The sequence below is a fragment of the Lynx canadensis genome, chromosome B3, assembly GCF_007474595.2.
Source record: "Lynx canadensis isolate LIC74 chromosome B3, mLynCan4.pri.v2, whole genome shotgun sequence".
NCBI classification, from domain to species: domain Eukaryota; kingdom Metazoa; phylum Chordata; class Mammalia; order Carnivora; family Felidae; genus Lynx; species Lynx canadensis.
In genome coordinates, this window is record NC_044308.2 from 98,024,304 (window position 1) to 98,292,269 (window position 267,966).

General features: G+C 36.8%; 4 protein-coding genes and 2 pseudogenes across 5 annotated transcripts; 3 read left to right on the top strand and 3 right to left on the bottom strand.

The window, feature by feature from the left end:
* The first annotated feature begins 5,982 nt into the window (after nt 1-5,982).
* On the top strand, nt 5,983-6,473 carry LOC115516434 (annotated as a pseudogene).
* Nucleotides 6,474-14,044: 7,571 nt separating this feature from the next.
* MAP4K5 (mitogen-activated protein kinase kinase kinase kinase 5) lies at nt 14,045-126,302 on the bottom strand. Its single transcript, XM_030319073.1, is given in 33 exon segments — nt 14,045-15,353; nt 16,929-16,984; nt 19,235-19,305; nt 22,086-22,178; nt 24,095-24,163; nt 27,340-27,517; nt 27,905-28,008; nt 30,207-30,265; nt 30,632-30,746; nt 30,831-30,833; nt 34,009-34,069; nt 34,372-34,451; nt 37,236-37,320; nt 38,190-38,231; nt 38,424-38,521; nt 39,442-39,595; nt 40,219-40,261; nt 41,598-41,665; nt 42,683-42,741; nt 48,040-48,118; nt 52,956-53,038; nt 53,041-53,071; nt 54,123-54,206; nt 56,243-56,309; nt 58,703-58,837; nt 65,003-65,075; nt 65,854-65,896; nt 65,980-66,027; nt 71,222-71,277; nt 74,901-74,965; nt 75,457-75,547; nt 102,655-102,712; nt 126,128-126,302. Coding segments are annotated over 33 exon segments (2,547 nt in total). The 5' UTR covers nt 126,236-126,302; the 3' UTR covers nt 14,045-15,265.
* Nucleotides 126,303-126,323: 21 nt separating this feature from the next.
* On the top strand, nt 126,324-139,220 carry LOC115517071 (basic proline-rich protein-like). The gene is made up of 3 exons (XM_030320222.1): nt 126,324-126,416; nt 126,461-127,004; nt 139,138-139,220. Exons 1-3 carry the CDS (start codon nt 126,324-126,326, stop codon nt 139,176-139,178), a joined length of 678 nt encoding a protein of 225 aa, XP_030176082.1. The 3' UTR covers nt 139,179-139,220.
* Nucleotides 139,179-210,962, top strand: ATL1 (atlastin GTPase 1). 2 transcript variants are annotated; one of them, XM_030319053.1, is made up of 14 exons: nt 139,180-139,322; nt 173,526-173,773; nt 176,034-176,168; nt 176,609-176,713; nt 178,703-178,753; nt 181,119-181,175; nt 196,599-196,691; nt 197,709-197,847; nt 202,610-202,737; nt 204,044-204,100; nt 205,169-205,240; nt 206,552-206,983; nt 208,190-208,204; nt 210,510-210,962. In XM_030319053.1, the coding sequence occupies exons 1-14, from the start codon at nt 139,289-139,291 to the stop codon at nt 210,618-210,620; spliced, it is 1,677 nt and encodes a 558-aa protein (XP_030174913.1). In that variant the 5' UTR covers nt 139,180-139,288; the 3' UTR covers nt 210,621-210,962. The 2 variants fall into 2 exon arrangements, with proteins under 2 accessions (XP_030174914.1, XP_030174913.1); XM_030319054.1 differs by lacking the exon at nt 208,190-208,204 and having other exon boundaries at nt 139,179-139,322.
* Nucleotides 156,897-157,037, bottom strand: LOC115517388 (annotated as a pseudogene).
* A 1,320-nt stretch (nt 210,963-212,282) lies between the features above and the next one.
* SAV1 (salvador family WW domain containing protein 1) lies at nt 212,283-237,404 on the bottom strand. Its single transcript, XM_030319058.1, is given in 6 exon segments — nt 212,283-213,269; nt 219,147-219,290; nt 223,315-223,462; nt 223,465-223,584; nt 233,461-233,904; nt 236,973-237,404. Coding segments are annotated over 6 exon segments (1,152 nt in total). The 5' UTR covers nt 237,067-237,404; the 3' UTR covers nt 212,283-213,067.
* Nucleotides 237,405-267,966: the final 30,562 nt, after the last annotated feature.

The following is a 267,966-nucleotide window of genomic DNA, read 5'->3' on the forward strand; positions in this document are numbered from 1 at the left end:
TTTGGACAATGGATTGCTAACCATACTTATCTTAAATAAGGCAATCTATGTACGTTTCTGTTTTATGATTTTGAATCGTATGTTCTAGGGGAAAAAGGTACATTCCCAAAGGTAAATTTATGAGACTGAAGAAATAGGAAAGAACATTAGTGACTTTCTGAACTTCAGCTTAAAGCTGTTACACACAAACAGCTGTTTGGAAAGCAGGCTTTCCCTGAGTGCTGGCATGTGCCCGCCACCACGCTGGGCACCAGAGGCTCAGAAAGGGGGTGAGACTTGCTCAAAGATGACCAGAGACTCAAGGTGCCAGCTGAAACCAGCACCCGGCTCTGCTCACTCTCAGGTTCAGCTTCTCCTGTTTCCTTCCCTGCTGTTGATGCACCGTGTCAGCGTGTGTAGCCAGCGCTCCTGTCTCTCCACCCTCAGCTTCTCCTTTTATAAAATGGGGCCATTAATTCCAACTAGTTAATATGTCCAACACGTAGGATTATTATAAAGATTGGAGATCATGTGGTTACTGAGCCTGAAACATAAGTGTCCCTAAGTGGTGGTTATGAACTATTTTCTGTACGTGCCCATGAAACGATTTCCTTTCCAAGTCCACTTACAGCAAGAAGGAAACTAGAGAGGAGAACATGGAGGGCTTTTCAGTAGAACCTTGGTTTGTGAGCATAATTCATTCCAGAAACATGCTTGTGATCCAAAGCACATGTATATCAAAGGGAATTTCAAGAACCATTGGCTCAGTTGTGATCATGTGATGTTTGGCGTCAGGTACTACTCGTATTGCAAAACATCGCCATTTTTATCAAGTTAAAATTTATTAGAAATGTTTGTTCGTCTTGCGAAACACTCACAGAACAAGTTACTCACAATCGAAGGTGTTACTACTTCCCAAGGGTATTTGAAGAAATTTGAAGACACAGAGAAAAGGTAAAGGACTCATTCAGAGTAAAAAACAAAACAAAACAAAACAAAACAAAACAAAAAAAACAATTGTTTTAGGCAGCAAACAGGCCAAAATTCTGGTTTGTATTCTGATTTGTATTCTTTCCACCTGCCATGCCACAACGCTGCTTCAAATTAGGTAACTCTATTATCTAAAAAAATATTTTTTAATGTTTATTTATTTTTGAGAGAAAGAGAGAGAGAGTGAGAGATGGAGCATGAGTAGGGGAGGGGCAGAGAGAGGGAGACACAGAATCTGAAGCAGGCTCTAGACTCTGAGCTGTCAGCACAGAGCCCGACGCGGGGCTCGAACTCACGAACTGCGAGATCATGACCTAAGCCTAAGTCAAACGCTTAACCGACTGAGCCACCCAGGCTCCCCTAGGTGACTCTAATTATGTGGCTAAAGAAATAGAAATCTGCTTTGAAAAAACCCAGTATCGAAATAGAAATATTCATGTGTGTGATAAGGTGGGGGAGGAGGAAAGAGAGGACAGGGAGTGTGAATTATTTGCACTTTAAAAATACTTTTTCCTTATCGTGAGATTTCTTTTCATATAGATTGTTATAAAAATGCACCCCTTTCTCGAATGGAGTTAATAGTTTAAGTCCTCTCAACTTTCCCTCCTTACAGAGACTCTGTGATGCTTATTCACTGGTTTCTAAATAACTTTTTGTACAAACAAACAGAAACTACTGGCACCCTAGATACATTTCCCATGTCAACCATTGAATTCTCAGGCGTCTGTTGATCCAAAAGATCTAAACAGTTTCATAAGATCCTCTTGAAGCTGCATACATGCCAAGGATTGAGTGAAGATCATAGTTACGACCACAGGAGGAAATCCTATCATTGTGAGCAGCTTTCACAGGAACGGCTCATCAAGTATTAGCAGTAAGGTCCTGGAGGCATCGAAAACAAATCCATATGCAGGTCCTTATAAAAAATACACATTTAAATACTTCCCCCTGCATAATAGAAATCCTGCATCTCACACAGCAACATCTTTATTTTCCTACAGTATCATCTGACCTGATTTTCCTACAAAGAGAGTGAACTCTGGAGCCAGACAGGCTGGGATCCATTCTAGTTCTGCTGTGAGCCGTCTGTCAGGAGTCAGGCAAGTTCCTTGACCTTACTATGCTTCATATGTGTCATCTGCAACACAGGAATTAGCTACCTTCCAAGTTGTTATGGGGATTACAGGCATGCTATATCCATATTAGCTTTTACTGTTATTATCGCCATGCTAATAATAATCTACACACTATTTTCTGTTCAGGTGGGAATTTCAATTACTACTAAAATGTATTCCAGGAGCACCTGGGTGGCTCAGTCGGTTAAGCGTCCAACTTTGGCTCAGGTCATGATCTCACAGTTCGTGAGTTGCAGCCCCGCATCAGGCACTGCTGTCAGCCCAGAGACCGTTTGGGATCCTCTGTCCCTTTCTCTCTCTGCCCCTACCCCACTTGTGCTCTCTCTCTCTCTCTCAAAAATAAACATTAAAAAAAACCCACAGGGGCGCCTGGGTGGCTCAGTCGGTTGAGCGGCCGACTTCGGCTCAGGTCATGATCTCATGGTCCATGAGTTCAAGCCCCGCATCGCGCTCTGTGCTGACAGCTCGGAGCCTGGAGCCTGTCTCAGACTCTGTGTCTCCCTCTCTCTGACCCTCCCCCGTTCATGCTCTGTCTCTCTCTGTCTCAAAAATAAATACACATTTAAAAAAATAAATAAATAAAAATAAAAATAAAAAAACCCCACAAAGAGTAAATCTTAAATAAAACGTATTCCATACCTCACTGAGAGCACATGTAAATTTATAGATTCATTCAACACCTACCAGTCAAGGAAGAATATCCTTTTAGTCACTCAGAGGCCTAAGCAACACTTGCAGGGTTCTTCTCGGGAAGCCAGTGCTTCTCACTGGGAGAGCAGCCCTGTTTCCACCACAAGGCGCTGCCGCTGGATGGAAGGTCTCCAAGGAAGGAGGCAGGGTATGATGGAGGGCCAATCAGACCCGGGTTCAAACCTGGGTTCTACCCTTTTTTTTTTTTTTGCTGTGTGAAACCAGGAAAATTACTTCTTGTATTAGTCTGGGACTTTTTTTCTTCTTTCAGTTTCTTTTTTTTAATTAAATTTTTTGAGGTAATTGCTGATTCCCATGCAGCTGTAGAGATTCTGTAAACTGTCTCCCCAGTTTCCCCCAGTGGTAACATCTTGCCAAATTATGGTTCAGCATCACAGCGGGATATGCACGTTGATGAAGTCAACCTACAGAACAGTTCTTTTTTTTTTTTTTATTTTTTTTTTAATGTTTTACTTTATTTTTGAGACAGAGAGAGAGACAGAGTATGAACAGGGGAGGGGCAGAGAGAGGGAGACACAGAATCTGAAATGGGCTCCAGGCTCTGAGCTGTCAGCACAGAGCCCGATGCGGGGCTTGAACTCACGGACCGTGAGATCATGACCTGAGCCGAAGTCGGACGCTTAACCGACCGAGCCACCCAGGTGCCCCGACCTACAGAACAGTTCTATCACCACAGCATCCCTCATATTGCCCTTCATCCCCCTCTCTGACCCCTGCTTGGGAATAAGTTCTGTGGGCATAGGTGGGTAAATAAATACCCAGAGACGACATGGTTGGACTGCACAGCAAATGTCTGTTTAACCTCCTAAGGCACTGCCATATGGCTTTTCAAAATGGCTGTGCCATTCTGCACGCTCTCCAGCAAAATGCGAGAGTCCCAGGTGCTCTACGTCTCTGCAAGTGTTTGGCGCCATCAGTCTTTTCTTTGTTTTTAAATTGTGCTGAGAGGCACATAACATAAAATTTACTGTCTTTATCATGTTCAGTGGACAGTTGAGTGGAACTGAGTGCTTTCCTGTTGTTCTGCCATCATTACCACCAGCTTAGAGCTCTTTTCATCTTGTAAAATGGAAACTGTACCCAGTGTACAATAACTTCCCCTTCCCCCCACCCCAGCCCCTGGCGATTGTCATTCTACTTCCTGTCTCTATGGTTTTCACTACTCTAGGTACCTTTCATATTTTAGCAATTGTGAGCAATGCTGCTATTGATACAGATGCACAGATATCTCTTCGAGACCCTGACTTCAATCTTGTGGGTATACCCAGAAGTGGGATTGCTGGATCATAGGGTAGTTCTATTTTTAATTTTTTGAGGAACTACCATACCGTTTGCCACAGCAGCTGCCCCATTTTACATTCTCACCAACAGTACACAAGGGTTCCAGTTTCTCCACATCCTCACTAACATTCGTTACTTTCTTTTTTTTTTTTATTTTCTTGATGGTAGTCATTCTAGTGGGTGTGGGGTGGCATCTCACTGTGGTTTTGATTTGTGGACTGGGATCTTAGTTGCCAACCATAGAAGCCGCTTCAGCTAGTTTAAGCAGAAAGGGGTTGATTAAGAGATATTAAATAGTTTGTAGCATCTCCAGGAAAGTCAGATAGTTAGGGCTCGGGGCTGCATAGCTAGACCCCGGGGCTGCTGCTGGCGGTGCTACAGGTGGCGGGACACTACACGCAAGACTCTCCATCATTCAGGCTACTGAAGACCAGACTCCTCTCTTCCATCCAAGCCAGAAGAGGGGATTCGGGACAGCACCGCTGCTTCATGCTGCTCTCTTTCCGACTGAGACTTGTGTGAGTCTGGCTGGGAGCATCTGTACCCCGGCTGCTAAGACGCTGGGAAAGGGAGTCTGAGTTTCTGCCTCCGAGAGTCCAGATTCCTAGTGAAGGAAATTATTCCAGCATAGGAAAAGTTTTCACAGACAGCCACAAGGCATAAGAAATATATACTCTACTCCCCCACCCTGTTTATAAATAGGGATAGTCATAGCTACCTAACAGACTTGTTTTAAAGATGAACTGAGGTCCCCGAGGTAAAATGTGTAACACCATGTCTGGCACATGGCAGGTGCCAATCATGTTATCCTTCTCCTTTGTCTCAATAAAATGCAAGCTGTGAGTTACTTCCTGGGTGACATTAGGGTGTTATGTAGGCAGCTATAGGATATACTTTTAGGAACCTCAAAAGAGCTCTATGACTCCCTTAATGTCCTAGCTAATATAAAGCTCCATGTTACTATTTTCCTTAAGTTGTGATTCTTGAGAAAATGCAAATATCTGAAAAAGGAGGGCCATTAGGCTATAAATGACGTGTTAATACAAGACCACCTCATATGTTGGAAAGAATGCTCACCTGGGCATCAAGAGGTCTGAGCTCAAATCCCATCTCCTTGTAAATAACTGTGTGATCCTGAGCAACTGGTTACCCTTTCTCGGCTTTTCTCCTCTACGAGAAGGAGGGTGAGGTACCGAATCACCATCTAGCTCTTTGGAGCTATAAATGGAGGCTTTGGAGAGCAGGTTCTGATGTGGAGCAGAAAGGACAAAGCAGATGGGATGCCTGGGTGGCTTAGTCGGTTAAGCGTCCGACTTCGGCTCAGATCATGACTTTGTGGTTTGTGAGTTTGAGCCCCACGTCAGGCTCTGTGCTGACAGCTCAGAGCCTGCTTCGGATTCTGTGTCTCCCTCTCTCTCTGCCCCTCCCCTGCTCATGCTCTGTCTCTCAAAAATAAATAAACATTAAAAAAAATTTAAGGGGCACCTGGGTGGCTCAGTCGGTTGAGCGACCGACTTCGGCTCAGGCCATGAATGGTTTGTGAGTTTGAGCCCCGCGTCGGGCTCTGTGCTGACAGCTTACTCAGAGCCTGGAGGCTGCTTCTGATTCTCTGTCTCCCTGTCTCTCTATGCCCCTCCCCCACTCATGCTCTGTCTCTGTCTCAGAAATAAATAAACATAAAAAACAAATTAAAAAGAGAAAGCAGAAATATCTGTGCCCTTGAAAGATTCGAACTCCTGGGGGAAAAAAAGGACACCAAAGGACCTCAGAATGATGAGGGAGGGTGTGCTCTTTCCAGTGCCTCTGCGGCCGCTAGCAGGACTCAGTAAAAACATTAGCACAACAAGTGGCAGAAAAGTCAAGATTTTGTAGATTACCTTTTCTTCAGGCGGCCGAGGAGATGGTGGTCATTCAGACTGAGCCTGCCTACCGAAAGTCACCAACCGTCTTTCAAAATAAGAAAAGGGTCCTGCTTGGAGGACCTGGCAAGGAGAATCTCCCATGATACTACAGAAACTGGTCTGGGCTTCAAGATACCCAAGGAGGCCATCGAGGGCACCTATATTGACAAAAAATGCCCCTTTCCTGGTAATGTCTCCATCTGAGGGTGGATTCTGTCTGGTGTGGTGACCAGGATGAAGATGCATAGGACCACTGTCACCCCCCTGAAACTGTCTCCACTACATCAGAAAGTACAATCACTTTGAGAAACACCACAAGAACATGTCCATGCACCTGTCCCCCTGCTTCAGGGATGTCCAGATCAGCGACATCGTCACAGTGGGCGAGTGCCCACCCCTGAGCACGACTGTGCGCTTCAACGTGCTCAAAGTCACGAAGGCCACTGGCACCAAGAAGAAGTTCCAGAAGTTTTGAAACTTGACATCTGCCCCACACCCCTAAAGAAATAAAGTTATTTTCTCAGTCAAAAAAAGAAGAAGAAGAAGAAGAAGAAGAAGAAGAAGAAGAAGAAAAAGAAAGAAAGAAAGAAAGAAAGAGAGAGAGAGAGAGAGAGAGAGAAAGAAAGAAAGAAAGAAAGAAAGAAAGAAAGAAAGAAAGAAAGAAAGAAAGAAAAAACATTTTGTGGATTACTTAATTATCTTGAAATTCTGTCCTTATGGGCAGGGCAGACGTGGAGCCACCCTGCTAACTGGACTGTTCTATATTCCATTCCTTTGTTTTATAATCTACGTCACTCTTATCTTTGGTCTACCATGAGTGCCACAGGTTCATTTTGCCTAACTGTGACAGAAATAGTCTAAAAATATGCTTTCTGGTACATAGCAGGTACCTAACTAAAATTTGTTGAATAAAAATGCCATTTCTGGCACTTAGAAATGGGATTTAGTGCATTGGTCAGTCACTGCTATTCCATGTCCCTAACTTAGTCTGAAGAAGGATGTTCAGAAATTATAAAAATAGGTACATCATGTGAATCTAATTGGGAACACTGGTCTTTCAAACAAAAATCCCACAAGTCAGGTATAAATGGATGGGAAAAAGATTCTTTGTCGCTGTTTGTACTCAATGATAATGATGGAATGACAGTAATGGAGATTAATTGATTACTTATCGAGTAACTGTTTCCTATAACATACTGTAGATGCAAAGTTGAATTAATGTACAGTCCTTGTTCTCAGGTGTTAATTCTAGAGGTGAAGATAGAAATATCAATAATTGGAATATAGTATGGTAAGTAAGCCTTAATGAAAGCAAGTGTGAAGTGTGATATTATTTTAAAGAACCGTAAAACCTTGGTTTGCAAGCATAATTCGTTCTGGAAACATGCTTGTAATCCAAAGCATATCAAAGTGAGTTTCCCCAAAAGAAATAATGGAAGCCCAGATGATTTGTTCCACAATCCAAAGATATTCATATAAAAACGATACAGTACTGTAATACAATACAAAATAATAAAGAAAATACAAAATATAAAGAAAAACAAATTAACCCGCACTTACTTTTGAAAACCTTCATGGCTGGTGTGGGGGAGACAAGAGAGAGGAGGGTTATTGTGTAGGGTGCCTTTCACTATAACTAATGGAATCACTGCTATCTATTGGCTCAATGGAATCTTTTTCTGCATGGGGGCCATTGTATACACTTGCACGGATGTTGACTACAGTAAATTATTAATAAACTCTGTCATATTCTGTACTTAATGTAACTGGCAATAAGGCAGCAGAGGAAAGGACCTATATCTGCAGGCAGGCTGACCTAGAATGAAGCAAAGCATTCCTAAGCTTACTCTTGGATGGAAAAGCAAAGGACTGTCCATAGGTGCTTTGAAGTGACAAAAATACACTAATGGCTGTTGTAGGCACCTTCCAACATTCTGAAAAATCACTGATTTCTACAAACACCATGGCCTGAGACCTAGCATCCCACAATCCCGCAGCAAGTGACACAGAGAGAGACCCATTGGCTCAGTTGTGATCACGTGACATTCGGCGTCCCATATTATTTTGTATGGCAAGACATCACTCGTTTATCAATTTAAAATGTGTTAGAAATGTTTGCCTGTCTTGCAGAACACCTGCAGAACAAGTTACTCACAATCCAAGGTTTTACTGTGTTTGCATTTTGGAGAATTATATATGGAAAAGTGTAGAAAAGGCAACAATTTTTAAAAAAGTCTTCGTTTTCTGTGTTCTAGTGATTCCTACCATTACTATCAAGTAGATCAATTACTATCAAGATCAAGTAGAGAGTTTGATAAAGGAGAGTGTGTATGTGTAAATCTAACACACATACACACACACACACACAGTTTCAAGTTGGGAAGATAAGATTTAACTTTTAAAATAATGGGAACTACAGTATGCTTGATAAATATGAAGACTAATAAGATGGCATTGGCAAATAATCTTCAGCTTGTCTCAAAAAGAAAATTGGAACCATCTTTAAGACCCAGGTCAAATGCCACATTATACAAAAAGTCTTAAATGCCGATTTATTTTTTGACAAAGAGAGGGAGAAAGAGAGAGAGAGAGAGAGAGAGAGAGAGAGAACACGAGGATCTGAAACAGGCTCTGCGCTGACAGCAGAGAGCCAGATGTGGGGCTCAAACTCACGAACTACGAGATCATGATCTGAGCCAAAGTCAAACACTTAACCAACTGAGCCACCCAGGCGCCCCTACACAAAAACTTTAACAGATCCTCCAGCTGGAACCAATCTCTCTCCACCATGTTGCCAGTCTGCCCGGTGTTAGAGCTCTTTTGCCTATGACCATCTCAAATTAGACTGTGCGCCCACTGAGAGCATGGACTTTGTTTTGTTCATGTTTGTATCCCTCCAAGTACAGTGCGACACCCACAGTAAGTGATTGATAGGCATATGTTGAATTAAATTGAATGTTGGAAGCCTCTCTCAAAGAAGCATATGCTATAATACTGGAAACCAGAATCCACATGCATTTTCAAAGGCTGGGAAGAGTTTAAGCTAACCATGTGAATTTATGGAACCACAATGAAAAAGTAGAATGTTAGTGTCTTTTGGCTAATCGTAATTGATTAGATGACATTTTATTAATTTTAAGATATATGTCAAGAATATTAATTTATTGTTGCTTTACCAGATACTGAAAGTTTCTGTTCTAAGTTGCGCTTGTTAAAATGTAGCCATATAGAAATACTGAGAATTATATGGTAATACAAGGAAAAAGTAATTTGCAGAAGAGAGAATTCACTTAGCATTAGTTGCAGATAACTATCACATGAGTCTTTTTTATTTTTTTTTATTTTTTTTTTTTTTATTTTTTTTTTAAATTTTTTTTTTTCAACGTTTATTTATTTTTGGGACAGAGAGAGACAGAGCATGAACGGGGGAGGGGCAGAGAGAGAGGGAGACACAGAATCGGAAACAGGCTCCAGGCTCCGAGCCATCAGCCCAGAGCCCGACGCGGGGCTCGAACTCACGGACCGCGAGATCGTGACCTGGCTGAAGTCGGACGCTTAACCGACTGCGCCACCCAGGCGCCCCGAGTCTTTTTTATTAAATCTTCCTAAAAGCACTGCCTAAAGGGCCACAGTAGAATGGAGATAAAGCAATTATACCTCCTTTTGGTGCCTCTATAATTCCAACTTTACAGATACTAGAAAATTAGTTAAGGGAAAGTGACACATATAATTTATTAGGTGACACTCTTGGTATTTGCATTGTTTAGATAGCATGTTAGTCCCTCTTTGGGGGATTATATGTGAAGTGTTCCCTCCATAACAGTCTAGGTCAAATATTGCCCCTAGATGTATTATTTGCCTATTTAATGTCTTTTGGTTCCAAAGTAACCCTTCTATATATTCTGTTCTGTTATGCAGGGGCCGCAATTCTGCAAACGATATTTTCAGAATCCATTCCAGTAAGGTTGGACCAACTGGAGACACAAGGAGGAGGATGGAGAGTGGAAAATGAAAAAAAAAAACTTTCTTTCCATTTCTCTGGCTCTTCCTTATCTCCCTAGCTTCAACTTCTTTTGCCCCTTCCAGAACCCGAATTATTCCACACCTTCAGAGGTACCAGCATCAGCCCGGCAGCTCCTCTTCTCGAGGTAGGAGCCCCAACTTCCTGGGACCCTTCCTCTGAGCTCCTGATGAGCCTGTGGCAGCCGGGCAGCAGCCCCTCCACAGAGGTCAGAGCGCCAGTCTTGTGGGTCTTCTCCTCTGAGTCGCCAGGTTCTAGTGATCCCAAACTGGCCCCTTTCGTTCCTCCAGCCCTTATTGGTAGTAATTGCTTCCTGCAGCGGTTGTTCCTGGTTCCCTTCGTGTCCTATTTCTGCTTTGTCAATCCTCAAACAAGTCCACGTATTAATTCTCTAGTAAAATGGTTAGTGTTTTTTTTTTCTATTTTTTAAAAATGTTTATTCATTTTTAAGAGAGACAGAGAAGCAGAGCACAAGCAGGGGAGGGGCAGAGAGAGAGGGAGAGGGAGGAGGGAGAAGTAGACAGAGAGGGAGGGAGAATCTTAAGCAGACTCCATGCCCAGTGCAGAGCCTGACTCCGGGTGGGCGTGGGGCTTGATCTCATGGCTCTGAGACCATGACCTGAGACAAAACCAAGAGTTGGATGCTTAACCAACTGAGCCACCCAGGTGCCCCACATAAGCTATTTCTTGATTTTTTTTTTTTTTAAAAAAATTTTTTTTTTCAACGTTTTTATTTATTTTTGGGACAGAGAGAGACAGAGCATGAACGGGGGAGGGGCAGAGAGAGAGGGAGACACAGAATCGGAAACAGGCTCCAGGCTCTGAGCCATCAGCCCAGAGCCTGACGCGGGGCTCGAACTTGCGGACTGCGAGATCGTGACCTGGCTGAAGTCGGACGCTTAACCGACTGCGCCACCCAGGCGCCCCTTGATTTTTTTTTTAAAGTGTTTATTTATTTTGAGAAGAGAGAGACTTCAAGCAGGGGAGGGGCAGGGAGAGAAAATCCCAAGCAGGCTCTATGCTGTCAGCACAGAGCCTGATGCAGGGCTTGAACTCGAATTGAACTGTGAGATCATGACCTGAGCTGCAAACCAAGAGTCAGACGCTTTACTGACTGAGCCACCCAGGTGACCCATCTATTTCTTAATATTTAATTTTTAGGTATTATCCATTGATTTCCTACTATGGAAGATGAGTATCTAGATATTTTTCTACCTTATATCCATAACACCATGTCCTCTCCCACTACAAGTATGCTGTAATTTTGATTAGATTCATATTTGCTGTTAATGCTATGTCATTCAAACACTGGACATCGTTTATTTTTCTTTTCTATACACCATTTTGCTTTCCTGGAGTTAATTAACTGCCAGGTTTTTTTTTTTGTTTTTTGTTTTTTGGGGGGAGGTCAGATTTCAGTTTTAGATTAAAACAAATTTTTTTAAATGCTTTTATTTTTTTTTTCAACGTTTTTATTTATTTTTGGGACAGAGAGAGACAGAGCAAGAACGGGGGAGGGGCAGAGAGAGAGGGAGACACAGAATCGGAAACAGGCTCCAGGCTCTGAGCCATCAGCCCAGAGCCCGACGCGGGGCTCGAACTCACGGACCGCGAGATCGTGACCTGGCTGAAGTCGGACGCTTAACCGACTGCGCCACCCAGGCGCCCCCAAATGCTTTTATTTTTGAGAGACAGAGAGAGAACGAGCAGGGGAGGGAGACACAGAATCCAAAGCAGGCTCCAGGCTGCAAGCTGTCAGCACAGAGCTCGGTGCAGACTTGAACCCACAAGCTGGGAGATCATGACCTGAGCCAAAGTTGAACACTTAACTGACTGAGCCACACAGGCACTCCAGTCTTTCATAAGTTTTTGCTTAGAAACGATACCATCACTGATTGAAAGACCTTGAGGACCTTGAGAAACATCCCCTCCACCCACCTCTGATTTTAGAGGTGGTGGATAGTTCTAAATAGGCTCAGATTTATTGCCTGCTCTTTCAGCTGTCTGCTTCAGGGCCTTCTCTGACACTTAAGGAGCCTCCCTGGCCAGATGCACACAGTACACTTCAGGGGAGCATGCCCGTAATGCCCCAGCAACAACTCAACCATGAGTGGGAGTCTGTAGATAAATGCCCCAGGCACTTGTCTTTCAGGAGACCATCATGGGAGCTATCGCACAGCTTCTCAAAAGACCTGGTAGAATCAAGCTGCCATTGTCTACACAGCAAGGACTTCAATAATGTACCCTTATGTCAACATTTCCCACCTCTCCATCTCAATATTCTAAGTCCCTCACTCCCATTTTCTGGGGACTCCAAAGAAAATGATCTTACTCTCAGTTTTCTCAGTCTGTTTTAGGAGGAATCTCTTACTCTTTGCTAGGTGTCTAACTCTTAAGATACTGAGATGCATCAAGTATTTTATCAGTTTAATCTTTCTCAGTCTCTCCAGGAGTTTCTAGTATGCTGGTATGCTCTCTACGCCTGGTGTAGTGTCATCCTTGGATACCCCATCACCATCTACCAGGGATTTCCATCTCCCTCCTGTGTGGAAACCCATTTTCTGCATCTAATGTCTTCATTTTGCTTAATTTATGCCCTTATTTTTATGAAGCACATCTTCTAGTATTTCCTGAGAAAGGCTATATGGGAGGTACAGTTTTTGGGAGCTTGTACCACCAAAAATATCTTAATTTTTACCCTTAGGTTTGATTAATAATGTATTTGGATCCAGAAGTTTGGGTTGGAAATTTCTTTCTGAATTTTGAAGGCACTGCTTCTGGTAAAATTTGAAGCTATCCTGATTCTTATTCCTTGATGTATGACTTTCCCCTTTCCTTTGGAAACACAGATCTTCTCTTTGGCTCCCATGTCTCTGAAATTTCACAATGATGTGCTTTGGTACAGATTTTTTAAATCTATTGTGTCTTTTCAATCTGGGATCTGAAGTTCTTCAGTACTGGAAAAACTTCTTGAAATACTCTACTGATTTCTTCTTTGTTGTTTTTTTTTGGATAACGGGCCTCCCCGGCTATTAGTCTTAACTCCCTCCCCTTCCCCCAATGTTTCCATTTCTTTTTATTTTCTGAGAAATTTCTTCAACTTTATATTCTAAAGCTTCTACTGAATTATTCAGCTATGCTATCATATTTTCTAAGAGCTTTTTATTTTCTGAAAGCTCCTTTTTTAGTATTCTACTCTTGACTCATACTTGCAACATCTTTCAGAATATATATTTTTTCTTTTGACATTATCCTGCATAGTCTGTTGCCTCTAAGTGCTTCTTTCCCATAACTGTTTTCTCCCTTTTATGTTACAGGTTTTCCTCAGGTATTTCATATGTCTTGGTTGTTTAAAAATTATTAATATCATAGGACTATAAGGCTAACTGCAAGGTCTGGATGCATGGAGTGGAGGGCATGTTAACTATGATTTTCATGTCAGGATCTATTTAGGTCTTTCCACTTGAACTGGCCAGACTGCATAGAGAAGACTTCCAATACTGTTGGGGTGGGAAGGTCTGGCTGCCAGGATTCAGTGAGAGGAGGGCATTGGTCTCTGTATCCAGTATGTATGTAAATATTTCGTTTTGAGTAGGGTCCCCTGCCATCTATTGTATCCAGTGTCCTTCAGTCCAGGGGCCCCATTTAACATACCCAAAATAAACAGGCACACACTTGCTGAAATCATATCGATGTGCATTTTAAAAGAAAATTTACTTTATATTTTATTTGCATAACATTTTATTGTTTGCGTATTGCATAGTGAAAAGAACAGAGTCACAAGACTCACGGTCTGGCTCAACCACCAACTTGCTGTGTGAATTGGGTAAGTCTCTTAACTTTGCTAAACACTTATTTCCTCATCTGGAAAATGGAGATGATAACACTCCCTATTTTACAGAGCTGGTAAAGACTGAATGAGATCGTTCTACTGTTTTCTTCTCAAGTAACTGCTGAAGTAATCTATAGTTTGCTATTGCTAGCCTCTTGTTCATGATCTCAATGCTAGCTGTTCTCAGTAAATGTGTTAGGACAACAGGTACCAATGTGACACTTCAACTCTGAGTACTAACAATAGCAAAAGAGAAGCAAACTCAAAAATGGCCCTATCCTTTCTTATTTTCAGAATACTGGTTTTTATAATACTTGTTTATACTATCCCATCAGGAATTCAATTTCATTTAAATATTTTTTTTCTTAAACCTACTCAAAATGAATACCTACATATGTGAAAAAACCCAAGATTACACATGTAGCTGCTTTACAGTTTCCCCTGTGGTACAGTATAAGTAAAATACATATCATGGGCAGTTAAATACATCCCCCCTTACATTCGGGATGATAATATATATGAATATTAATTTATTATGCATTATCCCTAATGTAAAAAAAAAATCACAGGTATATTATACTGCTTGTCGAGAATACATACACATGGTAGTCACATCTAGACATACATACCCCTTTAACAATCCTTCAGCCATTATCAGTATCTTCTGTATGACCCCCTGCAGCTATCTATAATTGAAAACACAAAACTCCCTTTTAAGGCGATTCTGGATGATACTGTATTATAAAATACTTGTATTAAGTAAAACTGCATGTATGTACTGAACCCAAACACTCTGCCTTTAACCCCTCAAAGTACTACTCTTGGAAGGTAAACAAAATTTTTATACATTATAAAAAAATTAAGCTGCTCTGAAACCCTCCTCTGCTAAAAGTTACATACATTACACCACTCCAGCAAGAGATTAATAAATAAGGATTAAATATTCTATTTTACAAAAACATACAGAATGGCCAATGTAAAAGTGAAAGGCTTCTTTGATAATTTCTTTATCAAATTATGTTCATTAAGAAGGAATCAAACATGGTATAAAACAAGAAAACTGTCACTAAATTTATCTTTCTGAAGATAATCACGTGAGCTGTTATCTAAAAATATCATGGCACCCTTGTTACAAACATTATTTTTTTTAAAAAGACTGTGTTTCCTGGAACTAGAGGACTATTTGTCTCATAGCTTTTATTAAGCAAACTTGATATAACCACCACACAGTGGCAAGATAGAATCGCTGTTTCCAGCTACAGAAATATTGAATTCCACCTTAAAGTACAGATCACTTGAGATAGAACCCATTAAGAGCTAAAGTAAATCCTAGTGTAGTTTGTACTGAACTTAAGAGAGTTTTGCTTTCAATGGAGTATACTCATTTTCCTGTCACTGGAGATAGTTTTGGTGTTTAGTAACTATTCTCATGTCCAGCCAAGATGTACAGATTGCTGTGTGCAGTAGGATTTTCTGTTGGCCTACTTTCCAAAACGACAACCCTGCAATTAAACCAAAACAAAAGACTTAAGAGTGAAGACAGAGATTGCATGCTTCATTCAAATACTGATATCAAATCGTGAAAGAGTATCACTGTTCAAAAAGATCACAGGTGCACTGTCAAATTCTGCTCTACACATTATAGCTTAAAAACAAAACTAAGGATTGATGAATTTATGAATATGAAATATTGAAAACATTTCAGGATAGTCTCATCTTATTCCAACTAAAATCAAATTTGCTTATTTATATATGCCAATAGAAGGTAAAATAAAGCTTTTAGAATACAGCTGATTCTAGAACAACATGAGGGTTTGGGGCACTGACGCCCTGCACAGTTGAAAATCCATGCATAACTTTTAACTCCCCCCAAACTTAACTATTAATAACCTACTGGCAACTGGAAACCTTACTGATTAAACATAAACAGTTGACTGACACATATTTTGTATGTTATATGCATTATATACTATATTCTTACAATAATGTAAGCTGGAGAAAAAAGTTATTAAGAAAATCATAAGAGAAAATACATTTATAGTACTGAACTCTATTGAAAAAAGTCTGCATACAAGTGGACCCATGCAGTTCCAACCTGTGTTGTTCAAGGGTCAATGATATACACAACGAGAAGGGAATGAATGAGAATAAAACAGGATTCTACGAGATGCTCATCCAAATAGTGATTCTGTGACTAGCCTGAATTTGAAGAGCAGAGGTTCTTAATCCTTGCCTCAGGACTGATGCATATTACAATGGCCAATTTTGTTGCACTAACAACTTTTGGTGGGAAGACAGGAAGGTTAGGGGACTTTATTAGTTGCACAGGTAGACAATATGGACTTTGGAGAACAAAAACTACTAATTTTTTCCTAAGACGGCAGTTTTGGAACTTATCTTTCATTCTGATCGCAGAGACCACATAATTCCTTCTAATTTAGACTGACCAGAAATGGAGCCGAATATTTTCTGACATAAAAGCAAATGTCAGGAGGTGCATATCCCGCTGGGTTTATGCAGTAATAGTTAATGGAAGGTAACAAACCAGGAACAAATGATGAAAACAAAAGGGGTCTGAAATATGTCATGGTACTAGGGACATAAACACACTTTGTCTTGGCTGAATGTAACTATCTCTAGAAACATGATCTTCACATTGACAAAAAGATCGCTTAATCGACTAATTCTTCTCTCTCTCAATAAATGTACAGGGATTTTTTTTTTAATTTTTTTTTTAATGTTTATTTATTTTTGAGAGACAGAGAGAGACAGAGAGTGAGCAGGGGAGGGGCAGAGAGAGAGAGAAAGACACAGAATCTGAAGAGGCTCCAGGCTCTGAGCTGGCAGCACAGAGCCTGACACGGGGCTTGAACTCACAAGCCGTGAGATCATAACCTGAGCTGAAGTCAGATGCTTAACCGACTGAGCCACCCAGGCGCCCCGATACAGGGTTATTTCTCAGAGTTGCTGAGCCTTCTAAGAATTTTGTTTGAAACACAGTTATAGGCTGATAATAGAATTAAGAACACAGCCACTAAATTCCTTTGGTAATGAAATTAAAACAACCAAACTATTACCTGTCTGATCCCAATAAGCGGAAAACTCTTGTTTCGTCTGAAATTTCCTGGGTAACCTATGAAAGAAAATATCAGTAATACCTTTATCCCCATATTATTTAAATCATAATTTAAAAACCACTTAGAACCATTATTAAAGAGATGGATAATTTTTGATAGGCTCAATTCCTCAAGTGAAATAAATTTTCATAAGTTTTTTTGACTGCCTTAATGGTAGAAATAAACCAGTATTTATGGAACATCTGGTATGGGTCAGGTACTTTCCTTAGAATAACTCTTTGTGATATATATTATAATCCCCATATTATTGGGGAAAAAACCACTACGGCTCAGAGAAGTTGAGTAACTTGCTTAAGACCATCTAACTGGCAGACCCAATATTTGAATACAGGTTTGCTGGACTGCAGAGCCCCTACTCTTCCCTTTGTGTCAGTGCAGATGCTCATGGTGGCCCCACAGACCCCTGAGTTCCACAGAGTTGTGGTGGGCACTTCCATGTGCTAGTGTCTTACATCAGTATTACCTATGGTATTCCTTTGCTCTGTTTTCTCCAAAGCTGCAGAAGGTACACTCACACATGCACAGGTACGATTCCCAAATGTGGGGAGTTTATACCCTTGGGAGTAACCCTTACTCAAGAGGGACAGCAGTTGGTGTATAAAGGCACCAGCCTCCCCACCTTCAAATGAGTCTATTTTGAGGTGTGCTCTATACCCTTCCTCAGTGGTCCCTTTGGGATTAAGCCCTGGTTGCCCATAGTGGGAACCAGTTTATTAATGTGCTCTTTAATGGCTTTTCCCCCTCTCCATCTTATACTCTGCACTCCATCACTTGTTTTCTGGGATCTACTACCAATAAACTACCTGCACTTGATTCCTTGTCTTAGGGTCAAGCTTTTGGAGGAATCCAAACTATAAAAGTGTGGATATAAAATAAGTATAAAAATAGTCTGTTATCAATGAGCTTGTAGTCTAGCTGGGAAGACAGAATTAGTAAACTTGAAGTGGGAAATTAATGAGGTGCTATACCACATGGAGCTGATTTTCAGAGAGTAAGTCCAGAAATGTGCCAATCACTGTGGACTAGAATGGTTGAATATTACTTTATAAATATAATAGCTAGGCCCAAATTGAAGGATGAGAACATAAAGAGGTAAGCAAAATGAGTTTAAAAAAAGGAAATACAATTTGTACTTAATATAGTGAACATCAAGTATTTTCTGCAGATTTCCAACCATAGGAGTGGCACACTGAAAAAAGGATCTAGGGACAATTAATTTTATGGCAGTAAGTAGGGCTACAGGTTTCATTAAATGCAGGGGTCTGGTGACATTTAGTGACGTGAGTAAGTAAACTGACATATTCAAAGACAGCTGATTTATGTCATTTTCTCTTGGAAGCATTCTAATCCCATGTTCATGGAAAAGGTACAAATAATCAGTTACATATATACAAGAGCATGGATAAAACTAGAGATAATTCAAGTAGAAGACTTAGCTTTAAAATAAGTCCACACATGTGTGAGACTATAGTGTAAAAGACACGAGTGGGAAATGGTACATGTTAGCTAACTATTAGGATTCATCTTTCAAGGTGAATTCCAAGTCCCATCTCCTGCATGAAATGTAGCCTGATTATCTTAGCTAGAAGTGATTTTTGGAGACCCTTAAAATCCAGACTCTACCATTTAACTAGCGACTTAACTCTGGGCAAGTTACTTAACCAGTTTGTGCCTATAAAAAAGAAAAAAAATGGGAATATGAATAGGACCTAACCCCATTTAATTATTAGCCTTAAATATAAGCTAATATTTGTAAAGTGCCTGAAGCACAGATGTTATAAAGGTTTGATATTATTTATAACACTTCATTATACCTTACAGTGCTATAATAATAGTGTCTTGTACGTAGTTGGTACTCAATAAGTATCTACTAAATGAGTGAATTTTCTTAGATTTTTTTTCTTAGTCCTGTGATCTAATACATATTAATTTAGAATTTTAAGTGTAATATTAAAAATAAGCTACACATTTATAGAGTATGGAAAAGGCTTATTAAATTTAGAGAAGTATAAGCAATCCTGGCAACCACATTTACAAATGACAGATGAGAGGACTGGAAGCGTGCAAACTCATGTTTGACAGTTCCTTGTGGCCACAGAAGAATCATACAATGAGTAAGAAACTGAACATTATCTGAAAGGAAAATACTGGCAATTTTGCTCTACCAGTTCATAGCATTAAAGGCACTAAACATAGTAATGTGGGTCCAGAAAGAAAATTCATCAAATGAATGTAAGAAATCTTACCTCATCTGACTTGAAGCTTTTACCCTGCATTCCATGTTTCCAGAAAGCCAACACACTATCTTGAAGGCATACTAAAAAAGATTAGAGAGAACTGAAACTAAAATAAAGCACAGAGTAATTCATTATACATTTTCTTTAACTGTTTTTAATAAATACTAATGTAAAGCTCTCCCCAAGTGCTTGGTCCAAGATCCCACTGTCTAGACCATCTGTTCCCAACATGTTTGTGGCCAAGCCATGCCTAAGCTCAAATAATTTATTGAGGCAGGGTCATGAAAGCTTTCAAAGACATATGTAACAGGCATTCGTTTAGACACAGGCTAACTTCTGATGAGCTGGATATCAACATATTAATTTCTCTTTCATATGCTATCTTTTGTCTTAGGTGAATAAAATAATAAAACACACATAATTGTTTTTTTGGATCAAAAACATGGTTATTTAAATACTGTTATATATTTAGAATAGCTAAAAGAAAGCATCTTTTTATTTATACTCCCATTCTCCCTATTACAACATTTATTTGAAAAAATAAACCTTACAATCCAAAATGTAACCACACACTGAATATTTATGATCTGTGAGCCAATTCTTACTGGGAGGGTCTACCAGTTAGAGTAGTCACTGCTGTCGCACGGAGCCTCTGTGCCTCTGCCCTGGATTTGTAGGCCCCACTGTCCTTATGACACTTCACAGCCAAGCATGCCCACCTTCCCAGTGGCTTTGGATTCAGGAGTGACCATGACCCCAAAGTATGGCCACATGGCATGCTTCAGCCCCTCCTGCTCCTCACCCATCTCCCATGTTCCCCTGGTGTGGCCTGAAGGTCTCTGGGGGGAAACCTGTTCCTGCTGTGCCTTATCCATCTCTATGTTCTGCAGGGTTTCAAGCACAGGCCTGGGCCCACTGAGGCACCCTTATGGGGTAACTTAGAGGTTCAGAAACAGAGGAGGCAGGCTCCACAATTGTGGGGAAGGGGAGCAGGGCCTCTGGGCCCTTCCTGGAGGAGGCTGCAGTCATGAAAGTACAGTCAGTGAGGGAGAGAGGAAGGAAGGAAGAATGAGGGAGAGAACCCATTTGATTGTTGGAGAGTTAGCCATATGCCCTACACCAGTAAAGGTAATGGGAGAATGTGATTGAAGCATTTTATTTCTTACTAGACCATGGAGTCTGTAAAAAGTTAACGTAAAAATGTTCTGGGTTACGTTAGCTCACTGAAAATAAAAGTATCTTACATAACAAATCACACAAGTTTCACTAACTGTGACAAATAAAAAACCCAGTTACTGGTTTTATTTTTAAAAAGTGATTTAAAGGGACTCTTTTTCTTTACCCAGCAGGATCCTTGTAATTATTTCAAAGTTCACTAGCAAGGAGGGATGATAGCTTAAGAGGACCAAACTTTTGTGTAACAATTAAAATTCCCTAAAAAAATGTGGCATGTATAAAAAAGTTTAGGTAGCAGTATGTTTCAGTTAAAATGAAAAGAAACTAAAGACCTGTATGTCAGAATCCCTGCTGAAAATATTAAATCTTAGAAATTGGTATGCAGTATCCAGCACATAAAGGAGTAAAAGAAGAAACTAGTTCCAACATCCCTTCTGTCCCACCATCTACAGAAAGTTCAGGTTTCCTGCTTCAATAAATTAAAATTTCCAACTGCAAGCAAATTACTTTTATGTAAGATATTTACATAGTGGGATGAACATACTTTGCGACAGGGCAAAATTCCAGTTAAGAAACCATTAAAATACTTAGGATAAAAACTTTCTAAATAATGAGAAACATTTAACATTTAATGAGAAACATGCATTTTTTATGGTCCAAATTGCCAACTTTGTTTTAACTATTTTTGACCTACAGTAGAGTCATATCATAAATTGTTCAAAATATTCCCAGCCATGGTATTTTTTTCCCCTAAGTTCTATCATCCCTGGGGAAAATATTTACTGACAAATAACCAATGAGGATGCAAACAATAATAAAATATAATAATTTTTATCATAAAACCAATGAGTAATTACACAGAGTGAAACACTCATTGAAAAGGAAGCAAATTAAAACGGCATATTAGTTTCCGAGTCCCGTGGGAAACTAGTTATTTATATATAAATAGACCTAAAAGCAATAACCATCAGCACACCCCATCTTACATGGCAAAGAATTACAGCATATCTAACACCATTAATCACATCACACAAATACCTTTATGATTTGGAAAAAACTGGGAGAAGTACTTAATTCACTTCATGCAGCAAAGGGAACAATGAACAGAAATTTAAAAAAATGATTTCAAGTTTTAAATACCCAGGAAATAACAATAAAAGATTATGATCTAGACCTGCACTGTCCAATACAACATAGCGACTAGCTACATGTGGCTATTAACATTAAAAACACATTAAAATTTACAAAATTAAAATGTAGCACTAGCCATGTTTCAAGTACTCAACAGGTACGGTTAATGACTACTATATTTAAGAGCACACAGAACATTTCTCTATCACTGAAACTTCTATGAGACAGTGCTGGTCTAGACAATCGTAAGTAGGGAATGAACAAAAAGTTAAGTATTCTGAACACATTATTAAAAAAGGAGGCTTGGGCAAAATAGTTGTAGGGGAATAAACTTCCAGTTATAAAACAAAGAAGTCACAGGGATGTAATGTACAGTATAAGGAATAGAGTCAACAATGCTGTAATAACTTTGTATGGTGACAGATGGCAACCAGATTTATTGTGGGGATCATTTCATAATATATAAAAATATCAGATGACTATGATGTATACCTCAAACAGGATATTGTATGTCAATTATATTTAAGTTAAAAAAATAATAAGGGAGACTTACCTACAGATTCAATGCGAAAATCAAAACTTAGCTCAGAGGCCAGTTTCTTACTTGATTTTAGTTTTCCTTGTAGATTTACTATTTTTACAAATTCTTAAAAAAAAGAAAAAGCAAGTCAAAACTGGAAATGAAAATCTGCTAAAATAAATGTAACTTGATATGTGGATTCTACATGGATATAGAACAAACAGTCTTAATTAAGTTCAGCTATTTATCATGATTCAAGCATGACCGGTGAAAACTGTCATTATGTTTTATAAGATATAAAAGTACCATTTAGCAAATGGCAATTTCACTGTTATTTTTTTTTTCATTTAGGATATATGGAACACTTACACCCTCAATTTTTAAAAAGCATGATGTTTCAAAGTGTCTACGCGGTGTCCAAGTACTCAGCAATCAGTAGAATTTTTCCCTTACACATTATATAACATATGATATGTAATATTTGCAGTAATTCATAACTTTAGTATGTGAATAGTATTCTACAGAGGCATACAGGGGCAAAAAATAGTACCTTTCAAGGGTCATAATTTCTTATAAGTAAACTCTGGGATGGTGAGTATACACAAATCTATTTTTCATCTATTTGTTTTTTAATTTAACCATCTTTAGCTCTGACTTGGAAGACACCTGTTTTGTGTATTACTTTCTTATCTGTCTACTATGATTTGTGATTATAGGCCTGTCTCCACTGTTGCTTACTGAAACTGACTTATACTGTATAGTTGGCAACTCATTTTAAACGTCTTACTCTACTCCCTTTTAAAAACCTCAAGAAAGTCAACTTTCCATTTACTTTGAATAATTGGGATATGGAGGGCCTAGCTAGTCAAAGCTTTTAAAAACATTTTTGATAAGATATATAAATATAAATATATTTTGATAAAATATATAAAATGCAAAATGAAAACTAAGCACAATTTATTTTCCTTAGATGACTCAGAAGGTTTTTAGGGATTTCAACATTAAAGGATCAATATGATTAAAATTAAATTCTGATTATTTGCTTAATCAGTACTGAACTTCCCACTTGATTAGATAAAAAAGAATTTCTTAAATACACTTTAAGGTAACAGAAGAACACTCCAATCTTACCAGTATTCAAAGAATCAAAAATACTTAAAGAAAGGATGATGGGTGAATGAAACACTTTGGGTTTGTTCACTTGTCTATAATATGAGATGGTCTTTATGATGCCCTAAGGGAAATCCACTACGGAACTCTTTAGAGAACAGAAGTTAGGACAAAAATACAGGCAAATTAAGTAGTAGAGCAATTTTTAAAATTACCCTGAACACCTATGGGCAGGTCCAGTAATTGAAAAAACATTGGGATGGACAAAACATAGCAAAGATTGCCAAGTTTCAAGTATAATTCTAAGTCTTGGTGAATTTCACCTTGCACAATGTACTGCATAAAAATAAGGTGAGTTTTTAAGAACCAGACTGCTTCATTTGAAAACTGAAATAATTTCTGTTGTTGAAGTTTTTTCTGCTTCTCTATTGCTTATAGTACAACACACATCTATCAATAACATCTCTCCCTGCATCAAAAGAATCACAACTAGCAGGTGAGGATGTCAAATCTGTCTGTACATTACACTGTCACTTCTACATGATTCTAAAAGTTCATGCTATATGACAAAGTGATCATACTAGTATAACCTTCTATTTTTTCCAATTATAATGAGGTAGGAAAAAACCCTCAGAATAGTTTTATACAGAATTTACACATAATAGTTTTACACAAAATTTTACTCCGCGGTAATGGCAAACTATCTAGTATGTTTCCAAGTAGCCAAACAAAATAAAGAAAAAGTCACAGAGAGTAGTATTAACAAACCAATTAATTATAATATCTGTAGCCAATGTAGGATTTTCATCAGTAAAACAAAACCTAAGGTGGAAAAGTAAAAATCTTGAATTATAGCTTAATAGAATCAATTCCATGAAAAGATCTGTTATATCAAGCAGTATACTCAGAATAAACTTTAAGATAGTACTTACTATCTAAACACACTAAAACGGTATCTCTCTCCAACTGTGTTACATGAATGGAATCCAGCTGTTGGCTGCCTTAGAAGGGGTAAAAAAAAAAAAAAAAAACAGGGTTACCATTACACAACAGGCTTTAAAAACCAAAGCTTAGAAAAGCAACACAAATTCTTATTTTCTTCTGTGATTTAAAACTAGTCTTTGAGGGGCGCCTGGGTGGCTCAGTTGGTTAAGCGTCCGACTTCGGCTCAGGTCACGATCTCGTGGTCCGCGAGTTCGAGCCCCGCGTCGGGCTCTGGGCTGATGGCTCAGAGTCTGGAGCTTGCTTCCGACTCTGTGTCTCCCTCTCTCTCTATCCCTCCCCCGTTCATGCTGTGTCTCTCTCTGTCTCAAAAATAAATAAACGTTAAAAAAAAAATTTAAAACTAGTCTTTGAAATTTCACACAGAAATTGTATTTTGTAATTATGTTATCTCTAAGAAAACCTTACGTAGGTCAACTTAGAAAAGAACTTAAAATGCTAAGCATGGCTAAATGAGCTGAGAAAAGCTCAAGTTTACATTTAACTAATACCTCAGCTAGTTCTAGAAAGATGTTACAAACATAAATTGAAGCCAACGGTAAATATGGGGAAGAAAGTAAATGCATGCTATACAATGACTAGATTTTGCTGTGTATTTTATAGTAACCAATGGGAGGACGGAAACAAGCTCATCAGTTAGGTGATCACAGCATCTGAGATAAAAATAAGTCAGTAATTCAGAAAAAGCAAAAAAGATTAATGAAACTATGATCAAAGACAAACGTTCCTGGTGTTGGGGTGTGTGCATGTATAAGTAGGACTTCCTTTATTAAGAGGACACAGTAATATAATGAACAATACTGTCAACAACATCTTTGAAGGAAGCAACTTTCAGAACTTTGCTGATATTCACAGGGCCGCTCTGCTAACAGATGTGATGACATTTTTGTAAAACATTTTGGTAAAATCATTCATTTTAGGCACTCAGATTGCTTGAATGGTCTAGCTAAATTGAAGAAAAGATTTTAGATAGTTTAGGGCAGTCATTTTTAATTACATCTCTTTGGGAAGCCCATGGATCCTCTCCCTACAAACTGCACATCTGACACAAACACAAAATTTTATATATTATTTTGGGGTGTTTTGGACCTTCCAAAGTCCTTTCAAAGACAAGAATTTAAACTGAAATTAAAAGAAATTAAAAAATAAACTGTTGGTTCCTCAGGCAACACTCCAAAAAATAGTTTTTCTCAACAAATCTATATACATGCTTTTATTCAGCAAATATTTACTTAGTGCTGATAACAGGCTAAAGACCATCCTTGGAGATAAAGATACTACAATAATAAATCAGACTAAAACTGAAGACAGTCTTAGAACAGGAGTTCATTTTAACTGTTACAACTGTTGCCAATTCAAGGCCTGACCTCAAAAATGAAGACAGACGGGAGGTAGATTAACAATCATTTGCAAAAATGGAGAAGCCTACGTAATATAAGGACAACCATTGCTAGCGGGTGATGTGAATGATTAACCTTAAGCAGAGTCCAAGCTCTCTCTCAGAAAGTAATTTTGGGTATGCCTTAATTTTAGCGTAGACAATGTTAAAAGTGGGTAGAATAGTACCCTCAAGCATTAAAAAACCAAACAGCAACAACAACAAAAACCCTCAACCCCCCCCCACCCACAAATTCAAAAGAGGACTAAATGACTACCCCTGAGCAATGCAACTTAATATATCAAATAGAAGCAAGTGGATGCAAACACATATTAAATAATTGTATGAAATGACTTGCTCTATACTATTATCATATACTAACCAGTAGGAAAAAAAAAAGTTAGGGCTATCTGCCAAAAATGATCTTGGTTTTTAAATAAACTGATCTTTAACCCATCTTTTACAGTAACTACACAATAGAAACATGTTTCTATTTGGGCTGCTTATATTTCAGGATAACAAAACAACGTCATTTGTATCTGTCAGCTGTACAGGAAGGGATGCATCTAACTCAACCAAAAGCATTAAACAATTAAGTTAAAGAAGGGGTGGAGTGTAGGTGGGGTGGGACGGCACAGAATACAATCTTACTTTACTGTAAATTATGACTTGGTCCATAAAGAAAGTGATTATAGTCACGTGCATGCTGGAACTGGCTTGAACTGGGTTGTTAAATTTGCAGGAATTTTGTGAGCCACATGACATAAGGTTGGTAGTTTGAAATATTCCCTTGGTGGGAGTATTTATACCACAGAATTGGCAACCATTACAAGCCAGGCTTCTCTGCACCCCAAGTGCCTGTTGTTAAACATTTATTAGGACACCACTGGTTCATGTTGATTCTTATTCTCAAAGTGACATTAGTGTGGTTCTACAATAACTTCAGTAGCTGGGTTGTATAAAGAATTCTTGCAATTTAGCCTTACAAATGAGCAAAAGCCAAAGATATTTAATAAGAATCATCAAACTTGATACTTGTAACAAACTTCTTCACAAGGTAATAGAGGATATTATGTGGTAAGTAATGAAATAGTTATGACTGAAGCTTGCTTGACTTCACATGTAAAAAAAAGATGATAAATACAGGGTTACGGATGACCAAATAATATATTAGCACAAAAAAAGGTAAAAGATTCCCTTCATTTCACTTACTATGCAGATTTAAAAAATAAATTCTTGGTTGATTTGTTCCAACTTTAAAATTTAAGAATCAGCTTCCCAACCTTTTTAGAGCTTTCACTGAGACATATTTGATAAAATCCTAGGCAAACGAATCATTCTAAGAAAGTCCAAGAGCTATTTCCCTGTATCTTTAAATGGTAAAGCTTGGAGGTCACACCTGAGAAGCTTCTAGTCAAGTCTGAAAAGCACTTGAACATAATGATTCTAGGAAGTGTGTGTGTGGGGAAAGTGATAGGAACCAAGCTAAATCTCTTTGCTTGAGAAGCTGATAACATTTGAAAAATACCATAGAAAACTTATTTATTAAGTTCAAAAATTAAGTGGTAACATTTTAAGGTCTTTATATGTCAGGAATCATTAAACTTTGCCTTGGTAAAATAATTTGTATCAATTGCCTCAGGCAAATAGAGATCATAAACTATTATATACATGTTCCTCTGGGCTTACTTGGGAAACTATGTTGATGCTCTGAACCAGCCCATGCTAATTGAGCTTATTCTGATTCTTTTACATGCAAAAGCATCAGTGTTTTAACATCAGGTTAAAAACACTTACCTGCGCCAATTTCTGTAAACCATGAAGATGCAGAGTTCAAATTGATTGTCTCAAACTGAACGACCTGATTTGACTCGGTGCCCTTGCTAATAGCTACACAGACCATAGGGTATTCCTGTTCTGGTATTACCAGCATTTCAAAAACATTCAAAGGACTTGGCAAAGGAAAATCAAAGTGCTGAGAAAAAACAAACAGAAGCATAACTTAGAAACAATCTCTCCACTCATACCATTGAATAAAGCCAAAAAAAGGCTTTCATTTTCTCCTTGATTGATCTACTTCAAAAAAGGATTACATCTAACATCTTGATAAGGATGAGTTTTTTATAAAATAGTTTTAGAGAATTGGCCATATTCACCTTTATGGTTGCAATGCTTCTATAAGTTTATTGACATAAGTTAAAGAGGAAATCTTAACAAGAATGCAAGAACCCCTAAACCAAGTAAACACCCATAAATAACTATAAATGTGCTGACCCTAGACAGTAGTACTGAGATCTTGTACTTTCAGCTTCAGTTACACACTAGTATTTTCTAAAGAAGAAAACTACAGAGTAATATGTACCTTTATCAACATGAACTTCTGCATAGGCTCATACCACTGGAGTAAAACAATTCCAGACTGTAAAGCTCCACAGAGGTATTTATGTCCTGTGTAAGGGTTTCTGACTGGAAAGAAACAAAGCAGAACAGACATAACCAAAACACTGACTACCCTGATGTGAAAACATAATTAGTTTAGTTAATTAAAAGTAACAACTGAGCTATGCTAATATAAGAGCTAACTCACTTTCTTTATAAAGGTAGGGATGATCTATGGGAAAAACAATGAAATGTGGCCTGCCATCAATATCAAAATATGGATGGAAGAAGAAACTATTTTAAGTCATAATTTAGCTGGTAAAGGAAAATCATTGTTTCTATTCACCAGGGTGGTAAGAGTAAGTAAAGAAAGATGATGTCTTCTCTTCCGGCTTTGTTACTCCTTCCTTTTCACTTTATCTCAATTTTAAATCATACCTATTTACTTCTAAACATCTTCAGTAGGCTAGGTTGTTAAACATAGGAACTCGTATGTTAAACATACGAGGATGATATTTTAAGCACTAAAACACCTAAACTTACTTGCAACCTAAAGAGCTGGGTTTTTTTGTTTTTTGTTTTGTTTGTTTGTTTTTTAAGTAAATTGAGTGAAAGAGAAGGTCTAGGAAGCAACTGAAATCTATGATTTCATTCTTGGTATAGTAGTTTACAGTTGTCTACTTAAGTCAAGATGGAAACTTGTCTTACTAGTTTACTAGTTTCCTAACTTTTACATTTTACTAAAGATGTAACTTTCTTGACTCAAATCTACAAAAACTCATATTGGTCTGTCCTTCTCCCCAATTTGACTCTCATCAACAATTATGTGTACCATTTACAAGAGTAGTTATTTGCAATAAGCTCTACCTTAATGTATTTATGGGTTTATATCTTAGATTATATATAAGCTTTTAGACCTTTCTTGAGTCATAGATCTTGGGAATCTGATAATAGATATGAACCTGATTTTTCCTAGAAAATGCTCATGAAATTTGTTTATAACTAGGAACATATGCTATGCAACTATGCAGCATGAAGACCAATGAATACACTCACTGCTTCAACAAACAGAATTAAACAGGAAGTTATGAGCCCAGGATCTGAAGTCATTAGACCGGGTCTGATCCCAGGTATCTGGGTATCTGATCCCAGGTATCATGGGGTTATCCGAGGGTTAAATGAGATAAGATAATTAAACAGTAAAGAATTGAACCTTGCTCCAAAAGAGGTCTAGCCTGTGTAGCCTGTGCCCACCTCCGCACCCCCCCCCCCCACTTTGGAAGGTAATCTCTAGGCCTCAGGAGAATGTCATGTCTGATAAGAGTGTCTTCATTTGCCTGGGGCCTTGTGTCAATGAATTGCCTCAACAATATGATTTAGATTGGGGGCTTGCAATGCTGGACGTTCTTAGGGTGAAGGACAGTCGTGCCAAAAGATTGACAATGTGATTTAGAGTAGGGGCTTTGGGTCATGCAGTACGAACTGACCTCTAGAGGTACTGGATATTGAGATCAGCCATGTAGACAATCAATCATGCCTGTGTGATGGAGCCCTAATAAAAACTGTTGAGTATTGAGGCTGATGTATGCTCCCTGTGGCAGTACTCCATGTGCACCATCCCACATCACTGCCAGAAAAGTAACACTGCCCATTACTCCATGGGGAGAGGACAACACAAGTTCTATGTTTGGCACTATTCCTGGACTCTGCCCTATGAACATCTTCTCTTGGCTGATCTTAATCTCTATCCCTACCATAACTATGAATGTAACTACTTTCAGTGAGTCCTGAGTCTTTCTACAGAATTTTTTTTAACATGAGGGTGTTTTTGGAAACCCCCCAAACTTGCAACTGGTATCAGGAGTGAGGGTGGTCTTGGGTAGACTGTTCCCTCTAACTTCAGTTAGCTAAACTCCTGTAATAATGTTCGTAAAGCACTACGCAATAACAGTTACGTAAAATGAAAGTGTTAAATAAATGGCAAGTAATAAATGATAAACTAGGACATTAGCAGAGATACAGCCTCAGGGACTATGGTTAAAAACCAGGAACACTGTAGGAACACTATGTTCTGTGAAAGCATTAGGACTATTACCTCTAAACATTTTTATGCCATGTCCTGCCATAGAGTCTTGTGCTCCAATGGTCCCTTAACTACTCTTTAAAAAGAAATATAAAGCCTCCTTTCCTTCCTATTTGATACTATAAGACTCTCCATAGCCTTAAAGAATTAAAAAAATGTTCAAAGTTCTAATTATCCAGTTAGAAAAATAGCATTTACTCACCTATGCAACATTTGTGGCAGCCTTTTGTATCAGGAATCTTTGTTGTTAAAGCAAACTTTCTGAAAACATAGGACAATATAAATGTACTCTACTGCGGTGGTTCCCAAACAATGATCTCTGAATTAGTTGCATCAGTCAAGCAGCTTTAAAAAAAACAGTCTTGGATTCTGACCCCAAACTATCTCATTTTCTAGGACTGAGGCAGGGCCTGGAAATTTGTATTTATAATGCTTCTACAGGTGATTCTCCTGCACGGTCAAGTTAAGGAAACACTCATCTTTTGCATTCTATATGACATGCACTTTGGTGTAAATTACCTTTCAAAATTAAAACAAAGGAAGTTTTTTAGTGGGCAAGGAATACTGGCTGTTTTAAAAATAGACACTAAGGCCCTTCACTCCCAATAGAATTAAAATATTTTGTACCTTGGTAGTATGCGGTCTGGAAACCTATGAGTTTGAATATGGGCAGCTAATCCTGGTTTTTTGGCTTGTTCAAACAAAGCTATAAGATTATGAGAGTAGAGTTGAAAGGTTTTTCCTATAAAAGAGAAACATGTTACTTTTATTAGAATCTTTTACAGCAGAGAAACAAGAATTTTCAAGCAAAAGAAAACATAATTACCTTCTAAAATAAGGAGTCCAGAAATGTTCAAAGAGCCAAGCAAAATAGAAAAACACATACAAAAAAACAAACAAAAAACAAACACAAAAAAACACAACACCCAGTTAATACCATTTTGAAGGATAAGAGAATTTTAAGAAAGCAGATAACTGCATTTTCTAATGCACAAATTGGGTATGTTCTGACCAACAGGTGTTCTGGGCAGAATATATATAAGCCTTAATGAAGCCAGCACAGAAAGAAAAACTGTTAAACACTGTTATACAGAGGACTGAGTTACAATGATGCACAGGTGAATATTTTAGTATAACATGGAGAATTCTGTAAAACTATACACACTATCTTTCTGGGATAGACCTATTTATTAATAATTTTTCAAAACACCTTGGATTAAAATTAATTGTGAATGAAGTCTTATAAATATAACAACAGATTAAAATACTAAGAAAAGTAAAGAAACCAATATTATATGCTATAATACAAGGATAATGGAGCTACAATTTCCATACAATCAAAACCATAGCTGTGTTAAGCAGGGGGAGATAAGGGAAGCATCTTCTGATTCCTCATTATATATGGTATGGTACTACAACAACATAAAACAGTATTTGTCATTTTACTAGCAGAAAACATACACAGCTGACTGTTGAACACAAGTCCAAACTGTGTGGGTCTGCTTGCTTATACATGGACCTTTTAAAATAAATACAGTATGGTACTATAAATGTATTTTCTTTATGATTTTTCTTAACATTTTTTTCTCTAGCTTATTTTAAGAATGTAGTATATAATACATATAACATATAAAATATGTGTTAACCAACTGTTTATGTTATCATAATGCTTCCAGTCAACAGTAGGCTGTTGTAGTTAAGTTCTGGAGAGTCCTAAGTTATGTAGGGATTTTCGAGTGCACCAGGGGTCAGTGACCCTGAACACCCACATTTTTCAAGGGTCAAATGTATATGATATAATCTTATGCTACAGTGTTGAGTCTTATCCTCAACAGAAGTCTTTGTATTTTCTCGGAATGCAAACATTCTGTCTAACACCATACCACACCCTTCTACTCTCCATTGCCCCCTTATATACACAGCTAGCTACCCTAACTAGAACACGCATGTAATATTTATGTGTGCACATCCACACAAACACAGACCCATAGGCAGAATCATGTTTTCTTCTGCTGAGCTCTGCTACTTACCTTCATTAAGTCAACTAGAATATGGAAAGATCTAATTTACAGGCTAATTTTTCCCCATTTTCCTGTAGTTATTTTTTTTTTTATTTATTTTTTATTTTTTACTTTATTTTTTTAAAAAAAAAATTTTTTTTTTCAACGTTTATTTATTTTTCGGACAGAGACAGACAGAGCATGAACGGGGGAGGGGCAGAGAGGGAGACACAGAATCGGAAACAGGCTCCAGGCTCTGAGCCATCAGCCCAGAGCCTGACACGGGGCTTGAACTCCCGGACCGCGAGATCGTGACCTGGCTGAAGTCGGACGCTTAACCGACTGCGCCACCCAGGTGCCCCTGTAGTTATTTTATAAATATGTAAGATGTACTCTGTGTGATTTTTTTTTTAAGTTTATTTATTTATTTATTTTGAGAGAGAGAGTGAGCAGGAGAGGGGCAGAGAGAAAGGGAGAGACAGAATCCCAACATAGAATCTCTGTGCTATCAGCACAGAGCCTGACACAGGGCTTGATCCCATGAACCGTGAAATCATGACCTGAACCAAAATCAAGAGTCAGATGCTTAACCATCTGAGCCACCCAGCTGTCCTGTCTCTGTGTGGCTTGTAAGCTTATATCCAAGGACAGGTAGGAATAGGGATAGAAACAGAGAGTTAGAGGAAAGTGATTTTACATGTATACAATTCAGAGTTGTTAAACAGAATTGGGTTTATTTTCATAATACTAATATATTAATATTTTGGTAATAGAAATAAAAAAAACTGGGGGAAAACATAATTAAAATCAAAGAGATTAAGTACTCTTACAAGGACCCCAGCTTTTTAGAAGTCACTTATGTGCAACCAAATAATATGCTCTTTGTAAACACTGTCATCAGCTCAAATATACAAATTTCTGAAGAATCTCTAATAAGCAATGATTAGTGGAAGAGTTTGAATTATACACACACTTAAGCTATTAAAAAAAATTTTTTTTTAATGTTTATTCATCTTTGAGAGAGACAGAGACAGGATGTGAGTGGGTTAGGGGCAGAGAGAGAGGGAGACACAGAATCCGAAGCAGGCTCCAGGCTCCAAGCTGTCAGCACAGAGCCTGATGCGGGGCTCGAACTCACAAGCTGTTATACAAGCCGAGTTATAATACATACAGAGAACTGAACAAAATTTGAGAAATACTAAAATAATTATTCTAAATAGAGAAAAGGGGCGAATGCTATTTTAATAGCTGATAGCATTAGGATTATTAATTAAGGGACAGAGAGAAATAACTAACTTTCCTGTGCTCTACTATTAGAATGAAAGTGAACAGCAAACCTCTAGTCACTTTAAAATGTAAGGAAATAGGTTTTGGTAGGTAAGAATTGCAAAAGAAGAAAAAAAAAAGGGCCTAAAATACCACCTACCCTACGTGAATTTTGTCAGCACACGTCTGTGCGAGCCTTCACTGTTTACTAATAAACACTCTGGAGATCGTCTCATTTAATCCTCACAGCAACCTCATGGGCTGCTATTGTTACCATTGTCCACATTTCACAATTAAGAAGACTGGGGCCAAGAGAAGGTCACTTGTTCAAGATCACAAAGGGAGCAGCAAGATTCTCTGATTCCTTCCCTTCCACTGGTAATTCTCCATGGAAGGCACACGGTGATAGCGACAGTGAGGGTGGAGGAGTCTGAGTGGAAGGGGATGGCCTCAGGGAACAATCAACGGGATAGTCCTCAGGTGTTTACATCCTGGACAGGTTTGGGAAGTGCTACCTTAACTGAACACAGGGTCCTTTCTCAAAGTTTCTTCCCATTCTGTTTGTAGAAAACATCTGCAAGTTGCAAAGTTACTATACATAGTAAAACAAATAACACTTAAAAAATAACGTCTATTAAAATTATCTTTCTCTTGTGTCAACTATGCTTTAATTAAAAATATTACATTTCTCTGCTTGTCTATGGTTTATTTTTCACATTATTTTCATTATATACATACCTGATAATGACATTAAAGTATTATTGATAACATAGAGCCAAGTACACTTCCGTGGAAATAACTATAAAGAAAAAAAAAGAAGGGAATTAAAATTCTCCAGTTTTCATTCCCTTATGCTTTAACATCCAAATTCTAACAGTCTGAAATAGTATAAAAATAACTATTTTCTACCTTTTAGTAAATTACAGAAACTTTACAAAAAAAATCTTGTAATGTGAACATGTAAAGAATACAATTTCATCTCCTTAAATATTTAAATCATAAACATTACAACTGAAGCCCATAAAAATTGATTTAAAATTACAAGACTTCTTTTACCCAATACACCCACACTAATTTCTTCAGATAAAAGTCCTAAATTACCTGTTCCATCGTTGCCTCATGTAGCTCATTGAGATTCAATGTGTAAATACCATCTTCAGTTCCAAAAATAATGTACTGATCTAAAACAGTTAAGATAAATCACCAGAATTTACTATCATTTTCTGAAATAATTAAATAAAATGGCTCTGTGCTTTAATGGTGTTGAGAGTTAGCTGGCCACCCACCCATCCGAAGAAAAATTATTTTTTAAAGTTCATGCCATCTTCTTTACATTTTTCTCCAATTCTGATCTTATTTTTAAAAGCAGATATATTCTCTGTTACTCATTCACTCTAGCTTTATCTTATATAATCCTTCCTTTCAACATAATTGTCATGTCTTAAGATTTTTCGATGTAACTGTATTTTTGCCAGGTATCTCAAATGCTCTTTGAAGGACACTATAAATTAAATAGAAATTATAAATCATGACACACCAGAAACGATGAGCATACCTAGTGTCCAGATCTTCGTTCCTAAATATATTACTTTGCACTAGAAAGAACCAGGGCTGCTTGGAGAAAAGATGGATTCCAATTCTGGGGCAAGAAAAGTGTAAGATGAGCCTAGAAATCTTCCTGTGCCAGAAAGGTAGGAAGTGATCAAACATTAAACTAAAGAACATAGGAACTCTCCCTGCTCAAAAATTCTGGGACAATTTAAGTGCTAAAATAAATAATAATATTAATAGATCATATCTCCCTGAATAAAATTCATAAGTTCAAACTAATATATGTACATAAATAAATGGAAAAGAAGAGAAATTGTCCATGGATGTCAGTGGATTGTCAACAATCAATAAATGCTAAAACCAGTTGGTTAAAGTCTGATGAACAAGAGGATATTTATATAGTCTCAATGTATTCCATATTACTTATCAAGTAATTACTAATTAATTAAAAAGGGAAAAACAGTCACTTGACAGTGGAGAAAGCTAGTGAACACCACCTTAACCAGATGGTCAACATTAATATCACTAGTGTTTGGACAAGCTGACAGCATGTACCTTCTGATACGATGCACTAAGAAGAGCACAATTCTTTCATATTCCCACCAAAAATGCATTATTTGATCTAAGTATGAGGACTCATCAACAAACCCAAAATAAGGGACATTCTACAAAATAGTTCCAAAAATGTCAAGATCAAGAGACACAAAGAAAGGTTGAAGAACTGTTCCAGACGTGAGGAGACTGAACAGTTGTGGTAGCTAAATAAAACCTGTGATCCTGAATTAGATGTTGTTGGACTGGGGAAAAAAGAAGGGGGAAGACAATAAAGAATATTATTGAGACAATAATTTAAATATGGACTGTGATGTCAACTATACTTCAATCAAAAAATAAATAAATATGGACTATGTATTAAATCAATGATAAATTTCCTGATCTTCACAATTGTACTGTGGGTATGTAAGAGATGATTCTTGTTCCTAGGAAATATAAAATGAAGTACACAGAGCCACTCTCAAGTAATTCAGAAAAAAATGCACATATAGATAAATAATAGAAATAACTGGTGATTCTGAGTATAGAGGAGTTTCTTACACTATTTTTCTAACTTTTCTGTTAGGTCTGAAATTATATCAAAATAAAAAGTTACAAACACACAAAAAAAATTTCTTTACTGATAAAAATACTTTTTTTTGTTATATTTCTAACAGTAGCATTTAAAGCAGATAATTATATGACTTGTCTATATTATTATGTTGAAGTGGAAACAAACATTTCCTGAACACCCTTTTTTGCCTACTCTGTTTGCTAATTGCCAGACACTCAGGTAGGCAGGCTTTTTCCTTCCTTGCAGTGAGGTGAGTAGTAAGAGTATTTATGTTGTAAAATGATCACACTGAGAACAGAGGTGTAAAGTTTCTTTCTCAAGTCATATAGTAATGACAGAGCAGGAATTCAAACCCAGGTCTATTTGAGTCCAAATTTTTACCTCTATGTATTAGGTTTCCTCACTTTAAAAATATACAGTATAAATTTTTAAAAATAAATTTTGTTATATTGCCATAATTTCAGATTTATAGAAAAGTTTTAATAGTACAAAGAATTCCTGAATATCCTTCACACAGATTCCACAAATATTACCATTTACTACTTTTGCTTTATCCTTTTCTCACTCTACACACACACATTTTTTTTTTCTGAGCTGTTTAAGTTACAAACACGATGCCCCTTAATTCCTAAATATTTCAGTGTGCACATCTTAAAAAAAGAAAAACGGAAGTGTTATATAACCACAGACGATGTTCGAAATCAGGAAATTAACACTGACACAATACTATTATCTACTGTAATGACTTCACTGATTGAGATTATTGACTGTCCCAGTATTGTCCTTTTATATGACAGAAAATCCCTAATTATGGTTGCAATCATTTGTGGCATGTCTATTCAGTCTCCTTTAATCAGAACAGTTCCCATATACTCTTAAATTCTAAAGGTTAAACCAAAACTCTTATCTACCAATTTAGGTTGTTGCAGGTATCTACACTATTTAGTCTCTAAAGTAATATTTTTAAATAACTTCAGTTCACTAGCCATAAATATCTTTTTTTCATAATAAATATTTTATTAGAGGTGTATATAATTTTGTTCAGAAATTTCAGGGGCACCTGGGTGGCTCAGTCCATTGAGTGCCCGACTCTTGACTTCAGCTCAGGTCAAGAACATGCAGTTTGTGAGACAGAGCCCCTGTCGGGCTCTACGCTGACAGTGTGGGGAGCCTGCTTGGGATTCTCTCTCTCCCTTTCTCCCTGCCCCTCCCCAGCTCACATGTACATGTACAAGTGTGGGCAAGCGCGCACTCTCTCTCTCTCTCTCTCAAATAAACATTTAAAAAAAAAGTTCAGAAATTTTACCTTTTGTATCAGGATGTATCCAAGATGTTGCACAATTAATTTTCAAAGGGCAGCCATCAAAAACTTTGGAAAAACATGCTCCCATCTTATTTATAAAGAAAGAAATGTTGACTTATTTGATTATGTAATTTTATATATTCTTAGAAATCAGCTAAGATTACAAAATGCTGAATTCACTCTTACTTGCATATGTTTATGGTTTCATTACCAAAATTCCTATTTTGATATCATTTAATGACTTCTAACAATAGAGTCTCCTATTGTTGCCTTGTGTAATCTACTATTTCAGGGCAAAAATAACAAATTTACCAAAACATCTACATATGTCAGTGATCTATTTTAGGAATTTTAAGTCCCCACTTATCTTTAGGACTAACATTTAGTAATGTGAAATAATGGATGATATTACTGAGCAACATCACCGAGATTATAATTGCGTGTAACTCCATAATAGTGAAGCAGACAAAAAGACTAATATTTACATTACATATTAGACTTTTACTGAATAAAAAGGTATAATTTATAAAGCATCCCATTCATATGATTGGCTGAACCACCTCGGAGAGTCAGAGAACAAGCACTAAGATAAGCTTCCCCGTTCACTGTGTATAGTTCAATGTGAAAATGGCTTCAGGGGCAGAAAGGAATTTAACCCATATAATGAAGAGGACACAGTACTACTGATATCATCACATTAAAGTTAAACTGGCCTTTCAAGGCTACTCTGAGAACCCAGCTGCCATATTTACAAAAAGCAAAACTTTCCAAGTTCTAACCAACTCACTCACATTAGGGTACCTGATTTGATTCGTGGTGTATCAAAATGCATTTATGCCTTTGTATTTTATGAATCCTTCCATTCAATAGCTCAAGATACTTGACAGCAAATAAAAAATCTGCTGCTTCTTAAAGAGATGAAAATTGGCAAGTGGTTCACATAAAAATATTCCTTACCAGCACTTTTGGAGTGGGTGGAAGGCCATTGATGGCTGGTTTCTGTGGGAAAAATAATTTTTATTGCTTTAAGATCTCTTAAGCCTTAAAAAAAACACCTATACATTTGGAAATTTAGTCATCTAATTCTTGAATTAAAGAGACTATGCCCCCTGCCCACCAAAACAGACACTGCCTCTCTATGATAAACACGGTAATCGTTACAACTAATCACCAAACGCCTGTTACGCCTACCGGGAAATCTCGCTTGTCCTTTTTCCGTGGTAACTGGGGTGCTTGTGCTGATCCTTCTGTATTTTCACTAATTAGTTTTGAAATACCATCACCATCTCCTAAAAAGAATCATGGTTAAAGCTGAATGAACATACAAATAAGTACCTTCCCTGAAAAATAATTTTCCCTTTCCCCCAATACTTGTTTTCCATTTGGGTGATCCTTTACTGGGAAATATTCTCTACTGGCAGATGAGTTAAAGTATCTTCAGTGACGTTCTCTAGGTTCAATAGAAGTAGCATTGCATCTCTAGCAGTGGTCTTAATCCATGTAAACAACAAATGTCTTTCCATATTGTGAGAAAAATGAAATCTGATATTCAGATATTCAGGCCTGATATATTCAAGGCCTTTCATAACTGAACTCCAGTCTACCTTTTTAGTCCTATCTCCTAGTATACACCTTTCAAAAGCTCACACTTCTCCCATAGTATACTTCCAACACAATCCAGGTTGTCAGTGCATTTGTTCATTCTTTCTTGCTCATCAGGCATGCCTGTCAGCACTGGCTCCCACTAATGAAGGATCCATATACTTCAATGCTCTGCAAGCACCCCGCCCCCCACTCTCTTCCCTATCCTTATCTTCCTGAAAAATTTCTCATCTTATATTACTATAGTTAATTACTGTATGAGACACTTACATAAGCTGTCTTGTCTAATGTTACAGGTACCCATACGGTGTAACTTCTGCTACAGATCCTGAACTTCTGGAGGGCAGGAACATCCATTCATCATTCTAAGACCTATCATATTACTTAAGAAATCAAATCAGGGTTCACTTGGACTGAATCTATTCACAGTCCGCCCACGTGGAATTTTAAAGTAACTTCAGAAAGCTTTAAACAGTTAAAAGAGTGACCAAAGACATTCTTTAAAATATGAAAATGGCTTTCTTTTCAGTTTTCACTTTGATTTATTTACCCAGATCACAGTATCTAGCTGTATGCACTCCAGGACTGCTGACACTGCTAGCCATACCAATAGAGGAAGTCTCAGCTACAGGACCACAACTTGGGCTACTCTGTCTTCTGAGAAACTGGGGAGCTCTGTTCTCTGAATCAGGGCAACGTTTTACAGTTGATGATTTTTCTTCATCTAGGAGGCTGTCTTCAGGGTAGCTGTTTAACCTTGGCTGTGATAATAAGACATAAGAGTACTTTAATAAATTTGGATATGAAACAGTAACACTTCATTATCATTACCCACCTAAGACTTTAGGGGGTGGGGAGGTATGTGATTTTTTTCTTTTTGCTATGTAATTCAACTCACTAAGCTAAGTAAGAAAAATAAACAAGAGTTACTGTCCCAACACAACTAAGAACTTGCCATGTGATTTTTTAATCATCCCTAAGCCAAAACTGATATAATTTTAAACTGATAAAATTATATAAACAATCCACAAAATATTAATAAGCAGAATAAGCAAGGACTTAACGAAGTATGACTCCATTGAAATAGGAAATTGCCATACTAAATGAGGACTGTAAATGATGAACTCTTTCTGTTTCCTCTTCATGTAGTTGAGTATTTTCTCAAATGAGTATGTGATTTTTACCTTTTTCTTATAGCTATTAAAATATTGTATTTCTCAGGAAGTTTTTTAATATATATTTTACATCTTTGTAATCCCCTCTTGAAAAAAACTGTATTTATCTAAAGCATATTTAAGAGAATTTTGAACAAATTCAATGAAATTACTTTTTAATTATTTTATTATTAAAAAAAGGATTTATTCAAAAATTTTAAGTCGCTCACCTTAGGAGGTAGGGGAGGTGGTATTGCACGTTTTGAGGTTGATCTAACACAAGGAGAAAAATGCAATTCAGATGGTAGTAAATGTAACATAGAGACTCTAATAAATGTGCATTAAAATTGTTTACATTCTTTAGATCATGATAAAGAGAATTTTTAAAACCTATAGAAGACCTAAGACCTCATTATGTCAAACTGTATTAGCAGGACTATAAAATAGATTTGTATAAAATGAATACAAAGTCTTTTACTTTATGGTTATGCTCTGCATATTTAGTATGTAATAAAAATTAACTTAGTAAAAAAACAGATTCCAAATTTAGAGTTGGAAGCCACTGTGAATCATAGATTCAAGTGGCCATATCATCAAACCCTTTTTGCTAACCCAAGTGGGGTACATAGATTAACAATATTGGCATCACCTTGAAACTTCCATATGTATCATCTAGACCTATGGAATCAGAACCTTCAGGTGATCTTCCAGGCACATCAAAACTTAAGAATCACTGATCTAGCTCACTGGTTCCATACGCTTATTTATCTAGAGTTATTGTAATCAATTGGGAAGCTTTTAGGATTCTGAGATTCGAGTCCCAAAGACCGTATTCTGTTGCAAGGGTTGGCAAACTTTTTCTGTAAGGGGCCAGACAGTAGTAAATATTATAAACTTTAGTGTATACAGTGGTCACAAGTACTTAACTCTTTCTTATAATGTGAAAGCAGCCATAGGTAATACATAACTAATAAGCATGGCTGTATCCCAACAAACCTTCCTTATGGACACTAAAATGTTTATATAATTTTCACATATAACAAAGTATCACTCTCCTTTGGATTTTCTTTCAATTATTAAAAAATCTAAATACCATTCTAGTTTGTGGACTGTACAAAACATAGGCAGTGGACCAGATGTGACTTATAGGTCATAGTTTGCCAACCCCAGATCTATAAGCTGAATGTGGGGGCCGCAGAGATCTGTACTTCCAAAGACCTCTCTAGGCAATGCACAGGCTTGGAATATCTGGGTCGGCCCTATAACTTACCTGTTGAGGGAAGACAGGTCTAGAATATAAAGTAACTATACTGCAGAATGGATTTGGGGCTTTGTGACTCCTACAGCACTTTTTCCCATGACATTATGTACCTCATCTTTCAGTAAATTAACATTACATACACTAAGCTGAATTTAAAGAAGAAACCTAATTATCACACAATGATGCCTTTTGGCAATTAAAAAGTCAGAAGCTTTACACTGATATGAGGCAGAGCACAATTTTTTTTTAAGAATGAAAATTAAAACTTATTAGAATAAATTGCTCCCACCCAATACTGTTCTATATAAAGTAAAATATAAGTAAAATATTAAGTTAGCAAACAACTACTTGCCAGTATTTGCACCATCAACAAAAGGATTCCATTGTAATACAAAGTTTGGGTCTGATGACACTCCCTGTGAAGGTAAAAATAGTTTAAAATGTTCCCTTATAACAGATATTAATCATTTTATTTGATTCAAGAAAATATTCAGTGTCATGATTGTTAATCATCTTGGCTTTCAATCAATTTTTTAATCTCCAGTTAGATTTTGCTGCCATTTGACATATTTAGGTCAATGACTCATTATCTGTTGACTGAAACTTAAGAAATTCCATAAACATACTGAATATAGTTTCAGTGTGACAAGCCCTCTTACCAATGCTAGTATATTCCAAATAAACAGCAAACATAACTCTGAATTATCTGCATCACTAATCCATTAGTGTGGAAAACGAAACATCATATTATTAAATTATCATTAACTTATTGGTGCTACTATTTTTTCCCCACTGGCATAGAAACTGTGAATTATATATATAGCAATATATACAGTAAGAAGAGTACTACTTCCAAATGTTAAGAATGAAGAGATCCATTAACAGAAGGCAAATTCCTCGAAAAATTATACTTTACCGAAGCTAAAAATAAAGTAAATGTTAAGGTAACATCTAGGCAACTCTGATAATACCTTGCTCTATTTATTACTTTTTTCCTTTTAGATAAGAAAATGTTTAACTAAACAGTAACTTCGAAAGATAAGAGCAATGGTTAAAAAAAAAGCTATATTAACAAATAAATATCAAAAACAGTAAGGTAATGCAAAAATATACTACAAACCCAACACAGTCTGTAAGAAAAAAGATCCTAGAGCTTAAAGCTCAACATCAAATTCCATATATTTAATAACTTCATGTAACTCCTTCAAAAGATTCAGAAAGGTCAATATGAATGGTTAAAATGGTATATTACAAAATGTACTCTAGTTAAAATATGCCTAACTATAAGCTTTTTCAAACTTTAATATGTGAAATACTGTATCAAAATTAATGCTTGAAAGAATATATAACTTTGATCCTTAGTCAAAGTTTACCTGACTATAAGTTTTCTCAAATTTTAATGTGTAAAGTACTTCTGAAGTAATAATTCCTACCATTTCATCCCGTGCTTCTGTTTCTTTTCTCAGAGGAGGTTCGAACTGTAATTTGTCAACTGCAAAATATGTAAACAGATATTCACAAACTCTATCTTAAAGGGTTAATTTCAGAAATGTAGCAAGAAGCATATGTATAGGGGAGAGGGAAGGGGGGAAAGAAGAAGAAGAGAAGACAAAATTTTTTCACTTTTTTACTGCAAGAGTACCTTTCTTTATATCACAAAAGAAGGTAACAATGTGGTAGCTTACTACAAATTACTTAGTAAATTCTTGTGTATGAGATTAAAAAAGTTAATCAAAGTAGGTGACTAAGAAAACTAATGGTGACTAAAGGATTTTCCCTGTCTAGGCTGCACACTCTGTTTCTAAGGCTACAACTTTATGGCAGAATGAACCTCCCCAATACCTATAATTATCTAAAAAGAACAAACATTATTATAAATTAAATGTTATAATGGAATTCAGAAATTTAATATTATATTTGCTCAATGTATATTTTATTTGGCCTACTCTTCTATATGAAATATTCTAAACAGAGAAAAGGATAGCTTATTATCTACTCATAAAGTACACAGAATTTTAAAACTGTAAAATCTAATGACTAAATGATCAAAGAGAAAAAAAAACACACTTGCAGCATAGAGATGCAAGATCCCCAAATACATCTTGGCAAATAAAATACATTAAAAAATAATTTTCAAAAGGATCCAGTTGTCTTTATCCCTAAAACACGATTTGTAAAGTAATACAAAGTACTTATATAATTCATTAAATAAAAGCATTGTCATAAAAATTTCCCAAAAAAGATTGAAGACATTTCATAAAACACAGTATCTACTTTTCAAAATAACCTAAAATCAAAAGCTCTTTATTAGTGATTTATTTCTTAACATAATTAAAAAACATCTTAACTCAAACCACTACTTGAAATCACTACTTCAACTCATTTGAGACAGAGATGAGCTAAAGTTTTTTGTCACAACCAGAAATACTGGCAAGCAGGTCTAGAGATGAATCACAAGTGTGTAAGTATGGTAAAGAAAGAGAAAATATCACTCTTTAATAATAAGAATTATATAACAAGCAAATTTCAATACTTAAAAAGAAATTCCTAGAGAAAATGAGTTTCATAAACATTGAAGATGTTTTAACACATAAGAAAAGTACTCTTCTAAAACTGTAGCCATAAACTATGGCACAGAATGCTATATCATTGTTTTATGTGGTAGATGGGACCTGAAGTTGTTTTGTTTTAGAGAAAATACCAGCAGTACCTTTGGGTGCATCTTTGGCGTATGAAAATACAAAGATGGGGAGGTCTTCTATTATACATACTCATTTATCTCTGTAAGATGATGTAGGCTCTAGCCATAATACGGTAACAGGAATTGTATTTCTCCTTCTGCTTTAAACAACTAAGACATTGGTGTTACATGTATGTGTGCATAAATTATGTGAAGCAATTGTTTTGAGGCAGTGGCTAACAGATACACAGCACTGTCCTTGAGAGAAAGGAAATACATGGTGGCAAGATCCACATTCACTCTGGCTTTCTGCCTGGAGGCACTTTACAAACTAGGACACAAGAAAGTGGAATCCAAAGAGAGAGTACCAGCCTCACTGGGTGTTGGAAACAAAGACTGAAGATTGGAGCTGCTTAGGTAGTTGGAATTTGAAGGGCAGAGTGCCAGAATAACAAAGCTGCATAAAGGAGGGGCCTCCAGAAATATGCCAAGAGATCTCTTTAAGTCTTTGGTTGAATACTAAATTGCCCATAAGCAAACATGAGATTATACAAGTACGTCACAAACAGCTAACAGAGGAGTGCTGAGCTAAATGCAGATTCTGGTGATCGCACAGTACCAGGAAAGATAGTTGAATTTCTAACCAGAGGAAAGAGCCTGCTGAATATTCTGGTAAAACCTGTCACAAGCCTTAAAAGGATCAAGCTGACGTACCACTTAAGAAACTCTTTAAACACCTTTTGGAGGGGCGCCTGGGTGGCGCAGTCGGTTAAGCGTCCGACTTCAGCCAGGTCACGATCTCTCGGTCCGGGAGTTCAAGCCCCGTGTCAGGCTCTGGGCTGATGGCTCAGAGCCTGGAGCCTGTTTCCGATTCTGTGTCTCCCTCTCTCTCTTCCCCTCCCCCGTTCATGCTCTGTCTCTCTCTGTCCCAAAAATAAATAAACGTTCAAAAAAAGAAAATTTAAAAAAATAAATAAATAAACACCTTTGGATAAAGAGGACCAAATCCAGACACTCAGTGTCGCACCACAACGTCCAAGATATAATAAAAAAATGACCAGACAAGAAGCAGGAGAATAGAAACCATAACCAGTTGGAAAACAGATACAATCTTCAAATAAAGGAGTTCCCAATACAACATTCCAAGTTTCCAAAACAGGCCTCTGGGTCAATTTTCATGGTATTAGACCTGATATTCACTCTTTCATACACATCCCTTTTTTGTAGTGTCACATTTCACTTGAACTTTATCCTTTTCAAAACCCTCTAACTCTTCTTGGGGCCACCTGGGTGGCTCAGTTGGTTCAATGTCTGACTCTTGATTTCCGTTCAGGTCATGATCTCACTGTGAGACTGAGCCCCACGTGGGCTTTGCACTGACAGTGTGGGCTTGCAATTCTCTCTCCCTCTCTCTCTGCCCCTCCCCCAGCTCACACTTGCTGCTCTCTATCTCAAAATAAATAAAGCCTAAGAAAAAACCCTGTAACTCTTCTTTTCCTTTGTTTAATGAGATGTTCCATAGTTCCTCTGGTGTATGTTTTCCTTCATTGCAAGAAGTCAAGAAACCTGACTTTGCTGGGCTACACATTTATCTTTGGTTTCAGACTAGGCCAGGCTCATAATAATTACTATGTCCATTAAAAATACACAGGAAGGATGCTTATACTAGTGATAATAGCCCGAAACTGGAAACAAATCAAATGCCCATCAACCAAAGAATGGATAAATTATGATATGATCATACAATGAAATATGATTACTATGAAAACAATGATTGCTATACATGACATGAATTACTCCCACAGACATAATGTTGAGCAAAAGAAACCAAGCAAAAAGGGTTGCATTTTGTATATCCTATTTATCTGAAGACCCAGATCAGCTAAAAACCAATCTATAGTGATAAAGGATCAGAACAGAGATTAGCCTGGGCAATGGAAAGGGCAAGAGGATATGAAGAAAGAAGGACATCGATTGTAATGGAGCATAAGGAAAGGAGCCTTCAGAGATTCTGATAATGTCTATATTTTAATCCCCAGATCAAAAATCAGTTTTATGAGTGTATACATATATAAAAATTCATCATGCAGTACACCTAAGCATTTTACTGTATGTAAGTAACCAGCTCAAATTTTAAACATGAAACAAAAAACTAAGAAACTAACTAGGTGTATATAAAATCTATTAAATAAATAAAAACAAAGCTGTAAAATACTCTTAATGGACACAAAAGAAGACTCAAGAAATTTAAAGATAAATCACCAATAAAATGACCTTCAACTTTACCAAATTTTTTTCTGGTACTTAAAACATAGAGCTACTCCACGAAGACATTAGTACCCTGGTCATTCATGAAAGAACTAAGCCTTGAACTTACTTACCTCTGAAAAAGCCTATTTTAAGTTAAGAAGACAGACTACTTTATAGGTGTCGACTCTCCCAAAGTTAGTACATGACCTTTTATGAGATCTCAGTAAAAACACTAGAATTTTTTTAACTAGATACATGATTCTTAAGTTTATGTGGGGAGAATACAATAGCTAACTATCATAACAAAAGTGGGGGAGGTAGAGTGAGGGGAGTAGGAGGATAATTAGTCTTAACGATTTTAACAGGTATTATAAAGACATAATAATCAAATTATGCTATTCGCGCATGACTAGACATAATAATGCAATAAGAGAATTTCTGGAAAGAATCCAAAAAAATATATGGTCATTTAGTACATCATAAAGGTAGCATGTCAAATCCATTAGTAAAATATTAAGTTTTTAATAATTAGTATTTAGACAAATGGGTAGTCGTAAAAAGAAACTAAATTGTATACAAACTTTATACATCTTACCAAATAAATTAATACTGTATATCAACTATTAAATATTATAACAGTGAAAGTGTAAAAAATACAAGAAAAAAATAATAGAATTCTTTTATAACCTTAAAATCAGGAAGGCCTTGCTAAATATGACACAAAACCCAAAAGTTATAGAAGAAAATATAAATTAGACTATATTAATTGAATATTTATACAACTGCATAAAATAAAGAAGATGGCTTTATAATGGAAGAGCAACTTTGCTACTTTTCTGTATGGTATTTGAAGTCCAGAGAGTTGACTTGGGATTATATAAGAAGATAGCATAAGAAGTATCAGCAATCTGGGATTAACAAAGAGATAAGATCTCCGGTTACTAGTTTAACTAAGAAAAGCCTGATTGAATCAACTGATACAGGAAGGACATTCTAACTCCCCATTGACCTAGATTTCCAAAGCTGTATAAAGCTAGAAATATTTGGTTTAAGAAAACTCAGACTTCAACAAAATGTTCATCTACAATAATTCTAATTAGTCTATACATTTAATAAATTATATTCCTTCATTAGGGTTTATATATCTTATTTTATTGTAAACTTCTTTAAATCTTTTTTGAAACAAGTATACATATAAGTCAATATACCTAAACTTCTTTGCAAATCTGTTCTTCTAAATTAATGTGGCTAAATGACAAATATCATTGATACCAAATATTTGTCAATGACTAATTTACAGAATAACAATCAATTTCCCCCTTTTAAGTAGACATTTTAGAAAGATACACCTCTCCTAGTAACCTAAAAAAACTGAAACCAACCCAAATGTCCAACAATCGGAAACTATTCAACTACAGTGTATTAACTCAATGAAAAAAGGAGGGCCAGACTAGTGTATGGGAAATGCTTCTGTGTTCAGTAAAAAATTATGCATAGCATAAATTCAGCCATGTAAAAACACACATGGAAAAACATGGAGGCAATTAACAAAAATATTACCTGTGGGTTGGTGCTGGGTGATGAGATTATGGGCAATGTTAATTTTCTATTTTTTTCCTCTTACAAATTTTCTAAATGAACATATATTACCCCTATAATTAGTAAGGTAACACCATTTAATTAAAAAATAAGAAAATTCCATTATAAACCAGAGAAACAACCTCTACTTTAAAGGTATTCTGATATGTTAAAGCATGTAGCCTCAGTTAGCCTGAAATTTTATTATTCCAGTAAGACCCACGAGAACACCCAGCTCAACCCTCCGAGACCACCAATTGAAAATGTATACCAAACACATACAATTTATTTCTGAAGCTGTCCGTTCAGCTCTGGCATTCCTGTTTGTAGATCTAATGGTATGACGAATGATTGCATGGGGCTGTGAATATAAGCATAATACACACACTTTAAAAAATTTCAGTGATAAAGTTAAAAGCTCAAACTTTTTAACTAAATGATCATTTACTGACAAACATGACTACCTACTAATAAATTACGGGATAAACATAAACAATACAATGAACACTAACATATTTTAGGTTATTCACTTATTCTATGTTATACCGTATGAAATATTGAAAAGATGCAAAGAAAATCAGAAATCTTATCTCCAAAGAGTTTATAATCTAGAAGTTAAGACACACAAATACTTAATGAGATTAGAAATGGTCAATGCCATCATTAAGATGATTACTATTAATGCCCAGATGAAAAAGAAATGACTTCCACCTGAAGGGGTATAGAAGTTCTTCATGACAGAGCTGTAATCTGCTCTAGGCCTCAAGGACAGTAGGTAATGGATGTGCAGCAGTGTGGGAAGCATTCTAGACAGCAGAGAGAATATGAACAAAGTGATGCAAGAAGAAAAGGAAATGGTAGCATTTAGGGGAATTGGAGTTGGTTATTATTTGTGAAGATTAAGGGATGAGGTGACAAAGCTGGACAGACAGACTGGGGATGAGCCAGATCATGAAAGGCTCTGAATGCAAGGTGAGGACTCTCTATTTTATTTTCTCAGCAAAGAAATTTTTGGAGATTTTACAAAAAGGGTGTCAGAGTTCAGAATAATTGGATAAGTGTGTGAGAAGATATGGAGGGGAGAAACACTGGATGCAGGGAGACTGATTAAGGATACTGCAGTAAATCAAGTGAGAAGCTTGCTACTTTACACCCTTTGGTACAAGCTCCTGATCTCTTCAAACTATGCCTTCAGCTCAACTGCCACCTACCAAATTTCTAATGACTCACTCTCAATCACTGATGATGGACAGGAGCTCATATGTTTTTTCCTCTACTTCAAGACCCATCATCATACCAAGGGACTTCAAAAGCCCATTGTTTGGGACTTAAGTTTTCTGACCTCATCTCTAAAGACACTCTCCCAGATTTCAATGAACTCTTGATTGCTAAGATCACACCATGGACCCTCCCATCAGCTCTGACACTTGAACTCACACTATCTTCCAACTTCTCAGCCTTCTAGCTCACTCTCATTTACTCCCATTACACTGCTTTGTGTTCACAATGGAATCCCAAGTCCATTAACCCCATTAACCTTCTTACTGTCCATCAGCATTTCTCTTATCTTCACTTTTCTTCTTAATCAGTTTGTATCCAGTGGTCCACAATTTCAAGCAATCTCTTGCCAGTATCCTAAATTCCCTTTGCCTCACTGTCCTTCAGTATTCTGGCATGCCAAAATGACACCTTAGATGAATTAAACTAACTACCTTTGTGTTTATATTGGGGATACAAATCACTACTGGAGGAAAGTTACCTAGCAGACCACACAGAAAATTAATCTCATCTGAGGCTTCAACTTTGCCCCAAAACACTTCACTATAATCATTTAACCCAACCATTCTTCTCAATTACTATTTCACACCTTCTCTTCCCACTCTTCAAGCCCACTCATTTTCTGTCAGGACTTTCAAGACATGATCTTGCCATTACTTCACAAGGAAAACCAGAATCATCAAATAGAAGATAATTTTGAACCACAACCTTCAACTATACTCCTCTCTAGTGCAAGATTAAAGCATTTCATTATCTAAAATCAAGCCTCCCATTATAATCTAGATCTCAGGCTCTCCTCCTTTCTCAGAGACTTTGCCTATTTACCTTGTTTCTCTTGAATCTTTCCTCTCCATCTACTGAATCCTTTTCATAAGCATTTAATCCTGTTCAAACTTACTTCCCCCAGATAAACAATAACTAAATAACTAAATAAATCCCCACCAACTCATTTTCCTCCAGCTACTACTGCTCAGCCTACCTCTCCCTTTCACAACTAAATTTCATAAATGTATTGCTATACTTATTTTCCAAACCACTCTAATCTAGCTTCACCTCTATAATTTGAATATTATCCTTTTAAAAAAGTATTCAAGCACCACCACCTAAATCCAAAGCTTTAACTTATCTTCTAGGCAATATTCTTGTTGAAAACTTCCCTCCTTCTTTTAATGGTTTTATCAATCCTTTGCCATTCTTCTTAGCCTACCTGATTCTTAAATTTGGGAGAAATCTAGGATGCTGTCTGAGGCCCTCTCCTGTTTTCTCATTCTACATGCTTCCCTTGAGTGATTTACTCCTTAAGGTATCAACTACTTCTGTACTTAATGACTCCCAAATTTCTATCTATAGTCCAAACTTTTCTCCCCAAGCTACCACCACATATCTAATTTCTAGTGAGGACGTCTCCATTTGGAAGGTCTATTCAACATCAAAATTACTATACATAAAACTTGAATTCATCTTTATTCCAAGTATGATTTTACTCTAGTGTTCCTACCTCAATAAATGGGGCGGCACTTTTAGGATCACCCAGCCGTTCAATAAAATTCTAGGAGTAATCTCTTTTCACCCCCCACACTCATGTCTTCATCCAATCTCCCAACTCTCTCAGAAAATTCTTTTACTGGTCCATTTTTCTCCATCCTTGTTATACTCCTAGTCTAAAACACCACCATCTCTATCCCAGATGACTTCAAAAGCCTCTTAGCAGATTTCAGAAATGGAACCACCATTCTGAGGTCATAGAGATCTTTAAAGATGCACATATAATTACATGTCACTCCTTTACCCTTTAATGGCCTCTACTGCCCTTGATAAAGCCCAAAAATTTTAACATGGTTTGAAATGGCTAGTGTCTAGCTCGTGACTTTATCTTCCACTATCCCCTCCTTGTTTTCTGTTCGACCAGACTATCTTTAGTTCCTCAAGTATACAGTCTTCTCTCTTATCACCAGGCTTTCTAACATGCGATTATGCTCTCTGCTCAAAACAATTCTGCCTGCCCTCTTCCTCTAATTCCAATTTATCCTGCAGATTTCAACTTACAGACCACTTCTGTAGCAAGTCCTTCGCTGTCCCTAAAATATGCCTCCATAGCATACTCTATATCCTGTTTCCATAACAGTTATCACACTTGTGGTATTTCTGAGGTTCCTATGAGACTATAAGTTCTTTCAAGGCAGGGACTGGTCAATCTCATACACCATCGTGTCCCCAACTACCTGGCACAAGGATTTCAAGAACTGAGAAGTACAGTGATACCACATTAAATAGAAATAGAGAACTCAGAAGGTAAAGTGGATCTGGGAAGCCCAGCAAATAATGTGGGGAATAAAAAAAAGAATCTGGTTAGTTATATAACCAGTGAAAGACAAACTGGGGATCAAATAATATCAATTTCATATTGAAGTTACACTAATTTTAATAATTTTATTAAAATCTTATTATTACAAGTCTGCAAATGATAATTTAAATAAAAAAATCTATGAATAGCGAGTTTTATTCAATATTTTCAGTTAAAGTTCATTCAACACTCAACAAAATATTCATTAGATACCTACTACAGGACAAGACTATGCTATACAGAAGGCAAGGATTAGTTTTAAAGATTAGTTTTCAAAGATATTTAGTGACTATTTCTATTAAACACATACACAGAAATGGTAGCATATTAACTAAAACAATAGGCTTTGGAGTTACTGCCTTGGATCCAAATGCTGGTTCTACTACTTACTAGCCATATGATCTTGGGAAAATTACTTCTATTCTTTCTCTGCTATTTCCTCATTATAAAATGTGGATAGTAACAGAATCTGTTGTAAAACTGTTTTGAGTATTAATGAGTTAACATAAAAATTATCTAGCCTAATACTTGGTACACAATGACTCCTCAATGCATTATTAGTAGTTATGACGATACTTATACAGTATAATTCAAAACTTAAGAACATAAAGTAAAACTTTCCTTCAACAAATAAATAACACAAAAAGTATGGTCCTACTGTCTTGCCAGAAGTGAAGGTAGAGATATAACAGGAAATAAAGGCATAAAGAGAAATGAGGACACAATCACAGAAATAAAAAGAAATCCTAAAAGGAGAGGAAGAGACACTGGTGGAAAAAGTTCAGCTGTGCTTTATGCAAGCATATTAGGTACCTGCTAATGGGCAGGAAGTCCCTCATTCATGATTTACAAGTTTTGATGTTACATATAATATATTCAAAAGACTTCAGAATATTTCAGAGAAGGAAAATGTAGGAATAGCTCTACATGTAATAATATATAAGTCCCTGACAAGTATTGGAACGGATTAAAATTTCTATGGGACCTCAACTTTTAAAAAATCTATTTATATTGTTAATTATCTGTAATAGAGAAATTAAAAATGGCCAATTAGATTTCTAGAGAGTCTCTTCAGTGAAAATAATATGTGCATGTGCTTTGGCCAAACTGTTGTTCTCTTGGTCCAAAGCAATGTTCCTAACCTCTTTTAGTTTCCTTAGAAATAGATGTACTTTCTCTTTAGAGAAAGATCAAGCTCTCACTACAGAATTTGGGTTTGGGGAGAGAAGGGGAAAGCACTTCCGGATTTCTGGGAGGGGAAAATGATCTGATTCTAATCTTAGCTACCTCTCAACTTTTGGCAAACCAACTATGAAAAGAAAATGATATAAATGGTTTAATTAGGTTAGTAATCCTAGTTCTTTCCAGAAAAAGTGTCAACCAGTATTTATGTAATACCACAATTTTTTTTAAAGTATTACCTGCTAATTATATGCAGGGTAAGTTTAGTTTACATTGCTAATTAATCTTTGTAGCTAATCTGTTGTAACTAACTTAAAAAAGAGTAAATTAGAAAATAAACATTAAGGCCATATTAAATATTTATTTTCAAATATTAGATTGAAAACCTCTTTACCTCAAAGTCATCATCATCTCCTTCAGTGTAGTGTGCATGGTTGTCTGGATTATTCACTTTGTCCAGCAGTTCAACTGCGAGGGCCTAGACAGACCTGGCTGCCCTACAAATGTATGCTAAGTCAAAACAAAACAAACCAAAACAAACAAACAAAACAAAACAAAACAAAACTTCATGAATATGCTTTTACATCAATGGTTCGTAGAAAATGTTATTTGTACTTTTTCATTCAGTAACTATCAAAAACAAGCATATGGAAGCCTACTAATACAAATAAATTAGAGAACATACTAGTAAAGTATCAGAGAAACCATAATTGTATATTATAAAACTGCAGCACCCTTGTGGAGTAAGTTTATGACATGAATCATTTTTTTTTTTATTTTAAGTAGGTTCCATGCCCAACATAGGGCTTGAACTCATGGCCCTGAGATTAAGAGTCACATCCTCTACTCACTGAGCCAGCCAGGCACCCCAACATGAATAATTTTTCTAAGTTATCTATATTAGGTTGTAAAATTGCAACCTTGGCTATGACAACTGACATTCATTACTCATGTCACTATAGTGATATATATGCAAATGAATATCACATCATAATAAGAAAAAAGCATGTGTATTCCATACATGCATACATTTAATTTAGTAACATTATGTAAATGTAAAAAGACAGTAAATTTTGATATTTAAATAAAGTTTCTAATGTTGTAATCATGAACTTTCTCTAGAAATATTTTACAAATACATATATACACAGAACATTCTATATTACATAAGAAACCAAAAAAGGCAATTAATTATTAGGTGATAGCACATTTTTAAGAGTTTTCTCTAAGGCAGGGGGTTGGCAAACTAAAGCCCACGGGCAAAACCTGGGGCACTGCCTCTTTTTGTGAATAAAGTTTTGAGTATTAAAGCCATGCCCATTCAATCGTACTGTCTTTGGTAGCTTTTGTGCTTCAATGGCAAAACTGAGTAGTTGCTACAGAGACTGTATGGCCCCAAAGCCCAAGACATTTACTACCTGGCTCTTCCCAAAAAGTCTGCAGACCCCTGCAGTAAGAGATCACTAAATTTTTATATTAAAAATCTTAAATACTTTGTTCGAGTGATATGCCTACTTACTGCATTGACTACAGAAATTCCCCTATAATTTCAATGACTTACAGTCAGAAGTCTTTCAGCAGTTGGTCTTTTTTTGGGGTTTTTGGTTAGTGCTATTTTGACAAAATTAATGGAATGTTGATGACCCTTCAAATAAAAAGAGACATGTACAAAAATATTTCACTAATATTAGTTTTTTAATGTTACTAAATAAAACTAACTTATAAGCAGTTAGAAAGTCCGAAACACATGATTTTTCTTAGGCCTCTTAGCTCTATATAAGCCAAAAACAAGACCCACAAAGAAACAGTATACCCCTTGAAAACAGGTGTCAGTTTCATCTATTAAGTAAAATGAAATTAGTTACAAGAAATAGTAACATACCATCTCTAAACATATACACAAAAAACTAGAAATGGGTATAAAGGATTTAAATCTAGTATTGATTCTAGGTGCCACTTAGGAATCAAATGGCTTTTTTCCCACTGCTTAATTTATAAAATATATAAATGTTTTCCTATACAGAAGAATGGCATGAGGTAGGATTGGTAATGTAAAAGATATTTAAATCATTATAAGGTCACTGAATTTCTTTAGGAACAAGGCATCCACACAGCAGCTCTCTGCAGAGAAATCAAATCACTGCATTACATTTGGTGGTTGTGGCTGGAGATAACGTGGAACCAGAGAGTACCTGAGATTGGCAAAAGTACTCCAATGGTAACAGCCTGTGGTCATTCATTCCTGAATGATATTGAGTCATTCCTGCCATAAAGCCCTCCAGTTCCAATTGCTTAGGAACTTAGGGTAACACGAATCAGGAAGAAACTCTTATCACACAAAAGAATACAGCCACAGTAGATATAAACTCCTTTATTTCCAGTGTGATTTTCCTTTCACTCCTGGCATCATCTCCAGAATGTCCTGGCTCCTAAGTAATACTTTGCACAGACAGGTCAATAAAACATAAACAGTAGTTCAGACCTGTTTGGGGGACAGGTCCTCTTAAAATATGAAACAAGATATGGACTGTCTCCCTAGAAGAATATACATACAGAATTGGGGAACCCATGTACCTCCCACACCAAAGATCCATGAAATTCTAGATGAAGATTGGAAACTTTATTTGCCATGGTTTCTTTTATAAATGCATGGGAATCCATTACCAGAAAAATAATTTTCAATTTTTATCATCAATTAAGATATCCTAATGGACTTTAAGAAACAGGCAAACTGCTTTACTTAGAGAAAGAAGAGATTAGGATGAAAATAAATAGTAAATTTTGAATATTAGGTAAGGAAGGTAGAGAAAATCAACAGTGATTAAGTGTCATGGTATCTGGGAAACCTTTCATATCACCTTCCATAAAAGTTAACATATAATTAACAAGTAACAGAATGCAAGGCAAAGATATAATCTCCAAATTTTTTAATATACCCATTTCCAATCCTTTACTCACCATTACCCTCTTACCCAAGCCTCCAAAACACTAAGAAAATGATCAGAGTTTTACCAGAGCAGGAGATTATAAAAATCTTTTGGACTGACATGGGCTTGTTCTTATTCCTTGTACTCTAAGTTCCTAAGCAACTGGAACTGTCAAGAATATAACCTAGATCCTGGCCACAGCTCTGTGAGTAAATTAGATATGTAACTGCAAGTAAACTATTTAAAGGCTCTGGACTTCACAGTTTCATCATTTTTCCAAAACAGAATTTATTGTCAAATTGGCTAACATAGAGTGTGTACAGTGTGCTCTTGGTTTTAGGGGTACATTCCTGCGGTTCATCGCCTTACATACAACACCCAGTGCTCATCCCAACAAGCGCCCCTCCTCAATGCCCATCACCCATTTTCCCCTCTTCTCCACCCCACCTGCCCCCATCAACCCTCAGTTTGTTCTCTGTACTTAAAAAGTCTCTTATGGTTTGCCTCCTTCCCTCTCTGTTTGTAACTATTTTTTTCCCCCTTCCCTTCCCACATGGTCTTCTGTTAAGGTTCTCAAGTTCCACATACAAGTGAAAATGTATGGTATCTGTCTTCTCTGAAATGACTTATTTCACTTAGCATACTACCTTCCAGTTCCATCCACATTGCTGCAATTCAGTTTCATCACTTATAAGAGAACTGAACCTATCTCCTTTCCAATGGCAAAATTCTATAAATCTATATATTCATTAACTTACCATTTTGTTTTGTCCTTTAGTTTTGGAGGCTGAAAATTACTTTTTGACATTAAGAAGAGGGCCCTGGAATAAAAATTTCAGTTTAAAGGGCAATAATGAAATACTTTGATTACCTCATCTAATAATCAGAATGAATATTCTGTAATCCATTTACAAATTATACATACGTAGACACTGATGAACACTGGTATGGAATATGAAAATTAATTTAAGATTTTACTTATTTATTGAGTTTATTGATAATGTAGTTTTATGTATGTACATATGTCTGTATGTTACCTCTACGCCCAACATGGGGCTCAAATTCACAGCCCCGAGATTAAGAGTCTCATGCTCTACAAACTGAGCCAGACAGGAGCCCCTGGACACTAAATTTTTATATTTTAGATAGCCAATAGGTATTTCATTTTCTTTCTTTTTAATTTTTAATTTTTAATTTTTTTTAATATATGAAATTTATTGTCAAATGCTTTCCATACAACACCCAGTGCTCATCCCAAAAGATGCCCTCTTCAATGCCCATCACCTAGATATTTCATTTTCAAACAAGCTCTTATTCATAAGGCAAAGCTACCAAATATTAGAGAAGAATTTTATCACTATACTTTTAACATATATAACTAATATTATATCTTAGATATAAGCATGTATAGTAATTAAATATCATTCTATAACACAGAGATGATATGTTACTCTAACATTAGGTTGTATGCTTAGTGGAAGATTTGCCTCTATAATTGTCTTGGGTATACAAGCAAATTATATCTACTTCCTAGTCTGTTCCCCTCTGTGGACAATAACTTTCCAGATTCTCTCATTATGAATAATACAGAAATCAACCTGCAAGAGGATTTTCTTTCAGTATGAATTCACCTTTGACTCATTTTCTAGGGGACTCTGGGGGTAGAAGGATTAGAAGATTTAAGAAAAGTTCTAAAATGCTCTATTTCAGTTTTTTCCAACAAAACCCTTTATAGGTTTCCAAGCAAACCCGTCTTTTTTAATAATTTTTATTTTTTATGTTTTATTTATTTTTTGAGGGAGAGGACAGAGCACGAGCAGGGGAGGGGCAGAGAGGGAGACACAGAATCTGAAGCAGGCTCCAGACTCCCAAGCTGTCAGCACAGAGCCCGATGTGGGGCTCGAAACTCATAAACTATGAGATTATGACCTGAGACCAAGTTGGACGCTTAATCAAACTGAGCCACCCACGCGCCCCCAAACTCGGTTTTTAAATACCAAAATATTTATCTTTTTTAAAGATGAAATGATTTCATATATAAAGTTTATATTCTTACAACTGTGAGGCATTCTTTTAAATCTGCTCTTTCTTTAGTCTTTATCTAATGCTAACCAATAATTAGGTAATAATAGATTTTTTCACTAATAATCAATTTTCCATGTTGCTTTGGTTTATGCATATGTAACAGCTGCCTTTAACCTGTTGAAAATTTTTGCTTAACAATTCATTAAAAAATTAAGAAAAAAGATTAATTCACCAACTATTGGACATTCAGATTTTTTTCCACTGTTAACCTGGAATGAATAATTCTTAGCTTTTTTTTCCCTTGGGGTTATTTCCTAAGTATAATTTTCTAAGTAGTAGAATCACAGAAAACATTTGTACTGCTCCTACACAAGTAACATCCTAAAGATCTGTACATAATGGCATTCCAACAAAAAGTAGGTATCTTTAACTTTTGTATCTTTAGTACTTGAGAAGTCCAATAGTTTTCCAAGTTTCTTTTGTATTTGGTACTTGCTCATCAACAGTTTATCTTTTGCCTTCAGAGTCTCTAAATAAATTCCTTATGTATATATACATGTATACTAATCCGTTGTCTATCTTGCTAGAAGAATACTTCCTGCACTCTGTTTGATTTTCTTTTCAACTTTATACTGTTTTCAAACTTTATACTTTAAAAGCTTAAATTTTAGCTCAATTCATCTTTTACTTCAAAATATAAAAGCACTTTCAAGGCCATCAAATATTTTTTTGAGAGACAATATACCCTAAAATGTAAATAATAATTATACTAAGCGTAACTACTTCTTAATTATCCCTAGACAAAATAAAAATCAAAAAAAGAATTAGAAAAAAATGTCACCTACATCCTATCATTTGCTCATAATTCCACTTAGAACAGAAAGAAACAATTGATGGAAGAATGTAAAGACTTAAAAAAACTTTACAAATGATAACTGCTATATCTAGTATGATTAAGGGAGATTTGCTTAATGGAACAGCTTTAAATAGTACAGATGATTCACTCCACGTTGTCTTAGGAAACAACACAAGAGAGCAGGTATTGGGTGCAACTGATTACCCCTAAGTCCTTTACAACACCTTACTATTTCAACATACTTGAAAATGAGCTGGAAATACTCAAGTTATCAATATTTAATTCTCCCCAAAGACTTCATTAATAACTGCATAATTGTAATAGTGAGAACACCTCATTGGATGGAGATCAAACATAGGTGGTTGAAGCTCTCCAAGTTCAATTGCTGTTATTCCTACTTGCCCCAGATATCCCAGAGTTGGTTTGTAGCCGCCATTCTTTTCTACTGCTGCAACTTCTGGGGCCATCCTAGAAGGAATCAGTGAATATAACATTTTTATTTTTTTAAAAAGGATACGAAATCTGCTCTTTTTTGTTATATTCACTCAACTTCTAGAGAGAAAGCGGCTGAGAGACATTTACTAGGAAAGACTTAATAAAGACCACATGTATAAAGATATACTCTTTTCAAACTCATCACTTAAAAATCTTCCATCTTCTCTGAAGACTAGTGCTCTGAGGAAAAATTTGGTTGTCTTACTTTAGTTTCTGTTTTGTGCATCTTGTCATATAATATGGGAAAAGAAAGAATACCTAAATCCCCATGAAGGTCAGAAAGGCTCCCAAAGGAGGTGGAGACTTGAGAATGAATCAGCAGGGAGGTAAGGTGAGTGAGGAGCCTCAACATTTTAGTTAGAGGAAACAAGTGCAAATACAGGGAACAGGAAAAGAGCACGGAACATCTGGAAAGGTGAAAGGACAATGCTACTCATGTATGACCTACAGACAGGTATGGAGCCATAAGCTGCTTGTTAGGAGTCTATGATAAGTACAGAAACTGAGAGTATTAACTCTTGTCCAAATACATGATCACTTTTAGTAATTCAGTCTGGGATGAATTTATTTTATAAAAGTTTGAGAGGATTTAAAAAGTATTTGCAAAATTGAACCTCACGACATAGGAGCTAGGAATGAATGCCCTACTGATTATACAATGAAGTTTAGATTTTATTGTGAAAATGCAAGATTTAATTTTGGATATAAACTTGTTCTGAAACTCATGGCAATAGGAAGGACAGTATGAGAGGAGCTAAAACCAAAGTCAGGTGAATGAGTTGGAAGACAATTTCAAAATACAAGGGAAAAATGATAAATGACTTTTCAAGGCAGTGGCAGAGGGGACTGAATGAAAGGGTTGACTGAAGAGACTGATATAAGTATAAAATGCTTGTGGATATTGAAGTAGAGCTATTATCAAATAACTGTGAATATATCTAAGATTAAGGTCAACTTAGTGGCTTAGTTGGAAGTTACCTGTTTGGGATTCAGTGGTTTATAATGATGGCAATTGATGTTATAAAGTGTAGATATTACTAAGGGGAAATATCTTTTTTTAATGTTTACTATTTTAAATTAATTTATATTGATATTAAATATCCACACAGAAGCTGTTTTTATAAGTATTTGGATTACACAAAAGTTATATAACACAATATCACTCAACCTAAAGGTGGTGAAGAACACCAAGTATGTATACTAAAAATGTCTGCTATAAGCAAGTACTAAATACATAAAAATGGATATAGGAGTAAAGAGAAGGAAAATGATCATTACTATGGAACAAAACGACTAAAGGCAAGTCTCAGAGAGGAAGTTGAGCTGGAAACCCAGAGAGAGCATATGCGTTTTATCTCTCTGCCCACTAGAATCAGTTAGGGGTGGACAACTGAAGCACCAAGTTGACCAAGAGTGTTACACTTCCTGGCTCAGTGAAGGCAGAGATGATCAATCAGTCTGCACAGCTGAAGAAAGGCCCGAGCGTGTGACACTTTTAAGAAGGGCAGGACTTGAGGGAGAGTTTAAACATGGCAGAGAAGTAGAGAACAGGGATTTCTTCATCCTCAACACAGCGTCTTAAGGTCAGAACACTTGGAAACACAGGAAATCACATAGCGGGAGTGACAGGAATGATCTCCACAGGTGGAGGGAGACAGTCTGGCAGACAGAGGTGCAAGTATGCGAATTGGGGGCCGATTAAGAGCGTAGGCATGGAGGGGAGAGGAACCACTTCTGTGGAGAGACAAAAGGTGAGAGAAAGGCTGTGGAACACGGTACACCAGAATGGGGTCCTGGGGAGTGGGGTGCAGGCTCCTTTAAGAATCGGTTTTGGGGCGCCTGGGTGGCAGCAGTCGGTACTGTCCGACTTCAGCCAGGTCACGATCTCGTGGTCCGTGAGTTCGAGCCCCGCGTCGGGCTCTGGGCTGATGGCTCAGAGCCTGGAGCATGTTTCCGATTCTGTGTCTCCCCTCTCTCTGCCCCCCCCTCCCCCCCCGTTCATGCTCTGTCTCTCTCTGTCCCAAAAAATAAATAACCGTTGAAAAAAAAAAAAAAAATTAAAAAAAAAAAAAAAAGAGACATCGGTTTTGAATCCCAGCTGACGTGCCTAAGAGGCTGGGAGACTGTGGAGCAGGACAAGTCTATTCCCACACTATTCTGTGAGGGCTGCCTGAACAGAGTAGTTTGAGACACTCAGACAGAGGAGGAAAGATTGGGGTGTCACCACTTTTTTCTCCATCACCCAACATGGTGGGGCTTCAGGAAACAGCATGGCAGCCTCCACTGGAGGTGGGACCAATTACAACAAACCCTGCCACTCCGTGCCTGGCAAATGCTTTTGTACTGGAAGGGGACTGACACTGAGGGAACCAGACCTCCTGACCAGCACTGCCACCAGTCCCAGGCACCAACAGACCTACAGTTTTGTATGTTAGTCTGTTTCTCTCTCTCTCTCTCTTTTTTTTCTTCTCTTTTCTCTTCTTTTTACTCTCTTTTTTTTCCTTTGGAATCAGGCTCATAGTTTCTGATTTGATTTTGGTCAATTCTTTATACATATATATATTTCTCTGTTTTGTTTGTTTAATCAGGCTTTTTTTATTTTTTACTCAATTTTTTTTTAATACCTTTTCTATATCTCCTTCTTTATTTTTCTTTCTCTCTCTCTGGATTAAGCCTTATAGCTTCTTTGATTCTATACTTGGTCTTTTTTTTTTGCTCCTTTCATTTTTTCTCTTGTATGGGATGAGGTTCCCCGCCCTTCCCTTTTTACAGGGTTACTTCAACAAACAAATCAAAGAACACTTGGTGGAAGTTTCAAACAATCCACCCTTATGAGCAAGGAGGAGCTTTGCAGAGGATTGTCCAGTGGGACAGAGCAGCCAAATATGCAGCAACAGAGTGCATACAACACACTACAAAAACACTTTCTAAAGTGCAAGGCCCTGCACAGGTATGATCCCTTTTTAATATAGTAGTACTCGCAGGTGTAGGACACATAACAAGCTATAAAATACTTAAAAGACAGAAAATGAGCCAAAATGACAAAATGGAAGAATTCTTCCTCAAACGAAAATCTAGGAAGAAATGACAGCCAGAGAATTGCTCAAAACAGATATAAACAATATATCTGAACAAGAATTTAGAATAACAGTCATAAGACTAATAGCTGGGCTTGAAAAACGCATAGAAGACAGGAGAGACTCTTGCTATAGAGATCAAAGACCTAAGAAATAGTCATGATGAATTAAGAAACGTTGTCAATGAGATGCAAATAAACTAGATGCAGTGACAGTGAGAACGGAAGAAGCAGAAGAGAGAATAAGTGAAACAGAAGATAAAATATGGGAAATGATGAAGCTGAAAAAGAGGGAAAGGAATTACTAGACCATGAGGGAGAATAGAGAGCTAAGTGATTCAATGAAACAAACTAATATCTATAACAAAGGAGTTCCAGAAGAAGAGAGAGAAAGGGGCAGAAGGTTATTTGAACAAATTATAGCTGAGAACTTCCCTAATCTGGGGAAGGAAACAGGCATCCAAGTCCAGAGGCACATAGAATTCCCGTCAGAGTCACTAAAAACAGGTCAACACCATGGCATATCATAGTGAAACTGGCCAAAATACAAAGATAAGGAGAGAATTCTGAAAGCAGCTAGGGACAAACGGGCCTTCACCTACAAGGGTAGACACATGAGGGTAGTAGCAGACCTGTCCACTGAAACTTGGCAGGCCAGAGGGAGTGCAGGAAATATTCAACGTGCTGAATAGGAAAAATATGCAGCCAAGGATCCTTTATCCAGCAAGGCTGTCATTCACAATAGAAGGGGAGATAAAGGCTTTCCCAAGACAGGGCAGGACTCAAGATAAACAGAGAAAGACGAATATACTAGGGACCTAAATAAAGAGTAACTGATATAGTCAGGGTACAAAAAACATAAATTTTGACTAGAGAAGACTGTTCACAGGGGAGGAAAGTCACAGCAAGAGACTGAGGAAGGAAACAGGCATGTGATAAAAGAAATTCTATAGGTAATCTAACTTAGTCATGTTTTCTTTTAACTTTTATTTAAGTGATATTTATTTTTTTTTTTCTGTTGTTAAAATTGATACGTGTTGACAAAGAGAATTTGGCCTACATGGAAGAATACATGTCAAACATTATCCCACCCAAAGAGAGCCATTGTTTCACATATTTACATCCATAAATTTTATTCACACACATATCTTCTATAACATGGTATTACATTATGCTACTTTTAATCTTACTTGTTTCTTTTTTGAAAGTTTATTTGGTGTGTGTGTGTGTGTGTGTGTGTGAGACAGAGGAGAGAGAGGAGAGAGAGAGAGAGAGAGAGAAAGAAACACACATACAAGCAAGGAAGGGCAGAGAGAGGGGGGAGAGAGAATCCCAAGCAGGCCCTGTGACATGGGGCTAGATCTCGCAAACTGCGAGATCATGACCTGAGCTAAAATCAAGAGTCCTTGATGCCCAGGTGCCTAATCTTGCTTTTTGAATAATAGTATATCATGAACCTATCCATTGCCTATTCATCTTTTACAATAGGATTAAAAAAAATTTTTTTTTGGTTTATTTATTTATTTTGAGAGAGAAAGTGTGTGTGAGGGGTAAGGGCAGAAAGAGAGGGGAGAGAGAATCCCAAGCGGGCTCTGCACGTCAGTGCTGAGCCTGATGCAGGGCTCAAACTCAGGAACCATGAGATCATGACCTGAGCTGAGATCAAGAGTCAGATGCTTAACTGACATCAGCCACCCAGGTGCCCCTACAACAGGAATTTTATATATCAGCAATTTACTCCACTGATTTGCATAAACATACACAATTTCCTTAACTAATTCCTTTTGCATGTGCATGCATACTTTCCCCTCAATCTTTAAAGTATTGTAATAAAGCTCTTCATACAATTTCTATGCCTCTCTGATAAATTACTACAAGCAGAATTAAGACTAAAGAATACAAGCACAGTTAAAGGTTTCTGGGAAAACATTATTGCCAATTATCCTTCAAATTATGCTATCAATTTCTACTTTCACTGTCAAATATTTAGTGATAGTAATAGGTTTACCCATGATTCCAAATATTTTCCAACTTGAAAGAAAATAATGGTGTTACTTATTTAATTTACATTTTTGGTCATTGTTAGGGGAAACAATTTTTCATATTTTATGACATCTTCTATGTATTATTTTAATAACTCTGCTTCTAATGAAATACTTTAAGAACTTATACATTAAAGACATTAAAACCTAGTCTGTCATACATATTTTAGAGGATATTTCCTGACTTGTTACTTGCCTTTCACTTTTGTTCAAGCTGGTAGATACGCACGACATTTTAAATTTTCATGTAGTTAAATCTATCACTTTTACCCTTTAATGTTTTTATGCTTTTGTGCCAAGAAAGGCTTACTTAACTCTTAAAGCTGATAGTTACTGATAGTTCTTTTGGTTTCACTTTTATATTGAACTATTTCCATATACAATTTATTTTGGCATTAGATATGCGGTATGGAGTGACTTTAAATTTCTTTCCAAATAATATATTATTCAAACACTATTTAAAAAAATCCAAGCTTTTTTACAAACTTTAAATGTTATCTTTTATAATTTCACTAAATTATTTTATGTATTAAGGTTTATTACTAGGTTTTTTATTATATTTCAATTATCTGTCTTCATTGATGAAAGCAGCATTTTAGAAAGATCGTTTTGTCAGTACTTGGTAAGATGCGTTAAAAGGAAGGTAGCTGATAGAGACTAATGGTAGGATGCATGAATTTTAAACAACCAGAAATTGAAATCCTATATTAAAACAGAATCAATACCAAAAGGGTAACAAAATGATAAGAGATCATAATAAAAGTCTTTCTTTTGAAAAATCTCATACCTATGAGTCTTCTTAATACAAAATCCCAGAGACAGTAGGAATTATTATTAGCACTTTAACTCAGGGAAAGCTGAACAATAAAAATGAGTATTAAAGTTCCCAATCAGAAGTATGATAGTATCAAGGAGCATGCAAATCTCCAGACTTGTATTATCACTTGTCTTACTAAGTATCAATGCAGATCACTAACTGTGAAGAAATGAAAATGCACAAAATTCAATCATAGTATCTACCAGTAAGGGGTGCCAATGAAAGATTTTCTCTTTGCAATGGTAGCTGTTATTTTTGCAGCCACACCAAAGTCAGCTAGTAGGGAAAAAAAATTGGACAAAATTTTAGTTCTTTCAACAAAGTCACCAACATTTCTAAATTTCACCCTTAGGCACGACATGCCAGGGAAATATATATAAATTGAATCCCGAAATCTCTTCTTGCTTGGTTTATAACATGCTCATTAAAGGAAAATCATTTTTTTTGGCACTTTATTAGAATAAAACATACTTTATAAAGAACATAGTTTAATAAAAAAATTTACTACAAGCATACTGAAGTTTAATTAAGGGAAAAAAGGTAAAAAAAAAAAAAACCACCCATATGGATGCCTTTTATTCTAACACAACTAGGGTAGTATTTTGGTGCCATTAAAAAGCTTTTTCTCTATAATACTTTTTTATTGTTGTTTCACATGGTTATAAAAAACTGATTATACGTATAGTTCATTTTTGTCATTTAAGTAACACCTCAGGATTCTACTCTTATTCTCCTTAACTGTTATTCTGATGACTGAATAATGTTCCATAAGTGGATTTATTACAGTTTTAACAGTTTCTCTATTGCTAGTCCTATGTTTGTAATTCTTTCTATATAAACAGTGTTTAATCAATACTCCTATGAATATAGATTTTTTTTTTTATCTTTAGGATTAAGTTCCTTTAAACAGAAGTGTCAGGAGTAAAATTACTGGATCAAAACTTGAACATTATTGTGGTTCTTGATATGAATATTAAACTTGTATAATGTTAATTCTCATTTAAAATTTTACTAAATTTTTTAGGAAAAATGTGAGAGACTTGAAATAACATACCTAATTTTACATCACCATGATCTGTCAATAAAATATTTGCACCCTAAACAAAAATACAAATACTATTAAATTAGTATCACAAATTCCTTCAAAAATTATCTATTTAAGTATATTAAATGAACTTACTTTGATATCTCTATGCATTTTGCCTTTAGTATGCAAATAGGCAAGACCCTGAAGTTTAAAAAAAAAAAAAGTATGCATTAGCAAAGCTGCAAACTTAATGCCTATATTTTCTATTTAAATTCTCACTGAATAAGAAAAACTAAATGTCTTCTTCAGAGGCGGGGGAAAAATCTAGAAGAGTTTCTTTTTACTAATCAGTTTCTTTTTACTGTATTTTAAGATTTCGAATTCATTTTCTAGTAAAAATCAGAAATATTTTACAACACCACCACCACCACAATCAAGATAAGGAACATATCCATCACTCCAAAGTCCCTCCTACACACAAATACTGCTCTACCTTCTATTACTACAGATTTAAATTTTCCAGACTTTTACATAAACTGACTTTCACAGTATATTCTTTTTTTGTCTGGTCTCTTTCATTCACAATAATTAATTTGAGATTCCTTGTTAATGTGTATATCAATAGTTCATTTTTATTATTTCCATTGTACAGATATACAACAATTTGTTTACACACCCATCTGTTGATAGACATTTGGATGGTTGGGTTGTTTAAAGCATTCGGCTATTATAAATAAAGTTGCTCTTAAGGTTCATATAAAAGTACTAGTATGACTTTTTCCTTCCAGGTACCTAGGAGTGTAATGGCTGAATTGTATGGTGCTAATAAATTTAAACCTTTAGGCAACTGCCAAACTGTTTTCCAAAGCAGCTGTACCATTTTATATTGAAACCAGCAGTATATGAGAGTTCCAGTTAATCCATATTCTCATCAATCTTCTTAAGGTCAGTCTTTAATTTTGGCCATTCTTTGGTGAAGTGTCTGTTCAAATATTTTGTCCATTTGTTTATTAGGCTCTTATTTTTTTTTTATTACTGAATTTTGAGAGTTCTTTATGGACTCTGGATACAAGTTCTTGATCAGATATATACTTTGCAAGTACCTTCTTCTAGTCTGCAGTTTCTCTCTTCATTCTCTTAAGTGTCTCTAGAAAAATGGAAGTTTTTCATCTTGATAAAGTCTAATTTACCAAGTTTTTTCATTCAAACTTTTGTGTTATGTCCAAAAGTGCTTTGCTTAATTCAAGACTGCAAAATTCTCTTCTGTTTCCTTCTAGAAGTTCTAGTTCTAGGGTTTATATTTAGGTCTGTGATTACTTTTGGGTTTTTACATATGATATGAAGTATGACTTAAGGTTCATTTGTTGGCATAGGGATGTCCAATTATTCCAATACTATTTATTGAAAAGTCTGTACTTTTTTCACAGATTTGTCTTTTCGATTTTGTTAAAAATCAGCCATCCATATAGGATTTACTTCTGGTCCTTCTGTTCCATTGAGGTACTTATTTACTCTTATACCTATACCATTATGTTTTGATTCCTATAGTTTCATAAGTCTTTTTTTTAATTTTTAATTTTTATTTTAGGGAGAGAGAACATGAGCAGGGGAGAGGGACAGTAGGAGAAAGAGAGAATCTTAAGCAGGTTCCATGTTCAGTGTGGAGCCCGACACAGGGCTTGATCCCACATCCCTGGGATCATGACCTGAGTGGAAATCAAGAGTCAGATGCTCAACTGACTAAGATAGCCAAGATCCTCAGGACTGCACTGAATCTATGGGTCAACCTGGGGAGAACTGACATCTTAACTACTGTGAGTCTCCACATCCATGATATGTCATAGTTCTCCATTTACTTAGGTCTTAATTTTTCTTAGCAGTTTCAGTTTTTAGTATGCGGGGGTTGTATGTATCTTTTGTCACATACATTCCCTTAAGAATGTCATATTTTTGTTAATGTTAGTATTATTTTTTAAAGTTCTGAATGTAGTCAGTGTATAGAAGTCCAATTGATCTTGTACATGGATCTTGAATCCTGCAAGCTTTCTAGCCTCACTTATTAGTTCTAGAAGCTACTTTGTAGATTCTATTCCATTTTTTACACACATGATTGTGTGGTCTGTGAATAAAGACAGTTTTACTTCTTACTTTCTAATCTGGATGTCTTTTATTTCATTTTTGTCTTACTGCACTAACTGAAACCTCTAATACAATGTTGAAAAGAAGGAGAGCAGGCATCTTTGCACTGTTTGATCTTGGTGGGAAAGCATCTAGTCCTTTACCATTAAGTATGATTTAGTTGTAGGTTTTTCATAGGTGTTCTTTATCAGGTTGAACAAGTTTTCTGTTGAATTTTCTGTTCCTAGTATGCTCAGAATCTTTATCAGGAACAAATGCTGGATTTTGCCAAATGTTTTTTCCGTGTCTATTTAAGATGACCATGTAGTTTTCTCATTCTGTTTGCTACTATGGTTAATTACTTGAAGTGATTTTTGAATGCTAATCATAGTTGCACTTTAGGATAAACCTCACTTGATGATGTGTTATCTTTTAAAATATATTGTTGGATTACCTTTGCTAATCTTTTATTTTCCTTTTAAAGTTCTGCATCTGTGTTTATGAAGGGTATTATTAGTCTGTAGTTTTGTTCTCTTGCAGTATTATCTGGTTTTGGTTTTGGAGCAATGGTGGCCCATAAAATGATTTGGGAGGTATTCTCTACTCTTCAATTTTCTTTTCTTTAAATTTTTTTAACATTTATTCATTTTTGAGAGGCAGAGCACAAGTGGGGGGGGGGCAGAGAGAGAGGGAGACACAGAATCTGAAGCAGGCTCCAGGCTCTGAACTGCCAGCAAAGATACCGACGTGGGGCTTGAACCCACAAACCATGAGATCATGACCTGAGCTGAAGTCGGACACTCAACCAACTGAGCCACCCAGGCACCCTTTACTCTTCAATTTTCTAGAAGAGTTTGTGTAGAATTGGCATTATTTCTTCCTTAAATGTTTGGTAGAATTTATCCATCCACATTATCTGACTTGGAGTTTTCTTTGTGGGAATATATACAGAATTATTCAGTGATTTCTCTCAAGGAAATTGTTCATATTTTCTAAGTTGTAGGCCCTTATTGACAGAAAGCTATTCATAATGTTCTCTGGGAACTGAATATCCTTTTCTTTCAAAATTTATAGATTCTGTTGTAGTTTCTTTATATTCAGTCCTAACACTGGTAACTGTGTTTTCTCTTAGAGGTTTATCAATTTTAGTGATCTTCTCAAAGGGTCAGATTTTGGTTTTATTGATTTTCTCATTTTTCTGCTATTTCATTGATTTCCACTCTGATCTTTATTATTTCCTTCCTCTGCCTACTTTGGATTTAATTTGCTCATTTTTAAAAAATTTCTTAAGATGGAGGCTGAAGATACTGATTTCAGACCTTTTTTTCTTTCTAATAGAGATGTTCAGTGCTATAAACTTCCTTCTAAGTATTGCCTTAGTAACACCCCAAAATTTTGATGTGTTGTTTTCATTTCATTTGGTTCAAAATACTTTTTAGTTTCTCTTCTGATTTCTTTGACTCATGGGTTACTTAACTTAGTTTAGTGCTTTAGTTTCCACATATTTGGAGATATTTCAGAAATATTTCTGTTGACTTTTAATTTAATTGCAGTGTGGTCAGAGAATATACTTTGTATGACTTAAATCCTATACAATATATTGAAACATATTTTATCACCCCAAATATGGTCTATCTTATAAATGCTCTATGCCCACTTGAAAAGCATATGTATCACACTACTGGTCAGACTAAAATGTCAGTTAGGTCAAACTGTTTGGTTGTACTGTTCAAGTCTTCTGCATCCTTACTGATTTTCTGCCTATTTGCTCTTCAAAATTATTGTGAGAGGGGTATAGGTGACTATAACTGTGGATTTGTCTATTTTCCTGGAAGTTCTATCAGTTTTTGCTCATTTATTTTGAAGCTGTGTTATCAGTGGCTTAAACATTTAGGGTTGTTATGCTTTTTATGAAGTGGCCTTAAAGAGGTAATAGTCTTTGCTCTGAAGTCTACTTTGTCTGATATTAATATGGCCACTTCAGCTTTCTTTTCAATAGTATGACGTATGTTTTTCTTTTCTTTTACTTCTGACCTATTTGTGTTTTTATAAAAGCACATTTCTTACAGGCAGCATCTAGTGGGGTTTTACTTTCTTCCATTCTGACAATCTCTGCCCTTTTTATTTTTTTAAAAAACTTTATTTAATAAAAATTTTATATATTAGGGTGTACAACATGATTTGATACACATATACATAGTGAAATGATTATCTGAATCAAGCTAGTTAACATATCATCTCTTCATAGTTACTATGTTTTTTTTTATAACAAGAGCACCTGAAATTTACTCTCTTAACATATTTCCAATATTCAATACAGCATTAACTGTAGTTATCATGCTATACATTAATAATCAGTCAATCTATATGACTGTAATTTTATACTCTGACCAACATCTCCTCATTTCTACCCCCGGGCCCCAAACTCTGGTAACCATCATTCTACTCTCTGCATCTACGAGTTCAACTGTTTTAGATTTTACATATAAGTGACTCATGCAGTATTTTGTCTTTATGTCCCTGGCTTATTTTACTTAGTATAATGTCCTCCAGCTTCAAATATGTTGTCACAAATGACAGGATTTCCTTCCTTTTTATGACTGAATAATATTCCACTATATGTTACTTAAAAAAAGCAATGAACTTCGGAAATTAAAACACAAAGAAAAACAATCTGTCAGTAATTCTCTGCTATGAGTGTCTGATTAGTTTTGTATTTTATGTGAACACAAAAAAGTACATTTCCATGTTATGGGAATACTACAGAAATATACATATATATATTGGACAAATTTACTTTCATATATTTCATATATACATACATATACTGGCAAAATTTACTTTCATGTGTTTCTTATGTTTCATATATTTAACATTCAGATTTGACACGGTATGCTATGCCTTCTAAAGCATGAGGAAAGCAATACTTAGAAATGACTAGTTTTCTCTTAAATCAAGTCAATCTCCCAGTTTCTAAAATACAGAAGAAAAACATATAGAACACCAAATTCATTTCTAAACAAATTACACAATCTAGGAAATGTAGGGATAGAAGCATCAATTAACAATTTGAGTTATAAATTACCAAAATAAAAAATGTAATCACGAATTAATTCCTAATCTAATATGCCTTAAAAGATATGAACAAAATTACTACTTGCTGATCTTCTAAATGAGGAGCCTATTTTCTCTTTTCTTTTCTTTTGGGATTATCATTTTGCAGTTTTCAACTGTGAAACTATAACTGCCTTTCTATCCACATAAGCAAATGTAGTACCTGTAAAGTTTCTCTGCATACATAGGCTATCTGCAATTCTGATAATGGCCCAGTAACTAGGAAAAAAGAGAGACCACATAGTTACACATGTCAATAACACATTACAAACAGTCCATCTTAAAAATGACAAACTATTAGGGCGCCTGGGTGGCTCACTTGGTTCACTGTTCGACTCTTGATTTTCAGCTCATGATCTCAGTGTTTGTAGGATCAAGCCCCATGTTGGGCTCTGTGCTGACAGTGCAGAGCCTGCTTGGGATTCTATCTCCCTTTCTCTCTGTCCTTTCCCCCACTGACACTATCTTTGTCTCCCTCAAAAATAAACAAGTAATCTTTAAAAAAATGACAAAGTATTAACAAAACTTCTATGTATATAATTGGATGGCTTCTCACCATGAACACACATTATTCTTATAATCAGGAAACAAAACAAAAGGAAAGTTGAGAACCTTAAAATGTACTTTAAAAACAGAAGATTTACTCCATAACAACTTTGGTCTGTGAAAATATAAGCATTCATTACTTGCAAAGTGCAGTAGTAGGCACCATAGGACAGTCTATAGAAAACAACAGACATGATCTTAATCCTGAAAATTTTCTCTAAAATAAAACCAAGAAAAGAAATAAACATATGTAATGAATTATTGTTATATAGAGTGGAGAACCATAAGAGACCAATTGTTGAAATATACCAAGAGGAATCATACACATAAAGATCAAGATATTACTTTAGTATAATCCTTTCCTATATTTTTCAAACAGGAAGGCTTGATCCAGTACCTTATCTAAGAATTTAAAAAGCAACCAGGTTACTTCTGACAACCAGGTCTCTATTACAAAATATAAGATCTTTCTGTAAGTACCTAACCAGACACTTCAGAATTATGCCTTCCAATACTATGAGAGAATATCTGAAATCTGGTGTTTGCTGACAGTGAAACCAAATCAGGTACTTACACATAATCGTTCCTCAAGAGAGATATTTTACTGTATTATTTTAATCACTGGCTCTCTACATCTACTCAGGAACATAAAATTTTGATTCCTAGTAACTTGATGGAATAGTAATAAAAGAAGGGAAGGCATCATCTTATTAACAGTTTATTTTAAGTATACATGTTCTTGATTTCTACTGCTATCTAGTATACGATATACAGGGATGGACACTTCTTAGATTCAATTTAACTAAAAAAATATCAGGTTTAGTAATGAAAAGTAGAAATATCAAGAAGTAAGATTAATGTCTTAAATTATTCATTAAGTTTAAAAGGGGAAGTAGTAAAAACAATGGCAGCTATATAGGTTTATTTATCCATATTCTTGAGTTCTTGTTCTGTCAGTGTGAATAAAAATGATAATCATTATATAAAAACTTTTCATATAAATGACAATTCTTCCTAAAAATCACAGGAAAGAATTTTAAATTGAGTGGCACAGAGTTGTTTTCTACCAATAATTCTTTTTTTTTTCATTTATTTATTTTTGAGAGACAGAGGGAGACAGAGCACAGGTGGGGGAGGGGCAGAGAGAGAAGGAGACGCAGAATCTGAAGCAGGCTCTAGGCTCTGAGCTGTCAGCACAGAGCCCGATGCGGGGCTCGAACCCACAAACTGCGAGATCATGACCTGAGCCGAAGTCGGATGCTCAACCGACTGAGCCACCCAGGTGCCCGTACCAATAATTCTTTTAAGTCGACACATGGTAAAATAAGAGAACAATAATTCTAGCATGATATAATACATAGGAAAATGACTAGTGTGTAAAAAAATGGATTTGTTCTTGTTTTAAAAACTCTGTAATATTTTATATAATTGTAGTATGTATGTGGTGCTAAAAATTATTTTAAATAAAAAGTATCCAGACTTTAGACATCAATCACAACTATTTTTTTTGGTCATGGGTTATTTGTTGTGACAGAATTAGGTAATTATTATATTTATTAATTTATAATTAAATAATACATCAGTACATTTTCATTATAATTCAAAATTTTACTTAGGAGTCCCATTTCTCCCCTAGAGGTAATGACTTACCCATTTGGGACACATCTTTTCATTTTGTTGTGCATTAACATTCATATGTAATGTGAATATAAAAAATTATATTTTTAAATGTCTAAGTGTTATCAGTTATGCTATACATATTTTTCATGATCTAGTTTTTCCATTTAAAAAGAGGCCTTGGGGAGATACAGCTAGTGGATATAAACGGAGCTACTTTATCTTTTTAAATGCTTCACAGTATTCCATATTGTAGGTGCAACATAGTTTATTTAACCATTGCTCTACTAATTTTTTAATTATTATTATTATTTTTTATTTAGAAAGCAGGAAGGGGCAGAAGGAGAGGGAGAGAGAGAATCTTAAGCAGGCTCCACACTCAGTACAGAGCCCAGTGCGGGACCCAATCTCGCAACTGTAAGATCATGATCTGAGCCAAAATCAAGGGGTGGACACTCAACCCACTGAGTCACCCCAACTGACTGATATTTTAACAATCTGAGCTCTACAAGCTACAAATTATTTAAATATTATTTACACCTGAAATTATTTAAATTATTTAAATATTATTTACACCTGAAGAGCACTTATTTTTACATCTACTATGGTGGTATTTGTTAACTGGATGACTGAAATTTGATAAGGCTGTCACATAAAGCTTTTAGCATAAAAATGTTTGAAAATATTTCAGATAATTCTTAATAAACTATACAGTACAAAGTTGCCATGGGAGTTTTACTATTCCATATTTAGTTAAATAAAGAAAATAGAAATTGTTTTATAAGGATCTGTGTTTAGTCTCATTAACTAAAACATCAGGAAACTGTCAAAAACAAAACAAATTGGAAGCTAAATTGTAGAGCCAAAACAAAGACTATTTCTAAATGGTTATGGATAATATCTAATTCAACTCAGAAAACTGCCTAAATTAACAGAATGTTCAATAAAATACTTCAAGTTTTTGAAAATATATTTTTTCAATATTTTTAAAAAGTTTATTCCTTTATTATTTCTGAGAGAGAGAGAGAGAGAGAGAGCGCACATGCACAAGTGGGGGAGGGCCACAGAGAGGGAGACACAGAATCCAAAGCAGGCTCCAGGTTCTGAGCTGTCAGCACAGAGCCCTAAGCAGGGCTCAAACTCATGAACCATGAGATCATGACCTGAGCCGAGGTTAGACACTTAACCAGCTAAGCCACCCAGGTGCCCTGAAAATTATACATTTTAATACAAAAATACATCAACAACTAAACCTAGTTGTTTTCTTAGTTAGGTTAAGTGATTTCTAAGATAGATATACAATTTCTTTTATGTGAGAGTTAACCTTTGTAATTCAATTCTTATTTACAAAAATTGAGGCAGTTTCAAATATAGATAAAATACTTCCCTAGACACACATAAGATTTCCTAGAGACTACATCTAAAAAGCAAAATTTGGACTGTATAAGAACTTCTGGATTTCTCAGATCAGGTTTCAGAAAATTTACTAAAAAACCAAAATAAATAAATAAATAAATAAATAAAGTTTAGATTTCTTTTATGCAATACTGCAGGAGCAGAATAGAACAATGTAAAAACGGTATATGTACCCATCAACATCCCTGGTTAACTAGAAATGTAAAACAACAATCATTAAACTCAAAGTTTGTTTTTAAAATGTAAAGTCAAATGAACAGTACCATGGTAAATATCTTGAAGTGATCCGCCACCACAGTATTCCATACAAATCCACAGTTTTTCTCGACTAATAAGAGAAAGAAAATTATATTAGCTAGTAATTCTCAATCACTGAAATACCCTTACAATAAATTATATTAAAAAAAAAAAAAGAAAGAAAGAAATACCCTGAAGGCTTTCACTCTTCAGCACACCAAGGTTCAGAATGGATTACAGGGTGGAACAGGAAACTGCCCTGGCAGTCTCTCTTCCAGATTCAGAAGAGCAGAGTAACTTCAGTTTTGCTCCCATCTTAAATGGTTTAGCATAAGTTTTATGCGATAAAACACTTGTAATCATTCATAATATTTATTGTCAGATAAGGTATAAATGTATAAATGGAGATGTCATTATTAATATAACAGGGGAGACTACAAGAAAACCTGAGAAATTTTAGAACTTCAGACAATATAACTTTAAAATTTTATATGTATAATAGCATTTACATGAAAGGCAGGGAGAGTGGTAGTAAAGAAATACAAAATTCAAGGAGAGCAGATGTTGTTGTTTTTTTTTTACCTGAGATAGCTCCCAAAGTAGGCAACAATGTTGCAATGTTTACATTCTTTAACCATAAATATTTCTTGTTGAATCAAAGAAAAATCATCTCCTGAAATACAAAATGATAAAACTTAGTAACAAAGTTACGTTTTGAGTCATATATGGGAAAAAAGAAAACTTTACAGTAAATGTTAGAGATGAGGAATTAGATACTCAATATAAGGGAATATAAACTGCTACATTCTTTCTAAAAAAGCAGAAGCCTTAAAAATACACAAAATCTTCGAACTCATAATTTCACTTAAAAATTTTTTTTTCTGAAGGAGATGTGCACAGAGATAAATGTTTTCTACAATGTGACTTAATGGAAGAATGAGTAAATAATTTATGGCACAGTTATACATATAATGCAGTTAAAACATGTTTCGATATGAAAATATGTTCATGCTATGTTAAAAAAGAGGTATTTTATATATGTTATATAAATACATATGTATAAAGAAAGAAATATCTTAAAAAACTTACACAATGTTTTATGTCCAGGCGGTAAAATTAAAAGTAATTTTGCTCTGCTTGACTTATCACTTACCATATTTTCTAGTTCATGCCACGAAATGGCAAGATTTCATTCTCTTTTTGTTGTTGTCTTTTGTTTTTAGTGTTTATTTATTTTGAGAGAGAGAAAGAGAGCATGCGAGCAGGGTAGGGTCAGAGAGAGAGAGAGAGAGAGAGAGAGAGAGAGAGAGAGAGAATCCCAAGCAGGTTCTGTGCTGTCAGCACAGAGTCCAACACAGGGCTTGATCCCAAGAACCATGAGATCATGACCTGAGCCAAAATCAAGAGTCGGACACTTAACAACTGAGCCACCCAGGTGCCTAAGATTTCATTCTTTTTGATGGTTAAGTAATATTCCATTGTATATATACCACATTTTCTTTATCCATTCATCAGCTGGGCTCTTTCCATAGTTTGGCTATTGTTGATAATGCTGCTATAAACATTGGGGTGAATGTACCCCTTCGAGCCTGTATTTTTTTTACTTCACTGACATGCAGAATTTAAGAAACAAAATGGGGGGGTTCCTTGTTTAAGAAACAAGATGTACATATGGGGAGTTGAGGGGGAGGGAGAGGAGAGGGGAAACAAACCACAAGAGACTCTTAACAATAGAGAACTGAAGGTTGATGGAGGGAGGTGGGTGGGAGATGGGCTAGATGGGTGATGGGTCTTAAGGAGAGCACTTGTGACGAGCACTGGGTGTTGTATGGAGGTGGTGAATCAGTGAATTCTCCTCCTGAAACCAATACTGCATTGCATGTTAACTAAAATTTAAATTTAAAAAAAAAAAAAAAAAAGTAGGGGCACCTGGGTGGTTCAATTGGTTAAGCGTCTTGACTTCAGTTCAGGTCATGATCTCGCAGTTGGTGAGTTTGAGCCCCACATCGGCTGTCTGCTGTCAGCACAGAGCCCACTTTGGATTCTCTGTCCCCCACTCTCACCCCTCCCCCGCTCACAAGCTCTCTAAAAAATAAACATTAAAAAAAAGTAATTTTGCTTTCTTCTTATTCATATTTGCCAATTTATCACAAACTTGTTTGCCAATTTATCACGTTTATCACAAATTTATCACCAATTTATTCATGTTTGCCAATTTATCACAAACTTGTTTGAGTTATACAGGAAAAGTTAACAAAATGAAATACTTGTTAGGAATGCCTGGGTGGCTCAGTTGGTTAAGCATCTGAGTTTGGCTCAGGTCATGATTTCTCAGTGAGTTCAAGCCCCACATCTGGCTCTGTGCTAAGAGCTCAGGGCCTGGAGCCTGCTTCATATTCTGTCTCCCTCTCTCTCTGCCCCTTCCCGGCTACTGGTCTCTCTCTCTCACTCGCTCTGTCTCTCAAAATAGTAAACATTAAAAAAAATAAATTAAAAAAATGAAATACAGGTTAGATATGGGAATTTCGTAATTATTATGGGAACACCACCTAAAATGGCACTGTCACCATACCATCAAACTTCATTTTGTATAGTAGTCTCTTTTTTTCAAGTTTTTATCTTAATTATAGTTAACATACAGCATTATGTTAGTTTCAGGTATACAACACAGTGATTGAACAATTCTATACACAGGTATACAATATAGTGATTCAACAATTCTATACATTACTCACTGCTCATCATGATAACTGTGCTCTTAATCCCTTTCACCTATGTCACCCACCTCCCCTCTGGTAACCATCAGTTTGTCTCTATAGTTAAGTCTGTTTTTTTTGTTTCTTTGTTCATTTATTTCTTAAATTCCAGATAGGAGTGAAATTATACGGTATTTGTCTTTCTCTGACTTATTTCACTTAGCATTGTACCCTCTAGATCCATCCATGTTGTTGTAAAAGGCAAGATTTCACTCTAAAACAAAAACAAAAACAAAAACAAAACACCCTATTTCATAATCATCTGCCAGTAGAAGGGGCTTAATGGAGATAATCTAAAACAGATGATGATCTGTGTTTCCCATTATCAATTTATGTAGAAGTAGGGAGTAAATCCTGCAAATTACAGTAAAAAGCCTGCTCACCAAGGTGCACAGACTGTCTTTGTCTGCTCCTGGGCACCAGAATATTGTTTCTCCTTGTATCTCACTCCTCTGTGAGGAGTGCCTTTTCCATTACAGCATTAAAACATTCTTTACACATGCTAATCTCCAACAAGCAGGCTAGATTCTAGTTTATCCTTCACTTTATTAGGAAGCTCTGAATTACACATGAAAGAAGAGTAAAGAATCACCTTACTTTGTTAATATATACTACTCTTTGGATTTCAGTCTACTCATTTTTTGTTTTTTGTTTTTTTTTATGTTTATTTTTGAGAGAGAGAGAGAGAGAGAGAGAGAGAGAGAGAGAGAGAGAGAGAATGAGCAGGCTAGGAGCAGAGAGAGAAAGGGAAACACAGAATCTGAAGTAGGCTCCAGGCTCCGAGCTGTCAGCACAGACGCTGATGCAGGGCTTGAACTCACAAACTGAGAGATCATGACCTGAGCCGAAGTTGGACGCTTAACTGAGCCACCCAGGCGCCCCTCAGTCTACTCACTTTTAAATGTGCACAGAAGTCATATGTGAACTGTGCTGAAAATGCTTCAGTTAAGTCTGGAATTTAGAACAGATTTTCTCACAGGAGTAACTTCACAAATGATGCCTAACTTCTTTTTTTTTTTTTTTTATAAAATTTTAAACAGAATATGTTTCACCTCAGTAGCCTAAACATGCTTATGATTTTATTTATTTTATTTTTAAATGTTTTTCTTTCTTTATTATTTTTGAGAGTGCAAATGGGTGCTGGACAGAGAGAGAGAGGGTGACAGAGGATTGAAGCAGGCTCTGTGCTGACAGCAGCGAGCCCGATGTAGGGCTTGAACTCATGAACTGCGAGACCACGACCTGAGCTGAAGTCGGACGCTCAACGGAGCCACCCAGGGGCCTAGGTGCCCCTCTTATGATCATTTTAAACCATATTTGTACCATTTTTCAGAACACACAAAATTGCATATGGGCAATTTCCACTGCCTGTGCCCCTGGAAGGGAGCAGAGCCACAGATAATATAAAGGTTTTTTTTATTTCCAGGGGCGCCTGGGTGGCTCAGTCAGTTGGGTTATATATAGCTCAGGTCATGATCTCGCGGTCTGTGAGTTTGAGCTTCGCATCAGGCTCTGTGCTGACAGCTCAGAGCCTGGAGCCTGCTTCTGATTCTGTGTCTCCCTCTCTCTCTGCCCCTTCCCGGTTTGCTCTCTGTCTTTCCCTCTCTCTCTCAAAAATGATAAACATTAAAAAAAAATTGTGTTTTTCCAGTGAAGTCCTTTTATTTTTTTAATTTTAATTATTTTTAATTTACATCCTAGTTAGCATATAGTACTATAATCAGTGATTCATCCCCTATATATAACACCCGGTATGATGCCTAACTTCTTAATGGTGTCTAAATTCTTAAACTGACTTATAAAAGCCAATAATATGGCTGAACTAATACTAATAATAAACCACTATTTCCTGGGGAAATTTAGGTGAGGTCCACCCCACAACTGTGGTCTCAGCAGAAGCTATGTGAGCTATGTGGGGCCTTGGTGAGGCTAAGCAACAGTTTTTTACAGTTGTAGATGGAAACTAGAGTTCACAAGAATAGGTCATTAATAACTCAGATGTTTGAGGACTGCGGCTTCTTTGATATATTAAGTGAATAAACTCTATTTTTTAATATATTCTTCATATATCTGATTCACCATTGTCTTAAGATTTAATCCAAAGGGGTTAGAATCTTCTTTGAATTGAAACTGTACCATGGAACAGACTTACATAAAGATAATATTTCTGCAGTCTATCTTGAAAGGCAGATAAGCTAAATGTAGTTATTTATTACAGAAGTAGCTATTCTTTGATGGCTTATATCAGCTTCTTCAAAATGATCTAAATTGGGGTTTATTTTATTCTTCTGATTGGGTGATGCCAGACTACTGTTTCCTTTCCTTGAAATATACCATAAAATCCACTGGATTCAGACGCTTCAGGCCTAGAGGTTCCAGCTCTGTTGTTCATGTATAAATGGGTTTTGAGGAGTTTATTTTCTCAAAAAAGAGAAGTTTTATTCTTCATACTTAGGCAATGTGAAGATGAGACTAGCTGAGAAATACAGAGCCCCATGTCTGCAGTTTTGACTAAGTACCTGTTATTTCCTTCTGGAGGTCTTGCTAGCCCCCTGAATTTAATATGTCCCAAGATACCAGTATCTTCTTTTAAAAATCAATTTTCTCTTTGGACTTTCTATTTGTGTTAATGACACTTATTTTCTAAGGGACTAACCTCTGGCAGCCTCTCCATAGCCCTCCTAAGAAAACTGACCTCTATGCATCAAGAACTACAATTTGTGTCATGTGATCTTCTACTTGCTGAAGGCACAGAGGTGGATAACTGACCTAAAAGAAATGAGATGAGCTAATTATATTTGGTCTCTGTAAAATTTGAACCATGGAGACTAAGTCATTGGTAATCAGCAGAATCACATTAAAAGTGGAATATTAGAGTCTATGAATGACGGTGGCTAAGGTTACTAGAGATGTACTGAAAACCTGGCTTATGAGTACATCTTTATATAGGAAGGGAAAGATCCACTAGAGCTTGAATGTGTGCCAAAGCACAGGCAGAGACAGCTGGATCAGATAGCTGATCACCGAGACCAGAAAGTTATAACCTCAGACTCTTTTAAGGGTGGGTGATTATGTCTGGCTGGCTGGCTGTCTTAAGGAACTCAGCCTGATACTCCTAGGAAAAGAGCGGCCCTCTTTAGCCAAAAAAGTGATCCAACGAGAGAAGGCTGGAAGCTGTGTGTCTGGGATGGTTGACACTGGAACGAGTCCTGTTTCTTAGTACTCTTAAGATTGGCCTGAACCCTGGAAGGTAGCTATAAAGAAGAAATGGACAGTGCAGGTATTGGTTATTTCATTCTGGTTCTAGATGGTACTGACACTGGGATTTGCATTTTTAATTTTTTTAAGTGTTGCATTAGGGTTCCCAGTTAGAATGTTCAGTGACCACCAGCGCAGTGATTGCAACCTCTACCAGTGTTGCAAGGCTAATATTCAAAGATAGATTTGGTAATAAGGGCAACAAGCGCTGCAATGTCCTAAAACCCAAGTTTTAAAGAGGGAGAAACTCTACTGATGTCCCTTGTTCCTAAGCCACCTCCTGTCTATCATCATACTACAACCCTAAACTACCATTTTTTTAAAGTTTTGTTTTTAAAGTTTATTTACTTATTCTGAGGGGGGGAGGGGCAGCGAGGGGGTGGTAAGAGAGAATCCCAAGCAGGTTCTACACTGACAGTGCAGAGCCCGACTTGAGGCTCGAACTCACAAACTGCAAGATCATGACCCGAGCCAAAAATCAAGAGTTGAACGCTTAACTGACTGAGCCACCCAGGTACCCCTAAACTACAGTTTTTAAGTGGACTGAGCAGCCCATTCCCCCCAGCAGACTACTGTATAAAAAAAAATGTAGCCTTAACACCTGGGGTCACTTAGGTGGTTGATTTTTGCTTTCAGCTTCTTAGTTTTGAATATAATTAGCCAATGTCAGTGTTTATTCAGCTACCAGCTACTTCTGCTATAATCAGTCCATTAAGATTAGGATCAGGTTGGACTTCTGTTAACACCACACTTAAGGCATTTCTAAAAACATAAGGAAAGAAGAGAAGCCTTGGAAGGCAATACACTAGAACTATATAGGACGCACTGGTTGACATAAAAAGCACAGGCATTCACATTCTGGAAATAAACAGGAGTAAACTGGTTGCACTCTTCGTGTAAGAGTCCTCTGGATTATACCTGGATTCAATATTCTTTTAAGGGTTTCTTGCAACCAAACAGGTCCTAAAAGATAGAACTTGGGAAATGATTAAAAGCCCCCTTTTAATAATGCCCCCTTAAAAAAATAAGAAAGAAGGGAAGGTATTAGGTATTAAAAATCTGGTTGTGACAAAATGAAAGGCAGCAATAAGATTCACTGCATGCTCCCTCAAATAATATGGTAGCAAATCATGGATTTAATACTGAGGTCATCAATTAAACCAGTATCTATAATTACATGAGCAGCTGCTGATCTACAGCAATTTAAAGGGCTTAGAGTTGAGCTATAGCATGGTTCCTTTAGCAACACAGCAATAAAAGGACAATGCTAATTTCTAGAACATCTGGCCCAAGGCACAGAGAGAGAAAAAGCACCATTATGAAATCCTAACAGCCCAAATCAGAAAGTCATCTTTGGAATTGCTGAATCATGACATCATACCCTCAGCTGACTTTGCAACTGCAATAGGTTTAAAACAAGGGGGGGGCGCTGACAAGTGGAATGGGAATATCTGGGAGATCAGATAATTCCCAGGCCCCTGGAAATATATTTACTGTAATGTTCCTCTTTCCAGCAAAAGAAGTACAATCAACTCTGTTAAGGAGTGGACTCCCTATTGAGGTGTGGCCTATGATTAGAATGTCAACACAGCATGAGCTAAAAACTATATAAGTCAGAGCAAGGAAGAGATTAAATTCAGGAATAACTGTTGACTTCTAGGGAATATATTCAAAAGCTAGAGTTTTTTGTTTGGTTGGTTGGTTTTGTTTTTTTCTCCCACACCCACTCACCGCCCACTAACAGTTTGGAAAAGAAGCTATTTCTATTCTTCAGAAGTTACCCTAGAAACTTTAATGTGCATATTTTCCTTGGTAAAGGCTACATATAATTCCTATCTTTACTCCCCCTTTCAAACAATACAATAACATTGGAATGCTTTAACTCTATTACTTCTTCCCAACTCATTCTATTGTTGGCCAGAATATTAGTTCTTTTCTCGCAAAGATCATCTTCATTATCCTTTTGTATATAGGTATGCTTTAGTTTTTTGAGATTTACTCATATTTAATCACTTTCTTTGCTCTTCTTACTTTTTGCATCTCAGACTTACCACCTGGTATCACATTCCTTCTGCTTAATGTTTATCTTTTAGAATTTCCTTTAGTGAGGTTCTATTGGTGACAAACATGGTTAGCTTCTGTATGAAAATGCCTTTATCCTGCCTTCATTATTAAAAGGTATCTTCATTGGATGTACAATTCTAGGTTTATAGTCCTCTTAGTTCTTTGAAGATATCCACTGTCTTCTACCTTCATTGTTTTGGTAAGTCACTGTTAAGTCTTAATAGTCCTTCTTCTATAATGTCTTCTCTAGTTGATTTAAAGATTTTCTGTCTTCAGTATTTTGCAGTTTCACCATGACATATGCAAATGTGCACTTTAAAAAAAATTTTTTTTTCTGGCTGGAATTCTTAAATATTTGGTGTTTCCTGTCAGTTCTGGAAAATTTTTCACAATAAATGCTTCAAACATTCCCTTTGCCCAAATGTATCCCTACTCTGATTAGATCTCAGTTAAATCTTTTCACTCTATCTTCCATGTATTTTACATTTTCTTATTTTTTGTCTGCTTCTCTGTGCTTGCTATATTTTGCACAGTTTCTTCATTGCCTCTTCAGCTATGTCTAACTTGTTACATCTGTTGAATGTTAAATTTGTAATGATTTTTCATTTCTAGAAGATCAATTTGGTTGTTTTAAAAATCTGCTCCTGAACAGGAACCCTCTTGCACTGTTGGTGGGAATGCAAACTGGTGCAGCCACTCTGGAAAACAGTGTGGAGGTTCCTCAAAAAATTAAAAATAGATCTACCCTATGACCCAGCAATAGCACCACTAGGAATTTACCCAAGGGATACAGGAGTGCTGATGCATAGGGGCACTTATACCCCAATGTTTATAGCAGCACTCTCAACAATAGCCAAATTATGGAAAGAGCCTAAATGTCCATCAACTGATGAATGGATAAAGAAATTGTGGTTTATATACACAATGGAATACTACGTAGCAATGAGAATGAAATATGGCCTTTTGTAGCAACGTGGATGGAACTGGAGAGTGTTATGCTAAGTGAAATAACTCATATAGAGAAAGACAGATACCATATGTTTTCACTCTTGAGTGGATCCTGAGAAACTTAACAGAAGACCATGGGGGAGGGGAAGGGAAAGAAAAGTTAGAGAGGGAGGGAGGCAAACTATAAGAAACTCTTAAAAACTGAGAACAAACTGAGGGTTGATGGGGGTGTGGGGGGTGATAAATTAAAATAAAATAAAATAAAATAAAATAAAATAAAATAAAATAAAATAAAATAAAAAAAAATCTGCTCCTTCCAACAGTTTACTTTTTACTCATATTTTCATGACTTTTTAATTTATCTAATCATATCATATATTGAGTATATAATTCCAAAATCTGATGTCTTCATGTTCTGTTGTTGTTTCTGCTGGCTCTTGCTCAAGGTACCTTAATTCCTTGTGTCTTCTGTGATTTTTGACTTTGAACTCTTATTTCTTGGAACTTTATCTATTGGAATTCTTTGAAGCTTGGGTCAAAGTTGAGAAACTATACTTGTTTCTGCTAGGTGGCTGAGTGTGCTACCCTAGGAGACAAACTAAAAAACTAAGGTTTTTAAAGCCACACACAGTGTGACTCCAATTCAAGACAGGCAATATTTTTTTGATAGTCATTGGTTGGGCAATGGGAAAGTTTATTTCTAGTTTACCCATACTAAAAGCCTTTGGGGGTGCTAGGTTTTTGTAGGGTAGTGATTCTTCACCTAGGATGGGTGTTGGACTTTGTCTCCTATCCCTATTGCCCTCTGTGAAGGATGTAAAAGGCAAATCACAATTTTATTTGGTTCAAAAAAGTTTCCTCAAGATTTAAGCCAGCCCCAGTGTCCTCCTGCCTATTTCTCTAGGTTTTTAGAATTTGATTATTCTTTACTTTCTTACAAGACACTCAAGCTCTTTGTATCTGTTTCCTCACCCATAAATGAGGATATAATAAAATCACAGAGGATTATTTTGAGAATTAACTTGATATTTCTAACATACATATTAAGTACCATAGAAGTGTGTTACTATTATTTCTACTGAATTGGTGTATTTTAAAAGATTAGAAAACTTTTAATCTATCCTGTTTTGTGTTTTTTAGCAGTAGTAAGATTAGGTAAGGTACTGGCTATGGAGCAATTAAAAGGTAAAATCTAATTATTTTTTTCTATAGCTTTTAATGTATCAATTCTGAAAATGAGTAAGTAAAGCAATTGTTTTTGCTTTTTTATAAGTAACATGAAAACAAACTCTGGAGGACAGCTAAAATGTACTTTTTATTAGAATTATCAAACCATTATATAAGGACTATGTATTAGACTTACTAGTTTTATCCCATTAAAATTTGAAATTGTATTTTATTTTTTTAATTTTTTTTTAAAGTTTTAAATGTTTATTTTTGAGAGAGGGAGAGAGAGTATGCAAAAGTGGGTGGTGGCGGGGGGGGGGGTGGACAGAGGCTCTGAAGCAGGCTCTGTGCTGATAGCAGTGAGCCCGATGCAGGGCTCAAACTCACAAACTGTGAGATCACGACCTGAGCCGAAGTTGAATGCTTAACTGACCAAGCCACCCAGGCATCCCCCCAAATTGGATGTTTTAAAGTACTATTTTTCCATTCTTAACTAATCATAAAATCACCTAGTAATTATAGATTCCTAGGCTCACTCTCTACTTTGTGAATCAGAATCTTCAGGAGATTCCTAACATCAGGCAAGTTTCAGAAATACTGTTTTAAGTAATGCTGTTTGGATAAGTATTTTCTGAGTTATAAGTACCTGATTTATAAAGTTTGTAAAAACAGCCACTTATATTGACACAACTATTCTACTCCAAGATGATGCATCCTCATTCTTTGTTTTGGAGAAGAGCAAACCTGTCAGACAACTTTAACGTTTGGCTGCTGGTATACATAATTATCTGATTTTTAAATATATATTAATATATTAAATATATTTACATAAACATATACACATAGAAGTATATATAGAATATATATAGAAGTGTATATAGAAATATATACATATATATACTTCTTTTGCACTACTTTTCTTCACTCCTTTGGGTGGTGGGAAGGAAAGAGGGTGATGAACATGCATATATGTAATTTCTGTCTCACCCTCTTCTGACAGTTAATTCCATATCAGGCAATCTTTCTTTCTCACAAATACATCTATTTTCCTTAATCTGCTTACTCATTTCTATCATCTAATTCCTGGTTATTTGCTCCAGGAAAATCTCATTCTCTACTCTCTTTGTTTTGTGCATGGACAAAAATTCTAAACATGCCTAGTAAATTAAAAAAATTTTTTTAATGTTTATTTTTATTTTTGAGAGAGAGAGACAGAGCATGAGCAGGAGAGGGGTAGAGAGAGAGGGAGACAGAGAATCTGAAGCAGGCTCAAGGCTCTGAGCTGTCAGCACAGAGCCTGACGTGGGGCTCGAACTCACATTCCAAGATCATGACCTGAGCCGAAGTTGGACACTCAACTGACTGAGCCATTCAGGTACCCCAAACATGCCTAGTAAATTTAGAAACCACTATTGTAACATCTACTCAAGAAAAGGAAAGTCAAAGTCCTGGACCAACAAATATACAAAGAATGTACCTGCTACTACTAAAGCTTTTGCAAGTACCTAGATATACTCTTCAAAATGTCCTTAAGATTTGATTTTTTAATATCTTGTGGAGGGTTTTTACATCTACGATTATGAGAGACACGGGTCTGTAGTTTTTGTTTATTGTACTGCCTTTGGTTTTGGTAAGAAGGTAATGCTAGCATTATACATAAGGCAGGCATGTAACATTTATTGGGTGATGACCCTGCTAGGCACTAGGAATGTATTAGTAAAAAGCAAACAAAAACAGACAAAACACTTGCTCTCTGGGTGGGTGTCAGAAAGCTAAACAAATAAATACGTGTCAAGTAGTGATAAGTGCTAAGAAGAAAAGTTAACCAAACCTCAGGAACACAGAATGAAGGAGTTAAGTGCATTTTACATAGACTGAATGGTTGGAAAGGCCTTTCTAGTAGGGTGATATTTGAGGAATACAGATGAATATAGTGAGGGAGTAGGTCAAATGGATCCCTGTGAGAATAGTAGGATACAGGATATATATATATATATATATATATATATAGGATATATATATATATATATATATATAGGATATATGCTATCTTATACTATCCTATAATACTATATAATATCCTATATACTCAAATACTATATATACTCTACATCCTCAAATACTATACATACCCTATATAGAATATACATAGTATTGTGATATAGTATAGGATATATATATATATATATATATATATATATATCTCCTGTATATAGGATATCCTATATAGAATATATATATCCTCAAATACTATATATATATATCCTATATGGAATATATATAGTATTGTGATATAGTATAGGATATATGTGTGTGTATACACACACACACACACACATATGGCACATATATACATAGCATATATATATATATATATATGGCATATATATATCCTATACAGAATATATATAGCATTTGAGAATATAGAGTGTGTGTGTGTGTATATATATATATATATAGTATTTGAGTATATAGGATATATATAGTATTTATAGGCTACAATATATACATTTAGTGTGTGTGTATGTATATATCCATATATATATAGGATATATAAGATATATATAGTATTTGAGGATATAGATGAATGTAGTGAAGAAGTAGGTCTAATAGACCCCTATGAGAATAGTATTCTAGACATAAGGAACAGCAAATATACAAGTTTTAAAGCAGGAGTGTGTCTGGCACATTAGAAAACAGAGAGAAGCCCAGTGTTTCTGAAGTGAACCACAACAGTGGTAGAAGATGAGATGAGTGAAGGATTAGAAGGCCAGATCAGGGGCGCCTGGGTGGCGCAGTCGGTTAAGCATCCGACTTCAGCCAGGTCACGATCTCGCGGTCCGTGAGTTCGAGCCCCGCGTCAGGCTCTGGGCTGATGGCTCGGAGCCTGGAGCCTGTTTCCGATTCTGTGTCTCCCTTTCTCTCAGCCCCTCCCCCGTTCATGCTCTGTCTCTCTCTGTCCCAAAAATAAATAAACGTTGAAAAAAAAAATTTAAAAAAAAAAAAAAAAGAAGGCCAGATCAAAAATAGCCTTTTCAGCCATTATCATAAGGACCTTGGATTTTAATCCAAGCAAGATGCAAGCTTCTGAGATTTTTGAGCAATAGAGTATAGTATCTTGGTTTCAGAAGGATTGCTCTGGTTGCTGTGTTGAGAACAGATTCAAGATAGCCTAAGGGGGGTGGGGAGGGAAAAAGTTGGGGGGGGGTGTTGATATCATAAGGCCTAAAGCAGAATGATCATTGAGATAACTCATGCTATAGTTGAAGTGGCTTAGACCAAAGTGGCAGCAAAGAAAGTGATGAGAAAATTAAGTCTGGATATATTCTGAAGGTGGAGTTTTTGAAGGTAGGCATGTTTATTTTTTAAATGTTCCACAGGTGATTTTCATCCACCCTCCTTCCCTTAACAGAACCACTGTTATAATTCCTAGTAAGCTGTCTGAAGTTATGCAGTTATTAAGTGGTGGACAATGTTTAGAACCCTAGCAATCTATCTCCAGAGCCCCAAACCTATTCTGTCTCTTAAACCCCTAAAACTCTGTTCCTTCATGTGACCATGTTTTGGAGAGGGCTATAACCTTGACTAATACCATCAAAATATTCTTTAATGTTACATATTGAACTTTCACTAAGTTTAGCATATTTTAATATTTCCACAAAAAGTGAAACAAGATTTACCAATCGTTATTTCAGCAAATAACAATTGGTTTATGCTTTTCCTATCTTTCGTATTTCCACTAAAAGTACTGTTCATATTTCCTACTTTAATCTTCTATTAATAAATATTCACAGGAAACTATCAGAAACATGTCTAGTTCTATATGGGTATCAATAATGGAAATGACTTTAAAAGTAAATAAAACTTCTCTTTTATTTCATATTATTGTATCACATTAATATTGTTATCTTACAATAGTCTAGTCAATGTGGAAAAATATAAAGAATAAAATAAAATTTACCCATAAATTCACTATCCAGAGACATTCACCATTCACATTTTGATGTCTTCTTCCAGTCCTATAAAATATTTAAGGTTTCTCCCACCATATACACAAATTGGGACTCCTACTCTACAGTTTCACAACCTATTTTGTAAACATTGTGTCACTAAAAATCATTTAAAAGGCATCCAAGTTGGAAAGGAAGAAGTAAAATTATTGGTTTGCACATGATATGATCTTATATGTAGAAACTATAAAGATTCCACAAAAAAACTTTTAGAATAAACAAATTCAGCAAAGCTGTAAGATACAAATTCAACACAAAAAAATCAGTTGTGTTTCTATACATTAATAATGAATAATCAGAAAAGGAAATTAAGAAAACAATTCTATTTACAATAGCATCAAAAAGAATAACATACTTAGGAATGAACATGACCTAGGAGGTAAAGTACACTGAAAACTACAAAACATTGCTGAAAGAAATTAAAGATGACACAAACAGAAAGACAGCCCATGTTCAGGAATAAGATAATTTACTACTGTTAAGATGTCAATAAAATACGCAAAGCAATCTACAGATTCAATGTAATCTGCATCAAAATCCCAGTAGCATTTTCTTGGGAGATACAGGAAAAAATCATCTTAAAATTCATATGGAATCTCAAGGGACCACAAATAATTTTGACAAAGTTGGAAAACTCACACTTCCAGATTCCAAAACACATTACAAAGCCACAGTAATAACAACAGCATGCTACTTTGTGAAGGCAGACATAAAGATCAATGGTAGAGTGGAGAGCCCAAAAATAAACCCACACAATTATGGTCAAATGACCTTTGACAAGGGTGCCAAGACCACTCAAAGAGGAAAAGAGAGTCATTTCAACAAATAGTATTGGGAAAACCGAGTATCTTCATACAAAAGAATGGAGTTTGACCCTCATATATGTACAAAAACCAATTCAAAATGAATTAAAGATCAAAATGTAAGACCCAAAATTATAAAACTCTTAGAGGAAAACTTCCTGACATTGGATTTGGCAAGGCTTTCTTAGCTTTGACACCAAAAGCACAAGCAACCAAGGCAAAAGTAGATGAATGGGACTATGTCAAACTTAAAAATTTTTGTTCATCCATGGACACAATCAACAGAGTGAAAAGACAACCTGTGGAATGGGTGAAAATATTTGTAAACCATTTATCTGGTAAGTGGTTAATATCCAGAATATACGAAAAATTCCTACAACTCAACAACAAAAAATAAATAACCCAATTAAAAAATGGGCAAAAGACTTGAATAGATATTTCCCCAAAGAGGATATATGGTCAACAAGCATATAAAAAGATGCTCAACATCACTAACCATCAGAGAAATGCAAATCAAAACCATGAGATGTCACCTCACATCCATCAGGAAAGCTATTATTAAAAAAAAAACAGAATAACAAGTGTTAGTAGGGACACGGAGAAGGTGAAACCATTCTGTACTATCGGTGGTACTGCATACTGGTACAATCACTACAGAAAACAGTATGGCAGTTCCTCAAAAAATTAAAAATTTACTACCATATCATCTAGTAATCCTACATCTACATATATACCCCCCCAAAAAAAACTGAAAGCAAGTATCAAAGAGATATTTGCATGCCCATGTTCATAGCAGCACGAATCATGATAGCTGAGAGACAGAAGGAACCCAAATGTCCATCAACAGATGGATAAATGGATAAACCAAACATAGCGTATACATACAGCAGAATACTATGCTGCCTTTAAAAAAGGAAGGAAATCCTGTCACATACTGCAACATGGATGAACCTCAAGGATATTATGCCAAGGGAAATAAGCTGCTCACAACAGGACAAACACTGTATGATTTCAATTATAGGAGGTATCTAAAGCAATCAAAATTATCAATAAAGAATGGAGATGGTAGGGGCGCCTGGGTGGCGCAGTCGGTTAAGCGTCCGACTTCAGCCAGGTCACGATCTCGCGGTCCGTGAGTTCGACCCCGCGTCAGGCTCTGGGCTGATGGCTCAGAGCCTGGAGCCTGTTTCCGATTCTCTGTCTCCCTCTCTCTCTGCCCCTCCCCCGTTCATGCTCTGTCTCTCTCTGTCCCCAAAATAAATAAAAATTAACGTTGAAAAAAAAAATTTAAAAAAAAAAAAAAGAATGGAGATGGCGGTCAGCAGGAGCCGGTGGAAGGGGAACAAGGGCATTGTTGTTTAATGGATATGGACTTTCAATCTACAAGATGAAAAAGTTCCAGAGATCTGTTTCACAACAATGTAAATATACTTAACATTACTAAACTATAAGCTTAAAAATGGTTAAGATGGTAAAGCTTAAAACAGGTACTTTTATCATAATAAAAATAATTTAAAATTATGTGAAGATAGCCTAATTTATTTAACCATTTCACTATGGTTGGATATTCAAATATTTAAAAATATTGTTTTCAATTATGTGTTTTAAAAATAAAAATCTGGTAACCTAAAACTTTTGGTATCATTTATAATAAAATTACAATACAAAAAGTAGCTCTCTTAATATTTATAATACTTAGCAATGGAAAAGCTTTTTGCACAGGTAAGTACTAAATATGTTTCTGCATTTATGAAATGAAAACAATATGAAATACAGATACCAAAGGGAAAACTGATTTTACTGTATAGCTAATACATTAATAGTATCACTTCCAGAAAACTGATTAACTCAATGCTAAATATCCTGTCAGATAATATTCCAACACCTTGTTGATTTGTTTTTGTTGGTAATAAGGAGTTTTTTCCACTGAGCAAAATGAACACAGAATGTAAATAACAACAGTCATTTCTAACAAAAAATTTTCTTAGACTCTGAAAACTCATCTAGAGGGAAAATCTCTATAAGTTTTAAATTCACAAATTTGGAATCAGACACTGAAGTTCGTTCACCTTTTAAATTACATAGTAACAAAAAGTATCTTCATTTCAACATCATCTTGTGTTCAAGAAGCAAACTGGGATCTAATTGAAATTGAGTACCCTAGCATTACAAAGTGAATTCTACCTATAAAATGGCAAAAAAATGTCTATTTAGCCTTTATTAGCTTTCTGTATCTATTATTTAAAGCTTCCCTCCCCCCACAAAAAAAACTGGTAGCATTTGGGACCTCAACTTAACTTTTCCACCAATTCAGACTTGAACTTTCCAAAGAGGGAAGACAAGATACTTATTAAGTAATATTAACTTAATATTTAATTTCACAGATAATTTTGAAAAATCAAAATTCTTAGATTTTAAAACAGAAGTTAAATACTAAAAAGCAAAGACATACCACTTAACCAGAATAGCTGACATGTGTCCTATTTGGCCAAAGCTCCTACTTTGGGATTTCTTTCAAGAACATTAACAAGGCAGGGACACCTGGGTGGCTCAGTCAGTTAAGCGTCCTACTTCAGTTCAGGCCATGATCTCGCGGTTCGTGAGTTCGAGCCCCACGTCGGGCTCTGTGCTGACAGCTTGGAGCCGGGAGCCTGCTCTGGCTCTCTGCCCTTCTCCTGCTCATGTTCTGTCTCTCTCTCAAAAATGAATCAACTTAAACAAAATTTAAAAAGAGAACACTGACAAGGCAAACTAAGACGGCTGTTTAAATCTTTATATACTTTTTGATTTTTTAAAAATTTACTTGCTCTGCTTATACTTCCAGGAAACAAGATGAAGTATTATTTAAATCTGAGTAAAATGGTAAACATTTATTCAAAGATAAAGATTCTGGGACGTCTGGGTGGCTCAGTCAGTTAAGAATCTGACTTCAGCTCAGGTCATGATCTCACGGTTCATGGGATGAAGCCCCACAGCGGGCTCTGTGCTGACAGCTCTGTGCTGGAGCCAGCTTTCTTTGGATTCTGTGTCTCCCTCTCTCTCTCTGCCCCTCCCTGCTAGCATTCTCTCTCTCTCTCTCTCAAAACTAAACTTAAAAAAAGGATAAAGATTCCTATTCATTTTGAAAACTGACTAAATTATGAAATACATTTGTCATTTTATTTTAAAATACTAATTGTTTCATGAACATTTCCAATTCAGCATTTTAAAAAACAAGCACATAAACAAACACAATTATTATGCGTTAATCACCTTGGGCAATGATTTTATTACATCCCATCGTTGTAAGCAAGGCTCACGGTTTTGCTTTGTTTTAATTGAAGCGTAACTGACATACAACATTATATTAGTTTTAGATGTACAACATAATGATTTGATATTTGTATATATTGTAAAATGATCACAATAAGTCTAGTTAATGTTTGTCAATAATTACATTTTTTTCTTGTGATGTGAACTTTTAAGATTTACTCTCTTAGCAACTTTCACATACGCAATATAGTATTACTAACTACAGCCACCATGCTGTACCTTACATCTCATGACTTATTTTATAACTGGAATTTTGTACCTTTTGGCTCCCTTTACCAATTTCACCTATCCCCACCCCTACCCCCCCATCTCTGGCAGCCACCAATTTGTTCTCTGTATCTATGAGCTTGGTTTTTGTTTTCATTTAGATTTCACCTGTGAGATCATAAGGCATTTGTCTTTCTCTGACTTATTGAACTTAGCTTAACACCCTCTAGGATGCATCCATGTTGTCTCAAATGGCAAGACTTCATTCTTTTCTCTCTCTCTCTCTCTCTCTCTCTCTCTCTCTCTCTCACACACACACACACACACACACACACACACACACACACACACCTTCTTTACCCATTCATCTATGGATGCATACTTAGGCTATTTCCATATACATCTTGGCTACTGTAAAAACTGCCGTAATGAGCATGGAGGTGCATGTATCTTTTTGAATTAGTGTCTTCATTTTCTTCGGATGAATATCCAGAAGTGGAACTGCTATATCATATGATGGTTTCTATTTTTAACTTTCTGAGGCAACTCCACACTGTTTTCCAGAGTGGCTGTACCAGTTTAATTTCCACCAACAGTGCACAAGGTTCTCTTTTCCCCACATCCTCACCAATACTTCTTATCTTTTTGAGAAGAGTCATTCTAACAGGTGTGAGGTGATATCTCATTGTGATTTCGATTTGCATTTCCCTGATGATTAGTGATGCTGAACCTGTTTTCATGTCTCTGTTGGCCATCTGTATGTATTCTTTGGAAAAATGTCTATTCATAGCCTTTGCCCATTTTTAAATCAGATCATTTGGGATTGTTTTTGCTACTGAGTTGTTCAAGTTTTTTAACAAACTGTAATGTGCCTAACTTTAAAATACTACTATTTAGTTTCACCAGAAATGAGAGGTCATGTGAGAAGAGAATGAGGGGAAGGGAAAGTAGGATTCTGATGACCAGCTTTCCCAGGAATCTTGCTTCTGTTCTGGCTGTCGGCTGCCACTAGCTACAGACTTGTTGAGCAAAACGTGCATCTGTGAAATGAGTTAGTGGGAAGGCTGAAATTCAGACACAGACAGGAAAACATGGTGACATGCATCATCATAATATCTGCCTGCTTTTCTAGGGCAGTCCTTATGTCTGAACAAAGAGATGGAAAATGAAACTAAAACTCAAAATGGTATCATCAGTATTGTTTATTTTCAATACTAATCACTAGTAAGTCCAACTTTATTTGAATGTCACCATTTGTAAGATGGTGCCCATATTTAATAAGTATCTACTATTTAATAATAAATATTAAATATTTAATACATTTCTAATGATACATAGAAATGATTTAATCATTCTTAAAAATAATCATTTGCCTGTGTACACAAGGGGCAACAAAAATATAGAGACATAGGAAGGAATGCTAACATTTTCTTTTTCTACTAATTTTGTGGCTAATTAAAAAAAGTTTTTTTCTGTGCTAATCTATTATTTTTAACTCTAAGTTTCACTTTAGAATTTTTATGAGTATTAGAAAGAGTTACAAAAGCAATCTGTTTCAGTAAAATTTTAAATATAATATTATAAAATTAAATTGTGCCAGGAAAGCCAGTAAATCTGTAATAAAATTCAGAACTCTACTATTAGTATAAACTTCAATAATCTATTTTCACCTGGGGTAAAAAGTATTATTAAGTTTACAGCTGGAATATCATTTACTTAAGAAAAAAAGTCTTGTTTATGTTTTACCAGACAGACGTAAGTTTTTCTAAGTCATACTGGCAAATAATTATCTTTTCATGTCTAAATACAATTCTAAACCAGCTCATCTGTTATATCAATACAAGGAAGCACTTTTGTATTATACTGGCTTTAGTGCAATTTTTTAAAAAGCTGCTCAGTGAAGAATTCATTTCTGAAATACAGCTGTCTCCAGAATTATTTGACGTATCTGAACTGAATGCTGGGAAAATTCATTAGCATACCATCATATTTTTTACCTAATCATTCCCTTAAGTCTGTTCCAAAAATGTGAAAGACATCATCTACTTTGGCTTTACTAAAAATGCTTGAAAAAAAAAAAAAAAGGATATACAAATCTGTGCTCAACATGAAAACATTTTTTAAAAAGAAGCAAAATACAAAAGAAAACAATTCACAAATAAAATATAATGAAACAACCCCCATGAATAAAATCTCAGTCACAGATTAATTCCTAAAATTCTAAAGCACAGATGATGAAAACAAATGAAACTATTTACTAAAATGAAAAGTGCATATTTATAAGAAAAACTTATAGTTGTTATTTACTAAATTTACTAAAATTACTATTAATCATAAATTGATCTCTGAAGATATAATAAATATTAAGTCCTTATTTTCTGAACATCACAGCTTAGTGCTCGCTTCAGCAGCACATATACTAAAACTGAACATCACAGCTTATAGAAGATAAGCAGTATTAGTGCCACAAACAACCAGGCAAGACCTACAGAGGAAAAGTACCAAGATGGCCTTACAGTTTTCCCTAACATACACAGAGAAAATGTCTATAGACTTTTGAGGGTAGAAGAAGAATGTGTGATATAAATAGTTCTGTATCTAGTCAACTGGTCATTTTTTTTTTTTTTTTTTTTTTTACACTGTAAGTCTACACAACAGTTGGTCTCATGGAGAACACTGGAATAGCTTAGACTTTCTTCTTATAGCAAGCTCAAATTGTATCAGACAACTCTGATCAGTCTAGTCAATTGGCCATTCTTATCCAAACGCAGAAGAAAGACATTTATAATATTCATTTCTACAAAAACTATTTACTGAGTGCCTACTATGCACTATATTATACTGTTTCAGATGCTGAAATAAAACAATCAAGAGAAACTACTACATATTTATTTATATTTATTACACAAATATATATATATATATATATATATATATGGAAAGCATCAGGCACTCACATGTCCTATGCGGAGAACTAAAATAACAAGGGCTACCTTTAGATTAGGTAGTCAGAAATGGGTCCCTCTGACGACATGACTTTTAAGATGAGATGTAAATGACCAGAAGCCTTCTCCTCAAAAGATCATGAAACATAGTACTTCAGGTAGGATTTAGTTTAATTTTGGACTGTTTAAATAAAAAGAAAATGGAAGCAGAGTAGAGAAAGGAAAAAGATACATGATGAGCTCAGAGTAGACAAGGCAAATCATGTAGGGTTTTATAAGCAATGTTAAAAATGTGAATATTATTTTAAGTGGATTTGAAAGCTTCAGCGAGGTTTTAAGCAGGAGAGCACTATGATCTGATTTGTGTTTAAAGGATCACTATCACTCCGGTGGCCTTGTGGAAACTAGATGGTGGCAGATGGGAGGTGTGGGAGAGGAAACAGGGAGACCAGGAGGGTAGAGAAGATGATAAAGAGAAGTAGACAGATGTAGGATATGTTTTAGAGGCAGAGTTGAAGAAACCTGCTAACAGACTGAATGGAATACAAATAAAAGAGAGAAATCAAGGACAATGGCTAGATTTTTGGCTTAGCTAACAGCTTATCAAAATGGGGAAGACCGAGGGAAGAGCATATTTGGGTTGAACAATCAATTTGTGAATTCAAATTATACTATCCCTAATACGTAAAGAAAAATGTATATCATGATATGATCCATTCTATTAATATCTGGTACAAAATAAGCCAATAAGAATGGCAACGACATGGCATAAAAAGACCAATAGCGGGTGCTGAATCCACTGAACATACAGCGGGCACCAAATCCACTTAAATATAAAACTAAGTCCAAATAATTGGTATGTTATAATTCTTAAAAGATATGCAGACTAATGCACACTCATGCTCCAGTACAATAAAAAAAAATTCTCAGGCTAAAAACTCTAAATAAATTAACAAATATCTGAAAATTGGGAGATTGAACAGGCAGGAGGATATAAATATGTAAAATTCAACATCTGTAAACCTTGAAGTCAATGACTTTCAGTTCTTAATAAACCAAAAACACACATTTAAGCACGTTATTCAAAGTCTTACAAGCCATCCTCTGTTAAAGAGGGTTTTTTTTTTTTTTAATGTTTGTTTATTTTTGAGAGAGAAAGAGACAGGCAGAGTGCTAGTGGGGGAAGGGTAGAGAAAGAGAGGGAGATACAAAATCCTAAACAGGCTTCAGGCTCTGAGCTGTCAGCACAGAGCTCGAAGGGGGTGGGGCTCGAACTCACGAACCATGAGATCATGCATGACTTGAGCTGAAATCAGATGATTAACTGACTGAACCACCCAGGTGCCCCAGCCATCCTCTGTTAAAACTAGACTTTGTACCTTTCAAATTATCAGCAGTAAAAATAAAAGAGACCTCTAGCCCTAATATTTTTAAAGCTTCAAAAAACATTAAAAAACAAAAACCACATTAGAAGATCAAACATCTCACTCAACAATAATAGTGATAGACTCATCTATTAAAAGGAGAAAAGATTTAGATAATCTAGGGTTTATAAAATAAAACTCAATATAATTAAGAGAAACATCTAAAAACCAATGAAGTTTCAGAAGGGATTAAAGCAAAACGATAGGCCCAAGTATAGTAGCTCTACCCATTTATTATATGCCACACAAATATAAACAAAACAGGAAGCTGGCAAGCTCAACGTTTCAAAGAGCACTAAAAATAACAATTTTATCACAAAAAGTATGAAAAACTGTCTGCCAGAGAAAAAATAAATAAGTCCAGTAAAATCAATGGCTTGCATAAGTATCAACAGTAACTAACTAGAAAGTGTAAGTGGGGGAAAATGTCATTCATAACAGTAAGAAATATCATAAATATGAATTATGTGGCAAGTTATAATACTTTCCTGAAGACCTGAATTTTAAAAATTCTTCCTTTTGTCAAAATGCCAAATTAAATGCTAAATTAATCTCACAAGCATTTTTCTCTTCGATAGAAATGATTTAAGGTCTCCTGAAAAAATATTATGTACACAGAAAGGAAATAACTGAAAAATAAAAGCAATGAAGATTATAAAATGCAGTGAAAAGTAAGAGTCATCAAAAACAGGGTAGTAGTGAACAAGGAATAGGAGGAAAAAAAACAATCACTGGAACAGAAAACAAAACCCATGGTTACTTGGAAATTTAGTTTATGACAATCAAGGCATTTCAAACCTGCAAATAAAGGACAAGAGTCTGTAATAAACAGCTTTGGGAAACTGTCCAGCCACTTGAAAAAGAACAAACCTAGCTAGGGCTCTCCTTCACCCCTTAGAACGAAATTGTTCCTGATGGGGCAAATATATAAACGTTGGAAGAAAAGAAAGGAAAAAACTAGAGGAAATTACAGTTAAGTAGTTTTAGAACTGTCTAGTAGAAAAGGCCTACGGAGGAAGAGGGGAATAGAGAAAGGAGGACTGACAAATTTATCTAGGAGGGAAAAAACCACTTCCACACAGAAAAGGAAGGTATCACAAGAGCAGAGTATGAAAAGAGAAGACAAACTGGAGAAACCCTGAAAAACATATGAAGAGTCACTATTCTCAAAGTGCAAATGGCATTTAAAAATCGATAATAAAAGACAATTTGGTAGAATTCAGTAAAACATAACTATAGGCAAAAAAAATATATGAAAATGATCAAATACTAAAATCACATTATCAAACATTTACTGAACTTCTATATTATTCTTCTTGGGGAAAGAATTTAAACATTAGTCAATCTTACATATGAATGAACTCTGACATAAGGTCAGCAGCTTTTCAAACAAAGGAATGAGAACTTCCTACCTTTCATTAATTTATGGTTCCAACAATTAATCCCTGTGTGTTAAATAACATCATATGATGATATATGTTTCTTTTTTATGGCTTATTGAGAACTCCGTATAGTAGCATTTTAAAAAACACATTCATTAATTCATTATATGAACAATACTCAGAAGTAAGTTGGTTGAGTGTCTGGCTTCAGCTCAGGTCATGATCTCACAGTCCGTGGGTTTAAGCCCTGCTTCAGCCTCCGTGCTGACAACTCAGAGCCTGGAGCCTGCTTCAGATTCTGTGTCTCCCTCTCTCTCTACTCCTCTCCCATTCATGCTGTCTCTCAAAAATAAATAAACATTAAAAAAATTTTAAAAAAAGAAGCTATATTCTCAAGTAAACTGTGCTAAAACAAGCCCTCACTGAGGGCAGAGAAGGAATGAACATCTTTATTTCCTCCAAGAACTCAACTCATTCATTATTTGGACTATCACCGTCCCCTGAACATAACTGGAATATTTATTCAAGTGACTCCTCCAGAAGAGGCAAATACTTGCCTAGTTCTGTTCTATTCTCTTCTATTTGTGTTAGTGACATCACTGGAAATCATTTATTACTTATTAGATAAAACTTAGTAGCAGCACTCTCAAAGAATATCACAACAATTTCTAATACCCAGGGGGAAAAAAGGATACTGTGCCTTATTTGAAAGCTTATTTTCAAAGCATTGCAGCATATGCTACCCTCAGTAATATCTCTCTTATGAATCATACACTTAATGATCAAAATATTGTATTTGAAATGCAGAAACATTTTATATGCTCAAATTAAGAAAATGATGTAATTACAGTCACACAATTATTCTACATGTTTAAGTTTATGAAGCAGCAAATGAACAGATCACCAAATATTCACCTACCCAGTCAAAAATTACTACTCTTCATCCCAAAGACATTTTTTGTAGAATTAGAAAAACCTATCCTAAAATTTATATGAAATCTCAAGGGACCCCAGATAGCCAAAACAATCTTGAAAAAGATCAAAATTGGATGATTCACACTTCCTGATTTCAAAACTTACTACAAAGCTACGGTACTCAAAATACTGTGATACTGGCATAAAGACAGACATATGGACCAACAGAATAGAATAGAGAATCCAGAAGTAAGCCCTTGCATATATGACCAAAGATTTTTTGACCTTCAACCAAAAAGATTTTTTACAAGGTTGCTAAGACCATTCAATGGGGAAAGGGCAATCTTGTCAACAAATGGTGCCGGGAAAATGGATATCCACAAGCAAAAAAACCAAAGCTGAACCCTCACCCAATACCAAATACCAAAATTAACACAAAATGATCAAAGACTTAGTAAGACTTAAAACTATAAAGCTCTTAGGATAAAACATAAAGCAAAGCTTACTCACACTAGATTTGGCAATGATTATTTGGGCATGACCAAAGGCACAGACGACAAAAGAAAAAATAGGCAAACTGGACTTCACAAAAATTTAAAAATTTTATGTACCAAAAGACATGATCAACACAGTGAAAAGGCAACCCACAGAATGGGAGAAAATATTTTCATATCATTTACCTGATATTGGGTTAATATCCAGATTACACAAAGAACTCCAAAAACTCAACAACAAAGGGACAACCCAATTCAAACATGGGCAAGGACTTAAATAGACATTTCTCCAAAAACGATATACAAATAAGCAAATGGAAAGATGCTCAGCATCACCAATCACTACAGAAATGCAAACAAAAGCTACAATGAGGTACCCCCATACCCATTTGGATGACTGCTATAACAAAACAAAACATAAAAATAACAAGTGTTGGTAAGGATGTAGAGAAATTGGAACACTTGAACATTGTTGACAGGAATGCAAAATTGAACAGCCACTGCAGAAAACAACACGGTGGTCCCTCAAAAAATTAAAAATAGAATTACCATATGATCAAGCAATTCCACTTCTGGGTATACACTCAAAAGAAAAAAAGCATGTATGGAAGAAATATTTATATGCTCGTGCTCATATAGGAGCATTACTCACAACAGCTAAAATGTGGAAACAACCCAAGTATCCATCAATAGATGATTGGATAAATAAAATGTGGTATATACATTCAATGGAAATGTTCAGTCCTGAAAAGGAAGGAAATTCAGACATATGTGACAACTGGATTAGTCCTGAGCCTTGACACTACAGTAAGTGAAATAGGCCAGTCACAAACACACCAATACTGTATGATTCCATTTACATGAAGCATTCGGAGTAGGTAAATCACCAAGACATAAAGTAAAATGGTGGTTGCCAGAGGCCAGGAGGAGGAGAGGAATGGGAAGTTATTATATAATGGGTATAAAGTTTAAGTTTTACAAGATGAAAAGAGTCCTGAAGATGGATGGTGGTGATGGTAACACAACATCATGAATGTCATATTTTATAACACTGTACATTTCAGTACACTTAAAAATGGTTTTGATGCTAAATTTTCTGTTATGTGTATTTTACCACAATAAAAAAACTGGAGGGGTGCCTGGGTGGCTCAGCCAGTTAGGCTTCTGACTCTCAGTTTCAGCTGAGATCATGATCTCAGGGTTTCGTGAGTTCAAGCCCCATGTCAGACTGTCACCGCAGAGCTGCTTGGGATTCTCTCTCTCCCTCCCTCTCTGCTCTTATTCTGCTCACGCTGTCTCTGTCTCCCTCAAAATAAATAAATGAACTCAAAAAAAAAACTACTACTTCTCTCATTAGAAACTCTTAGGTTAGCAAAATAACAAAATTATTTCACGTTTTACAAAATTTTGTTTTCAAAGCAAATTACTCAGTCTGTTTTTTTATTTTTAAATTTTTTAAAGTTAATCTCTACACCCAATGTGGGGCTTGAACTGACAACTCCGAGATCAAGGGTCACCTACTCTACCAACTAAGCCAGCCAAGCACCCCTATTCAGTATGTTTTAAAGCAAACAGCCTTCTGATACACAGAAGTGTTGGAAGAAAAAAAAAAAAAAAGAAAGAAAGAAAGAAAAAAGAAAAGCATTAGGCTAACACCAGAATTATTAAACCTAAATCAACCAGCCAAGGTATAGCTGACATATAAAATACCATTATCCTAAATATTGTCAAGTATCTCACCCCATCAATGAATACTTTCTTAATTAAACTCTCATAAGAGCTAAAACTGAAGGTCAAATATTTCACAACCTTAAAAAATTACTTTAACAATGTCAATATGTCTTCCAATTTTTGAATGTACACGTTTCAAATTTTATTTCACAACAAACTTCACATCAAACTCATCTTTAACTAACAACCTCCAATGAGATTTAATGTAACCATATTGGAGATATTCTACTGCGCTGACAACATAAAGATTTCATTCTTGGAAGAAGGGAAATAAGGAAAAAAATATAAAAAATGTTTTTTATATTTGTTTATAAACTACACTAGAAAAGTGTTCAAAAATTGTCTTAAGAGTTTTAATACATACCAGGCTCCAATTTGATAATTTTTACTGCAGCCAACTCTCCTGTATGAATATTTCTAGCCTAAAATGAAAATAAAAATGTTTTTAAGTTTGTTAATTATATAAAAGCATGTGACACTATGTTCACTAATTGCTTAACAACCATGCTTTTAACAGAACTAAAAAACAAAATCTTTATTTCCAATAAAATGAGTATATTCATTTTTGCATCAAAGAAAAAAATAGAAAAGACACACACACACACGCGCGCGCGCGCGCACACACAGTTAGTGACCTTTAGTCCCACCACTCAAAAATGGCTATTGTCTTTTCTCTCTTTTTTTTAAGTTTTATTTATTTATTTTGAGAGAGAAAAAAAGGATGTGCACGCATGAGCTGGGGGAGGGGCAGAGAGAAAGGGAGAGAGACCATCCCAAGTAGGTTCCATGCTGTCAGTGTGGAGTCTGATGTGGAGCAAAGTCACCAACTGAGATCATGACCTGAGCGGAAACCAAGAGTTGGATGCTTAACCAAATGATCCACTCAGGTGCCCCCAAAATGGCTACTGTCTTTTCTTTATACTAGAAATAATATTTTTGTTAATTAAAAAATACTCATTGTTTTTATATATTCTGTAAGTATAATAATAGATCATTATGGGAAAATCTAGAAAAGCAAGTCATCCATATCTTACTACCCGGGAGAAAAAAGTTAACATATAGATAGCGTGCTTCCTTTTTTGCCCCATGTAGATGCATGTGTATGTGCTGTAGAAGATGATGCCATCACAGTTTTCTACAATGTGATTTGTAATGCTGCATAATTTTCTACTGACAGGATAAAGACTGTATTTCACTAATCTCCATCTGAACATGGAGAATTTTAATATTATTCTGTAGCTATAACTAGAGAGATTAATATATCTTAGCTTTGTATCTATCCACAGCCTTATTTCCTTTAGATAAATTGCTAGAAAAGAAACTATTCACTACTTAACAAAATGTCATGCCAGACTTATTATAAGTAGTGCTGCAATGATTAGTGTGCAAATATTTTGGCACATATCAGAATTTATCATTGAGGCAACCTACAAGTGTAATTGTTCGGTCAAAGGTATGCGGATTTTAACTTTATTTACCTTTTTTTTTTTTCAACGTTTTTTATTTATTTTTGGGACAGAGAGAGACAGAGCATGAACGGGGGAGGGGCAGAGAGAGAAGGAGACACAGAATTGGAAACAGGCTCCAGGCTCCGAGCAATCAGCCCAGAGCCTGATGCGGGGCTCGAACTCACGGACCGCGAGATTGTGACCTGGCTGAAGTCGGACGCTTAACCGACTGCGCCACCCAGGCGCCCCAACATTTATTTACTTTTGAGAGAAAGAGAGAGAACGCGAGAGAGCGAAACGGGGAAGGGCAGAGAGAGAGAGACAGAGGGAGACACAGAATCTGAAGCAGGCTCCAGGCTCCATGCTGTCAACACAGAGCCCGATGCAGGGCTCAAACCAACGAACCGTGAGATCATGACCTGAGCCGAAGTCGGACGCTTAACCGACTGAGCCACGCAGGCTTCCCAAAAGGTATGTGGATTTTAAATGAATATATTGCCATATATTGTTTTTATAATATATGAATTTATACTCTCACAAATCTTGGATGTGAAATCTGTATCTGTCAAGTTCTACTGTAGGTACAAATTTGTATTCTGTCTTTAAAATATCTTTCTCCATGCTATACATTAAACGGCCACATAATAATCTATATAATCATTCTCCCTTATTGCTAGACATTAAGAACGCCACACGTAGTCTTTTCATTATTTAAGGTTATTTTTTTCAAATGGATTCTAGGGCTGGAAATTAACTAGGTCTAAGGGTATGAACATAATAAGCATTTAAGGCCAGGGGCTCTGGGGTGGTTCAGTCAGTTGGGCGTCCGACTTTGGCTCAGGTCATGATCTTGTGGTCTGTGGGTTTCAGCCCCGGGTTGGGCTCTATGCTGACAGCTCAGAGCTTGGAGCCTGCTTCGGATTCTGTGTCTCATTCTCTCTCTGCCCCTCCCCCACTTGTGCTCGCTCGCTCTCTCTCTCTCTCTCTCTCAAAAATAAATACATGTTAAAAAAAAAAAAGGCCATTTAAGGCTATCAACACATACTGTCAAAATAGTCCAAAAGCATCGTACCATTATGTTGTCACTGTGAATATGAGTGCTCATTTTCACTACACTCTGTGGTATACCATATGTGGAAATGCACTTTAATAATTTATGACACCTTTCACTTACTATGTTAGATTCATATGTACATTTTCATACTTACCATTAAAAATAAGGAAGGGGCATATCATAAAACAGGAACGTAAAATTATACCAATTTGCTGGATTAAATAAGTCACATTATAAGAGGAAAGAGGAAAAAAGGGAAAGGAAAAGAAGAATGTAGGGAATATAGCCTTCAAAGGAATACTTTTAGATATGACATATAGAAGATGAGAAAAATAATAGAATGGGGGAGAGGGGTACAGAAGGAAAATCACAAACAGAAAGGAAGAAGTAAAAAAGGATTTTCTACAGCAGAAGTCTCAAATATTTTGTGACAAGAAGTTCATATTTTCCTCATCTCTCATGGTAAATAGTGTAAGGAGGGGTTTGGCAAAGAGTGAACAGACATTTTAACTCCCCCCATATAATTTACCTCTCCCCCAAACGCAAACGCATTTGGAGAAATGGGAACAGGTCAGCCAAAAGCTTCATACCGTAACTACCCTCTCCTCTTGCCCTTGAACAAAAGAATTGTCTGTTAGTGTCAGGTCTTGTCCCAGTTCCTAAGATCTTTCAGCATTTCAGTCCTCCCATGGGTTATAGAAAATTATGTGCATATAGATTTAGGCTGTCCACTGCTCAACTTTTAACATGCCAGCAAGATTCCAGTACAGAAAACATGGCCAGAAGTTATAAAATAAGTAGTAATAATTGACCTCTTGGGAATCGTGTTCAGTGGGTTTTAAATGTGTATTAGAAGACAAATTCCATGATAATGATGCATTATATTTGTAATTTGTAATTATACTTTGGAGGAACTCTCATATTCATTAATTAATTCTATTAAAGACACAGCTCAGTAAAGTTGGGGAACTTGCCCAAGGCTATGCCTGCTGGCCAGGGGCAAGAGAAGGAGTTACAACCTAGTAACTATATTGTGATGTCAAGGTTTCACTGCTTCTTTCAATAGATGAGAACTTTTTAAATCCAACAGGTATGAGAGGAAAGTATTAATTTCATAATATTTAATAGACTTCAGGGGTGACTTTTGTTGAAAATAAATGAATCATATTTTACATTAAATTATTTCCTATAATGGTTTCCAATATAAGAGATTGTGAATTCTTACATATCTGAAAGTCTTAAATAATTTGAGACTTGAATTTGATCCAAGGAAAAATATTATTAATTATTTTAAATAATCTGGAAAAAGCCTTCCAAAATGTTTAAAATCCATCTTAGAGGATTGGGAAAAATATCAACTGACAAGACTCAACTAATTCTTCTTGTAAGGCTACTGCATTATAATCTGGCAAACATAACCCACTTTCATCCCTGCATGTTGATACATTTCCTGGTTTTCCCTCTTTCCACATCTAAGTGATAATTTTTTAAATTTCACTGGAATCTTATAGAAAACAGAAAAAATCTATGGACATATAGTGAAAGTCTACACAGTGGAAAGAAAGATTTAAGTATAAGAGACATAGATGGCACAAGAAAGTAACATATATGTACACTCACAAAAAATGATAGTTGAACCATTCAGAGTTCTAAAATTCAAGCAAGGAATGAAATGTTTAACTCATGTGACAGTGATAGATGCTGACATATCTCCAGCAACAAAACATTGTCAGGGTATTCATTACTCCAGTTTTCCAAGCAAAACAGGCATTAGGGCAATGCACTCTGCCAGTCACTAGAAACCAAAAGAAAATATGAGCCCATACTTCACAATTACAGACTCTCAAACGAGTGCCAACAGCATGAAAAGATCTAATATGCTTCTCTGTGAGTGTGAAACAATTAATTCCGATTTTAATCAGATTAACCAGAAGAAGCAAAGGACTTGGTCTCTTACTTAAAAACACTGTCCTCATTCTGGTACATTCTCTTTCCCCTGCCCTTCTCCACATTAGCCTAGTTCATTTAGATTTCTCCTTCATGAAGCAATTTAGGTATCACCTCCTCCAGGAAGTCTTGCCTGATATCCCAAGGCTGGATGAAGTATGCTCTCTTCTTAGCTCTGGGCATGATGCTATAAAGAACTGTGCCATAGGCAGATGCTCTAAAAAGTTGTTGAATGGACAATTAAGACTGTAGGAAGATTATTACTCTCTTTACTTAAAAAATAAGGATAAAATATTAAAATCCTCCACACCTAGACAGTGCTACGAAACTGACAATATACTGCTTTAAATGATCTTTATGTTGATTCATTTTCAATTTTTATTATGATGCATTAAATGAAGTATTTTGGAGAAAAATTTTATTTGTAAAAAAGTACTACAAAGTAATATTTTGTTTTAAAAAAGTGAATTATAAAATGGCAGTCCGTCTCCTCCCCATTTCATCCCCCTGAGGTAACTACTGTTAACAGTTTAGCGTATATCCTTCACGACTTTTAATTAGGTTGATTCTCAAGAACACATATACTGACAGTTTAGTAGTTTCTTACAAAGCTAAACATAGTCTTTCCATATGATCCAGCAATCCCCACTTCTGACATTTACTCAATTAAGTTAAAAACTTAATCCACACAAAAATCTGTACAAGAATGTTTACGGCAGGTTTTATTCATAATTGCCCAAACTGGAAGCAATTTAGATGTCCTTCAACAGATAATAATAAACAAATTATGGTACATTCATACAATGGAATATCATTTAGTGATAAAAAAATGAGCCATCAAGCCATGAAAAGACATGAACCTTAAATGTATACTGCTAAGTGAAAGAAGCCAGTCTAATACCATATGATTCCAACTACATGACATTCTGGAAGAGATAAACTAATAATACAGGGATCAACGTCAAGATAAAACTATAGAGAGAAAAAAGAACAATGGTTTCCAGGGGCTGGAGCAGAGAGTGAGGAACAGGTAAAGTACAGGGAGTTTTTAGGGTGGTGAAACTATTCCATGTGAAACTGTAATGGTAGATACATGTCACTATGTATCTGTCAAAGCCCATAAAACTACAACACAGCAAGTGAATCTTAAGTAAAGTATGGACTATGATAGTAGTATATCAACACCGGTTCAATAATTATAATAAATGCACCACACTGATGTAAGATGCTAATAAAAGGAGAAACTGTGTGGGTACGTGGGTAGCTGGGGGTAGATGAAAGTCTACATACTATCTGTTCAGTTATCTGTAAATCTGAAACTGTACTAAAAATTAAGTCTATTAGTTACTTTTTAAAGAATACATATAAAACTATCTTTTTAAGTATATACTTTCAGACACATTTAGGAGTCAATTTTTATGATTAAAATCAACATAAATATGTTGTTTCAATTTAATAAAACCAAAATAAAGACACAAGGATAAAGGACACCTTGTTTTGTGTTTTTTTGTTTGTTTGTTTTTTAGAGATTCTGAGGCGCTCAGAAATAAACAGCTCCTTGGAAGATATGAACTGCAGAACCAAATAAAATAAAGATGGTATTTTAAAATTCAGCTATACAATGCAGAAGCCAAAATATACGCAGTGACAGAAGTAAAGAGTAAAGAAAAAATATATACTAAAACTCCCACTTATAGGATAAATACTTAAACGCCCGTCTCCACTTTGAAGACATCTGTTCTCTCCAAATGAAGAACTGATGGGCAAATTTTTGTACTCTGTAATTTGTCAGCTGGATTTTTAAAACAGAGAGCAGTACCAGGCTCTTTTATAATAAAAGGCAAAGAGGCTTTCAGGGGAAAAAAAAAAAAAAAAAAGATCTAAACAGAGACTTACAGATTGAATTTACTAAAGAGATCTTTCAGAAGTTTAACTATATAATTTCACACTATAATCCAGAAGAGTCATACATAATACTGGTTTTTGAAATCCAACATTTCCCTCCAACAAGTTAAATGTGATATTCTCAAGTATTTTTGTTTTCAACTTTAATACACAAGAATGTGAAGATCCTGCATTATGTTTCTAAAAGGAAGTAATGGAAGTACCATGGTACCGCTACAAAAAGGACCTAAATATATTTCCGATTCCTGTTTATTTTAGCAGGTTATTGATATTTGCTATGTTCAGTCTTAGAAGTATACTAATCACCCAGAACTCTAATATTACTATAGCTTATCTATTATTTAACTCTTAATTAGGAATTGAAATTACTGGGTGGGAAAAGGTAAACTAATAATAAATGGGATTAATATCATGATAAAATCCATGAAAGAACCCTTCCTGTTAAATTAAGTTTCTATTCTCATTGCCAATGCATTTCCCTTTAACCTCTTAATCAGCATTTCCACGTCAATTTACTACCAGTGAAGTATTTTAATGCAAACTCTCCTGTCTTGGATTTTTTAATTCATAGTAAAAGTTACCCTGAGATTTCCATTTGCACAAAGGGGGGGGGGGGAAGTAAAGATGCTGAACTTCCTAATTCAGCCATTTCTATTTCAACAACACCATGCAGCTGCCAGTTTTATCAGCTATGAACTTCTTCATATGCTGTGAAATTTTTAAGGTGACTAAAAATAAAGGAAAAGTCTTGTGTCTAGACATTTTACCTACAAGTTTTCAAGGAAGAATAGGAAGATATGACTTAATAATGAACATTACACCTCCGTAATCATTAAGTTAGAAGAGAATTTTTTTAAATTAAGTAAAAAAATGAAACATAAGTAATGACAGTCACCATGAACATTCAGCTCTTATATGCAACTTTACTGTTCTTCATATTAGACCCCTCATCCTATCTCCAATTAACTTCCTTCCAGCATATATTTAGGCCACAAAACTTTTCTGTAAGGCCAATTGGGAGCACCAGTTTTAAACATGCTCCCTTCCTCCAAAAATATTCTTTAACAGAACAGAAAATCCAGACATCTCAAAATTTAACAAGCTATCTCTAGTGACCAGTGGTTATTCCTCAGAATCAGGATTAAACATCCTAGATTTAAGAATATGAACTATGGGGAGCCTGGGTGGTTCAGTCGGTTGGGCATCCAACTTCAGCTCAGGTCATGAGCTCATGGCTCATGAATTGGGCTCTGTGCTGACATCTCAGAGCCTGCTTTGGATTCTGTCTCCCTCTCTCTCTCTGCTTCTCCCCTGCTTGTGCTCTCTCTCTCTCTCAAATGGAAATAAATAAACATTAAAAAAAAAGAATATGAACTATGATACAAAAGTAGCAACACAGCATCTATAAGGTTTAAAGAATACATAGTCCTGGTTTATCCACAAAAGAAGTAAACAGTTATGTCATAGTCTATAAAACCTTTATACCTAAATCTTTATGGAACATTGTTTTTGACTGGTTCAATTCATTGAACAAATACTACTGAATACCTACTCTGTGCCAGGTACTGTTGATACTGGAGATTTAGTGAAAGAAAACAGTTCCAGGCACCTGGGTGGCTCAGTGGGTTTAGCATCCAACTCCTCATTTCAGCTCACACCATTGTTCGTGGGATGCAACCCCACATCAGGCTCTGAGCTGACAGCACAGAGCCTGCTTGGGATTCTCTCTCTCTCTCTCTCTCTCTCTCTCTCTCTGTGTGTGTCTCTCTGCCCCACCCCTGCTCGTGCGCATGTGCGTGCACATGTGCATGCGTGTGCATGCTCTCTCTCAAAATAAATGAACATTAAAAAAGAAAAACAAAAACAGTTCCTACCTTCCAAGACTTTTATCAGTTGGAGAGAGATGAAAGTAAAGAGTACCATACAGTGTGAGAAATGCTCTCAAAGGTGATACAAGACAGCACAGGGTGGGTTCTGAGCCCACTCAAAGCTGGCTGGAGAAAGCTTCCAAGAGAAAGTAAGTATAAGCTGAGACCTGGTAAGAAACATTGGGGTTAGGGGGAACACGGTATGATGGTGGTGGTGGTCATAAGTGATTATGGAAGAATTCCAGGCAATGATGTAAAGACAGGAAAAAACATGGGCATCTCAAAGAGTAAAAATATCTTGTGTTAAGGGAACCTAAGAGGGAATGGTAAGACATAAGATTCCTCTGAAGCTTAGGACAGACTGTTTGACTCACTATTCTCTGGTAGCTACCATCTACTACTTTCTTGGTCACCCCTTCCTTGTTCATTTAAGATTTTATAGCCCTGGTTCACAGTCTTCCTCTCTACCCCTTCTCTTGCCTCCAAGAGAAGTCTTAGAGACTTCAACATCAGATTTACTTCCTGACTTTTCATTGACCTCCTATCTGCATCTTGATTTCAAATACTATACATCCTGATGATGACCTATCCTTTCAGCCCACTAGTCCTTCTGTTCTTATCAAAGAATTCTCCTAGGGCTACCAGGCTACCAATTACATCTTAATTCCCCACACTCTCCCTAAACTGTCAGGGTTCCATGGCCTATCATTCCACTGTCAGTCACTCTCTTACAAATATTCTTAATTTCTTTCCCATCTTCCCCTCTGTCACAGTAGCCTGGCAAAATCCAGGCATCAGATTAAACCCAATCATCCACTAATTCCATACTGGTTTTGAATAGCTAAATGTTGTTGGGGGAAAAAAATTTACAAAATCATGTCAGCTGGTCTTGTTTTCAAATCATAACACAGATCTCAAACTACAACTTCTCTAGTAGGTTTGATTTTCCACTCTTCATAAGGACTATTTTACTCCTCTTTCTTCAAACCTTCAAAAACGCCTCAGCCTCTTTATTACTCCCTCTTCTCTTACCTATCCTGAGTGATGATGGAATTTCACCTTTTCTTTATCTAAATTCTCCTATGTAGTCTATGGCTTTAACAACCATCTCTAGGACAAATCTCTCCTTACTCAGCTCCAGACTCCTAAACCCATGGAAATCTGCCAAGCATCTCAACCTTAACATGTCTAACACAGAACACTTGGTTATCCCTGCTCCATAAACCCATTCATCCCTATATCTTCCCAATCTAAATAAAATGAACCGCATCCACTCAGTTCCTTAATCCAAAACCCAAGGTCATTCTTCATTTCTTTCCTTCACATTCTTCACATCTGATATATCAGCAAATCCTGATGGCTTAAAAATATAAATCAAATCCATCCACTTCCTTTTACCTCCTCTGCTATACTCTAGTCCAAGCTTGTCTCCATTAGAAACTGGTAAATTATTTAATGTGAAATGCAAAGAAACAGCAAGCCTAGGATAACCCCTACTTTCTGGAATGTACAACTGAGCAGACAGTGTGCTCCCATTCACTAAAATGACAAACATAGGAAGATGAACACGTCTTATGGGGGGAGACAGGAAGGCAGTGAAGGGGCATAGATGAAGGGCTCCTATTTGAACATATTTAAATTTTAGGTTCCAATGGAAACCTATCAACTAGTGAGAATGTGTAAGCCACTTAATAGATACCTCCTGAAGCACAAGAGCTAACCTGGATTTGAGCCAGATTTGGGCATCATCGACATTACTGAGTCCAAGCAGTTAGATGAGATTACTTAGGAAGAAAATGGAGAATAAGAAAAAAATAAAGTCAAGAATAGAATGCTAAAAAATTACCCACATTAAGGGATAGTGAAAACAGACAAAACTACAACTAAAACCACTCCAGAGATACTATTCTATTAGAAGCTCAGTTTGGAGAAACTCCTGGAAATCATCAATTCAACTTCTCTCTGAAAAACAATTCTACTTAGTCTAAATACAGAAATCATTTGGTCAATGTGATATTCATTTTTAAGATAACTTTAGTTGTATGAAGGCCTTTTTATGATAAGCAAAGTCTACTTTCCTATAGTTTCTCCTCAGTGGTCCCAGTTTTGGTCTGTGAGAGAATACTGATTTAGTATATTTTTCCTGCTGTGACAAATTTCACATATCTAAACTACTAATTTATTCAGTAAATATTGAGTCCCTATGGCAGTCAGGGGCTAGGTTCTAATTGTAACCCTCCTCAGGAAAAAAAATATATACAAAAGCTCCCTTCTAACTACAAACATCCAACCCCTTCAAAATGCAACATACAGATTCATCACCCTTCCCATCATTCCAGATACTATGTACTTTGACTAAGTGCTCAGAGTTTGATATTCAACAAAAATGACAGCAGTTGTAACATTAGATTCATAACATTAAAGAAGATTTTTTTGAATTTCTATAAACTTATGATACTTTTAGAATTTAAAAATAAATGTTGAAAATGTTATATTCAAAATAGAATGCAATACTTTATCCTTTGACAAGAGCAAAGTAAAGTGCTTCATTTTATTTCTATCATAAATCCTTTCAGGAAAAAAGGGAGGTTATAAATACTAGATATATTATACACTATGTAAGTTGTTATATAAATTTCAAGGAAACTGGTTCCAATAAGACTATCAAATTTATGGGAACAAAATATAATAAGGGTAGATCCACTTACTTATAGCCTAAACTACACATGAAAATTTAAAATAAAGATTAGTCATTCATTATTTTAATATTTTTCTCAGTGAGGGGTACCCAGGTGGTTCAGTTGGTTAAGCGTCCAACTTTGGCTCAGGACATGATCTTGAGATTCTTGAGTTCAAGCCCCGTGTCGGGCTCTGTGCTGAGAGCTCAAAGCCTGGAGCCTGCTTCAGATTCTGTGTCTCCCTCTCTGTCTGCTCCTCCCCCACTCGTGCTCTATCTCTCTCTCTCTCAAAAATAAACATTAAGCAATTTTAATTTTTTTTTTCACTGAGCACCTCTCATGCATCAGGTACTTTAGATAGGCAGGTAATATTGCTGGAGCAAGAGCAAAGAATTACAGAGATTTACCTGCCCTGTTTGAGTTTCAATGGGACAGATTTTATTTTATTTTTTTAAATTTTTTTTTCAATGTTTTTATTTATTTTTGGGACAGAGAGAGACAGAGCATGAACGGGGGAGGGGCAGAGAGAGAGGGAGACACAGAATCGGAAACAGGCTCCAGGCTCCGAGCCATCAGCCCAGAGCCTGACGCGGGGCTCGAACTCACGGACCGCGAGATCATGACCTGGCTGAAGTCGGACGCTTAACCGACTGCGCCACCCAGGCGCCCCATCAATGGGACAGATTTTAGATAGCACCTAAAAAGGAACTGACTGCTTCTAAACATAGTATGTCCTTACTGTATAAATAAGTTAAATGACTATTTGTCAAGGATAGGTTATGGGACACAAGCACTGTGGGAGAAGTTTCTGCCAACTCACCAACTCCTTAATTTTTGTGGAGTAAGTATTTCCAAGCTGCCTTCCACACACAGTTATACAGGTCTAGACAGGTGCTCCTGCTGCCATAGAAAGAGACTGTATTGCAGGGTTTCCCTGAAGACATATTACCAGGCAGACAGATTCAGAGCCTGAGGCCTTCCTGTTTAGGTCACTCCAAATCTGGCCACATGACTTAGATCTCAGGACACACTAAAGACTTAGCCTGTCAGGACACTTACTTGTCTGTGAAAACTGTTTTCCTAACCCTTTCTTAGAACAGATTGATTTTATGAAAAGGAGACTTTCATCCAAAAGATTACCTAAATTGAATTAATTATCTGCAAGTCCTAATGGCAAAGAAAAAAAAGGGCTTGTGTCAAGATTACAAGAGGTAGGGAATCACTGTTGGTGGGTGCAATGTTTTTGAGGAATAACTGGTCGAAACTCACTAAAACTTCAAAAAGCTTAGAAAATTTAATTCTAGAAATTTACTTAAAGAAACAACATTCTTTATTTGTGTGTTAAGAATTTGTTCAAGGACACTGATCACAGCACTGCTTGTAATAAAGAAATACTGGAGACAGTCTACTTGTTCAACAATAATGAATTAAAAATTATACAATGATACAAGTAATACATAAATATAAAATGAGATTTACTAATATAAAAAGTTTGTGATATATTATTTTTTAATGTTCATTTATTTTATTTTTTATTTTTTGTAATGTTTATTTATTTTTGAGACAGAGAGAGAGAGAGCATGAGCATGGGAGGGGCAGAGAGAGAGGGAGACACAGAATCTGAAGCAGGCTACAGGCTCTGAGCTGTTAGCATAGAGCCTGATGCGGCACGCGAACTCATGAACCCCGAGATCATGACCTAAGCCGAAGTATGATGATTTACCCACTGAGCCACCCAGGCGCCCCAATGTTTATTTTTGAGAGAGAGCACGTGCATGCAAGGGAGACACAGAGAGAGAAGGAGACAGAGAATCTGTAGCAGAACTCTGCACAGAGCCGATGTGGGACTCAAACTCACAAACTGTGAGTTCATGACCTGAGCCGAAACCAAGAGTCGGACGCTTGACCAACTAAGCCACCCAGGTGCCCCTGTGATATATTATTAAATGAAAAAAACTGAATTATCATACATATATACACACACACACACTATATATATATATAACGTATATCGCATGTGATTCTGTGTTTTTATGTACTATGATTTATGTATATACCGTTAATGTTAGCTTTTAAAAGTCTACAAAAATATCTACAGCAATGTTTATCTTTTGGTAAAGAAGATAGAGGTAATTTTTCATTTCTTCCTATATCATACTTTTCTAAAAATAGGTATGTTGCTTAAAATGTATTTTAAAAATAAAAGGTAGGAAAGAAGGCTATTTCTGCCAAGGCAAGGAAGAGAGAGGCACAATAGGAAGGAAGGCAAATCCTTCCTACCCTTGGATCTATGCTACTGCAGAAATAATAATAGGAAATTATTCCTGGAAAAAAAACTGCTAAGAGACCCAAGCATCTCCATCATCTAATACAATTAGTAGCTGAAAAACTTAAAATGTAAAAGTTGTTAATAATTTACTGAGGGGCACCTGGGTGGCTCAGTTAAGTGGCTGACTCTTGATTTCGGCTCAGGTCATGATCTCACAGTTCAGTTTGTGAGTTTGAGCCCCACATCCGGCTCTGTGCTGACAACGAAGAGCCGACTTGGGATTCTCTCTCTCTCCCTCTCTCTGTCCCTCCCCCGCTTGCACATGTGCATGCATGCACGCACTCTCTCTCTCTCAAATAAAGAAATAAACTTAAATAATTTATTGAAAGTTACATCTGTTAAAATAATTTAAGACACGCTTACATTGGATTCTCCCTGATACTGGTAAGGACTAAAAAAGTGGGGCAGGACAGCACAGGACACCTAAAAAAGGAGGTACGTGTGTGTGAAATAACACACCGATTCACAAGACAACACTAAAAGTCACATCCTTCTCAGGCAGTCCTGTTTACCTTAAATTAGAGGCACACAGAAGTAACTAGCTAATGCTATCTGCCTGAAATAATTAGTGTTTTATTTTAATTTATAATAGCATTATATAATACAGTCTATGGGACTCAGTTAACCTAGATAATAATAACCATGAGTCTAAAGTTCAGACAAAATGAGGGCAAGAAAAGGCACAGTAAGAAGAGTGTCCCAACAACCAAAAAAAGGACAGACTTTCTTTTTAGTTATTTACATTGTAGGGTGGCTGTGAGCCGAGTCATCTTCATAGTAAAGACAAATCAAACCTGGGTTCCGATTTGGAAAATATGACGGTAAGAGTAACGAACGACCAGGAGGGGTAACCAGGAAAAAGTGCCTCTTAAAACTGGTGCCGAGAACTGAAGCTTACACGTACATTCAAATCCATCCAAAAAATCCCTCACCTCTAAGCAGAGGAGTGAGGCCACGAAGTCTCATCTGACCATAATTTGTACAGAGCTTATTATGTGGTAGGCAATGTGTTAAGAGCTGTGTGTGCAGCAATGAATTTAAAGGTACAGTGCCGAGGCAGCTTGGTATAGTAGAAACAACAGAGATTATAGAGTCAGAAGAGCTAGATTCAAATCCTCAGAATGCCGCTTACTAACAGTAAGATATAGGACAAATAGTAAGTTTTTTCTTGGGTAAACTAGAGATGATAACATACCTGTCCCTACTTCATAGGATTATTTTTAAAAACAAATAATATACTGATTATGGGAGAGCTAAACAAACATTAGTCACTCTTAGTCATTTTAATCTGATTTTGTTTTTGTAAAAATGTTGGAAGGTAGGGGCCAGTATGATTCATGGGCCCAAACACCTCCAAGGATAGATCAGGTTATCCGCCTGGCTTCCCAATTCATCTTCTCAAAATCTGAGTGGGAGATGATTACATTTAACAGAAATAGAGATATGTTTGACCTAAATTCATCTTGCCCTTTACAGAGACTTATCTACACTAACTTAAACAGTACTTCACATAACTGGAGAGCACTAGCCTTCTAATAATACTCAAACGTACAAATAGTCCAATACAGCCAAGTGAAAGTGCCTGCTCCAATTTATCTCAACTTGGACTAAGTTCTCAAATTGACAACAAAGCCCTGAAAATACATGTTTTCACTTGTTAATAAGCTTCATGTTTCTCTTCCTGTGTATTTGGTATGAAACCACAATTTAAACCTGAGAAGTGAAACTTTTGTAAATTTTGAAAGCAAAACTAGAAAAGAAATCTAAGTCAATCTGCAGTCTATCCCATTTTATCAACAACACTGGAAATGATGGATAAAGTGAAAATGGTAAACCTATGTAACAAAAATAACAAGAACACTAAAATGTATTATAAGCCTAAGGTGAAGGCTATATCCACAGGTCAATTCTGGAAACAGAATTTATATACCTGCACCAGTGATGGCACTGTTTTATGTCTATCTTCACCAAGATGAAAGTATTTTAAAGACTTCTTTTATAGTTCTCAAAACATTTCTATGAAGACAGAAAAGAGTTTTTAAATAATTTGTCTTCAGCCATGATCCAGAGCATCACATCTACTGTCAGAACCATATTCTTTTTTTTTAGGTAGTCATAAAATAAGCCTACTTCTGCACAGTAAGAAAAACAAATACTAAATACGATTTAACCAGATGATTTATAAAATAGTAAACATCCATAACAGTATACTTCACCTTAATAACACATTTTATTTTCACATAACCTTACAAAATATTTAATTGTTATTGAGCTTGATTTAATTAAAATCACAATGATCTGTACTCTTGCACCAGCCAATAAGATGGTATGATGGCAATGCCATGTCTTAGTTCTAATTCCTGACCCTTAAATTTACAATTTAGCAGTATAGATAGGGTCAGGTGATTCAGTAAGGCAGAAATATTTAAGACTTCCTCTGATTACACAGATATTCACCTGGCTAAGTCCTCGTTTGCTTCAAGTCTTTGCTCAAATCTAACCTTTTCAATGAGGCGGACCCTGAAGATCCTCTTAGAATTCCCCAACCTGACCCCTCCATACCATCCTGGCAATCCTGATCCCCCTTAACCTGCTCATCTTTTCCTTCTTTCCATATCGTTAATCACCTGCTAACATATTACATAATTTTTATCATGTTTATTGTCTCTCTCTCCTACTAGAATCTAAGTTCCATAAGAGCAAGAATCTTGGTCTTCCTCTTCACAGACCCCAAGGCCTCAAAACAGTATCTGGCACATAAGAGGCCCTCACTAAATATTGGTTAAATGTTAAATACACCTTTCCACCCTGTCATCACCCTGCTCCATCCCAGCTCCCCATTGATCAATGTGCCTCAGCCCAACCATACTCATAGGAAAACAAACAGAGCTGGAAATCTATGGAGGCTCTACTTTAGAGCAGAAGAGGGAGAGAAAAAAAGGGGGAGGGTAGAAGAAAGGAAGGGAAGGAGACTTTAAAAGTATTCCCCGTCTATGTCCCTGATAACCCCATCCTAAGTTTTTGCCCTTAATCTTTCTAAATTTTCAATACCTCCCAAATTCTTTGTCTTGATTTTATTCCCTGTGGAATTGTGTCTCAAAATTCAGCAACACTCCTGGTCACTTGGGTGATAAAACAATCCTGAAGAATAATAACTGAAAAGCTATAATCATTCTCAATGGGAGGAAAAAAACAGAAGCAGTGAAGAAACTGCTGGAAGAAGCAGTGGAAGAAGTCTGTCTCATTTCTTTTTCCTTTCACAGCTAAGCTGCTTCAAGGAGGGTTCTACATTCCCTTAACTTCCTTACTTACCATTCATACCTCAAATTTTACTCTTTTTAAAAAATTAGTTTTAATTTTAATTCAAATATAGCCAAGACACAGCATTACATTAGTTTCAGGTGTACAACATAGTGATTCAACAACTCTGTAAGTTATGCTATGCTCACAAATATAGCTATTGTCACCATATAACACTTTACAATACCACTGACCATGTTCTCTATGTTGTACCTTTCATTCCTATGATGTATTCATTCCATAACTGGAAGCCTGTACCTCCCACTTCCCTTTACCCATTTTGCCCATCCCCTTCCCCCACTCCCCCCTCCCCTCTGGCAACTACCAGTTGTTCTCTGTTTTTATGGGTCTGTTTCTGCTTTTTTAATTTGTTTGTTCATTTTTCAGATTCAACATATAAGTGAAATCATATGGTATTTGTCTTTCTCTGTCTGACTTACTTCACTTAGCATAATATCCTCTAAGTACATCCATGTCATCGCAAATGTTAAGATTTCATCCTTTTTATAGCTGAGTAATATTCCACTTATATGCAGGTATGATATATATACATATATATATACATACATGTGTGTGTATATATAGTCTATCACATCATACTTACCAATTTATCTATCGATGGACACTTGGGATACTTCCATATCTTGGCTACTGTAAATAATGCTGCAATAAACACAGGTGTGGATGTATTTTTTTGAATTAGTGTTTTCCTTTTCTTTGCGTAAATACCCAGTAGAGGAATTACTGGGTCATATGGCATTTCTATTTTTAATTTTTTGAGGAATCTCCATACTGTTTTATACAGTGGCTGTATCAATTTACATTCTCACCAACAAGTTCCTTTTTCTCCACATCCTTGCCAACATTTGTTATTTCTGTTCTTTTTTTGATATCAGCCATTCTGACTGGTGTAAGGTGATACCTCACTGTAGTTTTGATTTGCATTTCCCTGATGATTACTGATACTGAATCTTTTGTTCTTAATCAACCCTTTCGACTCCTTACTTACACGACCACTATGTTGCTCACTCCTTCAAAACATACTGAGCACATACTATTTGGGAGGGACTGTGCTAGGCTAGCTGATTCAACAGTAGATGCAAGATCCCTGTTCTCATGCAGTCTGAATAGAGCAGGAGATTGACAGCAACGATGATATGTGATGAATGATGAGTAAGAGAGTAAGAAATCATTCAGCAAATAAACATGACCTTATTTAAGGGACAGAAAAGGCCTCCCTGAAAATGCAGTTTTTAAAAACAAATTTAAAGAGAAGATAGGTGAAAAAGAAGAAGCGGCAAAGTATTCTAAGAAAAGGAAGTACTATCTGCAAAAACCTGAAGGACAGACAGTAGAGTGCATATAAGGAACTGAATGAAATTCAGTATGGTTAAAATGTCAGGATAGGCAAGGTCTTAAACTGTATGATATTCTAAGGCTTTACTCCATAGACAAAGAGAAGGAGGAATGACACAAACTTCAGATTTATATTTTTTGAAGGTCAATATATTTTCCTTATTGCAGTCAGAGCAAAGGGGAACAAGAATAGATGCAGGAGATGACAGAGATCTTGATTTCTATGAAATTCTTGATTTCTTTTTTTTTTTTCTTAATGTTTATTTGTGAGAGAGAGAGGGAGAGAACATGAGCAGGGGAGAGAGGGAGACAGAGGATACAAAGTGGGCTCTGTGCCGAGAGTGGACAGCCTGATGCGGGGCTTGAACTCACCAACTGTGATAATATGACTGAGCTGAGGTTGGACATTTAACTGACTGAGCCACCCAGGCGCCCCAAAACTCTTGATTTCTATGAAAAGTTTCTCTTTTGTTTGTTCTTTGTTTCTTCTCAGACACCTTCAATGTCATTTTCTTCTGCCACCTCTCTTAAGACTACAGCATTTCCTCAACTCTCCTATAAACTCTCTTGGGTGACCTCACCTATACTTCACAGGTACCACCCCATAAAGTGATGATGACTCCCAAACCTGTATCCCCAGTTCATCTCTCAAGTCCAGAGCTGCACTGTGCTACCATCTGTCAGACATATCCACCTATCAATGTCATATGTTGAAAACCACACACAAGATCCAAACCCACAAATTTAGTATTTTCTAATTCTGTTGATGGCAGCAATATAGTCACCCAAATCAGAATTTTAAATGCCACTGATTACTTGTCCTTCCCCCAACTAATCACCAGGTAATTTTGATCATCTTCTAAATATGACTCATCCATCCCTTCCTTTTATCTCCAGTTCCAATGCCTAAATTTAGGCTTATATGAACGCTCATTTGGATAATTCAGTGACTGGTCTTTATACTTCCAGTAACTTTAATCTATCCACTACACTGTGAGAGATTCCCTTCTACAGTGTTTTCTCAATTTATAGGAAGAAGTCCAGATTCTTTGACATAGGTCCATTATCTGGTCCTTTTCTGCCCAAAAATAGCCTGTGTTCTCCATCTATGACATCTCTGCCAGATTTGGTCACTCCAAATCCCTCAAAATTCATCATGGCTTCTCAAGATACCAGGTGTTTGCACACACTATTCCCAGAGCCTGAAATATCTTTCCATCTTGTCCACCTGAAAATCACCCTGCATTCTTTTAAAATCCAGTTAATGTCCTTTCTTCCATTAATCCTCCCTGGTTCACGTCATACTTCTCTCTCCTCTCCTCCGTTCCCCTATCCCCAGTAAAAACAGAGTTGGGTATTTCTTTGACTTCACTTCTACTATTGCACTTACCACATTATAACTGTTTATATGTCTGTTTTCCCAACTAAATTACATGTTCCTTGTTGACAGTGTACTTTCTCTTTCTTGTGTTTGGATCCCCATCCCCTAACATCCAATTGGCATTCAACAAATATTTCCAGAATAAATGAATCTATATACAATGGGATCCTGGAATATGTTTCAAAGTGCCTCATGTCTTTTCAGAATTGTGACTTCTGGCTTAAGGGAGAGAAAAGGAGGGCATATATAAAAGAGGGATTCACCACAGTGGACCCAGTTCACCCAGGACCCAGAAGAACCCATGGAAGTGATAAAACTACATGATAAAGATTTCCACACAAATTATACATTATTCATAATTGCAAAAAAAATTATTTTAATTGAAAACAAAAATGAATCTTAGAAAGATTCACTAAATGGGTGTTTGTTCAACAGAACCTTTAAAAATAGATCCTTCAAAACTGGTATTTTTGGATAATATTTAATTACCAGGGAAAATACTAGCCATCCCAATTCAAGCAGAAAAAAGAGATACATTGCAGTCCTAATTTTATATAAATCATTTTTAGAAACATATTGGTTTAAAAATTATCAGGAAAGGGGTGCCTAGGGGGCTCAGTCAAGCATCTGACTCTTGGTTTCAGCTCAGGTCATGATCTCACTAGAGACTGAGCCCCACATCAGGTTCTGCACTGACAGCACGGAGCCGGCTTGGGATTCTTTCTCTCCCTCTCTCTTTGCCCCTCCCCAGCTCAAGCTCTCTCTCTCAAAATAAATAAATAAACTTAAAAAAACTAAACAAACAAAAACAGGAAAAAAGCAAAAATAAACTATGTTGAATTATTAACAGCATTATCTCTGGGTAATTTTCTATAACTAATGTCATTCAATAATTTATTGAGCATCCATCTGTTATCACACAGTGATGAACAAGAGACATCTATTCCTGCCCTCCTGCAGCTAAACATGTCATACTTGTATAATCAATCAGAAAAAGCAATGCAGGTTAGAAAAATACATGGGCTCTAAATTTATATCCCACAAAAGGTTAAAAAAAAAAAAAAGATTTCTAGACCTTCTCTGGAATGGAGGTTGGGAACAATTTCGATACAGAAATTTCGATAAAGACCACCACAATGGCTTGTACTGTTAACTACGAACTGTATCATGATGCTGTACTCTCTAGATCACTTGACATGTCTAGATCTTCTGTGGACAGAAGATAGTGAACACACTGTATCTCCAGACCTCTTCCTGCTGGCAGATTTAAATATTAACATTAATTACAAATAAAATTTGCCCAACTTAAATTTAATCTTTATCCATCTTCCACCACATTTCCTTTCTCTTTTGTGTTTCTTCCCCCTGCACCATTTCCTGCTCTTGCCCTATTTATCTAAAAGAATACTTATCCTTTCAACCAGGGAATCGCCAGATTGAGCTCTCCCCTACTGGAGATTCTCAGCAAAGACAGGAGCTTCAGAGGAGATCCGTGTTTTCGAAGAACATATATATAATTCACAAAGATTCTCAAAGGTGTAGTCCTTCTAAAGTTCCTGCTTCCTAAGATACCTGCTTTTCCTGGCAAGAACAAAATCCTGCTCCAGATGGTTGCTGGAGCTGTAATATTTATAAAGAAAAGTACAAATGATACCTGACTACAACAGCAACTAATGTACCTTCATTACTCTTCACTGTTATTATTTTACTAACTTATATCACTGACTGAAAATACTTCTAAAACTTTCAAGGATTTTCAGTTCATCAGAAAGAGTGATAAACAGCAAAAGTGCTCTGAGCTCCAAAACTTCAGCACTACATCCCAAATGTTACATGTTTTTGGTAATATTAAGGAGTAAATACAAACTGACAAAATCCTGTAGGATTCAGAGAGCTGAAAAAGGATATGCTATGAAATATTCTTTCAGAAATATTTTTCCTAGAGAACTCAAATAATTGAAATTTGTACTAAAAATACATGGCAGGATATCATAATAGGAATTACAGAGAAACATAGAGTATTAAGTGCTAATTTAATGTTGTGATGTTGAAAGAATATGCCCAGACAACGAGGTGATAGAATTACTGATAGTTATTCATTCATTCATTTATTCATTCATTCAATCTTCAAATTTTTAGAAACACTTACTCTATGCCAGACATAATTCCAGGTGCTGTTAGAAATAGAGCAGTGAATAAAACTCCTGCCCTCACTGAGTACATTAGTGGATTGAAACAGATAATAAACAAGAAAAAAATAAGTAAAAGATGTTACATGATAATTAAGTACAAGAAAAAAAAGTAGGAAGAAAAGATGGAGGGTGTAAAAGCAAGGGAGGAAGGGAGCAAGCTGTGGCTGTCTGAGGAAAACATTCTGAGCAGAGAAAATAGGAAGAACACATAAAGACCCAAAGGTAGGAAGATGCTTATTATGCATGTTTAAGGAACAGCAAACAGGCCAGTGTGGCTAGAACAGAATGAAGAGGGGAAAGAGTAACAGATGAGGGGAGAGAGATAAGCAGGAAGGGCTGGGGATTCCTGGAGGAGCCTTTGAGTAAGGTTTTTGTGGACAGGTAAGATAGCAACAGGTGAAAGCGGGGGAGGGTGTTGGGAGGTGATTCCAGGTAATCAGAACAAAGGGAAACGAAAGACAAGGAACCAGGATTTTGAGCACGTTTAGCAATCAAAGGCTGCCCAAGCATGGATGAGTATAAGTGTGAGGGAGCATGAATGTGGGGAGGGAAGGAGATGGGGTGGGGCGAAAGGGGGTAAAGATGATATATGATAAATATTCAGTCACTGATCCTCTGTTTAGGAGCTATGGAAGAGAGACACAGGGCAGGGAGGCACCAGGCTAAAGGACAAGCATTAGCTTTCCTTTTAATATAACCCTTTGCTTTTCCTGCAAGAATAAAATCCTGCTCCAGACAGTTGCTTTAGTTATTATACTTATAAAGAAAAAAGGTGGGGATCTTGAGATTTTTGTGGAGAAAACACTTTAAATTTTATTGTAGTAGAGAAAAAATATACAAGAACTGGAATTTAGACTATTTCATTAATATGAACTAAATTCAACTGATCTCATACATAGTGAATCATAAAATGAAAATGACTAAAAAGTGGGACTGAGAAAGCAAGAAGGAATTTCAATTTTTCAAGAGCATTCCACAAAATGGCCAACCCATAGCTAAACAATGAAGAGTTAATTACCTCTAATTCTACATAAAGAAGAGGATTCTGTTATAATTACCCATTTTGAATTCAAAGGTATTCACAGAGCAAGAATTGGGACTTTCCTCACAGTTCAATACCCCATGCCTAGAACGGCGCCTAGTACAGAAAATTCAAATGCCCTTTTAATGAATAAAAAGCCTACCCATCACAGTCCATTTCAGTAAAATGACATATACCATTTTGAATTGTTATTAATAGATTCATCATATACCATCATGAATTATTATTATTAATAGAATATTAAACAAAAGCAGAAAAGGAGAAAAAAAAAAGGATGTTTTCTTTCCATTTTACCATCCATGCAAAACAACGACAAACCCCAGAGGAATCTACCAGTAAATCACCCATATGACACAGGCTATTTCAACTATATGCAGAGGTGTTGTCTGGAACAATGGGATAAATATCATGATTAAATCCAATAAACAAAGCTGTTACAAAATCAAAGGAAATTTCCCTCAATATATCCATATGAATTGCATTAACACTCCCTTTTTGGAAGAGAAAACAAAAAGCATATAAGAATGTGAAACGATCTCTTTCCTTTTAATCCTTCAAGAACTCAGTGTATTTACGGAATTCAGCTTGCTTCTCTATGACTTCTCTTTAATCTCAAATTAAGAGTACCTTATCCTCCTGCCTGTTTCAACTAATGCAAAAGAGTACAATTAAAAAGACAACAGCTCTTATCCCCTCTTGGTCGGGGATGTTATAAATCCCTGAGAGAGGAACTACTAAAGTATAAGAATAAACAAACAAACAAAATCAACCAAACACAAATGATGAAACATCTAGCAGAAAAAGCAGAATTCTACATAGGATAATGTTTGCGCACACGTCATTTTGCTCAGCATTAGACTACTTACAGTTAAACCAGACAGACCCCCTTTCACATGACTTTTTAAATCAAGCTCATCCATTTAAAAGTTTTCTTTAAATGCAAATGCCTAATGTCAATATGCTTTCCCATCGACTGTCTTTCAGGAAGCATTTTTCCATGCTAAGACTAGCATCCTCAACTGCAACTCTATATTCGAACTCCCCTCAACAACACAAACGAAAAAAGCTTTTATACTACAAAAAAAAAAAAAAAAAAGGTACGACAGTGGGTTTTGCAAAGGTGTGTGGTTAGTTCTGCATGTTGTGAGCGATCAGAGCAAGCTATGACTAAAAGGCGCTCAGAACTGAGTAAAAAAAGAACCCCGACCCCTTCATCTCCAAGATGCAACAATAAAGGCATCCTCCCTACGTCTCCTACTTCGCTAGAAAGTAGCCCTACTCCCGGGAGCCAGCCGACCGCAGGAAAGGAGCCCGCCGCCGGGCCGGGCCTGCCTCACCTTATAGACGTCTCCGTAGGTGCCGCTGCCGACCCTCTGAACGAGCTCGTAGTCCTGCTGCGGGTTCCGCCTCAGGATGTCCGCGACAGGCCGCAGCGGGGCCTCCATCTTCGCTCAGGGCCCGCGCCCCGCCGGTTCTGCCCGCGGCGCCCGGATCGATTCCCGCTAACGAGAACGAGCGGCGCCGCTTCCCAACATGGAGCCTCTGCCCGCAGCTCCGCCTGCACCAGGGACAAGCAAAGGCTACAACCCCGAGCGGCCCAGCCCCTTCCCTTCCGCCCCGCCGCGGGCCGCGGAGAAGCGGGCCTGGAAGGGTCCGCGGCGTCCCCGCAGTCCCGTTCCGGCCGCGGCCCTTCCCCCTCCCGGCCGCCCGCGAACCGCCGGGGCCTGGGGCTGGCTCGGCACCCGAGGGGGGCGGCCCCGCTCTTTGTTGAGCGCCGACCCGGGACCTACTTCCTCGCCGGCGTCCGCGTCCTGCTTCCCGGCGTCCGCCGGCCGCTCCCGGTCTTGCGCCGCCGCCTCCCGCCGCACCGCACGTCCTCTCGCAGGCGGCGGAGGCGCGTACCGCCGCCGCCGCCGCCGCCGCCGCACCACGTCTCCCACCCGGGGCTGCGTCACCGGGTGAAACGTTCCTGGCCAGCGTGGGTCGGCGCCCAGCGGCCCGCCCGAGCGCTCCGGCCGCGGGACCAGAGTGCCGCCCTGAGGCCTGGTCGGGACACGACACCCTCCGGGCCGGGCCACCGCGCCCCCCAGCCCCCCCACGGCCGGCCGCGTCCTTTCGGGGGCCCAGCCTCTCCTACCCACTCTGAGATTAGGACCCCCCACGCTCACCCCGTGAGCCGACGGGCCTCTGCTAAACCGCCCCCAGATCCGTCAGGTAAACTTGGAGGGTGACGGGTAGAGGGAGAAGGGTGGGCACGAGGGCAACCTTTCCAGCTCAGCACGGGAAAGGTACCGAGGGCACTGGGCCAGAAGTTACCTGGCAGTGGGGCGCCAGGGAAGGAGGTGGGGGAGTGCCGGCTTAACTAAGCCGCGGTACACCCGACTGCACCTTCCTGTTTTGCAAACCATTCCCAGTGGTAGCAGCTTGAGGCTGCACTACACAGCTGCGCAACCTGTCTCCTACTGAGTTTTTCCACATTTCTGAAAGCCTGAATTCCTAGGGAGTCACAGTGGCCTTTATCCCTGTTGGGCACACGCAGTGCCTTGCCGCGGGGATTGCTCCTTACATTGGATGAGGAGTTCTTCAGAAGCTGAAACAAAATCAAGAGACCACGACCTGATTCTGGCTCTACTTCTTCCTCAGTAGGTGATCTGGGACAAGACATCGTAGTTGACAATATCTCAATACAATTATCTGCAGCTTGAAGAGGATAAGGTTTTGCATCTGACAGCCAAGCAAGTGTTTATGAGGCATTTTACGGGATTACAAAGAGGATTTTCAAATATAAGAAGTTGTAAAATACTTCACAGTGCATAGAATATGGAACAGGAGTTCAAGGAAGTAATTTGGCTGGTATTTCACAAGCTATTTTGCAGTTCTAGTTCCAGCGTTGTTTGGAAGGTAGAAATAAAGTTGCCAGGTTTATGTGTACTGGTAAAAATATTCCTAGAATCCAGTAGAGGTTTTGAACAGGAAAGCCAGATGAACACTCAGCCAGTGCATTTAGTAACTGAAAAATCACAAAAGAGCAAGTTACAGATGTTGGCTTGTGGTTTTGAACATCCAATTCAATTCTGTTCTTGGGCAATATACTCCTTGTTGATCGTTGTAATTAGTTGTATAATGTAGAAATTAAATTTACACCTTAACAGGACAAGGAATATATGTATTTTCTTGTGCTCCATGCACAAAGGGCACTTATTTAGGGAGTATAAGTAAGCTCAGACTTACATGCTCTATGGACAAAGCCTATGTGTTTGCTGCATTGAAAAAATTGTTGAAGAACAGTTCCTTCTTTCAAAGCTTCTTGGCACTTGTTTTGGTGGGCACATACTTTTGGCTTCAATGACTCAAAATCTTTTCAAATGTTCTATTGGTATCCTAGTACTTGTTTGCTGTCATGGATTCTTTTTTTTTCCCTTTGACCCTATAAGGGTTGATCCTATCTCTAGTCTGAAATTTATTCTTATTTATACTTGCATTATTCCAGAGAATTTGAGGCAGCATACAGAAAATACGTATTATAACACAAGATAAAAGTAAGTAAAGGAAGAAATAGGTGTGATGTTAAAGAGAGGAAAAATAGGATACCAGAACAATGCAACAAATTGGCCAAAGTAGAGGGTTTTATAGTGTTTTTGAGATCACCACGAAGCAATTGGTCAAGAGAGGCACTTCTTTTTTTTTTTTTTTTTTTTTTAATTTTTTTTTCAACGTTTATTTATTTTTGGGACAGAGAGAGACAGAGCATGAACGGGGGAGGGCCACAGAGAGAGGGAGACACAGAATCGGAAACAGGCTCCAGGCTCCGAGCCATCAGCCCAGAGCCTGACGCGGGGCTCGAACTCACGGACCGCGAGATCGTGACCTGGCTGAAGTCGGACGCTTAACCGACTGCGCCACCCAGGCGCCCCAAGAGAGGCACTTCTTGTGCTGATACTAAGACTTTAGAAAAGTTTACCTCATGGGCATTCATAAAGTGGAAAATTTGAATTCCCAGTTTGAAACAAGGATAAATGTCTGATAATCCTTCAAGCATGTTATTCTTGAAACACAGTGTTTGATATGAATTGGGTAATAAAAAGTTTGAGGTCATAAGCTTCAACAAGACTCTGGAATGCACATGTTTTATGTTTCCAGCAATGGCAGATCCATATGCTTTGACCATCAACCCAGATGTACATAGCATGGAAAAAGTTGAAATTCTACGTGGTGGTTAAAAAATGTGTCTGCTATAATCATTACTTGTACCACAATTGATGCAAAGAGGAAAACATTTGCTTTATTCTAACTCCAAAGGAATCTTAAGGATTTAAAAATAGTGGTTGAGTTCATTTAAACAAGATCAGTGAAATCATAGCTGGTGGGTTAAATATTACATGATTGGTAGAGAAATTCAAATTCAATTTCCATGAAATAAACATGTGGTATGTAAATTTAATCTTACCTCCTAAATAAGCACGTAGTTTTAGTAATAAAAAATAATATAATAATAAAGAATAATAAAAAATTATAGCTAACAGGAATTTCTTACAAGCTACCCAGCTTTATAACAAGGTATGGAATAAGGAAAAATATGGCTTGGTAGGCCCTTCATCCCAGCCTCATTATCATATATTCTTTGTGTCTCCATAATGTCTTAAATGCAAATATCTTCCAGGTTTTATTCTTATCTACATAATAACCTGTGATGGTTTGCTGTCTGCTTTGTAGTGTTTTTCCATTCTGTCAAATTTCTTTAGTAAAATGCTGATTGTAATCTGTGGCTTCTGGTTTCAACTGGACATAAAATTTTTTAACTTCTACATAGGTAAGTTTCCAATTACTATCCAAAACACAAAAGCTAATTAAAGCTCTCAAGTGTGACAACAGATCACAAGGACAGTTTTTGTCTATGGAACATATAGGCTTAACTTATATGATCTCCTGATGAACCTTCCAGCATAAACTAGTTGCAAAATGTAACCCTGTGTGATTGAGCTTATTGCCCCATATGTTTGTTAGATATAAATTAATTAAATTTTGGAAGACATCTGCCACAGTTATGATTTATATTTTCAAATAGTTAAACTATTCTTTTTGTTACTAATTAGGGTCAGTTGTCTATTGAGGCAAAAACCATGTTTTCAAAGCAGAAGAATTCTATCTTGCTCTGGATAGCAGTAGAACATGGATCTCATTCAGAATCAGTATCAGGTCATCATGATGGGAGTTTCAGTAAAGAAGAGTTGGGGGCTCCTGGCTGGCACTGTCAGTGGAGTATGCGACTCTTGATCTTGGGGTTGTAGGTTCAAGTCCCACAATGGGTGTAGAGATTACCTACAATCTTTAAAAATACAAATAAATAAACAAACAAACAAATAGATAAATTTTAAAAATCAAAAAAGAAGAAGGCGGCAATGCACATCTCTTTTTAATACAGCTTGAATTGATCATCCAATATGTTAAAATGATGTTTTTAATTAACCTTGATTCCTAGGGTGGATTTTAGGTTTTTACGAGATTTGGTAGTAAGGTTCCTGTATTCGGGACAGCTTGGTCATTTCTGCAAATTCAATAGCTAAGAAAAAACTATAAGTTATAAATAATCTTGTGTTGTTCGTTATTGATTTCCTCACAAAATAATAAGTGTAATATTCAGAAGGGATGCCTAAAGTTTGCTTGCACCTTATATAATCTAGTGTTCTGAGAACCCCAAATGTATAGAAGAAACCACAGTGCCTGACTGTGGCCTTATCCTACAGCTGTATCACTCTTAAAGGATTCTAATAAGCTCTTTTTTTCTTTGCCCCTTTAAGACAAGGATGATAATGGCATTCCACTGTGGCTAGTCTCGAGGTGTTTCACTATCTCTTATTGGTTCCTTTAATTCCTTTAACCCTGTCCTCATTTTTATAAATAGTCCTTTCATTAGATTCTCTTTCTGTGCTCTTTCTTGCCAGAACCCTGATTGATAGTTACAGGAATTGGAAGTAGCCTCAGGAAAGAAACCCTTGCTTTGTGGGATAGTATTACTCACATATCTGATGATTACCTGTATAAACTTCTTGCCATGAAAAGTGAAACAATGGCATCACAATTGCTGAAATAAACATCAATAGTGGCATGAGATGGAGTGCTGATGGAAGCCGTAGCATTGGAAGACCAGTCTTTAGCACTTAGCTCCTTTGATAGTGATGATTGCTGAAATCATTGTGTCATTTTTTCTGATTGCCTCTGGGAGAATATGTGAGGAAAAAAGACAAATGGCCTGAATTCCAAACTTAAGGCACGAGTAGAAAATCAAAAAGTTTCTTTGACAGCCTTGAAGAAACCTTATTTCTCATGCAGCTGCAGGGAAAACATGGCTGAGAATCCAGCCCACAGCCTAATATAAAGGCTGTAGAGTTGCAATGTTAACTGAATGTGAGACTTAGATCTGTTATGCTAAGAGAAGAGTCCAGGTAGAGAAGTTGTTGGGACCCCACGACATAGAATGGGGGCATTTGGGTAGATATAAATGAGGCTGAGAACTTGAACAAGAGTTAGATTTCAAATAGGTGATGTGCATTAAGGAGTACACTGGTCATGATGAGTACCAGCTGTTGTATGGGAAGTATTGAATCACTGTATTGTACACCTGAAAGTAATATGACACTGTATGTTAACTGGAATTTAAATAAAGCCTTAAAAAAAAAGTTAGATTTCAGCACAGCCCTGGTGGAGAAGGACAAGACCTGTTCTTGGAGGAGAAAACTTGTGCACTGAAGAGTTACAGGATCTTGGCAAATACTTATCTATGTTTCAGGTTGACCTGAGAAGCTGGTGGTCTTTCTAAATGGGTTACTTGAAGCTGGTAATCTATGTGCTGAGATGCCAGAACTTCCAGGGCATACTTTAGAGGAATAAATCTGAAGACTTAGGGAGATGGGAATGTTGGACTTGCCCTATTATGTGCACCCTGCTTAGTAATGCTCTATCTGTACCATCCCTACAAGGACCCATAAAATTTACCTTTATCAAGGCATTGAGTAGAGGGTCACAGCTATCCTTGAAAAATTCTTTGGTGGCTGTCTCAATTGGCTGGAGATGATAATGGAGATGCCACAATGAAATCAGGATCCATGATTTCAGTGGGAATATTGAGATCCTGGTAGAGGCCAGGTGGAAGATTCTTAAATGTTAAAGACTTGTTCAGCACAATTATCATGATAACCCTCAGGAAGAAGTGATAATCAGAGTGTTTGAAAGCAAGGATCTTTGATGGTGGTGTATGATCATCTGTGTTTAGGGATGAATGAAATTAACAGTCTACTTAAGTACTGCTTGCCATATGTAAGCAGAAAAATTCTAGGTCTGATGAGCAGAAACGTAACTCAAGTCACTGGTATGGTGATTCAATACATATCACCCAATTCTTTTTTTTTAAGTTTATTTATTTTGAGAGAGAGAGAGTGCGAGTGGGGGAAGGAAAGAGAGAGGGAAAGAGAGAGAATCCCAAGCAGGCTCCTCACTGTCAGTGTGTAGCCCAACACAGGGCTCCAACTCATGAACCATGAGATCATGACCTGAGCTGAGATCAAGAGTAGGATGCTTAACTGACTGAGCCGCCCAGATACCCCCATATTTTTCAACTGAATCCAGTTCACAAGCCTGGATGGAGTCCCTTTGAGGGGGGAGCCTTGAGGAAGAAGCCTCATAGTTGTATTTCCACATGTGGAATTTTTACTAGAGCAAATCAGTATAGGCTTTGGCACCTAGAATTCAGCTATGGACTTGAAATCTAGAATGTGCTTTTCAATTCCCTTCAAAAGAAATAATCAGAAGCAGTTTGCCTTCATATAGCCGGGATAGCATTGTCATTGTCTTACATCAAGGCTATGTAAACACGTCAGTTGTAATATATCATTCCAGAGGGACCTTTGTTTCCTTGATATCCATTAGAACATCCTGCGAGTCTATTACCTTAATGACATGGTGCAAACCAGATAGATGAACTGGAAGTAGCAACTGCCCTAGATACCTTAAAAAGACCCTTCTATCAGAGGATAAGAAATACATCCAGGTCAGAGACCTGTGCCACAGTGAAATTTCTAACAGTTCAGTGGCATTATTGTGCTCCACCTCAAAAAACAATGCCCAGTCTTAGTTGGCCTGTTTGGATTTTGGAATCACCATACTGCATGTACTGCTCTCTGATCCATTTATCATGTAACCTATATGACTGCCAGTTTTTCATATGACTTGGAAAAACAGAATGCCCCACAGATGGTCCAAGTTGTGGCACAAGCAGCATGGATAAGGTTTGGAATAAGAACATGCTCTCATCTCTTGGCAACTATTCTCCATTTGAAAGGTAACTCTTGGCCTGCTATGAGGCCTTGGCAGAAACTAAACACCTCACTATGGCATACTAAGGGACTGTGTGATGTGAACTGCTCTTTAGGAACTGGGTGTTACCTAATTTACTGAATCATAAATTGAACATGGGCAGCAGAATTCATTGTCAAATGGAAAGGCATATGTACTGGGGTGGCCGGAGCTGGTATAGAAGGCACGAGTAAATTACATGGACAGATTTCCTCTGTACCTGCCCCTACTTCTTTGCCCCCCCCTTTTTTTTTTAACTTTATCTATGGGCTTGTGATCATTTAACAGAGGAAGGAGAAACTTGGGCTTGGTTTATTAATGTTGTGCATTATATCCAACTGGAAGCACATAGCCTCTGAATTATGCCCCTATCTGTAATGGGGTGGTCTTGAAAAATACAGAGGAAGAGAAATTCTCCGTGGGCATAACTTTAAATAGAACATCTGGTTGCCCTCTTTGTTAGGAAGGAGAGCTGGCCTGAGGTATAGATCTGTATTTATGTACAGTGGCTAGTAGGTGGGCCAATAACTTGGAAAGAAGAATATCTGAGATAAGGGAGTCAGTAGGAGAGGTAATACAGATGGATTCTCAAAGTGGGCCCAGAATGTGAAAATATCTGTGAACCACATAACTGCCCACAAGAGGGCATTCATTTCAATAATCAGGTTTACAAGAGATGTGTCCTATGGATGTCAGCCTCTACCTGGTCACCCAGTGGTAGTTCAGTGGTCCTATGTAAAAAAGGAATGACGGCAAATGTGGGTTCAACAACATGGACTTCTACTTGCCAAGGATAATGTACTGGGGTGGCCGGAGGATAATACAGTTACTGCCACTTTGGAGCATTTAACCTGCTTATAACAGAGGCCATTGCAGAGACCCCAGTATGGTAGTATTCCCTAGACCAGTCAACCACCTGGTGGCAGTTTATTATACTAGATCCTTTCCATTATGGAGAGAAGAGGGATTCATCCTCATGGAAATAGTACATATTCCAAATACAGGTTTACCTTCCCTGCCTGGAAAGCTTTTTTACAAGTACCATAATCCAAGGATTTATAGAATGCCTTATTTCATCACCATGTATTACAACATTAAATTTAAGCAAGAAACTCATTTTATTTTGAGGGAAGTATGTCAATGAAGTCATAACCACTGAATTAATTGATCTTACCTTAAACCCATCACTTAGAAGCAGCTAGTTTAAGGGAAGAGAGGAAAGGCCTGCTGAAGGATTGGTTGTGATACTGACTGGGAGATAACCCAGTGAGGATATGGGATAGGACTTAACCTATAGCCAACATATGTTGCCATCTAACCCACGTGCAGAATGTGTGGGTCTAGGAACCAAGGAGTGCAGTGGTGGCTCTTCCTACTACTAACAATTCACTTGAAGAATTTTTGTCTCTACAACTTTGTCTTTAAAACATTGGGCTTGGTGGATCTGAAGGCTCTGGTGCCCAAAGGAGAGATACTGTCCCTAGATAACTTAGTCACAATTTCATTAAAGAGGAAACTGATACTGTCACCTGGCCAATATGAGGTCTTTGGACTACGGAGGCAAAGGTTAGAGAGGGGATCATTGTACTGGTTGGAGTGATTGGTCCTCATTACCAAGGGGAATTGCTTGTTGCTCCACAAAGAGAATAGAAGGACTATGTCTAGGACCCTACGTGTGCACTAAGATACCTCTTGGTATTCACATGTCCAGTATTACTGAACAATGATAAACTGCAACAACCCAGTAAAGATAAGGCCACTAAAGATTTGGCCCCATGGAAATAAGTTTTGGGTCATCCCATCAGAGAAGATACTAGTGGAGGATAAGGGGAAAATGAAAGCTGTCATTATCACCTTGGGACTTGTGCTATCTTCTCTTCTCATTATCAGAACCACAATTTTGTTGACCTTTCCTGTGTTGCTATGTCTGTCAGATGAGACTGAGACCCTCCCTATGCTAGGGGATAAATCTTGATTGGCCTAGCCTCACTTCTGTTACTAAAGGGATGGCTTAGGCTTGACAATTCTAGATAATAACACATAGAAAAAGTCTATGGGAGTGTTTTTAACAAGGTACACAAGGCACAGACATACCTTTTTCTGTTTCTAGACATGGCTACCCACTTCTAATGACTGGAATGGCAGATGCCATTTTGGGACCATGATAGGAGCCCACATTAGAAAATAAGTCCACATATTAAGGATGGTAAAGTGCAACCTTGGTCCTTGTGGTGAAGTCTGCTGGTATTCTCCAGTATCCATTTCCTTCTTTTAAAAATTTTTTTTTTATTTAAGTAATCTCTACATGCAACATGGGGCTTAGACTCATGACCCTGAGAGCAAGAGTCACATGTTCTTCCAACTGAGCCAGCCAGGTGCTCTCCTTTCTTTCATTAGCATTAGATCTCCTAAATTTTAGTTGGATACACATATACATAATGTGTTTGTCAAATAGGTAGGACATGTACTGGTCAATGGTACTTGAGTAGAGGTGATATGTGCCACTTCTGGGTTGTACTCTTAGAATGGATATATGCCCTTCTTTCCTTTATTCTCCTCTATTTGGCTGGAATGAAGATGCAAATGCCCAAGCAACCATCTTGGATTATACCATGGAAGTCCAAGCTTAGGTTTCTTGATATTTCAGAGCCATCATTAATATGAACCCTGGAGGGTTTATGCTAAGATTATATCATGAGAAAGAAATGAATATGTCTTAAGCCACTGTAATTTTCTGCAGCAGCCACATCTATATCCTAACATGTCAATGATAAAGTTGAGCTGCTGAATTAATCCCCACAGAACCAACTTACCTTAAAAAATTATGTGACACTAAATGTCCTTTTGGTTTAAGCTCTTTTCAGTTACAGCCAAAAGCATTCTAACTGATATAAGTATGTTTCCAAGATTGCCAGCTGTAGAGGGAAGGAGTGAGTTGTAGCATCCGCTATTGAGAAACTCCTGATTAAGAGAGCCCTTTTCTTTCTTAAGGAGGTTACATTTTATTTTATTATTTTTTTATTGAAGTATAATTAACACACACTGTTATATTAGTTTCAGGTATACAATGTAATAATTGGACACTTTCATGCATTTCTCAGTGCTCAACAAGATAAGGGTGCCCTTGATCCCCTTTATTTATTTCACTCATCCCCCTCTCACCTCCCATCTGGCAACCACCAGTTGTTCTCTGTATTTGAGTCTGTTTTGTTTTTTTTTTTAATCTTTTTTGTTCATTTGCTTTTTCTTAAATTCCACATCTGAGTGGAGTCATATGGTATTTGTCTTTCTCTGTCTGGCTTATTTCACTTAGCATTATACCCTCTAAGTCCATCCATGTTGTTGCAAATGGCAAGGTTGAGAGAGCCCTTTTCTTATGATTGGGGGAAATGAGCATGGTGAAGGAACACCTAGGAAAAAAATCATTGAGGATATAGGAGGGAGGGAATAGTGTACAGAGTAACATCCCAGAGGGGTCAGGATGAGAAGGGTTCTAGAGTACTAATGTACAAATATCTTTTCTTCCTTTTTTCCAATTTAAAATAAACTTGACCTTGACTTTTTTTTTTTTCAACGTTTATTTATTTTTGGGACAGAGAGAGACAGAGCATGAACGGGGGAGGGGCAGAGAGAGAGGGAGACACAGAATCGGAAACAGGCTCCAGGCTCTGAGCCATCAGCCCAGAGCCCGACGCGGGGCTCGAACTCACGGACCGCATGAACGGGGGAGGGGCAGAGAGAGAGGGAGACACAGAATCGGAAACAGGCTCCAGGCTCTGAGCCATCAGCCCAGAGCCCGACGCGGGGCTCGAACTCACGGACCGCGAGATCGTGACCTGGCTGAAGTCGGACGCTTAACCGACTGCGCCACCCAGGCGCCCCGACCTTGACTTTTTAAAAGCAGCCAAATGATGTGTAATACCATACCATATAATTCACCAATTTAAATTGTATAATTCAGTGATTTTTAGTATATCCACAAAGTTGTACAGAACTGATTTAAAACATTTTAAAATATTTCTAATATAATTTGTCAAATTGGCTTCTATACAACACCCAGTGCTCATCCCAACAAGTGCCCTCCTCCATGCCCATCACCCACTTTCCCCTCTCCACCACCCCCCTTAAACCCTCAGTTTGTTCTCTGTATTTAAGAGTATCTTATGGTTTGCCTCCCTCCCTCTCTGTTTGTAACTTTTTTCCCCTTCCCTCCCACATGGTCTTCTGTTAAGTTTTGCATTTTAAAATATTTTAGTTGCCCCCAAAAGAAATCTTGTACTCAAATGCAGTCACTCTCTGCTTTCTCCTCCTCCTCTTATGTGTATCTTTGTGTGTCTGTGTGACTGTGGACTCTTCTGTACTCTTTTTAATGAGATTTACCTGAAAGTAATTATCAGGCTGGAGTGTGAGCTGAGAATTAAGATATACAAGAAAAGCAGAACACACTTCTTTTTAATCCATGAATTTGGTTTGTAGATACAGGCGTGAGATAATTCCTGTCTTCCTATGTTGTTTCATTAGTGTTTGGGAAATGCAGCTCTATTGAACACAGCCCCTTCATTTATTATTTTTTTAAGTTTGTTTGTTTTGAGGTGGGGGGAGGGCACGAGAGAATCCCAAGCAGTCAGCACAGCCTGAATTGTGGCTCGATCTCACTAACTGTGAGATCATGACTTGAGCCAAAATCAAGAGCTGGATGCTTAATCGACTGAGCCACCCAGATCCCCCTGACGTCCCTTTTAAAACTATAATGTAAACTTGGTTTACAGTGTTCCTAGCTCTGAGGTCACTAGAGCCATTAACCGAAATACAGAATGCATAAGATATGGCAGTGGTGGGTGAGATAATTTGGTTTTTGACATGTTGATTTTGAAGTGTTAGTAGGAAAACAAAATGAAGATGACCTTGGGCAGTTATAAATTTGGTTCTCGTAAGACGATTTTTCTCTCTTTAAGAGAGCATAAAACTAGAAGCACAGATTTGGAAATTATCAGGATGAAGGTCCTGTCTGAAGCCATTGTAGCAAATTACATTGAGTGAACATAGAGTGAAGAGTTGCTTATGGTGAAGAGACCAAAGACGTGGTAATTAAGAGGCTAGCAATAATCTCATAGGCAGAACGCATCTGTAGAGTGTGGGCAACAACCAAATGCAGAAGAAAACTGTAAGGAATGGGTTAATGGTATCTTGAGGGTCAAGTACCATAAAGGACTGCTTCTAGAATACTGAAAGCTGAGTTTGTAGGCAGAGAGGAAGAAATCAGTGTCTTTGCCTTTTGCTTTGTATTCAAAATTGTCTGCAACCTTTGTGGATGCCAAGGCTCACCCAGACTATGTAATACGATTTTACCTAAAATATTTGCCAGTGTAACTCCAGAGGTTTTCTCTGCAAATCTAGTGGGCATTTTTGCCCACTTTTGCCCACTAGACATTGAGTTAGTTACAGATTATGATGAATTTCCAGCTTTCATTTATCTCAATCTTGATCTAAATTTTTCTATCCTAATTTTAAAAGTCAGGCCTGTTCAGTATACAGGTAAAAAAATACATGATATCCTCTTTACCAACATGACCTTGCTTTTAAAATGGGGGAAAAATGGTGCCTGGTAGATAAGTGCAGATTATTTTGACTTCTTTGGCTATATAAATGTTGTCTGCATATTGGTACTAATTTGTAACTGTTATAGGAAACGGGTATTTGAACATCCAGAATAATGCAGTATATTAGTAATTCTGTGACTGGCTAATGCTGTTAAATTCTTTGAGAGTGTGTGTGAGGGGGGTACTGTTTATTTGTGTGTGTGTGTGTGTGTGTGTGTGTGTGTGTGTGTGTTTGTGTGTGTGTTCTCCGTGAAAGATGTTGCAGTACATCGTCTGTCCCTGTCTTCGTGCTCCGGGGGTGGGCTGAGGTAGGGAGGGTGTGACGCTGGTATTTGTGTGAACTCGGGCTTGTGATGCTGAGCTCGGTTCACCCGCTTTCTCCTCCCTTCTCCTCCCAGCTCCTTCCCACCAGCGCCACAGCAACATCCTCAGAGTCTGAGCGAACTGCGCCCAGCGCGGGCACGGAGCCTCCCACCGCCAGCAACCTGCGGCCCGGGAGAAGAGCCAGCACAGTGACAGCGCCTCACCGCCACCAGTCCCCGGACCACCATGGCCAAGAACCGCAGGGACAGGAACAGTTGGGGTGAGTAACATATGGTGACTTCTGCAGCCTGCGCGGGGACTGGCCCTCTGGTTTCTGCTTCTGGGGACGAGAGGGCCAAGGGCTGGGAGACGGGCCACAACCGAGCTGCTCCCTGTAGGGCCGGAGAGACCATGGCCGAGTGGTACCCGTGTAAGCAGAATCGCGCTGTGGGGCGAGGGCTGCAGCTTTCCGCAGGCCGGAGCCCCCTGTCTCTCCCCCACCCCCAGTCCTCCTCCTCGCAGCATTTGGACAGCACCCGCACGTCGCCTCCCTGGGACTCGTCGGTTCCGCTTTAGCGATCCTTTGGCGGAAAGGCGATGAGAGTAGGCAGGAGCTGTTACCCGGCCGAGAGGGGCGAGGGGGTGAGGATCCCTAAGCCCCGGCCCCTTCCTCGGGAGCTTTGAGCCCTTCCGCCTGGCAGGGCGCGGGCTCCCGAGCGGGCGGCATGCTGGAACAATGAGGCAGAGCGCGCCCAGCCCGGCGGGAGCGTTGCAGACCTGAGCAACCCAGAGGAAGGGGCGCCCGCCTGGGAGTCCCCCACCGCTGCAGTACTTGTTTTAATTTGGGGCTCGGAGGGGAATTGGGGAAGAAGGGAAGCAAAGTTGTGGTTTCCAGCCTCTGCTCCACCCCAATCCGGCACCCCATTCAGGCCAGCCCTAAGTGTGGCATTGTTCTTTGATTTTACCTTTTGGAGATATTGGGCTCATGATTCAGCACCAGGCCGAGGGGAGGGGGAAGGAGAGGCTAGGCCCAGTGGGTTCACGCCGCGAGTGGGTGGGCGGCGCTCACGCAGGCGGGGAAGAGAGAACGCAGTGATGCAGGAGAAATCGCGGCCCCGCCCCGCTCTGCTGCTCCAGACTTGGTTCAGGACGGAGAGTGTGGGCAGACTGGGCGTCTTTTTCTGCCCTCGGCTCGGGTTTTCTTCCAGTCACAGTGCTAACCTCACTACCATCTTAGGAACCAAAGCCTTTCAGGGCATTTTGTTTTCTGACCCAGAGCAGATCTCAGGCCACTGTTCCTCGGTGGGTAGAGAAATATTTTGTTCATTAGCTTTGTTATTTGGAAAGTTTACACACATCCTCTAGGAGTTTGGAGCTCCTGGGTCTCTTCTGTGTCTCAGTGAGAACTCTTCTATAACTGTCCATCGGACCAGGAGGTATAAATTTAAATTTTGGGGGGGCTTACTTTTATCAAAAGACCGTATTTCTCCTTGCCTGGTTGTTCACAGGGCCAACTTAACTCCCAGTAGGCAACGTTTGTGGTAGGTGTGGGGAGCTAGGGCAGGGAGGTCTGGCTCTAGTTGTATGAATTTAAGAGAAAGCAGCTGCATTTTCTGAGATTACCAAACCTCAGTAAGTGTGAGTATTGTAATAACACTGTTTTCTTTGCTTCTTAGGAGATTATGAGTAAGCGTTTTCACTGTCCCCCTAACTTTTCCTTGGCCTAGAGTAGGAATTTCTTTTCTTTTTTTCTTTTTTTAAAAGTTTATTTATTTTGAGAGAGAGAAAGAGTGGGGGGGGGGCGGGCAGAGAAAGGGGGAGTGAGAGAGAATCCCAAGCAGGCTCTGAGCTGCCAGTGCAGAGACCCATGTGGGGCTCGAACTCACTGTGGTATTATGACCTGAGCCTAAATCAACAGTGGGTCCCTCGACTGAGCCGCCCAGGCGCCGCTAGACTAGGAATTTCTTGAACACTCATGGTTCAGGTGTGGATGTTCAAGTCAGTTTTGATCTTGATCTCTGTGCATTGTTGACTCAACCATGTTAAGAGACAGGCATGTGAAAATTTATTCTGAGCATTAAAGTTCTTCTTAGTGAAGCTTTGGATCATTATTCTTCAGTATTTTCTCTGGTTTCAGATTTCTTATATGGTAGAGGTTTTTTCCTCTTGGAAATGTGTTTCTCAAATGGGATTTGCATAAAAATCACATTGGGAAATTGTTAGAAATGCATATTTCTACATCTTCTAGCAAGAATTTTTCTCTTTTTTAATTATTTTTTTTATTTTTTTTAAATTTTAAGTCTCGTTAACATATAGTGTTATATTAGTTTCAGGTGTACAATATAATGATTCAACACTTGTATACATCACCCAGTGCTCATTACAACAAGTGCACTCCTTCATCCCCATCACCTGTTTAACCCATGCCCCCCACCCACCTCCCTCTGATAACCATCAGTCTGTTCTCTATAGTTAAGAGTCTGTTTCTTGGTTTGCCTCTCTTTTTTCCCTTTCCTCATTTGTTTTGTTTCTTAAACTCCACATATGAATGAAATCATATGGTATTTGTTTTTCTCTGATTGACTTATTTCTCTTAGCATTATACTATTTCCATCCATGTCATTGCAAATTAGCCAGAGTTTTTCAATCAATAGCTGATGTGAAGTCTAGGAATCTGCCTTTTAATTAGCATTTCAGGTGATTGACAAGCACTGGATAATTTATATTTGATGGGAACATGTCCCAGACGGTTTACCCAGAAGTCATCAAGAGACTCTCAACTCAAGTGATGAATTAGGAAAAGAAATACTAAAGTATTATACTAAAGTGTGGTCACTGGAAATTTTCACAGAAAAGAAATATTGGAATTGTGCAGTCTTGATCCTCTATGGAAATGCTTTAGTACTCAGATTTTTCTTTGCTATGAAGTATATATGACGTGGGGTGCCTGGATGGCTAGTTGGTTAAGCATTAACTCTTGGTTTTGGCTCAGGTCATGATCTCACAGTTTGTGAATTTGAGCTCCACATCCAGCTTCACATTGACAGCATGGAGCCTGCTTGGAGTTCTCTCTTCTCTCTTTCCCCCCCCCCCCCCCCCCCCCCGCCCCCACCAACTTGTGTGCGCATGCTCTCTGTCTCTGTCTCTCTCTTTCAAAATAAATAATAAATAAACTTCAAGAAATAAAGTATGTGTGATGTAAATGACTTAGAAAAATGTAGTAACATGGAGTAAGAAATAGAGGTTTTTTGGCGAAGATGTTAGCCATGTCTGTCCTGATTTCATTTTAGTACCAGCACCTGGTGTAATACCTAACACTGAGTAGGCATTTAAAAATAACATTAATAGCTAATGTCACTGAGCTAATATCATATGAGGTAGGTACTGTAATCCTCATTTTACATATTAAAGGTAAGTGATGAAGCCAGGATTCCAACTCTGGCGGTTTGACTTCAAATTCTTTTTGTCTTCACCAGCATGCTATACTGCCTCTTAGGAGTTGAAAATATCTGCTGCATTGTATAGAACTACAGTGTTTAAGGCACAGTCACCTGCATCATTATTTTTTAAAATTTTAGTTAGCATGCAGTGCAATATTGGTTTCAGGAATAGCATTCAGTGATTCATCACTTAACAGCACCCAGTGCTCATCACAAGTGCCCTCCTTAACGCCCATCACCTGCGTTATTGCGTTTGCTCTTTAGCCTCTGAGTAGACATAATCCCTCTTTTGCAAATAAAAAAACTGAGTCTCAGATAAGTTAAATGACTTGGCAAAAATCATATATTTAGTAAGTTAGAGGAAATTAGAACCTCGGGTTGCCTTCTAATTGATTTTCTATAACATAATGCTGTGGAATGTTTTATAAGATAATGGGGCATGGTGTGAGGGTAGAGAGAAAACAGGCTCAGGTGATAGCTTTTAAAACTCAGCTTTTAAAAACTCAGATGATAGCTTTATTATTTTTCTTAAGACAATGAACTGACCTTATCATCTGGCTAAATATATTTCAGACAAGTTAGAAAGCACTAGGTCAAGGCAAAGGTAGACTCCCCAGAATTGGAAAATATAGTTATTTCCAAGAAAAAGGCAAGAGAGAATTTGCAAAATTTGTACAGGATACCTAAAATTGAGAGAAGTACACTATAGGACCATATCACAGCTAATCTTTTTATCTGAGTGATCAGTGACCTGTTAGGTTCTAATAGGACCATGGAAGTTACAAAGCAAAAAAAGCAGCTCTACTAACCAAGAATTGGGGATGTTATTTGAGGATCATATCCAGAGATACAACTGAGAAGCAGGTCTGTGAGTAGAACTGTGAATCCCAACACCTATACCTAAATCTACACCGAACCAGAAGTTTCAATAAATGTAAGCATTTAAAAGTCCATTTTTCATGGGGCGCCTGGGTGGCGCAGTCGGTTAAGCGTCCGACTTCAGCCAGGTCACGATCTCACGGTCCACGAGTTCGAGCCCCGCGTCGGGCTCTGGGCTGATGGCTCAGAGCCTGGAGCCTGTTTCCGATTCTGTGTCTCCCTCTCTCTCTGCCCCTCCCCCGTTCATGCTCTGTCTCTCTCTGTCCCAAAAATAAATAAACGTTGAAAAAAAAAATTTAAAAAAAAAAAAATTAAAAAAAAAAAATAAAAGTCCATTTTTCAGAGGTAGACATTATTCTCATTTTAATATGTAAGGAATCCGAGACTCAGCATGAGGAATGTGCCAGAGGTCCCATAATTTATAAATTATAGATATAAGGTTTAAGTTCAGGGTTGTTTGCTTCCCCAGTCCACTTGATGAAGGCCAGGAACTAAAATAGTATGCCAAAAAGGTGCCATGTCAAGCCTGTGTAGGCTTAAGCTGGTATAAGAAATCAATGCTGTATAAACTTAATCGCTTTGGACTAGAAAAGAAGGTGAAGAATGTACTAGTGTGGAAAATAAAAGATACAGATGGTTATCAGAGGCAGTAGCTCGGAAAGCAGTCTTTCAATGTTGAGCTTAGAATTTAAGTACTACCAGAAGCAAAACAAAAGTGCGTTCTTTAAAATTTGTTTTTGTTAATTACAGTTGCTTAAAACTTGGGAGTTCACATGGGAATTTGGTTTTTCTACCGTGTAACAGAAACTGTCAGTACACGGATGCTTTAGAAAAATAATATTTGTAGTAAGTATAGGGAACGTCTGTTGAAAAAGCATTAGGTTTCTGTTTTTGTTTTTTGAGGCAAGATTATAAATGATCTTGAGTATAGTTACTTCCTTTTCTTTCTTTTCCAGTTGGTTGTATTCTATTTTTCTTAAAATGAGACTATTTGTGCCTTTTTACTCGCCTCATTCTGTATGTATCTATTCCTTTTGAAACAAAATAAAATTTCTAATGAGTCATACATGTGCTTCCCCTACAGACTCTCCCATCTCATTTTGCTAATTTGCCTTCCTGACATCTTTTCTCAAATACATTTTCCCAAAGATATGTATTTTTTATACTTTGTATCTGCTTACACCTTGTCTTGATGACTCCTGGGTTATATCTTTGCTCTGTTTCAAACTCTGTAGTCTTTACTATCTTTAGAACCAGTGACTAGACTCTAAATGGAACCTGTGCTCATCAGGAAAATGGTCTACTGTGAGAAAATTTTGGTCATAAAAAAAAAGGTGGGGTGTTTTTAAATTTAGAGGCTTTTCCTCTTTTACATAAAATTTTATGAAAAATATCTGTACAAAAGAATATGTAAAACATAGATGTTTTTTATAAACATAAATTTACTAATTTTCTCATAATTTTTTTGTAGTGTAACTTTTTAAAAGTTTATTTATTTTGAGAGAGAGAGAGTACATGTACATGTGCACCTGTGTGGGAATGTGGGGGTGGGGGGAGAGAGAGAAAGAGAGAGAGAGAATCCCAAGCAGGCTCCATGCTATCAGTATGGAGTCCAATGTTGGGCTTGATCTAATGAACTGTGAGATCATGACCAGAGCCGAAACCAAGAGTCGGATGCTTAACTGACTGAGCCATCCACATGCTCCTGTAGTGTAACATTTTAATTCCTTTATCATTTATGTTTTGTGTATAGCATACACTATGGCTTGAATATTGGTATCCCCCCAAAATTCATGTCAAATGTGATAGTACAGGAAGTGGGGGCATTGGAAGATTCTTAGGTCATGAGAGTGAAACGCTCTGAATAAGATGAATGGGATGAACAGCCCTCTCTTTAAAAAAGCCCCACAGGGTTCCCTAGCCCCTCCCGCCGTGCCAGGATTCAATGCGGACTCTTTGACTTGGAAGAAGGTCCTCACCTGACCATGCTGGCACCCTAATCTTGGTCCTCTAGCCTCCGGAACTAAGAACTAAATTTCGTTATCAACTACCCAGTCTGTGGTGTTTTGTTATAGCAGCCTGAACTAAGACATTCTAGAACTATTTTCTTTGTGGTTACTATGAGGATTACATTTAATATCCTAAAGTTACTGTACTCTAATTTGAAATTATATCAGTTAAATTTCAATAACCTATAAAAACTCTGCTCCTTTTTAGCTCTATATGCATCCCTTTTAGTTACTGACATCACACAATTACATCTTTATATATTATGTGTACAAAACATAAACTAATCGTTATTTTTAAAAATGCATTAGTCCCCAAAGAAGACATACAGATGGCCAACAATCACATGGAAAGATGCTCAACATCATTAATCATTAGGAAATGCAAATCAAAACCACAACGAGATGTAACCTTACACTTGTCAGAATGGCTAGAATAAAGAAGACAAGAGATAACAAGTGTTGGCCAAAATGTGCAGGAAAAGGAATCCTCACAGTTGGTGGGAATGTAAAATGGTGCAGCCACTGTAGAATACAGTATGGAGGTTCCTCAAAAAATTAAAAATAGAAACAGAACATGATCCAGTAATTCCACTACTGGGTATTTACCCAAAGAAAATGAAAACTTAATTCAAAATATGCATATTCTGTATGTATATTTCAAACACACACACACACACACACACACACACACAGAAATATTATCCATAAGAAAGATGTGCTCTTGCCATTTGTGACAATATGAGTGGACCTAGAAGGTATAGGGTTGTATAGTGACTGATGGAAGCTACACTTGTGAACACAGCATAATGTATAAACTTGTGGAATCACTGTATTGTACACCTGAAACTATTGTAACATTGTGTATCAACTATGCTTCAATTAAAAAATGTATTAGTGCCTTAAATTATGTAGAAAACAAAATGTGAAATTATAAACAAAAGCCATAATGCTAATTTTTAGGTTAGTAATTGTTTTTTTTTTAATATATTGGTACCTTAGATCATGTAGAAAACAAAGAAACAACATTACAGAATGTTGTTTTAATAATACTAGCTTTTATAATTGCCCAAGTATTTACCTTTACTGAGAATTTTATTTCTTCAGATGGTTTTGAGTTACTGTCCAGTGTGGTTTCATTTCAACCCATGGGAGTCCCTTTCACATTTCTTGCAGGGCAAGTCTGGTGGTAACAAATTTTCTCAGCTTTTGTTTATTTGAGATGTCTTAATTTCTCTCTCACTTTTGAAGGACATTTTTGCCAAACATAGGATTCTTGGTTGACAGATTTTTTATTTTTTTATTTTTTTTTTATTTTTTAAAAAATTTTTTTAACCTTTATTTATTTTTGAGACAGAGGGAGACAGAGCATGAATGGGGGAGGGTCAGAGAGAAGGAGACACAGAATTTCAAACAGGCTCCAGGTTCTGAGCTGTTAGCACAGAGCCCGACGTGGGGCTCAAACTCACGGAGTGCGAGATCACGACCTGAGCCGAAGTCGGACGCTTAACCGACTGAGCCACCCAGGCGCCCCAGTTGACAGATTTTTTAAAAAGCACTTTGAATATATCAGCCCAGTGTATTCTGGCCTCCAAAGTTTCTCATGAGTAATCTGCTGCCAATCTTATTGAGGATTCCTTGTACGTAATATCAGTTCTCTCTCGCTGCTTTCAGAATTCTATCTTTGTCTTTGTCAGCAATTTGGTTATAATATGTCTCAGTGTGGGTCTCCTGCTTGGAGTTAGTTGAGCCTTTAAATGTTTATATTCATGTCCTTTAGCAATTTTGGGAAGTTTAGGGCATTGTTTCTTCAAAAAAGTCTCTGTACCTCTTTCCTCTCCTTTTCGTACTCTTACAATGTGTATGTTGGTCTGCTTGATGGTGTCCTGTGTTTCCCTTAGGCTCTGTTCATTTTTCTTCAATCCTTTTTCCATCTTTTCTGCAACCCTGATAATTTCAATTTCCCTGTCTCCAGCGGCTCATCATTTCCTTTGCGTGCTCAAATATCCCTATGAATTGTTCTTGTGAGTTCTTCAGTTCAGTTATTGTACTTTTCAGCTCTAGAATTTCTTTTTGGCTTCTTTTATGTCTATTTCTTTGTTGATATTTCCATTTCTGTTCAGTGTTTTCTTGACTTTCTGCATTTTCATTTAGTTTTTTTGAGCATCTTTAAGACAGTCATTTTAATAAGATGTTTGTTTAGTAGGTTCACCATCTGGTTTTTCTCTGGGACGGTTTCTATTTACTTTTTTTTTCTTTTGAATGGGTCATATCTTCCTGTTTCTTTGCATGCCTTGTGATTTGTTAAGACTGGACATTTGAATCCAATAATGTGATGAGAAATAAGAAAGTTACTTTCAACTTGGTTAGTTCCCTATCTACTCCCAGAATCCTCCCCTGCCCCACCAGATTGCTGTAGGGGCCTAGTGTGCCTGGGAGCTAAATTGTTGACATTTCTTTTCTCCTATGCATCAGTTTTGCACAACTGGCCTTTTTCTTTCAAAACTGCAGCATTCCCACAGATGTGTGCATGCTAAAAACAAAACAAACAAAAACAAGCACTCCGCCCATCTCCTCAGTACCACCTGGAAAAAACATTTACATTCTTTTCAATAAATAGCAAGCACTATGAAAAAAAAAATAGGAAAGTCAGATTCTCTTCCTTCCCCAGGGTTTCCTGTGTTTGGGATTTGTTTGTTTGTTTTCATCATTATAGGATGAAATATATGTCTTTATGCTGACAATCAGCCTGAGGTATAAAGTTAAGACATTCTCAGGTCTTTTTTGAGCCTCTGCCATTCTGTGGGCATGTGTGGTGAGTTTTTTATTTTCCCTGTATATGCAGTTACCTTTGAATATCCTAATCTTTAATGTCTGACTCCCAAAAGAGGAAAAAGTGAAAACTGAAGAAGGGAAAAAAGGGACTGGCCCTTGGGGCATCTGGGTGGCTCAGTTGGTTGAGCATCTGACTCTTGTTTTGGCTCAGGTCTTGATCTCAGGGTCACTGGATCGAGCCCCATGCCAGGCTCTGCACTAAGCATGGAGCCTGCTTAAGATTCTCTCTCTCTGTCTCTCTCTCTGTCTTTCCTTCTCCCTCTCCCCTGCTCCCCCTTTCCCCCTTCCCACCCCCCCACCTCACCCCCACCCCCGCCAAAAAGGTACTGGCCCATTAAATCTCCTGGAAGTCACTTCACCGAGAAGGAAGTGGCAGTCAGCAATGGGGGAGAATACAACTCTGTGTCTGTACCTTTGTGATAAGAAGCAGCAATCAGCAATTGGAACACAAATCCCCAAATTTTGGAGGACAGGGTCCTTACTGACTACCCTGACTTCTGTAAACTGTGTGTAATGCGCATTAACTGCCTGCCATAGGGCTGAGGGGAGGAGGATCAGTAGCCGCTGCTGAGTTAAGAGTTGAAATTGACTAAAATTAACCACAATCTACCATTCATGCCTCCCCCCAGAAGTTGTAAGCCTTCCAGAGTTCCAATAGTTCTATCAGGTAGATTCTGTCAGTGTAATTGTTGTCATGGTAGGGACACAGATTCCTGGTGCTTCCTACTCTGCAGACTTCCCAACTTCATTTTAAGCTCTAGAACTATTTGGATTTTATTTTTATGGCTAGTATGTAGAAATCTCTTGGACTTTTTTTTCCATATGGACAACCAAGTGTCCCAGACTCATTAGTGAATAATACACTTTTTTCCCATTGATCTCCAAACTGTATTGTCAGATATTACTCCTGAATATGTGTGAGTCTGTTTCTGCACTTTTTTATTGTGCTCCAGTGCTCTTTGTCTATCCTTGTGTCAATAACAGTTTTAATTGCTGTGGTTTCATAGTGTCTTCATATATGGTAGAACAGATTGTCTCATTGTGTTCTTATTTATTGGTGTTTTGAACTATTCTTTATTCTTGGCTTTTGCTTTTGTATAAAATTTTAGAATCAGGTTTTCAAGTTCTTTGGAAAGCCCAGTGGGATTTTTTAAATTAAAATTGTATCCTGTTTGTAGATTAATTTGATAGAATTTTTACTGTACTGAATATTTCTATTCATGTACATAGTATATTCCTTCATTTATTTAGATTTTGTTTGTTTATGTCTTTCAATAGTTTAAAAGCTCTCCTTGAAGGGATGGCTTTTATTTGTTAGATTTATTATTTTCCTTGTATTTTTTAGTTGCTATGATTTTTCCTTGTTATATTTTTTACTAGCTATTAATAAAAATGCAATTGATTTTTACATATTTATCTTATATCTAGCAACCTTGCAAAACTCTCTTATTAATATTTGTGTGTGTGTGTGTGTGTGTGTGTGTGTGTGTGTGTGAGAGAGAGAGAGAGAGAGAGAGACAAAGGGACAGAGAGAAAGAGTGCATGTGTGAGAGTTGGGAAGGGGCAGAGAGAGAAAGAGAGAGAATCCCAAATAGGCTCCATGCCCAGCACAGAGCCCAACATGGGGCTCTATCCTATGACCATGAGATCATGACCTGAGCCCAAATCAAGAGTCAGATGTTTAACCAAAACAGATGTTTAACCTTTTTAAATATGTTGCTAGATTTTCTAATTTTTAAAAAATATTTTCAAGCATGCTTATAATCAATATTCCCTTTTCATACTTACTTTGTCTGAATTTCAATATATCAAGTCTATATTAACTTTATGAAATGAGTGGAAGATGATTCTTTCTTTTTTTTTTTTTTCCTATTCTCTAGAAGAGTTTGTATAAAATTAGATTGATCCAGTTTGGGAAAACTAGTTTATTAAAACTGTTTACTTTATAGTAAGATTTTGAACTATTTTTTTTAAGTTTATTTATTTATTTTTATAGAGAGACAAAGACCACATGAGTGGGGAAGGGACAGAGAGAGGGAGACAGAGAATCCCAAGCAGGCTTCACACTGTACATGCAGAGCCCAACATGGGACTCGAACTCACAAAACCATGAGATCGTGACCTGAGCCGAAACCAAGGGTCAGATGCTTAACTGACTGAACCACCCAGGTGCCCCAAGATTTTGAACTATTGATTTAGCTTCAGTATGGGTTTTGGAACGATTAAAGCTTTTTATTTCTTCTTGATTCAGTTTTAGTAATTTGTATTTTTCTTGGAATCTGTCCATACATCAGCTTAGCATGAGGTTGTTCTTAATTATCTGTTATTTTCTCTGCTTAATGTTGTGTTTTCCTTATTATATCTTTTATTGTTTAACCTCTCCTATTTTCTTTATATTTACTTAATTTCCATGTATCTCTATTATTTTATTTTTTTACTTTCTTTGATTTTATTCTATATTCTCTTTTTAACTTAAAAAGTTGGATACTGAGCTCACTGATTCTCAGCTTGACTTCTTGTATCCTATATATGTTGATATGCAGTAGATTAATTTTCATTTAGTTTCAAGTATTTTAAATGTCTACAATGATTTGTACCATGGTACAAATTTGGTATGGATTTTTAGGGCATCTGGTTGGCTCACTCAGAGCATGCAACTCTTGATCTCAGGATCATGGGTTCAAACCCTATGTTGCGTGTAGAGATTACTTAAAAATAAAATCTTTAAAAAAAAGAAAGAAAGAAAGTATGGATTTTTCTAAATTTTGTTACTTATGTGATACTTAATTTTACTCTAGTTAATATTATATAGCAGTACCACTTTCAGTGGTCATAAAAATGTTCTGTGTCTGTCCTGTCCAATATGTTAGTCACTAGCCATGTATATCTTTTGAAGGGTTGAAGTATGGCTAGTGAGAATGAAGACCAAATATTTACTTTTATTTAATTTTAGTCAATTTAAACAGCCTCATGTGGTTAGTTGCTACAGTATTGAGCTGTTCATGTTTATACTCATGCTGTGAACTTTGTTGAAACTTACTTTGTCGTCCTAGTACATGTTTAATTTTTATAGATTTCCACAAAATCCTGGAAAGCATTTTATGTTTTCTAATTTTTGATGGACTGTGCTTATATATGTTTGCTAGCTCAAGCTTATTTTTTTTTTAAAGAAGAGTGAATGAATGGGTTTATTTTAAAGACAAATAAGTTAATATAAATAAAGTATTTAAAGGTTGCATTTGCTGTCAAATCACTTTAAAAAATTTTTAATTCCAGTAGAGCTAAAATATAGTGTTATATTAGTTTTGGATGTACATTGTAGTGATTCAATAATTCTATATAGTTTAAGCTTATTAAATGTATATTCATGTTTTCAATACTCTGATTTCTGGACTGTTTGATCTATCAGATACTGATATCTGATAGATACTTTAAAAATCTGATAGAAATATTAAAAGATGATAGTGGATTTGTCAATTTCCCCTTGGTCTGTCAAGCTTTTATTGACTTTTGAGCTGTGTTGTTAGGTGCACATGAATATGGACTTCTTACATTTTCCTGATGAGCCTTTTATTCCTATCTAGTGATCCTCTTTATCTTAAGGAATGCTTTTTGCCCCAAAGTCCATTTTGTTTGATATTAATATAGATGCTTCATGTTTCTTTTGCTGATTTAGTTTGTGAGCATACTGAGCAGAATTAGCTGGAGTAGGAGGCTGACTAGATCACACAAAACAAATCATCTTGTCCATCTGATTTTTGAGTACCTACTCTGCAGTGAATGCCGTCTGGTGAGCATTCACATGGAACTGACTATACTTACACTCCATGCCCATTCCAAAGGTCCAGACACATACTTCTTTGAAATACCTGACCATCTGCCCAAAATGTTAGCTACTGTCTGTGAATTAGAACAATGCCATACCTTTGGCCATGTGCTACAAGTCTCATGGGCTCTGTCTGCTCTCATATCTATCCGTTCTACTAGAAGACAGTGTAAGTTTCTTCTTTGCTGTCTCTTCCAGAGGTCATGAGTGCCTTTCATGGGCAAAATCTAAATCAGAAATCTAAGATGCGATTATAAGAACTGTAGTATTTTACTTTCCACACTTATAGTCTCTGCAAATTAAAACGGTGGAGATAGTCCTGAACATGACACAGTTGATATTCATCAGAAAGGGTAACCAAAATTTTCCGAATAGCTGACTCAAAGATGATTAAAGGCCCAGACAATTGCTGAGAAACTAAATACTTCTAAAATTGACTTTTTTCGGGGCGCCTCGGTGGCGCAGTCGGTTAAGCGTCCGACTTCAGCCAGGTCACGATCTCGCGGTCCGTGAGTTCGAGCCCCGCGTCGGGCTCTGGGCTGATGGCTCAGAGCCTGGAGCCTGTTTCCGATTCTGTGTCTCCCTCTCTCTCTGCCCCTCCCCCGTTCATGCTCTGTCTCTCTCTCTGTCCCAAAATAAATAAAAAACGTTGAAAAAAAAATTAAAATTGACTTTTTTCAGTGACTATACATGCAGGTGTATTTGTTTGTTTGCCTTACTGGAAATGATACTTCCCATCTGCTTTTTTTCTTAAAATAGGTGAACATATTTTCTTATGATTAGGTATTTTTCAATCACATGATTTCAGATGGGTCCATATTTTGCATAGCATAGCCATGACATAATTTATTTTCGTTATCCTACAGTTAGGCATTTAGATTGTTTCCAATTTGTCATTCTATAAATAATGCTATAATGAACCTTTATGTAGACAAATACATATGCACAGTCTCGATAATTTCCTTAGGATAAATTCCTGGAAATGGAATTGTTTTATTAAAGGGTATGTACATTTTTTAATGTTTTTGAATGTTTCCAACTCTATGTGTACAGTTGACCCTTGAACAACATGGGTTTTAACTGTGCTAGTAACACTTAGATGCAGAGGTTTTTTTGATAACAGTATATAAATGTATTTTCTCTTCCTTCTGATTTTATTAATTACATCATCTTTTCTCTACCTTTACTGTAATAATACAGTATATAATAGCTATGGGATAGAAAATGTGTGTTAATTGACTTATTATTGGTAAGGCTTCTGGCCAACAGTAGGCTATTAGTAGTTAAATTTTGGGAGAGTCAAAAGTTATATGTGGATTTTTGAGCATGTGGGGGGTTGGCACCCCTAATATTGTTCAAGGGTCAACTGTTTATATTTTTTTAACCATTGCAAGTTATGATAGCCAAAAACTTTATCTCCTTTAATTAGTATTTTATCGGGGCACCTGGGTAGCTCAGTTGGTTAAGCATATGACTCTTGATTTCGGTTCGGGTCATGATTTCATGGTCATGGGATCGAGTCCTACATCAGGCTCCAAGCTGAGGGTTGAACCTGCTTGGGCTTCTCTGTCTCTGCCCCTCCACTGCTCATGCACATGTGCTCTCTTTCTCTCAAAATAAATAAATAAATAAATATTTTTTAAAAATTAGCATTTATTCAGTTACTAGTAAGACTGAACTTTTCCCTCTATGTCTCTTACCCATTAGTATTTCTTCTTAAATGTTTATTCATTTTTGAGAGAGAGAGAGAGAGAGAGAGAGCGAGTGCACGCAGGGGTGGGGAGGGGCAGACACAGAGAGGGACAGAGTATCTGGAGCTGGCTCTGCGCTGACAGCAGAGAACGTGATGCTGGGCTGGAACTCAGACACCGTGAAATTGTGACCTGAGCTGAAGTTGGACACTCAACTGACGCAGCCACCCTGGCACCCCAGTATTTCTTCTTTTTATCTGTTACTTACCTTTCTATTTAAGTCTTCTCACGTGTGTATGAATATATATGACACACACACATACACACAGTGCCTGAATCATGATGGCATTCTTCTTCTAGAGGCATCCATTGAATAGTTTATGGAATGCTTTTGTATTTAAAATAAATAAACAGACTGTTAAGTGATTTACTTATTTCTTCTAAGATTCTGAAGTTGTAGGACCTGCATTATTCCTTGAAATCCTCTTCCTTAAGGGTATTGCTAGCAGAACAGTCTGAGAGTCAGCATGGTAGTGTTCTGAGATCTATGTGTAATCATCTCATTGTAGTTCATATCTCTGCTCTTGCTTAAACATTTTTAAGAGATTCATTTTTGTGAGTTAATGTTTTGTTTTTGTTTCCTTAACCCATTTTGTCCCTTTCTATATGAACTCCCTTTGTTGTGATTTTGGAAATCATTCTGGGTCATTCAGACAAATGTTTTCAGTCATTTTTCAAGTTTATTTGTTCAAAAGAGATTTTACAGTGTAAGAAAATATATTTCCTTTTAATTTCAGTTGCTAAGAAACCGTTTCCTAGGTGCTATGTCTTTTCTCTGTAAAGGCTCCAATGTCCTCATAGTTCATCATCTTGTGGGGTTTAATTTTTGCTGGAAAGATGAAGTATAGATTTTTTTCAAAGTTTACAGTCAAGAAAATTAGAAATACGTACTCCCAGCATCTCCAATATATTAAAATGATTATTTTCCATATTTAAAATTTTTGAAGATTCCCTTTTAGCATATATAAATTTATAGCTGGGTGGCCAGCTTCCAGTGATTTAGAATATCACGTAGAATGGAAAAGTCCCAGAAGTCTTTATTGAACATAAAATCCACTATATAAGAAGATGAAACAGTATATATATTTTTTAGTTTTCCCCTTGTGAGCCATACATTTGTATCATCCATAGTAAAATGTTAATTCTCATCTGGTTTTCTTCTATCCTGTTGTCTGCCTCTTTCCCTTTTAAAAATTTGCATAGTGTTCAGGGAATTGAAACAAATTTAGTTTAGCAAAACATATTTAAGAGGGTAAAAATCTGGTGCTAAAGAAACTTGGCATGCATTCTAAAGGATTTTTAGATTCTTTATAACAAAGATAATCTTGATTGCTTGGTTGAAATGTAGTTACGAACAATGAATCAAGCACATAACATTTATTCTTAATAGTACTGTGCATCTCAATACTTTTTCAGAACTACTTTATATTAATGTAAATAGGTATTGGGTACCTTCTGTGTGAGCTTCCATTTAAAAGGTTTTTTTGTTTTTTTTTTTTTTTTTTTTTTTTTTTTTGTCAAGAAGTACAAACACGAGTAAGACAGTTTCCATTCTCCAGAAATTTTTAGGCTGTGATTTCAATTTTGACCTTTTTAATAGGAACTGAAGTTTTTCTAGTTTAACAGTTTTATTGAGCTATAATTATATACTATACAATTCACTCATTTAAAGTGTACAATTCAGAGGCTTTTAGTTTCTTCAGAGTTGTGCATTCATCACTCAGTTTTAGACCATTTCATTAGCCCCAAAAGAAAACTTGCATCACCTCCTAATCCCCTCCTGCTCTCCAGTCCTAGGCAACCACTCATCTACTTTCTGTCTCTATAAATTTACCTATTCCTGGCATTTTATATAAATGGGATCATACAGTATGTGGCACTTTGTGACCCCTTATTTAACATTGTGTTTTCAAAGTTTATCCATGTTGTAGCATATGTTGGTTCTGCATTTCTTTTTATTGCTGAATAATGTTTCATTGAATGAATATACCATATTTTGTTTATCTGTTTATCAGTTGATAGATATCTGGGTTGTAGCTTATCTAAATACGTATTTTATATGTCAATATTTATTAGCGTAAATATATGTATAGATTGATGGTTATGATAGTTTCAGATAGGAAGCCTTTCTTAACTTTAGATGAGATGCAAACTAATGACTATGTATTTATAAATATTCCACAGATGCATTCTATTTTATTATTCATTCTACTTAATAAAAATTATTTCTGTTTTTAGACGTTTTCTTACCAAAAAGGAATTTTTAATATGGTGTTTTGCCTACATTGGATTTTTTAAAATGTTTCTGTATTTATTTTGAAGAGGGGGAGTGGCAGAGAGAGGGGGAAAGAGAATCCTAAGCAGGCTTCACACTATCAGCATAGAGCTTCACTTCACAAACTGTGAGATCATGATCTGAGCCGAAATCACGAGTCAGTCACTTAACTGACAGAGCCATGCAGGGCGTCCCTGTTTTGCCTACATTATAATGAGACTTCTTCCCATAAACCACTTCATTATTTTATAGTCCTGATTCAGATATTTGTTTTATTTTACAGTATACTTACATCACACTTAATATATAATTTCCCTTTTCTTCATTAAGTCCATATGTAGCTCTTCAAAGGGCTTAAGCATATAAACCAAAAGTTCAGAGTTATCTATCTCATTCACTCCTAGTACACAAAGGTAGAGTAGGAAAGGATAATCATATACAAACATCTACTGAAGTCTTTTTCTCTCATCCCCAGTATTTACTTTGTTGCAGATCCATGCTTATCTCAGTCTGTTGATGTCACCCCTTACCACCTTCCTAGCCTGCTCCATCCATACTGTACTCCTTCTGTTCCTCCAGCATGCCAACACATTCTTCTTACACACTATACACATTGTTTTGTACCTTGAGTTATTTTTCACATTATATACTTGTAACTGTTTCAAATGAGCTCCATTATTCTTTACAACTACCTTAGGTTCACAGGTGGATAAACCATAGTTTATTATTCAGTCTCTTGCTGGTGGGCATTTACATTGCTTCTAGTATTTTGCATGTGTATGAGTATATCTGCAGGATGAATTAATTTATTTTTTTAATTTTACTTATTTACTTATTTTTTGACTTGTAGCAAAAATTACTGTCAAACTCCACTCATTGGGCCAGAGACCCTCGTGGTGTTAGTGATAGACTTGTCCTTCCTATAGCATACTACCTACACTTGTGAGTTCATCAGGATGAATTCTTTTAAATAGTATTGCTTGGTCAAGGAGTATGTTCATTGTATTTTTGATAATTATTTGCCAAATTGTTGTCTAAAGATGTTATATATATTTTAATTCCCACCTGCAATGCATGAGGATACAAATTTACATCCCAACCAATGAAAAGATTTATCATACTTCTGATGTTTGTGAATCAGATATATGTAAAAAGTATTGATCTGTCTTTTAAATAAAATTTTGATTTTAACTTAAAGTAATATTAATCAATTGAAATAAATTAAAATCTAATTTTAATTAAATGAATATGTTTTCATATGTGTGGAACCATTTGATACTGTGGTTTTTCTCAACTTCTTATTTGTATCCTTTGTCCACATCTCTTATTTCACATTTAGGTCTCAGATTTGTTTGGGACTGATTTTTATTCATAGTGAGAACAAGGGGTGAGGGTTCATTTTTTCCTCCATAGGAATATCCACTGACTTAGCATCATTTTTGGAAAAGGTTATCCTTTCTTCACTTATTGCAGTGACACCTTTGTTGCGTCAGATGATAGTATATGTGTGGATTTGTTTCTGAAATCTCTAGTCTTTTCTCTTTGTCTACTTGTCTATCCTTGTGACAGTTGCACTCTGTTTTCACTACTGTAGATTTTAAAAATCTGTTGGTGTCTGTTAGTGTAAATCCCCCAAATTCTTCTTCAAGATTGTGTTTCTTATTTTCCACTCTTTGCCTTTCCATTTGAGCTTGTTAATCCATATAAGAAGGATTTATACGAGAAAGAAACTTGCTAATTTGTAGAAGAAAGATTACTGAGAATTTGTTTGGTATTATAACCAAACTGTAGATCACTGGGGAACATGGACACATTTATAATACAGTCTTTTTAAAAAAAATTTTTTAAATGTTTTTATTTACTTTTGAAGGAGAGAGAGAGACAGAGCTTGAGTGGGGGAGGAGCAGAGAGAGAGAGGGAGACACAATAGGAAGCAGGCTCCAGGCTCTAAGCTGTCAGCACAGAGCCCGATGCGGGGCTCAAACTCACGAACTGTGAGATCATGACCTGAGCCGAAGTCGGATGCTTAACCGACTGAGCCACCCAGGCGCCCCTATAATACAGTCTTCTAATCTGAGGACATGTATATACCTCTTTCAATAATGTTTTCTATTTTTCTGTAGAGGTCTTAAATATCTTCCATTGCAATTCAATGATACATTGGAGCAGCTCATACTAGCTCCTGAGAGCTGATCAGGTGCATATCTTCCCGGTTCCACATTCAGTGAGTCTCACTGGTGGATAGAAATGAGCCATGGTGGTAGTATTTATATCACAGAAACTGGCAAACACTACAAATCAGGATTTTCCCATACCTACCTACTGCTAAGGGATGGTTGTTAAATATTTATCAGCACATCAGTTAGATTTATTACTAGATCTGTCAGGTTTTATACTGGTATATAAATGATATTTTTATTATTATTTTTAAACGATTATTTATTTTAGAGAGAGAGTAAGTGCAAGCCGGGTAGAAGCACAGAGAGAGGTGGACAGAGGATCTGGAGTAGGCTCTGTGCTGAGAGCAGAAAGCCTGATACAGGGCTCGTACTCACAAACCATGAAATCATGACCGCTTAACCAACTGAGCCACCCAGGCGCCCCAATGATATTTTTATTATTAAAAATGAACGTATAGGGGCGCCTGGGTGGCTCAGTCGGTTGGGTGTCCCACTTTGGCTCAGGTCACGTTCTTACAGCTCCTGAGTTCGAGCCTCGCGTCAGGCTCTGTGCTGACAGCTCAGAGCCTGGAGCCTGCTTGGGATTCTGTGTGTGTCTCTCTCTCTACCCCTTCTCCGTTCATGCTCTGTCTCTCTCTGTCTTGAAAATAAATAAAAATTAAAAAAAAAATAAAATGAGGGGCGCCTGGGTGGCGCAGTCGGTTAAGCGTCCGACTTCAGCCAGGTCACGATCTCGCGGTCCGGGAGTTCGAGCCCTGTGTCAGGCTCTGGACTGATGGGTCAGAGCCTGGAGCCTGTTTCCGATTCTGTGTCTCCCTCCTCTCTGCCCCTCCCCCGTTCATGCTCTGTCTCTCTCTGTCCCAAAATAAATAAACATTGAAAAAAAATTAAAAAATAAAATAAAAATAAAATAAAATGAATGTATAATGTACACATGATAAAATTTATGTCCTTATTTTCTGTCCATATATTTTCCTTAGTGAAGCATTGGTTCACGTCTTTTGCCCATTTTTAAATTGGGTTATTTATTTCATTATTATTGAAGAGGATTGATGTTAATTCTTTAAATGTTTGGTAGAAGCCATCTGGTCCCTGGAGTTTTCTGTGATAGAAGTTTTTGATTACTGATTCAATCCCTTTACTTGTTATTGCTCTGTTCAGTTTGTTCCTGTTTCTTCCTGATTCAGTCTTGGTAGGTTGTACATTTTTAGAAATGTATCCCATTTCTTCTAGGTTATGTAATTTGTTGATATAAAATTGTTCATAGTACGGGTGCCTGGGTGGCTCAGTCGGTTGAATGTCCGACTTCGGCCCAGGTCATGATCTCACGATTCGTGGGTTTGAGCCCTGTGTGGGGCTCTGGGCTGACAGCTCAGAGCCTGGAGCCTGCTTCGGATTCTGTGTCTCCCTCTCTCTCTTCCCCTCCCAACTCATGCTCTGTCTCTGCCTCTCAAAAATAAAGAAACGTAATAAAAAAATTTTTTTAAAATAATAAAATTGTTCATAGTAGTCTCTTCTAATTCTGTGTGTTTTTGTAGTGTCAGTTGTAATGTTTCCTCTTAATTTCTAATTTTATTTGAGTCTCTTCTGTTTTTCTTAGTCTAGGTAAAGGTTTGTCCATTTTAACTTTTTAAGAACAGCTCTTAGTTTCATTGGTTTTTCTGTTGGTTTTTTTTTTTTTTGGTCTCTATTTCATTTATTTCTGCTCTGATCTGTAGTATTTCCTTCCTTCTGCTAACTTTGGGCCTAATTTGTTTTTCATTTTCTAGTTCCTTAAGGTGTAAAGTTAGGTTGTTTCTTGAGATCTTTCTGATTTCTTAATATAAGAAACCTTTTATATATATAAACTATAAACTTTCCTCTCAGAACGCTTTTACTGTCTCCCAGAGTATTTGATATGTTCTATTTCCATTTTCATTTTTTTTTTGAGATAATTTTTTATTTCCCTTTTGATTTCTTCTTTGATCCAATATTCTGTTTAGAAGGGTGTTGTTTAGGGGCGCCTGGGTGGCGCAGTCGGTTAAGTGTCCGACTTCAGCCAGGTCACGATCTCACGGTCCGTGAGTTCGAGCCCCGCGTCGGGCTCTGGGCTGATGGCTCAGAGCCTGGAGCCTGTTTCCGATTCTGTGTCTCCCTCTCTCTCCGCCCCTCCCCCGTTCATGCTCTGTCTCTCTCTGTCCCAAAAATAAATAAACGTGGAAAAAAAAAAAATTAAAAAAAAAAAAAAAAAAAAAAAAAGAAGGGTGTTGTTTAGGGTCACCTGGTGGCTCAGTGGGTTAAGCATACAACCCCGGCTCAGGTCATGATTTTGCAGTTCAAGTCCCGCATCGGCTCTCTGCTGTCAGCACAGAGCCCACTTTGGATCCTCTGTCTTTCCCTCTCTCTCTGCCCTCCCCTGCTTGCACTCTGTCTTTCTCAAAATAAATAAATTTCTAAAAAGAAAAGAAGTGTGCTGTTTAGTTTCCACACATTTGTCAATCTTCTCATTTTCCTCTTGTTGATTTCTAGTTTGATACCATTGTCAGAGAAGATAGTTAGCATGATTTCAGTGTTCTTTTTATTTTATTTTTTTTAAGTTTATTTATTTTAAGAGAGGCTGAGAGCATGAGCGGGGGAGGGCAGAAAGAGAGAGAGAGAGAGAGAGAATCTGAAGAAAGCTTTGAGCTGCCAGCTCAGAGCCCAACATGGGGCTCTAACTCACGAAACTGTGAGGTCATTACCTGAACTGACATCAAAAGGCTGATGCTTACCTGGCTGAGCCACCCAGGTACCCCTTGATTTCTGTGTTCTTAAACTGGACAAAATTTATTTTGTAGCCTATCATATGAGCTATCTTGGAGAATGTACCATGTGCATTTGAAAAGAGTGTATATTCTGCTGCTGTTGGAGGAAATGTTCAAGTCCGTTTGTTCTGAAGTATGGTCCATATCAATATCTGCTTATTGATTTCTGTCTGGACAATCTATCCATTGCTGAAGGTGGAATATTGAAGACTCCTGAAATGATCTTATTGTTATCAACTTCTCCTTTAAGATCAGTTACTATTTGCTTAATATATTTTGGTGCTTGGCTGTTGGGAGCATATGTATTTATGCTCTGATGTGCTGACCTGTTTATCATTATTACTGACCTTCTTTGTCTCTTGTTACACTTTTTGACTTGAAGTGCATTTTGTCTGATGTAAGTATGGCTATGCCCACCTTCTTTTGTTTCCATTTTCTTGGAATAGCATCTTCCATTCTTTTGAGCCTAGGTGTGTCTTATAGACAAAAGAGTGTCCTGTAGGCAGCATATAGTTGGGTCCTGGTTTTTTTGTTGTTTTTTTAAATCCATCTAGCTACTCTATGCCTTCTGGTTGTGAGTTTAATTCATTTACATTAGGGTGATTATAGATATGCAAAGATTTACACTGCCATTTTATATTTTGCCTTCTTGTTATTTTTCTCTCCACTGTTTATTTTTCCTTTTGTTTTTGTCCGCCTTTACAAGTTAGTGGTTTTCCATGGTGCTGTACTCAGTCTCCTGTTTTTGTTTTTTTGTTTTTTGTTTTTTATGTTTCATATCACTGCTTTAGGTTTTGCTTTGCGCTTAAGTTTATTTATTTTAACAGAGGCTGAGAGAGCATGAGCAGGCGAGGGCAGAAAGAGAGAGAGAGAGAATCCAAAGAAAGCTTTGAGCTGCCAGCTCAGAGCCCAACATGGGGCTCTAACTCACAAATAAATAAACTCAATTAAGTTTACATAAAACATTTCATAGATTAAAAAGTCTTTGGTCATAGCAATTTATCTTTATTCACCTATAAAAGTACCATCCTTTAACTCTTCCTCTTTTTTATTTTTGATGTCAAAATTTTTCCTTATATGCTATGATTTTATTACCAAGTTGAAACTATAGTTATTTTTAATGCTCTTTTCATTTAACTTTTATACTGTAAGAGTTTAATGTACAATTGTAAAAAAGTTTCCTATTTCTGTTACCTTAATCAGTTTTGTGTACTTTTGTCTTTTTGTTTTAGCTTGAAGAATTCCTTTCAACATTTCTTACAAGGCAGGTCTAGTGGTGGTAGAATGAATTCTTATCTTTTGCTTGTCTAGAAAAAATTTTATTTCTCTTTCATAGCTGAAAGATAATTTTTTCAGATAGAGTCTTCTTGGCTGGCAGTTTTATTTTAAATACGTCATTCCACTCTCTCCTGGCCTATAGAGTTTCTGCTGAGAAATCTGCTGATTGACTGATGGGATTCCTTTGTAAGTTACTGTCTTTCCCTGGATACTTAAAAAAAAATTTTTTTAAGCTTATTCATTTATTTTGAAAGAGAGAGTGCATACATAAGCAAGGAAGGGGCAGAGAGAGTGGGAGAAGGAGAGAATCTCAAGCAAGCCATGCACTGATGGTACAGAGCCCTATGTAGGGCTCAAACTCATGAACTGTGAGATCACGAAGTGAGCCAAAATCAAGAGTTGGATACTCAACTGACTGAGCCACCCAGGTGCCCCTTCCCTGGCTACTTTTAAAATTCTTTATTTTCATTGATTTTTGGTAATCTTAATATGTATCTTAGAGAAGTTCTTTTTGTGTAATAAGTTATTCTGTTGGCTTCATGGATTTGTATATACAGTTCTTTCCCCAAATTTGGAACGTTCTCAGCTATTTTTTTTTAAATAAACTCCGCCCCCTTCTCTCTCTCTTCTCATTCTGATATACCCATTCTTCTTAGGTTGACTTTTCTAATGGGTCTGGTGGTTCTCATAGTATTTTTTCACTTTTAAAAAATCTTAGTTCTCTCTCCTCTTCCATCTGAGTCTTTTTTTTTTTAAGTAAGCCCTACACCCAATATGGGCTTGAACTCACAACCCCAAAATCAAGAGTCTCATGCTTCATCAACTGAGACAGCCAGGCACCCCACCAGAGTCACTTCAAGATTCCTATCTTCTAGCTTACTCATTCTCTCTTCTATCTGATCTCTATTTCCAATGCATTCTAATACATTCTTCATTTCATTTATTGAGTTCTCCAGCTCCAGAATTGCTTTTTTTTTTTTTTTTTTTTTTTTTAAGGATTTCAGTCTCAGGGCACCTGGGTGGCTCAGTTGGTTGAGCATCCGACTTCAGCTCAGGTCATGATCTCACAGTTTGTGAGTTCGAGAACCACATTGAGCTTGCTGCTGTCAGTGTGTCAGCACAGAGCCTGCTTTGGATCCTCTGTCCACACACCCCCTCTACCCCTCCCCTGCTTATACTCTCCCCAAAATAAATAAATAGGTTTTAAAAAGAATTTCAGTCTCTTTGGTAAAGTACTCCTTCTGTTCATTCATTTTATTTTTGATATCATTGTATTGCCTTTCTGAGTTTTCTTGTAGCTCATTGAATTTCTTCATAACAGCAATTTTGAATTCTTTGTCAGATCACAGTATTCCCTTCCATGTCTTTGGATTTGGTTGCTGGAAAATTGTCATTTTCTTTTTATAATGCCATATTAATATGACTTTTTCATGTTGTTTGATGAAAAGTGCCTCTGCTACCACATTCGAAGTTGCAGATACCTTTCTCATTTAGGCAAGGTTTTATTTGCTTTAATTCTAACAGTTCAATAGATTTGGTAATTAGAAGTCTTCCTTTTGTTTTCCAGAAGGTGGTGCTATAGCACATGTTTTTGGTTTCCTTGACAAGAGCTTACAGCTGGTAAAGTTAGGAGCATTTATATATATATATTTATAATGTTTATTTATATATATAAAGCTAGAAGAGGGGGAAAAAGGGTGGGTGGCTTTAGAGGGGGGAAATGTGTACTTAGCACTTGGAATTTGGGGTGTGTCCATAGCTGGAAGCCAGCCTAGTAGGGACTCCTTGAATGGAGGGATTTGGGTCTCAGAGGTCCCTGTGTGGTCCTTTTGTCAGAACCCTGGGGCAGACAGCAGGAGACATTTTTCCTCAGTTCTCTTTGCCTACTTCTTTTTCCTTTCTGTCTCCCCCTTTACTGCATTTTTACCTCAGAGAGAGCAAAGGTCCCTCCAGCTGCAGAATGCAGAACCAGCCTGGCAGACCCCCACTCATTGCCTTTACACTGTACCTCTTTAAAGGCTTATGCTTCCCAGCTAATATACTTGATGCTGGAGGCTCTATAGCCCTAGGTTCCATGGCCTCCTCTCTCTCCCTGCAGCCTCCTCTGTGGTCCAGTCCACCCACTTTTTGGTGCACATATGAATGGATCTCTTGGGTGTTCTAGTATGTTGTGGAGAGGCTCTTTTTTTCTTTCTCTTTTTCTTTCATTCGTTATAGATGTCCAGTTAGTTTTAAATCAAAGAGGTGAGAAACTCATGAGGAAGGACTTATGTCACCATGATGCTGATGTCATTCTCCTCATATTATCTTTTAAATATCTGTAGGATCTGTAGTGATATCTCTTTGTCATATCTGATATTGTTGATATGTGATTTTATCTTTTATTTTCTTTGAATTGTCTTAAATTATTAAATCATTCTGGTTGATCTCTATTTCTGGTTCATTGATTTCCCACATCTTTATTCCTACTTTTTCTTTTCTTTGAATTTAATAAGCAATTCTTTTTCTTACTTAGGATTAATATTAGATTATGCTTCTTCAAGCATATTTTCTATTAAATGCATTTCAAAGTGTAAATTTCCTCTCAGCAAGTTTCTGATATGTTATATTTTAACTATCTTTGTATAATTAAAATACTACACTCCAACTTATTGATTCTAATACTTATATGGAAAGAGTCAAAACACCCCCAACTGTTAATAATTAGAAGATAGGACCAGCTTGCCCTACTATATGTAATGACTTTTCATAAAGCTATTTTGATTAAGATAGTATAATAGCGCTGATGAATAGGTTACATTCATTAGATTAGTTTACAACATTTTCTAATTTCCATTATATTTTCTTTTATCCAGAGGTATTTAGAAATTTACTGCTTAATTTCAATGTATTTAGGAATTTTCTAAATATAGAGTTATTGATTTCTAGTTTAATTTCTTTATTATTAGAGAACATATTTTTTGCAATATTTTAATAATTTGGAATGTGCTAACATCTGATATATGAACCAGTACATGATCTATTTGGTAAATATCCCATATGAACTTTAAAAGAATGCATGGTTTTGCAGTTAGATGTCAAACTGGTCAGGTTGGCTAATGATACTATTTAAATCTTCTACATCTTTACTGACTTTTTCTTTTAAGTTTTAGACAATGGAGAAAAATTCCTAGAAAGATAAAATGGACCAAAATTTTTCTCAAGAAGAAATGTAAACTTTATTAGTATTAATGTAACTATTGCATTATAAGTATAATGAAATTGAGGTAACAGTTAAAAGTCATCTCACAAAAAACAACAGGCCCAGACAGTTTTATAGGCAAGATCTATCAAAATTTTAAAGAACTGTTTGCTCTAATTTTTAAAAATTTTTAAAAATATTTATTTTTGAGAGAGAGAGAAAGAGCGTGAACAGGGGAGGGGCAGAGAAAGAGGAAGACACAGAATCTGAAGCAGGCTCCAGCACTCTGAGCTGTCAGCACAGAGCCTGACATGGGCTTGAACCCACAACCATGAGATCATGACCTGAACCGAAGTCCAGCGCTTAACCTACTGAGCCACCCACGCGCCCCTCTAATTTTTATTACAAACTCTTTTTGAAGATAGAAAAGAAAGCATTTGCTAATTCATTTTATAAAGCTAATGTCACATGGAATATTATACTTGCCAAAGACAAAAATGAGAATGGAAAATTGTAAATTCAATTCATTTGTGAATATAGATGCACAATTCCTAAACAAGATTTTCATGAACTGAATCAATAGTATATAATAAGATATTGCACCTTGAAAATATTAGGTTTATACAAAAACTTAAAGATATATTACTTACTACATTAACAGAGTAGAGGTGGAAAACCAGATGATCATCTCAATAGGTTCAGAAAAGATATATGATAAAATTCATTTTCCATTTATGATTTTTGAAAACTTACAGTAAACCAGTAGAGGAGAAGTTCCTTAATATGATAAGGTAAAGTGTACCTACCAAACCAAACTATAACAAATATTAACTCAAATATTGGAAGCACTCCCATTAAAATCAGAAAGTTATGCTCACTAAAATCAGACGTCATGTCTGCTACTACTATTGCTATTCAACATTGTATTGAATGTCCAATGATACAAGAAGAAGAAAAGAAATACATAAGGATTAAAAAAGTAGAAATAAAACTCATTATTTCTACAACTTATTTTTGTTTCTACATTAATAAAACCCCCAAATGTCTAAGAATTTATAGGGAATGGTAGTTTAATAAATGTTTCAATATGAGGCTAATCCATTAAAGTCAGTTACTCTTTGCCCAAGCAACAACTATAAAACATAATTAAAAACACAATGAAACCAGTTATAGTTAGCAACAAAAACTAATGTATCTAGCAATAAATGTCACAAAACTACTTTCCTCAGCACCCCAAATTATAAAAAGTTTATTGAAGGAGATTAAGAGAAATATCTCATGCTTACAGGTTGGAAGACATTATCATAACAGTATTGAGTCCTTTCAAATTGATCCATAAATTTAATATAACTTCAAAAAATTCAGCTAACACTTTGATTCTAATATTTATATGGAAAGGGTCAAAATAGCTAAGACTGATAATAATTAGAAGAATAAAGGGGCGCCTGGGTGGCTCAGTCGGTTAAGTGTTCGATTTCGACTCAAGTCATGATCTCACAGTTTGTGAGTTTGAGCCCCACATCGGGCTCTGTGCCCACAGCTCAGAACCTGGAGCTTGCTTTGGATTCTGTGTCTCCCCCTCTCCCGACCCCTCCCCCACTCGCACTCTGTCTCTCTCTGTCAAAAATAAGTAAACATTAAAAAAAATTGTTTTTAAAAGAATATGGCTGGGGTACCTGGGTAGTTCAGTTGGTTAAGCGACTGACTCTTGATTTTGGCTCAGGTCATGATCTCATGGTCGTGAGACTAAGCCCCCACATTGGGCTCCCATGCTGACAGCATGGAGCCTGCTTGAAATTCTGTATCTCCGTCTCTCTCTCTGCCCCTCCCCCCCTCAAATTAGGTAAACATCAAAAAAAAAAAAAAAAAAAAGGAATATGGTTGTACTATATAGGACTTTTATAAAGCTTTTTTGATTAAGATAGTATACTGTTGGTGCTGATACAGACAAATTGTTGAATGAATCAGAACTGAGAGATCAGAAACAAAGTGTGTGTGTATGTGTATAAATATATACATATATATATTTATGCATATATACAACATGCATATATGTGTAACTCTTATTTATGACAAAGATCACATGGTAGACTGCATGAGGAGAGGAGGCTTTGATAGAGTTCTGAAAATGTTGTTACTCATATGGAAAAAATCAAATTGGTTTTCTATCTCACAGCTTACACAATAGCAACTCCTTGTGGGTTGAGAACTTACTTAAATATCAAAAGCAAAACTTAAAAACTAGAGGAATGTACGGGCGCCTGGGTGGCTCAGTCGGTTTAGTGTCCAGCTTTGGCTCAGGCCATGATCTCACGGTTCATGGGTTCAAGCCCCACGTCGGGCTCTGCTGACAGTGAGGAGCCTGGAGCTGCTTCAGATTGTGTCTCCCTCTTTCTCTCTGCCCCTCCCCGACTTGTACTCTCTCTCTCAAAAATAAAATAAACATTAAAAAATATACTTTTATAAAATGGAGGAATGTATATGATGTCTTTATATTTTGTATAAGGAATAATTTCTTAAACATGACAAAGTGCTAATCATAAAATAAATTATGAATAAAATCTGTTACATTAAGAATTTCTTTTCACCAGTAACAGCTTAAGGAAAGTGAAAAGGCAAGCTCTAAATTAGGAGAGTTTTGCCATACATGTAACTAACAAAGGACTAGCATTCAAAATATATAAAGAACCACTGTAAATTGAGGAGAAGACAAACCTAATAGAAAAATGAACAAAAGGCATGTGTTCACCTTATCAGTGTTTAGAGAAATGTGTATGAAAACCATAATGAGATACCACTCACTCATTTTATTCCTATGCAACTGACAAAAATTAAGAAGTCAGACAAAACCAAGTGTTGGAAAGAATATGGATGAATAGGGTCTCTAAGAAGCTTTTAGGAGTGGCTGAGGAGTGAAAATTTGGTACAACCACTCTAACAGATTGCATCTTTGATGCAATTTAAAAAAATTACAACCCAGAAATTCCATTCAGAGTACCTCTTATATATATGTAGTTTGATGCAAACAATCTTAGAGAATTATTTCAGTCTGTAGAAAGTTGTGAGATAGTTTTCAGCTCTGAAGATGTTTTTCCATACAAAATATTGTTTATCCAGCATCCTCAAGTCACATCAGTTGTGACTTGATATCCTTTTTTGAGGATATCAAATATACATTTTCTTTGACGAAGTCGAAGAAAATGCATATTTGATATCCTCAAAAAAGGGCCTGTGTTCTGAGGCTGAAATAAGGTTGGCAGGTAGTACTGGAATCAAATATGAATAGATAATAATAACTGATAGTATTAATAGAAGTCACTATTAATAATAGTGCTATTAATAATATTTTTAGTAGAGGTCATTATAAAGCACATACCATTTGTCTGGCTCTTTGGCCTTCATTTAATGAACATTATTTAATTGTCACAAAACCTTTCTGATATAAACACTATTCTCAATCGTGTTTTTCAGATAGCTGATAGTGAGCCATTGGGGGTGAAATAATTTCCACAACTTCATATATGTGTACGTTGTGACGCTGGGATTTAAACAAAGACTGACTCCATCGTCTGAGATAAGGCAATATGGAAACTGTCATCCTTTGGATATAAAATCAATTTTTCTCCACTTTGCTGAGAGAACAGCTCTGATTCATGGCTATAGGCAGTGGTCCTGTTGTCTCCAGATGCTTTGTACTGTTGTTCAGAAAGTATTGGTATATATCTGTCTCCAATAATGAAAAACTAAAATTATATGTTAGATTTGCAATATTTCAGTAATACTATCTTATAGATGAACAATATAATATAAAGAGAGATACAGTTATCAAGGTGATACAATTATTTATATACATATATATGTATATATGTAATCTGAAGATTCATTTAAAATAACACCAAAAGATAAAATTGGCTTGTTTTTCTCTAGTTATCAGACTTCTTACTAAGTATAGGTATTCTCTTTTTATTGCACTTCATTTTATTGCACTTCGCAGATACTGCGTTTTTACAAATTGAAGGTTTGTGACAACCCTGCGATGAGCAAGTCTGTAGGCACCATTTTTCCAACAGCATTTGCTCACCTTGTGTCTCTGTGTCACATTTTGGTAATTATTGCAATATTTCAAACTTTTGAGTTTGATGACTTCAAGGGGTTCAAGACTTCAGTAGAGGAAGTAACTGCAGAGGTGATGGAAACAGCGAGAGATCTAGAATTAGAAGTGGAGCCTGCAGGTGGGACTGAACTGCTGTGATCTCAGGATAAAACTTGAACGGATGAGGAGTTGCTTCTTATATATGAGGAAAGAAAGTAGTTCTTGAGATGGAATCTACTCCTGGCGATGATGCTGTGAAGATTGGGGAAATGACAACAGAAGGTTTAGACTATGACAGACTTAGATGATAAAGCAGCAGCAGGGTTTGAGAGGATTAACTCCAATTTTGAAAGAAGTTCTGTATGTGTAAAATGCTATCAGACAGCATTACATGCTACAGAGAAACCATTCATGAAAGGAAGTCAATCAGTGCAGCAAACTTTATTGTTGTCCTATTTTAAGAAATTGGCACAGTCACCCCAGACTTCAGCGACCTGATTAGTCAGTAGCCATTAGCATCGAGGCAGGACCTTCCACCAGCACAAAGATTACAACTTGCTGAAAGCTCAGATAATGGTTAACACTTTTTAGCAATAGTTTTAAATTAAAGTATATACATATATACTTTTTTAGACATAATGCTGCTGCACACTTAATAGACTACAGTGTTGTGTAAATATAACTTTTATATGACTTGCTTTATTGTAGTATTCTGGAACTGAATCTGCAATATCTCCAAGGTGTGCCTGCAGACATAATGGAGGATGTCTTTTAAATATATTTTTAAAGATTTAAATGAAAAGTTGTTTAAGAGCCCAGTTGGTTCAAAATTAACATTATTGAGGGTTGGTTTGAGGTTAGGTCATATATCTGATGTGAAGAATTAATTGGTATATGTCTTGGCTTTCTGTTCTTTTGATACAAAACAAATGAGCCCATTTATGTGGTGTCCAAGAGTTATTTGATTTCCACTAAACAGGCAGAATGTTATAGTAGAAAGGCCTGGGATGAGAGTTTAGATACCTGGGATCTAATCTCAGGTTGACAGTTACTAACCCTGTGAACTTGGATCTGTTGCTTACTAATGGGCACTCTCTTGGAAAAGTTACTTAACCCAGTTCTTAGTTTCCTTGTGTCAAAAGTACAGATAATAATAAATACCTTGCTGGAATGTTAAAACAATAGTAACACAAGAAAGCCTCCATGGTGGATTGCCTGATACAGAAATTCCATATCCTTTTCTTGGGCAAGGTTAGTTACATCTTTCGCTTTAGTTTCCTAAATCTATACTAATACTAATAGCATTTTTTATGTACCAGCCACTGTTCTAAGTGTGTTACATGAATATATTAATTCACAGCAACCTTATGAGGTAGGCACAGAGAGGTCAAACAACTTGCTTAAGGTTATTCAGCTAAACAATGGGGAAGCCTTTATTCAAATCCCACAGTCTGGTGCCAGGGCCTCTATTTTTAACCACTACACTGTACCTCCTTTCTAAAGGAAAGAGTTATAGACTTTATCAGTAGTTTATTGCCTGTTATGCTGCATAATAAACGACCACAAAACCTCAGGGGCATAGAACAATAAGCATTTATTGATCACACATGTTGAAATGGTTGGTAGACAACTGTTAATCTTGGCTGAGCTGCCCCATGTGGCTTGGGGTTGGTTTGCTGTGGGGTTGGTTGGGACTGGGCAGTTTGCCTCTGCTCCAAGTGTCTCTCATTCTGCAGCAGACTAGTCTGGGAATATTCTCATGGTGAATGGGAGAAGTGAAAGAGCAAAACGGAAAAACACAAGTGGTTTTCCAAGCCTCTGCTGTCTCATGTCTGATAAAGCACATCACATGGCTGACCCCAGAGTCAAAGTGGGGAGACATTGCAGTTACATTACGAAGGCAGTAGATTTAAGAATGTGTCACTTGACACATTGAAGCTGTTTTGTAATATACCACAAATGCCACGGTCTAGGGTTCTAAAATTCTTGCATATTAAGGATTAATTCTAAAAGCTGACCTATGTCAAAACTGACATTTCTGAAAATTAAATAAAAAACTTTTTTTTTTCCATCTTACATATGAAGAAACTAAGCACTAGAGTTTCAAAAAGACTTGACAAGAGAACAAGACTTCTTTGGCTATATTTTTGCTTTTACCCTTCGACCCTCTTCACCCATTTCTCCCACCCTCAACCCCCCATTTCTGGCAACCACCAATCTGTTCTCTGTACCTATAAGCTTGTTTTTTCTTAATTCCACATATAAGAGACACCATACAATATTTGTCTTTAGATGTCTGACTTATTTCACCTAACGCAGTGCCCTTGAGGTCCATCTGTGTTGTCACAGATGCCAAGATTTCATTGTTTTTTATGGTTGAGTAATAGTCCATTGTGTATGTGTGTGTGTGTCTGAACATGTATGTATATGCACACATACATATATACATACGTACACTCACAGACACACACAGTATAATTTCTTTATCCCTTCATTCATCATTGGACACTTAGGTTATTCTTAGGTTGTTGCCATATTTTGGCTATTGTAAATAATGCTGTAATGAACATATATCCTTTTTAATTAGTCTTGTCATTGTCTTCAGATGAATACTCAGAAATTGAATTGCTAGATCATATAGCTTTATTTTTAATTTTTCCATACTGTTTTCTATAGTAGTTTCACCAATTTACATTTTCGCTAACAGTGCACACAGATTCCTTTTTCTCTGTGTCCTAGCTAGCACTTGTTGCTTATCTTTTTGAAAATAGCCAATCTAACAGGTGTGAGGTGGTATCTATTTGGTTTTAATTTGCATTTTTTGATGATTATGATGTTGAGCATCTTTTCATGTGTCTGTTGGCCATTTGCATGTCTTCTGTAGAAAAGGGTCTGTTTGGATCTTCTATTTTTTAATTGGATTGGGTGTTTTTTTTGTTTTTTGTTTTTTTTTTTGCTTTTGAGTTGTATCAGTTCTTTACTCTGAAAACACACACACACACACACACACACACACACACACACACACACACACACACACTTCTGGAAACTAGGCAGAAACTTCTTCCAGGAATACTTAGTTCAGTCTATAACCCCAGGATAGTGGTGGGGATGATGATGATGATGATGATGATGACAGGTAATCTTTAGGAGTTTACTATGTGCCAAGCACTGTTCTCAGCACTTTATGTATAGTAGTTTCCTTAATCGTTACAACAACCCTATTAATGGGTACTATTAGTAGTTTATATTTTACAGATGAAGAACTGAGAAGTTTAGTAATTTCCCAGGGTTACACAGCTTTTGTATAAGATCTCCACACCAGACAAATTTAAAATTTTTCTTTTTTTTAAAATCAAATTGTGTCTAGACTCCTTCGCTATGGATTTGAAGGTTGTCTGTAATTCCATTGCTCTGAAGTATAATTTTAGACATTTAAGCATCTGGGATTTTGTAGATGGTGTGAATGTATTGAAAGGAGCTTTAGAACTAGATGCTTTAGAACTTTATTCTAGTTTCAAAAATATGTGATTCTGAGTCCCTGTATGCATTTCCTCTTTTGTATGTTCAGCTTTAAAAAGTGTTGCAAGGATCCTTTATGTGAATAACTAAACCTATTTCTAGGAGATGAAGAAAGTATGAACTAAAGTCCTTTTATTCCTGTGCTCCAAAAGTAGAATTCTTTGCTTTGAATTTCTTTCTCATTCTGCAAACAGAGTTCTCTGCCCTGACTTAGAGCATTCTTGAGAATAAAATTGTTTGGTTTGGTCACATGATCAGAAAGACCAGATATGTCTTTCTGAGACACGATGTGAATGACATTAATGTATGTCATTAAAACAGGCATTTCTAATTCCACTGTGCCCCTGTTTCAGATATTTGAGAATTGAGAGGTACCTTACATTTCTTGGTATTTTGAGATGCTTAGCCGAGTAAATTGCTGTTTTATTCAACAGGTGGGTTTTCAGAAAAGACATATGAATGGAGCTCAGAAGAGGAGGAGCCAGTGAAAAAGGCAGGGCCAGTCCAAGTCCTCATCGTCAAAGATGACCATTCCTTTGAGTTAGATGAAACTGCACTTAATCGGATCCTTCTCTCAGAGGCTGTCAGGGACAAGGAGGTTGTTGCTGTGTCTGTTGCTGGAGCATTTAGGAAAGGAAAATCATTCCTGATGGACTTCATGTTGAGATACATGTACAACCAGGTATGTTAAGTGTTCTAAGGGGCACCTGAGTGGCTCAGTCGGGTAAGTGTCCAATTCCTGATTTCAGCTCAGGTCACGATCTCATGGTTCATGGGATCAAGCCCCATGTCGGGCTCTGCACTAACAGTGTGCAACCTGCCTGGGGTTCTCTCTCCCTCTCTCTCTCTCTGCCCTTTCCCCACTATGCACACACTTGCGTGCTGTCTCTCAAAATAAATAATTAAACTAAAACAAAAGAAGTGTTTTAAAATGTCTTCTTGTTTCCGTGCTTTTGTCACTTTGTGTTTTTATTTAGTAGTGTTAAGTATTTCCGCTTCCATTATCATATACCTTAATATGAACTAGTTTGCTAATGCTGTGGTACAACCATTCTGACTTCAGTGCTTTGGGCACCAAACTCCATGGACCACTTTTGTCTGAAGCCACTTTGCAACATTTCCCTTAGGACATAACTTATTTTTTAAATTCTTTTAGAAAGAAACACAGCATAGTGATATGATTATAAACTTTACACTTTAGAGTGTGTAAAGTGTGTCAAATAATTTTTATCATAACTTTTATATTATAATCATATTCCCTCCAGCATTTATGATGACATTTTTCAAGCAGGCAGCAAAGTTAAAAGAATTTTATGGTGAACACCTACGTATCAAACTACCTAGATTTTACTGTTAATATTCTTGCTTCATCACATGTGTCTCCAGATACCCTTCCCTCTTTACATCTGTCACTGCATCTTATTTTTTTATTCATGTCATAGTAAATTGCTGACATTGGTTGCACTTCCTCATAAATATTTCAATATACATCATCATCATATATTTCAGTAGATTTTATCTTTTGTTGTAAAATCAGATACACTTACATGCACAAATTGTAGGTGTACATTTGCTAATTATTATTATTTTTTTTTTTTGGAAAATGCATATGCCTGAATGACCCCAAATGCTATCAACTATATCTTGCTGTTACCCCAGAAAGTTCTCTCTTATCTTTTCCCACTCGGTTCTCATCTTACCCATCCCTAGAGACAACCAACAGTGTTATAACATTTGAGACAGCAGTGTGGCACAGAAATGAGACTATAAGGGACCTAGGATAAACCAAAAGCAGAAGGATAAATGAGAAATCAGAGTCAGAAAACCGAAGGTTGGGAATGGAGAACGTACAAGTAGTTTTTTGTACTCTTTACCCATAGCCATTTCTGCTGCAAATATGGATGTTGAGGCAGAATAGACACACTACCCAAAGAAACTTTGTATCATGTATTTATACCGTAACTATTCATTTTGGATTGATCTTTTATAGTTAGGGTATTTTTGATCAATTTTGTAAAGTTAACTTTAATATCTTCTATCTCTAGCTTCAGTTCAAACAAATCAAGAATAGAACTACCAAAATACTTCATGCTTTGAAACCAGACAGAACTCTCTGTTTCTAGCATATCACCGTTAATATGCTACTTAACACAGCTGAGCAAATTAAGTGAACAAAATTAGTATCCATATTAGTTTCCATACTGTGGGATTATACAGTTTTAGGCATATTCATAGTTTTAACTGTGAAATAAACATTAAAATCAAATGCTCAGTAACACTTGTCATGTTGCTTGTATTAAATGGCACTTGCCAGATTAAAGTGTAACCGATCTGTTGTGTTTTTGTTTTTGTTTTTCTGCATCTACCACTAGGTGCTTCTCCTCTTGCTATTCACCCCCTCCTCTTCCAATACCAAAGCATTTGTATGTATTATTATTGTGTATATCCTGACATACTATGTTCTCTCTTATCTTTATTTCTTTGCTTCTAGAATGCCCTCCCCAAGTTTGCTCATCTGGAAAAATTCCCAAACATCCTTCAAGTTTTAGCACAAGCACCACCTCTCCTATTAAGTCCTACCTGACCAACTGTTAGTTATTTCTTTTCCTATGCTTCTATCTTTGCGTAATGCGCACCTCCATTTTGGCATGCATGTATTGCATCATAATGGTTTCTTGACAGGTCTGTCTTTCTATTAGGCTGTAAGCTTCCTCTGTTCTGGAATGATATCTTCCTATTCCCAGGACCTAGAATAAAATGTAGCACATGGTTGCTCCTCTGTTATAATGTTTCAGATAACAAAGAAAGTAATTGTATCAGTACAGTAGATGTGAATGCATCTCCTTTTGACGGCAGTTGGAGAGAGATACCCGTCAGAACGGATGCAGGGAGGAAAGTATACCACCGTCCACTTCCATATCACAGACTTTCTTAATTTGCAGGAATCAGTCGATTGGGTTGGAGATTACAATGAACCATTGACTGGTTTCTCATGGAGAGGTGGGTCTGAACGAGAGACCACAGGAATCCAAATATGGAGTGAAGTCTTCCTCATCAATAAACCTGATGGCAAGAAGGTAAGATGCAAACTTTGTAAAGAAAATTGAGTTTTCAATTGGCAACTGTTACCACTGTTCAGGATCCTTGAAAATGATCTTTTGAAAACTAATTTTGACCATTTGACATGAAGTTCAAAAGGGATTCCTTGTTTCCCTTTCTGTTGATCAAGGTGATAAAATAATAGGAACGATAGAACAGCAGATCAGCAAGCTAACAGCTGTCTGTTGTTTCAGTGCTGTTTGTGTTAGCTTGGATTACCAGTGAAAATCAATCATCATAGTACTCAGCTAATTAATATTTTCATTTTCTGTGGCATTCATGGCATATATAAAAAATTACCTGTTAAGTATTCATTGATAATGGGTTGCTATAGTTCTCATAGTGTTAACTTTGTAGTAGCCCTAATTCTACATATGTTCTATAAAATACCTATAATATATTGTCTACTTGCCTGTAGGTTGCAGTGCTATTGATGGATACTCAGGGAACCTTTGATAGCCAGTCAACTCTGAGAGATTCGGCCACGGTATTTGCACTTAGCACAATGATCAGCTCAATACAGGTATGGAATAAAATAAATCCATTTCGATGGCTGTTACTTTAAAAATTGTAAATATGTGTATTCCTACATTCCTACTACCATGCGTGTGGTAGTGAGACCAACAACAGAAATGCTAAATGTGTTATTTGGCTCAATTAGCATCCCAGTTCTTATGATTTCTATGAGTAGAATTGATTTGGTTATTGTAATCTAATTTCTGATCAGTTTTAAAGCTGCCAATAGCCAGAAAAGTTTGCATTATTTCACTGATAATTTTTTATGTTTAAAGCCTACAATAAACTTAATAATATTGTCTTATAATGTATGCAGATAGATATATTGGAACTACCCATTATAAGTTACATTTACTGAACCAAGATTTATAAATGTTTTTTTTTTTTTTTTTTTTTTTTTTTTTTTTTGTTTTTTTTATAGCGTGTAGAAACATTGCTAAGGGTAAAAGCATTTATATGCTTTCCCAGCTGTTAAAAACACTTAATTAACATTTAGGAAAATAAATGTCTCAAAATTTTTTTTATCTTTCTTTCCTTTTTTTCTTTGTCTCTTATTAAGTATTGTTTTTGAGGTTAATGTAAGCTTTACAGATCGTCTTGGAAAGTCTCTGGAGAGTTTTACTATAACCATAGAACACATAGCATGAAAGGTTTTACATTAACTTTTAGATATTTTCTATTTATTAGAAAGAGCAAGAAGTAGTAGTAGCCAAGAAAACAGTTAAAAGAAAGGTAAGATAGTTTAAAAAGGTAGGGGAGGCAGAGTGGTTGGGATGAACAAGTCAAGGCTGAATTACAAGTGAGCAGAGAAAGAGGCTCGTGAGCCAGCAACCAGGGTATCATGTGTGGTTAGGACAGTGAGAGGGTGGATAGAAGGAAGACTGAATATTTTCTACAAAAAGCTTTAAAGTGGAAGCCATGATTATAACCTGTAATTGATTAGCTTTTAAAAATAGACTTCTTAAATTAATGAGCCTGTGAAATACGGACTTAATGTCTAATTTCTTCATAATCAGCAGTATAAAACCACTTGCACAAACCAATTAAAACATAATTCTTTATTACCTATATTTCTGTTTTACCTGAAGACATTGAATATTTTCACTGAAAAATCTTAAGTCCTTAGTAATGACCTTTTTATCATCTGAGAAACAATCTCTTATTTAAATAAGTGCACAAAGCATTCTCTTTGTGTCAATACATAAACATAGAAGCTTCCTTCACTGTTTTTTGAAATTACTCCTCAAAAGAAAAAAAAAGATAGAATGTCATCTTAGTACTGTGTCTGTCATAGTGTTATGTATTGATAGGATATGAGCCTGATACTCAGAACCTAACTTCAATGTGATAGAACTTTCCAGAGACTTAACTAAATTAATCAATTGTGAGAAAGTCACATAATTTTTCAAGACAAATTTCATGTATGGCTTACTCAGATCTAGATTGTTATTATTTTGCTATGCTTGTAAGAATGATTTTTTATTGACTAATCGTTAAATCAGTTTCATAAATAATTTTAATATTCTGTTTCCAGAGCAGGTGGCTGTTGTATTTCTGGAACAATTTTATGATTGTACATGGTTTATTGTTTCTCAAGCTTTCTTTACTCCTCTCTCAAGGTCTTATAAATACCATTACGTGATAATACATGTAGGGGCACCTGGGTGGCTCAGTTGGTTAAGCGTCCGACTTTGGCTCAGGTCATGATTTCTCTGCTCATGAGTTCGAGCCTTGCATCAGGCTCTGTGCTGACAGTGTGGGTCCTGCTTGGGATTCTCTCTCTCTCTCTCTCTCTCTCTCTCTCTCTCTGTCCCTCCGCTCTCTTCCCCTCCCCAACTTGTGCTTGCTCACTCTCGAAATAAATAAACACTTTAAAAAAGAGTACATATAAGAAAGTTTGCTTTTGTGAAAATTGATATTTATAAAAATAATGACATAGTAAGTACTTTGAAGGATGCCAATTATTGTTTCATTTTGACTTTATTTCTTAATCAAGGTATATAACTTATCCCAGAATGTCCAGGAGGATGATCTTCAGCACCTCCAGGTAACAATATGTATACTCTTTTTTATATATATCTGGTAATGTTTTGAAGATGTGTGGATTTTGTTAGGCCTTCTCCTATCTAAAACTAAACAATTCAGAAAGATTTAGAAACATAATCAAATGGAGATTGTCTTATTCCCAGGTTTCTTGTTTTAGCCCTCCATGGTTATGTTCTCTCTCTCTCATTCAGTTTTTAAAGTTCTTTGTTACTCTAAGGCTACTTGCTACTGGCTCCGTATATTTGAAAATACATGGCAAATTAGAGTAGAGAAAGAGCTTTTGGTTTAAAAATGACCCCAGAAGTGAAGCTGATCCAGTTATAAAGTAAATAACTCACAGAGATAAAGAGTACACCACAGAGAACGCCGTCATTAATACCGTAATGACATCGTCTGGTGACAGATGGTGACTGCACTTGCCGTGGTGAATGTAGCATAGTGTATACAACTATCAAATTGCTATGCTGTGCACCTGAGACTAATATTATATTGTATGTCAACTATACTTTAATACTACATTTTAAAACCCTTTCTGTTCTATGTGCTGCCCTCAAGGGTATTGTTACAGCACAAATGCAGAGAACAATAGTGAAAGTGAAGTTGAAGTCTTATGGTCAGAGATTTAATAATTGCTAGTATGATACCAGTTGCGTGCCAGATTTTTTTTTCCCTGTGGACCACTTTATACTTAAGAACTATGAGGAGCTACCTGATAATTCATAAAACTCTGTTTTAGATCTGAAAGAGACTTCGGTGACTCCTAATTTACCCTTCATATTTTACAGATGAGGTAAATTTGGCTGAAAATAGTAAATGACTTGCCTAAACTCATGTGGCTAATTAGTGGTAGAGTGGGCATAGAGATCTGGGCATCTTCTGGGCTCAGGGCTTCTTCCACGCTCCAAGTAGCGTTTAAATTTCAGATAAGTAAAAGATTAGATATTTCCTGAAGATAGTTTACATCTCTGTAACACTATCTGCTCTTTTTCAATTCATGTTATTTTGGTTACACAGCAAAACCTATGTACCTTAAATATATAATATATCTTGGCAATAAGAGCCATGTACAGCTTTAGCAGACAACATAGAATGATAGAGCAGGGTAACCTGTGATGCTGGACATAACATTTGGAGTTCACACCCGACATTATTCCCAAATATATTTCTAGTATCTCACACTGAGCATTTGTGACAAATAGGCAGTATGCTGAATGACTGTTCGATGTTTCTTGTAATCAGTACGATTTACTTCTTCAGGCACGTGTCATAACTAGCCAATTATTTTCCAAGTTAATGGCATGGCACTGTTCAATACCAGCTTAGGGATTTCTTAAAGAAGGGCTGATTTTGGACTTTGATATTGAGTACGTAATGTTTTTCTGAGACCATTTAAAACTTTTCCTGTAAATGGCAACACCTCAGCCTCCTCAAAAAAGATTGTGAATTCAAATTATGTTAGTAGATGATTCCAATGAGAGTGCCTAATCCCTGGAGCAGCCGCAGTATTCCAGACTTTTCATTTAAATACTCTAATCAGATGCCTAGTAATTACTCTGGGCTTCCCCGATCCCCCTGCAGGAGAGATGGGGGTTGCTGTGGGAGCTATCCGAGAAGGGCAAGGGGTGGGAATCCTCTGTATCACTTGCACCCCAGCTCTGAGAAGCTGTTGTGCCTTATAAGTCTTGTGGATGAAGTGGCATTTCCTGTGTACAGACGGGGAAACCCATTCCACTGATGACACACTCATGGGAGGCCTAACCACAGTCACCCCCTAGGGTCTTTGTTCTCTGACATCTTCCTTACGTTTTTGACCAACACGAAAAACTGAGAGGGTGCCTCTCAATTGGGAGCAATTAAAAACAGAAGAAGGCAGTGTATTTGGTTGTATTTTTAAGTCAGATGCCTCTATGCCTTTGTAATAATTCAGTCCATTGTGCCATTAAATTTCCTCAGGCGACAACTTTCGTTAAATATATCCAACATAGTTTATGGCTCTCTGGTCTAATCTGTGGAAGTTCTGCTTTGAAAGGTTTTTTAACATGTTTCTTTCTCCCCCATCTTCCCTACAAAAAACTGCCCTACATTCTTGATATAAAGTTGTTGGCTTTGAAGTAGAAACTTTATTTTTAACATATACTTTATGTCCTTAATTTTTAAATATCCAATTACTATCGTTCTGCTTTGTTTAATACTTAGTTCCTTAAAATGTTTATTGTAACCTTAATAATATAGTATTATGTTATAGTGAGGGGGGAAAAATGAATGGAAGAAAGCACAGAAGTAAAACTTTGCAGATACTGAAGTTTGTGTGTGTGTGTGTGTGTGTGTGCGCGCGTGCGTGTGTGTGTGTGTAATTTCCCTTGTAGCTTTTCACTGAATATGGCAGACTGGCGATGGAAGAAATATTCCTGAAGCCATTTCAGGTGAGTGAAGAATAAAATTATGGTATATTCTTATTAAATTTTTCTTAAGAGTATGACCAGGTATATGAATTGAGAAGGTCACATTTCTTTCCTTTTTTCTTTATTTCATTCAAGAAGCACTTTGAATGCCTTGCTAGCGCTATTTGGTGCAAGTAGGAGATTCAAATGGGGAAATGAAAATTTAACAAACTATTTTTTCAAAGAAGTGGGAAAAACTTATTGGGAATAACAAAAAATAAATAAAAGAAATGGGAAGATGAAAAGATGAATTAGGTATTTTGATTCCTGCAAGAATATCATCTTTTCTTCCCTGAATTCAACTCTAGAGATGTCACAGAAACCAAAAGAAAACTGATGAATTTGTCAAACATAAAAGCTAAAAACAAACAAGATTCCTGGGACTATAGAAAGGGTTACAAGTCACACAAAACCTGGCTAAGGCACAGAGACAGGATATTGGTCAGGTGGGTGCAAGTTTATTGAAGGTACTTTCTCTTTCTTACACAGTGACCCATGTGAACCATCACTTGCTTCATTGCACTAAGTATCAGACTAGCAACCAGCTCAGCCTCTTGGAACAGCAGGATAACATCAGGGCAATATATGAGCTCGTGTTGGGTGGTATAAACAGACTATCGGGTCCTTTAATGCTCCCTTCTGCCCCAGCAGTCTTTAAATAACAGGAACCAGGAGAGTATAATTAAGTCAAAAAGCCCTTGAAAGCCTGGAGGAGGTACAGATTTAAATACCCAAGACTGCTCACTTGAAGCATGACAGCGTTAGCCTTGGCTTCTCAGGGGGGCTCAGGTTAAGTCCTAGAATTTAGCCCCTCCCTGGTACGTATCACCAGACAAGATGGATAATACCCTGAGAGGTATGTGAACGTACAAGGAGAACGAATGATAAAGGGCAAAGTAGAATTTATGGCTTAATTGGCAAGTAGTTTATTTTTATTTTTTTATAAGTTTATTTATTTATTTTGAGAGAGAGAGAGAGAGCACGTGCAGGTAGGAGGGGGGCAGAGAGAGAGGGAGAGAGAGTATCCGAAGCCAGGCTCTGTGCTGTCAGTGCAGAGCCCGAGACAGGGCTCGAACTCACAAACCGTGAGATCATGACCTGAGCTGAAACCAAGAACCAGATGCTTAACAGACTGAGCCACCAAAGCACCCCAGCAGGTAATTTAAAATGAGTTATTTAGTTATCTATTGTTGCATAACAAATCATCCTAAAAGGATAAACATTTATTGTTTCACACAATTTTTAAGGGTCAAGAATCTGGAGTAGCTCAGCCTGGGTGGTTTTGGTTCAAGGTCTTTAATGAAATTATGCAAGACATTGGCCAACGAAACATTCTCAGAAGACCTGACTGGAGGGTCCACTTCTAAGCTTACTCACATGGCTGTTGGCAGGAGACTTCAATTCCCAGCCATATGGGAATTGTTCACTGTTCACACCAAGGTTCCCAGGGCAAATGATCCCACTGCCAGAGTGACCAAGCTGCAATCATTTATAACCTCATCTTGGAAGTGAAGACACCGTCAGTTCTGCTAAATTGTATCTGTTGTACCCACCTACCCTGATATAATGTGGGAGGGGACCAAATAAAGGTGGGAATACCAGGAGGAAAGGATCTCAGATATAGTAAAAAATAAGCAAAGAAACTAGTACATACCTATTAGAATGGCCAAAGTCCAGAGCACTGACAATACCAAATGTTCCTCAAATGAGGACGTAGAATGTTAGAAACTCCCATACATTTCTGTTGGGTGTGCAAAATGGTACAGCCACTTTGGAAGATAGTTTGGCTGATTTTTACAAAATTAAACATATTCTTTACATATGATCTGGCGTTGTACTCCTTGGTATTTACCCAAAGGAATTAAAAACTTCTGTCCATACAAATACCTGCACACAGATGTTTTTAGGAGCTTTATTCATAATTGCTCAAACTTGAAAACAACAAAAATGTCCTTCAATAGGAGAATGGATAAATCAACTTTGCTACATCCAGACAGTGGAATATTATTCAGAGTTAAAGGAAATGAACCATCAGGCCATGAAAAGACATGGAGAAACCTTAAATGCATATTATGAAACAAAAGAAGCAAATCTTTAAAAGGCTACATACTGTACTATGCTACATACTGTAAAATTCCAACTGAAATTCATAAAACCTTGGTTTGCGAGCATGGTTCACTCTGGAAACATGTTTGTAATCCAAAGCACCTGTATATCAATGCGAATTTCCTCATAAGAGATAATGGAAACTCAGATGATTCATTTCACAACCCAAAATATTCATATAAAAATGATTACAATGCTATATATAATACAAAATAATAAAGTACAAAATACAAAGAAAAATTAACCAGCACTTACCTTTGAAAACCTTTGTTGTGAGGGAGACAAAAGACAGGAGTGTTATTGTGTAGAACGACTTTCACTATCACTCACAGAATCACTACTATCCATTGGGTCAATGGAATCTTTTTCTTTTTGTGCACCTTCAACAAGGAACCTATCCAATGACCTAGAATGAAGCAAATTATTCCTAAGCTAATTCTTGTATGGAAAAGCAAAGGACTGTCCATAGGTGCTTTGAAGTAACAAAAAATAAACTAGTGCCCATTGTGGGCACCTTCTAACATTCTGGAAAATCACTGATTTCTGCCAAACACCATAGCCTGAGACCAAGCATCTAAGCATGGGAGACGATCACCCACAATCCCACAGAGATAGAGAGAGAAGAACCATGTTCACATGAGGGAAGAGGGTGCAGACAGGAGTTCAGGTAGAATAAAAACAGTCCCTGCTTACAATCCTCTGTTTTGTTTACAATACCTACTAGTGTCTGTTAACTTTAAAAAATAATAATTTGTCAGGTTGATAAGTGAAGTATTCTATAGTAATTGGGCTATTAGCTTAGGTTTTTCTCTGAACTTTTCACTCTCTGGATCCATTGGCATAGGGTAGGAACTCCATTGCAAATTCTGGAAAGGATTTTTAAGTCTTAACCAGCAAATGTTACTATTTTTTAAAAAAGTTTTTAATGTTTGTTTATTTTTGAGAGAGAGAGAGAGAGAGAAAGAGAGAGAAAGAGAGCAAGCAGGGGAGGGGCAGAGAGGGAGGGAAATACAGAATCTGAAGCAGGCTCCAGGTTCTGAGCTGTCAGCACAGAGCCCAACACAGGGCTCAAACCCACAAACCATGAGATCATGACCTGAGCCGAAGTCGGGAGATTAACCGACTGAGCCACCCAGGTGCCTGAAATGTTACTACTTCTTATGCTTTTTAAGATACATTAAAACCAAGAGGGACCAACTGGTGCTCTGATTAGATAGATAGGTAGGTAGGTAGATAGGGAGAGAGACTGCTTTTGGTAAAAGAAATAATAATGAAAACAATGGAAAAAGTTTTAGCACTTGTTGGTAAACTGAAGGCATTTTGAAATGTCAGTGAAAAAAGTTTTGACTGAAAGAGTCAACAATGACTTCTAAACAAGTTTATACTTGTAAATCTATGTATCTGAAATTGAAATGAGAAAGTCATTAAGTAGCAAAAGTGGCTTCCAATACTTAATAATATTTAAAATGAAAGCAACCAAATTCAAAACAAAAATACTACACATCATGAAATTAAAAATAATATGCAAACATATTCAGGTCTCAGAATTTTTAAGGTATCAGCAAATAATTCACATTAAAAAAAAACATTAAGACCAATGTTAATGAGCTTTACTACCTACGAAATAATTCATATTTACCTTAGAAAAAGTTTCAAGAGAAAAAGTTCTGATATGGTATAATTTTTAAATGAAAGTTCAATTAATTCATCAAGATTTTTTTACTTTTTATTTTATTTTTTAATGTTTATTTTTGAAAGAGAGTGTGAGTAGGGGAAGGGCAGAGAGAGAGGGAGACATAGAATCCGAAGCAGGCTCCAGCCTCTGAACTGTCAGCATAGAGTCCGATGACGCAGGGCTCAAACTCACAAATGGTGAGATCATGACCCAGGCCGAAGTCAGACGCTTAACTGACTGAGCTGCCGAGGTGCCCCTATCAAGCTTTTTTTTTTTTTTTTTTATGAAATTTATTGACAAATTGGTTTCCATACAACACCCAGTGCTCATCCCAAAAGGTGCCCTCCTCAATACCCATCACCCACCCTCCCCTCCCTCCCACCCCCCATCAACCCTCAGTTTGTTCTCAGTTTTTAACAGTCTCTTATGCTTTGGCTCTCTCCCACTCTAACCTCTTTTTTTTTTTTCCTTCCCCTCCCCCATGGGTTCCTGTTAAGTTTCTCAGGATCCACATAAGAGTGAAACCATATGGTATCTGTCTTTCTCTGTATGGCTTATTTCACTTAGCATTACACTCTCCAGTTCCATCCACGTTGCTACAAAGGGCCATGTTTCATTTTTTCTCATTGCCACATAGTATTCCATTGTGTATATAAACCACAATTTCTTTATCCATTCATCAGTTGATGGACATTTAGGCTCTTTCCATAATTTGGCTATTGTTGAGAGTGCTGCTATGAACATTGGGGTACAAGTGCCCCTATGCATCAGTACTCCTGTATCCCTTGGATAAATTCCTAGCAGTGCTATTGCTGGGTCATAGGGTAGGTCTATTTTTAATTTTCTGAGGAACCTCCACACTGCTTTCCAGAGCGTCTGCACCAATTTGCATTCCCACCAACAGTGCAAGAGGGTTCCCGTTTCTCCACATCCTCTCCAGCATCTATAGTCTCCTGATTTGTTCATTTTGGCCACTCTGACTGGCGTGAGGTGATACCTGAGTGTGGTTTTGATTTGTATTTCCCTGATAAGGAGCGACGCTGAACATCTTTTCAAGGTTATCACTTCCATCCTCTTCTTCTATCTCAGGAGAGAGCAGGTTTATTTATTTGGATAAAAGTGTGGAGAAATTTTAAACACTGCCCAAGAAGGCAAGGTGAGAGGTAATGAAATTTAAATCATAGTAATTTGTACTCAAACTAAATTTAATAAATTCAAAATAGAAGAATTCTTACATCTGAAACAGTGAGATTGTAAATAATGAGCAAGATATATCACAGGCTGGAAAAGTAAGGGTAATTAGGCAATGAAGTAAATAGCTGCATTAACAGATTCATTTGATTCTTTTTTTTTTTTTAAGGTTTTTTCATTTTTCAGAGACAGAGCATGAGAGGGGGGAGGGGCAGAGAGAGAGGGAGACACAGAATCCAGAGCAGGCTCCAGGCTCTGAGCTGTCATCACAGAGCCCGACACGGGGATCAAACTCACAGACTATGAGATCATGACCTGAGCTGAAGTCGGATGCTCAACCAACTGAGCCACCCAGACACCCCAGATTCATTTGATTCTTAAATGAAAAGCCAGTTTATATCAAGAAAACAAAATATCTGTGGTATTTAAAAACTGTTTTTAAGCAGAGAACTAAAAGCGCAGTGAATTCAGTTTAAAAGCAATATTGAAGTGTAAAGTTTAGCCAAGTGGTGTGCTGGTAAGTGTATACAACTGGCTGGTGAAGAGGGAGGAGGTGGTTCTGATTTAAAGCATTTGCTGATTTCTGGTATGAATACCTTTACCATGGCTGATTTCAAGCTGCCAACATGATGTCAACTGACTTGTAAAATTTCTCAGACTTGAACAACTGCTCCTTGTGAGCCTGTATGGGCCAGCTTTACACTAGTTAGCACACTCAGGAAGTATAACCCATGACAAGACATTGCATTTGAAGATTGAATTAACAACTGGGCACGTCCTGGCAGAGGCATCTCTGGTAGGGGAGGTTCTGGTAGCAGAGAGGTGGGGTGCCGTTTCTGTGTACATTTTAATGTACAAGTTGGTAGTAGATTAAGGTTTACCTGTAATAGGAAAATAAGGATAAACCCTAAAAAAAACTTCCTGCACACAAACTTTAGTTCCCTTCTCTTAGAAGCTTTATTTTATTCCTGAGCATATATTTTAGGACCACTTACCTTCAATCTCTGCTCTTTCACCTCCTCGGTGTTAAGTACTTCACCTTTTAGATTAGTTAATTCACCCCAGTTTTCTCCCATAGCATTTAAAACATTTTTTTTCAATGTGTATTTATTTTTGAGAGAGACAGAGTGTGTGAGCAGGGAAGGGGCAGAGAGAGAGGGAGACACAGAATCCAAAGCAGGCTCCAGGCTCTGAGCTGTCAGCACAGAGCCCAAAGCGGGTCTTGAACTCACAAACTGCGAGATCATGACTGAGCTGATGTTGGACGCTTAACCGGCTGAGCCAGCCAGGACCCCTCTCCCATAGCATTTTTAATTAATCATTTCATATGCTTAATGGCCCTTAAGGGCCTTAGAAATAGATACACACACACACACACACACACACACACACACACACACACGATAAGTACATGAGGTGATGAATATGTTAACTAACCTTATTGTGGTAACCATTTCACAATGTATACGTGTGTCACATCATTATGTTGTAGACCTTAAACATACACAATGTAATATGTCAGTTATAGTTCAGTAAAGCTGGAGGGAAAAAAAGATTTGAATCCTCTTTGTGAGAAAAAGTGAAACTCAACTTTTCATGTTTCCTTTGGTAGAGATGTAATTATTAGATCAGTCCATGCCTCTTTTATGGTTAAACCGAATGTTGATGGAAAACAATAGTAGAGGAAGCATATAATAATATATTGCTATATTAGGATAAACCTGTTTCTCACAATTTCTCATTCAAATTGGGCCTACATATGGAAAATTAGTAATATTTTACTTAATTATATTTAAGGACCCTTTATTCCTGTGATTTAAAAATGTTCAGGGGCTCCTGGGTGGCTCAGTTGGTTAAGCATCTGACTTTGTTTTAAGTTTATTTATGTATTTTGAGAGAGCAGGAGTGAGTGGGAGAGGGGTGGGAGTGGGGAAGAGGGGGATAGAGAGAATCCCAAGCAGGCTCCATGCTGTCAGCACAAAGCCTGATGTGGGGCTTGATTCCATGAAACATGAGATCATGACTTGAGTCAAAATAAAGAGTTGGATGCTTAACCAACTGAGCCACCCAGGCACCCCAAGAGTACATGTGTGCTCGCTTGCTCTCTCTCTCTCTCTCTCATAAATAAATAAATAGATAAACAAACAAACATAAAAAATACATGTATAAAAATGTTTGGGGTGCCTGAGTGGCTCAGTCAGTTAAGCATATGACTCTTGATTTCAGCTCAGGTGGTGATCTAGGGTTCATGAGATCTAGCCCTGTGTCAGGCTCCATGCTGACAGAGTGGTGCCTGCTTGGGACTCTCACTCTCCCTCTCTCTCTTTGCCCCTCCCCAACTTACACACACACACACACACACACACACACTCTCTCTCTCTCTCTCTCTCTCTCTCTCAAACTTTCTCAAATAAAATAAACTTAAAAAAATAAAAATAATAATTAAAAATTAAAAATGTTCATCTACAGAATAAATTCTTTGATAGTGATTTCAGCCACTTTAAAACAAACTATTCTTGGTCAAATATCTATGATGACTGTAATTGCCAAGTCATACCAGAGAAATGCATGACTTCACTGAGAAAATGAGAGGCTGTTTGTGCCTATATGGGCTGTAAATTAAAGAAAAAGATACGATGGTAGGGCCGAGAAAAAGGATAGCTTTCTGAGAAAGCCACCTTATCCCATGTTCTGTCTAGAGAGCAATTTAGGTGATCTGAGAGCTGTATGATTCAGAATAAATACTCACCTGGCTACATAGAATTAGGTCAGTGATATGCACCAGGCTTCTCCCAGTGTCCACATTTAGGTACATGAACTATGTAGAAGATCTGTATAAAATAGTAATAGTTTATTGAGCATTTATGTTGTGCCAGGTGCTGTGCCAAGTATGTTTCTTACATAAGTCAGATTATATTCATTATAGTTATATAAAAATAAGTAATGTTGTTTCTTTACTCTTTCTCTTTTTTAACTGATGAAGGAACACTGAAGCATAAAGTAGTTAAGAAACTTGTCCCTGGGCACATCATATCTGTTTTTTTTTTAAAGGATTTATTATTTTTTTAAGTTTATTATTTTGAGAGAGACAGAGTAAGCACAAGCAGGGAAAGGGCAGAGAGGGGGAGAATCCCACCTAGCCTCTGTGCCATCAGCTCAGAGCCTGACGCAAGGTTCGAACTCAGGGAAATGTGAGATCGTGACCTGAGCCAAAATCAAGAGTTGGACACTTACCTGACTGAACCAGCCAGGTGCCCCTGGTCACATAATATCTTTAAGTTGCAGAGCTGGTCTTCAACCCAGGTAGGCCACAGGCTCAACACCCTGATAGTTCCACCATCCTTTATTGCCTCTCTTCCCCCTCATAATCCTCGTACTTATTGAGCTATATCGTGTAGTCTTATATTTGAATGTGCACATCTTCCTAAATTATAAATACCTTAGGAGCAGGAACTATTGTAGTTTCCTTGTTTTCTTTTTAGTCTAGTACATCTAACTTCATACAGCAGATGTTCAATTAATGTTTGCTAATTATGGTGCTGTATACATATTTGGGATTGTGTATAGTTTGAATATAATCCATGGGACTCAGAATTGAAAGACCTGAATTCAAGTTCTTGTGTGACTATTACATGTCCATCCTAGTATTACCTCTTTACATTTTAAGATAAGATACATAAACATTAAGTCATACGCTGGTATGAGAGTGTCCAAAGTATTTGTATATGCATGGCCCCTTCTTGAACTGCAGAAACAACAATCATGAAATTTTCTTTTGGTGGGTAAGGGTAGTAGAGATTCTGAATTGAAAGTATTAATTGCTGGGTGGTAATATAAAAAGAGTAAAGTAACATAGTTCATTAGTTAAGACTAACAGAAAAATGTTTGATGTTTTCAGTTTGCAGTAGTGATTGTATGTGGTACCATCAGATTTAAAGGTGATCCTAGTACAGTCTGAAGATGCTTCAAGTAGTCAGACAGTTAGTGGTTAGATGTAGTTCAAGTAGTTAGACAAGGTACTCTGAAGTTAGAGCAGCTGCTCTGAAGCAAGGGAAGCCTTGGCTGCTGGATCAAGGGATGGGCCATTAAAGTCATTGATGTTTGCCAGGTTGTAATTTAATACCTTGGATGGCCTAATTTCTTATATACATAAAAAAGAAAGATTTATGTAATTTGGAAGATATTAATCTAGACTCATAGATTTGTCACCAATTTTTCTGCCTATGTCCTTGGTGATTTTTGTTCAGAGAGATTCTTCGGTTACTTTTGGAGTCATCCACAACTGTATTTTTAGCCAAGAAGGGAAATTCATTCTTCAAGTGGATTTTTTGCTTGCTCTACCTATAGGTGTCTCTGTTGATCGATTCCTGATTCATAGAGAACAAAGGATATTTTTGGTCTTGTTTTTCATGTGGAGGGCCCCAAATTTGTTTTAATTTCTACCCTGTTAACTATTCAAGCCCCTCTGAAAAGTCAGCCATATATTGGAGATTTCTAGATTGATGATTTTTCTTTCAAGTTTTTTTCTTCAGATTCCTGTATTCTATGTCTGAGCCCATTTAAAAAAAGAGAAGACAAGGTTTCCTTTACTTCAGCTATTTAGGTACCCAAAAGATTGAAAATTTCCTGAAGTCTATTTAAGTTTTTTATGATTGATCTTTATTTTGTTTGCAGCTTTGAATCTTTGACCAATTAATCACTGAGAGAAAGCCTTCTGAAATGGTGTTAAGGGATGTTTTATCTATTTTTCTTGCCCTCTAAAGGCTATTAAAATGTTTTAATTTATTATTATTATTATTATCATTATTATTATTATTATTTTGAAGAGCTGGTTTGCTTGGATGTTCTCCTGGTCTTTCTTACCCTACTGCTTTTCACCATTTTCCCCCCATCCGAGAGACTAAAAATTAAGTGAACTAGTTGGAACAGAACTGATAGTTCGGGTCAGTAAGTATCAAACAAAATCCTGAATTACACAGCAAATTTATGCCTTCTGGGGTTAAAAAAAATTCTTTAAACTCAGCTCTAGACCAGGGTTTAAATTCAGCTATCTATAGAACAGCCTTCTGGTCTAGCAGTTTGAAGTTGTTTGGGGCAGTGTGTCCAGTCCTTTTCTAGGAAATCAGTTAGGAGGTCAGGGGAGGAAGCAGAAGGAATTGAAGGGGTGCAGTGAGTGGTGAAGATAAAACTGAAAGAGATACAAGGAGGGTAAGTTTCAGAAGGTAAAAGAGTCAAATTGAGAGATGCTATTTGGAATCAGCATTTTGAGATCTCAGTTTACTAATTAAAGAAGTGAATTAATGAGTTATTAAGAGAGATTTTATGTCTTAATTTTATAGAACTCTTCTTAACTGTATTAGTTATTTATTTTGACATGTACAAAGATCACCATAATGACCCCTGTTACTCTGAATTTTTTAAAAGGTCATTTATAATTGCAACAATTAGGATTATAGTGCAATACAAATAGAAAGCAGAGGTTTTTCTAGGAAGAGGGCCTAGCTTTGATATATATAAACCTGTAACAGGTTGGTCAAAAGTGTGTGCTTTGAAAAGCAGCTTGGAGGGGCAGCTGGGTGGCTCAGTTGGTTGAGCGTCCAACTTTGGCTCAGGTCATGATTTCACAGCTTGTGAGTTCGAGCCTCGCGTCAGGCTCTGTGCTGACAGCTCAGAGCCTGGAGCCTCGTTCGGATTCTGTGTCTCCCTCTCTCTCTGCCCCTAACCCACTTGCATTCTGTCTCTGTCTCTCTCAAAAATAAATAAACATTAAAAAAAGAAAAGCAGCTTGGTTCCTCAAGCAAGCAGAGGTCAATATGGTGCTGTACGATCAGTCATCTGATAGCCACTGATCCTGTATTATGGGCTAAGAACAGTGACTCACAATTACAAGATCAAGAGTGTCCTCTTAAAAGTTTTGTAGGACTCCCAAGGCCAAGTTTGACTGATTACTTTTGTGTAAATTGGTTGCCAGTTTAACAGACCTCCAACCATTTGTCCTTGGGGCATCTTGATTGGTTTGGAGACTTATGAAGTCTGTGCCTCTATCTGTTCTTTCTGAAGCACTTCTCTATACATTCAGCAACACAAGACAATTCAAGCAAAAATACACAATACGAGGGCTTTATATGAATTGGCAAGCAAGAAGGCAAAGCAGCAAAAGCATAAAGATATTAATAACAAAAATATTTACTAAATCGTATACCTCCAAGCCAAAAGTTCTAATAACCTTATACAAAAATTAGGTCTAATTATAAAGTGAGTTCACTTCCAAAACTGAAGGTTGAATTGCCCTATACAAAGACTTTGAACTGATGACCTTATATGAAGACCTAGTGGGTCTTTGTAACAAAAATCCTAGAATAACAAATTAATCAGCAACAAGAAGCTCAGTGAAACAAATCAGAACTCTAAGTAAGACCATTGTTGAGACACATTCACCTGGCAGTAAATTTGAAGGACAAATGGAATTTTGGAACAAGGGACAAGGAGAATGCACCTGTTAGTCTGAGGGTATCAGAGACTTCTGCCAAGTGAGAGTATTCAAAATTGTCTCAGCGAGACTTCCAGAACTGTCAAAGGATGACACCATCACTCAAATCTGGTACAAAAGCCAAAGCTGAATTTATTGCTTTATTAAGTAAAAGAGGTATGCTGGTGAGGCTTAGTCTCACTGAGAAAAGTCAACTAATGATTATACATAGGGTTTAGGAGTGTGTTTTGGAGTTGCGTGGTTTCCAGAGGCAAGAACAGGTTGATGTCAGTTTTAGAATATTTGTCATTGTTGAATACAGAAGCATGTTTTGTGTTGGCTATAGAGGGGAGAAATGGATGCACATCAGCCTCAGTGAATTTTCTGGAGTGATTCTTCCATTAAGTATGAAGCTTTCACTGATTGGTTGGCTTTCAGTGGGCTGTTGATTGAAGTGACTTGTTAGTTAGATGGTTTTAAAACAAGTTCTAAACCTTGTTTCATTGTTCTCTGAAAGTGAAACTGGAGCTGAAATGTGTTGATTACATGCTTAAAAACCAGTTCAGGTATTTACTGACTACATGGTTCTAGAACAGCTAGTCTTTTCCTGGGGATGGGGCTGGTAGGTATCTATAGCTAGCTTATATCAATTCATGCTAACTAATTAGTAAATATTCAGGAATGATATAAGCCGACTATTAAACTGCTAATAGCTTAAAATCAGCCATGTTGGGCATATTTACACCACAGAAATGGCCAAATGCTACAAAATCAAGTCATTTGGAGAGTCAGTTTACCAGGACATCACTGGATGGGAGCATTAGGCATGGAACTTACGAATTTAATACTATAGACAGGTAATAGATTCCTGATTTGAGAAAATAAGACTTCATATTTGATCCTATTCTACACATGGTCCTCATTATATTGACTTAGGGAGATGGCCAGTGAAACAGACCAAAAAATGAAACTAAAATTTCCCAAGAAAAATGCAAAATATAGCCAAATCCACATACTTGGCTTCATTGATCCTGGGTAATGAAGCTCTATTTTGTAAAAGTTGCTTCCTAGCTAATCTCTATTTTCAAAATACATGTTTAGGTAGAAATATTCTGAATACAAATTACTGTATTTCATTTTGAGAAAAATGGGCATCTGTTACAGTTTAAAGATCATGGATAGGGGTATTTTTATTTTTTTAAAAATTTTAATTTTTTAATTTTTTTTATTTTAGAGAGAGAGCAAGTGAACAGGGAAGAGGGGCAAAGGAAGAGAGAGAGAATCTCAAGCAGGCTCCAAGCCCAATGTGGGGCTTGATCCCATGACCCTGGGATCACTACCTGAGCTGAAATCAAGAGTTAGATGCTTAATTGACTGAGCCACCCAGGCGACCCATTAAAATATTTTATTTTTAAGTAATGTCTATACCCTAAGTGGGCTCGAACTCAACTTTGAAATCGGGAGTCACATGCTCACTGACTGAGCCAGCCAGGGGCCCCAGAAGTATTTTTAAACTCTCCTCTCCACAAAAATCTCTCCTTCCCCACAAGAATCCCCAAAATGAAAAAAAGAAAGGAGAGTTTCCACTTTGTGAAACAAGACTATCCATAAGTCAAACTGAGAAGTGTCCCTGGTTTCAGGACAGGAGATGTGAGCCAAGGATTTTATATCCAGCAAAATTGACTTTCAAATAGAAAATCACAACTGTTACAACGGGTCACAAACTTATCAACATGTAAGAATGCAAAGAATATTGTTCTCATGAGCCCTTAATGAGAAAGCTACTGAAGAATGAACTTCAGATAAGCAAAGATGACATAATTTCACCAAAGGAGAGATAATCATAAACTATGTGCCTCCTGATGGAAGAGCACTCTGCCAAAGAAATAAAACCTGAGATCAAGGCTCTGTCTCCAGCTGCCAATTTGCAGAAATCCAGAAGAAAAAAGAGCATGTTGAACTGCCGGTGAATATGCAGGGTCCACGTTGTGGGAAACTCTACATGGTCATATAGAATTTATGGTTAAATTCCTAGGTTCTTTAACAGATAAAGTAAGGAGGAAGAACCCATCGATTAAAAGAGAATTAAGAGACAGGTCAACAAATTTTAATAAGCAAGATTAAAAATTCAGTTAAAAACTCAGAAGATACAAACTTTTAGAAAGATCATTTAAAGATAGCTAATTTCATAAAAATTATTAATTTTTTCTCAATTTCCTGCATTTTTACTAAAACTAAAATTTGAAGCATCTTTTTTTGCTTTAAGTTTATTTGTTTATTTTGAGAGAGAGAGGGAGAGAGCGAGAATCTCAGGCAGGCTCTGCAGTGCCAGCACAGAGCCCCGGGTGGGGCTTGAACTCACGAACCCTGAGATCATGACCTGAGCTGAAATCAAGAGTTGGACGCTTAACTGACTGAGCCTACCCAGGTGCCCTGAAGAGTATCTCTTAATCTAACTTATAAAATTAGCATGATTTTATCAGACCTCAGATTTAAACTCAGTTGCATGGTGTAAATACTTACTGTGAGGCAGTACAACAATGTTTTAAGTAACCCAAGTTTAACCTGTTCTATCTCTGTGTGCCTTTGGCCAAGTCACTTAATGTCAGGTGGAGGTGATTTTTATATATCTCTTGTGAAAAGAGTCACAAATTATAACCTATCTCTTAGCTGTTGCAGGAATGCATGAAATATGCGCATAATTCCTGATATTGTGGTTGCCATATGATAGGCACTTAAACGAAAGCTACAATTACTTTGGTTCCAAGTGGTCTGGGGTGGGGCCCAAGAATTTTGTGCTTTTAAAAGCCTCTCAAATGATGCTAATGATTGTTCTAATTTTGGAAACACAGTCTCTGATAAAATCTTCCTGGATGTGAACAAATATGCAGCTTCAAGGATTTTTTTCAATTCATTTCTTAGTAGAAAAACTGGAAGACATCTGGGAGACTGGCAAAATAAACTATGGCCTATCAATTTCCTAAAATATGTGGCCATTAAAATAAAAATCAGATCGCTAACACAGCACTGTTCCAAATGCCTAATACATATCTCATTTAGTAGTCCTGGGAGATGGATTCCATTATTACCCCTATTTCACAGATGAGGAAAAATGTACACGGCATTACAAATAAGTTGTGAAGCAGAGACATTTCTAAACTTTCAGTACTATTTTTTTATAATAAAAGATGGCCTTGTTAGAGGACAGACTGAATTAGCTTTTTAACAGAAATTATTTTATAATCATTGAAGATGAAGCAATCAAATCATTTGCAGCCAAAAACAGTAGGGAAAAATCTATTAACAAGGTACGTTAATTATTTTTCAGGATTTGTGTGTGTGTGCTTGTGTTTTTGTCAGCTTTTTTGTATTTGTAATTTGTTATTTTTCTGATTCTAAATAAATATTCACTATCAAGCCTAATTATGTATTCTTTTTTGTATTGAGCCCTTCTCCCCCCAACAGACTGAATAAGCTTTGGGCCTCACAAAACCTGGATTCCCATCCATCTGCATACCCTGTATGTAAACTGAGAGCCCCTGAAAAAGAGAATGGGACAGAAGTAGTAGGGGAAAAATATTTAAAGAGATAAAACTTTCCTCAAATAACACTTGAGTCTTCATAAAGAGCTGTCCCCAAATTGCCAAGAAGAATGCGCCCCACCCCCCACAAGAGATGGGAGACAGAGGTGCCCTCAAACTGGCTGAATGGTTCTATGTCACTACAATCAGTTTGGAGGCGGCTTTCTGTTTACACTTAGTGGGAACAGGAAGGGTGATCTCATGGGGGAGAGATTGCTTGGAAACTTTCAAAGGTTTTATGTTTGCTGTTCTAATTCCATAGTGCATTGTAGGACACTACTCATATGGTAGTAACAGTAGCACTTCATTGGTTTCCATAGGAAGCAGAGGAAGGCAATTTAAAGTCCCCTTATCAATCCTTTCTTCTTCTTCTTGTTTCTCAGAGTCTGATATTTCTTGTTCGGGATTGGAGTTTCCCATACGAATTTTCATACGGAGCCGAAGGCGGCTCCAAATTCTTGGAAAAACGCCTCAAGGTTTTTAGAAATTTAGGTGAATGAAACTTCATCAGTAGTAATCTAGAATTATTTCTGTTGAATGAGTTGCAGAATGGACATTTAGTAGATACAGTCTTATGCTTCTAGTGTCTCTACTAACAAAAATTGATATTTAATACAATGCTTTCAGAGTTACAGTTTTAAATATTATGAGTAATTATGATACAGATAAAGAATTCTTTTGTAGATATCTACAAAACAATGACTGATTCCTAAAGATAAATCTTTTAATTTGAATAATTAAATCAGTTCAAGGCTGACAGTACAAATATCTGTTTTCATTGAGGTTTAAAACAGTCTAACAGAAATATATAATTTTGAAATCCCCAAAGTCAGTCTTAGAACATTCTGCTAATAGTTCAGAGAAAGTGAAATTAGAGGGTTCTCTATTTTCTGTATCAGGATAGTGCAATATTGAATCAACTGTTTATATTGAACACAGATGACAACAAATACCCACTGAGAAAAAGTCCTTTTTGGCTTATAACTGCTTTTAGGGTGGTCGTTCTATTAACTGTCAAATACATTTGAAAAAAACAGGGGCAATTTAGCTTATAAATACCCACCTATTCAGACGCATTTCTAGAATTTTAATGTATACCTACCAAGTGACAAGAGGTTGTCTTGAGTATCTCCTGAAAAGAAGGTAGGAATATCTTATGATCCATTCATGTCTCCTGTGAGTACTTTGAATTAAAATTGGAATTTATAAGAACTAGCTAGAATAAAACCCCACTAATTTGTAGTAAAAAATGGGAAGGCCCACCTGAGTTAGCATAAGAGTAAGCATTTGTTAATTGTAATAATAATGGCATATATATGCTATATGGAGATATGGCTGTTCACCCAAGACTTTATTCTTTCTTTATCAGCTTATATATTGTCATTTTTATCATTGTGGGACCAGACAGACATAGCAAATATAAGATGCTACAGAATTCTTTGGAGTTCAATTTATGTTGCAAGTAGTTTAAACTTTAGAATGATTTACTGCAGGTCTCAGGGAACCAGCATGAAGAACTACAGAATGTTCGAAAACACATCCATTCCTGTTTCACCAAAATTTCCTGTTTTCTGCTACCTCATCCTGGCTTAAAAGTAGCTACCAATCCAAACTTTGATGGAAAACTGAAAGGTGTGTTTTTTAATGAATATATACTTACATTACTTAGTCTGGTTGTAAAATTGTCATTTTATCTACTGGGCTTACAGCTGCTGATTTAGGTTATCCACTTGTGTGAGGCTGATGACTAAAAATGTCAGGAGAACTGGGAATCCTGGTCTGGTGCTGGAACACCTTCTTGGGGAACTGTAGGATTCCATGGGTACTAAATACGTACATGGAGAAAACAGGCAAAGTCTTGCATTCACCTAGGAGGCAGCGACTCTGCCCTTTTTGCAGAGGTTTCTACTTACGTCTGTACATTGAGAAATGCTCCTTAATGTCTTCCTGTTTAATTTGCCTTATTTGCATTAGAGGAGAAAAATAGATGTCTATGTTATTGGAATGTATTATAAGTTATAGAATATTATGATAAGTTATAGAATTAAAGATTGAAAGAAACATTGTGTAGTTCTGAACTCAACCTCTTTAAAAGTGCTACTAAGGAATTTAATTATAAACTATTAAAACCATCACTAAAAGTGAAATCCTCTTCTGGATGAGGACCAGTTGCTGAAAAATCCAGAAGCACTAGAGTGTTTTTGAAATAGTGTATTCTAATAGTATGTAATTATCTGTCAAACAGAGAGGCATTCCTAACATTTTAAGATTCCAAAAAATCTCAACTTGTTTAAAAAAAAGGGGTGGGGTGGGTGGAAGGGGTCTGAAGAAATAGAATTTAATAGTTCCTAATAGATATCACCAGGTCTTTAGATATTTGCTTTGTAATTCATACAAAAACATTTCTGACTTATTTACTTGTAAGGCTCGCACTGAATACACACCCCACTGAGTTCAGATATTTGCTTAATTTCCTGTGGCCTTTCTGCATCATGTCAGGGTTGGTGCGACAGTGACATTAACAAGCTTTTCAGCACAACTGTTCTCAAAGGGCTTCAAAATTAATCTTAAAAAGGGACAACATAACATGTATTCACTTTTACAGAACTGGCAGGTTTGAAAAGCAAACCTATTTTTTTTCCCCGTTTCCATGGCATTTGTAGTCAGATACCTTATATTTAACTATGACAGTATCATAAATAGAATCTCACATTTCATCAGCAGTATTTCTGTACATGTTTTAAATTATCTTTATATAACAGAACAGATAGCACCAGGCACATATTAATGGAGGGATTCCAGGATCCTATCATGTCACTTGTCCCTGTCACTTACGAATTCCAACCCAGTAATGAGCACACAGACCTCTTGATACTGTGCACTTACCTAATGCCGTCAATGTGTTTTGAATAAATTACATAAAGGGTGAGCTCCCACAAGGCCCCTCTTTCTTCTCTGGAGTTGGGGAGTCGTAAACAGGCAGGGGAGGGCCAGGCCTTCAACAACAGTCCTTTATTGGGACACAAAAGTACTCTGGCTTGTTCCATTCGTGCAGTGTACAGCCACAGTTCTTAAATTAACTGATAGATTTTGCAATGAAAGAGCTCAGGGAGAGAGTTGAAGACAACACACACAGGTATAGAACCCCCACCCCCCTTTTTTTAAGTTTATTTTCAGAGAGACAGAGACAGCATGAGCAGGGGAGGGGCAAAGAGAGAGGCAGAAAGAGAATCCCCAGCAGGCTGTGTGCTGCCAGCACAGAGCCCGATATGGGGCTTGAACTCGTGAACTGTGAAGTTATGACCTGAGCCAAAGTCAAGTCGGACACCTAACCGACCGAGCCACCCGGGCGCCCCACGAACCCCACTTTTTTAAGCAGATTTGTTTCTCATCAAATTGTACATATATGTCTAAATATGTACTAACCTACACAATTGTTTTACAGGTACCCCAAAATTATGAGTTTACCAAAGTGGCTAGCCTGAGAGAAAAAAAAAATGAAAAGCAGCTTCAGGTGCCCATCAAAATTGCATTTTGATGAGGCTTTCTAGGACGCCTGCTGAATCTGTGTGTGCCAAAATGTTCTTAGCCTCAGTTTCTCCTTGGGTAGTTTTGAAAGTCAGCTATCTACATTGCTTTTCCATCCCATCCTGAATCTTGTAATTCAATGTGAGTTCTATCTGGGATGTCTTGTCCACTGGCTATGCTGCTCTCCAGAAGGCTGGCATCTGAATAACCACTTTCTTCCTCTACAGAAGAAACGTCTCTAAATAAACAGTTGTGCAAAAATTGTTCTCTGATGATAGTTCCCACATACTCTTTCATAAACTTACAGAAGTACTTTCTAGTTCATTATCAGCAGTAATAATTGTTATAATTACTATTCATGGTCCCTCACTACTGAAAATGTTATCTTACCATTTCCTCTGTTATGTGAAATTTATGATACTATGATTAAATTTAGCTGCTATTAATTTAGTGGCTTCCCACATAGGAAATCAAAAGGATCAGGTTCATTCCTGCTGCATTCAGACAGTTCTTTCCAAGTGCCCACCGAATACCTCCCCTGACGTAGTCAGTCTAACCTTTCAATTAATAAGGAGTTACTTTTTTTGTTTTTTTTGTTGTTGTTGTTGTTGTTGTTGTTTTGAGGTTCCTCTGGGTTATGGAACCACATGTAGAACGGCCAGGCAAACCACATCATAAATTGTGGAGATGCATTCTTAGCAGCTTCAGTTAGAGTTCAGGAAGCGTAGCCAAACACTATTGCAAGATAATGGTTTTTTAAGAAGCTGTTTCTAATGAATTGTCAGTCAGGTAATCCTGAGATCTCTTTCTTGGTTGATTTACACAGCAGTTCCACACCAGTGCATCTGCCCCGCAGAGTTCTTTTACAGCATCTTATCATGTCCCCAGTTGTGGCAGATAACCACTTTGGCCTAGCCCCTGAATTCCTGGCAGAGTTTTACTCCGGTGGCAAAGATTATTGAAGGAATGGTAAAGACAGAACAGCATCCCCAGTAACGGTCTCCCCACACGTATTTGTTTGAATACTTGGAGTGGGTCAGAGCTAATGAGCACACCTCTGTAAATTGACCTGAACTGGGCTGCCGATATTCTGGGTCATGTGTGTACTGTGTTGAACTGATAGTGTTAGCAAGAGCTCACCACTGCGTGTGTTGTGAACCTTTGGTTTGTGTTATCTGAATCCAGAATTGGGATATCTGGTATTGGTCTCAGTGAGAACAAAGACTATGGCCAATGCCATCTTCAGAACGCATTTTTAATCCAAATATGTGGTTATATGCTGGCTGCTTTAATGATAATTACCACACCTGCTGGTGCATGAGATACAGGTGTATCTTATTTCATTCCAATTTTATAAGGGAGTGGGTGAGGAGTGGAATTTAAGTACATGTGTTAGAAGTGATTTTAAAGTCATTTTAAAATGAGAAAGGTTGTTTCATACAGAAATTCAGGAAGAATTCATACATTCTAGATATATAGGAATATTTTACAAATGCTAAAAAACAAACAAACAAACAAAAAACCAAGGTGATAAGCAGAGAAGAAAACCTACTGGTATCCGTGAATACAGATGCATGTGGTAACATAATACAGACACCAGTATTGTTCGTGAATATTGGTACCTGAAAAGCAAACCGCAATAATAACTGAATAAATACATTTGAATAAATCTACATATAATACAAAGCAAAATTATGAGTAAGAATTGGTACAATGCAACAGCAAAATACATTTGAATAAACACCTATGCAAGTACTCATAAAAGATTGGGCACTACAATTTCAAAGGTATACAAAACCTGAAATAAAAGAAGTCTGAAGGATTTCCAACAGTATGTTCATGCATCTCGTAAAGGCAGCAAGCAAGAGAAGAGAAGCATGAATTCTTATGTAAACTAGTATTTCAGTGTATAGTGGGGTTGTAGTAACATGCAAGGAAAATGCAAACACAACCACATGGTTTGAATCTTTATTCTTAAGACCTCAGAAATCACCAGTCCCAAAGCCTGAAAGCTCAGTGATTCTGCTTAAATTCAGATTTTTAAAAATTGTAGGCAGTTATTACATTTACTTAGATATCAAATCTCTGGACATATCTTGCTTTTTATGTAGGTGTATTTTTCTATATCTTTTGAAATGATTTAGAAATTATCACTATGTTCAAAAGACTTCTCTGAATATGTATTTTCTATGTTACTTTGCTAAATACGTAATGTTAAGCTTGAACCTAATGCCGTAACATGGATTATGTGTCATCAGTTGTCCTAAACATGATAGGTGAGCAACTCAGACATCCTGATTTGCCTCCATGGCCTTTTCTTGCCATGTTATTTTGTATGGGCGAATTTCATCACCAAATGTCGCATCACCATCACTGTCTTTCTGAACTTGAGTACTAGTTAACAGACCTTATTCAGTTCTGTACACTTTTCATAAGGTGGGCACACTAAAAACAGAGCAATTTTTGCATACATTTTCTGGCAGGAATACATCTTATAAACCAGTGAGTATCTGGCCTTTTTCCCATTTATGAGCCTGTATACATAAAACCTCCAACAAACTCATCAGAATACATGAAATGTGGTTATGTGAATGGGATGTAAAATATTTAATGTTTAACATCAAAAAAGCTACTTTATGGGTGGAAGGTAAATATGTAGTTGAAATAAAGAACAGCAGTTTAGGCAAGGAGGATCACTCATCCAAGAAAAAATGGGTTTTGGGAATTGCTTAGATGATGGCAAAGTGAGTGATGGCTTTATCACTGGAGAAGAAGTAGACAAAATCAAGAATGTTTTATTTATTGTATGCCTTGGAGGACTTGGATTGGATTTTTAAAATAATGATGAATGTGCTTTTACTTGTAGAAATAGATGATGAATTCATCAAAAACTTGAAAATACTCATTCCTTGGCTACTTAGTCCTGAGAGCCTAGATATTAAAGAGATCAATGGGAACAAAATCACCTGCCGAGGTCTGGTGGAGTACTTCAAGGTATGACTCTCATTTCTAGAGCATTGTTTTGGAATGCAGTTCCTACTTGAAACAAACAAAAAAGTATAGACTCTGTAATATAGGGGCAAACCTAGGAGGAATCTATAAAAATGAGAAAAAATCATTAGACTCCCAAGAGTAGCTTGCTTTCTGAAATTAAAATTTTAAAACTCTTAGTGTTAACTTTATCTTGAGAGAAATATATTTTGAAATATAAATATGAGAGTTGGTAAAGTCTGTTTTTTGTGGGGGGAGGAGGTGTTTCTCGAGGTCCATAACATGTAGTCCTCAGTCATGACCTATGCTGAATTTTACCTTCATTCTGAAGATTCTTCCGAAGGGGCTATACTTTACCTTTCTACTAGAGAAAATTCCTCCACATTTCCTGTCTCTGCACCACGGGCCGATGTAAAGTGGAATAACTTTAAATTTGTGTTTATTTTTTAGCTCAGGTAGCACCGAATACTACACTTTTTTTTTTTTTTTAATTTTTTTTTCAACGTTTATTTATTTTTGGGACAGAGAGAGACAGAGCATGAACGGAGAGGGACAGAGAGAGGGAGACACAGAATTGGAAACAGGCTCCAGGCTCTGAGCCATCAGCCCAGAGCCCGACGCGGGGCTCGAACTCACGGACCGCGAGATCGTGACCTGGCTGAAGTCGGACGCTTAATCGACTGCGCCACCCAGGCGCCCCTACACTTTTTTTTTTTAACCAACCACATACTTATTGGGGAATTTCAGTAATCAATCTCATTTGTGGAGTGATGCTCCAAGGACTAAACTATTTTTAAAATTCACATTTTTGTCATTAAAAATACTTCACATATCTCCTGTGTGATTATTTACCTTCATCACTCTTAGCAATTAATGAGATGTTATTTATCTAAAATTTGAATTCTTATTGTGCATAACACTATGGAAGAGCTTAGAAGTTAGTAGGAGGTTAAGGACCCTTACAGAAATCAGATATTCCATAAAGCTGACAACAGCAGCAGGTACAAATTCCTGTGAGTAAATGAAAAAGAAAGGTTACTCCTAGCAGAGGGATCTGAGAAGGTTTTAGAGAAGGGGGCAGTGACTTAAGTCTTTAAGAAGGGTAGGATTGGCCAAGTAGAGTTGGATGAAAGGGCCACTTCAGGAAAAGGGAACAGGGACTAAGAAAGGGGGAATTAACACATGAGAAAGATAATAGTTCCCCAAACTGTCAAGACTTTAGACCTTCGAGTACAATTTCACAGAGTTTGAGAAATAGTGAATGGAATTACTTGAACATGAGTCTCTCTTTTTCTTTTCATTTTTTTAGGCTTATATAAAGATCTATCAAGGTGAAGAATTACCACATCCCAAATCCATGTTACAGGTATTTATTCATCAAGAGGCGTGACATTTTTAAAAATACTTGTTACTAAAGCTAAGCTTTCCTTAGCTTTAGGCTATGCTAAGCTAAAGATAAGCTCCAGTCCAGCTGTCAGTAATTGCCAAATAAACATGGTGGAATGATTTATTGGAAGGTTATTTTTCTGTTAACTACTGTTTGTGTGTTCAGCTAAACAGTGTTGGATACACATAGAGGAGCTTCACTTGTGCTGACTATACAAACACTTTTTTTTTTTTAAGTTTATTTATTTTGAGAGAGACAGACTGCAAGTTGGGGTGGGGGTGGGCAGAGAGAGGGGGAGAGAGGAATCCCAACAGGCTCCACACTGCCAGCACAGAGCCCAGAGGGGCTCAAACTCATGAAACTGTGAGGTCATGACCTGAGCCGAAACCAAGAGTCAGATGCTTAACTGACTGAGCCACCCAGGCACCCCAACATGCACTTTAGACCAAAGAGTTCTCATTCTCTTTGTACAAAATTAGTTTGGAAAATAGACTCATACTGTGGTTTAAATTCACACATGTTAACAAGTAGAAAAGCAGGTCCAGGTTTTTAAACAAGTGGTCTCTATAAACATTTAAGGAAGGAGAAATTAGCTTTTTCTTTATTAAAAAAATTAAGTTGTTAATAGTTCCTTTTTGTCAGTGATCCATTGTTCTATCAGTATCAATCTTTAAACTTAAGACATATTTATATATATATTAGTACAGATAAAATGCACTGTATATTATTTCCCATGTGTTTGGGTTTATAAATTTCCCCCCCACATTTGGTGAGAGGGTTAAAAGTATTTTTAAGAAGAAAATTCTTCCAAATGAAAATTCAGTTTCAGAACTGTGACTTACTGAGTAAATTTCTGTGTTTTATGTATTTTGAAATTTTAATTTTACCAGTTTTTAAAAATGTAGTGGAAATACTTCAATACTTTCAAATTATTTCATGACCTTGTGTTCTTGTACATTTCTTGCACATGATACTCAGAAATGAGAATTGCCTGTGAGAGTTTAATATGAATTCCATTTTACATCATATTTTATACTTTGTCCAAAGGCCACAGCAGAAGCTAACAATTTAGCGGCCGTAGCAACTGCCAAGGATACATACAACAAAAAGATGGAAGAGGTAAGAATTAAATAATATTTTAAATTATGTTTTAAATAAAATCAGTATTTCTTCCATGAGATCATTCTTTTTTTTTTCTTCCAAGTTATACTGTCTACAAAGAAGTGGTTTTAACTTCTGCTTTCTCAGCCTATGTTTATCACATTTCTATTTATTATATTCCTAAAGTATTTTTTAGGAAAGGAACACTATGTAGGCATAGTGTTAAAACACTTTTTACAAAACATAGTGTTAAAACATATCTTAGATGTGTTCTCTCTATATTAGAGACACTTTTCTTATTCTTTTTTTTTTTTTTGGCCATTTCTTCCCACTATTTATAAGTTCTAGTGACTAATATAATGTGCTACCGTCTCCACTACACTTCCCTTCTTGCAACAATTCTAGTATTTCTATCTTAACTATAAAAACCTGTTAGGAAGAAAAAAATTAAGCCTCAAGGGCCAATATTTCTACATACTATATTTCCTCTTTTTAACATTCCGAATTTGGGTGCATCGAATAATTACTGTATATGCCTCCTAATTGGATAGGTTTTTTTCCCTCTGAAAATGTCCTATGATAAAGATTACATCCAAAGTAGCTGGAGTCTTAAGAGTCAAGAGAAATACAGTATATGGAATAGTGTTCACACCATACCTAAACGGTACTTAGAGTATGTACTTGGTATGCTTTATGTAGTTAAATCTCAAAAAACCAAAGTGAAAGGTATGGGTAACTGAGATTTCCCTTGTAACTTTTGAAAAAACTGCAAATGTGGTCCAAGAACATTTAATATGCTTTCATTTGGTCTCTTGAAGAAAATACTGAAAGGGCTCCATTCAAACAAAATCAGTAAAACTGCCAAAGAACATGTTTTTCATAATTTTACTTTAGAGTTTTATAGCACTACTCATTGTTTTAAGCTAAACCTCATTGGTTAAAAATACTTCAGTGTAGTTAGAATAAATTTCCTAGAAGAACTTGTATGTAAGTAGTTTATTTGAATTTGGATTCATTCTGTGAATGAACTCAGTTTGCAATTCACTTTGTATCATGCGTTTTCATCTTGAGGAACTTGGATTAAGTCTTGGATATTCTTTCCCAGGTGAAAAAAATAAAAATTAAGAATGGCTTTATATAAGTCACCTATAAAGTAGCGGTCCCACTTACAGTGATGCCTGATAATGGAGGGTGCAAATGTGGGTTGACAAAACATAAAAGTAGACTCCTTCCGTGTTCTAACAAATTCACCTAGCTAAGTGGAAGATTTTGACACAGTTGTGAATTTTACTCTGCATTGCATAAATGGCACTTCTCTATCTGATACAGATTTGTGGTGGCGACAAACCATTTCTGGCACCTAATGACCTACAGACCAAACATTTGGAGCTTAAGGAAGAATCTGTGAAGCTATTCCGAGGGGTGAAGAAGATGGGTGGGGAGGAATTTAGCCGGCGTTACCTGCAACAGCTGGAGAGTGAAATAGATGAACTTTACATCCAGTATATCAAGCACAATGATAGCAAAAATATCTTCCATGCAGCTCGTACCCCAGCCACACTGTTTGTCGTCATCTTTATCACTTACGTGATTGCTGGTGTGACTGGATTCATTGGCTTGGACATCATAGCTAGCCTATGCAATATGATAATGGGACTGACTCTTATCACCCTGTGTACCTGGGCATACATCCGGTACTCTGGAGAATACCGAGAGTTGGGGGCTGTAATAGACCAGGTGGCTGCAGCCTTGTGGGACCAGGTAGGAATACATTTCATCCTTTTCAACTAATTTCGGCACATTTTTGAATGCCATCTGTTTACCAGACACAATGTAAGATGTTGGAAATAAACAGGTGAAAATGACTTGGGCCCTAGTCTTCGTGGGCTTTAAAATCGGTCAGGATGGCCAGATACAAACTGTAATACAATATGTGAAGTCCCACACAACTGTTTCCCAGTTAGCATTTCAGTATTTTCAAATATCCATGGATTAGGCAGTGGTTTTTTACTTTTTGTCCTAAAAGTTAAAGATGTTAAGCACAGCTGAATTTTTTTGAGCCGATTATTATTTATGTGTTAAGATTACTTCATACTTAAAACCCATCGTTTGGCTAGAGTAGGCTTGGTTAGGGGTGTGTGTGAACCACTATCCTAAGTTGTTGTATCACTGTCTCTTTTAGTATAATCTCCTGAAAGCAAGATCTGATTGCTTTAGATTGTCTCTATTTGAGCTAGACATTTGTACCGGGCCACAGGAGTCCAGGTCAAACTCTGGATCAGCTGCTGATCGGTTGGTTGTCCTTTATGTTTCAATTAACCATAACCTAGAGAGTCAGGGTCACTGTGGCCTATTGTTCAAATAACTGATTATGGGTAGGGAAGACAATAATAAACACACCTAGAATAATAATGAACTCACTCTGTCATCCTGGAAGGGTCTTCAGTACCTCATGAAAATTTAGGGGCATTTAGTGAAGCTAAAATAGAGATTCTTCATAGAATTCTGGAGTTAAGACTTTTGAACATTTATGTTCTGCAGGTAGTAATAGCTACAATTATTCCAGCATTTATACTTACATACACTCTTTAGAATTGTAACTAATGAATTTACCATGTGCCTTTGAAGAATCTAGCTAAAATAAACTAATGGTTGCACTGTGGATAAAGAATGAATGGATCCTCTGACACGGTCTCAAATAGCTCCTCAACCTCAGAAGAGTGAAGAGGGGCTATTTGAGGTCAATTCCAAGGACCTCCTAGAATATGATGCTGAGCCCTACGAGGAATATAGAATTGGGTTTGTCAAAAAATTCAGATAAAATATATAATCTGAACTAAAAATATTTGCAGGAGTATTTGTTCTTAAATGCTCATAAATATTGTAAAGAGTTGAATTATCATAATGCTATTAATGAAGCAGGATATATACTTTTCTTTTTTCCCTTTTAAACTGCCTTTGCCACAGGGAAGTACAAATGAGGTAAGTTGAATTTTTTTAATTAAGAGCTACATATTTATAAAAATTACTATGTTCTTATTTTGTAAACTAGCCATTAATGGATATCTCAATATAGATTAGAAAATCTCTGGTGACAACTGCTGTGTTCTAAGATTCACAATTTTAACTATGAATTTTTAACACGATTTTAAATAATCTATTCCAGACATCTTATGTGATTTGATCAGGAATATCATGTGTTGTTTTGTTTCCTGAATGTGTAGAAAATTTTGAAAGCATTTTTTAAATGTTTATTAGAGAGCATGTGCACACACAGACGTGTGAGAGAGTGAAGGAGGGGTAGAGAGAGAGGGAAAGAGAATCCTAAGCAGGCTCCATGCTGTCAGCACGGAGCCTGATACCACGGGGCTGGCTCTCATGAACTGTGAGATCATGACCTGAACTGAAATCAAGGATTGGGTGCTCAACCAACTGAACCGCCCAGGTGCCCCCCCAAATCTCCAAATTCTGCAGTTACAACATTGTGTATTTTGTTGTCCTGGGAGTGCAACAAAATACAGTTACGAATCTTGAGGAAACTTAATTAGTAGAGAGTATTTAAATGGAACTACAACCTTTAGAAGTCGTTTTTAATTTTGGCTTTTGAGTGACCATTACCTTTACCACTGTAAGCAGGTTCCGGGCCAGTGTGCAGTGTAACTTTCTTAGCATACCTCAGACAGGACCTGTAAGTTGTTCATATCTCCTGCACATGGCCAAAACTCTGTGTCTGAGGAAAGAATCTGAGCTTGCAGGAAGGAATCATTTGTTACATAAGAAAAACGATCTCTGTGGAGTTATTCTGGTCATTATCTTCAGGAAGCAAAACTGATCTTAACGAGAGACAGCACATAATTCTTTCCTCAGTTTCTGCTGTTACATGTAACTGAAGTATGTCCTCTAATTAATATCAATGACACATTTAATACAGGTCAATAAAGAATCATTTTATATAAAATTAAGTAAAACAAATTCATTAAAAAATAAAAGCAATCTAAGCTTTTAAGAGAACAGGGATTAAATTGAATGTTAGAATCTAATATGATAGATCTAGGGCAACACCATTTATGCATTTATACCCATATGCATTCATAAAACTGATGATGGTATTACTTAGACTTAAGAAAACAGCCATAGAAACTTCAAAAAGATTAAAAAATAATAATAATAATGGAATTTCCTGGGCATTGGTTACTATTTAGAGGATATCAAGCTTTTACCCAGCTTTTAAAAATATTCAGACTCAAGGGTTGCCTGGGTGGCTCATTCGGTTAAGCGTCCAACTTCGGCTCAGGTCATGATCTCACCGGTTTGTGGGTTTGAGCCCCGTGTTGGGCTCTGTGCTGACAGCTCAGAGCCTGGAGCCTGCTTCAGATTCTGTCTCTCTCTCTCTATCTCTCTCCCCTCCTCACCCTCTCTCTTAAAAAGAAATGAATATTAAAAATACGTATTAAAAATATTCAGATTCTTTACAGACCAGAATTACATCAGTAAGTTGATTTTAACTGGGTGTTCAATATGTGAAAGTGCGAGGGGGGAATGAATCTTAGACATTTGCTGAGGGGGAAAAAGGACAAAAATATTTATGGACACTTATGTAAAGCAGTATGTAAAAATTCCTATGATTCAAACACTGTTGACACAAAGAACAATCACAGTTTTAATGAGCAAAGGCTTTCTGAGGTAATGCTTCTGAAAAACGTTTTGTAAGATATAAACCAAGTAAGGGAAACAAGGCAAAAGAGCATGTTTAACTGAAGGATCCCAGTGGCAAGGGGAGGGCAACATGTGCTTATTTACATGACCGTATCAGGAAATAATGGAAAATAAAAATGGCCCCATTCTGAAAAACCTGTAAGGAAGCCCAGAGAGCAAGTGACCTACCTGTGTATAATAAAGCATCTATTGGCAGTCAAAGGTTATGAGCTCCTCTAATTCCTCCAAAACCGATAATATGCACAATATGAGTTCCCAACACATTCCTCAACTGGAGCACAGTGTTTAGGAAGCTCTGCTCCAAAAGGTGTGCAAGGTAAAAGGAAATGCAGTCTGAGAATAAAACATTTACCACAAAGATCAATCCACAAAAGCAAAAACGCATACACAGTGGAGAGGTGAAGACACTTTTGAGTTCTAAGATTATTAGTTATGAATTTATATCTTATATAGATTAAAGATCTAAAGATTCCACATTTAGCATGCTAAATTTTATATAGTACCATAAATTACACTAAAAAGGAAAAATTTTATATCTCTGTGTTTATACTCTTGATTCTTATATTTCTAGGCTTTATACAAGCTTTACAGTGCAGCAGCAACCCACAGACATCTGTATCATCAAGCTTTTCCTGCGCCAAAGTCAGAATCTACTGAACAATCAGAAAAGAAGAAAATTTAATCTAAATTTTTAGAAATACAGGTGCATGACCAACTGTCAGTTAAATACTCAGTTTTCTGTCTCCATGCAAACATTCAAAGTGCTTCTATCAGGACAGAGTAAAATACCGAGCTCCTCTGAAAACTTCGAAATGGTTTAGTTCTTTTACTTCAGTGTTTAATAAGCAGATGTATGTATGCATGGTTATATCACTTTGTTAACATGTACAGTTTCCTGATTTTGTCTTCAAATATGCTGTTATAATTTCAAGTATTTGTCTATTTATGATGACAGTACATGTGTTCTGCTTGAATTTACTAAATTCTACTACTGGGTTATAATTAAACCATGTAAGTAATATTACTCCATGTTTGGATATGCTCATTTAATTTCCACAGAAGAATTTAAAACTTATTTCCCATAGTCATCCATTTAATCATAGCATCATAACTCAGTAGGCTCATAACTCAGCAGGCTTGATTCAATCTATGTCATCTTCTATATACCATGAGCTTTTATTTTTAAAGACATTTCAGAGAGCTTTTCAGTTGCTTTATCAATAACTAAATACTGCTTCTTTTATATTATGATTTAACATAGAATATAAACTTCTGGATCAAAATGCACAAAAAAATCACTTTGTATATGTACTTGAGTTTCACTGCATTGTATATTTTTTCATTTGGTACACAAAGAAATGTATTCTTCATAGGTTTATTCTTTTAACATGTGAACTATTATTAAAGTTTACTCTGGTTCCTAAGATTAAAAACAAATGCTTACTGAATTTGGAAATGTTTGGGAGGTATTAATATAGAATGATAAAAGTTTAGCTCTCTTTTAAAAATTAAAATGCATTTTTCTTCAGTGTTGACACCATTGCAAACACATTTCCACTTTAATCCACTAATCCCTTTTAAGGTAACTTTCAGTTCTTTTAAACCAGCGATTCTATAATCTGGGAGCTCTAAAACAGTAATTTCTAACTTTCTTAGAAATGGTTAAGTTTAATTAAATAATTAAATAGTCAGACAAAGTAAGTAGTAACAGGAAAGAATAATGAAGATAGAAGACTGTGTGAGAGTTCATAAGATATTTGAGAAGTTTGATTACATGTTCTGAAAGATAACTTTCCCAACTGCTAACATCCCACTACATATTTTCCTTTTTCAATGTCCCTTTCATTATACCGCTTCCTTTGCCTTTGGGCCTTCTGAATGGAAAAATCAAGTATTTGCAGCACTATGTAAAAGACATGGATTCAAACATGACACATTTAATTTCCACAAAAATATATTTAATAAGCTTGTTATATAAAATCAAACATTTAACATTTTCAACATTTTATCAATTCAAACTCACTGGTAACTGGGAGTGCTCTATTTTGGAAGATTACCTAAACATATATTTACATATTTACAACACAGGTAAATATAACTGAAGAGCTACTTCAACTAATGTTGAAATTCACAGAATTCTAGAGATTTATAGGCTAAAAGTGCCATAAATTTATCTGTAGTCAAATGTACTGCACTAATTATGAACAATATCTTAGTAAGTATTAAAAGGAAAAAAACCTGGGAGGGAAATGGTGATCTTAAAGTTCTGTGACAAACTCTTAGAAGATACGTGAAATCAATTTAATGACCAAGATTTCTTGATGAGTCCCTGATTGTCATTTTTGGCAGCTCAACCCAGTCTGTTGAGATGGCAGTGTGCTATATGCTGTCCGGAACCCTGCACTGTCTCATCAGAGCCATGATCCTAAATGCTCCAAGGGCCCTGGTCAAAAGTAAGGAAATGATAGCAACTCTGAGTGCTGTATACACCTTTCCCATACAGGCTAAGGCCTTATGCCTAAATTTATTACTAAAAGATTACAGGCCTTTTACCCTTTCATACCAAAAAATACATTCTTACCATGTTTTAAAAGGGTTCTTTCTTTCCATTTTGGGAGGAGGTGAACCCTATGCATTATATATAGAAATATATCACAATTAAGGTCCCAAATCCTATTTTGCATTTTAAACTACACAATAATAATATTTAAACCATCTGATTTCAGACAATATTCCACATTAAAGCAGTACACATCTGTTTTCAAATACTGCATAGGTTGTTTTTTAAAGAAATGTACTGCTACTGTATGAGTTTACCAAGTGATCATTTCCTATTTACTCTCTGGTTATAATCACAATTCTTGCTGCATTTGTCTCCACTGAGAATATTCAAAGCAGTTTCTAATATATAGCGTTTTAGAAGTGTTTGCTGTGTTGGCTTTTAAATGATAAACATTTTTTTGCTCAATAAAATAATATTTTTAATAACAAAATACATGTAAAATTAGAATTTTATCATTTCCAAAAAAGTTGCCTTTATTAACCAAAGTACTTGTTTGCAGTTTTTTATCTGTGAAAATATTTTAAAGCCCTTACAAAAACCTAAATTTTATTTAAAAAAAAATTAACTTAAAAATTCTTGCCATGTTGCTGGGCATACCACTGCTGTCTCTGCTTGCGGTTTTCCAACTCTGTGAGCAGAGCCTGTCTGTAGGCTTCATACATTTTAACAATCTGTTCCAGTTCTTTCATGAAAAGCAACTTTAGCATTCCCTGGTATGTATCCAGGTCAGCCAGTTGGAAGAGTTCCCACTTGAGAATGTGGTCATATCTGTTTTAAAACATAATCATGCATATGTTCACAACACATACAGAAACAGGTATTGACAGCAACAAAATAATCTATTTTTATAAAGATCAACTTTATTATATCTAACAAACCATAAGCTTTAATTAAAAATAAATGAGTTGTTAACTTATTTAAACAGACTATCTTTTTAGGGAGAGGAGAAAACTGCTGATACTACTTCGTTTCAATTTAAGTTAAAAAATACCCATTTCTTTAATCTTTATCAATTATTCTAATGGTAACATTAGACAACAATTAACACAGATTTCAGACCACTGTGGTTCTGTAATTTCAGAAAAACACACATGCTATTGCTGTTCGTAAGTTCATCTAAAGTTAATTATCAGGACTTAAGAATGCTGTAGACCACATTATGCCTGAAAATAATATACAAAACTGGGCAAAGTCACTGGGTCATTAGTGTTGATAGAGCTTTCTGAAGAATGCTATCACTACAGTAAACAAGGAACTAAAAGGACAATGAAAAGGAACCATCATTTGTGGGCTTTTTTCCTGAGGTGAGTATACACTATTAAAACAGAAAAACTCAATCAGAAAGGGAAGAATAAGTTATTTTCAAAATGAGAGTAAGTATACTGTAGAAGTGTGTGCAGAAGGACTCATGTAAGATTGTATTTACATATATCTTAGAAGGCTTTTTAGTCCTTCAATGGTAAGTTGGTCTCATACTGAGAGGGAAGTAGTAAGTAATAAAAAGGAGTAATTTACACTCTATATTGAAAGACCTGAAGCCATCACTCTACTCCCAATTTCCCCATTTTACAGATGAAAAAACTGAAACCTAAAGAGGGTATATCTCTCTTGCAAGATTGCTTAGTGACTAAAAAATCAGAAAGGCAGAGAGTAATAGTTTTTAATGTTAAGTTTAGACAAAGAACTTGAAGTTCTTCTCAAATCATATTGCACAACAGATACAATAGGAAGCTTTGATTGTAAATTCTAGTAAATTTATTATTAATAGTTACATTTCCTACCCAATGATTCTTTGGTAATTCACTTACCATCTTATTCCAAAAGTATCATCTAATATATTTTTAAAAAAGGGTTTTTAAAAAGGGAAACCGTAAACAAATAATGAGCAGTCAATATGAGCCACACTGACATATTTCTGTACAACTTGGGTACGTGTACCATGAACCTCAGGAGCACAATATGCAGAACCACAAGGTAAATATATCTTGTGGGATCCTAAATTTACCCATTTAATTACTTGAGTGCTGCAAATCTAACAGGTATACTTGGTAGGAAGCTTTATATTCTCTTTAGTGGGAAACTCCAATATAAATAAGAGAGATACTATAAGAAATACTCAATGAGCCTCTATGAAATAACAGTTACAAGGTATTTCCTAGAACCTCTGCCATGCATGTAGCTTAAGATCTTATTTGTTTGAGACAAATTCATGATTCCTAGCAAAAAAAACAAACAAACAAACAAAAAAAACAAAACGCTTCAGGTCAGAATTCCATAGCTAAAGGACATTGCAGCAATGTCTATTGATTCAAGATGCTTAAATTGATGACGACAGTTGGAACTATAATAACATTAAAGCTCATTTATCATCTGTGTACTTTCTAGCAAGGAAAAAGAAGGGAGAGGATAAATTAGTAAGTATCACACTTGTTTTAAGATAGGACTATCACTCTAGAAGCATTCAAATTTTGAAAAAAGGAAAAAAAAATAGCTTCACACAATTTTCTGACTTCCCAATCACCGCATTTAGCATCAAAAACAGGATTAAGGGTAGAAACAACAAAATCAGAATAATTACTGAAAATCCATTGGGAAGAAGAAAAAGCACTCCAGAAGAGCAGAGATGAGAAAAGTATGCAATTTGCCAATTCCCAGTCCAAAGTCTTGCCCCCTTGCTATTTCTATGGCATTACTTCCCTTCTCATATAAAACTTCCCAATATGCCTGTTTTGTTTTGTTTTGTTTTTTAGGAGAAGTAAATATTTTCCATTCTTTGCTTCTTAACTAGCCAAATTATCTGATTCCCCAGGCTTAATTTTTAGTCACTTATATAATATATAGGTAAATCATTCAGAAAATAGGCTGTAAACTACTTCAGTAGCCTATACTTAGTTTCTCTTTTTGCTGTTTTTCCTAGGGCAGTATTCTATTCAAGTAATTTCTTATAAATAACTCACACATGCAAATATCAATTGCTGTCGTCCTACCAAAAAATTGTGTTCATACTCCAGGGAATGCTGTCTTTAAGGAGCCAAAAGTCCTACTACTTCCAGCTCCAGGGACATGCAGCCTATGTCCCTTCATTGTGCCTGTCCTGCCTGTAACATTTTTCCTTTCTACCCACACCCAGAGCTGGGGCAAGACAACACCGCAGGACCGCCAAGCCATAAGGAATAAAATACAGTCCATGCGAAGGTGATGCTCGGACTGGTGTTGGGGTACGTGTGTATGGGGAACAATGGAAAGTAAATATGCTCCTGATGGCTTTTTCCTGTTATATATTAAACCTTATAACTTATTCTAGAGTTCAGCTTGATTACAGCTATATGATGCATTACAGACTTCTGAGTAGCCTCAGAAATACAACTTCACTGGGGCGCCTGGATGGCTCAGTTGGTTAGGCATCCGACTTCAGCTCAGGTCACGATCTCAGTTTGAGTTTGAGCCCCATATCGGGCTCTGTGCTGACAGCTCGGAACACGGAGCCTGCTTAGGATTCTGTGTCTCCGTCTCTCTCTGCCTTCCCCCCACTCACACTCTGTCTCTGTGTCTCTCAAAAATAAGTAAAAACATTAAAAAAAAAAATACAACTTCACTAAAATTCATCAATAAAAATTTGGAACAATCTAAGTCAAATTCTGGAAGTATATGCAAAATTATTTTGGTAAATTACTGCTAGAGACAGAATTTTTAAATTTCTGGAAATCAGATTGGCAACTGTTAACAAAAGGAGAAAAGATGGTAGTTTTTTGGCTAAAACCTCTCCTTTGATAAGTAAATGATTCTCCATTATCTACTTCATAGAGAACAGCTCATCCTTTGTTGATAGAACAATATCAACTATTTCCATTCTTTTTAGAGACAAAAATTTTGGACCAACTAAAAAGTAACAGGTTCCTAACACTCTTAAGTTTTTAAGCCATAAAGAAGTACTTGCTCTCTTGTTTCAGTCTGGCCTATTCTGAGAGTTCTGACCTATTTGGGAAAAAAAAAAAAAACTAAGTTGTTCATTTCGTAAAGTTTTATAGCTAGCTCACAGAACCAGAGTTGAAAGGGCTATGATCTCTGGGAGTGTGTTTCTTTTCATAAGAAGCAAGGAATTTCACTTACGTACTATCTTTTTCTTCCAAAAGGAGAGCTTTTTTTGTTATTCCTAATGATGATTATAAAGTAGAACAAAGTAGGAAGAATAACCCTCCTCGATCTTATCAACTCCCAGAAATAACAAAATTTAACAGGCACATATTCTTCCAGACTTAAGGAACACATAAATATGCATATTCTGTAGGACATAATATTAGCATATGAACAAAGGCTGTACACAGTGATAGGTCAACTGGTACCAAGAGTGAAAAAAGAGGGAAAAAGGGATGAAAAGTCCATCTGCTATTATTCCTTATTCCATTCCTATACTGTATAGATACAATCAGATAAAGAGGCTTCAGTAGGTTAGCCCAGGCACCAAACCAAGCTAAACATCTATGGATAATTAGGTACCTAATTTCAAATAACCTAAAACCAAACTTTTGAAAAGTATTGTTTATATCTTGCAAAATAATATCTATAATTAAAACCTTTTAAAAAATTACGTTATCAAGGCTTAAATTTGACTTAGGGGGAAAAAAAACCCTCCAAGATTGTTTTGTCTCCATATCAGACCACAGATTAACACCCATGAATTTACAGACTGAGAAGAATGTTTATGTTGGCCAAAAATTAATAAATAGTTCATAATAAAAGGCCAATAATTTTATGAGAATGTTAATGTGGTCTAAATGAGCAGAATCATGATCAAATAATTATGAGATCCTTGAGGTAACCTATCAATTATTCAAATGAAAAGCCTGAAAAGAAGATAATAAAAACAAACAGCTCTAAGCAAGAAAAATAACTTCTAAAATCTCTAGGCTAAAGGCATACACATATGCATGACTGAATGCAGATGCACACACGGTTGGTAAACACAGAGTAACATGGCAAAAATTTAGATCAGAGTTGGCTTAACCCCCTGCAAATTTTATTTCAATGATCATCCTTCAAAAGTATGGTTAAAAGTTACTATTTCAAAAAATATATATGAAAGGTTTTACATTCCTTTCACTTGAATCTCAAAGATTTAATTTTTTTTCCCCAAATTCACTGCCCAATCATCTTATACTCTCTAAAACTTTTCTTTGGGCTATTTTATACTGATAATTTTGGTTTCTGAAATACAAAAAAGAAATAAAGAATAAGACTACAAAAACAAGTAACTAAATGTTACCTTAACAGAGTTGTTAAAAGTACATGCAATTATTACGTGTGAAATGCCTAGACAAGTAACAAGAATTTATTAGCTGCTCAGTATGTAATAATTTATTAAATCAGAGCATTATTAATTACAAAAATTAAGAGCATGATCTTTGTAACTAGAGATAAAAGTCTGAAATCTACCACTTAATAGTTGTATGACCTTAGCAGCGATAAAGCCTCCATTTTTTAATATTTTTTAACCTGTAAAATGGTTTTAGAAAGATTATATGAGATAACATACACAAAAACTAGCACCCTAAGATACATGGGAAGCACTGGATAATTAATAACTATTTATTTTCAAACACCCCCTTTTCTGAAATCATAGCACTTTATATATACCAATGTTACTAATCTTATCACATTGGGTTACTGACCTAGTACCTACTTCTATTTTCCCAGACGAGAAAGGCTCTTTAAGCCTGGCAAATTCACAGACATCTTTAAAAACTGGCCCACCTAGCGTTTTCTTCTTCAGTGCAGCTTTACTAGCTCCAATCCATAGTAAGAAACCATACTAAGTGCTTACACAAGGCAGCCACCATGCCATGTGCTTTAAAATGTGTGATCATTTATGAATAAAAAAAAAAAAAAAGTGATCATTTATCCCCCACAGTTCAGTAGAAGAAAAAAACTTAATTCTAAGTTCAGGAACTTGTCCAAGGTCATTCAGTAAGTAGGTGATGGAGCCAGAAATCAGACTTAGTTTCCTTCCTGACCAATCTTGACCACTCTTCTATACCTCTGCCCCCAATCATCATCAGCAGCAGCAGCATCATCATCATCATCTTTACTAAGCTCTCAATGTACAAGGTACTGTTCATAAAAAATACTTTAGATGCACTATTTTATTGAAATCTTAATAACCTTAAGAATAGGTACTATTACTGTCCTCAATTTACAGAAGATAAAACTAAGTTAAGTACTCTGGCACAGGGTTACACAGCTAAAAAGTATCAGTAAACTCAAATAATCTCATATCAGAACTTACAGCCACTACATATATTATTTCCTCAACACCCTTGTATCCTGCTGTTTCTTCCTTGTACCCAGGACTTACCTGGGTCCTTACTTTTATCACAAGGTATGTATCACTTATATACAAGTTAATCTACCCGCTATGAGAATGTAAGCTCCTTACTGTATCCCTAATATAGCCCAGGTCTGCGAACAAAGAAAGATTTAATAAATGTCTGCAGAACTTGTATTTGTAGCAAATGATCTTTAAACTTTATAACCTGTGATAGCTGTTCCTCAAGAAAAATATTAGTTAAAAGCCCAATATTATTAAGAGAAAAAAAAAGGTGCTACCGTTCACCCCTCAATAAAACTCTGTGCTATAAATGCACTTACTTCACAGGAGCTCGAGCATATACCTGAAGCCAGTCAGGAATTTCTGCAGTATGGTATGGATTTGCAGGTACCAGCAGGGACTGATTTCTTTCAGTTTGCTGTGGTTGATATGTGACAGGAGGGGGCTGATCATACCGAGGTACACTAAGAAAAAAGAATCAACATTCATCAGGATAAAGGCTCTAAATCTAAACAAGAAATTATAAAGAATATTATTTGATGTTTTTCAATGTGCCTCTTGCCTAAACTGAACTCCTTCTACCATATAAAAAACAGAGATGTGCCTTTTGTTTTTTACTATACCAAAAGAGTTGAGTAAAATCCACCTTCTCCAGGAAAATAACAGGTCATTAGTAATAGATCGAAATCTAAACTAAATCTTTACGTATGTTTAAGAAATTTCTTCTGTCTAGTATTTAGTCTTTTCAAGGAATGTCAAAGGAGGCCATAAAAATCTGGAGATAAATTATAACCTTCATAACAGAAACTTAAAATTAGAGTTATAATTTTCAGTAATAACTAGTAACTAGCTATACATTTATATTGGAAAGGTTGGTAGTTTCTCTCAAAATGAGAATGGATATGTTCTTCCTCCTTCAGGCTGAAAAGAAGGTCTGGAATATGTAGTACTGTAAGAGTGAGGACTGGGCTTGAAATATCCACATTAACTGTAGTATTTCCTTTCTGCATTTATCAACTTACCAAAGTTAGAATTGATTAGAACTCATTTTAAATCACAGAGACTTAAAAAAAAAAAAAAAGACCATGCTTTTAATTAGTTCTAATGGCCTAACGGGTTGGACAGAGAGAACAGCAAAGTGGGGAGAGAACTGTTATATGGGAAAATGGTAAGGAAAAATACTGAACCACCTGAAGGCTAAAGACAGAAATCTGGGAGGTCAAAATGATCTATTTCAGAATTGGAGACAAAACCAGAAGAGCCTGCCCCAAACATCAATATTTATGTGTATACCAGAAAAGGTCATTACAATACTAAACTAGGATTAAAATAAATGTTAGACTGTGATTAACAATTTAAAGATCAATATCCACTGAGTTCTACTCCTGAAACCAATACTACACTGTATGTTAACTTGAATTTAAAAAAAAATAAAGATCAATATCCAAATGGTATTGTGTTTTATCCTTATCTGTTCTTTCTAAGCAGGTACAAAGTAAAATATCCCTTGATAGTGCAACTGGGAGGTGGAAAAGAACTGCGGCTCTGCAGTCAAATATGCCTGGAGGGTTTTAACCTCAGCTTGGGCACCTTACAAGTTATATGAATGTAGGCAGAACTGCTTCACTTTTCTAACTTTCAGCCTCCTTACTTGTAAATTTGGAATAAATTCATACCAAAGATGATTGTTCTCAACAGTAAATGAGCTAATGTAAGTCAAGAGTTTTGTATATAGATTAGCATAACAGAGATAAACAGCTATTAATATTATCTATGTGAGCTTAAGAAAGGTGTTTATTCTCTCCTGTTTAATGTCTACAGAGTTGCTAAGAGAAGCAAATTGTGAAAATACTTTGTAAATTAACAATTCCATAGGGGCGCCTGGGTGGCGCAGTCGGTTAAGCGTCCGACTTCAGCCAGGTCACGATCTCGCGGTCCGTGAGTTCGAGCCCCGCGTCGGGCTCTGGGCTGACGGCTCGGAGCCTGGAGCCTGCTTCCGATTCTGTGTCTCCCTCTCTCTCTGCGCCTCCCCCCGTTCATGCTCTGTCTCTCTCTGTCCCAAAAATAAATAAACGTTGAAAAAAAAAAATTTAAAAAAAAAAAAAAAAAAAATTAACAATTCCATAGTAAAAGTTACTGATGACAAACAGAAAATTCAGCTCATGGTGGCTTGGTAGGTTAAGCGTCCGACTCTTGATTTTGGTTCAGGTCATGATCTCAAAGTCGTGAGATGGAGCCCGCGTGAGCCTCAGCACAAAGCCTGCTTAGGATTCTCTCTCTGCCCCTCCCCCACTTGTGCTCTTGCACATGCATGTGCCCTTGTTCTCTCTCAAAATAAATAAACTTAAAAAAAAAAAAAAAAACAACAGCTCAATATACTCCCAAATCTGGTTGTCAGGACCACAAAGTCTTCTGCCACCAGGTGATAGCAATCTGTCATCACATTTGGTTTTTGGGTTTTATTTGTTTGTTTGTTTTTGCATTTCCCATCATTATTCATCAACAAACATCACTGTGCTCCCACTATGTGCCTGTCTCTGTGTTGGACGCTGGGACACAGCAGGAATAAGTGGAACTCATCCCTGCTCTTGTGTGGGAATTGTGATCAGGTAGAAGCGGGAGACTCAAAATTACCCCCATGACATAGGCCTGAAAATGGAGTCCAGGGAAGGCAGCAGCTTGCCTGAAATGGTATAGAGAGTAGGTGAAGGGACCAGAGCCCAAAATAGGCAGAGTGGCCAGTCTGGCTCTTTTGAAAGGATGACAATTTCATTTGTTCAATAAACAATGATTGAATGTCACTAAATGGAATCACTGGGGAAAAAAACTTTTCAAAGTTGAATTAATAAATCCAAATATGTAAAATGATTAAAATAACACAATAATGATAAAGCTTAGTTTTTTAGGTGACATTAAAATCTATTTTCACAACAATTTTAATGGTTCTAAAAAATGCCAAAGTTTGTTATCACCAAAGATCTGCGTTATGCTAGATATTAAGGAACATCTATCAACATGCTGGCGATATTCTACCCATTTTAAATCTTATGGTTCAGAGAGAGTTAACAGGAAATATTTTCAATTTCATTAGTAAACTAATACTAGCTTTTTATGTACTTTGAAATCCAGTGTGTATCTTACATTTACATACAATATACCTCAATTTGGATTAATTACATTTCAAATGCTCAAGAGCCACATGTGACAGCTGGCTACAGTAGTCACAGGACTAGAAATCTGACCATAAATGAGATCTACAGGATAAGCCCAAAGGATCACTGGCTACATTTGTTTATTTTTATTAGAAAAATTTTTTTAATGTCTATTTATTTTGAGAGAGAGAGGGCAAGTGGGGGAGGGGCAGAGAGAGAGGGAGAGAGAGAATCCCAAGCAGGCTCTGTGCTCTCAATGCAAAGCCTGACATGGGGCTTCAAACTGTGAGATCATGAACTGAGCCGAAATCAAGAGTCAGATGCTCAACTGACTGAGCCACCCAGGCGCTCCTCACTGGCTAAATTTATTAAAAAGATCTGGGATGTTTTGTACAGTTCCAATTTTCACTTTCTTGCCTCACAACAGTAAGAAACAGAACATAAGTGTCAGAAACTGAGTAAAACAGTAAGATGTTATAATTCAGAAGAATATTTTGACACACTAGGAGGAAGGTCTGTATTATTTATAGAAATTGAAATGTAAATAGATAAATGTTTTATTTATTTATTTATATTTCTGGATATCTACAATCTAAACACTGGCATATTAAAGCAAAATCTGATCATAAGAATAATGATCGTGTTTTTGAGTTTGTCTAAAAAGGTTTTTTTATATATATAAAGCTTATTTTGAGAGACAGAGAGAGAATGAGTGAGTGCTTGGGGGAGGGGCAGAAAGAGAGAGAAGAAAGAAGAAGAAGAAGAAGAAGAAGAAGAAGAAGAAGAAGAGAAAGAGAGAGAGAGAGAGAGAGAGAGAGAGAGAGAGAGAATGAGAATGAATTCCAAGCAGGCTCCACCTGCTGAATTCCAAGCAGTGCAGAGCCTGGTGCATGGCTTGAACCTCTCCACTGAATTCCAAGCAGTGCAGAGCCTGGTGCATGGCTTGAACTCACTAACTGTGAGATCATGACTTGAGCCGAAATCAAGAGTCAGGCACTAGTTAACTGGCTGAGCCACCAGGCATCCCTTGTTTTTTGTCTTTAAAGATTTTATTTGAAAGTAATCTCTACTCCCAACATGGGGGTCAAACTCACAACCCCCATATCAAGAGTCGCACACTCTACTGAACCAGCCAGGTGCCCCTAAAAAAAATTTTTTTTTAATTATTAAAACCGTTACTGAATCTAAGTCCTAAGAAAAATGTCATAAACTTTTAAAAATAAATCTTTCAAATATCAAACTTCAGGATGCCTTTCTCTTTAACGAAAATAGGAATTCAAGATCTAACATTAGATAACCTCAATAAAAAAACTTAAAAATAGAAGTGAAACTATACCTAGGAGCACAAGGATGCCTATATTGAGCCTTCTTATTTGTGTGATCCACGTAATAGGTTCCAAATTCTGATGACTCAACTCGCTCCCATCCTGGAGGAAGTCCTTCTCGCTCAAGAGGATGGCTCCAATGAGTTGTATTTGTGTTGTATCTATATAATATTTTCTCCCTCTCATTGTCCAGTCCACAGACCAGCCAGGAGGAAGAGGCAAATCTTCAGAACCATGGTTAGTTAAATTTCCTAAAGATGTAGCAGCAACTCTCCCAATTCCTGAGGATAAAGAGAGAAAAAGAACAGAACAATTATTCAAAGCTAAAAAATATGCCATATGAGAAACAGTTACAAAATCAACTATCCTGCTTATACTCTTTGGCCAAAATCCATGATTTCATAATTATAAATAAAAATTTTCATGAAACTAGCCAGTATTACTAATGTTTAATTACAAAAAAGGGAGGAAACTAGATTTCCTCTTTGAAATTAGTTTTTTTTTGGTTGATGCCTCCATCACCAGGCTATATAAACATTTAGCTATTAGCAAAGCTACGTATGTATATTGCTAAAGGAAAAGTGATGAAAATAAAATTTCACCCCATTCAAGATTTAAGATTTGACATCTCACCTAAAACAGCAAAAATAAATTTGTAAAACTGTTTCTGGTTTATGATTACTTAAATATAATCTAGCTGTGCCCTAGAACCATTAAGTAAATTTATCAAGGTAGCATCATATGAGGTCAACATACAAAAATCAATTAAATATCTGTATACTAGCAACAACTGGAAACAGATTATACCACTTACTATAGCTCCAAAAAATCAAATATTTACATATTAATAAAACAAAATATAGACAACAAATTACATGAAGAATCTGTATGCTGAAAACTACAAAACACTGATGAGAGAACTGAAAGATGACCTATCATGTTAATGGACTGGAAGACTCAACATAAAGATGCCAATTCTTCCTGAAATGACCTTTAAGATAATTCCACTCAGAAGTCCAGCAGGAGTTTTATAGATACAGACAGAAATAGGCAGACTCTAAAATGTATATGGAAAGACAAAAGAACTGCAGAAGCCAAGAAAAAATTTTGTTTTAATTATTTTCAATGTTTATTTTTCAGAGAGAGAGACAGAGAGAGATCAAAATTGAGCAGGAGAGGGGTAGACAGAGGGAGACACAGAATCTGAAGTAGGTTCCAGGCTCTGAGCTGTCAGCACAAAGCCCAATGCCGGGGCTCAAACTCACGAACCATGAAATCAGGACCTGAGGTGAAGTTGGACACTTAACCAACAAGCCACCCAGGTGCTCCAAAGAGCCAAAAATTAAAAAAAAAAAAAAAAAAAAAAAAAAGAACAACGTTGGAGGATTCAAGCTACCTGGTTTCTTTTTTAAAGTAATCTCTATGCCCAGGGTGGGGCTCAAACTCATGATCCTAAGATCAAGAATCACATGCTCTACCAACTGAGACAGCCAGGTTCCCCTTATATTACCTGACTTAAGAATTAAAACAGCGTGGTATTGGCAAAGGACAAACAGATAAATGGAACAAAGAATCCTAAAATATACCTACACATACACTATCAATTGGTTTTAACAAAGATGAAAAGACAATTTGATAAAGGATAGTTTTTTCAACAAATGGTGTTAGAATTGGACATCTATATGCAAAAAAATTAATCTATACATTCTACCTTCTATAAGCCTAAGAGGGATCATATACCTAAACATAAAACTATAAACCTTTAAAAAAAAAAAGGAGGATAAATTTTTGTGACCTTACATTAGGCACAGTTCTTATATGCTGAAAGTGTAACCTATAAAAGAACCTGTATACAAATGTTCACAGCAGCTTTATTCATAATAGGCAAAAACTGGAAACAGCCCAGATTCTTCAATAAGTGAATGGGTTAAATGAACTCTGATACATATATAACCCAGAATACTATTTGACAATAGAGGAACTATGATACATACACCAATTTATATCAATCTCTAGGGAATTTTGCTGAGTGAAAAATGCCAATCTATCTCAAAAGGTTACATGCTGTATAATTATATAACATTTTTGAAATGATAAAATTTTAGAAATGGAGAATAGTGATTATTTGCCAAGGTTGGAAAGAGAGGTGAGTGTGGTTATAAAAGGGCAAACATAAAAGATCCTTGTGGTGACAGAACTCTTGTGTCTTTACTATGGTGGTGAAATACACAATCTACACTACACACACACACACACACACACACACACACAAAGTGTTCAAGTAAAGTAAAACTAGGGAAATCTGAACATGATGGATGCATTGTACTGAGGTCAACATCTTAGCTATACTATAGTTTTGCAAAGTGTTCAGCAATGGGGGAAACTAAAGTGTACAGAGGATCTAAGTTATTTCTTACAACTGCATATGAATCTACAATTATCTTGATAAAAACTTTAACTAAAAAACAAAGAGGCATAACCTTCAGATTCAATATACATGTAATAACTGCCAAAAACATCTGAGATAGAGTAAGAACAGTAAAGAAAGAAATAGAGATAAGAAGAGAGCACTGTGAAAAACTAGTTAGCCCAAAACACTACTCTGGTATTTTCTCATTTTCCCTCCACAACCTTCCACAATGCTTCCATCTCTAGCAATCATAGGAGGAGATTTCAAACAACTGGCAAATAAAAACTTAATTTATTCAATATGTATAATAAGACCAGTACAACATCAATTCTTAAGAAAAATTAAAGAGTTCTTCAAAAAGGTACAAATTTATTTAAATGAACATTCAGAAAAATGTCCCAAAGCAGAGGGGGAAAATAATGCAACTAAATATCCTCCCATTAATTAAAAGAAAAGAGGACGAAGCAATCAACTCTCTGAAGGAAGATCACAAAGAAAAGCAAGAACCCCAAAGATAGGATGGTAAGACAACAAAGATAAAAGCTATGCTCAGGAAAGAAAGATGAAGACAAAAAATGGAAGAAAAACATCATGTTTGTACAATGGAGAAACCTGGCAAATCTTAACCCAAGTTATGAATGTTCAGTATCACCAGTAATGTCATAGTACATATCATGTACACTCCCTATATGTGACACGAAGAGGATATTCCACTTTGTGGCATTCTTTCCAAAAACGAAAAATCCCAGTCTACATCATGAGAAAAACAGGAGACAAACTCTAACTGAAGGATGATCCACAAATATCTGACAAGTATTCCTCACAACTATCAAGGTTGTGAAAAACAAAGAAAGGAATAAACAGTTGTCATAGACCAAAGAACACTAAGGAAACATGACAACTAAATGCAACAATTTGGTAAGGGAGCCAAGATGTCCACAAAGTTCCAAAATGGCTCATCACCTTTACCAATGCCCTATTAAAACCATGATCCTAACCTTTTCATGACAACACCCCACCTATACTTGCTCAAAGTATTATGGCACTAATTTTTTTTTTCAAACTATTGGGATAATTTTATAAAACCCATTGAGAGAAGAATGTACAGTACAAAATAACTCAAAACCAAGATTTAAAACACAAACATTCCTAGTAATAAACAGGTCTAGCAGACAGGGAAAAAAAGCTGTATCAAGCTCTAGCACATGAGACCCCCCCACTCTAAGTTCAGCCAGAATGCTGAAACTTCAATAACAAACATGCCAAATCTGAAAAAAGCATGCAAGGGCACATTAACACTCTTACAAAGGGAAGAGCACTGACATTACTAGTGTCTCTCTGTCCCTGGCCTTTTCCAAATGAAGTAGTTCATACACAAAATAACTCTAAGGTAGTAGTATCACTACCAATTTACCAGACGAGGAAACAAAGATTCAAGTAAGTTATTTTACCAAAACCCAGAGTTGGTACATGGTCAAATGACGAATATATTACTAACAAAGTGTCACACAAAGATCAACTGTAATTCTTCAAAGAAAAAATATGCTACATTACTACAAGAAAAAGCAGCTACCAAGTCTGAACTCAATCAGTGGAAAAATAACTTGTTTCTGAGATTACAGGAAAAAAATTAGTTTTCCATTATTTCGATTAGTTTCAGAAAAGAATGAGTGGCATTCATAATCCTCAAAATAACTTCCATTTCATATAAACACCTTCCATTTATATGAGTAAACACTCATATGCTAAAAACAATTATTTCCCATACATAAGGATAAAGGATAACACAAGGATATTATTTTGTCTCTCCACCAAGATTTATTAGATATGCCGCCAAAGAATTACAGCTGGCAGGTATCTGTGAAATCTGCCCTTATAGACAAAGCTCAAAAAATTCTGGTTTGCTAATTTTGTAGTGGATATGAGAATAAAATGAATCTGAATTCTAAGGAAGGTCCACAGGCCTCAGGTAAAAAATACTAAACATCACAGCCCATGTTATAATCAAGATGTTGATAAAGAGATGTAAGCATTGAACCAAGCCAACTACTTTTTCTCCTCCTCTGCAAAATAATTACAAATAAAGTTGTATCCCTAAAGATTATTTACATCTCCTTAAAGATGATTCTAGGTTCACTAAATATTTATGCATTTCCTGGAGTAAACTTAACTTCAGTGTTTTTTTGTAAAGTCTGACACTTTTCAGTTCAATTTTGGTAACTTGAGTTCATAAGTTCAAGTCTTACATGGGGCTCTCTGGTGTCAGCACAAAGCCTGCTTGGGATCCTCTGTCCCTCTTCCGCTTGTGTGTGAGCTCTCTCAATGAACACTGGGGCACCTGGGTGGCTCAGTCAGTTAAGCGTGGCTCAGATCATGACCTCATGTTTTGTGAGTCTGAGTCCCACGTCAGGCTCTGTGCTGACAGTTTGGAGCCTGGAGCCTGCGTTGGATTCTGTGTCTCCCTAGCTCTTTGCCCCTCCCCCCCCCCCCCTCTCTCTCTCTCTCTCTCTCTCACACACACACACACACTCTCTCTCTCTCAAAAATAAACATTAAAAAATAAACATTTTAACGTTTTTATTTATTTTTGGGACAGAGAGAGACAGAGCATGAATGGGGGAGGGGCAGAGAGAGAGGGAGACACAGAAACGGAACCAGGCTCAGGGCTCCGAGCCATCAGCCCAGAGCCTGACGCGGGGGCTCGAACTCCCGGACCCGAGATCGTGACCTGGCTGAAGTCGGACGCTTAACCGACTGCGCCACCCAGGCGCCCCTAAAAAATAAACATTTTAAAATACATAAATAAATCATAAAAGTTTTGAGGCGCCTGAGTGGCTCAGTCAACTGAGCGTCCAACTCTTGATCCCAGGATCATGGGATGGAGCCCTTTGTCAGGCTCTGCAGGGAGTGTGGAGCCTGCTTAAAAGTCTCCCCCTCTCCCCACCCCTCCCCCCTCCCTTGTGTGCAAGCTCTTTTTCTAAATAAATGTTTTAGAAGTCTGTTACTTAAACCTGTATAGAACTAAATTATTTAAATGCAAAACAAAGGAATTCAGTCTGCCATTAGTATTCCAACTAAAGACTTCCTGTTAACAGTAGAATTCCTTCCTTTGGCACATGGATTGGGTGCCTGACCAGTACATTGGCCAAAACATTAAAGGTCAAATTTCGCAGCTAAACAGAGAACTTGCTAGGCCCTAAACCTCTTTGAGACCTTATACAATCTGTTTTTGGCTTCTGCCAAATACAGTAACATAAAGTTAACCCTTGAGATAAGGTGTTTCCTGAAAGTCTAAGTAATTGGCAGGATATACTACTTTCATTAAGTCATTACAAAACTATTTTCTTCCTCATCTTTTTAATGTTTACTACATTAGAAAACAATCAAAATTTAAAGTTGTAGAAATAAATCTGTCTATAGCACATCTTATCTTCCCACAAACTTTCTCCTTTCCATTCATTCAAATTCCTTGAACTCTCGTCAGCATAAATCATGAAAATATAATGAAGTTTCAAGTCTTTTCAGGATAAATTCAAGAAACTTCCAGCTACTTTTTCCTATTCAGATTATTTTTCTTTCTGGAAAACACAGCTGTTAGGCTTTTCTGCTCGGTTAATAATTGATTATTAATCCTTCCCTGACACTTACTCCTTCAAAGAACTGGTTTTTTTCCTAAAAGGTAAAGCATTAAATCTTATTGCCCTGATAGAAACTGTTATTAAGTGAAATTTCTCAAGTATATGATCACTGCTCTAATAAACACAAATCTTTTTTTAAAATGACATTCTTGTGGCGCCTGGGTGGCTCAGTCAGTGAGCATCCAACTTGGCTCAGGTCACAATCTCATGGTTCATGGGTTCGAGCCCATATCAGGCTCTGTGCTGACAGCTCAGAGCCTGGAGTCTGTTTCAGATTCTGTGTCTCCCTCTCTCTCTCTGCTGCCTCCTCCATTCAGGCTCTGTCTCCCTCTCAAAAATAACATTAAAAAAAATTTTTTAATGACATTTTTGGGGCACCTGGGTGTGGCTCAGTCAGTTAAGTGTCCAACTTCAGGTCATGATCTCACGGTTCATGGGTTTGGGCCCCCCCTGGGGCTCTGTGCTGACAGCTCAAGGCCTGGAGCCTGCTTCAGATTCTGTGTCTCCCTCTCCCTCTGCCCCTCCACTATTTGCATTGTCTCTAGCTCTCAAAAATGAGTAAATGTTGGGGCGCCTGGGTGGCGCAGTCGGTTAAGCGTCCGACTTCAGCCAGGTCACGATCTCGCGGTCCGTGAGTTCGAGCCCCGCGTCAGGCTCTGGGCTGATGGCTCGGAGCCTGGAGCCTGTTTCCGATTCTGTGTCTCCCTCTCTCTCTGCCCCTCCCCCGTTCATGTTCTGTCTCTCTCTGTCCCAAAAATAAATAAAAAAAAAAAAATGAGTAAATGTTAAAAAAAAAATTTTTGTTGTTGTTTAAATGACATGCTTTAGAGGCACCTAGGTGGTTCAGTTGGTTAAGCGTCAGACTTTTGGTTTTGGCTCAGATCATAATCTTGAGGTTTTCTGAGTTCAAGCCCAGAATTGGGCTCTGCACTGACAGTGTGGAGCCTGCTTGGGATTCTCTCTCTCCTCTCTCTCAAAATAAATAAATAAACTTTAAAAAAAGTTTAAACTTACCAAAACTATGTCAGACTGCCACTAAGAGAGGATTAGTAGAAATTCAGTTCTTGCAGTATTTCCTCAATGATATTTTGTGAATCAAAATTTTAAAACAGTATTTTAACTTAGCATTACTAATTCTAAATACTTATATTTAGACAGAAAAGTGTTAGGAATTTTATTAGTGATGTCTCCAATACACATAAATATAAGAAAAATGAGTGTGAAGTATTTATGGTAAATAGATTCTTTTAAGCTATTATTCCTGCTACCCCTCAGCTAACCAAAACTGTCTTAAGACTCCAGATGTGAAATCTCTGGACTCATTCATTTAGTCAAGCATTTGTAGTTGCAGCACCTCCTATGCAGCCAAGTGCTATGCTAATCCTATCTGACTTTTCTCTTTCCCTCATCTCTCATATCCCATTTGTGGCCAAGTCCCATCAATGCAGATGTATCCCACTTCTTCCCTTCCCAAATGCTTGCAGCTGAGGTCAGGTCCTCATTAACATTTAAAATATAATCTCCAAACGTGCACCAATGGAAGATTATGGATGATTGTGGAGTCACCAAAACTACTCATAAATAGTGTATAATGTTAAGAAACTCATTCAAGTAGGGGGGCCTGCCATGGCTCAGTCCGTTATGCTGACAGCTCAGAGCCAGAAGCCTGCTTCAGATGCTGTCTCCCTCTCTCTACCCTGCTCATGTCTCTGTCTCTCAAAAGTCAACAAACGTTAAAAAAAAAAAAACAAAAAAAAAAAACCTTTTTTAAAGCAAAAAAAATAAAAGAAACTCATTCAAGTAAAAAGCAGGGGTATGAAACTATACAGAGTACAATCACAATATGAAAAAAAAAAAGAATTCCATAAAAAAAAGATGAAGGAAATTAACTGAAACACTATCAATCTCCGGCCTGATGAGTACTTTCCCTTTACTTTTCCACTTACAAATTTTCTACAGTAAGCAGCTATTAACTCTAAAAAAAAAAATGAGTTTTTTTTAAAAAGCTTACTATTTTGGTTGGATAACAAATTATTCCTGAGATTTAAAATTACTCAATATTAGAAATATCCAAAATAAACACCAAAGCATGCAACTGTCTAATCCTTTGACCTAGATGCTCTTTAAAAACAAAAAGGCACAGGGGCGCCTTGCTGGCTCAGTCAGTGGAGCATGCGACTCAGTCTCAGGCTTGTGAGTTCAAGCACCGTGTTGAGGAGTAGAGATTACTTAAAAAAAAAAAAAAAAAAAAAATCTTAAAATCAAAAAGGCACTCAACCATGTTAATTTCTACATGCCTAGGAAAGCTCTCCTCTTCGATGTCCCAATGAGATTCCAAAGTCAGCTTTCACAAAATAAGCTGCTTTTACCAACTATTCTCCATTATTCCTCAATTTTCAAAACTTCAGTGATTTACTTTCTCCTAAAACCATAATTCTCAATTTTTCCTTCAAAAGCATCACAGATTTGCCCTTTTCTCTCCCATACCACTGGTACCTGCAGTTATCTTTTCTCTAGCCATCTATCTTGAGTACAACTAGTAATATTTACACACTGGCTCTTATAAAATGACTTGTTTTTTGGGGGTGTCTGGGGGCTCAGTCGGTTAAGTATCCGATTCTGGCTCACGTCATGATCTCATAGTTCATGGTTTTGAGCTCTGCATTGGGCTCTCTGATGACAGCTCAGAGCCTGGAGCCTGCTTCAGATTCTGTGTCTCCATCTCTCTGCCCCTCTTCTGCTCAACTCTCTCTCTCTCTCAAAAATAAACATTAAAAACATGTTTTTGAATGACTTGTCTTTTTGAAATCTTCGATGGCTTCTATTTGACTCATGTTTAAATCCTTCAGTCTGTTGTTGAACCACAAATCTGCATTCTGCCTCACATCTTTCTTTAAACTAGAACTACACAGTTCTTTGGATTTACATGTCTACTCTGTTTTCACCAGGTTATTCCTAATTTTCCACCTCAAATGACCTTCCTCTGCCCCTGTCTGAAGTCCAAGCTCAAAGTACAGTTCAAGTCCTACCTCTTCCACGAATCATTCTTTAAGTATCCCAGCCTGGGGTGCATAGGTGACTCAGTTGGTTAAGCGTCTGCCTTTGGCTCAGGTCACAATCTCACAGGTTCTTGAGTTCAAGCCCCACATTGGGCTCTCTGCTGTCCCTGCAGAGCTGGCTTCAGATGCTCTGTTCCCCACTCTCTCTGCTCCTCCCCCACTCATGCACAGGCATATGAACTCTCCCTCTCAAAAAAAAAAAAAGTATTCCAGCCTACCCTGACACCTCTTCTGACTCCCCTATTGTACTTAGTACTGCAAAGTCTAACAACCATTCTGTGATTATTGTGTATATGTTGGTTTTGTTTCCCAAGTAAGATACCACAGGGCACAGAGGGCAGATACCAAGAAGGTCAGAGAAAATAAATAAATGATTAATACTAAATGTATAAAATGTTTTCTACACTCAGGCTCCAAACTATTTCTAAGTCACCTTGAAGTTCCCTGAGTTAGAAAGTAAATGTGTCGTGTATTATTTTTATACTGTCAAGATTTAAAGCCTACAACTTATCAGGAAAAAAACAATCAGATAAAAGTTTAATTTTCAGCTCTTGCTTCAGTTTATCTAGTGTAATCCAGTACTTTAGGAATAAAGTAGAATTGTGCATTTCTATGTCTTCTGCCCCTTGTACAAATATCCCCAAGTTAACATGGAAAGCAGATTGAAAAAAAATTATATGGCTAATATGTTTGTTCATTCCAAAAAGATCAACAAAAACAGGCTTAACACCCAACCATTTGACAGAAGTTTTTCTGACCAACCTGGGAAATAATTATTGAACTATGTAAGCAGTTTTGTTAAGAGAAACAATGTAGGTTCTATCCCTTACCATGCCCAATTCTTCCTATCCACCTTTCTTTTCTCAAGTTTAAGTCCACGTCCACTTTCTTTGAAACTCTAACATTCCCATTCTACCAAATTATTAACAAAACTGGCAAAATGGGAAAGTATTTTTCTGGGAATGTCTGTTGGCTTCCCAAAACAATCCAGAAAAGAGCATCTTTTTAATTGTTAATAAATCTAATGTAGGATTTGTAATTTTAAGTTACCTGAGGCATGCCTCCCCTGATTCTGTGGCATTCTTTGGAAGAGATCGTGGTTGTATTCATAATATCTATAGTCTTCATGTGCACGATCTCCAAGTGGGCGCCTTCTCTGACCATCAAAATAATTATCTGAATAATAATATCGGGAACCAGAGTCTCCATTTTCAACAGCAAAATTAACTTCTGTTAAAAATGACTGAGAAGATCCATACTCCCTAGGGACATCTGCTAGACTCCTGGCAAGATAAGAAGGTGCAGATAATCTGTTGCTTTCTCTTCTCATTATTTCATGAGGTGTTCTTTGAATTGGAGTTCTAAGAAAACTCTGGTTTCTTGAAACTATTCCATCACCAGAAGCTGAAAAGGCATTTGGGCTTGATTCTGGCAAACAGATATCAGTTCGTCTTGGAATTGTTGGACCATGTCGAATAAATGAAGGCATGAGATCTACAATAAAACAAAGAGTAAAATGACCACTTCATTAAGGAATTAAATACACTTTTCAAAAGCTGTTCATTTACACCTATTACCCCAAAATGCAAAATTTCAATGGACTCAAGCACACATCATTTAAAATTCTGACTTAAGATAGTACTTGGGTATTTAAAAATTAATGCTAATTAATATTTTCCCACTCAAATGAACTTATAATTTATATCAACGGGGTATGTGTAAACTTAGAATCAAATGTATTCTGCATACCACCACACAAAACAAGATGAAATGTCAGTAAGCTTAATTATGGTTAATGAAATACTCATTAATAAATGTGTAAAAATTGGGGCATCTGGGTGGCTCACTCGGTTGGGCGGCCGACTTTGGCTCAGGTCATGATCTCACGGTCCATTAGTCTGTGAGTTCGAGCCCTGAGTCAGTCTCTGTGCTGACAGCTCAGAGCCTGGAGCTTGCCTTGAGTTGTGTGTCTCCTTCTCTCTCTGCACATCCTCCACTCGCACTCTGTCTCTGTCTCTGTCTCTCTCAAAAATAAACATTAAAAAAAATTTAATAAATGTGTAAAAATAGGAAACAATCTAACAAATAGATAAAATTACCAGTATAATTTAAGATTTTTTTGTTGATTTCAGTTCATTTTCAAAATTCCCAAAAATCCTTTTTCAAGCAAACACAATTTCAAGAATAAAACAAAACATGTCATTCCCAAACATGTAAAGGTAAATTCCTTTAAAAAGAAAAAAAAAAAAACTTTAATTAACCTGGTTTCCTTTTGGATTACGTGGCACTAGTACATTAGTACACTAATCAAAAGCTGGAAAGCCAAAAAGTTAGCTATGAAAATTAAAAAATAAAAAGATCTCATTTCAAAGAGGCACACAAATGTTGAAGCAGTTCAAAAATGCCAAGCCTCAAACTATGGCTCCCTTAAGAACAAGTAATTATAATTCAAAACAAAAGATAACAGAACAATGGCCTTCAGGATATAGTACTTCTGAATATAGAACTTACATGGCTTAGACACGCCAGGTTAGAAAGCAAATAACTTTATAACAAAAAGAAAACTAGATTTGGAAACTTTTATTAGCTAAGTAAACAAATTAGAGAGCACTAATATTAAGCTTTAGAAGCTAACTCTAGAAAATCAATATTCAAATAAGCAAGCTCAAAACTTGATGAAATTAAAAAATACTACATCATTATTTGCTTTAAAGTATGGCAAACGTGGGGCGCCTGGGTGGCTCAGTCAGTTAAGCGTCTGACTTCAGCTCAGGTCATGATCTCACGGTCCGTGAGTTCGAGCCCCGCGTCAGGCTCTGTGCTGACAGCTCAGAGCCTGTTTCAGATTCTGTGTCTCCCTCTATCTCTGACCCTCCCCCATTCATGCTCTGTCTCTAAAATAAATAAACGTTAAAAAAAAAAAAGTATGACAAACATATTTCATGATTTCAAGTAATGTTTAATGAAGTTTATTTGCAGCAAACTGTAACCTATCATAAATTTAACCAAAAACCTAAAAGCATATGTAACTGAAAAATAAACTGCTAAAAAAAGGTTTAAAAATCAACTTTCATGGGCACCGAGCTGGCTCAGCAGGAAGAGCAAGCAGCTCTTGATTTGTGGGGTCATGATTTCCAGACCCACATTGGGTGTACAGATTACTCAAATAAACTTAAAAAATAAATAAATAAAAATCAATTTTCAGGTTACTGATGCATCCATCTAATCTATTTTGATGTTCTACCAAGAAAGAACTGCAAATACAAGAATAAATTTCCAAAGCAGATGATGTGGTTATTATTTTTTAAAAAACATGCTCCATGCCTGGTGGCTCAGTTGGTTAAGCGTCCTGTCTTGACTTCGGCTCAGATTATGATCTCACAGTTATGTGAGTTCGAGCCCGACATCAGGCTCTGTGCTGTCAGCACGGAGCCTGCTTGGGATTCTTTCTTTCTCTCTCTCTCTCTCTCTCTCTCCCACCCCACCCCCCACCCCCGCGCCCGACTTGCGCTCTCTCTCGAAATAAGTAACTAAACTTAAAAAAAAAAAAATGCTCTCCACACCTCTCTGCGTGATCCTGGATAAATACTAGGAACCTCTATGAACAGCTTTCCCAATTACAGTATGAAGTAATTAATGGTTAAGTCACAAGGTTATTAGGAACTTCCAAAAAGTACACTTACACAAGTGCTCAGTATGCAGTATAAACATCAAAATATTAGTTCCTTACTTCACAAATGTCCTGAACACACAAGCAAAAATTAAAAATTAACAAGATTCAGCTGAAAAATGAGAGTCAAATACCTGAATTGAAAAGTGATGGGGAGGTGGAGAGAAATACAAACTATTAAAAAAAAAAACAAACAAAAAAAACTTCCTGGCAATTTCTCCTAAAATACGATAGAAATCATTTTCAGTACTTCGCCTTTTTTGGAGTGGGGGGGGGGGGGCGGAGGGGAGGGTGTTATTTGAAGCAATTCTCACGAATATACCCAAATACACATGATTTTGGCTTCTCTAAGATCTAGGATTGATGAGGCTTTGGGAAGCGGCTACAATAGCGACGGTCAACTGTCACCTCTTCACATGTCTGCATCCAGCAGAAGGCTAAGGAAATTCTACTCGGGTTTGCACAACTCCCAGCACGGACGAGTAACACCCGAAATGTTTGCAAACACAAGGCATATCTTGAAGTATCTAGAAGAGGAAAAAGTATGCCCCAGTCTAATCACTTTCACCCCATAGCATCGGGCAATCGGCAACCTAAGTGTTTCCTTAAGAACCTCTTGCTTCCAGTAATCAAAACGAAACAACACTCTGCCATGGGGGGACAGTAAAGTTTGTTGTTTTTAGGAAGGCCCACGGAGGAGGGACTAATCTAAGTTTCTATACTGTATCGGCTTTTAAACGATGACCACCACTTCGGGCACACAAAACATTAAAGAACAGTATTTCATAGAGACCAGTAGGAAAGAAAAGCCGCAGGAAGCCGCGTCGGGAGCCCCGCCTGGCCCCCCGCAGCCGCTCGGGCCAGGTGTGGGTGCGCCCCGCCCGACACTCACTCCGCAGCAGAGGCGACGTCTCCTTCTTCACGTACTTGCCCTGCACCTCGGCGGGCTTGGACACTTCGTTTTTGGTCTTCTTTCGGGACAGCATCCTTGTCGACGAGGCCCCAGGCCGCGCCAAGCAGCCTCTTTAGGGCTCCGCGCAGGGCGCCGGTCGGCCCCGCCGCCACCTCCGCCGGGCGCCGCCGCCCTCCTTCCCTCCCGAGCCGCCGCCGCCGCCGCGCCTCTCCGCAGCCCGGGTCGCCCGCAGGGACTGCCGCATGTTCGGGGCGCTAAGCGCGCCGGCCACAGCTCAGTCGCCTGTCAGTCCTTTCCCGGATATCTGCCCACTCCGCGATGCTGCCCTAGAACTCTGTGAGCAGAGGCCAGAAACGCCCGGCCAGGGCCATGGTCCGCCGCCGGCCGCCTAGTAACGCTACCGCCGCCGCCGCCGCCACCGCCTACGTCCCGGTAAACTTTCCCCGCGGCCGCTGGAATTCTGGGAAACTCGACGCTGCGCGAGCGCCGCCACCGCCCTTCCCCCACCCCAGGTCCGGGGCGCGGCTCAAGCTGCGGGACGCCGGGAGGCGCTGTCAGCTAACGGGCCCGTCCCACTGTCTCCTCGCAGGAGAAGCGGGTCCTGCGGACCGCAGAGGACTGAGGACGAAGTCCGCCAGACTGAGCGCAGAGGCCGTCTCACGCTCTTGCTGTGGAACCCCTTCTACACCACAGATTTTCCCCCAGGACCTTGAGGGAGCGGGCGACGCCCCCCTACGCGTTCCCGTCGTCATCCTAGAGTGAGGACGTCCCTCTTGGAGTTTGTTGGACTGGTAAATTCAGGTCCCTGCTAACGCAGAATGCGAACAGAGTTGAAGGTCCACAACGCTCCGGCTAGTGCGGTGACAAAAAATTCAAGGTGCCCCTTTTAATTGGGAACATTAATCTGTCCATTACTAGTTAAATATAAATCAGTCGTCTCCTGTATGCCAGGGTGCGTCTTTCTGATAAAGGAAAAACGGAGGAAAACAGCAAAATGGAGTTTATACTACCTCTTCTATAAATTTGATGTTCCCATAGTATTTATCATCGCTCTCTTTGTTACATTTTATAGCACATAATTCCTCTTGGAATTAAATATTACAATCTTAGAATTTGTTTAGCGTATTAAGCACTAAAAGGTCAAGACCTAAAATTTTTAATTTAAAACAGAACTTAGTTTCTTTTGTGTAACTTAGAGGCGCTCCCAAATGTATGCAATAATATTTGAGAAATAAGGGGATCCATCCCCTAAGGAGCAGATTAAGGCTTGGATGATGGAGAATGCTTTCCCTGAGATTGAAAGCGTGTTAGATGTAAAACAATTAAAAAGCAAGGATTTTTTTTTACTTTTTAAGATTAGGAAGATGGTCACATTTTGTTTTGCCATAAACAATCAAATAAGACGTTTTATCTAGTGTCTGTCTCCATCTTTGAATGCTGTTATGCTCCTTTGCTACAGAGTTTCTCACGATTAATAACCAACAAATAATTATTGAGCATCCACTGTGCTAGACACCGTTCTAAATGATTGGAATACAGCAATAGACAAAACAGACAAGAATCCCTACTCCCATGGGGAAGAGAGACAATAGAGAAAAATAAGTAAAACGTACTGTGCTAATTATTACATAGTAATAAGTGTGGAAGTGAAAATAAAACAAGAAAAAGAGGTTTTGTGATTTTAGGCAGTGTGGTAAAATAACACAGAAGGCTCATGAGAAAGAGATGTTGGAGTTAATTGGCAAATTGGAGGACTGGTAAGTCTATGTAGCTGGAGTAGAGGCGGAGAATAGTGGGAATTAAGTTAGCGAGGTAACAATGGCTAGGGCATCTAGGGCCTTTTAGGGCATTGCAAAGAATTTCACTTTGAGCAGAGGAGTGATGTCGATCTAACTTAATGTTTTAGTAAGATCACTTTGGATGCTGTGTTGAGCATGGATCGAAAGGGAACAAAGGTAAACGTAAAAAGATAGTTAGAAGCTATTGCTGGCTTGGACCAGGGTAACAGTAGAGATGATAAGAAGCACTCATGTTTTGGGCATATCTTAAAGACGGAGCCAAGAGGCGCCTGGGTGGCTTACTCAGTTGAGCATCCGACTCTTGATTTCAGCTTGGGTCGTGATCCCAGGGTCATGGGATCAAGCCTGCTTTGGGCTCTGTACTGAGCATGGAGCCTCCTTAAGATTCTCTCTCTCTCTCTCTCTCTCTCTCTCTCTCTCTCTCTCTCTCTTTCTCTTGCAAATAAAAAAGGACCAAGCCAACAGGATTTGTTGACAAATTGAATGTGAAGTGTGAGAGAAAGAAATCAAGGATCACTCCTGTACATATGTAAATCTTAATGATAGAACAGAACTCCATAAATAGGAGAGTAGACACTGAGAAGAACATGAGAAAAGCCATGACTTGTTCCTGTGGTTCAGGTAGTAAGGCCCAGTACTAAAAACTGTTGCTCGTGTGGATGGAGGAGTGATGAAACAAATGAGGAGACACTGGGGTTTTGTTATAGATAGGATATGAGGCTGGGAGAGATGAAGGAGGGACAGGGGCATTCAAAGAGCCAGGTTTCTGCCTATGCCTTACCTCAGAAGGAGAAGAGAACAAAAGGATATTAGGACCTTGTTAATAACACCAGCTCTCCTACACCTGGAGTTTTCTCAAAGACTGAAACACAGGCTACCTTTTACATTGGTGGGGGAAGGAATCAGAATTTTATAGTTGGGAAAGAATTGAGATCTGCTAAGCTAACCTCATTTGATCGATGTGGAAACAAAACTAGAAAAATTAAGTTGTTTTGCCTCAGATTGTGTTCCTAGTGGCAGACTAGTCTCAGAACTGGGGTTTTCTGTTCCCATATTGCACCTCTTTCTGCTGTGGCACAATAAGAATCCCACTAAGTGAGCCCGGACTGTTTCTAACACAGTTGTTTTGAAAATCATCCACATTCCCTACTAAGCACTCCTCTTTTCAATGCTATTTTAATTCTTTTAATTACAGTACAGAGAAAGTCTCAATTAGGTGCTCTTTTTAAGAGTTATAATTTGCCTTTTTATCAAGGAGTGTAAATTCCAGAATTAACAATCTGCAGACAGTCTCAGCAGTTGCAATGCATAACAGTATGTGAACTTTAAATACAAATTCTTAAATCCAGAGGCTTTGAATTCACATCTGTTTTCTAGAAATTCCTGGACTTCTGGGAGTTTTTATTAAGTAATCCAGACTTTGCAGCTATAGTTCCCCAGGCATTGCTTTTGATAAGGCTAATACTGTATTACAGAACAGAGATATTATCTCCCTTTCAGTTGCTTTCTCAGTAGAGAAAAGGGACAATTAGGGAGTTACCCATGTCTTTATTAATTTAGCATTAAAATTTCTTTTAAAGAAGTGATAAGGTAGGACTCTGGGCTAACCTCATAGCTCCCTTGGTCTTAGTTTTCTCATCTGAAAATGAAGAAATTGGACAAGTTGAATTCCCAAAGTGTCTTTCAGCCCTACAGTTTTGTGCCACATCTGTAAGAAAGATATACAAAAACTAAAACAATTGCCCTAGTAGGATAATAGGCAGATAGGTGACTTCTCATCTTTAAAAATCTTTATCTTTATTGTTGTTTTCACTAAAACAAAAGTTAAAGTAAAAGTTACCATATCACCATTATATAAAATTATTATTAGTATAAAAATAAAATTTCATGCCTGATGGCTGTTTTCAAAGAGAGCCAATGTTCTTATGCTGTTTCTATTTTCTCTTGCTAGAAATGTGTAAAATTTGAAAAGGTGAACTATCTAATAAAAGTTCAAGTAAGGACCAAATGAAGTAAGCCCTACATATGGAGCTTTGTCGCAGACTATGAATCTGGAGTTTTCTCTTGTCCAGCAAGAGAGTGGATGCAGAATTGAATATGATAGAGGCTAATATCCGGGAGGAGTCAAGAGACCAGAACGGCGTTTTCTTCTCTGTATTTATTGAGCTCTCAAGATCTTACACACATGGTGAAAGTGAAGAAAACAGTATCTTACACATGTGAATGTGGAGAAAACAATCAGATAGTAATCATTAACTTGTACGTGTAAGAAGCAAAGGGTTTAGGGGGCAAGTGGAATTTGTGATCAAAGTATATATTAGTGTCAGATAGAAAGTAATTTCCTGCAGGTGATATAACAAGTTGCTCGTGATCCCATTACAATACCTTGCTAGCTAACTTCAGGTGCTTTAGCTCCGTGGTGGCGGCTTTCCACCCTAAGCTTTTTATTTCCCCCATAGTACTTCTTCAAAAAAAAAAAAAAGAAAAAAAAAAGGCGGGGGAGAGGATTGTCTACTCTCTGATTCACTCTTCTTGGTCATACAAGAGAAACTAAATCTGAATCAGGAGGAAGAAATAACTATACCAGAGTCTAGGGCTTTTCAGACCTCCAAAGTTTTATTCTTAAAATCTGGAGGGTAATTTCCTGAGTACGTTTTTAGATAGAAGCTTCATTTGTTCCCTATGAAGGATAAAGATGTGTGATGTTTACACGGTAGTGAAAATATAAACACTTAATATTAGCATCTAAGTTGGGTTCCCAAACTCCTAGTGTCTGATGACTCCTTTCCCCCACCAAAATAATGTAGACAATTAGTATCATAAGTCTGATCAAAAAGGGTCAAGCTGTGTCCCTAAGTTTAGCTCTTATTCCTATATACTGTCATTGACTAGTTTTTAGAGGTCCTCTGAAACCTTGACAGGTAGCCAGAATGAGTCTTGTAGCTTGGCAGTGCTAGCCTTTGACTTCAATTGTCTGTCCTTATAGGTCTTTCTGGAGCTTTGCCTCTCTACCCCAAAATTGGGTCTTCAGCCACTTTTAGTTTTTACTTTTTTATAAAGGAATGAGAATCAGATTAGCATCAAATTTTTCATCATCAACAAAGACTGCTATAAACCAATGGAACAATGCCTTCAAATAAATGAGGAAAAATCAGTTTTAGTTTACAATTCTATATTCACTCAAAGTGTCAATCAAAAGCAAAAGGAGAGTAAAGACATTTGGGGAAATGAAAGAACTCAGAAAATGTACTTCCCATGTATCCTATCCTGGTAAATTACTGGAAGGTAAGTTCTAACAAAATGAGAGAATAAACCCTCACAAACAAAGAACAAAACAAAAAAAGAAAAATAAGGGATTAAAGAAGTAGTGAATCTAACCCAGGAGAGTAATGAATTTAAGTCTAAGTATCACAGTTAGACAACTGGAACTCAATCCAGATTGGAATTGGAATTAAGAGACCTCTAGGAGGAAGTACCTAGGAATAGATGGAATTAAAGAAATCTGTACAAATTAAGATGATAAAGGCTGAAGTTTCAGGGAAAAAAGAAAGGCAAAGAAACATGGAAAACTTGGAGGAATTCAGCACTAGTGGCTCTTCTGAAAAGGACCTACCTGAGGGTGAAATCCAACAAACCAAAAGATTTGCCAAAATTTAAAATCAGGATTGGAGGAGTAGTTGAAAATGGATTGAGGCTAAGCATTAAATAGACTTTAATACAGAAAAACCTAAACAATTTTGGGAATTAAGATTTTAAAAAAATCAGACTTTGTCTTGCATTTTCTTCTGTCAATACATCTTTAAAACTTTTTACTTTAAAGAGCTTAGTACATTTAAAAACTTAATACAGATCTTGCATTTCATCTATACAAGTCTAAACAGGACAGTAAATATCAGGATCTTTTGCCTTTGGCTGGTGATGCTGTTTATTTACCTCATGCAGATCAGGACTGAGGAACTAGAAATAACAATGTAGACAAAGCAGATTCAGTGGAGTGAGCAAACTAGAGGGCATGGGCAGGAGGTTGTAGTCAGAGGGGAATTTTATGAGTTTTAAATGATAAGTTACCAGTTGTGAAGCATTAGCCAGTAGATGAAGTAGAGTGGATGTAATGGAATTGAGAAAGCTAAGGAATATGAAGGCAGCATGTCAGAAGACATGCAATGTGATAAAAATAAACTATGAGCCATTGACAAAGGGTGAAGGGAATGTCTAGGAAATCAGTAGAAGAGGAAGAGGAAAGGGTAGTGTAAATAAAGGGCATAAAAATACCACATTTCTTCCTTATGATTAATGTATTACTCCAAGGCCTCTGAATTCCAGTAACTTCTATTGAGAAGTTATATTTGGAACTTCTGTTCTAAATCACTCAGTAGTAACATTCAAATACTGTATTTCTCTGATGTATTTCACTGTTCGATTCACAGTCCTCTACACAAATTGATGTTTGGAATTTCCGTAATAGTCTCCTCCAAATTTAGAGCATTTGTAGACTTGATGCCAGGGCCTGATTATCTTATCCATGATTAATGAACAGAACTGAATGATCATCTCTGGCAACCAAGAGAGTTATCTTAATTATAGTATCAACAATTTTTCCAGTAACAACATTGATGATATTTCTTACTTGGGTAAGAATACAATGACTGAGAATACAGGAGGAATAAAGGAATTTCAAGCTACTTTCTTTATTGTCTCCATTTCTCTTACCCCATAAACACACATCATCCCTCACACAAAAACTCCCATCTAAATCCCAAATCTTAATGGGTTGTAATAGTATTGATAACTAATATTTGAACTGCTGACACTACTGAGTGCAATATGAAGATCCATGATGGACAGTGTAAATAAAGGACAAGCATTTTAGCTTTTGTTAAGGATATGGAGAAATTCTTCCACAATCGAGTCAGTGATTGTCTCTCATGTGAATATCGTTATAGTTGAATCCCTGTACACATTTCCTTGGATTAAATTTTTAGAAGTAGAATCTCTGGGTTAGAGTGTGGTAGTTTAGATGATGGCACTTCACAGATAATCCACATCCTAATCCCCAGAACCTGTGACTATGTTAATATAGTAAAAGGGACTTTACAGATGTGATTAAGCTAAGGATCTCAAGATGGGGAAAGTATCTTGGATTTTCCAGGTGGGCTCAATGTAATCACAAAGTCCTTATAAGAGTAGGAGGCAAAGTCATGATGGAAGCAAGAGGTTGGAGTGATGTAGGAAGTAGCTATGAGCTAAGGAAAAGAGACGTAAGTAGCATCCATAAGCTGAAAAAGTCAAGGAAATTAATTCTCCCCTCAGAGCTTCGAAGAAGGAACCAGCCCTGCTGACATTTTGACTTTAGCCCAGCGAGACAGATTTTGAACGTCTAACTGTAAGTGATAAATTTGTTTTGTTTCCTGCCACTAAACTTGTGTTGATTTGTCAATAGGAAACTAATACAGATAATTTGGAAATAGCCTCGTGGTTTTGATCACTGAATTTCCTGTCAGCATCGCATGGGAGTGTTTCTCTTTAATCTCTACTTTTTTTATATTCATGTCCTTTTTCATATAAGTGGGCTGTAAACTTTTCTAGAGCATGGAATATGTCCTCTGCTTCTCTTTTCATCTCATACAAGTCTCCTGAACCTGATAAACCCACAAAAGTGTATATTAACAATGGTGATGAATTTCAGTAGAGTAAGAAGGCACTAAGGAAAAACTTGACCTGATTGTTTTTTTTTAAAGAAATGCATAAGTTTCACTCTGAGCCTCCTTAAGTATCATATCATGTGTTTTAGAGTTAAGGAAAAAAAGAAAAGCAAGTAGTAGGAGTAAATGTATCAGGAATCCCTAATATCTCATGCTGAAAGAACAAACTTATCAGACCCATTATATACTATTTTGTTACCAAAATGAGAGAAGCAATGGGAAAAAATTAAAGGAAAGAAATAGAAATCTCACACTATGCAGATAAATACAGCAGACACCTGAATGGAGATCAGGATTAACATTCTTCTCATTCTTTTTCCACCTGTGTTGTAACACACGTTTCTATTGTTGCCCTTTATTTTTTTTCTTAATGGCTTTGAGGTATAAATAACATAAATTAAAATGCATGTGTTTAAAGTATACAATTTGGTAAGTTTTGACATAAGTATAAAAGCTGAAAAACCATAACCACAACAAAAATAATGAAGATAGCCATCACCCCAAAAAGTTTCCTTTTCACCTTTGTATTCCCCCTTTCTGCTGCACACAACCTCCCATCTGATCTGCGTTGTTACTATAGATCAGATCGCAATGGCTTGAAGTTGTATAAATGAAGTCCTACAGTATGTACATGTTTTTCTCAAAATAAATATTTTGAGATTCGTCTATGTCGTGTGTACAATAATTCATTCCTCTTCGTTGGATTAGTAGTTAATGGTTTAGACATAACCACAATTTGTTTATCCATTTATCTATTGATGGACATTTGGGTTGTTTTTAGTTATTGGCCATTAGAAGTAAAGGTGCTGTGAACATTCATGTACATGTCTTTATATGGACATGTGCTTTCATTTCTTTTGGTTAAATACGTAGGAAAGCAGTGTCTGGGTAATGTGATAGATACATTTCTAACTTTGTAAAAAAAACTGCCAGACTGTTATCCAAGGTGGTTTTACCATTTTGCAGTTTGAACATCAGGGTTTGTGAAAGTTCCAGCTAGTCCACATCCTTCCTTACACTTGTTCTGTTCATTTTCGGTTAGCCATTCTAATAAGTATGTAGTGATATCTCCCAGTGATTTTAATTAGCCTTTCTCTAATAACTTACCATGTTGACATTTTTTCACTCATATCTTATTTGGTGCCTGTTTTTGCCTACTTGTTGAGTTTTGGGAGTTTATCATTCTTAATAAAAGTCTTTTAAAAGAGCGCTTGCTTCATATGACTTGCATGTGTTTAAATGTCTTGAGACTTGTTTAACAGCCCAAAACATGGTCTGTTTGGGTAAATGTTTCATGTGCACTTAAAAAACATGTGTATTCTGCTATCAGGTGGAATGTTCTATAAATGTTGATTCAGGTTTGCTGATAGTGCTTAAGTCTTCTACATCTATGGTAGGCAAATTAATAAAACCCCAAAGGTATCTATATCCTAATCCCATGATTGGTGAGTATGTTACTTTACCTGGCAAAGGGGACTCTGCTGACATGATTAGGTTAAAAATATTGAGGTGGGAGAGTATTCTGGATGGTTCAGGTGGGTCCAGTTTCACCATATGGGCCCTTAAGAGCAGAGGAGTTTTCCCATCTATAATCAGAAGAATCTGGGTCTATGGAAAAAGAGAAATTTAATGTTGCTTGCTTTGAAGACAAGGAGGGCCGTGAGTCAAAAAAATGTGGGTGATCTCTAGAAGCTAGGAAAGGTAAAGAAATGAATTTTCCTAAATAATGCAGAAAGGAAGGTAACCCTGATGATAGCTTAATTTTAGCCCAATGAGACCTGTGTTAACATTTCTGACTTACAGTACTGTAAGATAAATTTGTTTTGTTTAAGCTCCCAGATTTGTAGTAATTTGTTATAGCAGCAAGAGAAAAATAATACATTGGCCTATGTAATTAGTATTTGTCGTGCTCTTCTTCTTGTTATTGTTTACATCCAGATTTCCAATTGGTATCATCATTTTACCTATGTAAAACATTTAATATCCCTAATAGTGTAGGTCTACTGTTGATATAGTATTATAGCTTGTTTCTGTCTGGAAACGTCCTTTCACATTTTTAAACAATTTTTTGTTTTTATTTTTTCACTGGGTAAAGAATTCTGGATTAGAATCTTTACCTTTTTTTAGTACTTTTAAAGATACTGTTCCAATACATAGCTTGCATTTTTTTTTTTTCTGATGAAAAATTTGTTGTCTTTACTTGTGTTCCTCTTTATGTAATAGGTCTTTTTCTTTGGCTCTGGAAAATGAGGGGGATATGGATTTATAAACCATGGGTTTATAAACAACTATTCTTTGGTGAGAAATAGATCAAATAACCAAGGTCGACAAAATTACATTTGTCTGTAGGCTAACTAGAAGTAACGTACAGTAATGGTTATCAAACTTTTTGGTCTCAGGACTACTTTACACTCTTAAAAATCATTGAAGGCCTTAAAGAGATTTTGCTTATATGGATTATATCTATCAATATTAATGACCGTGTTAGAATTGAAATGGAGGAAAAATTGTAAAGTGTTATTTTATAAGGCCATTATATCTTAACACAAATAACATTTTATTGAAATGACCATATTTCCAAAACAATAGTGATTATAAGAGTTACAAAGAAATCTCTTAAAAGGTACCTGGGTGGTTCAGTCAGTTGAGTCTTGGTTTCCAGCTCAGGTCGTGATCCTAGGGTCGTGGGATTGAGCTCGTTGTCAGGCTCCATGCTGAACATGGAGCCTGCTTGGGATTCTCTCTCTGTCTCTCTGTCTCTCTGTCTCTCTGTCTCTCTGTCTCTCTGTCTCTCTGTCTCTCTGTCTCTCTGTCTGTCTCGTGCACACGTGCCAAAAAAAAATTTTTTTTCTTTAGGGATACCTGGCTGGCTCAGTCAGAACATATGATTCTTGATCTTGTGGGTCATGAGTTCAAACCCCACATTGGGCGTGGAGCCTACAAAAAATAAATACAATTAAAAAAATCTCTTTAAAGTCTGGGTTAATACATAATAGATAATCTCATCTGTTTTAAGTTTTTATTTATTTTGAGAGCAAGAGACAGCACAAGTGGGAGAGGAGCGGAGAGAGAGGGAGACAGAATCCCTAGCAGGCTCCACACTGTCAGCACAGAGCCAGATGTGGGGCTTCAATCCACGAAACTGTGAGATCATGACCTCAGCCGAAACCAAGAGCTGGACACTTAACCGATAGAGCCACCCAGGCACCCCTCTCATCTGTTTTTGCAATCTGATATATATATGCATTGTTTTGGTTGAAGTTAGGTGAAGAAAGCCTGGCCTCACTTATTAAGTAGTTGGAAAGGGGGAGGGAAATACTTTAATAATCTTTTTCAGATGACTGTAGATATTAGTCACTGATTATATGAATTAGCCTAATTCAACAAATAGTAGTTTCTCACACGTAGGTTGTAATGTGGAATCTGAAAGCATACCATTGAACTTTTTGGACTCTGCTACATTAGTATCTACCGTCTGTCCTAGACTTGGGATCTTTTATCTTGGCGAGATTTTATAACCTCATGAATTGGTCAAATACTGGTTACTAAGTTGTGCACATTCTTCTAATTCTTACACATATCATTAGATAATATCTTAAAATCACATTCATAAAGATCACCACTGATTTAATAGTCTTTAAATACCAGGAAGCTATTAAAGTCACCATGGCAGATAAAATTTTTCAAAATTGTAACTTTCTCTTGAAAGCTTAAATTTCACCATTGACAACAAATATAATCAGTTGTTGTTCTTGAACTTGTAGGCTCACCTCCCTCGTTTTCAAGGAACTGTCCAGATATCAAAGTCTAGAATAACTAGTCTGTATGCCTATTCTTTTTCCCCCAGTTTTATTGAGGTACAACTGACCTGTAAATTTGTAAGTTTAAGGTATACAACTTGATGATTTGATATATGTATATATTTTGAAATGATTAACATAATAAGTTATCACATCCATTACCTTATATAGTTACTGTGTGTGTGTGTGTGTGTGTGTGTGTAGTCAGAACTCTTAAGACTTAGTCACTTAGCAATTTTCAAACGTACAATACAGTTTTGTTAACTATAGTTACCGAGCTGGGTATTACATCCCCAAAATGAGTTCATTTTTTTTTTTTTTTTTTTTTTTTTTTTTTTTTTTTTTTTTTTTTTTTTTTTTTTTTATTTTTTTTTTTTTTTTTTTTTTTTTTTTTTTTTTTTTTTTTTTTTTTTTTTTTTTTTTTTTTTTTTTTTTTTTTTTTTTTTTTTTTTTTTTTTTTTTTTTTTTTTTTTTTTTTTTTTTTTTTTTTTTTTTTTTTTTTTTTTTTTTTTTTTTTTTTTTTTTTTTTTTTTTTTTTTTTTTTTTTTTTTTTTTTTTTTTTTTTTTTTTTTTTTTTTTTTTTTTTTTTTTTTTTTTTTTTTTTTTTTTTTTTTTTTTTTTTTTTTTTTTTTTTTTTTTTTTTTTTTTTTTTTTTATTTTTTTTTTTTTTTTTTTTTTTTTTTTTTTTTTTTTTTTTCTTTTTATTTTTTTTTTGTTTATTTTTTTTTTTTTTTAATTTTTTTTTTCAACGTTTTTTAATTTTTGGGCAGAGAGGGGAAGCATATGAACGGGGGAGGGGCAGAGGAGAGGGAGACACAGATCGGAAACAGGCTCCAGGCTCCGAGCCATCAGCCCAGAGCCTGACGCGGGGCTCGAACTCACGGACCGCGAGATCGTGACCTGGCTGAAGTCGGACGTTTAACCGACTGCGCCACCCAGGCGCCCCCAAAATGAGTTCATCTTATAACTGAAAATCTGTCCCCTTTAACCCCCTTCACCCATTTCTTCCACCCCCACCATACCCCTGGCAACCACCAATCTACTCGGTTTCCATGAGTTTAGTGTCCCCCACCTTTTATTTTTAGATTGTGCATATGAAGGAGACCATATGGTATATATGTTGATCTATTTCACTTAGCACGGTGTCTCTCAACACATCTACCCATGTTGTCACAAATAGGCAAGTTTTTCTTTTTTGTGTGTTTTGTTTTTTGTTTTCATTTTTTTCTGGCTGAGCAATCCATGATACATACACACATATACCACATTTTGTTTATCCATTCATCCCTTGATGGACACTAGGTTGCTTCATGTCTTGGCTATTAAATAGTGCTGCAGTGCACATGAGGGTGCAGATATTTTTGACCTAGTGTTTTCATTTTCTTCAGATAAATATCTGGAAGTGGAATTGCCAGATCATATGGTAGGTCCACTTTTAGTTCTAATTCCAGTGTAATTAACATTTAGTGTTGCGTGAGTTTCATGTGTACAATATAGTGATTCAGCAATTCTGTACATTACTCAGTGTTCATCATGATAAGTGTACTCTTAACCTTCTTCACCTATTTGACCCATCTCCCCTCTGTTAACCATCAGTAGATTCTCTATATTTAAGAGTCTGTTTTTTGTTTTGTTGGTTTGTCTTTTTGAATTTGTCTTGTTACTTAAATTCCACTTACGAATGAGATCATACGGTATTTGTCTATAACTTATTTGACTTAGCATTGTACCCTCTAGATCCATCCGTGTTGTTGCAAACAGCAAGATTTAATTTTTTTAATGTATCTATTTAAATTCAAGTTAGTTAACATACAGTGTAATATTGGGTTCAAGATTAGAACCCAGTGATTTATCACTTACATATGACACCCAGTGTTCATCCTGAAAAGTGCCCTCCTTAATGCCTGTCACCCATTTTACCAATCCCTTGACTCCCCCTTTTTTAAGTAACCCTCAGTGGACTCTCTGTATTTAAGAGTCTGTTATGGTTTGCCTTCCTCTCTGTCTCTTATTTTTCCTTCCCTTCCCCTATATTCATCTGTTGAGTTTCTCAAATTTCGCATGAGTGAAATCATGATCCCCGTCTTTGTCTGACTTGTTTTGCTTAGCATAATACCCTCCATTTCTATCCACGTTGTTGCAAATGGTAAGATTTAATTCTTCTTCATTGTTGAGTAGTATTCCATTGTATAAATATACCACATCTTTTTTTTCAAATTTATTTATTTTTGAGACAGAGAGAGACAGCACGAACGGGGGAGGGTGAGAGAGAGAGGAAGACACAGAATCTGAAACAGGCTCCAGGCTCTGAGCGGTCAGCACAGAGCCTGACGCGGGGCTCGAACTCACGGACTGCGAGATCATGGCCTGAGCCGAAGTCGGCCGCTTAACCGACTGAGCCACCCAGGCGCCCCCACATCTTCTTTATCCATCCATCATTTGACAGACATTTGAGCTCTTTCCATAATTTGGCTATTGTTGATAGTGCTGCTGTAAACATTGGGGTGCATGTGCCCCTTCAAATCAGCATTTTTGTATCCTTTGGAAAAATACCTAGTAGTGCAATTGCTGGGTCATAGGGTACTTTTACTTTTAACTTTTTGAGGACTCTCCATACTGTTTTCCAGAGTAGCTGCACCAGTTTCCATTCCCACCAACAGGGCAAAAATGTTCTCCTTTCTCTGCATCCTCGCCAACATTTGTTGTTTCCTGAGTTGTTAATGTTAGCTATTCTGACAGGTGTGAGGTGGTATCTCCTTGTGGTTTTGATTTGTATTTCTCTGATGCTGAGTGATGTTGAGCATACTTGGAATAGGTCATTTACAGATATCCTCTCCCATTCCTTCTTGTTTTGTTGATTGTTGCCTTTGCTTGCAGAAGCTTTTTATTTTGATGAGGTGCCATTTTGGTGGTTTCATGACTCACAGGTCTTTCATCCATTCTGAATTTATTTTTGTGTATGATGTAAGAAAGAGGTCCAGTTTTGGTCATGTTGCTGTCCAGTTTTCCAGCACCATTTGCTGAAGAAAATGCCTTTTTTCCATTGAATACTTTTTCCTGCTTGGTCAAAAATTAGTTGGGCATACATCTGTGGTTCCACTTCTGGGTTTTCTATTCTGTTTCATTGATCTGCGTGTCTGTTTTTATGCCAGTACCATACTGTGTTGATGATTACAGCCTTATAATACAACTTGAAGTCTGGAATTGTGATGCCTCCAGGTTTGACTTTCTTTTTCAAGGTTGCTTTGGCAATTTGGGGTCTTTTGTGGTTCCATACAAATTTTGGGATTGTTTGTTCTAGCTCTATGAAGAATGCTGGTGTTATTTTGATAGGGATTAGGTTGAATATGTAGGTTGCTTTGGGTGGTATTGACATTTTAGCAATATTCTTGCAATCCATGAGCATGGAATGTTTTTCCATTTCTTGGTTTCTTCTTCGATTTCTTTCATAAGCTTTTGATAGTTTTCAGCATACAGATCTTTTACCTTTTTGTTCGGTTTATTCCTAAATATCTTATGGGTTTTGGTGCAGTTGTAAATGGGATCAGTTCCTTGATTTTTGCTTTCTGCTGCTTCATTATTAGTGTGTAGAAATGCAACTGATTTCTCAACATTGATTTTATATATATATATATATATATATTATATATATATATATTATATATATATATTATATATTATATATATATTATATATTATATATAATATATATATATACAATATACAATACATATATATATACAATATACAATACATATACAATACAATATATATAATATATATATATATTATATATATATATATAATCTCCTAGGACTTTGCTGAATTCGCATCTCGGTTCTAGCAGTGTTTTGGGTGGAGTCTTTGGGTTTTCAATGTAGAGTATCATGTCATCTGTGAAGAGTGAAAGTTTGACTTCTTCTCTGCCAATATATATGCCTTTTGTTTCTTTTTGTTGTCCCATTCCTAAGGCTGGGACTTCGAGTACTATGTAACAACAGTGATGAGAGTGAACATCCCTGATCTCAGGAGGAAAACTCTCATTTTTTCCCCATTGAGGATGATACTAGCTGTGGACCTTTCATCTATGACCTTTTTGATGTTGAGGTATATTCCTTCTATCCCTACTTTCTGGAGGGTTTTAATCAAGAAAGGATGCTGTGTTTTGTCAAGTGCTTTTTCTGCATTTATTGAAAGAATCATGTGTGTTTTTTGTTTTTTTTTTTATTAGTGTGGTGTATGACATTGATTTTTCCAAATTTGGAGCAGCTCTGTAGTCCAGGAATAACTCTCACTTGATCTTGGTGAATAATTCTTTTTAAGGTACAGTTTAATTTGATATGCTAGTATCTTGTTGAGAATTTTTGCATCCAGATTTATCAGGGATATTGGCCTGATTCTCCTTTTTAGTGGGGTCTTTGTCTAGTTTTGGAATCAAGGCAATGCTGGCTTTATAGAATGAGTTTGGAAGCTTTCCTTTCATTTCTGTTGTTGGAACATTTGAGAAGAATAGGTATTAACTCTTACTTAAATGTCTGCTAGAATTCTCGTGGGAAGCCATCCAGCCCAGGACTGATTTGTTGGTAATTTTTTTATTACTGATTCAATTTCTTTGCTGGTTATGGGTCCGTTCAAATTTTGTTTCAGTTTTGGTAGTTTGTGAGTTTCTAGGGATTTGTTCATTTCTTCCAGATTGCTCAGTTTGTTGGCATATAATTTTTCATAGTATTGTCTTATAATTGTTGGTATTTCTGTGGTGGTGGTTGTGATCTCTCTCTCATTGATTTTATCTATTTGGGTCCTCTCTTTTCTTTTTGAGAAGTCTAGTTAGGAGTTTATAAGTTTTGTTTATTCTTTGAAAGAACCAGCATTTAGTTTCCATTGATCTGTTCTATTGGTGGTGGTGGTTGTTGTTTTTGTTGTTGTTTATTTATGCTCTAATCTTTATTATTTCCCTTCTACTGATTTTAGGCTTGATTTGCTTCTCCTTTTCCAGCTCCTTTAGGTGTAAGGGTAGGTTGTGTATTTGGGACCTTTCTTGCTTCTTGAGATAGGTCTGAATTGCAATGCACTTTCCTTTTAGGGCTGCCTTTGTTGAATCCCAAATGGTTTGGACCGTCGTGTTTTCATTTTCATTTGCTTCCATGTATCTTTTTTTTCTTCTTTAATTTCCTGGCCAACCCATTCATATTTTAGTAGAATATTTTTTAACTTCCATGTATTTGAGGGCTTTCCAAAATTTTTTTTCTTGTGCTTGACTTCAAGTTTAATTGCATTGTGATCTGAAAAGATGCATGTCAATGTTAGTCTTCATGTAATTGTTGAGGGCTTATTTATGACCCAGTATGCGACCTGGTCTGAAGAATGTTCCATGTGCACGCAAAAAGAATGTGTATTTTGCTGCTTTAGGATGAAATGTTCTCAGTATATCTGCTAAATCCCACCTGGTCCAGTGTGTCTTTCAAAGTCATTGCTTCCTTGTTTTTCTGCTTAGATCATCGGTCAATTGCAATAATGTGGTATTAAAGTCCTCTACTATTACTGTATTATTATCAATGAGTTTCTTTATGGTGATAAATAATTTTTTTTTTTTTTGAGAGAGAGAGTGCAAGTGGGGTGGGCAGTGGCAGAGGAAGAGGAGAATCTGAGGCAGTCTCCATGCTCAGTGCAGAGGCCGATGTGGGGACTCAATCCTATGACTCTGGGATCATGACCTGAACTGGAATCAAGAGTTGAACGCTCAACCAACTGAGCCACCCAGGCGCCCCTTGTTATTAATTGATTTATATATTTGGGTTCTTCCAAGTTGGAGACATAAATACTTAGAATTGTTCTTGATGGATAGACCTCTTAATTATAATACAATGCTCTTCATCTCTTGTTACAGCCTTTAATTTAAAGTCTAGTTTGTCTGATATAAGTATGGTTACTCCAGCTTTCTCTTGATACACATAAACGTGATAGATGGTTCTTCATCCCCTCACTTTCAATCTGCAGGTGTCCTCAGGTCTAAAATGAGTCTCTTGTAGATAGCAAATAGATCAAACTTGTTTTTTTTTGTTTTGTTTTTTTGTTTTTTTTTTTTTGTTTGTTTTTTTACCCATTCTGATATCCCATATCTTTTGATTGGAGCATTTAGTCTATTTACCTTCAGCATGATTATTGAAAGATACGAATTTAGTGCCATTTTGTTACCTTTACAGATTTTGTTTCAAAGTCTGTTTTGTCTGATGTCATTATTGCTACCCCACCTTTCTTTTCACTTCCATTTTCACGATAAATATTTTTCCTTCTCTTCACTCTCCATCTGCATATGTCTTTATGTCTAAAGTGTGTCTCTTGTAGAGAACATAGAGATAGGTCTTACTACTTTATCCATTCCATCACCCTATGTCTTTTGATTGAATGTGTAGTCCAATTACATTCAAAATAATTATTGATAGGCATGTACTTCCATTTTGTTTTATTTTTGTTTTTATAGTTCTTTCTTCCTTTTTTCTTAGGTTTATATATAATATCTTATGCATATAGCAGTCTATATTAAGTTAATGGTTGGTTAAGTTTAAAACCCATTCTAAAAGCACTATTCTTTTTTTTTTTTTTTTACTCCTCTCTGTTTTAGGTACATAGTGTCATAGTTTACATCCTTTTGTTTTCTGATTCCCTTGACTGATTTTTATAGATCTACTTGATTTTACTGCATTTGTGCTTCCTACCTTTCTAACTCCTATTTATGGTCTTTCCTTTCCATATAGTTTTAATTTTTTTGAGGATCCTTTGTACCGCTTTTCAGAGTGACTGTACCAATTTACATTCCCACCAGAAGTGAGTGCACAAAGTTCCCTATTCTCCATATATTCACAAACCTTTTCTATTGTCTTTTTTGATGATAGCCATTCTAACAGGGGTGAGGTGATACTTCATGGTGTTTTAAAACATTAAAAAAATTTTTTTTTTAATTTTTTTTTCAACGTTTATTTTATTTTTGGGACAGAGAGAGACAGAGTATGAACGGGGGAGGGGAAGAGAGAGAGGGAGACACAGAATCGGAAACAGGCTCCAGGCTCTGAGCCATCAGCCCAGAGCCTGACGCGGGGCTCGAACTCCCGGACCGCGAGATCGTGACCTGGCTGAAGTCGGACGCTTAACCGACTGCGCCACCCAGGTGCCCCAAAACATTTTTTAAATTTAACTTAAGTGAAAACAAGAAGAAAAACAGAAACCACTCATTTCTCTGACTCTCACCCCCTGCCTCTTATAACCACCAATCTGTATACGAGTTTTTTTTTTTTATTTCACATACAAGAAATAATACAGTTATTTGTCTTGGTCTGTCTGATTTCACTTAGCACAATGCCCTCAAGGTCCATCTGTGTTGTCACAGATGGCAACATTTCATTCTTTATTATGGCTGAATAATAATCCAGTGTGTGTGTGTGTGTGTGTGTGTGTGTGTGTGTGTGTGTGTGTTGTGTGTATTCTAACAACGTGTGAGGTGATATGATTTTGACTTGCATTTCCCTTATAATTAATGATACGAACATCATCTTTTCCTGTACCTGTTGGCTATCCAATGTCTTCTTCAGAAAAATGTCTATTCAGATTTTGTGCCATTTATAAAGAATTTGTTAAAAGACAGCGAGAGAGAGCGCAAGTGGGGAGGAACAGAGGGAGAGAGAATCTTAAGCAGGCTCCATACTCAGGAGCCTGATGCAGTGCTGAATCCCATGACCCTGGGATCATGACCTAAGCTGAAATCAAGAGCAAGACCCTCAACTGACTGGGCTACCTAGGGGCCCTAGATCTTTTGTCATTTTTTTTAAAATTTAAACTTTGGTTTTGCTATTGAGTGATAGGAGTTCTTTATATATTTTGGGGATTAGCCCCTTATCAGAAATATCCTTTGCAGTTTATTTTTCTCCCATTTATTGGGTTGCCTTTTCATTTGTTGATATCCTTTGCTGTGCAAAAGATTTTTAGTTTGATGTAGTCCTGCTTCTTTATTTTTGCTTTTCTTTTTCTGTTGGTATCCTATTAAAAAAAAATCATGAGGGGTGCCTGGGTGGCTCAGTCAGGTGAGCATCCGACTTAGGCTCAGGTCATGATCTCACAGTTTGTGGGTTCAGGCCCCTTGTCGGGCTCTGTGCTGACCGCTCAGTCTGGAACCTGCTTTGGATTCGGTCTCTCCCTCTCTCACTGCCCCTCCCCGACTTGTGCTCTGTCTCTCTAAATAAACATTAAAAAAAATCATCATGAAGAGGCACCTGGGTAGCTCAGTCAATTAAGCGTCCGACTTTGGCTCAGGTCATCATCTCCCGGTTTGTGATTTAAGGCCTGGTGTCAGGCTCTGTGCTGACAGCTTAGAGCCTGGAGTCTGCTTTGGATTCTGTCTCCCTCTCTCTATGCCCCTCCCCTGATTGTGCTTGGTCTCTCTCTCTCTCTCTCTGAAAAATAAACACCAGAGAGTGTTATGCTAAGTGACATAAGTCATGCAGAGAAAGACAGATACATATGTTTTCACTCTTATGTGGATCCTGAGAAACTTAAGACCATGGGGAAGGGGAAGGGGGCAAAAAAAAAAGTTAGGGAGGGAGCCAAACCATAAGAGACTCTTAAAAATTGAGAATAAACTGAGGGTTGATGGAGGGTGGGAGGGAGGGGAAAGTGTGTGATAGGCATTGAGGAGGGCACCTGTTGGGATGAGCACTGGGTGTTGTATGGAAACCAATTTGACAATAAATTTCATATTAAAAATTAAATTAAAATTAAAAAACATTAAAAAAACTTCTGAAGAAAAGAAAACATGAAGACTGATGTCAAAGAGCTTACCACCCATTTTCTTCTAGGAATTTTTTGATCTTCAAGTTTTTAATCTATTTTGAGTTGATTTTTGTATATGGTGTAAGGTAGTAGTCCCATTTCATTCTTTTGCATGTGGCTCTCAAATTTTCCTGGCACCATTTGTTGAAGAGACCATATCCTCATTGTATATTCTTGGCTGCTTTTGTTATAAATTAAGTGACCATATATGTGTGGGTTTATTTCTGGTCTCTCTCTTCTGTCCCATTGATCTTTGTTTTTATGCCAATATCGTAATGTATTAATTAGCTTTGTAATATAGCTTGAAATCAGAACCTGATGCTTCCAGCTTCGTTCTTTCTCAAGATTGCTTTGGTTATTTGGGGTGTTTTGGTTTCATACAAATTTTGGGATTGTTTGTTTTATTTCTGTGAAAAATGCCACTGGGATTTTGATAGAGATTGCATTGAATCTGTAGATTGCTTTGGGTAGTACAGACATTTTAATGATATTCTTCCAATCCATGACGTGGAATATCTTTTCGCTCATTTGTCTTGTATAGAACTTTTTTAATCAATATCTTCTAGTTTTTAACATACAGACCTTTCTGTGTTAAATTTATTCCTAGTTTATTGTTTTTGATATAATTGCGTTTGTTTTCTTAATGTCTATTTCTGAAAGTCTGTTATTAGTGTAGAGAAACCAATATTTTTGTGTATTTTGTATCTTGAAAGTCTACTATATTAGTTGTAACAGGTTTTTTGGGGGGCGGTATTGAGGGTTTTCTACATATAATCTCATGTTCTCTGCACAAAGTTACTCCTGCCTTTCCAATTTGGATGCCTTTTATTTATTTATTTTTGCCTGATTCCTCTGGCTAGGATTTCGAGTACTATGTTGAATGAAAGTGGCATCCTACTTTCCTAATCTTAGAGGAGAAACTTGCAGCTTTTTGCCATGGAGTATGATGTTAGCTGTGAGCTTGTCATCTATCGCCTTCATTATGTTGAGCTACATTCCCTCTGTACTTGTTTTATTGAGAGTTTTTGTCATAAAGGGATAAATTTTGTCACATGCTTTTTCTTCTATTGAAGTTATGTGGTTTATACCTCCTTTTGTTAATGTGCTGGCCATATTAACTGATTTGGGGATGTTGAACCATCCTGTATTCCTGAAATCCCACTTGATCTTTTTAATGTATTGCTGAGTTTGGTTTGCTAATGTTTTGTTGAGGATTTTTGCATTTAAGTTCAGCAGGGATACTGGCCTTTTTTTTTTATTTTTTAATTTTGAGGCTTGGTATTCTTTTTTGAATGTTTGGTAGAATTCACCAATGAACTTGTCTGGTCCTGGTTCTTTGTTGGGAGGTTTTTGAATACTGATTCAATCTCCTTACTAATAACATGTCTATTTCATTGTGGTTTTGATTTGCACTTTCCTGATGATTAGTAATGTTAAGTGCTTTTTCATGTATCTGTTGATCATTTCAAGGTTTTCTTTGGAAAAATGTCTATTCAGGTGCTTGGCCATTAAAAAAAATTTTTTTTAATGTTTATTTTTGAGAGAGACAGAATGCAAGTGGGTTAGGGGCAGAGAGAGAGGAAGACACAGAATTAGTAGAAGCAGGCTCCAGGCTCCGAGCTTTCAGCACAGAGGCCGTCGCAGGGCTCGAGCTCCCGAATCACGAGGTCATGACCTGAGCTGAAGTTGGATGCTTAACCGACTGAGCCACCCAGGTGTCCCATTTTTTTGTCTTTTTGATACTAGCCATTCAGGCAGATGTAAGGTGATATTTCATTGTGATTTTTGGTTTGCATTTCCCTGATGATTAGTGATGTTGAGCATCTTTTCATGTGTCTGTTGCTGTCCTTATGTCTTCTTTGGAGAAAAATCTATTCAGGTCCTTTGCCTGTTTTTAACTGGATTATTTGGTTTTTCTTCATGTTGAGTTATGTTCTTTATATATTTTGGATATTAATCCCTTCCAGGATACATCATTTGCAAATACCTTATCCTGTTCAGTAGGTTGCTTTTTAGTTGTGTTGACAGTTGCCTTCACTGTGCAAAAGTTTTTTACTTTGATGTAGTCCCAATGGTTTATTTTTGCTTTGATTTCCCTTGCTTTGGGAGACCTATCTAGAAAAATGAGAAGGCTGATGTCAAAGAGATTACTGTGTGTGTTTTCTTCTAGGACTTTTATGGTTTCAGGTCTCACATTCAGGTCTTTAATCCATTTGGAGTTTTTGTGTATGGTGTAAGAAAGTGGTCCAGTTTTGTTCTTTTGCATGTGGCTGTCCAGTTTTCCAGCACCATTTATTGAAGAGACTTTTTTTACCCATTGTATATTCTTACCTCCTTTGGCATGGATTTTTTTTAACTAAAATTTTTTTAGGTTTATTTATTTATGAGAGTGTGCACATGTGCACACAGCAGGGAAGGGGAAGAGAGAGAGAGAGACCCAGAATCCAAAGCAGGCTCCAGGATCTGAGCTGTCAGCACAGAGCCTGACATGGGACTTGAACTTGGAAACAACAAGATCATGACCTGAGCAGAAGTCGGATGCTTAACAGACTGAGCCACCCAGGCACCCAGCACAGATTAATTGACCATATAACCATGTGCTTATTTCCAGACTCTCTAGTTTGTTCCATTGATTTCTGCATCTGTTTTTTGTGCCAGTACCATACTGTTTTGATTATTATAGCTTTTGTAGCTTTTATCTTGAAATCTGGATTATGATACCTCCAATTTTGTTCTTCTTTTTCAGGATTGCTTTGGCTGTTTGGGATCTTCTGTGGTTCCATATAAATTTCAGTGTTATTTGTTCTGGTTCTGTGAAACATGCTATTGGTATATGATGGGATTGAATTGAATCTGTAGATTGCTTTGGGTAGTATGGACATTTTAACATTACTTGTTTTTCCCATCCATGAACAGAGAATATCTTTCCATTTGTGTCATCTTCAATTTCTTTTAATCAGTGTTTTATAGTCTTCAGAGTACAGGTCTTTTACCTCCTTGGTTAAGTTTATTTCTAGGTATTTTATTGTTCTTGGCACAACTGTCAGTGGAACTGTTTTTCTTATTTCTTGTTCTGCTACTTCATTATTAGTTTAATATATATAAACCAGTTGTGTTTCTATAATTTGATATCCTAAAATTTTCCTGAATTCATTTGTTACTTCTAAGAGTTTTTTGGTGGAATCTTGGATTTTCTATGTATAGTATCATGTCATCTGCAAATATCATGTGCCTTACCAATTGGATTCCTTTTATTTTTTCTTGTCTGATTGCTGTGACTAGAATTTCCAGTACTATGTTGAACAAAAGTGGTGAGAGAGGACATCTTTGACTTGCTCTTGACCTTAGAGAGAAAGCTCTGTTTTTCACCAGTGAGTATGTTACTGTGGGTTTGTCATATGTGGCCTTTATTATGTTGAAATATGTTCTCTCTAAACCCACTTGGTTGAGAGTTTTTATCATGAACAGATGATGAATTCTGTGAAATCTTTTTCTGCATCTAGTGAGATGATGATATATGATTGTTATCCTTCATTTTGTTAATGTGGTGTACTATGTTGATTGATTAGCAGATACTGAGCCATATCTATATCCCTGGGATAAACCCCACTTGATCATGGTAAATGATCCTTTTACTATATTGTGGATTCTGTTTGGTAATATTTTGTTGAGGATTTTTGCATCTATGTTCATCATGGATATTAGCCTGTAGCTTTTGTTTGTTTTGTTGTTTTTCTTTGTTTTTTGTTTTTGTTTTTGGTGTGAGGATGGGGGTAGCATCTTTGTCTGATTCTTTTTTTTTTTTTTTTTTTTTATATCCATGTAATGCTGGACTCATAGAATGTACTTGGATATATGGAAACTTCCCATCTGCTACCTTTTGGAATAGGTTGAAAAGAATAGATACGAAGTCTTGTTTAAATGTTTGGTAGAATTTACCTGTGAATCCATCTGGTCCTGGAATTCGGTTTGATGGAAGTATTTTGATCATCAATTCAATTTCATTACTAGTATTTGGTCTGTTCATATTTTCTATTTCTTCCTGATTAGTTCTGTAAGATTGTATATTTCTAGAAATTTATCCATTTCTTCTAGGTTGCCCAATTTGTTGGCCTATAATTTTTCATACTAGTCTCTTACCTTTGTTTTTCTGTGGTGTTCGTTGCTACTTCTCTTGTATTTTTGGTATTATTTAAGTCCTCCATTTATTTTTCTTCTTTTTTGTTTTTTTAATGTTTACTTAGAGAGAGAGAGAGAGAGAAAGAGAGAGAGAGAGAACAAACAGGGAAGGGGCAGAGAGAGGGAGACGCAGAATTCAAAGCAGGCTCCAGGCTCCAAGCTGTTAGCACAGAGCCAGATGTGGGGCTCGAACTCACCAACCACGAGATCATGACCTGAGCTGAAGTCAGAAGCTCTCCCAACTGAGCCACTCAGGCACCCCATCCATCTTTATCTTGAGTCTGGCTAAAGGTTTATCAATTTTATTTTTGTAAACAACTTGTACATGGTTTCATTGATGTTTTCTATTTTTATTCGTCTTAATGATTTCCTTTCAGATCTTTATTATTTCCTTCTTTCTACTAACTTTGGCTTTGTTCTTCTTTTCTAGTTCCTTTAGGTGTAAGGAAATTTGAGACTTTTCTTGTTTCTCTAGGTAGGCCTATATTGCTATAAATTTCCCCCTTAGAACTGCTTTTGCTGCATCCTACAATTTTTGAACTATTGTGTTCCCACTAGTTATTTTTGACAGCCTTTGTATTCTTAGAAAATACAAAAAAGCTTAAGTGATCTTTCAAAAGGAATCTTTAAAGATGCTCTCAATGTATTTTACTACCTGTTTTGACTCCTCCTCATTTTAGATCCTCATTGTGAGTGAGTATTCCCAGGTAGGTGAGAAAATCTTTAAAAAAACTGCCCTGTGTCTATGTCCTTATACTGTTATCTGTGGGGAAAAAAACCTGATGGCTTTGTTCCTAAAGACCCTAACTTCATGTGTTTACACACACCGTATGTGTGATTATCTAGTTCTGCCTGTTGTTTAATGAGACTAAGAACAATCTTATTTCAGGGTCAAAGTGCAGCCAAGTTAGTACTACTTGAAAAGCAGAATTTAGAGACTTTCACATTGGAAGTTGATGTCAAAATAAAACTACTGCACTTAATTAGGTTCTAACACTACGCCCTGCTGCTTCTCTCTCTCTCAAGATACCACTTTTGTCCTTTCCTAGTAGATAGATCCCCTTTAAAATAAAACTTTACCCTGTTTTTTCTAGAAAGCCAACTAATAGAACTAAACTCTACCTTTATTGGTCTTCTCCATCTTTCCCAGAGTGACATGCATCTTCTATACTCTTTGGGTTCAAGTTAAAATGTCAAAACCACTCTATCTCATCCCAATACCCAACTGCCTCCTGGTCTCCAATAGGATTAGGTTTGGCTGCATGTGACCACAAAATCAAAATTAAAATGGTTTAAACAAATTAAAAGTGTATTCCTTTTATGTAAAGATGTTCCAGAGATTTTTAAAATAAATTTCTCAATCTTAATTTTCAGTATGTTTAATATGAATATAACCCACATAAACAAAACTTTCTGGAGTCTTCAATAATTTATTTCTTAATTGAAGTAAAAGTGGTAGAATATTACATTAGTTTCAGGTGTATAGTAAAACAGCTCATTATTTGTATACATTTCAAATTATTTCCATTATAAGTCCAGGTAATGTCCATCACCATTTATAGTTACAAACTTTGCTTCTTGTGATGAGAAGTTTTAAGATCTACTCTTTTGGCAAATTTCAAATACACAGTGATGTATTAACTATAGTCACATTGCTGTGATTACATTTCCAAGTGTTACATATTTTATTACTGGAAGTTTGTACCTTTTGACCCCCCCCCCTTTACCCATTTAATCCTCCTCCCCAACCCCTGCCTCTAGAAACCACCAATCTGTTCTCTGTATTTATGAGCTTCGTTTCTGTTTTTTTGGATTGCACATATAAATTAAATCATATGGTTTGTATTTCTCTGTCAGACTTAATTCATTTAGCATAATGCCCTTAAAGTCCATCTATATTGTTACAAATGGCAAGATTTCCTCTTTTATGACTGAATAACCACTGCAGATGGATTCAATTCAGGCCTCACATGACAACTACATCAATTTGAGAGATCAGCTCTTTCCAGCAATCCACTCTACCACCTCTAGGATGAGGCCCTCACCTTTGTGGTTCAAAATAGCTGCTAGATCTCCAGCCATCATCTTTACTCCAGATAGTAGGAACAAAGAAGTCACCAAAAAGGTGTCCCCTTTAAGACCTCATCCCAGACTTCTCACATATCAGTGGCCAAAACTTAGCCATATGGTCACACCCAGCTACTGAAAAAGCTAGTCTGAAATTTGGGTGATACCCTGAATGGCTTAATGTCAATGTTCTTATTTTCAGGAAGATGTGAGAAAGGGCTAATTCAAGGCAACTATTTGTTCTGCCTTTCCTTCCCAAAAAGACACAGCCTATGAAAAGACAGCCTTACCCTTTGGGAAGTTGACCAAAGTTTAGTATGACTGAATTGTTGTGGGGCAGAGGTACATTGAGCAAGAGTGGGGAGTTAGGTTCTGAACATGTAGGTCTTGTATATAGACCATCTTAAAGAATGGAGACTTGAATTTGAGGTTATTGGGAGACACTGAAAGACTTTAAACAAGAATGTGATGTTCAATTTTGTTTTAGTGCGGCCTACAATTTTGTTTTAGGACTTCTTTTGGAGGCTCTGTGGAGTACAGGTTGGAATGGGATAACTTGAAGTTCCTAGTGGCCTTGACAAGTGCAGTTTTGGTGAAATGATGGGGACAGACATCTGACAGGAAAGCAATCCCAAATCTTAGCCTTTCATATCCTTTATCTCTTCATTTCTCCTGATCTTTTCCTCTCCCCACTTTATGACCCTTATGTGTACCACGTCAGGAATCCTTTTAACATCCCACTCTTTGACCATCCTTTTTTTCCTTCTACTAATCTACTGTAGCACTGTCCCTTCAAAAAATCTTTACTCCTAGAGAGGGAGGGAGGCAAATCATAAGAGACTCTTAAATACGTAACAAACTGAGGATTGAGGTGGAGATGAGGGGAGGGCGGGGGAGAGGGGAAAATGGGTGATGGGCATTGAGGAGGGCCTTTGTTGGGATGAGGACTGGGTGTTGAATCACAAGAATCTACCCCCAAAACCAAGAGCACACTGTATACACTGTATGTTAGCCAACTTGATAATAAATTACATTTTTAAAATGATTTAAAAAAAACAGTATAACTGTACCGGATCTGTAATGGAAACTGTTTAGCTATATGTGGAGTTTTCCTCTGTAGTTCAATACATTTTAACAATTAAAAAAAAAAAAAAAAAAAAAGCTTTACTCCCAAACACTGATGCTACTACTTGGCAGCATATGGCAACCACTCACCCACATCCATCTCCTGTCTCCATTGCCCTCTTCACCTAGCTTAGATTCTGTGCTCCCTCCCTAAACTTCTATCCTGGACATACCTTCAATCTCCTTGCCTTTTTGTCCCTTTATCATGACCACTTTATCCGTTATTTCCTCCTTTTTTTACTTTAACTCACTTGTCTGATCTCCATTAGACTCAAGTTTGATACTTAAGTGTCTTCTATCTTAAAAACAAGTCTTCTCTGTGGGTCATATCTACCTCCTTTTACAACCCAACTTCTCAAAAGAATTGCTATCTAATTAAACTCCACCACCTCCCCTGGACTCTTGTCAGTTATATGGAAATTGAAGTCGTCAAGAATAATGACAGGAATAGCTGTGACAAAATATTGATCCAGGTGTTAAACTCTGTAATAAATGGGAGTAAAAGAGGGTAGTAGCCTAATGGTTAGTAGCTGGGACTCTTGTACAATCTTACAAAGGATGGTTGTAACCATCAAATTACAACAAGTCACTGACACCAGAGTGAGGAGCTTGAAGTTAGACTTACATTAGTTAAGGAAGATAATGTGACATCTGTTATACAGGAGAATTATGGAGCAAACCACATGTATGTGTGTGTATATGTATACACACATGTATGCGTATGCTGTCATTTACATAAAATTGTGTGAATATGTGCGTATGTGTACATATGTAAGTACAAAATTATGTCTGAAAGAGTTCAACAAAATTTATTTTCATTTAAATTCACGTTAGTTAACATATTGTATACTATTGGTTTCAGAGTAGAATTTAGTGATTCATCATTTACACATAACACACAGTGTTCATCCCAACAAGTGCCCTTTTTTAATGCCCACAACCCATTTAGCCCATTGCCCCACCCGACACCCCTTCAGAAAACCTCACTTCTCTATATGTAAGAGTCTCTTAATTGTTTTCCTCCCTGTTTTTTGTTTTTAATGTTTATTTTTGAGAGTGAGAGAGCCAGAGAATCCTAAGCAGGCTCCACGCTGTCAGCACATGGGACTGTATCTCACAAACCATGAGATCATGACCTGAGCCAAAAATCAAGAGTTAGACACTTAACTGACTGAGCCACTCACGTGCCCCATTCCCTCTGTTTTTTATCTTTTTAAAAAATTTTTTTTTAAATGTTTATTTTATTTCTGAGATGGAGAGAGAAACAGAGCATACATAGGCGAGTGGCAGAGAGAAGGGGAGACACAGAATCCAAAGCAGGCTCCAGGCTCTGAGCTGTCAGCATAGAGCCCGATGCAGGGGCTTGAACTCACCAACCACAAACCACGAGATTATGATCTGAGCCAAAGTCAAAAGCCCAACCAACTGAGCCACCCAGGCACCCCTCTCTGTTTTTATCTTATTTTTCCTTCCACTATTTTCATCTGTTTTTAAATTCCACATATGAGAGAGTTCACCAAAATATTAATAGTGGCTACTGGGTGTTAGGATTTGGGATAATGTTTACTTCATAGTGCTTTAAAAAATTTTTTTTCGGAATATTCTTTAAAAATATGTGTAATCTTTAATCTTTGAATTTAAGAAGTTGCAAAATTATTTTTCATTTTGGTAGGAAATTTTAAGGAATTGTTCTGAAGTGGCCTTGGTTCTTGCATAACTTCATTTTAAAGTACATGTCTAATGAGCAGAAGAATAGAAATAAAAAAAGAGTGGATGGGAAGAGACTGTCTTGTATCATGAGATTGCTAGGTTCAAACAGGTGGTGACAATTTATTGTAGGAAGACTTTTAAATCCCATCCAGGCACAAACCTTGAGGCAGAGGCTGACCCCATTGCATGCACTCAGAGCAGAAACCAACTTGTGCGTTTTTGCTTTTACCAGAAAAGTTAGAATGTTGCAATTTGTTGAATAGCAAAGATTAAACAATTGTAACATTACATGTGATAATTTAAGCCCAGCATCTCTATCCAAAAAAATTCACTAGAAATTTGCCCTTTTTTTCCTTTCCTTTTTTTTCCTTTTTCTTTTTCTTTTTTTAAAGAAAGAGTGGTATTTAACTTGTTACACTGTCTTAGAAACCACTAATGTCAGTGTCATGAGTTTGTATTACTTTTTGTCAGAATTAATAGATTGTGATTTATGGGCCTGGACAGGAAATGTATTCTTTCAACTGCTGGAATATAGCACTTGATTTTTATCACGCTGGAAGATGAGTTTTTCTTAAATTACCTGGAAATTTTTCTACAACTTCTTACTATTTTTTAAAATTATGGTACTTAAAATTTTTTTAATGTTTGTTTAATTTTGAGAGAGAGAGAGAGAGAGAGAGAGAGAGAGAGAGAGAGAGAGATCACAACCAGGAGAGGGGCAGAGAGACAGAGGGAGAGACAGAATCTGAAGCAGGCTCCAGGCTCTGAGTGGTCAGCACAGAGCCTGACCTGGGGCTCAAACTGAATAACTATGCAATCATGACCTGAGCTGAAGTTGGATGCTTAACTGACTGAGCCACCCAGGTGCTCCAAATTTTGGTCCTGTAATAAACAATAAAGAGAAGACTGAGAAGGGCACCATAAATCCTATACATACAACAGTAGGGATACTTAGTCTCCTGTGAGTGCAGTGACATTACAGGATGACAATCTGAGAAATCTATACACTTTTCCACCCATATAATGAATATTAATTGAGCACCAATTTTTTTTTTTCAGGCATTGACTTGGGAACTGGGAATACCATGGTAAATAAGGCACTAGTTCTTATCTTAAAAGGTCTTAGTCTAATGGAGATGAGACAAGGCAGTAGGCAATTACACAGAGTGTTACCTATTTTACCTGGGAATGCGGAAGGTGCTTATGAGCACATAGGAGGGGCTCCTACACCAGTCCTTGAGACTAAGGGAAAATATTTTGAAAAACTTCAACAGAATTTCTTTTATGCATGGTCTTAATACAAAATTTAAGCCTTCTTCATATATATATGTATAATGTGTGTGTATGTGTATATATGTACATATACATGTGTATGTGTGTGTGTGTGTGTGTATATATATATATATATATATATATATATATAATGATGTAAATTTTTTTCCTGTTATTTTGAGAGAAAGACTGTGGGGGATGGACAGAAAGAGAGGGAGAAGGAGAATCTCAAGCAGGCTCTGCCCTGTCAGCTCAGAGCCAAATGCAGGGCTAAATGATGTTAGGCTTGATCTCAAAACTGTGAGATCATGACATGAGCTGAAATCAAGCTTCAGATGAACTGATTGAGCCACCCAGACTCATTGGTTTTTATATTTTTGAAAAGACTTTTAACTTTTGCCTTCCTGGTCAATATTTTAAATAAGTTGTTACAGGATTGTCCTGTTTAAGTAGGTTATGGTAGGTGGTATTTCTTACACCCACTGTGACTTGGGTGGAC

Bases quoted from the DNA above. Each gene is read 5' to 3' on its own strand.
- LOC115517071 (XM_030320222.1), top strand. From the start codon at position 126,324: ATGGAGCCTCTGCCCGCAGCTCCGCCTGCACCAGGGACAAGCAAAGGC. The intron at 126,417-126,460 runs GCCGCGGAGAAG...GCGTCCCCGCAG, and splicing joins TCCCTTCCGCCCCGCCGCGG to TCCCGTTCCGGCCGCGGCCC. The intron at 127,005-139,137 runs GTAAACTTGGAG...TTCTCCTCCCAG, and splicing joins ACCGCCCCCAGATCCGTCAG to CTCCTTCCCACCAGCGCCAC.
- ATL1 (XM_030319053.1), top strand. From the start codon at position 139,289: ATGGCCAAGAACCGCAGGGACAGGAACAGTTGGG. The intron at 173,774-176,033 runs GTATGTTAAGTG...CTTAATTTGCAG, and splicing joins TGAGATACATGTACAACCAG to GAATCAGTCGATTGGGTTGG. The intron at 178,754-181,118 runs GTAACAATATGT...TTTCCCTTGTAG, and splicing joins ATGATCTTCAGCACCTCCAG to CTTTTCACTGAATATGGCAG.